The sequence below is a fragment of the Dasypus novemcinctus genome, chromosome 17 (assembly GCF_030445035.2).
Source record: "Dasypus novemcinctus isolate mDasNov1 chromosome 17, mDasNov1.1.hap2, whole genome shotgun sequence".
Taxonomy (NCBI): Eukaryota; Metazoa; Chordata; class Mammalia; order Cingulata; family Dasypodidae; genus Dasypus; species Dasypus novemcinctus.
In genome coordinates, this window is record NC_080689.1 from 22015534 (window position 1) to 22303891 (window position 288358).

At 35.4% G+C, this 288358-nt stretch overlaps 1 pseudogene; it reads right to left on the minus strand.

Annotated features, from left to right (window-relative positions):
• Positions 1-210683: 210683 nt before the first annotated feature.
• LOC101423494 (cell division control protein 6 homolog pseudogene) lies at positions 210684-212723 on the minus strand (annotated as a pseudogene).
• Positions 212724-288358: the final 75635 nt, after the last annotated feature.

Here is a 288358-nt window from a genome sequence, read left to right on the forward strand (position 1 = left end):
AGTTGGAATAACGAATTAAATACATTCAAACAAATATAAATCAGTGAAGGAAAATATGGATAAAAAGCTAAAGGATATTAAGAAGACAATGAATGAGCATAAAGGAGAGTGGAAAGACATAAAAATATAACAGAAATTACGGGGATGAGGCACAATAATAGAGACTAAAAATATACTAGAGGCATACAGCAGCAGATTTGAACAGGCAGAAAAATCAGCGAACCAAATGACAAGACAATCAAAAATCATATAGTCATGCAGTATGGTATTGCAATAATGGATACAGGCCATTTTGTCAAAACCTGTAAAACTGTGCAGGGAAAAGTGTAAATTATAATGTAATTTAGCAGCAAGCTTCAATATGTAACAAATAAACCACACCAATAAAAGATGCTATTAATGGGGAAAGGGTGGGAAGGGGAGTGGTGGGGTATATGGGAATCCCCTCTATTTTTGATGTAACATTTATGTAATCTAAAGCTTCTTTTAAAAATTAAGAAATCATATAGTTATAATAACAAATATAGAAAAGAAGAGAAAAGAAATGAGCAGTGTCTCAAGGATTTGAGTGTCAGCATAAAGCACAAAATGCATCATGAAAATTTCAGAAGGAAAAGAGAAGAGAAAAGTTGAAGAAAGAATATTTGAGGAAATAATGGCTAAAAATTCCCCAACTCTTATGAAGACATGAATATACATGTCCAGGATGTACAATGTGCTCCAAACAGCAGAAATCCTAATAGACTTACTCTGAGACACATATAATAGAATGTCAAATGACCAAGATTAAAAGAGAATTCTGAAAGCAGCAAGAGAAAAGTGATTGATTATATATAAAAGATCCATAATAAGACTAAGTGCTGATTTCTCATAAGAAACCATGAAAGTGAGAAGGCATTGGTATGACATATTTAAGGTAATAAGAGAAAAAAACTGCCAGTCAAAAAATTCTTTACTTGGCAAAGCTGTCCTTCAGAAACAAGTGAGATTTTAAAATATTCACATATAAACCAGAACTGAGAGAATTCATCACCAAAAGATCTGTCCTACAAAATTATTAAATAGGATATTATGCATGTTGAAAGAAAAAGACAGGAGAGAGAGACCTGGAAAAATGTGAAAAAAATGAAAATTTTCAGTAAAGGTAACTAAAAAGATAAATGTTAAACCCAATAGAACTGTATCATCAATATACAGCTCTACTCTTTATTTCCTGTAAGAATCAGAATACAATTGAACAAGAAAAAGGCATATTTTCTAATAATGTACATAAAAATATAAAGTGATTAAATAGAACAAAAACAGTGTAAAGAGGGGAAACAGAGGGGTATGGGAGTAGAGATTGTGTATGCTGTTGAAACTAAGTTGGTATTTTTCAAAGTAGATTATAGATGTAGGTTGTGTAATATAAAATCCAGGGTAAACACAAAGAAAGTATTTTGAAAATATATGTAAACAAAACTGAGAAAAGGATCAGTTGAATACATCACAAAAGATCAACTATACAGAAAAGGAAGTTGTAATAAAGGAAAAGAGAAGCAAAAATAAAGTTGTGACATAAAAGTCAACAGATAAAATCACTGAAGCATGTACTGCCTTTACAGTAATAACACTGAATGTTAATGGATTAAACTCCCAAATCAAAAGACACAGATTGGCAGCACGGGCAAAAACGCTTAGTCCAACTATGTGCTGTTCACAAGGATCCATCGCAGAAACAAAGACAAAAATAGGTTGAAAGAGAAAGGATGAAAATGATTCCATGCAAATAGTGACTCAAAAAGAGCTGAAGTAGCTCTAGTAATATCAGTCAAGACAAAATTTAAATGCAAAACTTTTATAAGAGACAAAGAAGGACACTATATATTTTAAAAGGGGCAATCCACCAAGAAGAAATAATAATCATAAATATTTATTGCCCTTAACCACGGTCTCCCAAAATACATTAGGCAAACACTGGGAAAAATAAAGGGAGATATAGACACCTCTGTGAATGTAGTAGGAGACTTCAAAACACCTCTCATATCAATAGATAGAATATCTAGACAGAAGATCAATAAAGAAACAGAATTTTCATGTTACTTCTAGAAATTTGTCCTAGATGAAATGGACAAACTCTAGAAAAACATGAACAAACTACACTGACTGCAGAAGAAATTGAAGGTTTTAACATACCAATTACAAGTAAAGATATTGATTCAGTCATCAATAACCTCCCAACAAAGAAATACCTAGGACTTAGCAGTTGAATTCTACCAATCATTCCAAGAAGAATTAATACCAATCCTGCTCAAACTTTTACAAAAAATTGAACAAGGGTGAACACTTCCTAACTCATTCTATGTGGCTAACATCACCCTAATACCAAAACCAGATAAAGATATTACAAGGCAAGAACCTTACAGACCAATTTATCTTATGAATATAGACGCAAAAGTACTCAACAAAATACTTGCAAATCGAAATCAATAGCACATTAAGAGAATTAAACACCATTATCAAATGGGTCTTATCTCAGGTATGCAAGTGTGGCTAAGCATAAGAAAATCAATTAATGTAATATACCACATATTAGAAGGCATAAAACCACATTACCATGTCAATTCCACCTGAGAAAATCAAGTACCCTTTCTTGATGGAAAGATGGATGGTGGTTATGGTAGCACATTATTGTGAGTGTAATTAACAGCACTAAATTATATAAGAGAATGCATTTTAAAGAGGAAAATGTATATGTTACTGGAATAAAAAAAGATAAAATATAAAATGGTATAATGCATTGTACCCTACTGCAAATGAAAAACTGTAGTTAATAGTACAAATATAAGAATATTCTTTCATGAAATATAATAAATATATAACAGTAATACAAGGTGTTAATAATAGGGTAGAATATGGGAAAATACATTTAATGTAAGCTATGGAGTATAGTTAATAGTAATAATTTTAATATTCTTTTATTAATTGTAACACAGATACTGCACTAATGCAAAGTGTCAACAATAGGGGGGTATAAGGCAACACTGTCTTTTTACATGATTTTTCTGTAAACCAACAACTTTTCTAATTAAAAAAATAACTTTAAAGTATAGACTCATATCATTTAGGGATGTATATTAATGATTAAAACAAAACATTAGTATACCATAACCTATAGTTATGAAATTACATGATTAGGCATAAATGCAAGGATAGTTGAACATCAGAAAAACCTGTCAATGCAATTCAATCCAATAAAGGAGAAAAATAATTTGGTTATCTCAATTAAATTTAAAAATGCTTAAGCTTAGAATCAATGGAAACATCCTTAATTTGATAAAATTATATACTAAAACCAACAGTGAACACTAGACATGACAGGAACAAAACCATGTTTAAGATAGTACTGGAAGTTGTGCTTAATATTTAAAGAAAAGAAAGAAAAAAAAGGTAAAAAAATTAGAAGAGGAAATATAAAACTGTCATTAAAGGCAGAAGTTTAATCATCTACCTAGGGAAAATCCAACAATAGATTCGCAATACAAACTATAATAAATAATGTCAGATTCTTGGACACAAGGTCTTTATACAAAAAACAATAGCCTTTCTCTACCTCAGAAATAGTCAGTTCTTGGGGCAATTCTCCATGGGTGGGGGCAGGGCGGGTCACATATCTTGTAGGCAATGCACTGACTACTTTTGCTCCAGTCTATCTTTTCAAGGATATTTGTATCCCGAGAAAAGCAAGATTTACTTATCTTCTCTCATAAAAGTTTTGGGTCCCCTAAACTGAGGAATCTTCTTCTATAAGCCCACTACTGCATGTGTAGGCATCATCTGGCCCTTTTCACATTTAATCATGTGAACTGGGGTTCCGAAAACCAGTGCAAAAATCGCTGATATTCCAGCAATATGCTTTTACAGTGTTATAAATTTCCCTTTTGTTTCAAATCCAAAAGTCACCTATATTCTGCCAGAATCCATAAAAATGTGGCAAGAAGGGTAAAGGTCTCAGATCCTTCAGAGTTCCTCTTACCAATGAACAAATAGAATCCTAAAAAGGACACCATCAAGATAGCAATAAAAATTTCAATTCATAAAGTAATTTATAGTACCATGCATACCTTATGGAAAAAGCTACAAAAATATGAAGCATATAGAAGATCATCTTAATTTTTCAAAAGACATCTCATGCTCCTAGAAGTGATGGCTTTCTATTACAAATGAGTCAGTTTTCTTAAAATTAATCTATAACTGTGAAGAAATTAAATCAAATGTCCAGTTAGATATTTAGATAAGCTTTATCTAAAATTTATATGGATGAAACCTAATATATGATTAGCTAAGCCTACCTTACATAAGTAAGAATAAAACAGACATATTTTCTCCAACCAAATTAAGAAATACTACAAAACAGAGTTATAAATGCTTTGTAATATTGGCTCAATAATATATCTATATAGAGCAATGGTACAGAGCAGAATCTTCAGAGATTAAACCCATCCTCATATAGAATATGAGGCAATAAGTTTTATTTAATATCTATCTATCTATCTATCTATCTATCTATCTATCTATCTATCTATCTATCGATCTATCTATCGATCTATCTATCTATATTTCCAGCTCCTCCTCAAGCCTGCTACATTATTATGTAGAAACTTTCTTTTTGGTAGGTACCGGGGCCAGGGAGTCAACCCAGGACATTATATATAGGAAGCTGGGGCTCAACCATTGAGCCTCATCTGCTCTCCTGAGTTGGTTTTGCTGTTTTCTTGTTTGTCGTCTGTTTTTTTGTGTTTGTTTGTTTGCTTGTTTGTTTGTTTTAAAGAAGGCACTGGGAACTGAACCCATGACTTCCCAAGTGGGAAGCAGGTACTCAACTGCTTTAGCCACATCCCGATCCCCTATGTAAAAACTTTTAACTGAGGAGCTCCTGGATTTCTTAGACCTGCATTGCTGAGGTAGGCTTGAGGTTTAATCACTTACGTTAGATAGAAAGGTATCTTGGAAAATGTTCAGGGGCCAACAAAGGGGGACCTACAAATCACCTCTGAACACTTTAAAGTAAACATTGTTAACCTTTGAATTGCTCTAGTGACACTAAACGGAGGAGACTTCATTATGAATTTGTAATCATAGTTTCCCATATTACATTTTAATGTCTAATAGATGGATGGAAAACTAATCTTGTACAGGCTAAGTGATGTTTCTATCCTTGAATTTGTCCAGCATTTTAAAAACATGTGAACGTGAATGCCACCTGGAGAGGGAATGTTCACAACAGCCCTTCCACTTCCTGTTTTTTTATGTAGAGTCACACATTTACATTACCTACTAAGGCTTGCATATGCAAGTGAGATTGTCATTGCTGGTCTTAATCTTAAACTCTGGGGACATTAATCAGTGTAAAAAAATTCCTTTCTGGACTCAATATTGGAATCATATACTACTTTTGAATTCTGAGATGGGTCTTAGAATCTCACCTGGCTTTGCCAGTTCCTAGATAATATTTAGCAACTGGAAGAGACTAATTAATTGGCACCATCCTGATATTTGATGCTCTTTGTATGAATCCTGCCTACCAGCAACTTCCCAATGTCTTTTTCCCTGTTCGTCCTTATTTTAGGCTTGGAAGTTCAGGTTCACTAGATGGAGAAATCCTCCAAGAAGTTCCAGATCCATGTGCTTCTATAATGAAGTCAGAATGGCCTGAAGATTTTTGCCCCAGATAAGTAACATGAGCTAACACATTTTTTTAACGCACAATAGTTCTAAAATGCTATTTAATAGTACTGATTTACATTAATAAGTTAAAACAATACCTAAGATTAATAAAAAATTCATTGACAATTTTTAAGGTATAATAAAATTCAAAAGAAGCACAAGGGACTTCAAAGGATTTTTCCATTACAATTTATCAGTGGTGCCTGCAGTGCTTGTATTGTAGTATTATTTTAATACTGCAAAATTAATGAGAATAATGAAATTTCTAAAAAATGTTGCTTTGTGAATAAAGGAATATGCAAATTGTAAAATGCTAGATCTATTTCAAAAGCAGGTCTTCCCATGAGTTTGCCTTTAAGTTGAATTTACTGTTCTAAAGGACAAATAGAGGATTTACTCCATAGAGTGTCTTTTAAATCTCTGAGGTTAACATGAAACTTGTTATATTGATAGTGTAGAACCTCATGAAGGACTAGAATATAAATAGAGGAACTCAGACTTTATTGCTGACTTTGAGATTTAGAAATAGTATTTGTCACATTATTAGAAAGCTATTGCTTTTTCAATGACAAATTATTCATCATGAGGAATTGTAATTATAAGTACATTTTGTATTGTATTGATTGTTTCTTCAAACCAGAGATCTAGTCGCAATCGTATTATACATTTTCCCAACCTTCCCTACCAGATCATACAATATTTTGAATATCTTTTGTTTTGGACAACAGCAAGGAAAAGGAATAGCAGAGGAGAACTGCTTTGTTTTGAGGGGCAGAAGGTAACATTGAAAATTTAATCATATCACCATTGTTCTTTGAATCTATTTTAATGACCTTCCTCCTATAAACTTTTATAACAAATGTGCTATTTATTATACAGTTCATTCATCAGAAAGAGAAAAGTAGCCCCTAGAAATCTGAGAACTGGCTTGACACAGCTTGTCCTGGAAGCAATTAGGACCTAGCCTGGCCCTCAGTGCCAGGGCACAGAGCTCTCCCGTTAAGCAAAAACAATTTCACACTATGTCAATTTCAGAGAAGGTCACTCTGCAACCAAGATGAATTGAAACAAACAAACAAAAAAAAACAAGAACAATTCATAATTTTGACTAAGTACAGGCAAAAACAAGATTTCTGTGCTTACAGCAAAACACCAAACATCCCCTGGTCATAGCTAATATGGCAACTGCTTCATTATCTTTGGCCTCACTCTAGTCTTTCCTCCTTCTGGATAAGATTTATTAAATTGCCCAATTATGGAATTATCCCTGGTTCCTGACAGCATTCAATCCAATTTGAAATCTCCCCTAAATCACCTCACCAATCCCAGGTCCTGTAATAAGTCCTTTCTAAAGGCATCTTACTGAGACATTCCACATTTCCCCCAAAGGGTACTTTTTCCCTCCCTAAAATGTACAACAAATCAAACTTGTTTTATTAGTATATTCTTGGCCATCTTTTTCTGGAGGTTTATGCTGCCCATTAGTTGTATCTTTGCTTTATATACTAAGACAAACTTAACAACCAAAAAACCGCTTTTATCACATTATATTAAAACCTATCACATTACATTAATTAACTTCAGAACTCATAATTAGTTATTATTTTGAGTCTCAATCAGTGCTGGGTAAATTGTTTCTAACATACTTCATTTAGGTACCAGGAAATTGCAATTGAAAACAAAGATAAACTTGTTAGAGTCTGCAAAACCACTCTTCTAAAATAGTTAAATAAGGTCAAATGAAATCAAAAGATAAAGAAAATTTAAAATGTTGATACTTTTATGTCATCTAGAGAGGAGATTGTCAAAAACAGAACTTCCTATACTGTATTTTATGAAGTATAAATGGTTTTCAAGATTCTAAGAGGTTTTTATGAAATATTTACGAATTGAAATAATTTGAGCAATGTCAGTTTATATGAAGTGAAATGAAATTCTCTACTGTAGAATTCTCAAGGCCTTCAATCTAGTATTGTGAATCATTAATATCCAAGAAAGATGCATTTTATTATTTTAGTTATCAATTAATATGTAACAAACTTTCCAAACAGTAGCATAAATCAATAATGATTTTATTATGCTCACCAATTTTGAATGCCAGGAATTTGGAAAGAACAGAAGAAGGACGCCTTGACTCAGTATCATGATGTCTAGAGCCTCAATACGAAGGCAGTAATGGCTGAAAATAACTAAGAAGGTTGGGAGCTGGACCACCTGGGCTAGAGTCCATTTTGAAAATGACTCCTCATTCACATGTCTGGCACTTGATACTCACAAGTTTGAACTCTTCTGGGAATGTCAGCCAGAGTGTGTGCACTCAGGGTAGTTGGACTTCCATGGTGAATGGCATCTTTTTATTTTTTTCTTCTTTATTTTTAAATGTTACATTAAAAAAATATGAGGTCCCCATATACCCCACCCCCCTCACCCCACTCCTCCCACATCAACAACTTCTTCCATCATTGTGGCACATTCACTGTACCTGGTGAATACATTTTGAAACACTGCTGCACCACATGGACAGTGGTCTACATTGTAGTCTACACTCTCCCCCCAGTCCACCCAGTGGGCCATGGCTGGACACACAATGTCCAGCATCTGTCCCTGCAACACCACCCAAGACAAGTCCAAGTCCTGAAAATGCCCCTACATCATATGTCTTCTTCCCTTTCCCTACCCTCAGCAGCTACTGTGGCCACTTTCTCCACATCAATGCTACAATTTCTTCCATTACTAATCACAATAGTTCCACAGCAGAACACCAGTAAATCCACTCTAATCCATACTCTATTCCTCCATCCTGTGGACCTTGGGATGGTTATGTTCAGTCCCCCTCTATCAAGAGGGGGCTTAGTTGCCACATGGATGATGGATACAATCCTCCTGCTTGCAGTTGTAAGCACTTTTGGCTCCCTGGTGTGGTGGTTGACCTTCTTCACCTCCCTGTTAGATGGCCAGGGTAAGTCCAAGAAACCAGCAAGTCTGCTGAGGCTCAGGGCCTTACTGTCACATGGACAGTCCAGGGATTCAGGTCTCCTGAGTATACACCAATCCCAATGCCAACTACAGGTCCAGTAAAAGTAATAGAAGTGGCATGTGTGGAAAGGTCATATCTGAGTTCAACTCCATCACACTCAGGAACACAAATACCAAAGTAGAGCCAACGGACATGGCACTGAAATCCAGAGCCATCTGCCATGACCATAGAACCTGTGGGTCTCTGTAGCTCTCAGGAGAACCAGTACCTTGGTTTCTATCTACTTTGGCTGTCTTTGGTACCCTGCTGAGGCAAGCATAAACGTTACCCCTCTGATGACCTCCCTACTCTTCTTTGTAGACTCATAGCCATATAAACTCATTTGTCCTTTCCATTTCCCCCTTTTCACCAAAGTCAAAAAGCATTTTTTAACACCTGGTATTACATGTAGGCTGAGATATTCTGCTGGTCTGAGTTGACCCTTTTATTCAAGGTCATTTTCTAGTTACATCATCAGCTGGTGCTTGGTAGTAATCCCTCAGCACCAGGGAGGCTCATCCCTGGGAGTCATGTCCCATGCTGGGGGAAAGGTAGTGCATTTACATGCTGAGCTTGGCTAAGAGAGTGGCCTCATTTGAGCAACATGGATGCTCTCAGAAGGTAACTCTTAGGCACCCTGCAGCTCTAGGCCTCGTTCATATTTCAGGCACCTTGAGAGAAACAACAAAAACTTGAGAACTTCTTCTGACCTACCCTTTGAAGTCACATAATGTCATTTTCGCTCTATTGCATTGATTACAAATAAGGTATAGGGCAGTAGCAGTTTGGCATTGTTTATGGATTCGAAAAATTGTTATTGGATTATGTTTGTAAAATGAACTGTTTGCACATTAGATTGTAGTAGATTCTGAGGTTTCTCTTTTACTTGACTAAATGATGATTAACAAGGCTTTGATTGGGCCGTGTAGTAGAACATTGAGTCCCCACCCACCAAGAGGAGCATAAAACTACAGACACAACCAATCCAATGTCCACAGAGAAAAGGTGGCATTGGAGTGGGAAAAGTGGACTTGGTAGCTAATGGGTATGGGGAATGGCAGGAAGAGACGAGATGTGGAGGCATCTTAGGGACTTGGAGCTGCCCTGGATGGTGCTTCAGGGGCAATCACCGGACACTGTAAATCCTCACAGGGCCCACTGGATGGAATGGGGGAGAGTATGGACCATGATGTGGACCATTGACCATGAGGTGCAGAGGTGCCCAGAGATGTACTTACCAAATGCAATGGATGTGTCATGATGATGGGAATGAGTGTTGCTGGGGGGGAGTGGTGGGGTGGGGGTGGTGGGTTTGAAGGTGTCCTCATATATATTTTTTAATGTAATATTTTTACAAAATCAATAAAAAACACACACACAGATATCTAGAATAAATTTTTAAAAAACTACAGATAAAATTACACAGCAGAGCAGAGGAGTTATTTGGAGTTTTGATGCTGGAGCTTTGAGCTGGAGCTCGGGAAGTGAGCACACAGAACACAGAGAAATACAGATGGCTCCTCAGACACAGCAGAAGCCCGGGTGAGAGATACAGAGTCATTCATCTGATAGTCTACAGTTGGCCTTGTGGAGAAAGAATAGCATCTGAGCCTGGAGAGAAACAGAGACTCAGGAGGAGAGAAACCCAGGAAGCCTGAACTCTTGGCAGATGCTGGCAGCCATCTTGCTCCAACATGTGGAAATAGACTTTGGTGAGAGAAGTAACTTATGATTTGTGGCCTGGTAGCTGTAAGCTCCTACCCCAAATAAATGCCCTTTAAAAAGCCAACCAATTTCTGGTATTTTGCATTAGCACCACTTTGGCTAACTAACACAAAGGCTAATCTATATTTAAGGGCAGAGGGCTTAGATTCCACCTCTTGATGGGAGAATGGCAATATCACATTGTAGAAGAACACTTACGGTTGGAAAAATTATTGGGGTCATCTTTGGAAAAGGGGGTCTATCATAGATATATATTAATTCAATGATTTCTTTGGACACTGCACACTTTTTTGGAAGAGTGTCTATTAACAACTCAAAGAATGCTATAGAGTGTGAGATGCACAGCTGGGATAAATGTATATAACATGTGTTCTTAGGGGAAGACACAGTTTTGCTGTTTCTATTAATTTAGATTAAACACACATGATTATTAAGGTTTGTTCATTTATCTGAGTTATTCAAAATAATTATAGTTTATCCTATGATCCAGTTACTATTATAGGAACTTAAGACACATACATATATATTAGGCTATATATATGGCAACAGAATAACATTTTTTGAAACATCAATGTAATTGTGCTATATAAACAGTGAATCCTAAATTAAAGAGTGGATTACAGTTAATAGTACAGTTATAAAAAGTCCTTTCATCAATTGTAACAACGTTCTGCACCAATACAATTTCAAGGAGCAAAATACAGTTTTACTTGTTTGTGGTTAATAGTCTTAGGATCCACACTTCAGCTGAATTCAACTGTGGGATTTTTGTTGTTTTTCATTTTATTTTTTTAAAATTCTGTGATCATGCCTATTCTAGGCACCATTAGAAGATTTTTAAAGGCAAGAATCTTACCTTTAAATAACTTGAATTCTCTTTGTGTATCTATGGTTGACACACATACAAAATCTATAAATTTGACAGAGTTCATTTCAATCTTTGCCCTACCAACATCAGTACAGGTATCAGGGACTGCTTTCTTTGAAAACCATACATTAAGAAACATCATAAGTTTCACAGCTTATATTCTCATTGCTTTTGTAAAATGTGCCATATGATTGGCTCAAGGATTTTGCTGATGGCCAAGGAGCCAAGTTGAAGGTTCTCTTGCTTTCAGAGTTTGCTTTGGCTATGCTTGTTCTTGATTTGATAATATTTTGTGGTTCTCCTGACCTCTTACTGCTTGAATGTACTTCAAGCCATGGCTGCCATCAAACACATAAATAAATAAACATCCCAGCTCTGAAAAGCAAGAAAAACAATTCCTCTGTGACTGGATTGGTTTGAGGTCACAGATGGAGCTATGCTTGATACTGCTTATTTTTTTCCAAGACAATTCATTTATTATCAACAATTGAGGGAGAAAAAATGTTTCTATAGTTTACTTGTAAATAGCTGTGACATGGACAAGACTGAATGGATATTCCAATGACAGTCTCTGTCAGTAGTGTTTAAACAGAGAAAAATAATTGAAACAATTCCAATAGTGAACTTCTAAAATTTAAAGAATTGGCACTGTTGGATAAAACCCTTATTGACTCCTTTGTGGTTCAAAGAGCATTAGACTTGGAATTGAGAAGCCTAGCTTCAGCTCCTGGTTCTGTCATTGATGTCATGATACCAAATACTCCATTTAAACCATTTAGAATTTAGCTTTCTCATTATTTTGAACTAATGGCATGGGCTAGATTATTTTTAAAGTGTGATTCCAACTTTTCTTCTATATTTACCATTTATTCATTTCCCAATGTGCCCCAGGAAGTTGAGTTTACTTGTACCATTTCACTTGAACCTTCTAATGATCCTAGGAATAGATATTATCAGCTTCTCCATTTCATAGAGAGATTAACTGTGGCCGAGATGAGGTAAACATCTAGGCAGTAATGGAACGAGAAATCCAACCAATTCTATGTGACATGAGAGTCATTTGGAGTGCCTGTCCATTATATAACTTTTATGACAGACCACATAATTTCTTTTTTAAATGCATGGATTCTGGAGCAGCCTGCCTAGAGGCAAAACCCAGCTATGCCATTGACCACTACGCAAACTTTGGCAAGTTATTCTACTCTCTGTGTCTCATTAATGGTTTGTTAAGTGGGATAAAAAAGCTGCTCTTCGTAAGGTTGTTGTGAGGGTTTTTTAGTTTCCTTGGCTACTCAAGAAAATACCATGAAATAGTTTTACTTAAATAATGGGAATCTATTAGCTCACGGTTTTAAGGCTAAAAGAAATTCCAAATCAAGGTATTACAAAGGCCAAGCTTTCTTTCCAAGACTGGTGTTCTGAGGCTAGCTACCAGTGATCCTTGATCCTTGGCTCCTCTTTCACATGGCAATGAACATTGCCTCCTATCCTGGCCTATTGCTTTCCTCTAGTTTCCATTAGCTTTTAGCTTCTTGCTTCCTGTGGCTTTCTCTCTTTTTCTCTGAATTTCATTCTGCTTATAAAGGACTCCAGTAATAGGATTAAGTTCTATCCTAATTGAGTAAATAACCTCATCCCAAGGTCCTACCTACAATGGGTTCACACCCATCATAAGAATGAATTAAGTTGAAGAATGTTTTTCTGAGATATATATAGTTCCAAACTACCACAGAGGGATAGAGTTAGTATACATAAATCAGTTAGAATAATGTCTGGTACACTAAGTGCTCCTACAGTGTTACCAACTGCTATTCTTATTCTTACTCTTATATCTAAAAGAGAGCCATGGGATTAAAGTTACCTTACCTTATCCTATCTATCTATCTATCTATCTATCTATCTATCTATCTATCTATCTATCTATCTATCCATCCATCCGTTTTTAATGTATATTTTCTGTTAGAGAAGATGTGAACTTACAAAACAACATGTAAGATGTGCTGAAGTCCCATACAACATCACTCGATCAACACCTTACATTGTTACAGAATATGTGTTATAGATTATGAAAATACATAATGAAATCAGGACACATGTAATAACATGGATGAAACTTGACATTATGCTGAGTGAAATAAGTTAGACATAAAAGGACAAATAATATGTGGTCTCAATATGAACTAAATAAAAAGAATAAACATATAGAATTAAAACCTTGGGCATAGGCTACTAGAAGATAGGATGAGGACCAAAGAGGGGTACTGGTGCTTAATGTATATAGAAGATTTCATTTTTTATATGTTTGTAAAAACATGTTTGATCATGTCACATAAGTTTTTGCTTACTGCCTTTACTTGGTGTAAAAAAAGAGGCCAGCTCTTGTTTTAAATTTGTAATTTCAGTCATCCCATACTAATTGTACAGATTTGATTTAAAAATTAAAATGCAAAATCTCGGAGTGGATGTGGCTCAAGCAGTTGAGCGCTTGCTTCCCACATGGGTATTCCCAAGTTTGGTTCCCAGTGCCTCCTAAAAAAACAAAAAGAAACAAGCAAAACAAACAAACAAAAAACAACTCAGGGAAGCCAATGTGGCTCAGTGGTTGAGCACCAGCTTTCTACATGTGAGGTCCCGGGTTCAATTCCTGGGCTCCAGTACCTAAAAAAAAAAAAAGTAAAAAATTAAAATGAAAAATCTCTCTATGCTGTAAGTGACTTTACCAGAGCTACTAATTCCTATAAATTACATGGAAATGCCACTGTTATGGTGAATCATCCATGAGAAATAGACATTCAATTGGATGGTACCACTAAGTCAGACTCTTTTCAAGGCAGAGTGATATAGCATCTCAAGTGGTACACACAAATACACAAATCTGAAATTAGATACAGAACACCTGTGTGCCAATCCAATCTCTGTCAATTCTTTCTAATAAAATAGAAAAAAACCACACCTTTTAATCTCTGTGGAGTTAACTTTTTTGACCTATAAACAAAATCCAATACCTGCTCATTTTGGGGATCATATAAGATAACATCAGTATATAGTACTCTGTAAAATGCAAAATCTCTTATCAAATAAAACACAAGTTACTGGATTTTACTCTTTCTTTTCTAAAACTTTGATTTCAAGTCAGCCTGAGTTTCCAATGACCTTTCATATTACAATAATTTCAATTCCTGGATGCTTCTATTACTCAATTTCTCTTATTATGAGAACAGATACTTTCATATTACTAGGGTTCCGCATATTACCTAACCTCTGCAAAGCAGGTTTGCTGCAAGGACCCACAGGAATGAAGATGATGGGGAGTCATTGCAGTATTTACATTGTTCTTTTGTCCTAGAATGTGTAATGTACTTAGAATAATGTGATGAGCCCAGTAGCCTGTCTTGTCACTGAGCATTCCCCAAGAAGGCATTAAGAAAAGAGAGAAAATGGCTATGGCCATAGGGCCTGCCCATCACTTATCATTGCATTTGATTTATTTCCTCCCCTTTTCATTACATTTGAGTATATAATGTAAATCAGCCACTGAACTTGAAGGACACACTAGAAGATTTTTCTTAAACATGTGTAGCTTTTCCTCATGGAATTCTAGGGTCATTCACTGACAGGGCTTATGTGCTTATATAAAGCAGTATCTCGCTTTTTGTCTTTCCCAGGTATAACTAGCTTTGTCTCATTTTTATTTGGTTATTTTTTTTCCCTGAATTTCACCATATTAGTATTAGTTGCTTCCAATGCAGTGAAATCATAAACGTAGGACCTACTGAGAAGCAAAAAATTATCAAATGCCTATGAAATAGACCAGATATAATTACTCAGCTTGGGATACAACTGAGAAATTTGCTCTGGATTTTTAATGCTAAGTATCAAGAGATTTAGATGTACTTTCCTTTGAAATGTTTATGGTCACATCTTAGTAATAATACCCATTTTTGGCAAGGACAAAAGTTTTTTACAATTAATTCTTATTCACCATTATATCCTCTACACAATTCTACTGTAAATATATTCTTTAAGATCTTGATATTACCTCTGTTCCAGAGCTGATGTTTGTTTGTTTGTTTCTCTAAGGATTCTGGAAGAAGGGATATAACTTTGCAGTTTAATTGGATTTTATTCCAGTATGATTATAGCATGTTTCTAATCATCAGCAATTTCAAGAGTAAGTTATATAATCCCATTTTATAAACTTAAAAACATTTTATTGACAGTTTTTAAAAATTAGTTTCAAATTTGCATCTTGTACAACCAAAAGTTTACCTCAATTTTTAATTAATGGTCATTTTTATCACTAAAAATAATGAAAAAACATTAGAAGGATCATATATCTAAAGCCACATGAAAAGTTTATCTACATATTCAGTGTTGGCATACTCTAAAGAATTCTTTTGTTTGTTTTTTCTTTTTTTTAAATTAAATTGTCTTTTTATTTTAAAGATACATAGATCGCAAAAAATGTTACATTAGAAAATATAAGAGGTTCCCACATACCCCCCCACCCCCACCCCCACTCCTCCCATATCAACAACCTCTTTCATCATTGTGGCACATTCATTGCATTTGGCGAATACATTTTGGAGCACTGCTGTACCACATGGGTTATAGTTTACTTTGTAGTTTACACTCTCCCCCAGTCCATTCAGTGCGTTATGGCAGGATATATAACGTCCAGCATCTCTCACTGCAATATCATTTAGGACAACCCTCACATCTCCTCTCTTCTTCCCTCTCCCTGCCCTCAGCAACTATCATGGCCACTTTTTCCAGCTCAATGCTGCAGTTTCTTCCATTACTAGTCACAATAGTTCTATAGTAGAATACCTGTAAGTTCATTCTAATCCATATTTTCTTCCTCCATCCTGTGGACTCTGGGATGGTGATGTCCACTCGACCTCTAAATCGAGATGGGGCTTAGATCCCACATGGTCGATGGATGCGATTCTCCTGCTTGCACTTGTAGGTACTCTCAGTTCCCTGGTGTGGTGATTGACCATCTTCACCTCTCTGTTAGCTGACCTGTGTAAGTTCAACAAACTGGAGAGTAGGAGTCACAACTCTGCTGAGGCTCAGGGCCCAGCTGGCACATGGCCAGTCCAGAGATCGAAGTCTCCTGGGTATACACCAACCCCAGCACCAACCACGGGTTCAGTAAACATGACAGAAGAGGTATGTGTAGAAAGGTCACATCTGAGGTCAACTTCATCATACTCAGGAACACAAATTCCAAGGTCAGGCCCACTGACAAGGGACTGAACTCCACAGCAACTGTCATGACCGTAGAACCTATGTGTCTCTGTAGCCCTCAGGAGAACCAGTACCTGGGATTGTATCTACTTTGGCTGTCTCTGGGATTCTGGTGAGGCATGAGTATCAACACATTTAGTGTTTGCATACTTTAAAGACTTTTAAAATTCATTTAAAGAACACTCTTTTGAGAGACAATAAGTAACAGCCATTTGATTATAGAAACGCATTTCTGATCTGGTAAATATGTTAAAATTAACTATTGTTCTTTTGACTGTTATGGTTGAGTGACTAATACGTTAATCCTAAACGATGTTTTATTTTTACCAACATTCAGTCCTCCCATGGGGAGGGGGCGGAGAGGGAATACTAAATAATACGACTGAGTCTGCCTCAATCTTTATCTCTTAGGCTATCTAGCCTTGCCACCTTTCAGTTTAGGTTGAAAAACATGGTCAAGTGCCTATTCCCTGGTCCTCATTCAGCCTGGAACTATTGATACTTTCCAGCCAGGCTATTTATCTCCAAAGATGCTTTTTCCAGGGGTCTATTTTAGAGTCTACCCTGAAGAGATTTTCATTGCTGGCCCTGAATACTTTCTCACAATATCTTACTTTAGGATTGTGTTTCCTTAATGGGCACGCCCATCACTGTCTCAGGTGGGCTGATTGGATTTTGGGGGAAAATAAAGAGTTTCCCAGACATACACAGATATATGTGAATTATAGTCTAGGTTTAAGAGGCACTTGTTAATATTTCCAAAGAATTATTAACCAATCTAATCACAGACAGTGTTTAAAATGCATACCATACAATTACATAATGGTCCATACTGGGCCTATTTGAAATTATTCTCAGTGGTTATCACAGAATGCTGTCCATCATTAATAAACAATCATTTGCTAAATGATTTAATGAAGGTCTTTTTGAAACCATTATGACCAATTCTTCAATGTACATATGTAAATATACATCATTCATTTACTCATTCAATAGGCATTTGACAAGGACACATTTTATATCAGCTAATCTTGCTATTGAATCTAGATCTTGTCATTGAATAATCACTACAAGTCTTACCCAAAGTCACAAAACTAATAAGCTAATTTCATTGTGTCATGTTACATCACAGAGAGGTACAAAATCATATGAGTAAATAAACATATGAGAATGAGAATTGTAAATATATTAAATTTTTCCAATGTGCCAGGCATTTATCTAAGTATTTTATATTATTTAAATATTTAATAGTCAAAAAAACTTTATAAGAAATATTGTTGTTCCAATAATAAGAATGCAAAGATTGAGCTTTAGAGAATCAAGTAACATGTTCAGAATAAATTAGTGGGAGAAAAAATTTTATCCCCATAGTGTCTTACTCCAATCCCACATGTTTAACCATTGGGATAAATATGAGTGTTAGAAAGGATTATCTATCCAAATGAAGTCCAGGATAAATTGTTTTTAAAAGTAAAGTTTTAGGCAGGATAAATGTATAAACAGAAAGCTCATGGAATTTAGCTGCAAGAGTTCTATATCAAGACAGTACAAGAAGATGTACCCAAACCTATGTTGGTAAATATGAGAAATGTGTTTTAGGAAGGTTACATTATGAAATAATTTAGGGAAAACCAATTTTTGGGAAGCTTAAAAGAGGGAATTTGGTCAAACTTAAATAATAAATACTATTGATAGTACTATAATGTAGAACAGGAACAAATGGATAAAAGCTTTCACAATTACTTTCCATGAGGAAGTTGGCTAGGACCACAGTAAGAATAAGGAACTTGGATGAAAGAATGCAGGAACAGATGAAGATTTCTGAGGCATTTTATGCACAGTGCGATTGTATAGCACATTTCTTTTAAAAAGGCATATAAGTTAACTGATTCCTTCACCTTTAGTGATATAAAAATATTCACCATTATATACAAGAGGTTCAAGCATTTTCTATAATTATTTTTCCAATGTGTAACTGAAAGGCAAATGTAGAAAGGGCGAAAGAAAATGGCTTTGACCAATATGGTTTAAATCCAATTTCTTTATTTGATTAACATCTCTAACTTAAGTTCACATTAAAAAGAGGAGAACGTTTTTCTCCATGCCCAGAAAATGTATCTCATTGTAAAGGTTAATAACTTAGAAAATATAGGACCAATTTTATTCAGTATTGGCTTGATGTAACATGGAAAAAATTCCACTACTGCCAAATTTGAAGTTTATTGCTATTGCCGTATTTTAGTATTATAGAGCTAAATTAAAGGGCCCTAACAACTTTTTGTAATGAGAATCTTCTTGTTTATGTTACTTAAACTTGGATGAAGTTATTTTACTCATCTTTACCCATGAAAAGAAAATGTTTGAGAAAGATTCCCTTGAGAGGTCATTTTCACATATAAGCTATTTTTAAGAAGATACAGATCAATGGATTTTCTGTTTCTAAGGATCCTCATGTTTCAATTAGACATTGAAATCTCTACAGAAATTCTACCAGTAATGTCAACTTCAAAATCCTTTAAACATCGTCAACTATGAGGATTAAGTAGATTAAATAGCATTGCTTTATTGAGAGAATCCTGGAGTAGGAGTAGAATAAACTTGTTAAATGAGTATGCTTGGCTTTAATTTTAACTTCTTTTTAAGCTTGGAAATACTTTTCCATCAGCAAATGCAAACTATTCTAAAATCTCCAGTGACCATTTTTCATCCAGCACTATTTTAAAGCAATTGTAGTAAATTTATTCATTCTTATTCATTGTTTCATTTTATATAATAATTTCATTGACGCTCTGATTACAGAAAATACAGATTAAAAGCATTACTAACCATTTCAAAAATATCATATCCAGTATTCACCTTCTAGGGAACACATTTTCTTGGTCATTAAGTATGGATAATCAGCTCATCTTCGTTAAAACTCAGCCCAGATTTCCAAGGGAGAACCTGAAGGATAAGCTACATAAGATTCCACATATCAATGTGGTACCAAGAGCTGGCTCATGGCAATCAGGTAGCATAAATTCACCACCACACTCTCTATCAGCTGACCCTCCACACAGTGATCCGTATTAAAACATAGTATCCCAGTAAAGGCCATGTACTTTTTGTAGACATGAAACCTCAAGAAATTTTTCATAGCTTTATGTATCAACCAGATTGCTACCTATAACCTTATCCTATATAGAAATTCTGGAATTTCTGCCACTGTGTATAACTAATCTTAAACTTCTTTGTTGCATTATATTGCACATTCACTTCTTGCCATCATCTCTAAAGATTGAAAACACTATTTATGTAGGACACTGTAGGTAATACTCAGTCATAGATTACATCTGTCCCATATAAGACCCCTTCCCCATTACAGCATAGGATCACTGTTCTAGAATAAATAGTCTAAATTTTCTCAATTTACTCACAGAGGTCTTATTACTTAAATCTTTAATCCATTCAATTTGTTTTCTCTAGAAGTTTTATATTATTTCCCTGCCTTGATTCTGTGATACTGAGGAAGACTAGATTAGAAATCAATCGATGGATCTAGAACCTGGCAGAAAATCCAGTCGTTAAACCCATGTGACCATGAATACCCCACAAGATGGCTGATAGAAAAACTTTGCAAGAAACTCCATTCAGATGTGATTTCCTCTGGAGAAAAGGAGAAGCCCCAGATATTCTCCAGGATCCTTACCATTGGGCCCTCCTGGGGGATAAGGGGTGGGGTAATCAATCAAAACAGGAAACAACTGGGATTCCTCCCCCTACATTAGCAAAGGGGAGGAATAATTAATGATTTAAAAAGCAAGCGCAAAATCTCACCTTCTTCCCCCCTGTCTCACCTTCTTCCCCCCTGTCTGGATCAGTATGCAAGTAAACCTGGGAATTTGTAATCTGTAATGGGGAATTGTAATCTGTAAATCAGTCCTCTTTATCTCATTTCAGCCCTTCCTCTCTACTTAGAGCCCATAATCTGTAAATTTATCCAATTTCTTTCATCCCATTTCTCTTCTCTCTATTCTTTAAAAAATTATTGGCCTAACTAAACTGGCTTGCACCTAAAATTCATTTTTTGTTGCTTAGCCAAGAATCTAGAGAAAATCCAGCAATAGTATCACTCTTTTCTCTCTTTTTTTTTTTAACTTTTATGTACATTCTTCAGGTTCTCTTCTCTGACGACTTTTTTTTAAAATTTCTGTCCTCAGCCTTCTGTTCTTTGAATTAAAATCTTCTCCAAATGATCCTATTTACTCTTCAGTTAGTCTGTTTGCTAATGAAAATCTGATCTCCCTGTCCTGTAATTCAGACCTATATCACCAATAGCCTGCCAGATAGCTCTACTTTCATGTCTTCTGTTCAAAACAAAAATAGTTAAGAAAAACAACAAACAAATATCTAGTCTTTCAGCACATATCATGTTTTTAAATGACACCAGTACTCACCTAGTCACCTAAACCAAATTTGTCTTTGCCTATTAGTTTTCTTTAAAGGCACTTTCCTCTGACATATTCCTTTGAATTGCTCATCAAATCTTGTTGATTCTACAGTTTTGATATCTTTATTTATGCCTGTTTTCTACATTTCATTTACCACTGACTTAGTCTAAACTTCAGAAAATTCTCATCCAAATTAAGAAGAACCTCCTATAAGGACCCTGGCTGTAATTTGATCCTCTCCACATCACCCCACCACCCATCTTCTACACGGTTGCAAATCTGATCATGTCATCTTCATTAAAATATTTCCAAAGCACTTTCAATATTGCTTGCAGAGTAAAATTGTTGCACACAACTTCTTTCAAGTTCAGGAGCTTGTCTACCACTCAGCTTCTTTCTCATATTTATGTCTGCATACTATAACCACAATAATCCTGGAAATAGCTTTCCTCTTACCCATCTTTTTAATCTTTCAGCTTTTACTAAAAACTGATATGAATTTGACCTTCAAAAAATATTCCTTAAGCCCCAGATAGTCATGGGTCCCTGCTCTTTGACATAAGATATTCTGTATGCTATTCTTACATAACCTATGATCAAACTTTATTGTGCTGATAATTAATCTGTCTTTCCCCATTATATTCTAAGCTCTTTGAGGGCAGAGGCCAAGGTTTATTTAAATTTTAATCACTCACATCTAATATTGCATCCAGTAAATGTTAGTTGATAAATAAGCATTTTCTCAGTAAAGATATAATATGAAAAATGCAGATAAGTAATGAGTTGAGGACTTCTGGTTGAACCAAGATGGTAGTGTAAGATGCTCTAGGTTGTCAGCTGTTCTCTCAGGAAAACAAAACAAAACAAAACTGGCAGTGATTGTACTAGTCAGCCAAAGGGGTGCTGATGCAAAATACCAGAAATTGATTGGTTTTTATACAGGGTACTTATTTGGAGTAAGAGCTTATAGATACCAGGCCATAAGGCATAAGTTACTTCCCTTACCAAAGTCTATTTTCATGTGTTGGAGCAAGATGGCTGCTGATGGCTGCAAGGCTTCAGTCTTTCTGGGTTCCTCCTTCCAGGGTCTTGCTTTTCTCTGGATTCAAGGTTCCTTCCTTCCCAGGGCTTGCTTCTTCCTGGGCTCAGGTTTCCTCTCTTCCTGGGACTGGCTTCTCTTGTCCCTATGGACTTATTTCCCAGGGCTCCAGTTTAAGGCATTGGAATCAAATTCCAGCATCAAAACTCCAACATCAAAAACCCACCATACTGTCCTTTGCCATGCCTTTTATCTGTGAATCCCCACCCACCAAGGGGTGAGGACTCAATGCCCTAATGACGTGGCCCAGTCAAAGCCCCAATCATAACTCAATCATGCCCAGATAGAGACCAGATTACAAACATAATCCAATATATAGTTTTGGAAGGCATAAGCATATCAAACTGCTACAGTGATCTTCTTCAGAACTCTAGAAAACATCAGAAATCTGGGTGCCTGTATGTTAGTGTCAGTTAGTAGGGAGTTATCATGAAAGACTGAACCAGGAAACTCATCTCTGGCTCATCCTCCCAGAACTTGCCCTGCAGTCAGAAACAACTTGCAGTCAGTTAAAGTAGTAGAAGAACCACTTTAGTCAAAGTGGACTGGGGAAAAGTTTTACTGACTTTAAGACATATATGAAAGCACACAGAAGGGGGAGTAGATCCTATTTCATAAGGTGTAGAAGAGACATTCAGATTCCTGTGACAGGGGAATTCCTAAGTCCACAAGGGATCATAAGCACAAACTCAGGGCAAAAAGTAAGCTCAGAAAGACAGAAAGGATCCTGCACTTCACTTTCAGCTGTAGGTGTTCTCATTGGTAAGAGGGCTAACTACAAAGGAAAACACCAGCTTACACAGAGCCAATTTGCAAAGACTGTGAAAGGTGTGGTTTTTTTTTTTTTTTGTATTACTTTGTGCTTTTTTTAGATCTTGGCACTCAAGGAAATCACTGCCATATAGGCTTTTTGCCCTGAGTTTATGTTTATGATTAATACTTTAAGATGTTATCTCTTGGAATTAGTTTCTGGACTGTCTGTTCCTTAAGTTTGTATCCAGACAGTCCAGAAACTAAATCCAAGAGATAACATCTTAAAGTATTAAAATCAACAGTGTGGACCAAAAGATTCCAAGACAAGCAAACAAAAGGAAATTATAGCTCATCAATAGGAAGAAGATAAAAATTCAGAAACCATCAGTGAAGAAGACAAGACTTTGAAAATACCAGGCAAAGATTTTTTTTCAAATCCCCAATATGTTCAAGGAAATAAAGGAAAACATGAAGAGAGGACTAAAGTATATATAAAAAATGAGGAATGAACAATATGAGAATCTCAGTAAAGAGATAGAAAATTTAAAAAGGAACCAAACAGACATAATGGAGTTGGAGATCACAATAACTGAAATGAAAAGCTCCGTAGAAAGTCTCAACAGCATATTAGAGCTGTTGTTAGAGGTTTGCAATGATTACCAGGTCATAAGGCTGTGGCTCCATTCTGATCGACTGAGCAAGCTACCTGCATGTGGAAGACAGCATCTCTCCCTCCAAGAATGAGCCTTATCACTGTGGGAATGGAGCAGATAAGGACCCTCATCCTTTCAGGGCCAACAACCCCCCCCCTGCATAACAAGAAAACCCCACTTCCTAGCCTACCACTCCCAAGCCATACACAAAGAGAATTCACTTTTACAACCCTTTATTGACTCAAGGCTGTTCTCTGGATCCTAACCCCCTCCCCCATGAACTAACATTCCCCTGCCTATTGATGTACTATATAAATTCACATCAGCACTTTCCACGAGTGGGCTGAAGTCTCTCTTCAGACCCCCTCTGTTGGGATAACTTCTTAATAAATACATTTTCTGCCCATGGCCAATCAGTTTCTTGTCCCAGTGAATGTCCTTTTTCTCCAACAGCTGTCATAATAAAAATCAGTGGACTTAAAGACTGGACAATTCAAATGATTCAAGCTATGGAGCTGGAAGAAAAAAGAATGAAAAAATTGAACAGAAGAGGGAGGGGCGAAATGGCATTTCTCATCATCTCTCTCACAAAAAATGACTGAGTGGGGGCAAGATCCTGACCAATGAAACTGTTTTGGGAACCCAAGGGCAGGGGGCTTCAAGGCATTGATCTGGAGAGAGCATGACAAAGAGATTGATTGCTCAAGGTAAAACTGAGAGTTTCTGGCCCTTGAGGCTGGAACTGTGGAATGGCTAAGTCCCACCCTTAAGGCAGGAAACTGTGATGAGCCCTGACTCCCACTGGTCACTCAGCCAGAGGAGGCATTCTCTAAGAGTGGGAGGGTTCTGCTGAAGGGTAGAAAGGGGTTTCCCTTCTGTAGGTTTGATTGCCTGGACTCCCTTTTGCAACTTTGAGGAGCATACCAGCTGGCTCGAGGTGGCAGCAGGAAGAGGGGAGAGGTAAATCTGCTGAGGCAGCTCCTGATTTACCCAACCACCCTGGAATACGGAAAATTGGCCTGGGAGAAGGAAGAGTCAGGCAATTATCTAGTCCAATGCTGAAAACTATCAAAATTCCAACTCCCCTAAAAAAGAGCTTAATAAACTTTCAAGAGTCTATTTAGGGTTCTCTGGGAGGAGGCGGGTTCTTGAAGAGGGTTGAGAGTCATTTTTATTCTGTGGTGTGTTAAGTCATCAGAGTCCCATTTGAATTTCAAAAGGGAACTCTCACATAAGATATTGCTCCTGCTGCCCTGTGAGAGAAAGCAATACGAATGGAAAGGGGGCAAATACAGATTACTAATCAGCAGGAATTTATCCAATTGCAGAAAGTCCAATCTGCCAGAGGGAAAGTGACTAGATAGTTTTCTGAAGAGCTAACTGACCCAACAATAAAGTTTAGCTCAGTAGAGGATTTTCTGCCTTGAATATACAAGGTCTCTAGTTTGATCCCCAGCTCGTCTTAGCGTAGTAATTTACCAAGATATTAAAAATCCAGCTGGGGAAAACATAGACATTATTCTTTTATTATCTTGTCTTGGGTCTCTAATTTTTCCTTTAAAACATGGATACTTCTATTTGAAAATTTAACTTAGTTTACTTACTAAAACCTGCTTCAAAACCTGCAGAGGGAAGGCTGCAGAGTAATTGATTAATAAACACTGGCAGACTGAGAAGCTCCACAGGAGCCTAAGAGAGAAGGCTGTTTTTCCTTAGTTTTTGTTTGACTGCTTGTTTGTGGGTTTCTTTGTTTTTCTGTGTGTGTGTGTGTGCTTTCTTTTGTTTTGTTTTGTTGTCTTTCCTCTTTCTCCCCTCCTTTTTTAAAATTAGATACTTCTGGCTTGTTTCTTGTTTGCTGTGTTTCCTCTTCCTTGATTTCCTCTTTTCTACGTATACCAATTTTGGCTACCAATGCTATATCTTTTCCTTCCTATATCAGTCTATCTTCCTCTTTCTACTATTATTCTTACATTCCTCCTTTCTTTGTTAGTCCCCAATTTTCCTGTTTTTTTTCTAATTCTTCTATTCTGTTTTCTTTCTTTTACTAATTTTTTTCTTTTTGTCCTTCCTTTTTTCTTTCCCTCTTTCCTAATCATTCTGGCCTTTTAATTCACCTTCTATACTCCTCTATATTCAGTTTCCCATTTCACTGTATGTGCTCCACTTTTTTATTCCTATTGTTCTACACTGCTTACATGAGTTAAATAATCATTCTCCTAGGTCTTATATGGTTCCTCTTCTAACTTTTACTATAATTATTAGTATTATCCTTTTTATTTTCTTATCTCTTTTGCTTTCCCTGGCCCTAATCTTTTTCCTTCAAGGGAACATGGACAGCAACCAAGAAAAAGAATAAGAACAAGTGTCAAAAAGGAAAATTAATACATACACAAAAACATCAACTAAAGAAAACTCTAGAAGGAGAAGTTAATCAATTGAAGACCCATCAAGATAAAAAGATGACCAGACAGCAACAAAAAAAAATTATAAAAAAATACCAAGAAACAGGAAGATCTGGTCCAGACCAATGAACAAACTAAACACTAGGAAGAGAGCAGAACATTGAACAGCTAATCAAAGCTGTCCAAACAAATATCATGGACCAACTTAATGAAGTGAAGGAAGAGGTTAAGAATGTTAAGAAAACACTAGGAAAGCATGCTGAAGAAATTGTAAGCATACATAAAAAGATAATGGATATGATAGTGATGAATGGCACAATCAAAGAAATCAAAAATACACTCTCAGCATATAATAGCAGATTTGAACAGGAAGAGGAAAGAATTAGTGATGGGGAAGACAGTACATCTGAAATCAAACAGATAGTAGAACAGATAGATGAAAAGATAGAAAAAATCCAGCAGGGACTTAGGGATTTGAGCAAAAACACAAAACACACAAACATATGCATTAATGCATTATAGGCATCCCAGAAGGAGAAGAGAAGGGAAAGAGGACAGAAGGGGTGTTGGAGGAAATAATGGCTGAAAATTTCCCAAACCTGTTGAGAGAGAAGAATGTACATATCCAGGAAGTGCAGCACACTCCCAAACGGTATAAATCCCAACAGACCTACTCAAAAGACATATACTTGTCAAACTCTCCAGTGCTCAAGACAAAGAGAAAATACTTCAGGCAGCAAGAGAAAAGAGAAACCATCACATACAAGGGAAGCTCAATAAGATTAAGAGCTGATTTCTCATCTGAAACTATGGAGGTAAGAAAGCAGTGGTATGACATAGTCAAGATACTAAAAGAAAAAAATGTTCAGCTAAGAATTCTTTATCCAACAAAGCTGGCATTCAAAAATAATGGAGAGTTCAAAATATTCACAGATAAACAGAAACTATGAGACTATGCCAACAAGAATCCTGCCCTTCCAGAAATACTAAAAAGAGTTCTGCAGGTTGAAAGGAAAAAAACAGGAGACAGAGAGTTGGAGGAGAAAGTAAGAACAACTAAAAAGATAAAAAGAGAAATAAAAGCAACATATGACATACACAAAACCAAAAGAAAATATGGCTAATGTAAGTCATTCCTTGAGAGTAACAACACTGAATAGTAATGGATTAAACTCAACATTCAAGAGACACAATTTGGCAGAATGGCTAAGGAAACATGATCCATTTATGTGCTGTATACAAGAAACCCACCTTAGATCCAGGGATTCAAGAAGGTTGAAAGTGAATGGCTGGAAAACAATCTTACAAGTAGGAATAGCTATAGTAATAGTGGACAAAATAGACTTTAAATGCAAAACTATTGTAAGAGACAAAAACAGACACTATATATTAGTAAATGGGGCAATCTTTGAAGAAGAAAGAAGAATCATAAACATACATGCACCTAACCAGAGCACCTCAAATACATGAGGAAAACACTGGAAAAACTAAGTGGAGAAATAGATGCCCCTACAATTATAGTGGGGGACTTTAATACTACATTATCACCATTAGACAGAACATTTCAACAGAGAATCAATAAAGAAACAAAGACTTTGAATAATACTTTAAAGAGTCTGGACCTAATAGACATATACAGAATGCTATACCCATATACAACTGGATATACATTTTTCTTGAGGGCACACAGATAATTCTCCAAGATAGACCACATGGTAGGCCACAGAGAAATTCTCAATGAACTCAAAGGATTAAAATCATACAAAGTAATTTTTCTGACCACAATGGAATGAAGCTGGAAATCCGTAACCAGTGAACCAGATTAGGCACAAAGATATGGAAGTCAAGCAACACACTCTTAGACAAAGTGGGTCAGGAGGAAATTTCAAAAGTAACTAACTTGAAATGAATGAAAATGATAAAACAACATATCAAAACTCATGGGATGAAGCAAAAGCTGTACTAAGAGGGAAATTCATAGCCATAAATTCATATATCAAAAAAGATGAAAGAGCTAAATTTGAAGACCTTATGGCATACTTGGAGGAATTAGAAAAAGAACAACAAACTAACCCCAAAGGAAGTAGATAGAACAAAATAACAAATCAGAGTAGAACTAAATGAAATAAAAAATAAGAAAGCATTAGAAAAAATAAACAAAACCAAAAGCTGGCTCTGTATACCAATAATGAGCAATCTGAAGAGGAAATCAAGAAAGTATACCATTTAAAATAGTATCTAAAAAAATCAAATACCTATGAATAAATTTAACTAAAGATGTAAATGGCTTATACACAGAAAACTACAAAACACTGTTAAAGGAAATCAAAGAAGACTCAAATAAATGGAAGAATATGCCTTGCTCATGGATAGGAATACTAAATATCATTAAGATATCTATCCTCCCCAAACTAATCTATAGATTTAATGCAATCCCAGTAAAAAATCAGCACAACATTTTTACTGAATTGGAAAAACTTACTATGAAATTTATTTGAAAGGGCAAAAGGCCCTGAATAGCTCAAGACATATTGAAAAAGAAAAATGAAATTGGAGGACTTACACTACCTGACTTTAAAACATACTACAAAGCTACAGTGGTCAAAAGTGCATGGTATTGGCACAAGGATAGACATACTGACCAATGAAACCAAATTGAGGGTTCTGATATAGTTCCATGCATATAAAGTCATCTGATATTTGACAAGGTTACCAAGCCCACTCAACTGAGAAAGAATGGCTTCTTCAGCAAATGGTGCTTGGAGAACTGGCTATCCATACCCAAAAGAATGGGAGAGGAACACCATCTCACACCTTATACAAAAATGGATTAAAGATCTAAACTTAGGAGACAAGACCATAAAGACCTTGGAAAATAATGTAGGGAAGTATTTACAGGACCTTATAATGGGAAATGGCTTCATGAACTTCACACCCAAAGCATGGGCAGTGAAAGGAAAAATAGATAAAAGGGATCTCCTCAAAATTAAAATCTTTTGCACCTCAAAGGAGTTTTTCAAGAAAGTGAAAAGACAGCCTACACAATGGGGAAAATATTTGGTAACCATGTATCTGATAGGAGCCTAATACCCAACATACATAAAGAAATACTATATCTCAAAAATAAAAATATGAACAACCCATTTAAAAAATGGGCAAGTTATTTGAACAGACACTTTTCCAAAGAAGAAATACAAATGGCTAAAAAGAACATGAAAAATGCTCAACGTCACTAGCTATTAGGGAAATGTAAATCAAAACTGCAATGAGATATCACATTACACCCATTAGACTGGCGACTATTAAAAAAATGGAGGACTAAAAGTGCTGGAGAGAATGTGGAGGAATGGGAACCCTCATCCACTGCTGGTAGGAATTAAAATGGTCCAGCCTTTGTGGAGGACAGTTTGGCAGTTCCTCAAAAGAGTATCTATAGATCTGCCATATGACCCAGCAATTCCACTGCTGGGTATACACCCAGAAGAATTGAAAACAAAGACATGAAAAGATATATGCACAACAATGTTCATAGTGGCATTATTCACTATTGCCAAAAGTTGGAATAAACCCAAATGCCCATCAACAGATGAACTAAATGTGGTATGTACGTACAATGGAATATTACTCAGCTGTAAGAGGGAATATAGTACTAACACATGGGATAACACGGATGACTCTTGAGGACCTTATGTTAAGGAAGCAAGCCAGACATTGAAGGACAAATACTACATATCCTCTCTGATATGAACTAAGCAAATTGAGCCAACTCAGAAAACTAGAGTCTGGAAGATAAGTTGATAGGAAATAGAAAGGGAGAAGACATTTATGAGCCAATGTCCATACAGGTGGAAGTCTATGAGAAGGTGGAAGCGAGTAGTTGTGCCATGAAGGGATATGACATGGATGTAGGTATACTATTGGATTTGCAAGCTTGGCAAGGGGCTAGGGTGGAGAGGATGGGTCAGATTGTCCATGGAACTGGGGGAAGAGTTAGAGAAGGGAGCAGGTGAACACTGGGGATTGATGGTGATGTGGTTGAAACATAATGTTGAGAAAACTTTTTGGCAATAGAACAAGGAAGGGTTACTGGTTTATTGTATTGGATGGGGGAGCATTAGGCACAGGGCACACCTAGGGCAGGCTTCTAGAGAGTGTGTGAGTGTTCATCTTGTCATAGTGTGTTATATCAGTAGGTGGAGACTCATATAATGAATGGGAAGGTGTTGTACTCCCATCCTGGGAAGGTCCAAGATGTTCTCAGAGAGGAAGGTATTTTTTTGAGAGCATGGGTGGTTCCTAATAGGGAAAGACAGACTAGTGTGGCAAGACTTCAGCATTGTTGTAAGTATCTTTGAATCTTTTCCTTTAAGCAGTGAAGCCTGGTGGTCACTGTGGGCCCTGAGGAAATGGGGAGGGAGGAATAGGGGGTAGTTAGGGGACAATGGAAGTATTCTGCATGGTTTTGCAATGATGGATACAGGTCATGTTAAATTTCATCAAAAATGTATAAAAGTGTATTGTCTAAAATGTAAACCATAATGTAAACTCTTGACTTCTTAGTAGATATGTTTCAGTATTTGTACATCAGTTGTAGCAAATGTGCCATCCACATGTAAAAAGATCATTAATAGGGGAGGGGAATAGAGGGAGGATGTTGGGTATATGGGAGTTCCCTATATTCTGTATGTGAATTTATTGTGATCTAAAACTTCTTTGAAGGCACAATGAGAAAAGAAAAAGTAAGACACTGAGGAAGAAATGGAAGAAATTGCTGCTGTACATACAGGACAACAGTTATTACAGCAATGAAAGGCAAACGTCAAAAAATTTTTGTTTAATATTTTTCACTTTTTTAATACTTCAATTTATTTCATTTTATTTTAGCTTTCTAAATTACTGTGCATTTTCTTCTTATGTTTAAATCTATCATTACTACCTCATTTTTCTAATAATCGAATTTGGCAATATATTTGACTTCATTTTTTAAAAAGTTTTGGGTCATGGAAGGATTAAACTATGGCAGGGGAGGAGCATTGGTGTGTGGTGTCAGTGATGGGAGATACATGAGAGGAATTTCACCTGGGCATACATATAAGGTATGTAAATATGTTCAAATGTTCATGGGGCATTGCCACAGTTGGTAGAGATTCACATGACAACTGAAAGAATACTGAATTCCCATCCTGGGGAGCTCTGCCACATTCTGTGATGGAAAAGCAACAATCCCTGAAGTACAGGTTCAATGACCAGTGAAGAAGGATGGTTCATTGATGGGTCCTTTATACTGATGACTATGCTTATGAGCCTTTGTGCTTGAAATTTCAACTTAGCCTAGTGTCGCAGGGTGCCTAAGAGTTACCTCCTGCGTGCCTCCATGTTGCTCAAATGAGGCATTTATCTAAGCCAAACTTAGCATATAAATGCATTACTTTCCCCCCAGCATGGGAAATGACTCCCAGGGATAAGCCTCCCTGGCACTAAGGGATTACTACCAAGCACCATTTGGTAATGCAACTGGAAAAAGACCTTGAATAAAAAGGGGAAAAGGTAAAGACAAATGAGTTTCTATGACTAAGAGACTTCAAAATGAGTCAGGAGTTCATCAGAGAGGTAATGCTTATGTACATCTCAGCAGGATCTCATAGACAGCCAAAGTACATACTACCCCAAATAGTGGGGCTTCTGAAGACTATGGAGACACCCACGTCCTACAGTCATGGCAGAAAGCTCCAGAGTTTGGTGCCTTGCCATTTGGCCCTACTTTGGAGTTTGTGCTCCCAAGTGTGACAGTGTTCGACTCTGATGTGAGTTCTCTACACATGCCTCTTCTATCCCTTTTATTGAACCTATAGTTGGAGCTGATGTTGGTAGGTATATATTAAAGGGACTTGAATCTCTGGGCTGCCCATGTGCAAGTTGGGCCTTGAACCTCGGTGAAGTTGCAACATCTACATTCAAGATCATTGGACTCACCTAGTATGGCTAAAAAGGAGGTGAGAATGGACAACCACCACACCAAGGAACTGAGAGAATCTACAACTGCAAGCAAGAAAGTACCATCCATCAGTCATATGTATCAAAGCCCCCTCTCATTTAGAAGTGAAGTGGGCATCACCATTCCAGAATCCTCAGAATTGGGGAATAAAATACGTATTAGAGAGGACTTACTGGTATGCTACTATAGACTTACTATCATTCTAGCAATGGAAGAAATTGCATCATTGATATGGATACAATGGCCACTCAAGTTCCTGAAGGCAGGGAGAGGGAAAAAGGTGTAATATGGGAGCATTTTTGGGACTTGAAATTGTCCTGAATGACATTGCAAAAACAGACACAGGGCATTATATATCATGCCATAACCTAACAAATGGAGTAGGAGAGAGTATAAACTACAACATAAACTATAATCCATGCTGTGTGACAATGCTCCAAAATGTGTTCATCAATTTCAATGAATGCATCACACTAATGAAAGAAGTTTTTAATGTGTGAAAAGTGGGAGGGGTGAGGGGAGTGGGGCATATGGGAATTCCCTATGTATTTTTTTAAAGATTTATTTTTTTATTTATTTCTCTCCCCTTACCTCCCCCCCAACCCTCCCATTGTCTGCTCTCTGTGTCCATTTGCTGCATGTTTTTTGTCCGCTTCTGTTGTTGTCAGTGGCATGGGAATCTGTGTTTCTTTTTGTTGCATCATCTTCTGTGTCAGCTCTCCATGTGTGTGGCACCATTCCTGGGCAGGCTGCACTTTCTTTCGCACTGGGCAGCTCTCCTTATGGGGCGCACTGCTTGTGCAAGGGGCTACCCTATGCTGGGACACCCCTGCGTGGCAAAACACTCCTTGCACACATCAGTACTGCATGTGGGCCAGCTCCACATGAGTCAAGGAGGCCCCGGGTTTGAACTGCAGACCTCCTATGTGATAGATGGACTTCCTATCCACTGGGCCAAGTCTGCTTCCCCCTATAGTTTTTAATGTATCATTTTATGTAATCTATGTATATTTTAAAAATAAATAAAAAATATATTTTAAAAAAGTGAACAGAGCCTAAGATTTCAGTGGGACACCATCAAGCATAAGAACATATATATAATGGGAGTCCAAGAAGGAGAAGAAAGAGAGAGAGAAATAATATTCAAAGAAATCATAGCAGAAAACTTCTCAAATTTAATGAAAGACATAAATATACACCTTCACAAAGCACAAAAAACCCCAAACAGAATAACCTTGAAGAGAAATATGCCCAAGCATATAATAGTCATACTATCAAATTCCAAGGACAGTTAGAGAGCTCTGATAACTGCAAGAGAAAAGTAGCTTGCCATGTACAAGGGAACCCCAACAAGACAAAAGTACTGATTTCCCACGGGAAACCATGGAAGTAGGAAGGCAGTCAGACTGAAATATTTAAAGTACTGAAAGTAAACCATTGCTAACCAAGGATTTTATATCTGGTAAGGCTGTTTTTCAAATTTTAGGGTGAAATTAAGACATTCCCTGATAAAATCTGAAGGAGTTTGTCATGACTAGATGTGCTGTTAAAACAATGATAAAGGTAGTTCTTTCAAATTTGAAAGGAAAGGACACTATACAGTGAGTTAAGTCCTTTTTCTTAACAAAATAAAGACCTCCAGTAATAGTAACCATAATGGAAATTATAAATGCAATTTCTATTCTATTACATTTTTTGGTGTGTACCTCCACTTTTAATTTCTTATAGGTTCTAAATTTCAAATGCATAATAAAGTAATGATAAATTTATGGTTTTGAACATATAATATATAAAGATAATTTGCAGCATGTACAACAAAAAGGAGGAACCTAAGTTTATAGGAGCATTGTTTATGTATGCTTTTGAAGTTAAACTGGTTTCAAATCCAGTTCGATTGTCATAGATTTTGGATGTTAAATTTAATCCCCATGGCAACCACAAACTTGTCACATATAAAAAACATAGAAGGAAATGAGGAGGGACTCAAAAGAATATACTATAAAAATTAAATAAATTTGAACATAGGCATAACAGACTATTTGAGGGACATAAAAGGCGCAAGTTTTACAAAGACCAAGTAGCAAAATGAGGGAAGAACGGTTTGCCTTATCAGTAGTTACTTTAAATTTAAATAAATTAACTGTCCAGTGAAAAGGTCCAGATTGACAGTGTAGAAAGGATAAAAAAAATCATGATCCTAATTTACTCTGCTTACAAGAGACTCACTTATTTGAGGCTCAGATATTTACACACAGATCACAAAATGCAGCATATATATATGCTTCAGTAGTTTTATTATTCAGTAGTAATAAGGAATGGTGTTCTGATACATGTAACAATGTGAAAGTACCTTGAAGACATCATGTTGAATGAAATAAACCAGATATCAAAGGATAAATGTTTTATGAGCTCACTGATTTGAAATGATTAGAATAAGCAAATTCATAGACTCAGAAACTATAATAAAGGTTACCAGGGGATGATATGTTGTTAGAGACTGAAGAATTAATATTTAACTAGTAAATTGTTTCTATTTGGGGTGATGGAAAATTTTGATAATGGATTGAAGTGATGGTAGCACAACATTGTGAATGTAATTAACAGTACTGAATCATATATTTGAATGTGGTCACGAGGAGACTTTTTAGGCTGTATATGTTACTAGAATAAAAATTTAAAAAAACAACATAGCACTGTATATCACAAACTCAGACTGCAATGAATTCTATGGACTATATTTAATATACAATTATAATAATATTGTTTCCTCAATTTTAATAAAGTTACCACACGAATGCAATTTGTTAATAATAGGGAAAATGCGGTGTGTTCAGGAGAGGTATATTGGAACTCTGTTTATGTGGCTTTATTTTTCTGTAAATGTACAAATTCTTTACTGAAAAATAAATTTTAAAATTGTAGAAAAGGTGGTTACTCTTTATTACCCCTCCCAATTTTTATTACTGCCTATTTCCAAAGTGATCTCAAAGTTGAAAACTTACCTTATATGAATAACAATATTATTTAAAAATAGTTTCTGATTTATCTGAATAGCTAGATGCTCAAAACTATCTGATTTCTTGGAAAAGGTGTGCTAAGTTACTCATTACCAGAAGGAATTCATTCAGCAGTAGCTTAAGACACTACTAACTCCTGAGGGAATGGAGTTAGGAATATGCACACAATTACATTCTCCAGAATAGAATATGATTTCTGCTTCTCTAACAGAAGGCTTAAAAAATGAGCTGCAAACAACTTCAGTATGAAGGTAGAAAGCCAACTCCCTTTTCTAAGAAGTGCTCTGAGCATTGTCTTTTTCTTTATTTTTTTCTTACATTTCCTGGGTCATATATAAAACTAAGTATCTAGATGGGATTTCTTTTTGGGGTGGAACCAATAGTCTTATGTTGAGTTATAATAATTATTGATTTTACAAATTCCCTCTAGATTGTGCAAAGTGCATTTGTGCACATAATATGAATTCACTAGCATTACTTTGATCACTTAAAAATCTTATTTTAAACCCTTGGAAACAAGCACCAAAGTCCAAATATGTATATGGATACCATTTATTTTTATTCAGCTCAGTACAACTGCCACATGTTGAGAACTAGACAAAGCACTAAAGGTGTTAGATATGCATGCTCTTTAAGGGAAATTTACCATGATATTGGATGTGGAACAAAAGGAGGGATGATAGGCGCAGAGTGAAAATTCTAAATGTTCAATTTTTTATATTTAGGTATATTGTTTGCTTGAGACCACATGTCCCAAAATTTTACTTCCAGGGTCCCATGAAAACTACGTTATTACAAATATTCTATTTTCCTGAATAGTAATTCTCAAGAATTCCTTGAGACTAAGAAGTATGGATATCAACAGCCAATTTATAATGAAAAATATTGTACTGTTAAATCATCACATCATAAGGTTTCTTGTAACTCCACATAGGACTATTGTATGTGTGTGTGTGTAATATATATATATATATATATATATATATATATATATATATATATATATATATGTTGGGGACTCAGAACAATTTTAGACTGGAAGTCCTAGTTATTCTATTGGGAAGGTACTTCTACCTTTAGGGGTACTACTAAGAAAAACACTTGAAGTATATCAAAATAGTTTTATGCAAATGATGTTCAAATAAATATTATGACATCACAAACATTTTGATGACATAGACATCATAAACAGGGGGGAAACAACACTAATATTGAATAGTTTGGAAATGGTCAAGATAATTATGTAGCCAATAAAATAATATTTTCTCTAAGGTTAGGAGAAATATTTTTGCTATGCTAAATAAAACATTCAAGAATCAGAATAATATTTATGATATAAGTATGTAAAATTAAACAAGATATGCATTGAAAAAGGGGTTTCTATGAGTTTTACTTACTAGCTGGAGTATTAGGGGCCACAAAAAGAATTAGCAATTGTCCTTTCAAGAGGTAGAAAAGAAGGATTATTGCTAGGCTTTACAGATCTTAAACCAAACTCCATTTGTGTTTATGTGATTTTTAAATTAAAATTTATTTTTTTCAGTACAGTTGTAATATATGTCCATAATTTTTAAAATTTGAAATACTTAAAAGTAGAATAAAAGGGAGTATAAAGCATTATATTTCCACTACTCAGAAAAAGCCACAGAGATTCAGGTCCCCTGGCTATATATTAAACCCCAGCACCAATTACAGTTCCAGTAAAAGTAAAAGGAGAGGCTTGTGAACAAAGATCACATCTGAGTCCAGCTCCATCACACAGAAATACAAACTCCAAAGTAGGGCCAACTGACATGGCACTGAACTCCATCTGCCATGACCATAGAACATGTTGGTCTCTGTAGCCCTCAGAAGAATCAATACCCGGGGTAATATCTACTTTATCTGACTCTGGGACTCTGCTGAGGTGTGCATAAGGGCAACCCCTCTGATAACCTCCCAGCTCTTTTTGAAGACTCATAGCCATATAAACTCATTTGTCCTTTCCATTTCCCCCTTTGATTCAGGTCGAAAAGCATTTTTAATTCCTGGTATTATATGTAGATTGAGATATTCTGCTGGTCCGAGTTGACCCTTTTATTCAAGGTCATTTTCTAGTTACATCATCCGCTGGTACTTGGTACTAATCCCTAGGTGCCAGGGAGGCTCATCCCCAGGAGTCATGTCCCACACTGGCGGGGGGAAGGCAACACATTTACATGCTGAATTTGGCTTCGAGACTGGCCACATTTGAGCAACACGGAGGCTCTCAGGAGGTAACTCTTAGGCACCCTGAAGCTCTAGGCCATGTTCTTATTTCAGGTGCACAGGCTCACAAGCATAGTCATTAGTATCAAGGGCTCATTGTTGGACCTTCATTTTTTTTGGTCTTTGCCATTGCACTTGGGGGATTGTTGCTGTTCCTTTAGGGACTGTGATAGAACTCCCCTGGCTAGAAACTCAGCACTCCCTCAGTTGTTGTTTTTAATTGTATCCACTATGAAAATATCCAAACATTTTTATATACCATGGACATATGCCCTGTAGAACTCCCTGCCAACCATGTGTCCCCTGTCAATAACATCCCACACCAGTATTCCTCCCCTGCCATTGTTGAAGATCTCTGTGATCCAAAACTCTCTGAAAAGTGAAACCCAATATATTGCTAGGTTCCCTTAATAGGAAAATGGAATATAGTGATGAGTTTAAAGGTTAGATATAGAATACATATTTATTTAGAAAACTTAAGGTAAAAATAAATTGGGGTATCAAAAAATTAAAAAATTAAAAAGCTTTGTTTTTGATGTTTTGCCTTCCATCACTGCAATAAGTGTTGCCCTGTATGGAAATTGTCAGGGCAACTACTTCCATCAAAAGACTAAATTTAGTTCAATTTTAAAAGGAATGATAAAAGACTGCAAAGATAATGGAAATACACTACTCTAGCAATACAAGGCGAGGAAAGACAAGGAGGTGAAATGGTGGAGAAAGGTCTCTTAAGGAAAAGAATTAATTGCCTCTCTAATGTATGGGAAATTATGTAAGCCATTTTGAATATAGGTCATTTAGGAAAGAAATGTTTGAGCAATGCATTCTCAGTGGACTCCATCAAATCTCTGAGCTTCCTCATTTGTAATTTTTGAAACTTTTCAATCTGGTAATGACGAGTGTGGCTACCCACAAATTTTATTCTGATCTTCTCTGTTGATTCTCAAACCATAGAGCCAAAAGTAGTTAAATGAAACTGACATGGGACAAGTAGGGAAATTAAAGTAGGTTAGATGATGATAATTTTTATTTTGTCATTCTTAACCACTTTGATAGTCTATATTGATATGGTGTTCAGTAGAATGAAGCATGTAAAACCACATTTTAGAGGTAATGCAAATATGTACCTCCTTGCCCAGAAGACATGGATTCATTTTAGGCTAGAAAGAAAAAGACTTCTAGCCACATTCATTGCAACTCAAACACAATGGATGTGAGCAATTACTCTATCTTTTGGTTTATTTGTTCAACACTGTATTTCCTGAAAATCAAGTATAGATTCATTAACTGAATATAGCAAAAGGGCACATTTAGGCTAAAGGAACAAAACTATGCTGAAGGAAGCATCATTGATCAGAATACTGCTGCTCTATTAAAAAGGACTGATGAATAAATTCACATATCACTAAAATACATTGTAATATAAAATATACACATATACATGCCATTTCATATTTATATTTAAGTTTGTGGAAACAAGGAATTCAATGTAAAATGGAGTAATCAAATTTCCCGATAAAACTATTTGTTACTTGAACGTATCAGTTATGTACATTCTTTAATGTCTGAGAACAAAACATGTAAAAATGTTAACTGAATCATAACCTGTGAGCAATATTAGTGCCCAATTCAATTGTACACTACAAAAAATAACAATATCAAATTAACTATATCTGTAAACTTATATGATTAGTTTACAGTCACACACACACACACACACACACACACACAAATATGCCTACAAATCAAATGGCTGCATATGCACATAGGCAATTATATTTTATAACCATGCAACATATATTGATATTAATTCAGATATTACCTTCTTTTCTGTTTTGTCTCTGACAAAAATGAAACAGATGAGACCAAATAGACAACAAAAATAACCATGAACTTTAAAAGCAAGTGGGCAATTCAATCAAATTCTAATAGCTCTTACTGCCAGTAATAACAGAAAGTAGCACTTAGGTACACTAATTATGAGCAGCAGTTGATTTTATATCCTTACACTTGTTAAGAAGTGTCAGATGGAGTCCATATCAGTGAATCCAGGCAGACAGAATACTTTCATTTATATTAGAAATTACATTTGGAGAAATTACATTTCCTTATCTGTTTATTGAGAATTTAAAATAGTCTTATGATACTTTCTCAGGCTGTACTCTATATTTCATCATAGAAGACTGCAATAAACTGAATATGGGACTGAGGAACATAATCCTGCTCCAACTGAAGGAATTCAACATCAAGTTTGTGCTTGTACGACTGGAGAGATTGTTCTGATCTCTTTAAAGTCAAGAGCAAGATAAACCAAGTTACACTAAGTTTTCCCAAATTTGGTAAGCATGTAGATCCCCATCCACAGGTGTACCCTTTTGTTCTGGTCTGGAGTTATGTACTTCGGAAACACATGTTCTTAATCTTCATGCATTCCTGTGAGTGTGAACCCACTGTAAACAAGACCTGTTATGAAGTTAAATTGTTTAGGTTTAGGCAGCTGAATCAGAATGGGTCTTAATCCTATTATTGGAGATCTAACAGAGAAGTTCACAGAGAGAAAGCCATGGGAATAAAGAGGAAGTCAATGGAACTCAAAGGAGAAAGGAGAGGACATGGTCATGGGCACTGTCATGTGACAGAAAAGCCAAAGACCAAGGAGTGCCAGGAGATCATCACCAAATGCCACAGTCTTTAGAGAGAAAGAATCACCTTGCTATTGCCTTTATTTGGGCCTCAAAACTATGAGCCAATAAATTCCTATTGTTTAAGATAACCCATTATGTGGTATATGTTTTATCATCTAGGAAACTAAGGGACTTTTCTTATCAGAATCCCAACTTCATAAGACATAAAATTCAGAAGGCATAAATAGTAAGTTCTGAAATAGAGGGCAGGGTCACAAAAGAATAGTCTCCCCTATCACTTTATCACCAGTTTAAGAAAATGAAACAATTATTTCAACAAACACCCTCAATCAAATTCTCCTTGGTCCTTGGCTTTTCTGTCACATGACAATGCATATAAAAATGTCCTCTCTTTTCTCCTCTGATTTCCAGTGACTTCCCTCTTCTTCCCATGGTTTTCTCTGTGGACCTCTCTGTAAGGTCTCCTGTAATAGGAATAAGACCCATCCTGCTTTGTTGGCCACACCTAATTTAAAAATAACCTCATAATAGGTCCTATTCACTATGGGTTCACACTCACAGGAATGGATTAAGATTAAGGGCATGTTTTCCAGGGTGCATAACTCCTGACCAGCACAAAGACCAACGCATGTGGGTGGGGACCTACATGCTCACTGAGTTTGGGAATTATTTTGTTCTATCACTTTCTTTCTTTTTACATGTATAATATGTAGACTATGTGCCAGAAGCTTTGCTTATGCTTTAAAAGTGTTATCTTCTTTAATAGCAATCTAACTTTTAAATATTCCATCAATGAGTGAACTGAAGCTCAGGGATATTACATAACTTGCCCAAGGTCACACAGCTAGCAAGGGATAGAGATGGCATTTGGCACTACAGCATTAGACTTCAGAGTCCATGCTCTTAAACACTATATTGCATGGCCTTCTTATTTAACTAATTTGGAGAAAAATGTGTTTAACAACAGTGTTTTATGTAAGTGAGATTCATTCATGGAGCTGATAGGATGATACCAAAATTCACCCTAATTTACCCCTCCACATACATACATACCTACGAAAGCCTGGTATATCTGGCAAATATTCAGCACTTTTACATATATATGTATATTTGCTGACTCAACAAATGAAAGAATACAGTGTGGCTAAGTAAATCAACTCAGACAAGGAGATGTCATTATCTAAGTATCATTAGTTTATGACATAGTTGCTTTGACTCTATTTCAAGGTGATAGCTCTACTTTTGACACTGCCATAACTTGATCATTGTAAATATCAAAGGCATGGGGATCATTATAAATGGTCATTTCCAATATATCTACTAGATTGAGGGTTGTTTGGGAAAAGATACAAATCCAAGTTTAGATAAAGTTTTATGCATTTTTAAAGGGGACAGAGATACTAGCAATGTTGACTATAGCAAAATCAAAAGCAAATGAACATCAGTTCTTAGAATTGAACGTAGTTGGTATATGAATTCATGTTGATTAATACCTTAGATCAGCCAATTACAGTAAATTAATTTCTTTATGAAACTATTATACCTTTTCATTCATTTATTAGTAAACCAAAACCATACTTGCAATAATTTTCAATTATAGTTTCATTTTGTCATGTTTGAATACCAAAGGTTTATCTTAGCTGTGGAAAGCAATATACTAAACAAATATTTAAATACAAAGTATGGGGCCAAAAGCTACTAACTGATCAGTGATCAGACTTCCGCAGCTTTTGGAAAATTATCTAAGTTATAGTGAAAAAAGAGGCAAATGCCAATGAGGGGTAAGCTAAATGGTTCCACCTACTATAAAATCTGTGGAATATTTCAGGAGGGTTCCTCTAAGAAAAAGGATAATTATTTCAGATAGTTCCTCTGTAAAGTTACAACTCTGTAATATTTTGTTAAGATGTGTATCTTTTAGTAAAGAGCTGTGAAGAGCTCTAGGAGAGTGAGAAAGTTCTGACTCCTGTGAGGAAACTGACTGGGATACAGATGACTGCCTATCCTGGAGGATGACAGAGAAACCCCTTGATGAAACAGACAAAACTATAACAATTTCATTTCTGACGTATTTGATGAAAAGTACAGGCACAAAAGAACCATTCTCTGTGATTTTCTCATTAATACACTAAGAAATCAGAAGTGGGTTGAATACTCATGGAAAGATTTTTCAAAATGAAAATTTTAAATATAACCTGTCTAAATAAAACTCAATGCCTAGACCCCTGAAAAGAGGATTGATGCTAATATCATTAGGAAAACAGAAAAAAATAAAATACCAGTAAATTCAATTATTTCCCCAAAATTTTCACTGCTACATTAATCCAAGAAAATTTGAACATAGCAATTAAAAATAGAAAATATAAGTTACAAACTTTTCACCTTTAAAGGATTTTAGGTAATCAGTATTTTCAATGGTTTCCAAGGTCTGTTTGCCACCTAAAATTTTTGATTTGTATAAAGTACAGGAAGTCTGGCAATGTAAGAGTACAGGAGCATAGGAATTTTTTTTACCTTTTGGTTTGAAACAATTTTAAAATCATAGGTACACTGCAAAATTGTTTTAAAACAATTATAGCAATTTCAAATACATCCCTTATCCAGATATTCAGATTTACCAACTTTTAACATTTTGCCACATTTGTTATATCTGTTTATAGACTGATGGATCAATCACTCTATCTAACTCTATCTAAATATTCGAGAGTAGATTGACACATCATCTACTTTAACATTTTTATACTCCATGCTTTCGCATTTCCTAAGAACAAGGATTTTTGTTTGTGCAACCATGTTAAGTACTGCTATCAAATTCAACAAATTTAACATTGATGTAAATAAAGGTTACTGTTACTATTCCTATTTTTCAGTTGTCTCAATAATATATTTTGGGGTATTTTCTCCTCCATTTTTAGATCCAGTGCAAGATCATGTATTGCATTTTTCACTCTCTCTCTTTCTAAAATTATGGCAACATATATACTGCCTAAATTTCCCTCCTCATCCACTGCCAAGCATACAATTCAGTGGCAATAATCACAGTATTAATCTTCCAAAACTTTTCCATCACCCCAGACAGAAGCCTTGTACCCACTAAGTATTAATTTCCCATCCCACACTCCACCTCTGATAACCTGTACTTTACTTTCTGTCTCTATGAATTTATGTATTTTAGTTATTTAGTATAAGTGGAATCATACAATATATGTCCTTTTGTGTCTGGCTTATTTCATTCACTCAATATGAGGTCTTCAATATTCATCCATGTTGTAGCATGTATCAGAACTTCATTCCTATTTCTGTTTTAATAATAATTCATTATTTGCATGTATCACATTTTGTTTATCCATTCATCTGTTGATGGGCACTTTAATTGTTTCTACCTTTTTGCTCTTGTGATAATGCTCTTTCATGAACATTGTTATAAATAGAAATTTTTCTTCCCTGCTTTCAATTTTTTTGGGCATATACATATAAATGGGATTGTTGGGAGTATTAGTCAGGGTTCTCCAGAGAAACAGAAATGGCAGGATATTAGATAGATAGGTAGATAGATAGATAGATAGATAGATAGATAGATAGATAGATAGATAGATAGATAGGCAGATAAATAGGCAGACAAATAGATGAAAATATTCAGGGATTCATTATAGGAATTGGCTCCTACAATCGTGGGGATTGGAAATCTGAATTCTATATGGCATGCTGCAGGTTGGAAACTTGGATGAATGCTAAGTTGAATTCCCCATGAGAAACTGCCAGGCTGAATTAGGTTCAGAAATTCTTCTTTCCAACTTCTTAAATCTTCAATTCTGACTTTAAGACTTCGAACTGATTGATGAGGAAATGCCCTACATTGCTGAGGGCAATCTCCTTTGTTGACTGCAGATGCTATCAACATGCGTAGCTAAACTGACACATGAAATTAACTGCCATACTAGGTCACATGGCAGTTTTAGATCTAACATTTTGAAGAACTGCCAATTGTTTTCCATAGTTGCTGTACCATTACACATTTCTAGTTCTCTGCATCTTCTCAAGCACTTGTTATTTTCCTTAAAAAGAAAAAAATGGAACAAAAACCAAACACAATAACCATTCTAGTAAGAGTGGGGTGGTATCTCATTTTGGTTTTTATTTGCAGTTCCATAATGGGTAATGATGTGGAAGATCTTTTCATACAAAGCATAAGAATTTGGTCTATATTAGGTTTAGCACCTGGGAAACTATTTGCTTTTAAATTAAAGTAAGTTTTCTACTTAAAAACAAACAAGCAAACAAACAAAATCCTCCTGTGAGTGTGTCAAGTTCTCTCTTGCACTTTCCTGAACACCCCACTTCCTTGCAATAGCTGTTTCATCTTTCTCCAATGTATGTCTACCTCAAATTTCCACTTTTTTTACTCTATTATTTTTGCTGCCTCCTTTTAATTGCTTTCCAGTTATACCTATATTTTTCTAACATGGGAACAATAAAAGATTGAAACAGAATAGAAAATATGCAGTAAAGAAACCTACCCAATAAAAGAGAAAAATATATTTGAGTTTATGCAAAGAGAGGAAAGTTCTAGACAGAACAACATGTTTCAGCCTCTTTAACTCATGGGCCTTTTCAAAATGCATAAAACCAAAAGCTTTACTTTAATGTTATTTGGAATTTCAGAATATGTTTTTGTTTGGTGTTAATAAAAATAATGAAATTATTGATTTTAATTGTTGAGTATTGTTTCCAACTACCCAAGACCTTCCTCCAACCTTTTCCTCAATTTGATGTGCCATTCCAAGGTATCATGATGTTCTCTCCCACAGAAGAAACACTCACAAAATCTTAGGAATAATCAAACAATTCCTTTTCCATCTTTGGATACCTGGACTGCAGTTTAGAGATCCCTCAGTGAAAATCAGGACAAATATTTAAAAGGAAATCTAAACACTGTAAATTGTAATCTGAGATTTGTGGTGGGATTTTACAAAATTGAGCCAATCAAAGCCACATCCATATTCAAGCAGATGCCATAATAATCACAAACTCATATGAAATCATATGAAATCTATAGGGGCAGATAGTAAATAATACAGTCTCAGAGCACCTCTAAGCATCAGCTACTCACTTCAGTCTCTGTGAAACTACTGCCCTGTATCTACAAATACAGAATAGGTAAGGATAAAAATGTGAGAAGAATTAAGCAAAAAGCCACCCCCAATAAAGAACACTTTTATTTTTTCTTTTTCTCCTCTATTCCTTTTTACGGTAGCTTGTTTGTTTTTCATTGTAATAAAAGCATCTGAGAAATTCACCTTTTCCAAGGTGCCAACTGAAATTGTCTCAGACAGGCTTTCAGCTATGGGACAGGTCAAGAATGCAAATTCTGAGGCCAGGAAGATAACATACATGAGCTAAAGCCTTAGACTAAGCTAGTGATTAGAGGGTAAGGATGTGTTCTTTCCATAGGAATGTGAAGGGTAGCAAACTGAGGGAGTAGGGGAGGGCCATGGGCTCAGCAAGTATGAATTGATGGATAATCTCTACAAGTCACTATGAGAAGGCTGCTTGGTTGTAAATAGGCTGGTGGAGTTAAGGGATCAAGTTTCAAAACGGTCAAGAAGGAAATAGTTTGTAGCAGAAGGGTTGAATTTATAGGTCCTGAGTGAAATGATACAGGTAGAGGAGATCCAAACTCTAAAACCAAATGTGAGGGTGGAGAATGTGAGATATAAAGTGACAGGGCTAAGGATCTCAGTCTTAAGAGGTATCTGAAATACTAAGGTTCAAGATGTGGAAAGCAATTTATTAAACAAGAGAACCTAACAGGCTCGTAGGTATGAATGGCTGAAAAGTGTCTCCCAAAGATGTCCCTGTCCTCATGCCCAGAACAGTGTGTATGTCACTTTACATGGCAAAAGAGGCTTTGCAGTTTCTACTAAATTTGGGATCTTGAGATGGGGGATTATCCCAGGTTATCTGGTGGCCCAATGTAGTCACAGGGTCCTGACAAGAGGGAGGCAGAAGATCAGGGTCAGAGAAGATGAAATGATGATGAAAGCAGAGGACAGAATTAAGTGGAGTCACAAGCCAAGGAATGCAGGCAGCCACTAGAAGAGGGGAAAAAGGAAACAGATTCTTCCCTAGTGCCTCCAGAAGGAATCAGTATTGCAGACACCTTACATTTTTGACCTCTGGAACTGTAAGATAATAAAGTTGCTGCATTGCTTTAAGGGACCATGTTTGTGGTAACTTGTTAAAGCAGCAATAGGAAACTAATACAATAGGAATGAGGTCACAGAAGTCAGAGAACCTGGCAGAGAGAGGCAACATAAAAATGCTAGAAATCAGATAGGGTAAGGCCAGTGAATAAAGGAGTAAGAATGTGGGCACAGGGTCTAGGTAAGAGGTCCAAGGAGACATCAGTAAGAACCACCTGGTTAACTTTGTGGCAAGAACCGCCTCTGTTTTTGCTTTCCATGGCCAGGACAAAACCAAGTCAATAGACAGACTGGAATTGAGGTATGGTTTGTGGATACTGAAGACAGGCAAGACAGCACCATGATGCAGTAGTATACTGGGCTGCTCTGAGGAAGAATATCAGTGCCCTTCACCAAGCAACCCTTAAAATTTAGCATGTGTAGGTCAAACATTGCTGCTTTTTAGCGTCATCTACCATGTATATATCAATCATCCAATAATTTATGAAAGATTGATTTAATTCCTCGTAAGGGACAGAATAACTCACTACAATTCCTCTCTCCACTACTCTTTCCCCTGCACAAGCAGCTATTTTCCATGTAAGTTTCCACTAAAATGCCCTTCATTATTCCTTATATACCTTAATAATTTAGCAAGAACACTACCTTACCTAGCTTCACTGCAGGTTGCTGGCATGTATAACTTTCAATATAGACTCACTAACCACACACTAATAACCTGTATATAAATAATTAAACACATCCAGTTCAGTGGCACCCTGTTACTGTAAGTCTACAGAGGAAAGCAAATAGGATTTTATTATACACAAACACTGCAATTAAGAAAAAAGTCTTGGCATTCCCTAGGATTAGCTTTTAATTTATTCCAGACATAAGTGTTTCTGAAAGTCTCCACTTACAGCTAAGCTAATTGTAATGCCCCACTGAAAAAGAAACGCAGAAAGAAGTGTTATCAGAGAGAAAGAGAGAGAGAGAGACCCCTAATGAGGAAGATTAATTTTAGAAGCTTATCTGGCTTCTACCCTTGCAACCTTCAGACCTTGTGAGCTAAGCCTTCCCTATGACCTCCACTATAGGTTTAGCTCAGCACTGGAGAAAACATTCTACATGAGCTTTGACTCATGCTTCTCATGCCTATGACTGATAGTCTCAATCAATCTCAGTGTAATTTCTTTCTAGATCTATCACAGTTCAATTTTCCACCACTGTTGGGTACAGCCTCACAATATTCATTATAGCAAATAGATAGCCATTGTTATTTGGTCATATGTCAACCACAGATATAGCCTATTTTTCTGGGTGGATTTGTCTCTGCCTCAACTCTGAGACTAATTACTGACTTTAGGAATTGGTGATCTATGTGTCAGCAGTTCTCAACACAACCATTTTTTTTTTTTTTAATTTTTGCATCTGGCCATGGAATTATTTTGTTGCTTTATCCATTTCCCAGTTAGTTTTGAATCTTAGTCTCTTACAGGTTGTCCCTGAATCCTGTTGCTGGATATTACTGGTACTAAACCCATCTCCCATTCTGAATACATTGGTAGCTTCCCAGAGGGCCACAGTGAATTAAGCTGCTACTGAAATTTACTGATTGCATTCTTCATTAGGCCACCTTTGTTGACCCTTGAAGCCGTATTCACTTTATTTTTCTAACCTCAGAATTTGCATGAATTTCCCTCATATTAGAACGTTCTTCTCTCCATAATTCTCCCTTTCATGTATTCCCAGCAGAATATGGGTAGTTCTCAAACCTATTTATCCCAATTGAATTCTTCCCAAACTCCTTTGCCCAGGCTTGTTTTTCCCAGAGTATTCCATACTACACTATTGGACCCAGATCATCTTTTATGTGGGAAACCTTTGCAATTAAGAAATACTTCAGGGATATCAAGGCAAGAGGACAATAATGAAAGGAAGATGGACAATTATCAGCACTCTTTAGTGTTGTTGAAAATCATGCATCTAATAGCTGAGGGTCCTGTTATCTCTTTGGCAGTTTATCTCTGAGTTTTCTCCAATAATCTATAATTTCTCTGTTGATTAATTGGAGAAAGCCATAAAGGTGCTACTGAAAAACATGCAATAATTATTATGTTGTATTTTGCTATCTTAAGAACATAAAGTTCAATGCTATATAGTAACAATGTATTATTGAAATCACAGTTACTTAGGGTATTTGCACTGATAGTCATTAATTTTTGCATGAAGTAAATTTTGTAGGTCAAATAGAATTTTGCAGATTTAAATGCTAGTGCCATCCAATTATGTACAGGAGAAAACACACACAAGGTGCCTGTATTTATACTACAGTATATGGTCTCCCGAGGAGATCAGACCATTTAGGCAGTTGTTCTAGTTTCCTAGGTTGCTACAATGAGTATTTATTTCCTTATAGTTTTGAGGCTAAAAGAAAGTCCCTGTCAAGGCATCATAAAAGCAATTCTTTCTCTCCAAAGACTAAGACATTCTGGAGTTGGTTATCAGCAATCCTTGGCTTCTCTGTCAAATTGCAAGGCATATGACATCATCTCCCAGGTTTTCTCTTTTCTGGGTTCCATTGATGAAGCTTCTTGCTTCCTGTGGCTTTCTCTTTATCTGAATTTCATTCTGTTTGTAAAGAATCTCAGTAATGGGACTAAGACCCCTAATTGAGATGGTCCAGGCTGTCTTCTTTTTTTAAAAGATTTATTTATTTATTTCTCTCCCCTCCCCCCCACCCCGGTTGTCTGTTTTCGGTGTGGTGTGTCTGTTTGCCGCGTCTTCTTTGTCCGCTTCTGTTGTTGTCAGCGGCACGGGAATCTGTGTTTCTTTTTGTTGCATCATCTTGTTGTGCCAGCTCTCCTGTGTGCAGCACCATTCCTGGACAGGCTGCACTGTCTTTCCCACTGGGCGGCTCTCCTTACGGGTGCACTCCTTGCACATGGGGCTCCCCTACGCAGGGGACACCCCTAATTGAAGTAACCTCATCTAAAGGTCCTACTTAAAATGGGTTCGCACCCACAGGAATGGATTACTTTTAAAAACATGTTTTTCTGGGGTACATACAGCTTCAGACAGCCATGTAGGTTTGCTTAAAGAATGCTTGAGTCTTGAGATGATGGTAAGATAATTGTATATTTGTTAACAAGTATGTAAAACTTAAAATCTTGGTTCTGCACAGCAGAAGCAGGTCAAGAAAGGCAGAAACTATGTAACTGCTATCAATTATGAGAGAGATTGTGGGAAAAGATTTTGCCTTATAGATTAGAGAATTATGGTTTGTCATCCTGGTTGGAGAAGGAAGGAACTGGAACCCAATAAGGGAGTTGTACGTTTTTGGAGGTATGTAGAATAGAGGAGCGACAAATCCTTGTAGCATTACCCTTGGGCCCTCGTTCTTCTCTATGTCTGGTATCACCTGAGGAAAGAAGAGGAATGAACACAGGTTACATGTTCATGCTTACTCTCTCTATCTCAGTCACACACACACACACATACACACAAAGTGTTATTTTCTTAATTCATGCTTGATACATTGAATGGATTTTATCTCCCCGCATCCTTTAAAATCAGTACGTCAATTTTGTGCTCTCATTTATTTAGTGGAAAATTGGTTTTTTATTTGGAAATACAGTCATAAGAAAGGCATTGTAAGTATGTTGGGATGACTGAAGTTCTGAAAAATTACTGTAATCACACCCATGGTGAACGAATTTATGTTATCCCTTAATCTTTTGAGTGGCTTTATCTCTTTGTTCTCCCATTACTGCACAGTGAAAAATAAGACAGTCTACCATTGTATTGTGAATTGCATTATGCTGAGTGTTGTTGAGAGTATTTTTAAAAAAATGAATTTGTGGTATGCTCTGAATAATTTTTATATGCATCTAAAAGAGTTATCAATATAACAACAGACTTTAAGTCTGTACTATAATTTCACATGTTGTCTCTGAATTGAAGTATGAAGGAAAATACATAAATGGACATAATATGCAGAATAATAAATGATTATCTAGAGAAGAACATCATTTGCAATGATTCTGTATCTCATAGTTTGGAGGTGAATCTGACTCCCATGGTAACCATTATTGGTTGCATTTTCAGAATCATCCACCTTATTTACTCTCTGGAACTAGCCAGTGTGATGAGATGAACTATGAGTAAGTCATTCTTTTGCTAAGGCAGCCACCAGCAAGTATGGCAGGACAGAACATTTTTATCTTGACCTTTAGAAAAATAAAGATATCTGTAGTAAATATTTACTCCAAGAGGACCCATGCTAGTTTTTCCCTCATTCATCCCATTACTGTAGGTGATGGACTATGGAAGTTATTGCTGCTGAGTTAATCTGTGATCTTGGAATAGGTCATTTTTAGACTCTGGGTCTCAGTCCATTGGTGAATTAAATGCTTGATATGTTTTACTTCTAACATGAAACTTTGTAACATTCTGAATTTCATTCAGGTCATGTGCACATGCGTGGGTATGGGTACATTTAATATGCATGCATATATTCTTTTAAAGTTTACTATTTCACTTAATATCTCTTAGGCACCTCTCCATAAATTTCAGAGGCCTTCTTCATTATTTTCTATAGCTGTATAGTGCTTTACTGCATCTATGCCCCATACTTTATCCAACCAATCTTCTCTATTTGGCCTTTTAGAAAATTATCTACAGTTTGTAATTACCAGTAGTATTGCAATAAAAATATTCACTTCTCAAATCATACATAAGGATAAACTTCCACTCCATAAGAAACTATACAGGTACTAAAACAGGAGGAAATTTTTCTAAGAGTATAGAGCAATACATTATGACTCTTCTGGGACATTTAAGCTTTGTGAAGGATCTATTCATTGTGAGTTCATCAGTAAATTAGAAATAGATTTTTTTTCCTTCACACACTTGGCACATCTTAATTTGGGATGTCTTCTTTCATCCTGTGTCTTGCTCAGAAGCCCTTTGCTTTTTTGTTCATCACAGCACATGACTCACCATGTGGTATGGTTGACATTTCTTATATGACTGTCCCATTAAATCATTGATTCCTAAAACTGAAATGTTCATTTCCCTTTTAGATGACTGACTCCCTTTACTTTCTGATTTTACAGGTCTGTGCTGGTGCCCAGAAATCTGCATTTTAACCAGACCTCATTCGCGCTGACATAGGAGCTGCAAGAACACACCTTAACAAATACTACTTTAGGCTATCAGCTCCCTGAGAATTAAGCCTGTGTTATATTTATTTTTCAACTGTAACTGCCCATCCAAAATGTACACATAAAGGCTAAGACTGGAGTAAGTACTCAATAAATTCCTCTAAAATGAAAATTTAAAAAGATGGTTGATGATTGGTTTATTTAACAGATTGTTCAGATTAATTTTTTCATCATATTTTTGGTTTCTTTGGAAATATTTTGCCAACCTAGGTTATTTTAGTGGAGACTGAATTAAAACAACAACAACTACATAACAATTAAAAAGAACTACAACAGAAAAACTCTTCTGCTTCAGAATACATTTGTGTTTTTGCTATTTTTAGCTTCATATAAAACATTTTATAGATTGGATATAACAGGGATTAAATAATGTGTGGTTCAATAAAATAACTGAATAATCTTTCATGTTAGTCTTTGCATATAAAATTTCACTGAAATATTATTTTCAATTTCCAATATTGTTTTTATAATACATATATAACCTGTATTATCTCTGTGTATATAGATAGATAGATTGATTGATTTACAGATAGCTAGGCAGATCTATAGATAGATAGGTACCGGTAGATATTTCATGTTCTACCCATACACTATTAATAACATTTAAGGAAAGAGAAATCTGTAAAAGCTTTTTATGTGAGCCTAACCTTTAGAATATTGATATATCTAGGTCTTCAATTTTGAGGTTAAAATATATATCTTTAAAATCAACATAGAAAAAATCCATTAGAAACATTTGAGGAGAAAATTAAAACAACATTTTTGTCTGGAAACATCAGGGAAGCAGAGAAGAAGTTAATAGCAGGAAGAACAATAAATTTATTTGATGCACCCAAATGTTGGCAGATACAGGGATCTATAAGACATGGCTGACAAAAATGTAATGGCAAAAAAAGAAAGATGTTAGCTTAGAAATGAAGAAAAAATACAACCTCTACTGGTGCCTTTATAGCAACACCAATAGATAAAAGTATCTCATGCAGTGGTTTCCTATTACTGTTCTTTTTTTCAGAGTGGCACATCATCCGCCTTGTTTCAGATTGTGCTCACCCAGGCAAAGTAGGAAATACATGATTGAATGATTAACCAATAAATGAGATTCATGCAAATGGCCCCTCTGGAAAGTCTCAAGTCCAAGTAATTTATTTTATGCATTGAGTGCATTTTGTCTAGCTAAATAATGCTCTGGAGTCTCCATTTTGCTTCATCTGTCTACACACACACACACACATATACACACACATGACTGAGTCATTGCAGAATGGACAACTGCATCTCTGGTGTCCTCCTTCTTTCTGGTGCCCACATGCACTTTCAAAGCCTTCTTGTTGGTTCCATTTCGTAAGGACCTCCTTTCATTTTGCAGTCAGTTACTCATAATACCTTGTCTCTCTCCACTCATAGGTGTTGTTTGTTAGGATAGTTCATATTCCAAAATAATATGTATGATATTTAGATATTTTGAAGATCCAAAGACAAGAAAAGAAAAAATAATAATAAAAGAGGACATGCTAGGAGAATAGAATTTCAGGCAAGCAAATTGATTTCTGTTTTTCAGGAGACTGTTACATCCTATGGAGCAGAGAGCTTCCCACCCTGTTGACATCTCAGGAAAGTGATGCAGCAAATTGCTTTAATGGAGAAAGTACATATATTGACATCAGACAGAACAGAGATTGAATAATAACAACTCATTCAATCTAATAGCTGTATGATCTTGAACGAGGTACTTTAATCTTTCTGAGCCTCCTTTTTCTGTAAAATAGGGTAGATATCTATCTCCATGATATTGTTTTTGAGATTAAAAGTTAAATGAGTTAATGTACTTCAAACTCACAGTAAATGCCTCATATGGTACTTGGCTGATGGGAACTGAAATTGCTGTGAATCTTACTGAAGATTCATACCCAAAGAGTTAACATAGGTGAAATATTTTATTTTATATGGGTTGTTTGAAGATTAAATTAAACCATATTTGTGAAAAATCCTGTCATAGTATGTGAGTGATACATCTGTACAAGAAGCACAAAATGAGATTGATTTTATCTTACTGAGTTGAACAATTTCTAAACCATTTTCCTAAAGATGAACTGCAAACCTAAATACACTGATTATTACAAGGATATTATTATGACATGCTTTTGGATTTCATCCTACTTTCCTTGCATTTCCACAACTCCTACAGTTTTGTGTGTTTACACATGCAGGAATGGAAATGACTTTTTATCAGCTTTCTGTGACAAGGATCAAGAATGCTGCTTTAATCTAAACCAAAATTGAAGTTGGTATATGTTCTTCAGTTGCTGGTAGAAAACATAAGGTGAAATCTCTTCGTATTTGTTTTAAAAACTTGTTTGATAAGGAAATTTCTATTATTTACATTTAAATGAAAAATTATATTAATTTATCATAGTGTTTTAACTATATCCGAAGCCTTGAAAAGATAAAATGAAAATATTAATAGTGGCTACCTATAGCTGAAGGAAATATATATGCAATTATACCAATACAATAAAATCAAATGAAAATTATACCAATACGAAAGTTCTAAAATAGATATTATTGCTCCTATAATCTGGAAAAAAAACTGTCATTATACATTTTCATCAGATTCTCCCTCTTTCTTGCAGATTTTTGAGTTATTTTTGAACCAAAGGGATTCCTAGACACCTTCTCAGATGGTAACGAATCCTGAAACCTCACTAAAAGAAAATGCTAAATTTTCATATTTGAAGATATGTTTGCAGCACAAATATTTATATTTCTTAATGTCTTATTAAAATATTTTTAACATCTTGACCCCAATACTACTCATTTTGAGTTCTTCTTGTTATAATGATAATAATTATTTGGTAGTACTTTTACTGTGTTAAATATCATGTGATCTACACCATAAAATGTTCCTTTAATTTACGTTCAAACATATGCAAGTACAACACTTAGGAAATAGTCTCAATCTAGCCTTTAGTATATATTTCTAATTCTCACATTATTAGAGAATTATTCTTATTCTTAAATTACTAATATAATTCTTCTCAAATTACTAGCTATTTCAGAAAAGGCCATGAAGACATTTGTCTCCCTCATCTTATTTTCTCTTCAGAAGATTATCAGACTTAAATCATTAATGTCTATGAGAATATTGAAAAAAATCAGATTATTCAGATATTTACATGAATTTTACCAACATGGAGATTATAATTAATTTAAATAGTTGAGTTGGACTATTTTTTTTTCTTTTTCTTTTCATCTCATTGATTTGTATGTATGGCCATGATAGCGTTACCAGTGACTAAACAAATCAAATTGATCGTAATATATCTGTATTTCAAAAGGTCATCGAATTGTCATTGTACAATAAAGTGTTCAGGAAACATGACCTTGAGAGTGTTTTTCCCATTTGTGTGAAGACGGACAATTTAGTTCATATTGTAAAAGGGCAAATTTGCATATATTCAATATTTTGGCTTTGGGTTAAGATATTAGTAACACACTTTCTCCCTAAAGGAAGGCAAATGCATCTTTTCTCTTCAATTGCTTTAGCTTAATAAAAGCAAAAATTGTAACTGCTGTGAATCAATGAAAGGGCTCTCACCACTGCACGTATTCTAAACACATCTTCAGGTCTGCTGGCAACCTTGTTCCTTAACCTAAAGCCTGCATACTAATAATGAGAAATGTCTGATATTATTCAGACCACATAAGAACTGCTTTTCTCCTGAAATACCACCTTGTAAAGGTACCAAACACTGTTAATTATATGTAAATGGTAAATATTAAAGCAATACCTCTGTCTTACCCAGGCAGTGGGGTCATGACTTCTGAATCAAAATTTAGTTGATTGCCATTTGTGAATGGTCTATCAGGGTTAGCATATATGGAGACAAAAATTGTGGATACCACTTGAGGAATTCCAGTTTGTTAGTCATCTACCCCAAACTTCTGTAAACAATGCTCCAGAGTTTCTGAAATTTCTTCTTTTGGTGTTATCCCTTTGGGTTATTACTGTCTCCAGAGAGTTCTTGTTTAAAATTTTGGAAAAATCGATGCATTATAATGAATTATTTATGAGGTTGGCTAGATTTTACTTTGGAAAGAAGGCATAAGGATATAACTATATGAAATAGACTCTCTAGGGAATTATGTTAAACGGTCATGTACAAGACAAGTCTGTCTTCCTCTTGACTGTAAGTCTTTGAAGGCAAATCCTTGATCTTATTTATTTTTATATTCTCCATTGTGCTCAACATAGTGCAGTGCATCCATTTCATTATAAGGTTTAAGAAATGATTTCAACTAAAAGAAGAATTAATAAGTATTGACTTTTTTATAGAAAGGTCTAGATTGAGAATATCTTCGAAGTAGAGATTCCTAAGCAAAAATATAGATAAGAATGATCCCATTAACCATATAGTCAGCTGTACTTAAGTGAGTAATTGCATTGGTTTGAAGCTATATGTACCCCAGAAAAACATGTTCTTAAATTTAATTCATTCCTGTGGGTGTCAACTCATTGTAAGTAGGACTTTTCGATGAGGTTACTTGAGTTAAGGATGTCTCAGTCAGGATGGCTCTTAACTTTATTACTGGAGTCCTTTATAAATTAATGAACTCTAGACTGAGAGAGAAAGCCACAGGAAACAAGGAGCTGAAATGGAATTTGGAAGAGAAGGAAGAGACCAGGAGCTACCCCCATGTGCCTTGTCATGAGTCAAAGGAAGTGAGGATCTTTGGCAACCAGCCTCATAAAGCCACAGTCCTCTGGGAGAAAGCATGTCCTTGATGATGGCTTGATTCTAATGTTTTCCCTGCCTCAAAACTATAAGTGAATAAACTCCCATGTGGATTGGAGAGCAATGAGGAGGAGCTGTAAATTTTGTTGTTGCTGTTTTTGTTTTAACTCACTTCAGTCATATTTATGAAAAATAAACAATGGAGGACATGGTAACCCAATGTTTCTGGGAGGGAAAATGTAAAAATAGTGGAGAAGCCAGGAAGAGATCTAGACAAGGCTAAGAGTATTGACATAATTACTGAAGACTATGTGGAATAAACTACAGAAATAAGATTTAAAATCAGAGCTTTTCTTCTGCAAACAGCATTGTAACTGATGTTACTTTCTGATTACATTTCCAACCTATTTTCCTTATTCCTTCTTGCTTTTCCAAACCATACCTAGCCACACCCCAATAGAAATGAATGCATTCTCTCTCTCTCTCTCTCTCTCTCTCTCTCTCTCTCTCGCACATGCACACATACACACAGAGATCAGAATTAATATTTCAATAAAAAGTCACCTGGTTAACCTCCTGTTTTCTCACAAAGCAGTGCTCTTGGTTAGGATGGATTCAGTGAAGTCCATTACAAGTAAAATGTTAATGTATCAGTGATCAAAGTGCAGAGGAATGATTAGGAGATGCTTTTATTGAAACATAACTCATAGCACCTGAACAGTTAATATAGGTCCATCATCCAATGTTAACTCTCTATAGTTTAGATAAATTTTATTGAGATTCCCACATAGGATAAATAGTATCTTTGGCCTCATGAAATGAGAATGTAAAAACTCATATCCAGAGCTTGAAGGAAAACAAAAGGTCAGGTAAGAGGGTAGAATGATATTTTAGGACTAGAACATCTCAGTATTTTTTTCTTACTAGAATCCTTCAGTAGAAGAGGAAAAGAAGTAGTACGTATTAAATTCCAGATGTGCTGGATGATATTGATGAACACATACACAGATATACAAATGATGTAATGCAACAAAAGGAATTGAATATGGAGATGTGATCGTGTAATTGAGGTAAGTGGATTGGGTGAGTCCTCACAGGAGTCTTCAGCTAAATGAAAGTGATTGCTACCTGCCCAAGTTCATATCCCTGGTTGGTACCTTGCTGAATTAGGGATAAAAATGCAAGGCTGTTTGACTCAGAAGACAGTTTTCCCTTTCAATGGAATAAACTTAAATTTTATATGTATCAAAAAGTTACTTTGGTTAATTTGGGTCTATGGAAACCAAGGTAAAGAAAATTACAATTTTGCACAGAAAAAAATGCTGCTTTTATCCTGATTATTCCCTGTAGATAAACAAAGGAGTATATTATAAGTATTTTAATTATATGAAACACCTTCCTAACATAGAGAGTGAAACTTAACAAGGGATTTATCCTGACTTTAACCATATATTTAACCAAACTTATTTGTTGAAGGCCATGATATTGTGAGATTGCCACACCTCCTCATCTCAAATATACAACCAAATTTCAAATTTAATGAAGTTTTTATTTACGAAAGCCTCATGTCCATTGAGCAATTCAAGGAACATATAACAAACAAAATTGCTAAATGTCAGCCTCTGGAGATATGAGATTTCTTCATGAGAACCAGGCTCTGTGCCCACATTCCTCAACCACCAGTATATGCCAAAGAACACCAATAATAGTGTTGGTTTTATGCAAAATGTCTTAAAATAAATGGATGTAAAATTTTACTTCTTATATTTGTCTCATCTGTAAAGACAAAGAATTGCCAGTTTTCAATTGCATGTTTGAAAAAAATATTCCCTTCAATCCTTACATGGATTTATGTTGAATTATATTACTCATATCATCTCTCTTTTCATTTGAAGATGAGAAGTGTTTAGGGAAATGCAAAGTTGAAATACTTACGACTGAGCATATACTACTACTCCACTTTTGAATCTAAGCATTTATTCTTCCTTTAATTTATTGGCACTCTCCCACTTTTCTTCCCTTCTTTTCCTGTTTTCCCATCTTATTTTTCTCCCCCATCTTCTCATTTAAGTTAAAGCATTCACTTTTTCTGTGGTAAAAGGCTATAAAAACCTATCCCGCAATGTCTACAGTTCTGTGCCATATGTTACTCAATTTTAAAGAATATTGACCAGACATCTTCATGGAGAGTCACTATGATATCCTGCTTCAACAGTGCTTGAACACAACCTGGCGCTGGCCCCCATCTGCCAGTCACTCAGAGCCGCCCTCCACCACCGCTCCAGCACCAAGCTGCCACTGCCACCTGTCCTCCATGGCCTGCCAGGACTACCACATCCCCATCGTAGGTGTGCAAGACCCCCTACCAGGACTCAGGCCACCTGGAGATCTATGCTTCTTATGTCTACCTGTCAATGTCTTACTACTTAGACTGTGATGATGTGGTTTTGAGGAACTTTACCAAATATTTTCTTCACCAATCTCATGAGATGGAACATGCTGAGAAACTATGAATCTGCAGAACCAAGGAGGTGGCATAATCTTTCTTCAGGATACCAAGAAAATAGAACTGGATTACTGGGAGATTGGAATGAACTTAATGGAATGTTCACCACATCTGGAAAAAAGGATGAATCAGTCACTGCTGGAACTCCACAAACTGGCCACTGAAAAAAGCGACTCCCACTTGTGTGAATCATTGAGACCAGTTACCTGAATGAGCAAGTAAAACCCTTCAAAGAATTGGGTGACTACATAACCAATCCGTGCAAGATGGAGGCCCCTGGGATTGTGGTTTGGTGGAGTGTCATTTGACAAGCACTCACTGGGAAACAGTGATGGTGAGAGCTAAACCTTGTGCCGGCTTCCCCAGAGCCACTGGTGACCATGTGTTCACCACGGCAGTCATGCTGTTGGGTTTACAGTTTCTTTAAGTTGTATCTACATCCACCAAGTTCTTCCATTTGTGCCATTCCTTCAAATAAAGTAATTTGGTAACCAACCCCCACAAAAGATTAGTCTTCAACTGAATGAGATAAATGAGGCAAATATTATTTGCCCCATTTTAAAGAACAGGAGATTGAATTTAGGAGAATCATGTTTTGTCAAAAATCCCAGTTAGAATTACCTAAACTTGGGTTTGAAAGTTTCCTAGGGTGCCATGGTTCTTTTTCCTCCAAGTATGCCCTGAGTACATCTGTGGTGTTCAGTGGGCTTAATGAGCTTGTTAAAGTCAAGGCTAAGAAAATTCTTGTGCAGTCATCCAATCATGGAGAAGGACTACCCAAGCCATCTGTCAGAGAATGCTGCTCAGAGTCTCCTGAATTTCCCTTTCTCCCAGCCACGTGATTCCTTTGTTATACCAAACAGTTGGACTGAAATAGATGGGCAAGCATACACTCTCAGAGTTGGATATGCCATCATATATTCACACTCCTGGCTGACCAGTCCAGGAATTCTGGCAGAAGCAGGTCCCTGAAGAACAATAAGCAAACATATGTTGTTTCTTTTATGTAAATGCCAAGATGGTAGCCTTGTGCCAAAACTACAGGGCAACTCCTAGCATAATAATGTCCGCCTATGCTCATATGTGTACATGATGATCCTTGGATGCCTGGGGAAGATATAAGCTCTTCTAGCATTGCAGGTGCCAGCATGTCATAGGCAATGATTCAAGATAAAGAAGAATCAACCATCACTCATAATACAAGAGAAACAGGATTCTCTAAGATTGTCAGTGCCTGTAGCATCTCTTGAGTAATTCTAAAATTTAAATAGTTCAGCAAGCGATGACCCCTTCCATTCTATGACTTGGAAGGATGTCTTACTCTATCCATTTAAATAGTTCAGCAAGCGATGACCCCTTCCATTCTATGACTTGAAAGGATGTCTTACTCTATCCCTCAGTGGACAAGCCAGGCACATTACAAAGGAATGGCAATTTGGAATGTGCATGTTTAGGTTTGTCCAAAACTAGTGAATGTAGCTATCTCTGGGGAAAGGGCTTCCTTCTCTTATTTACTGTGTGTGTGTGTGTTTTCCTAATGAGGTAAATAGAAGTTTCTAGATTTACTGCTGTGACTTCTCCCCAAAGAACCTTTTTTTTTGCTTCTTGTGCTGAAATCAAATGGAGAAGACTGTGGAAGGCTTTTCCAAAATTGTTGATGGGGGAGAGTAAATAAAGGTTTTCAGCAGATTTATTATTGTTTTGCTGGCTTGCGTGGAGTGTCTCTTCTTTTTGCATGTGATAAGAAGAAGCACTTCCCCAACCAATCAGGTTACCAGTTTTGAATGTGAGTAGGAATGTAATAATTGATATACAGATTTTATTCTGAGCATTTTAATAAGTCCCAGAAGAAAACAAATACTCATGTCATCATATTGCGTGGTTCTAATTCAAATAGAAACAATCAATTTAATTTCCTTTAGAATTAACCTCCTTAATAAATGTAAGTTTTGCAAACCAGCTGCTTTCCTGCATATTAATTATATATATATATATACATCTATCTATCTATCTATCTATCTATCTATCAATGAAAGGGAGAGAAGAAATTTCCCAAACTGTATGGGAACCATTTGGTCTTTATAAATGAACACAACATCCGAATATTTGAAAGTTTCATGTGTGATAAATATATAATTTTACAACCTGAATTGTCAAAATCTCGAAACCTGGATTAGTTTAGTTATTGTCTGTTGTTCTAATACCTATATCGCCTACTTACTTCAGGGGGATGAGGAAATATTTATTCTTGTGATTTAAATGAAAATTTATGATTATCATGAATACAGTTTTCATGATCATCATAGAACAAAGAGGATTTTGCTTTTCTCATATTGTTGAACGAGTGTGTGTATGTGTGCGTATTTTCAGAATTAATACATTCTGGGGTTTCTCAGCACAATTACCAGCACTCAAGGTAACTATGACTGTTGTACTTCCCTGACTCATTTTAATTACCACAAATGTGAACATACAGTGCACACACTCACACACTATATATAAACCCCTCAAATACTCATATCTAATATTTATTTGCAATGATAAACAGATTGGTTATAATGGCAGGTGATCAGAGAACTACCCATGGTCAGTCCCAATTGTTTAGGCTTTTGAAACTGGTCATAGCTGCTTTCACCCTTACCCTCTTGAGTCAATATTTTTTTGTCATCTTTAAAAAGAAATAAGTATCTTCTGTGATTGAATTTTCTTTTTTTTCTCCAGAAATCCTAATTTGCTTTCTTTCATTGACAATGAACACTTTAACTACTCTTGTTTCCCACTATAATTTGTCTACTAGGAAATTCAGAATCACTATCCAGCATCAGTTTGAAAGCCTTCACCTTTCTTCGGGTACACTCCTTGATCTCATTGTACAGGCATCACATTCTAGGAAGCAGGACTTAGAAAGAGATAAACAGACCAAGAAGAGACAAAAACTGTACTTGAGGAGTCTTAAGAAAATCTCCAGGAAGCTACCAAACAGTACTTATTCTTGTAACCTAAGAACTGGGACTTGCCACACTACTTACTATGAGCAGATTCATGAAGCATCCTGAGGATGCTCTTATCAAAGTCACATTTTCTAAGGGGTGTCATTTAGCTGGATTTCCCAACTCTGGGCACCAGACTCTTAACTACAGGAGACTATATCATTTCGTGATAATATTTGGAGTTACTACAGGAGACTATATCATTTCGTGATAATATTTGGAGTTGTTCGCTTACTCAACCTTTTATGAAGAACCATTCCAGAAGGAATGATTATTGCCCATAAGTGCTCAGTAAGTGTTTACCAAACATGTAGCTGAAACATTCGTGAAATGAGAACCATGTATAAATCTCTACAGAGTCAAAGTAAACTCAGATATATAGAACAAATGAAAAAGAATGAGTTGAAACATTCTGAAATATGTAGATAATTTCTCCACAATAAGGAACAGGTAAAAAACCCTTCACATATATATTTATCCACTAATTTTTTGGCATCCATAATGCATCTGGCACTCTTCCAAATGCTGGAGATACACTGCAGCAAGAGAACAATCTCCATTCTTACATAGCCATAGCTTACATTCTAGCAGGAAAGAGATAATTAATAACATTTTAAATAATCTTAAGTGCTATGCAGAAAAAAAGCATAATGATAGCTAAGTGGATATTCCTGTATTCTGTATTATGAACTGAGAATTGATTCCACACCAACCCAAAATAAGGAAGCCTTACTTCCTGTGAAAAATTATAAACATTTCTCCCAGATTTACCAATTTGGGGATAGGATTGAAGAAGCTCAGGCTGTGTGGCAGGGTAAGAGAAAGGCTTCCTACGTAACCAGTTTTATGCGCAATTTCACAAAACCTTTTAGACTTTAAGCCCATGTATGAAGATGCTTTTTTCAAAGGCTGTTTTGATAACTCATCTTCCTTGATGTGAAAAAAAAAACACTTGATCTGGACTTACAAGAATACTTCCACTAAGACACGTAATGGGAGGGATAGGGTATCTGTTGCCCTGGAAGAATTTCCCTAGTTTTGCTACAGACATTCCTCAGACACCATGCTCTATCTTATAGATTACGTAAATCAGGAAGAGCTACATTTGGATACAGAGCTGCCACCAGTTATTATGTTGTTTGAAGGATAATGATGCCTACTTTTTAGCTTGCATACATTTTGTTTAATGTAACCTGATAAGGAAAACCATTCATTTAAGCACATTGTTTCCAAGAGGGTTGTTGTTGACTTTGTTAGGATTTAATTCATGGAAGTAGATAACAAAGGGCTTTTTTCTAACAACGTTTTAGAATTTTGTCAGATAGTTCATGCTTTTTTTAAAGATGTAGACAAACACAGTTAAATATATATATATATATTTAAATTAGATTAATTTTCATAGACCAGTGAGGGATGGGGCACAGGTGCAGGAGCTCTGGGTGCTGGCAATCCCACTCCTGCCCTATCTCCCTCCACCCCACAAACCAGGGACAGAAGGCACCTCTCTCATGCCCAGGCCAATCCTAGGTGAAGACACTTCTGAGACAAATTGTTCTTTGCCCCTCACTTCTCAATGCCCTCTTCCTCTCCATCTGCTTCTCAGGCTTTCCATGCTCTCATGATGTTCCTTGGCTTCTCAGTGTCCTTCAACACACAGCGACATTCATCAAAATAATTCTATGGCCCAGGAACTCTGCCAGGTGTTTTCCTTCCTGTAACCCTTTTTAATTCTTACACTTCATATATAAATTAAATATTATTGTTTCCATCTTACACAAAAAAATCCCGAAAACGAAATGTTTAAGGAAGAAAGTTGGGGGGATATCTGAACTTTATAGTTAAACTTTGTAGGTAAAGAAATGAGGTCAATTCATTTGGTTAAAACTCCACAATTAGTAAGTTTGACATCCAGTGTTTTGCAGTTGTGTCTAATTTTCTCCCATTGCACCATGATGCCATCTTAAAGACATGGGTTTTTAAGGCCAGCCACACTACTGATGGCCTGCTGGCTGCCTCGAGCTTGAGCCAACCCTATAAAGCCTTAGGAAAAGGAAGAGTGTTGTGGTTATGAGTCTTCCTTGGAGTCAGACAAGGGCATATCTGAATCCCAGTTCTTCTTTTAACTGGCTCTGTGGTTTGGAGGAAATTTCTTAACCTCACTGAGCCTTTATTTCCCCCCCCCCCCCATGTGGTTAATCAGATTTAAGCTCTCAGAGCTGTTTGGAAAATATGAGAAATCATGACTATAGGATGTATATTTCATGTGCTTTATCTTAATATGTCTTTGAAAGAACTCTATAACTAGATCCTGCTATTCTTATTTTATAGAGGCAACATTAGGTAGAGGGAAGTGACCTTGTTTTGGAGTCAGGCAGGACTGTTTTCAAAGTCTCCCTGCAAAATTCTAGCAGGAATTTAGGGGATAATTAATCCCTGCTGTTGACATGGAACAGTAAATAGTATGTCTCAATGGTAAAATACTTGAGATGATTTATAAAACAAATTTATCAGACTTTTAAGGAACAGATTATACCAGTGTTATACAAATACTTCAAGACAATTAAAAAATAGGAAACATTATCCATCTTGTTGCATAAGCCAAACACAATCATGATAACCAAATTAGAAATGAATGCTATAAGAAAGGAAAATTGCTAGTTGGTTTCACACATGCATATGAATGCAAAATTAAAGAAAATAATCTGAAATCAGCCATTTACAGAAATACATAATAAATGATAATTAAGATGTATCCTACTAATGCACCATTGCGGAAGCTATGTGCCTAAATGCTTACATGACAGAATAAAACATTATAAATTAGGAAATCCTTTGAGAATCTCAACACATGCATCAAATGGTGATAAAACTCAACTCTGCTAGCTAAATTTATTTAAATAAAATATTTACAAATTAAGAAAAAATAGGAATTTTATTAACCTAGTAGAAGATCTACATAAAAAATCCTACAGCAGTGCTATTGGGGCTATGACAGAGGGACTGTAATCAGACTAAGCCCCCCACCAATAGCATCTATAAAAGCTGGAGCAAATAAAGCAAACTATGTAATGGAACCAAAGATTAATCAAGGTTGGCAGTACTTGGGGAGCAACATCCTCCAGAGGAGAGAAAGGCATTGAATGAGCCAGACCTTCTTCTCAATATTTTTTTAACCCCTTCAGTGCATTTCCCAGTTACCTTCATGGTTATGGAGGCAAAACATAAATCAGCAATCTAGAGCTTGCAACAGTCTCAGAGGGCTGAGGAGAAAATAATTAGGTTCAGTGTTAGCAAATAATACAAGATTTATGTTACCAAAGAGCAAAAGGGACCATTGAAAAATAAGCCTACCATTTGGGATGCAATTGTCCCTGAGGAATTTTCTAGTTACTAAGCTGGAACTGTGTGGGCTGAAGTGCTAAGAAACAAAGTAGAAGCAGGTTTTAATAGATCCAAATATAAAATGAGACTTTGGCAACCTCATAGTGATGAGGAGACAAATATTGGAGTTTAGAACCAACAAAGGTAGAGTCATGAATTTCAATGGGCACCCCAAATGATCTAAAACTTAGGAGTAAAGAAAATAAGAAATAGGCATACTAGGATGGTCAAACAGGACTGACAATGCTATAACTACCTAGCAGAATAAAATGAAATTCTACTTAGAGGAAGTTACTATCACTCCAGACCATTATTAATGTTCATACCCAATATCTGGCATTAAAAAAAATAATAGAAAGTATGTCTGATCAAGACTGTATGTCCAAAAATAAAGAGAAAATAGCACAATGAAAATGAGTTCAGTAGTGATCCATCTAGGATTGGCACAAAGAATAATAATGAATGTGGGTACATCATAGTAAAATTGATGAACAATAGAGAAAAAAAGAAAAATTCCAACAGAAGCCAGAGTAATACATTATATTCAAAAGAATAACAGCAAGACAAAATGATGGCGTCTTCAAATTGCTGAAATAAAATATACAATTTAGAATTCTACTCAGTGAAAATATTCTTCAAAATGAAGGTGAAATGAAACCTATTTAATGCAAATAAAAACTTCAAGAACTTGTCACCACAAAATCTGTTCTCAAATCAATAATAAAGGGAAGTCTTCAGGATGAAAGAAAATGATCCCAGAAGGAAGCAACTTTGATGTTCAGGGTAGAATAAAAAGCACTATTTACGGGTAAATCTAAATGAAATTGATTATGTTAAAATTCAATATAATTCATTTAAAATATAAACATGTTTGACAATAGTACAAAAAGCAGGAAGAGGGTGAATAAAGTAAAATTTCTGTGATGTCCTCTAATTATATGAGAAATGACAAAAATTTTTAAGTATATTCTAATACATTGATGATGCTTGCTAAAATTTCTTCACTAAACAACCAAACCAAAGGATGTGATCTCAGAAGTCTATTGAGGTAATATTGTAGAAAAAATTTTGATTAATCAAAAATAGAAAAGGTTAGAATGGAGAGTAAGGAAAAATAAAAGTTATATCAAATAGTAAGCAGGTAAGTATAAACTCAGTTATATTACAATTAAATTAACTATAAGGGAAGTAAAAGTTAGAAATAATCACAATAGATTAAAGATGAAAAAATTATATGCTTCTTACAAAAATATATAGAAAATATAAGGATGCTGAAGGATTGAAAGTAAATGGAAGAAATAGAATAATCCTTTCAAACACTAATACATAGAAAACTAATATCACTACACTATTATTAATCAAAACAGATCATCTGGGAAAAAGCATTACTGGAGTTAAAGAGAGATATTTAATAATGATAAAGGAAGTCAAGCTATCAGGAAAAGAGCAAAATCCCAAATATGCATGCACATAGGTGAATAGCCTCACAACATACAAAGGAACGTTTGAGCTAGAGAAAGAAATGACAAATCAAAATTACAAGGAGATAAAAAATTCAGAAGAAAAATGTAAGTTCTGAACCACTCAATTAGCCAATTTTATTTAATTAACATATATTGACATGTATTTGAAAATTGTACCTTACAATGACAAAACTCACATTCTCTAAAACCCTCTCAATTGATGCAGAAAAGGTATTTGACAAATTACAGCACCCTTTCTTGATAAAAACACTCCAAAAGATAGGAATAGAAGGAAGTTTTCTCAATATGGTAAAGTTCATGTATGAAAAACCTACAGCTAGCATTGTACTTAATGCTGAAAGACTGAAAGCTTTCCTGCTGAAATCAGGAACAAGACAAGGATGCCCACTGTCACCATTATTATTCAGTATTGTGCTAGAAGTTCTAGCTGGAGCAATTAGGCTAGACAAAGAAATAAAAGTCACCCAAATAGGAAAGGAAGAAGAAAAACATTCACTATTTATGGATGACATGATTCCATATCTAGAAAATCCTGAAAAATTCACACCAAACTATTGGAATTAATAAGTATGTTCAGCAAAGTGGCAGGATACAAGGTGAATACACAAAATTCAATGGCATTTCTATCTATACACTACTGATGTGCAATCTGAGGAGGAAATCAGAAAAAAAAATTCCATTTAAAATAGCAACTAAAACAATCAAATATTTAGGAATAAACTTAACCAACAACATAAAGGGCCTGTATTCAGAAAACTACAAAACATTGCTAATAAAACCTTAAGAGGACTTAAATTAATGGAAGGACATTCCATGTTCATGGATTGGAAGACTAAATATCATTAAGATATAAATTCTATCAAAACATGATCCCAATGAAAATCCCAAGAGCCTTTTTTGCAGAAATAAAAAAGCCAATAATCAAGTTTATTTGGAAGGGTTAGGAACCCCATATAGCAAAATATGTCTTTAAAAAGAAGAATGAAGTTGGGAGAATCTCATTTCCTGACTTTAAAGCATATTACCTAGATTCATGGGGTAAAAACAGCTTGGTACTGGCATAAGGACACACAAATTGACCAATGGAACCTAATCAAGAACTTAGAAATTGACCCTCACATCTACAGTCAAGTGAATTTTGATGAGGCTGTTAAGCCCAACCAGCTAGGTCAGAACAGTTTATTCAATGAATGATGCTGGGAGAACTGGATAGCCATATACAAAAGAAAGAAAGAGAACCCCTCTCTCACACCTTATACAAAAATTACCTCAAAATGGATCAAGGACTTAAATATAAAAACAACAACCATAAAACTCCTAGAAGAAAATGTAGAAAAATATCTTCAAAATATCGTGACAGGTGGTAGATTCTTAAACTTTATACCCAAAGCATGAGCAACAAAAGAAAAAATAGATAAATGGACCACCTCAAAATTCAAAACTTTTGCACATCAAAGGACTTTGTTGAAAAGGTAAAAAGGCAGCCTACCCAATGGGAGAAAATATTTGGTTATCACATCTGATAAAGGTTAAATATCTATGATCTGTAAGGAGATTATATACCTCAACAATAAAAAGACAAAGTATCAGATTACAAAATGGGCAAAAGACTTGAAAGAAAACTGTCCAAAGAAGAAATATAAATCACAATTAAACACATGAAAAAATGTTCAACATCTCTAGCGATTAGGGAGATGCAAATCAAACTTACAATAAGATATCATTTCATACCTCTTAGACTGGCTGCTATTTAAAAAGTCTGAAAACTGTAAATGTTGGGGAAGATGTGGAGAGATAGGAATGCTTATTCACTGTTGGTGGGAATGTAGAATGGTACAGCCACTGTGGAGGACTGTTTGGCAGTTCCTAATGAAGTTGAATATAGACTTGCCATGGGATCCAGCAATACCACTGTTAGATATATACCCAAAAGAACTGAGAACAGTGACACAAATAGATATTTGCACATCAATGTTCATTGCAACACTATTCACAGTAATCAAAAGTTGGAAACAACCCAAGTGTCCATCAACTGATGAATGGATAAACAAAACAAATTGTGGAGTATACATATGATGGAATATTATGCAGTCGTATAAAGAAATGAAGTCATGAAACGTATGACAGCATGGATGAACCTGGAGGACATTATGTTGAGTGAGGCAAACCAGACACAAAGGGACAAATATTGTATGATTGCTTTCTTAGACTAAATATATTATGTGAAATATGAATATGGGTAGAATTATATATATAAGACCATTTTTCCTTGAAGCTGAACAAATGTGAGTTAATACTATACAATGTTAATATCAGACAAAACAAAAACCTTTATACTAATTGATAGAGACCAGATACAGAGTATTACATATCGTATGATTCCATTTAAATGAAATTTAAATATAAATTAATTCATAAAGGTGAGGGATTAGTTGTTATGTAGGTCAGAGGAAGGAATGCTAAGGGGTTTGGAGTCTTTCTTTCTGGAGTAGTGAAATTGTTCTAGAATTTTTAGGATGATTAATGTACAATATTGTGATTATATTATACTAAAAACCATTGACTATATACTTTGGATAGAAAAACCAGAAACAGGAGCTATGTACAGTGGGGGAAGCATAGAGAGATTGAGAAGTGAGGAATTTGTTTGCTTCTCTGTCTGTTTTTTATTTATTATTTTTAACATTGAAATAATGAAAATGCTTTAATAATGATTGAAGTTATGTATTTTAGCAAATACCACTGCTTATATACCTTGGAGGAATTGTATGCTTTATTAAAGTGTATTGATAAAATTGATTTTTAAAAGTCCTTATGTAATATTTACCAAATATGGTAGCAAATTGGGCCATAAAGGGATAATAACAAAACTCTCAATTGCTTAGAAAGTTAACAGTATATTTTTAAACACATCATTCACAATTTAAAAAGATATAATTAGAATTTAAGTATATTTTGCAGTAAATATGGTAAAGGTATGGTATATCAAAACTTGAGCTAATTAGATAAAGTAGTATTTACAAGGAACTTTCTTTATTTAAATGCAAATACTAGAAAAGAAGAAAGCCAATGGTTTGGGATTCCTTTCCAAAAACTAGGAAAAGAACAAACTTAAAGCAACAAGCAAGCACAAGCCCAGGAGAAAACATCACTTTCACCTTAGGCAGATCATCTGGATAGAAGAGCTAAACTCTGAAAGATAACATTAGCCTATACTGAGTTATTTTGCAAAGATTGTGAAAGGTATTTTGAGTTGATTTGTTTTTATTAGCTCTTGAAGCACAAGAAAAGCTCTGTCTTATCACTAGCTAGATAAAAACTTAAAGAACAGAAGCCCAGGAACTAAACTCCATAGCTAACACACTACAGTATTTGTGGAAGTCCAGGGCCTGGGTTATGTTCCCCTTAAGGGAAACACAGCCTGAAGCATGTAGACACTGGTATAATCTGGGCTTTCACTAGTTAAAAAGTAACAAGCCTCCTCAGAGGAAAGAATGTACAAATGTATTGTAAACTCTAATCTTTTCAAGACTGTATACTCCCTTCAGGCAATAACATAGCCAGAAAGCCCATTTGTGCACTTCATGTAACTCTTGCAGACACTTTGTTCTCATGCCCTATGGAATGTCTTTGTTCTTACATTGCCCCATCTTTTCTTACTTCTTTGCAGAGCACTACTTTCATTCTCTGATGGACCACCATTGGAAACTCTTTTCTGTACAATATCCCAATAAGGCTCATTTCTGACCCAGTACCATGTGCATTCTTTAGTCTTGCAGCTGCCCCAATTAATGCCCTTCAGGAGCTGGTTTGGAAAAACATTAAAACGAACATTGTTAATGTAAGAAAATATTACAACAAACAAAGAAACAGGAAAAGGTGGTCCATCCCTAAGAAGAAGATAGAAATTCAGAATCAATCAGGAAGAGGACCAGACATTGGAGATATCATACAAAGATTTTTAAAATAATCTTTGTATGTGGAAAGAGATAAAAAGGAAAGTAAGAACTAAAGGATATCTGCACAATGATAAATGGAAAAAATGAGAATCTTAAATAAAGAGATAGAAATTTTAAAATAAGAGCAAATTGAAATACTGGAGTTTGAAGACCACAATAACTGATATGAAATATTCCTAACAGGGTTTCATTAGCAAATTGGACCTAACAGAAAAAAACAATTGGTAAACTCAAAGAAAAGACAAGACAATTGAAATGCTTCACACTGAGGAGAGAAAGAAAAAAAAAATGGAAGAATATAGAGAGCCTAGGAGACTGGGACACCATCAAATATTCTAATATTCACATTATAGGAGTCTCATAAGGACAAGAAAAGAAGAAAGATACAGAGAAAATTTAAAGAAATAGTGGCAGAAAACTTCTTAAATTTAATGACAGACATGAATATACACATTCAGGAAACCCAGTGAACTCAAAATAAGAGAAATATGAAGAGGATCACACCCAAACACATAATAGTCAAACTGCTAATTGTCAAGGTCAAGGAGAGATTACTGAAAGCTACAAAAAAATCACAATGTCTTATGTAGAGGGAACCCCAATATAAGATTAAATTCTGATTCCTCATCAGGAACCATGCAGGAAAAATGCAGTCGAATTAAATATTTAAAGTGATGAAAAGAAAACAATTGCTAACCAAGAATTATATATCTGGTAACAATGTATTTCAAAAATGAGGGAGAGTATAAAACTTTCCCAGTAAAAGAAAAGTTGAGGGAGTTCATCACCACAAAATATGCCCTACAAGCAACACTGGAGAGAGTTCTTTAAATTGAAAGGAAAAGGCAATAGATGGTGGATCAAAGTAGCATAAAGAAATAAAGTTCTCTGGTAAATGTAACCATATAGGAGTTATAAATGACTGTACTAGTATAGTGTATTTTTTTGGTATGTAACTCTACTTTTTACTATCTATCATCTATCATCTATCATCTATATTCTATTTACTTATAGAGAGAGTAACAAGACCCTATTTTTAGCAAAAATAGATTTGTAAAATCTTAGAATTTACAAAAAGTAACAAGACTAATATATGAAAACAAAATGAGGCATTTTCATATTATACATTCATTGGGTCAAAAATACACTTTGAGTGTATTAAGTCACCTGCATTTAAATGTCAAGGTTTTTTCCCAATGGTAAGGACTGGTTCAGAGGAACAGACATAACTAAAACCTGGAAGAATAGGGAGCATCCAATCACCAAAGCAATAGTGAGTTTTGCTTTGAGCTTTGAAAGTTTGGTCAAATTTGGGGAGACAGAGAATAATGAGTAAGAGATAATTAAAATAAATAGAGACATAGTATGAAAAATCGATGGTTAAGATCATGTGCCAGCTTGGTGTGGTTATGGTGTTCAGGTGTTTGGTCAAGCAAGCACTGGCCTATTTTTACTCTAAGGATATTTCATGTATTTAAGTCTTTAGTAAATTAATTGCATCTATGGCTGATTGCATTTACACTCAACTTAGGAGATTGCCTTCAACAACTAGAGAAGCCTTATCTAATTTGAAGACCTTGAAGGGAGAACTGATAATTTCAAAAGTCAGAAAGAATACCCATCTCTACTTCAGCCAGCCAGCTTCTTCTGGGAAATTCATCAAAAGACTTCATCAGAGCCCCCAGCTTGTGGGATGCATTATGGAATCAGACTTGCCCATCCCCACAGTCATGTGAGTCAACTCCTATAATAAAGCTCATCATATTTACTCTAAACAGGAGAATCACCTCCATATCCACAAAGGGAAATAATTGAATTTGAGATAGAGAATGGAATATTGTAGACATAATGACACTCTTTAACCTATTTTATTGTTTATATTGAGTTGCCATTTCTGAAGTACCATATAATCATTAAATAAGGATCTAAAATAAAGCTTAAAAGCCTAAATGTAGCTGTATATGGCAGCTTCTAGTAAGAAAAATATTCAGTAAAGTAATGGCATTAAATATGGCATGTATTCCCAGAAAGAGTAATAGGAAGATAATGACAATATCTTACATTTATATAATAACATAAAGCATATGCAGTACTTTGATATTTCCAATTTGGTGCTCACAACCATTCTATTAGCAAATGAGGGCAAATAGTTTTATCTCTATTTCAAGGAGATCATTGAAATTCAAAGAAGATACATTATTTTTAGCACATAACTTTTTAATACAATAATGGTTAACTCAGAGTACAAATTTATTACAAATACTTAAACCTCTCCAGATTATCTATTAGATCATGCATATAATTTCAAAATCATTTAAAACATATTTAAACATCTGTAAAGTCATTTATTCTAAGCAGAATAGTGCTTGTTTTAAATGGTTTTATGCCTCCTCTCCCATTTCCATGCCTTGCCCATGGTGCCCTGGGTTCCATAGTTACAGGTCTGCTCAGGCAGTTTTTATGCCTTCACTAACCCATTTCTAATTTTTCCCTTAATGGTTCCCCTGGCCTTCATCAGAACCTGAGCATTTGCATTTGTGTTTGAGGTCATGTTGATAACGAACTTTTTATGAAGCAGTGACAATAAGAGCATAGGGGCATATCATGTTATCTTCTCTTTAAGGTATTCACTATCCTGAACTACGTTGAGGTCTCTAAAAGTTAGAATATGAGACCTCCACCTGTACAATATGAATCATTCCTTAAGGAATTCCTTTTCAGAGCCCCTGATTTCTTTACTGTGTTGGAGATTGAGCTTAAGAACCAGTCCAGGGAAAGTCTGTATTTCTTTCGTCTCTAATCTCTTTAGATCCCTGAATTACAGGTGAGCCCCAAGTAAGAAATTCTTGGCCTGCAAGAGGTGAAAGGGAGAGAGGAGGGCAGAGTAGAAAAAGAAGAGTGGAAACAAGCTTTGCAGTCAATCTATTACAATATTACACATTATATAACCTCTGGAAAACTCTGCTGTGTACTTGAAAGAGAATAAAAATGAAAAAGTTAAATAGTATCTTAATCTGACTTTTTGAATTCCCTGAAAGGGACCATACTTCTAGAATCACTTGTCTATGATATCACTCTTGCAATTTAAGAAGGTAGCAGTGAGAGGTGGGTTTTGGGGTTATCAAAACTCTCAGTAGTATAATTATATTTTCATATGGCCTTAAGCATTTTAACCAAAAAGAGTAAGACTTGCAGTCTTTGGTATCCATGAATTTCCTTTTAGGAGGAGGAGGTTTCCTTATCTAGCAGCATCTTTCCCAACAATTCACAGTAATCTTCCCATGCAGAGTCAAGTCTGACAGATTATGAGGATAAAATGTATCACAAAGTATCTCTTTAAAGCTAATATCTAAAAGCAATATATATATGTATATGTATAAGACTATCTACTTATTTCTGTTTATTTATCTATTGAAGGAAAATGCAGGAGAGAGGGAAGAAACAATGAATGATAGTCAAGAAATAGCGTAAATAATTACAGACAAATGCATTTTTCAATTTATAGTATCAATTAATTCCATAACCTCTTTGTAAACACTTACAATCACAATATGGAAGTACTTTTACAACCTCAAAATCTATGAGAGTTAAGGGCAGTGGGTGCCAGAAGAACAAAATCACTTGGGTCCTCCTTAATGATAACATAATTCCAAATCTTGAAACTACTTTTTGAATAATGCTGAAGAGTTGCCAAGATATTTCCTTTTTTTTTCCTGCTAAAACAGCCTCACCGTTATTTCAGCCTGTGATGTGCAAATACCAAGTGTGTGCATTCCTCAGTGGCACACCAACAAATGTCTGCTCTTAAGTGATGTTTTACCCAGCAGGGGCCATTATAGCCCTCAGCTTCAGATTGCAGACCAAATCCACAGAGCATATGGCATTTGGGAAAATGAATGCCAACTGTTCTCCAATCTATCTCTATGGGAAGCTTATTTCCTTCCCTTCTGGATGTTTTATTCGAGGTGAAGAATTCAGAAACTGAGAATTGATTATTAATGTGTGCCTACCCAGAAAAATTTACAAAATCATTTGAGTTAAAAAGCTATTCCTTGTCAAAAAATAATCAATGAAAAAAAATGTTTTAAGTATAGCTGCATTCCTGTTTTACCTGTATGACCTTATTGGGTTGACTGCAATGTTGATAACGTGCACACACCAGAAACCTCTGAAAACAGGAGTACGAAACTGTAAAATCAGAACCTGATCCTATCAAGGCCATATTATCTTAAGGGCCAATTTGTCTTCAATAGGCTGTTTCTTTCATCATCAGTTAAATCAAGTCAAACTTAATGAGAATTTCTTAATCTGGTAACTTTCCAAGCAGTCTTTTTTTTTTTTTCATTTAAAAAAATTCATTTATTGTAAAGAAACTTTAGATTAAATGTCACATAAAAAATATAGGGGATTCCCATATGCCCTACTCCCTATCCCTCCGACACATTCCAACATTAACAACATCATTAGAGTAGTACAATTGTTAAAGTTGATAAATATATATTGAAGCATTGCCACTAACCATGGATTATAGCTTACATTATAGTTTATACTCTGTCCCGTGCAATTTTGTAAGTTATGACAAAATATTTAATGGCCTGTATCCATCATTTCAACATCATGCAGTACAATTCCAAAGTCCTGAAAATGTCCACATATTATACCTATTTTTCCCTCTCCCTCCCCTCAGAACCTCTGGTTCCCACTGCCTTCACATCAATGATAAAAGTTCTTTTGTTTTTAGAATAACAATAATTCTGTAGTAGAATAGTAGCATTCCCCAGTCTTGAGGACTTTGGGATAGTGATGAGCACCCTGCCTCTAATTGAGAGGAGGCTTAGTCCCATAGGGCAGACGGATGGAACTCTTTCGCTTGTAGTTGCAGACTCTATCTGTTCCTTGGAATGGGCATTGCCCATCATCATCACCTTGTTAGTTCTCCTGGGTGAGTTCAATGTACTGGAGAGTAGGTGTTGCAACTCTGCTGAGGTTCAGGGCCCATTTGGCACATGGACAGATCAAAGATTTAAGTCTCTGGATATACACCCATCAAGTATAGTACTAATTATAGGTTAAATAGAAGTGGCAGAAAAGCCATATGTATGGAAACAACAAATGAGTCCAACTCTGTCACACTAGGGAGCATAAGTTCCAAGGTTGTCCACTAGCAGGGCCATGCATTCTTACACTTGTGAAATTCTTTTTGCTTAAGACATAAATTACAAAATCCATGTTGCTGAACAAGGCAAATATTATTTCCTCTCATAGAGAAGCAAGTCTTCTGTAACATTTATTGACTAAATGGAAAAGAAAAGCTTATTCCCAAACTGTAGCAGAAGAAGATCTTACATTTTGTGCCCCCTTCTGCTACTACTAGAGTGTCTTCTTTATGCTACTTTCAAAAACAAGGTTTTACTTAGGTCATATGTTTAGGGCATTAAAATGAGGATGGAATCATAGGCATAACCTCTGTATGAGCAATTTAGCTTCACTCATGACCATACATCAGGTTTACTGCTTTCATAGGGTGGTGATTGGGGAAAAATATCCAGAATGAGTGATATTGATAAAGTTTTACAGGTTTACATGCAATAGAGTTTCAGAGTTTCAATATTTTTCTAAAACTGAAACATGAAATAATTCACAACATGTTCAGAAACTAAGTGATCAAAATAATGTTTTACCCGTCTGATTCAATTAGACTAGTACATCAAATCACTATAGATTTGATTTCAGAGAATGTCAGTGCAAACCTTATGCAGTTGTTTTTGTCACTCAATGTTATTATCCACCAGAATGATCCATGACCTTAAAATAAATACCAAATCTTGGTCAATTTTCTTATTCACGCACTCACTTTCCTTTATATCTTTGAGTAAACAAGAATATGTGGTAACCGAGTACACATTCAAAGATTCAATAAGTCATCATTCTTTCACTGAATATTTATTGAGTGCTTTCTTGGGCCAGGCTCTGGTTTAGATACTGGAGATATATAAATAAATACAACAGACAATTTCTTTGTCTTCATTAAGCTTATTTTCCACTGAGATAAAGCATAGAATTACTGCTAGGAAATCAAATACATGTTTTTGACCTTTGGTATTGACCTACAAGGGGTCAACATGACAGAACAGGTTTTGCAAGATGCAAATAATAAAGTCATTTTCCTTTTGAAGTTTACTTAGAAACAATGTTCAGTATTGTTTCATGTACTTTTTGTTTTGTTCTTGCTTTTTGTCTGCTCATTGTCTGTTTTTTGTTCATTGTCTGCTCATTGTTTTTGCTCATTGTCTGCTCGTTGTTTGTTTGTTTTCTTTAGGAGACACCAGGAACCAAAACTGGGACCTCCCATGTGGGAGGTGGATGCTCAACTGCTTGGGCCATATCTGCTTCCCTGACAGTATTTTGATTAAACTATCCAGGGAAATGATCCTTTTGCCTCTCACATTATCACCCTGAGAAACCTTACTTCTCAATGCAGCAAATTTTCATCATTGTCTACCTCTCACATTGTCCAGATTTAATTTTCCACTAATTCCAATTAATAATTTCCTAAAATTATTTCCTAAGTACCTTTTGGGTTGGCCACTTCTAACTCTTTCTTGACTTACCATTTCTGTCCATTTCGTATCCATTACCCCCCAATCTTGCTGGATTAATGCAATACGTCTTACAGTTCTATACTCCATCCATATATGATCCCATCAATATTCTTTTCTACAACCCAAGCAAAATAGTTTTCTCTTAAACACAAGTTTTATCAAATATTTCTCATATTTAAAATCATTAATGGCTTAACATTGCACTAGGATAGAGGGAGAGTATTTTAATGTATCCTATAAATTGTACTGTGATTTGGTAACAATTAATTTCATTTTTGCCTATGGCCAAACCCACCCTGCTTCATTCACAGTGGTCTTCTCTCAGTTCCATATTACTTTGTCAATGATTTATGCCACAGGGCTGTTACACATGTCCTCTCAGTCTGGAACATGCTTCCCTCTCTTCTTTGTCTAATTAACTTCTGACCATCCATGAAATCTCAGATAGACCTTTACTTCCTCAGAGAACATTTCTTTGACTCCTTGGAGCCACCTCCTTCTGAAATATTACTTAATGTGTAATTTTATGTCCCTTAGTGTTTTTGAATATTGTTGTTTTCTCTATCTAAACTATGACCTCCTTGAGAACAAATCAGATTTTGATCATCCCTGTTCCTGGCACAAAGACTGTTCCTGAAGTAATAAATAATAAATGAAAAAAATATTTGCTTTATCCAACCTCACATTTTCTGTACATGTATGACATCCTGAGATATGCATTGGTAAAGTAGGATACACCTTTGTAAAGTTCCCAGGTGAATACTCAAAACAAGGGAATCATGGTCAAGAGGTTTATGCAAACACCAAATAAAGCAAAGCCCACCCATCTAAGTGCTCTGTAAATTAAAGAGAGATTCAAATATTCTTTATGATTATGATCACTACAACTATGTGTGGATGCTTAAGTGAGGATTAGCCATGGGATATGAAAAATTGTTACTTCTTTCAGAGCCTTTGTCAATGCTTCAAAGAATACCAGAGCTTCTGCTGTTCTCAAAGTCTCACTTACTCTCCTTCACTTTCCAGTGTAGGCCAGCCTTATCTCTGAGAGTAGATGACTTTGAGGATGGTATCTGCCAGGATTTTGAGATAGTCTGAAGAACAAGCTCTCCAAGTGGTCCCTGATTAAAAGTGAGTTGGATCTATAAATCAATTTGGGGAGGACTGCCATTTTAGTATTGAATCTTTCCATACATGAAAATGGTACATGTCCCATTTATTTACATTTTCCCTTTGCAAACTTTTCCAGATTCATCTCTCAACTGTCAACTCTTGCTCATCTTTTATTACATCTCTGTGTTATTCTATTAATATTATCTATTCATTGATTTTTGGATACTAAACCAACCTTATCTTCCCAAGATAACTCCATTTTGCAATGATACATTATCTTTTCATGGGTAATTGAATTCAATTCCCTTATATCTTGGCTGTGATTTTTTTCATCTATTTTCATGAAGGATACTGGTCTATATGTTTTCTTTCTTAGGATAGCTTTCTGTGTTTGAAATCACTTCACAGAATAAGTGGAATATTTCCCCTCTTTCTCTGTTTTCACCAATTAAGCCAAAAGGGTATGGAATTCTCCTTTTGGGAAGGTTTATTTATGAATCCAGTTTCTTTAATCGATATAGAACTGTTCAATTTTTCTATTTTTCTCTTAGTCAGTTTTGGTAATTTGTGTCCATCAAAAAATTTGTCCATGTCATATATGTTGTCAAGTTTATTGGCTTTTTATCTTTTTAATATTTAAGGGCTTGGTAGAGATGTTTTCCCTTTCATTCCTGATATTAGTAGTTTGTGCCTTCTCTTATTTTCTTGATCATTCAGGTTAGAGGTATATAAACTTTATTATTTTTCATAGGAACAACTTTGATTTCATTTACATTCTCTATTGTTCTGTTTTCTATTCCCTTGATTTCTGCTCTTCATCATTTTCTTCCCTTTTATTTTTTTGTCTGTGGGTATAACTTATGCTTCCTTTTTTTCTAGTTTCTTAAGATAGAAGCAGAGCTCATTGATTTGAGGTCTTCTTTTACCAGTATAGGCATTCAAAGCTATTAGTTTCCTTCTAAGTACATTTTAATTGTATGCTGTGAATTTAAATATACTGTATTTTAATTATCAATCATCATTCAGTGCAAAACTGATTTCAGTCCTCCATGATTTCATTTTTGATGCAATGATTATTTAGAATTGTGTTTAATTTTCAATATATGGGATTTTCCTCTTTATCTTATGGTAATTGATTTTTTTATTTAATTCCATTGTGGTTCAAGCATCCCATTACGCACAAGAATGAGGTTTGCTCAATAATAATCAAATAATAATTTTTTTCTTAAGAGCATTATGAAACCACTGAACAGTTTAAAAAAGTAAAAGGTGACATAGCAGCATTCAGATTTTGGATATTACTTTTGTTCCATGTTGCAGATGTAAAATGGACATGGAGTCTTAAAAATTCATTATATGGGGAGTTTTCACAATCCTCATTTGTGGAGGGTGTATAAATATGGGGGAAATCTTTAGGTTTGTTGAAAAGGAACATGGATTTTAAAAATTGAGAAACCCTTTTGTAGAGAGTCATGTATTTAATATTTGCCCTGTTTCTACTATATCTCTGGTTCTATGCATGCCATCAAAACAGATACACAAAATAATCTCCCTGGCATAGATAGGAGCTCTTACTCTAACTGGGAAGTTAGGCCTAAAAGGGAATTATGTAAAGTGGTAGTAGTACCTTGATATTTGGAGATGACAAGTTTGGGGCATATCTCAAAGTCTCTGGAAATCTCTGAATTGTAGAATCCAATGGATGTAAGAATCAGCTTTCTTCTCTTAATCAGGATTTTCTTTAGCAGTTGGCCATAGAACAGTCCAGAAAAGAACAGTAATGCAATGCAGTGGTGCTTTGGGAAATTGATACAGCTTTTCCTTCCAAAATAGCATTTACAATTTACATATTCCCATTCATAATGTTTTTTACATCCTGGATTCATTTGATTAACTTTACATTCCCTATATTTTCATGGATATAGTGACTCTCTTTGCTCTTGGGCCTTTCTTCATGATCTTGTGGTTTCACATTCTACAACCCATAATATATTCTTGCTGTACATATGGACCCACTTTTGGGTTTGGAAACTCAATTCAGATAAAGCTTCAGGATACCAGCTTGATGGTAAGACAGTTTGGACAGGTAAGGAAGTTGAGCTCAATTATTACTTTAAAACCTATTGGTATTTAAGGCATTTAAATGATAGTAAAGAAAGGGGAGAGAATCCCAATGCCAAACTCAAAACTCTCTACAAAGAATTCTGTGGTATGAATTATGTGTCTTTATGTGTGTGCCTGAATATATAAATATATATATATATATGTAGATGTAGACAAATATACACATATACACACAGATGATTATATTACAAAAAATAAAAAAGGGATGGGTAAAGCTCTTTATTTTACAAACTCTCTAGTCCTCATTATTGCAAATAATATATGCAATAATAGAAATATTTGAATGGGAAATAAGATTTTGTGCATTATATACATGAAGCTGTAAAAGGGTTACAATTCTCTTCTAGTCATTTTGCATATTCTTCATTTCAAAAGACTAGGTAATAGGGTCTCATTATTGCCTAATAATTGATTCTCTTAAGCAGTAGAGGGCTAATATATGTCCACTTTAACTTGAGGGGAAACTCATTTTGATATTTTAATCTCTAAATTTCAGATACAGTTAAGGTATTCATAATAAGGTAAAACTACACATAAGCTTCTTTGAGTAAAGCCAGATTTTTTTTTTCAGAAAAGACTGAAGGACAGACAATATTAGATAACAGCACAGTAACGTACAATAAACACTGAAATCAAAGGGACCATATTTAAATTCCAGCCCAGTCTGAACCACTCGGAGAAGCTTAATAGAAACTGTTTCATCTCAACAGACTCAGTTTCCCCATTTCTATAATAAAGTTTGTGGGTTTATTTATCTCCAACACTCCATTCAATTAGGAAATCTATCATCCATCTATTTAGTTATTTATCAACTATCTACCTACCTATCCTCTATTCTTCCTCTGGAGATTATTTATGCACATCTAGAGTCCATTCTAAGAGTTGTTTTATTTTAAAATCATCTACCTCTGGAGGCCATGGGAACTACTGAGGTATAAAAATGTGAACTTGATTTAGAGTCAGCCAATCTGAAATATTCCTCAAATCTACCAGGTCTCAAACCCATTAAAGCTCAGGATTGAGAAGGTCAATGCTATATGAGAAAAAAGTAAGGAGACATTTTTAAAAAGTAATGTGTTTAACATAGGACTTCAATTTCAGCTGCAAAATCTAAAGAGCTTGGAAGTTTTCACTTCTGTCCTTATGTCAAAAAAAAACCAAAAAACAAGTAGAAAACAAATAACTTTTCTTAGACCTATCAGAAAATTGTGGTCAAAGAGCATGCTGCTACTCCAAAATTTCAAGAGAGAGGGTCAAACATAGAAAACTAAAGCCAATGTCAACTTACCTGGAACAGAAGTCCTTAGAGATTTCAGTGAAATATTTAAAATCCTGGGGAGAGAAACCCCACCAACATGGAATTCTATATACACAAAAAATAAAAAATAATGGTAAAATAAAGGCTTTCTTAGACAAGCAAAGACTTATAGAATCTGTTGTCAATAGACTTGTCCTGAAAGAAAATATTAAAAGAAGTTCCTCAGAGAGAGCAAAATGATATAGATCAGGAATATAATCTTCATAAAGAAAGAAAGAACATTGGTAAAGGAATAAAGGAAGAGAAAATAAAATCTTTTATTTTTCTTATTCTTCAGTAATCTAGTAGATAATTCTTTGTTTAAAGTAATAATAGTAACAATTGGATAAGAAAAGTAAATGATATTGGAGGAGATCCAAGATGTCTGGGGGACTCAGGAGACCAGAAGAACACAGTGTACCATCTAGGGAAAAACAGGAAGGGGAGACTGACCATCTGCAGCGAAGATTCTTGAGTAGATTCCTCCATGTTGCAGAGGTGGTTGCCCGACACCCACTGGCGAGGAGGGCTGCTTCTGGAAGCAGAAACTCTCTTTCCTGAAAGCAAGGGAAAGGAAGTGGTCTGGTACAAACTACAGCTTTTGATTGACAAATTCAGCTATCTGGAATCCAATCTTGAGCACAGCTGAGCTTTAAACCTGCCCAAGCCACCAAGAAGCCAGCAGCACTTGTGCTGTTTCCATCCGTGGCAGGAGTGGAAGAAGGTGTGCCTGAAAACACATCAGTCCAACCCACATGGTAAGAATCAAATCCAGTGTGCCCAGTTTGGAAAGCCACTGCTTAGGCCCCCACTCTCAGCAGGAATTGAAGTTGGGTGCAGTATGAACACTTTCTCTGTGCAGAGCAGGCCGCTTCACAATGGGTCCCACCACCCTCTGGAGGAAAGAGAAGCACACACTTTGTGGGCAGTGCTTGCAGATTCATCCAGCATACCCTGAAGGGGTCCTGCACACTAAGGCCCCAATGCACCATTGGACAGAAAGAAAGCACACACTCTCTAGATGGTAGATTCACCCACCCACATTGAAGAGCTGCTGCACATTTGATGCCCCTAACAGAGAGGAAGCACAGACTCTCTGAAGGGCAGGGAGGGCAGATCCACTGTATCCTCCTTTAAAGCATCACTGCACACCAGCTCCAAAGAGTGCTACCTTCTGGGTACTTTAGGAAAGCCTAGATTGTGGGGACACCAAAAAGAAGATTGGAGGCCTTTAGTTTCTCTTCTCCAGAGCACATTGGAATAAATCTATACTCCCTTCATAGGTCCCCTGAGCCCATTTTGACTGAGAAACTAGAGCTGTGAAGTTGTTTCAAGGGGAATACATTTACCAAAATTAGCTATCCAAGAAATAGCAGTGAGAGAAGAAAGAGGTATTAAATACAGAAAAAATAAATAAACAGAACAGACTAACATTCATGGAGGAGAAACAGAGGAAGCTTTAGCACAAGGCCAATCAATATGAAAACAATAGGCTAAGAGAAACTGAACACAGAATAAACACATAAAAAATTCAGATTCCAAGACACCAGGAAAAAATGACAAGCCATACTAAGAAGCAGGAACATATAGCCCAGCAAAGGGAACAAGTTAAACCTTCAGATGAAACATAGGATTTGAGAAAACTAATCACAGACATCCCATCAAATTTCCTTAATAGATTCAATGAAAGGCTAAAGAGATTAAGGATATTAAGATGACACTATTTAAACATAAAGAATAATTTGAAAGTTTGCAAAGAAAAGTAATAGATCTTATAAGAATGAAAAACACAATGGATGAGATTAAAATACATTGGAGTTATATAACAGATTTGAATTGGTCAAGGATAGAATAAGTGAGTTGGAGGAAAGATAATCTGAATTTGAAGACAGGAGAATAGAAAGAGAAAAGAATGGAAAAAAAATAGTACAGGGACTGAGGGAACTGAATGACAGTGTGTCCCAGAAGGAGAAGAGAATGGAAAAGGGGCAAAAAAAATATCTGAGGAAATAATGACTGAAAATCTCCCAAGCATTATGAAAGACATAGATATCAATATTCAAGAAAGACAGCACATCACAAACAGAATGAATCCTAATATACCTACTCTGAGACACCTATTATTCAGAATGTCAAATGACAGAGATAGAGAATTCTGAAACAAGAAAGAGAAAAAAATTCATCACATACAATGGCTGTTTAATAAGACAAAGTACCAATCTCTTATCAGAAACCATGTAGGTAATAAGACAGTGGTATGATATAGCAAATGTTTTGAAAGAGTAAAACTGCCAACCAAGAATTCTTTATCTGGCAAAATTGTCCCTCATAAGTGAGGGTAATTATAAACTCTTTACAGATGAACAATAACTAAAAGGGTATGTCATCAAGAGACCAGAAGCAGAAACTATACTAAAGGGAAGGAAAAGATAGGAAGAGGCATGGAGTAGAGTGTAGAAAGAAGATTATTAGTAAGGGTGACAAAAAGGGTAAAAGGACAAATAATCATAGGCTAGGTAAATGGAAATTCAAAAGAGGTAATGGACAAATAATGTAATGCCTTTATAATAATAATGACACGTGTTAATGGATTGAACTTCCCAATCAAAAGATACAGGCTGGCAGAATGGATAAAAAAAAAAAAAACTGGCCATCTATATACTGTCTACAAGAGACACAACTTACATGCAAGGACACAGATAGCCTGAAAGAAACATGCTGGAAAAAGATATTCCATGCAAACGAAAATGAAAGAGTTGGGATAGTGATACTATTATTGGATAAAATAGACTTTAAATACAAAACTGTTATAAGAGATGAAGAAGAACATTATATAGTAATGAAAATCCAGCAAAAGGCTATAACAATAACAAAAATTTATGCACCTAATCAGGCCCAAAAGGCATGAGGCACACAGTTGGAAAATTTAAGAGGGAAATAGGTGTCTCTACAATAATATTTGATTATTTCAATATAACATTCTCATCTTTGAATAGACTACCTGGACAAAGGATCAATAAGGACACAGAGAACTTGAATAATAAGAAATATGAACAAGACCTCACAGACATCTATAAAATATTGCATCCAAAAACAGCAGTATATACATTCTTTTCAAGTGCTCATGGCTCCTTCTCTAAGATAGACCATATGTGGGTCAAAAGAAAAGTCTCAAAAAATTTAAAAAATTGAAATTATACAAAACACTTTCTCAGAATGAAGTTGGAAATTAAGAATGAACTGAAAAAGGGGAAATTCATAAATATGCAGAAATTAAACCAAATACTCTTAAATCATCAGTGGGGCAAAGAAAAAATGGCAAAAGAGGCCAGCAAATACCTTGAAAGGAATGAAAATGAGAACATAGCATATCCTATGGGACACCACAAAGGCAGTGATGAGAGGGGAATTTATAGCCATTAATGCTTACATTAAAAAAAAAAAAGCTAAATTGAAGACCTAACTGAACACTTGGAGGAACTAGAAAAAGAACAGCAAACTAATAACAAAATAAGTAGAAAAAAAGAAATAACAAAGATTAGTGCAGAAATAAATGAAATTGAGGACAACAGCAACAAAAATAGAGAACCAACAAAACCAAAGGTTGGTTCTTTGAAAAGATCAACAAAATTGACATATCTTTAACTAGATTGGCAAAGAAAAAGAGAAAGAAGAGATAATATTACTACTGGCCCCACAGAAATAAATCATAAGGGGATACTAAGAACAACAATATGCCAACAAATGTAGCTTAAATAGACAAATTTCTAGAGGCAAACAAACAATCTACACTGACCCTAGAAGAAATAAAATACATCAACAAAACAATCATAAGTAAGGAGATTGAAATACTCATCAAAAACCTCCCAAAGGGAAGTGGATGTGGTTCAAGTGATTGAGCTCCTGTCTACTATATAGGAGGTCCAGGGTTTGATTCCTGGGTGAAGGAAAGCCGGCCTGTATGGAGTGCTGGGTTACAAAGGAGTGCTGGCTCACACAGGAATTCTGGCCCATGTGGAGAACTGATGCAGCAAGATGATACAACAAAAAAAGACACAGAGGAGAGACAATAAGAGATGCAGCAGACCAGGGTGCTGAGGTGGTGCAAGAGACTGAGTGCCTCTCCCACACTGGAAGGTCCCAGGATCAGTTCCCAGTGCCACCTAAAGAGAAGACAAGCAGATACAGAAGAGCACACAGCAAATGGACATAGAAAGCAGACAATGAAGGGGGAAGGAGAAATAAATAAATAAATAAATAAATAAATAAATAAATAAATAAATAAATCTTTAAAAACAAGTAAACAAACAAAAAGTCTCCCAAAGATGAAAAGCCCAGGAACAGATGGCTTCACAGGTGAATTCTACCAATCATTCAAAGAATTAATACAAACTTTGCTCAAAATTTTCCAAAAAATAGAACAGGAGGGAATGCTACCAAACTCATTCTATGAAGCCAACATCACTCTAATACCAAAGCCAGATAAAGATAATACGAAAAAAGAAAATTATAGACCAATTTCTCTCTCTAATGAATATAGATGCAACAGTCCTCAAGAAAAAAATGTAATTGAATCCAACTGCATATTATAAGAATTATAAATCATGATCAAATGGGTTTTATCCTAGGTGTTCAAGGATGGTTCAACACACAAGACAATCAATGTAATGTATCACATTAGTAAATTGAGGGCAAAAACCCATTATCATCTTGATTGATGTGGAAAAGGAATTTGACAAAATCCAAAATCTTTTCTTGCTGACAACTCTCAAAAGATAGGAATAGAAGGAAACTTTCTCAACATGATAAAAGGCATATATGAAAAATCCATAGCTAATACTGAATTCAATGGAAAGAGACAAAAAGCTTTCTCGCTGAGATAAGAATCAAGACAAGGATGCCCTCTATCACCTCTGTTATTTAATGTTGTGCTAGAAGTTCTAGCTAGATCAATTAGTTAAGAAAAAGAAACAAAAGGCATCAAAATAGGAAAGGAAGAAATAAAACTTTCATTAGTTGTTGACATGATCCTATATATAGAAAATCTTGAAAAGTCCACAGCAAAGCTAATAGAACTAATAGACAAGTTCATCAAAGTGGCAGAATACAAAGTTAATATGCAAAAATCAGTAGTGATTCTATATACTACTAATAAGTAATCTGAGGAGGAAGTCAGGAAAAGAATCCCATTTACAATAGAGAATAAAAGAATCAAATATTTAGAAATAAACTTAACTAAGGACAGAAAGGACTTGTATTCAGCAAACTACAAAACACTGCTAAAAGAAACCAAAAAAGAGGTTGGGTAAGATGGCATCAGATTAGGCAGGTGAGGATCAGCTCTTTCACAAAAACAATGGAGAAAGAGCCAAAAGCTACCTGAGGGACCTGCTTTGTGGTCAGCAGATGAGGACAGCACTTTACAACTTACAGGAGAATGAAGAACAGAGAGAGGAAGAACCTGAAGGAACAAACTAAGTTTCTCAACCTCCCTGCTGCCAGGTAGACTCCCCTTCCTCACCTTCAAAATATAAAGCTGGGGTAAAATCCCTGGCTCATTGATCTGACTGAGAGGGGAACAGATGTCTTTCTCCCTGTCAGCTGTTGCAAGCGAAAAGTGAGGGGGAGCCAGGAGGCTTTACTTTGGTGAATTTGGCCAGCAGAGCCTGCTTTGGAACCTGGCTCTGGCCAGACCAAAACAAAGGAAAATGGAGATGTAAACCTCTGTGAAAAGTTGTACCAATGACCACCGGCCACTGGCTGATCTGGAAATTGTGTGGACAAAAATGGCACTTGTATCCCTGTTCTCTTTTGGGAGAAAATCTGCACCCTATTAGTGAATTGCTGGTACAATTTTGATAACTTGAAGCTGGACAATTTTAAAGAATTAGGGTAAGTTGAACAAAATATCAAAGAAAAGCTATAAAATAATAATAACAGACAAGAGAGAGAAATTGGCAGTGAGGGTAAATTCAGCAACATACTCAGATACCTAGATATCAGCAAAATTTGCAAAACTTACTAGGAAATAGGAAGAGATTGCCCAGCCAAAGGAACAAACCAAATGCTCTGAATAGATACGGGATTTAAGACAATCAATGATAATCACACAACTCGTCAAAATCAATTTAAAGAATTGAAAGCAAATATGACTAAAGACATAAAGGATATTAAAAATACACTGGGCGAGCATAAGAAAAATTGAACATCTGCAAAGAAAAGTAATGGACCTTATGGGAATGAAAGCCATGATGAATGAGATTAAAAATACATTAGAGGCACATAAGAGCAGATTTGAATTGCTGAAGATAGAATTAGTGATTTCCAAAATGGAAAAACTGAACTGGAAAAAACAGGAAAAGAGAAAGAGAAGAGAATGGAAAAAATGGAACATGGTCTCAGAGAACTTAAAGACAAAGTGAAATGCAAAATCATGCATTATTGGTGTCCCAGGAGGAGAAAAAAATGGAAAGGGGCAATAAGAATATTTGAAGAAACAATGACTGAAAACTTTCCAACCCTTATGAAATACATAAATGTCAATATCCAAGGAGGATAATGTACCCCAAACAGAATAAATCTTCATAGACCTACCCTGAGACACCTACTATTCAGAATGACAAATATTAGAGATAAAGATAGGATTCTGAAAGCAGCAAGAGAAAAGCAAAGCATCACATACAGGGAACTTTGATAAGATTAAGTGCTGACCTCTCATCAGAAACCATGGAGGAGAGAAGAAAGTGGTATGATATATTCGAAGTATTGAAAGAGAAAAACTGCCAGCCACGAATTCTGTATCCAGCAAAGCTGTCCAAAGATGAGGGTAAGTTCAAAGTCTTCAGAGACAAATAAAACTGATAAAATATGCTATCAAAAGACCAGAATGTAAGATATACTAAATGGAGTGCTGTGGTCTGAAAGGAAAAAGGAGTGAGAGACTTGAAGAAGAGTGTAGAAATGAAGATTATTAGAAAGGGTAAATTAAAGGGTAAAAAGATAGACAATAGTATGATAAAACAACAGAAAGTCAATGGTCAAAATAGATGAAGTAAGTAATACTTTAACAGTAATAACATTGAATAATAATGGCTTGAACATCCCAATCAAAAGACATAGACTGATAGAATGTATAAAAATATATGAACTGTCTATATGTTGTCTACAAGAGACTCACTTCAGATGTAAGGATACAGCCAGGTTAAAAGTGAAAGGTTGAAAAAAGATATTCCATGTAAATAGTAACCAAATGGAGCTGGAGTAGTGATAGTAATATCAGTCAAAATAGATTTTAAATGCAAAACTGTCATAAGGAATGAAAAAGGTCATTATGTATTAATAAAAGGGTCAATTCAGCAAGAAGAAATAACTATATTAAATATTTCTGTACCTAACCTCAGTGCTCCTAGACATGAGTCATACACTGGTAGAGCTGACATAATACAGCACCCTTTCTTGGAAAAAGTCACTATGAAAGATAGGAATAGAAGATTTCTCAATATGAAAAAATCTACAGCATTGTACTCAATGGTGAAAGATTGAAAGCTTTCCTGCAGAAATTAGGAATAAGACAAAGATGCCCACTATCATCATTATTATTCAATATTGTGCTAGTAGTTCTAGCTAGAGCAAATAGGCTAGATAAAGAAATAAAAGCCACCCAAATAGGAAAGGAAGAAGAAAAACTTTCACTCTTCACTGATGACATGATACTATATCTAGAAAATCCTGTAAAATCCACAGCAAAACTACTAGAATTAATTGACAAGTTTAGTAAGATGGTGAGATACAAGATTAATATGCAAAAATCAATAATGTTTAAAGACATTATTGTGCAATCTGAGGAGGAAGTGAGAAAAGATTCCATTTATAATAGTAATCAAATAATCAAATATTTTGGAATAAACTTAACCAAGGACATAAAGGACCTGTACTCAGAAAACTATAAAATGTTACTTAAAGAAACAGGAGAAGACATAAATAAATGGAAGGACATTCCATAGTCATGGATTGGTAGACAAAATATCTTTAGGATATCAATTCCACCCAAACTGATTTATAGATTCAATGCAATCCCAAGAAAAATCCCAATGGTCTTATTTTGCAGAAATCAAAAAGCCAATAATCAAATTTATTTGGAAGTGAATGGGGCCCCAAATAGCCAAAAATGTCTTTAAAAAGAAGATTGAAGTTGGAGGACTCTCACTCCTTGACTTTAAAGGATATTGCTTAGCTAGAGTAGTAAAAACAACATGGCACTGTCATAAAGATAAACAGATTGACCAATGGAACCAAATTAAGAACCCAAAAATAGACCCTCACATCTACAGTCAGGTGATTTTTGACAAGGCTCTGAAGCCCACCCAGCTGACCCAGAATAGTTTATTCAACAAATGGGGCTGGGAGAACTGATAGCCATATCCAAAAGTAAGAAACAAGACCCCTATATCAATTTTTATACTAAAAAATCAATTCAAAATGATCAAGGACCTAAGTATAAAAACAACAACCATTATACTCCTAGAAGAAAATGCAGGATAGCTTTAAGATCTTGTGGTAGGCAGTAGTTTCTTAAACCTTACAAACAAAGCACATGCAACCAAAAAAAAAAAAAAAAGATAAATAGAACCTCCTCAAAATTAAACACTTTTGCACCTCAAAAGAATTTGTCAAAAGAGTAAAAAGAGGGTCAACTCAATGGGAGAAAATGTTTGGCAATCACATACCTGATAAGGGTTTAATAGCCATGACAAATGATTCAATTAATAAATGGGCAAAAGGTTTGAAAATACAACTATCTAAAGAAGAAATACAAATAGTGAAGAAACACATGAAAAAATGTTCAGCTTCACTAATGATTAGGGAAAAGCAAATCAAAACTACAAAGAGGTATCATTTCATGTGTATATACTGGTCGCTGTTAAAAAGTCAGAAAACTCTAAATGTTTGAGAGGATTAATTAATAAACCCATATTTGACTAAAACTGGAAGCAATCATGATGTCCTTCATTAGTTGAATATGTAAACACATTGCGGTATATCCATAAAATGGAATGTTATTCAGTAATAAAAGAAAAAGACATGGAAGAAACCTAAATGCATTTTAGCAAGTGAAAGACACCAGATTGAGAAGGCTACATACTTTAAAATTTCAATTATGTGAAAGTCCAGAAAATACAAAACTTCAGAGACAGTATAAATATCCCCTGCTGTCAGGAATTTGAGGCAAGGGAGGGAGGGATAAGTAGGTAAAGAGATGCAAAAAGAAGGTAAAACTGATTTGAATGATGTAATGGTAGATACTTGTGTTTGTCAAAACCTATATAATTTTACCATACAGAGATTGAACTTTAAAATATATGCAAGTTTTTGAAAATCATCAAGGAAGCCAGGGTTCCCAGGAAAGAACTTGAACTGGGACAAGAGAATCTAATTATAAGTCAATGTCACTGAAGTGGATGGGGTAAAAAGGCAGTGACCTAAGTAATTTTGGAAACAAGTGGAGTCTATAATACTAAAGTCAATGGGTTAGAAACTCAGATACTGCTAATCATGCATACTGTTATTGAAAAATTAACTAAATGGATAGCAGATGTTGGGAGGCAAAATTTTCACTGTGGAGTTGAATTTATAGCTCAGTAAGGGTCGGAGTCTAGAATGATTCATGTGGTAAAGGATTAGAGTAGGAGACATCAGTAAGAATTTATTTTTAGCTTAATATAGATAAAAATGGTTATATAGAGAAATATTTATATATATGTACAGATACACATGCTAGCATACACAAACTTATTTCTTTGCTCTGTCAGATGAGAATAAACAACACACTAGTAGTAACAACCATACCTAGCACCCAGAACTTGATTTGGAATACCATTCTCCAGTATAAGGAACCAGAGATCTTTTGAGAAAAGGCTGATTCTAGTCTTGAGGTAGAAAATGTACAAGATGAGTCTGGAAGATCTTATAGTGTAGAAAGTTTGTTCTCAAAAATAATTATGAGTACATCAAAGAGGCACAGGTACAAATTGAAAGAGATCCCAATGGCCGAAGCTGACACAATTTCATCAATAAAATAAAGTAGCATCAGATTATAACCCAAAGTATAAAATAAATATTCACAAGTCCATATGAAATAAATATATAAGTGAATAAATTAATAAATGAGGAGAAGAGGCAAATCTCCTATGCAGAAGAATTCTATCTCACCCAAAATTTGAGGGAAGGAGCATAACCCCCATTCTTTACAGTGGGCTATGCAAAGTGACTTTCTTTCAAAGAGTACAGTATCGAAAATGGGCAGGGGGGAGGGTAACTTGATAGTGGAGAAATCTGACAAACACTAGGGGACTACTTCAGCCAGGCGATCAAGTTCAATATTGACAGTTACAGATCATGTTGACAGTATGTACCCTTGATACATGGTGAAAATGTAACTTAATTTTTATTTTCTTCCTCCCCAAAACCTAAAACCTCTAATTTTCTCACTCTCACCAATGAGACCACTTCAATTATTCTTCAAGGATAAATCTTTTCTCAGTTTATAAATGCATTAGAGAGATATCACTGAAAATATATTCAAAGACAAAGTCAATTCCTTCATCAGCATTAAAGGCCATCTTCTACCCCATTTATCAGCCATGTGGGATCCAAGCCCCCTCTTGATTTAGAGGTGGAGAGGACATCGTCATCCCAGGATCCTCAGGATGGAGGAATAAAATATGGATTAGAGTGGACTTACTGGTATTCTACTATAGAATTATTGTGACTCTAGCAATGGAAAAAACTGTATCATTATGTAGAGACAGAGGCCAAGAGATTTGCTGAGGGCAGGGAGAGGGAAGAAGAGGTGTGATATGGGAGCATTTTCAGGACTTGTAGTTGTCCTGAATGATACTGCAGGGACAGATGCAGGACATTATATATTCTGCCATAACCCACTGAATGGACTGGGAGAGAGTGTAAACTACAATGTAAACTATGATCCATATTGTGTAGCAGTGCTCCAAAATGTATTCATCAAATGCAATGAATCTGCCACACTGATGAAAGAGGTTGTTGATGTGGAAGGAGTGGAGGTGGGGGGTGGGAGTGGGGTTTATGGGAACATCTTACATCTTTTATTGTAACATTTTGTGTGATCTATGTATCTTTAAAACAGATAGTAAAACATAATTTTATTTTCAACTTGTACAAACAAATATATGCTCAATTGTCTCAATATCTTCTGAACATTCATAAACCATATCTTTTTTCATTCCTTCTGCCTAAAATGTATATATGCTAATCCTTATAACATTACATAATCTGCCTGTTTTAGAGAATCCACATAAATTTCTTTCATTTCTACCTGTACTTACCAATAACTTTCATCCACACCTATTTTTCTCTCCATCCAAGTAAGGGAAGTTCTCATTTTTGGTACATACTACTACACATAGCCTATTTAACTTTATATGTATTTATTAACATATTAACTAGGTTTGGCATTCTGGAATGCAGGAATATGCCTTATTATTTTATATCTCAATTAATTCTTATCAAGAAGCTGTTCTTACATTAAAGAAAATCATAAGATTTAATATGGCCACTTAGAAATCATCTTGTCTAAAACACTGAGGCTAGATTCATAAAATAGACCGAGATGTGAGCTCTTTATTGCCCACAGTTCCAAAGCTAATCAATATCAGGTAGGATTCAGGAGACTGAAGTTCAAATGCCTCTTATTTCCATGTGATTCCATTTCAATGAGCCAACAAAACTCTACTAGCTGGATAAATCAATGAACAATGGATCAAATCACATAGATACTGAAAATATATCTATATAATATGCTGTAAGGGTGATAAAACTATTTCAAGGCATATGGTTTACATATTTGGGGCTTCTCAGAGAATATATCAGAGTATCTGCAACCCTGAGTGATCAGAAGCTCCCCTCAGAAATTGCCATGCCTGGGAGGTGAGAGAACACAATTATAGTATTCCTACCTCTTCTTCAATTAACTGGATTTTTTTTTATTTGCTTATATGCTGTTTTAATTTCTTGTGAGCATAATATTGTTGAGTTCAGGAAAAAATAATTTTGAGAGGTACTCTGGTGAGCCATCTCATTGTGGGAGAAAGCAGGAGGACATTAGGGGAAGAGTATGCCTAAAATTTCACTCTAAGAAACCACTGATAGAAAAGCAAACTGAAGTAAAGTGAGCAGGAAAAAGGAAATAATAAAAATAGAAGCCAAAATCAGTGAAATAGAAAATAGAAAAAATTTTAAAAAATCATTGAATTCAGTAGTGGTCTCTTTAGGAAGATAAAGAATATTGATGAACCCTTAGTGAGAGTGATCAGGAAAAAAAGATAGAAAACACAAATTACTAATATCAAAACTAAGAGAAAGAGAAATACACTAAAGAACATATAAATATCAAGAAGAAATAAGGAAATATGATGGACAGCTTTACACCAAGGAATTTGACAACTTCGATAAAATGGACAAGTTCCTTGAGAGACGAAAAACCAAATTGATCCCTGAAAAAGAAACTGGTAACTAGAATCTCATTCTATCAAAGACAAAATTCTTATTTAAAACATTCCCAGAAATATAATTTCAGGACCATATTGTCTGATCAACAATAAGTGATCTTTGTAAGGTTGAATCTTACAAAGTCAATGCACAAGAAACAATTATATTTTATATGTTGTCAACAAACAATTGGAAATTGAAGTAATAAAATCATTCTTTTACAACAGATTCAAAATTATGAAATATTTTGGGATAAATTTCTCAAAATGTTTATAATACTTATTGTTTTGGTTTGCTAAGCTGCTTAAATCAGATACCAAAGAATGTGTTGGCTCTAACTACGGAAATTTATTAGATTGCAAATTGACAGTTTTGAAATTGTGAAAATGTCCAGGGGTTTTGTCCTAGGTACATTGTTCTTCAACATTAAGTAAGTCATTATTATTATTATTTTATTATTATTATATTTCCATCATTACTATTAGGTATTCTAGAATATCAACTCAAGTTTCATCCCTCTGAATTGCCCATAGAAAGAAAACCTTAAATTCTTTTCTCATTTAAGAAAAATACATGCAGCAGCCATATCAGTTAAAGATTTCACGTTGTTAACATGTAGCCCTGGATTCAAATCAGAAGGTGTGCATTTGGGTTTTGTCTCCTGAACACTTGATTCTATTCCAGGGTCATGGCGTGGTATCAGCCTTCCATGGCCACAGATATATAAGCACAGGGTGTCCGAATCAGCCAGAGCCAGGTGTTCAGACCCAAAGCCAAGAACCCTAATTAGGCATTTTCAGCAGATGTGGCTGGTTTGGCCTTGAAAACTGCTTGGCAAATATGTGAAATATCCTGGGGAAGGTGGTGGGCATGAAAAATAGCAAATGGACTCTGATGTTTTGGTGCCAGCAATAAGCTGTTAACTGTGATAATTTTAATAGAGATTTTGTCTCCCAGCTTTTGTCCAATTCTATCTATTTTGTCTATTTGTGATTTTTCATGTTTAAGAAAAATAATATAAAAAGGTGAATTTCTTGATATGGACTATGTTTTCATTGTTTTTCTCTTATTTTTTCGAGTAATAAAAAGGTTCTAATATTGACTGGAGTAATGAATGTGCAATTCAATGATTATACCAAATGCCATTGATTGTACACTTTAGATAAATTATATGGTTTATGAACAAAAAGAATAATAGGGTAGGTTGGGGGAAAAGACATCAAATTAAGATATGAACTATAGTTAGTAGTAATATTTGGATGGTATTCTCTCATAATTTATTACAAATGTTTCACAAAAATGCAATGTGTTTGTGGTGGGGTGATGTATGGGAACCCTGTATGATGTTATGCATGTTTGTTTTGTAAGTCCACAATTTTTACTATGCACTTATTGTTTATGTAAGTTTATGTAAATTGATATACTTCAATACATTGGTTTTAAGATGAGAAGAAAAGGTGACTTAGTGGTGTGCTGGTAAACCAAACTAAAACAAAAAAGTAAAATAAAGCAAATCAAAATAACAACAACAAAACCATTGGTAGTATTTGCCAATTTCCATGATACAAATGGCCCTACCTTGGCTGATTTCAAGTTACCAAAGGGTTATCAATGAGTCACAACATTTCTCATTATTTAAATATTAGCTCTTATGATCCAGTAAGTTTTTACTCCAAGTAAACGTTAACTCAATTAAAAAGCAAACAAAAAATTAAAAATCATGGACATGCCTAAGGGTATCATCATCATAAAATTAAGACCTTTCCACAAAAGTCCAAACTTGTATATCAATTGCCTTTACATTCTTTACATTGATGTCCCCAAATATCATAAACTCAATTTATCCCAATCAATTTACTACTTTCTTTTCACATCTGTTCTTCCTCCTGTAAACACCATCACTGTAAAGGATACCATCACACATTCGCTTACCTAGAAAATCTGAAAGTAAACTCACCTCCCCCCTTTCTTTTGCACCATTTTTCAGTGTCATGGATTCTACATATCACATTCCAGTGGATTTTCACAGAATCTTGAGTTTAACTCCTGGTAGCACTGTATTATAATTGCCTATTTACTTGTCTGCCAGATGGAAAGTCTCTGTAGGATAGTCTGCGCCCTAACCAACATTTTAATTCCAGTGACTATCACAGTGAAAGACATCTAGGTATAACTCAACAAGTATTTGTTGAATAATGTAAAGAATGATCATTGAGTGACAATGCACAAAAAAATGCTAGAGAAGAAATCCTAGGTGTTGGAAAGTGTCAGTGCATCGATATCCTTAGGAGATAATGGATTTTAAATGTATAAATACATCTGAGTATGTCCAGATGAATGTGACCAGGTATATGAAGGAAATAGAAATCATTTTATATTGGAAACAATGGAGTAAATGGTATGCAAAGATAAAATGGAGATTTGGAGCAATTTCTAGAGCTGTCAAGTAATAAAGGCAGAAAACATTTATTACGTTGCCAGGTATCAATGGATATCAGTAGAAGTGCCACAAGTGTCCATGTAAGACAGCATTCTTTAATCATTAAAATTATTCAAAAATGGAATGATGTTTCTTGTGAAGTAGTGTGTGTTCTCTCACTGAGAAGGGAGCTGAATAGATAACTCTAAGGATATTTATATAAGTGCTATTCCGCTAGAGATTGGACTAGAAGAGATACTAGTAATTTTACTTTAATTTTCACCAAGGGACACAGCAATACATTTCATGATTCACGTACTCAGCAACACTGAAGAACACTTTTTCCTAAAGCACCACTTCTTTAAACACTTTAGAATCCTGTTACTATTGATGATAACACAGTAATAAGAGTTAGATCAATTTAGTTGATTCGTTCACTCAACTGTACTGCCATCAATTATGTGTGTGCTAAAGTGAGGCAGTCCCAAATGCATGAGGTCATCTCATTCAGTTATATTGATTTTTCACTATAGGACCAAGCTTGGTTAATTATTGGATTATCTCACATTCTCATAAAAACCTACTGAATTCATATTTTATTTTCCTTCGATTTAGTCTGTTGCAATAGATAATAATATTTAGAAGTAGTGAAACCAGGCCCTATCTGTATTTCTTTCTTTTGTACCAAAATATATGTTTCCCTACTGTTAGGTTCTTAAAATAATATTCTTTCACCTTCAAAAACTACTGATTCCTCCAGGAGTCATTTAATGGTATAAATACAGAAATGATTTTCTTACAATTTATGTCCTTGAACATATATGGATTTGGCAATCACCTTTCAGTACATGAGGGAAGCCTCTCAGAACATTGGCAGTCAACTACCGCATCATTAAGAATAGTATTTGAAATTAAAATCTAGTCAATAAGGCACAGAGTTTTTCTACAAAATACACTTCAGTGAAGCTACCGGTGGCATCGTCAGTTGCTGAAATGGAATTAAATCAGAAGTCAGAAATTATACTTGACAGAAAAATTATTAATTCAGCTAGGAACATAGAAGGAAAAACAAATAGTTTCAGCTTTTGCTTGGTGTGTGTCATCTGAAAATGTAAAATAAAATAATCTGAAGTAAAATCAATCACACTTCAGAACTTGGTACTTCCTGAAGTGGGCACTAACTGACAAGGTCCCAGAAGTTGATACTGTGGTGCCTTTGGAAAGCTGCTCTCACTAGATTTTGCCTTCCCTGATTGATTGAGTGGTCATAGCTCTCAAGCATCAACTCCAGAAAAAGTGGGAATGCTTCATGGATGGCACAATGTATACATAACCATAGCAACAATGGATCTCAGTAGCTTCCACTTTCACTACATACTTGGAAGAATGGCTTTCTAAGATCTATTCGTACCTGAGTCCCAATATATTCTCTTGACAACAACAGCTTAAAATATCACTTTACTCTTTCAGGTTGGTTCTTAGCTCTGTGAGAGTAGCAAGAATAGTTATTACTAACCACCTTTATCTAGATTAATATAGAACTGTCAGGAAGCTATGATTTTTAGGTAAGATGGTCCTGGAACTTAAAATTATTGTTTTATCCAATTATTTGCCATTTAAAATATGATAAAATAGACTATGCAAAATTATTGCATATACATGGGAGTGGGGAAGGCACTAGATTTTTTTGTACACCTTATTTTGATGAGGACCACAACTAGGTCTTTGAATATATTACTTTACTGCATCTTCAAAACAACTTTCTGGTAAGTATCATATACATTTACAAATGTACAAGAAGATGCCAGAAGTAATTAAATAATATGCTCTAAGTGACAAAGATAGTAGGAACAGAACAGAAAAAAAAACTCTGCTGTTTTATAAACCCATTACACATTAGGACTAGCATTGTCAGTGAATCCATCTGCCAGTGCACTATATTATGGATTCCCCAACAATTATGGCCATGGGAATAGTATAACTTTCTATTAAATTGCTTATTGTATATATTCTCCTTTTTCTAGGTGTAGAGTTAGTTATGTGATTTTAGTAATCACCAATTTCATGTCAAATACATTATTGGGAAAATAAACAAAATGATTCTACCACCATATTCATATGTTCATATTCAGGTCTTCTCTTGTACATTTTTAGATATCAACCCCTCAAAATAAAACCACAGACTTATTTGTATACATAATCTCTTCACACAAGGCCAATATTTATGTCAATTTAAACTTAGCACTGAGAGTATAAGAGTTGGGATCATAGAACACGGCCTCTGATTGCTTACAAGATGTCCAAGATCTCTGCTGCAGACACGCAGGGGCTTTAACGCCCTCCTCCTGGCAGCACAGTCTCTAATTGCCAGCCTGGGTCTTTCTAGGTCCAGAAACTACTTCAAACCAGATCCAAGAATAGGCAGTCCTGCCCTGGATTAATAGTTACACATTTATTCTACTCTTGGGTGAATTTATCCTTATACCCAATTTTGAAGCACTTTTCCAGTTTCCCCAGGGGCTCTCCATTTTCTTTTTAATTTCCCAGTGCCTAGATTCCCACCTTGAGCCTCAAACCACACCTGCATATTTGCAATTGCTACTACCTATTTTCTCTTGTCTTAACTCATTAGTTAATAAATGAACTTGTTCATTTATCAAACAATATTTATAAAGCAACCTCAATGTGTCAGGATTTTTTTTAGTTGCTGTGTAGACATTTTAAAAAGTCAAAGTTGCTATCTTCATGAAGTTTATGTTTAATTGTGATTAGATTAAAAATAATGGTTTAGATATAGAATGTTACCTAGAGAGTACCTCACTAAGGGAAAACTGGAAAAATTAAAGTGTGTAGAGGATAGAGAGATACAGTGCTACTAATTTGCTATGGTGTCCAGGGAAGGCACTCCTGGGGAGGTGATATTTGAACCAAGACCTGAATGGAGTGAGGAGAAAACTTTGCAGTTATGGCTAGAGAGAGTTTCAGGTATTAAAAACAGCAAATAGAAGGGTCTTGAGTCTAGAGCTGGTTAGATTCTTGAGGATTAGCAAGGATTGTGTGACTAGAATATTGGGAGCCAAGGGGAGGTGGTAGTACTACTAAAGCATGAAGTTGTTAAGGAGCTACAGGCCAGGATAGGCTAACAGCCTTGTAAACTGTGGCAAAGGCTTTAGATTTTACTCTCAGTATTGAGAAGTCATTGGGGGTGTTTGACCTATGTGGAACGATATAATGTGATCATGCTTTAACAAGATCATTCTGGCTTCTGTAAGTAGATTGGACTGAGTATTTAAGGTGGCAACAAGAAAACAAGTTAGGATGCTCTTGCAGCAGTCTGGATGAAATGTGATAGTGGTTGAGACTAGAAAGGTGACAGCCCTGGTGGTAAGAAAAGGTCAAATTCATTGCTAGATTAATAAGTCCATAATAGAATAATAATAAGTCTATTCTATTCTATTGTTCATTCCCCAATCTTGAGCATTTGGGGATGGTGATGCCCACTCTGTTTCTAATTGAGAGTGGACTTAGATTCCATGGGGCAGATGAATGGAACTATCTTGCTTGTTGTTGCAGACATTCTCTGTTCCTTGGGATGGGCATTGTCCAACATCATCCCCTTGTTAGTTGTCCTGGGTGAATCCAGTGAACTGGAGAGTAGGTGTTGCAACTCTGCTGAGATTCAGGGTTCAAATGGCACATGAATGGACCAAAGATTAAAGTCTCTGGGACATATATATATCTACACTGCTTCCATTGGTATTCTCATCTAATATCATGCCTTTAAAAATACTTGCATGTTATTGACTAAAGTCAGATGTTGGATCCCAATTTTTCCTCAGTATTTAATATGCTCATATATAACTATCTGTTACACACACTTGGATTTCTAATGTACATCTTAAATATAAAACAAGCTCTCCATTATTCCCCAAACTTACTCCTTTTGCTATTGTCACCAATTGTGTAAATGGCATCACCCCAAATTAAAGATCTTAAGCTCATTCATGATTCCCCATTAACAAGTATTGTTGGCACCACCTTCATGTGTATATAACTAATACTCACAACCACATGGGAAAATCTGTGTCCTTTGCTTTTCCATTATGTGAATAGAGTGCCAGAGTTGATTAACGTACATGGCTTACATTTTAATCAGTGCAATGATTATAAGCAATGCAGGTACCTGTTAGAGAATTCAATCATGAATTTATTGCATTTTAACATCTGCCAACGCTTACTAAGACATACAATATCTGAAAGGAAAAACAGTTGGATAGAAAGTTTGCATGCCCATTGAGGTCTCTATTAAGTTGCTATTCTAATGTTAATTTAGATCACCAACATGTAAGAGATAATAAGGCAAAACCATCTCAGCCCCTTGTTGAGCTACAATTTAATAATATACCACCTCCTTTGTAAAGATTCAGTAGTAGATACATACATTTGAAAAGTAGTTCTCTTCTATTAAACTATAGATTATCTCTTGTGTTAATCTGTCTCTCAAGCAGAGATGTGTGCCATAAATTCCTCCGTAACTTTATTTCAAGGAAATCATTTCTTTCTATCAAAGAATTTGCCTTACTGATATTTTCAGAGCTCAAAATCTATTTAATGAATATCAGTTTACCTTTGGTTTAGGTCTTACATGACCTGGACCTAAGAGTCACATACAAGCTCTGACTCTAACTCATCTCAGATGCCTGGAAATAAAGTACAAACTTTCCTTAGACCACTCCCCTTCTCAACCTCAACTTTCCTATGAAAACAAATGGTAAAATTCAAGTTGCCTAAAGTTCCTTAAGAAGTAGGTTGAATATAAATACTTATCTATTAAATAAACAGTGGTCTTTCTGTGATAGGTAGATGCAGACTATATGTACTCCTAGACAAATTCAAAAAGACCTGAATGGATACGTGAGAATGCATAGATTTTAAAGTGGGAGGGAAAGGGGTTTTAGAATATTCATGCTTGTAATAGAAGATAAATTAATTCTTTCTGTATACCTATTTATATCTTCTTTAATTATCACGATGTTATGATTTATGTATTATCATCATCATAGGAAAAAGAGCAGCCAAAGGAGAGCAATCAAAATGTCCACTCTGATATTATTCACTGACATCAGAATGGGGACAAAAACTCGTGTCTAAATTTGAAGTCTATCACTTTACTTACTGTATTAATCAGGTTCTCTAGGGAAACAGAATCAAAAGGAGATACCTGTAAATAGTACAGAATTCTCACACATGACTGGGAGTACACAAGTCCAGATTCTGCAGGCTTACTGCAAACCAGGCGCTCTGATGAAGGTCTGATGAAGGTCTTTGATGAGCTCCCAAAGGTGGCTAGGAAATTCTCTCCAAATGCTGAAATTACTTCCCCTTTTAAGGCATTCAACTGATTGAATAAAAATGTCACTCCTTGCTGACAGCAGTTTCCCTGGTTGATTGTAGATGTAATCAGTTACCTATATAGTAAACTCACTGATGACTAAAGTCTATAAATGTTCTTGTTTTACAATTAGCCCAGGGCTTGCTTGACCAAACAACTGGGCACAATTACCTGGCTGAGTTGACACACTAGCCTAACCATCACACTTACCTACTGCCTCCTTACCTCATCAATGGAATGTTATTTTCATGCTTTCATTGCCTCAGCTTCCAGCCAAAGTTCTGGAGAAGAGCCTGGTTCTCAGAAACAGAGTAAGCCCTTAAAACATTGGTGGCACTTGCAATTCCAGAAGAGCCAACTGAAATGGTCGAACTATGCCTTACAATGATCAAATGTCCTACAAGCTTCAACAAGCCATAGCAAGAGCAGTGTAATATCTAAGGACTAAGACAGGATGATTTGGCTCAAGTACATATATTGCCTTGATTTACTTTTCTTAGCTCCTCTTGAATCATCTTTGAGGGAAGCTTAATGAGAATGCATGAGCACCTAAGAACTATCAAGAAAACAAAAGATGGGCATGACCACCTTTATAATATTAAAGTTGCCTAACAGAAAATATTTTTATTTAACTAAACTCCTGTATTTGATTAATAAATTTAAATGCTTTATGGTTCAGTGAGACTCTACTAGGTTTTGGTACTGTTAAAACTGGTTTTGAGTTCTGATATGGATATTGAGTAAATATATCAACTTGAATAAATAATTCAATCAGTTTGGGATACTCACATGTAGAATGATGATGAAAAAATATATCTATCTCATAAGCTTGTTCTAAAGATCTAATGGAATTTTACTTACGAAAAAAATAAGTAGCCTGTGGTCAATTTCTTTGCTGTTTTAATATACTATGTAAAATGAAAAATATTTTTCCCTTCACATGAATTTTTCCATCATGATTTCATAGATTACAAAATAATGAATTTTAAATTCTTTTTAAAAGGGACATTGAATATTATCAGGGAAATGTGGTATAATTTGTCTCAGAGAAAGATTCCATTACATGTGTCCTATTTCCTTTGTCCTAAGAATCCTGTAGTTTCTGAAATTCATATAGGGCCCTTGTTGTTAAGTTTTTTTTTCTTTTTCTTCTGCATATCCTGGACACTTTTGGGAAAGGAAAGCCATGATGCAACTCAGAAGACTTCAAGAGCATGTAGCTCATTAAATATTTCTCCCGAGAAAGCCATGTCTTGAGGAACTCATTTCTCCTGATCTGTCTAAAAGATACCACCCACCCTAGCTTACAAATTCTCCTTTTTCTCATTTCTTTTATACCTTCTAAGGCCCTTCCTTATCTCTATCATAAAGGCAGGTCTTGAAATACTTGATGGAATAATAACAATCCAAGAAAACAATCTTTGAAAATGCCCTCAGTTTTTTTTCCGCAATGCTCTGTTGGTCTTAATATTTTAACATTCAAATGTAATATATTTGAGTCTGAAATGAGTATCACTATAAAGTTAATCTCCAGCAAGGCAGGAAATGTGTTATTATTTTTCATTGTTTTTGTTTATTTATTTTATTTGGTTAATTTTTTCACTGCTTATCTCGTAACACCTAAAACAGAGGCTGACATATAATAGTTACTTAGCAAATATTGCTGAATAAATAAATGAAGGAATTTCAATTTCAAAAATAAACTCAATGACGGCTATTTCTCAGCACTTTTCAGCTAGACAGTAATGGGCTCACACTAGATTTCAACCAAGAATGAGGAAATGTATAGTAATTTCCTAGAGGGAGCAGGTAACAAGACAAATTCAAAAGCCTATAAGAAGTGTTGCCTTTGATTTGACATTAATGGAGATTAGTTAAAAAATAAAAGCAGCTGCTCTGCAGTAATAAACAAAAACTTTCAACAGCCCCTTTTCCCCTTTGCCATTCTGTCACTCTAGTCTTATCTTTTAATTAAACCTGAACTTTAAAATAAATATATCTGGCTTGCTAGTTTATTAAATGGAATAACAATGGAGAGCTACTAGAATCAGCAATTGTGTATGCTACAGAATGTCTTTTAAAAATAAATGGCCACATCAAGGCTCTGGTTTTATTGAAAATTCAAGTTTATTGTTCTGCTATTAGAAAAGAGCAAATGAATAGTGTGAATACTGAAGTAGTTTGGTTTTAGTCTCCTTTATATTATGTTCCTGTGACTCACATGGCTTTATTTAAGGATTGATTAACTTTTATTAAACATGGAAATGTTGCCAAGAAAAGTAAAGTCCATTATCATTTATACAATGCAAGCTTCTTGTAACTTCTGAATTTATACCTATAGACTTTTACATATATTGCCTATTTGTGTGCTTTGATTAAAATCTATAATAATCAAATGTACTGTATACTCTTTCCCCAATTAATGATATAACATTTGAGGTAACAGTGATTGGTGATTGCCACTGAACTTTTATTTTATCATTAGTCAGTGGCATGAACTTATCAAAATAAGAAAATCAAGCATAATGACTTTGTAGGCATATTAAAACATAAATCTTGGCTTGTAGTATCTTAGTAATGAACACTGGTGTCAGGAGTATGGTTCTCTGTGTGTGACTCTGGATAACTTAGTATTTTATGACTCATCTTTTTTTTTTTTTTAAGATTTATTTATTTATTTCTCTCCCTTCCCCGCCTCCATCCCACTTGTCTGTTCTCTGTGTCTATTTGCTGCATCTTCTTTGTCCGCTTCTGTTGTTGTCAGCAGCAATGGGAATCTGTGTTTCTTTTGGTTGCATCATCTTGTGTCAGCTCTCCGTGTGGGCGGCACCATTCCTGGGCAGGCTGCACTTTCTTTCCCTCTGGGCAGGTCTCCTTACAGGGTGTACTCCTTGTGCGTGGGGCTCCCCTATGCGGGGGACACCCCTGCGTGGCAGGGCACTCCTTGTGTGCACCAGCACTGCATGTGGGCCAGCTCCACATGATGACTCATCTTTTATTTATAAAATAGGAATGATAATATTTGACCACTATTAATACAATGGATGGGTAGAAGGATAGAAAGAAAAGATAATACATACACATGTGCCAGAAAATGAAAAGTATATCAAGGCAAATTAAATATTAGCAATAATCTCTAAGAAACCAGATCTTCAAAAGAAAAGTAAAATAGCTTTACTCTTCTTATTTATTATTGTTACTATCATTGCTGCTTTCAATTAATTTTTTATAAACTATGTGTGTCTGCACATGTGTGCAAATACAGATAGTACCATACATAGGTCTTTATTCATTTATGTCCACAAGGTAGAAACCAAAGATGCAAAAACAGGCAGGAACTTAGAAATACACAAAGATCAATTTTAGAATATATATCTTAATAATAAAATAGCTAACATCATGGGACATGGGACTGGTCATTAAAAATAAAATACCGAATTAATATGTAACATGCGCAAAGAAAGATACAAAATTTCTGAATCTCTGGTTCTAAATCCACCAGATAAACTTTAACATGGACAAGTGTTATTATGCATGGTAATACAGATCTGGTTGTATAACGATTCAAGGAAAACGATTTATAGGCATTACTATCAAAGAAAAGTAACTTCTTAGGCTACTTTAATAAAATGATTCATAGTGTACAGTTAAGGGAGCTGATATTTCCATATTGGCTGTTTTATTTTTATTTTTTGACTATTTCTTAAAAGGGACAATTGACAATGTAGTATGTCTGGCTTGGTGAGTTGTCCATATCCATACACACAAGAAATATGTGAAATGCTGGGCCTGACTAGATAGCACTTTGAAATGCTATGATAGCACCAAAGGCATTTTATCACAGTTTATTAAACTATTCTTTTACTTCTCTGTAACCACTCTAAGCTATAAATTCTATAATGCTCCATGTTGCTTAGTCACTGTAGAGTCGCCAGTGCCTACCACACATTAAGTTTTTTGTAAAACAGCATTATTCAGAAATAATTCACATGCTATATAAACCACCTATTTAAAGTATACAGTTCAGTGTTTTTTAAATCAATTTCACTGAAATGTATTCATAAACTCTACAATCCATCCAAAGTGTACAATCAACGGCATTTGATATGATCACAGAGTTGGTCATGCATCTTTTCAATCAATAGGAGATGGTTTTCATTATTCAAAAAAATAAAAAACAAACAACAAAACTCTACCCCTTAGTAGTTATCTCACAATCTCTCTTTCCTTCCCCTAACTGCTAATCTCTTTCCACCTCTCTAATTTATTTGTCTTTATATTTTGTAAAGATAGAGTCAAACAATGTGCAGTAACTTTTGTTTAATTTCTTTCTCTTAGCATATTTCCTTTTTTACCATTGATGGAAGTTTATTAATAAATTACTATACACTACTGTTCATAGTTTGCGTTGGCTGTGTTTTTGCCCAAATATTACCCTTATATTGACATCTTGTAAACATTAATGTACACTTGTTCTGTTTCAGAGAAAAACATTCTTATGTGCACATTCAATCATACTCACTAAACATTAAGTTTTAAATAATTTTCTCCTTAAATGGATGAATATCTAAGGGGTGGTATGGTCAGTGAATTAAAATAGGAATGGGAAAAGCAAGAAAAACTAAAATTTGTATGGATTGCTCAGAAAGAAGTAGAATGGATCAAATGGATGCTTCAATGAGATCAATTTCCTCTCAGTTTAAAGAAAGATGTTATAAACATTAGACAAGTCCAAATATTGAACAGGATGCTTCCAAAAAGTAAAACTGGTTTGCAACGACAACATTCCACCATAGATAAGATAACCATCAATTAGAGAGATTTCTTCCTTGGGGTTAAAGTTTGAAGTAAACAACTGCTAAATATCTTTATAACCTACGTCTCTATTTTTATGTGGTTCAATTTGTAAAGCAAGACCAGATAGAGCTAAACATTATCCAAAACCTATGCTCACAGATCTTTACCCAGAACTCCATCAAAGATGAATCACGCTATGGACCAGATGAGGGCTACAAAGGGTACCTGATAGGAAAGGTCAACTCCAGATTTGCTTGGATTCCTGACTCTATAGAAGACAAGGAGCTAACTCCATCAAATCCTGGCTTATCTTGTGCTTATCACATTCTGCTTCTAAAGAATGGCATACTTGCCTTTCCAGGCCTTTTTTCCTTCTCCTGCACTACATCATAGTTTATTCTCCTTTGTAGGAACATTAAAATGAATAAACAGAGTAATTACATTGCCAGCAAGAAGGGCTAATCTCACCACATGTATCCTAAATGTCCTAATTGTTTTGAAAACCAGCTGCTCTGTGTCTCAAACGCTGACAACAAAGGTAATGGCTTTTACACCTAGACAAGCCAATAGTTTTCTTCTATGCATTTTTATATTTGCCACAGGGAAAAAAATTATAATCATTTCTTTCACAATGATAATGGCTTAATGTACATCAATTATTGCCAGGCAGCTGCAATAGCTATGTAGTTCAGGATTGTGTATTATCTCCTAGGGCCAGACTGGGATTGCCATTTTTGGCAAGAAACAGCTAGCTATCCATTTATTGCCACTTGATTGGAATAATACCGAAATGCATTTGCTCGCCAGGATATTTTGGCTGTGAAATCTCAGAAACGTGTTCTATGTTACTGCAGTGATGTTCACTTTGGAGTCCATGTTTTTGTTTCTCTTGCAAAGACACTTCCTCATCCCTATACTGAATACACCACTGCAAAATAAATAAACAAAAATAAAAATAAAATGCAGGGAAATCCTTCTGCCCTCTCCCCTGGACTTTTGTTCCTTAAATGAAATTCAGATGACAATCATTCAGAATGGGGAGACTGTGTGACTTCATCTGTCTCATACTGCTTTATAGCACAACTGATGCTATGTGAATTCTGGCTCGGGCGTTCTCCTGAAACCCCTCTCCCCACTATAGAAAGGCCCTCAAGGAGCACAACAATCTGCACAAAAACACTCAAGAGCTGCTTTCTACTTGGCATTAGGAAGGTCTGTTGATCCCTTCTGGGAAGAAAGCTTGAATTAATAACTTTCTAAATGTAAAGCACCTAAAGTAAACAGTGAATTATGAGGCTTTGAATAAGAGTCGAAGATCCAAGAAAGGGGGAGTTATAGTAATAGCTCAGGGTAGTGGTTATGAGTAGTGTGTGCTTTAATCCTACTGGCTGGATGTGAATCCCTACTCAACTCTTGTTAACTCTGTGAATTTCATCAATAAACTCTCTGAAATAAAATTATTCATAGTATTAACATTAAAATATTGTTATGAAAATTACATGTGATAAGGTTTATAGAGAATTAAGAACAGTGCCTAACTCATACTAAGTGCTTAATAAATTCTAACACATTATTATTATTGTTGTTACTACTTTTACCATCACTGCTAATATTATAATCTGAAATCAGTTGATCCTTTACAGAAAACAGAGGCAGGGAGCCCTATAAAGAGATGGAGATGCAGGGAATGAGTTAGCATTCTCACCCATAGCTAGCTCTAGTTCTATTTTTGGAGGACTGATTTTTATAAGCAGGTTTATTTTTGATCAGGTGGTAACCTAACTTAGGCACAGCTGTTCAGACACTTAAAAATGACTGTTTTAGCCAGGCCATCATGAGAAGAGAAGGTTTATCCTTTTTGTGTTGTTTTGTTGTACTTGGTGTTATTTGTTTTAAATCCCTTGTCATAGCTCCAGGGCTTGTAGAATGCAGAGCCAGGTGGGAAGAGAAGCCCCAATAAGTACTTATCTATCCATTCCCAATGCACAATGTTGGAAGGATACAGAGAAAATAAAATTATGGGTTTTGTTTTGCCAAATATTTCTGTCATGTCCAATGATGATTTTGGTTTTTCTTGCCATGAATCTGATGTATCTAAAAATATGGACAAATCGTCCATGAACAAGGCCAATCAACTGGAGCTGTCTTAGATTTTGGAGCCAACCCAGATTTCAAAAGTTCACTAAGTTTCCATTCTCAAGCACGGATTTGTCAATGCCGTTGATATTGAAATGTGCCTTAGAAATGGATACAGCAGGGAGTTTGTGGAGTGACATTTCCTCCAGGATTCTTTCCCTTTATAGTAACACAGTTACATCCTAGACAGAACTCTACTTGTCTTACTACATAAAAATAACCTGTTCAGAAGCTTAACAATAAACTGTCCTTACATATTTGCTCTCATGCTTACTTTGGTATAAATACAGCTTACTTTCAGGAGATCACTTATTACTATTGGGAAAAATAAAGCTAAACGAAAGGCATATTCCTATATATATTTAATAAGCCTTTAGAACAACTGACTCATATTCCTATGGAGAAATATGGGTCAAATAAATAAAAATGGGTGTGAGGGGAGCTATATCACTTAATAATATTACAGATCAGAAAAGCATAATGGCAGTTCAAAGCAAAATGCCTCAAAATTAATGAGTAGATTCAAACAAGTAAACATCTCGGGAAAGCATGGTATTTTGAAGATATAGAGGATGGTACAAGGTAAAATGGGAAGGCAGTGAAGAAGCCTCCACTGAGATTTGACACAAAGTTTGAAAACAAGACGCGTTGTGGTTATAATTTTTTTAAAAATGATATTCATTGTAACTTACACTGAAAACTATTCAGGAGATATAATTGTGGAAATGTAAGAATATAAATTGGAATTTCAAATATGCCACCCTTTTAATCCAATCTGTGTTAGAGTTAAGGCAAATAAAAGAGAAGCCAAGAATCTATTTTCTGATACATTACAGATTTATTAACCACTTATCAACACGATGGTCTTGACCATGCTCTGTTGAGCCCTCCTCTGCCAAAGCTGTGGGAACTGCTTACCACCAGTCTTCTTTAACGTCTGCTCCTTCCTATCTTTTCTCCACCATTTTAAGTTATAAGAGAGAAGTATCCAGGAGCAGAAATAGAGCAGGAAAGAAGTGTAAACTTCTGGTTTACTTTGAATCTGCTGGGAAGGCAATAAATAAGGCAGGAGAGAGAAGAATTCCTTCTCTGCAAGACTGGTGAAATAACTGAGAGAAAGAAACAAAAACAAGTAGTGGAGCCAACTATTGCAGTAATTTTCATCATATTTATTGCTTGGGTCACACCAAATAAACATGCAATGGAAGAAGAAGAAAAACCCAAAAGTTTGCTAAACAAAAACAGCTTGATGCTAATAAAAACACATATCATTTAAGTAAGAATGTGTTCTTTCTAAGCAAAAGAAACTTTGAAATAAGCACCTACATTTGTCTTCCAATCATATTGGACACAAGGACTAGGTGGAGGTCTGAGTAGCTTCTTTCTTACCACAATGTTGTCACCCAATTTCCATGTGAACCCTGGAAATGTAGTGGTGCTGCTGGCAGTGGCCCCTCTCGAGAGATCACCCTAATGTTTTTAGGGAGCAGCATTCCCTCCAACTTCTCTAGTATCTGATTCCCAGAAATCCCTTGCTCTCTCTTCCTTCCTTGGTCTTCACATAATTATCGCTCACAAATGTAAAATATATCCAAACACTTTCACCGCAGTCTTCTTTGTGTTAGAATGTGATGGACAATACTAAATGTTCAGTTTTAGGGAGATAGGAGATAGGCCTATTTTTAAAACAGTAAGAGAAAAATGCTGATCACTTCCTAAATGTTAGAGATTAGCTGCTCTGTAGACCATTTATCATGGAAGATGGCCACATCAAAGCCATCAATGTATTTTTAACCATGACCTAGGCATTTTCAACTTGTATTATATTGTCTCCAATCATTTACTTTGCCTCTTTGACATTCACCTAAATAAATTAATTCTGACATTTGAATTGTTATGCTTCCAGTTGACCTACTTAAAATCTTGGTATATTTTTTGATTTCTCTGTCTTTATCATTTTCCTTCAAGATTTCATTTGCCTTTAGAATTTCCTCCAGAAGTTTCTTTGAATTTATTATCTTTTTGGGCATCTTTTAAAAGATTTATGGAATTATTTCATATGGAAAATATTTAATTTATAAATTAAAAAATTCTCTAAACATACTTTACATACAAATTATATTAATTACTCTATACAAATACTTTCTTTTGCTCCCTGTTATTGACAAGATATCATCCAGACCAATTTTCACAGCATTCAAGGAACAGCAATAACTGGCTATACCAAAGAGTGCATGTACTTGTGGGTAATTGATTTATTATCTGATGACATTTGGGAGTGCTGCTTTCTAGAAAATTTAGTGATGTTAAATTTTGAAATTGGTCATACATTCAACTGCCCGACTCTCAAGATGTTCAATAGATAAGTTTTATATGAGACAGTTTTGATTTCAGAAGTAATTTTCGCCGGTTTTAGAGTTTTCATAGTAGGAGGAATAACACTAATTTTCAAAGATTAAAGAATTTTGATAGTAGAGTATGGGATAAAAATTTCGTGAAGTTCTAAGCAGTTCTGTAACAAATTACCAACTCCAAACAATAGAGAACACTAGAGTAAAATACCTTTAGATTGTTAGTGCAATTAATCAGACATATCTCATTATCAATGATATCAATTATAGTGCAATCCTCATATATGAAAGCAAACTTAAAGAAAATTTTGACTGATTTTGTCTTTGGTTATATTTTTCATTTTATATTACATGAAATTACTATTTCAATTAATTTTAATATACAATTCAATAAGTTAAATATCTGCTATTTGTACTGTAGAGGAGAAACACTGCTATCAATACAATTAAATATGAAATAAGATTGAGAAACTGAGAAAAACATTGAGAAATGAGTTCTAATCTCAGTTCAACCACTCAGTGTGGCTTTTGTTAAGGCTTACACATCTCTCTTTCTATCAGATTGCTCTAACCTCCTTTCCCAGGAGTGACTGACTTATTTCAGCTCCTATGATATTTACTACATTACCACTCTATTATATTGTAATATGTTATTAATAGATATTTTCCTAAACTGTTTATACGTCCTGAAACCAGGAAGCATATATTATCTATGCGTATATTATCTAGCATGTGCTATGTGTCTTCGATTCCATTTAACACTTAGTCCCCCCTTATATTGAAAGAAGACTCAATAATTGTTTGTTGAAATAAAATTTTCATCAAATAAATCTCCTGCTACAGCAGAATTATTTCTCCAAAAATCAGGTTAAAAGTGCTTTCAGATTTTGATGGTTAACATAGTTTCTTGTCACACACATGAAATTTCCAGAATCAGTCTCACCGAAAGTGTGAAATTTAAATAAAGACAGTTTATACTTTGTCAGCAAACTGCCTAATCAAATTGCTTTATGGCTTTTAGCTAAGTTCTGCTCTTTGCTTCTCTCTTATTTGTTACAGAGTAGTAGAGTGACGAGGGAAAGGAAGGAGAGGCATAGGATCTTGGAAGATACTGCAGGATAAGCAAAGGGCCCTTGTCATCTTTATGTTCTTAACAGTGGCTAGTGACTAGTTGACATTTAATAAATATAAGTTTAATGAATATTATGAATGTATAAAGCAATGTACCAGAGAAACTGTGCCCCTGCACAATCTCTAAATCCATTTCAGAAAATGAATTTCCAATGAAGAGAATGGAGAAGAGATTAATACATGGCAAGCCCATTCCATTTCAGTTCTTAAAAAGAAAAATTGGGGGAAGAAATTTGAGAATAACAGGGTAAGGACTACTAAAGCTCTGTGTTTCTGTAAAAACAATGAGAACATCTGAAAAGTTTCAAAAGCAAATATTTGAGAACATTGGTAATTAGTCAAACTGAGAGAATAATTCAAGGAGGGTTTCTTGAAAAACAGTTAAATCTCAGTAAAAACAGTGAGGTTTGTAGTGTCATAACTTTGTGGTGCCTTAACATTTCCAAAATCGTTCTATGAGATCAGTAATACCCTCATAGAAAATCTGGACAAAATTATTGCAAGAAAGAAAACAACAGACAAATATCCTGAATGAATAGACATGAAAATCCTCAACAAAATAGTAGCAAGCAGAATCCAACAAATAAAAAAAGTATTATATACCACAACCAAGTGAACTTTATCCCAGAAATGCAAGGATTTTTTTTAATATATGAAAAATCAATGTAATATACCCTATTTATAGAATAAAGGGCAATAAAACCCATGTGATCATTTCATTTGACACTGAGCAAACATTTGAAAAAATCAAGAACCCTTTCTTGAGAAAAACATTCAACAAACTAGGGATAAAAGGGAACTTCCTCAATCTGCTTAAGGACATCTACAAAATATCCATAATTCTTGAGGAAAAGCTGAATCCTTTACCTTGAAATCACAAGGTCCATTCTTACCACTTCTATCTAACTTTTGTATTAGAGGTTTTGCCAGTGAAATTGGACAAGGGAAAGGAAATAAAGGGCACACAGACAGGAAAGGAAGGATCAAAACTATATCTATTTGCATGTGACATGATGTTTTATATAGAAAATTCTAAGGTATACACACACAACACACACACACAGACTTTGAGACTAATAAATTGGGCAACTTTGCTGCATAAAAAAATTAGACATTTTTCCAAGGAAGAGATACAAATTGCCATTAAGCAAATGAAAAGATGCTCATTAGGGAAGTGCAAATCAGAACTATGAGGCAATAATGACTTTGCACTCATTAGAATGGTTAAAATAATTTTTTAAAAAGGACAAACAATAACAAGTGCTGGTGAAGATGTGGGTCATGCAGAATGCTTACACATTGGGGCTGGGATTGTAAATTGTTATAGCCACCTTGAAAAAAAGAATTTAGCAGATCCTCAAAAATTAAGCAGAGTTGCCGTATATATATATGCAAGAGAAATGAAAACATATATTCCCATAAAAGCTTGTACAGAGATGTTTAGAGCAGCTTTATTTCATTGTAACGAAAAGTGGAAACAAGCCAATATACACCAACTGATGACTGGATAAACAAAATGTGGTATGTCTATACAATGGAATATTATTTGGCAATAAAATTAAATGAGGTACTGATATGTGATACAGTACAAATAAACCTTAAAAATATTCAGCTGTGAAAGAAATGAATCACAAAGAGTACATGCTATTTGATTTCATTTAATATTAAGTATTTAGAATAAGAAAATCCATATAGATAAAACATGTTAGTAAATGCCAGTAGACTGGGAAAATGGACAGGAAGAATGAGTGACTGATTTTAGGTATGGGGTTTCTTTTTGGGATGATGAAAACATTGTAAAATTATATAATGGTGATCTAAGCAAAAGTCTGAGAATATTACAAAAACCACTGAATTGTACACATTGTAAGTGTGAATTTTAGTGTGAATATACCTCAATAAATCTGTTATAAAAATGAAAATTTAAATATGCAACTAGGTTCTAGAAAAATGATATCTGTATAGACAATTATTTTCTGGTTTTGGATTCATTCATTTATTTTTCAATCATTGGTTTGGTACTTCAGTTGTTTCAGATACTTTATGGATGGTCAGCTCAAAGTCTAGCAAAAAGGTACGTAAAACAAACAACGAAATGAGATATCCTGAGTGGTAATATAATCTTACAAATTGCTCTGGTAGACTATGGTGAACAAGTAGACTTTTTTTTCTAATTTGGGGTACAGGGAAGGTAAGTCAGAAATTCATCCCAGAAACATTGATATTGTACATGTAAAAAAAATTGATATTGAGGTCTTAAAATAAGTATAGCAGTCAGAATAGACATCGTCCCAAACCCCTCAAGACTGAGGAATGAACAAAAACGGGGTGGGGTGGGAATGTAACCACTGAACAAAGCGTAACTTTTGTTAATGTAGTTATTAATTGAGTAAATTGTAACATTGATACAAATAATAAAATATTTAAATAAAAAGTATGTATTGCAGCTCATCACAGAAAAGAAAGGCAACAATATCAGTCTGAGTAAAACACAGCATTGTAAAAATGTGTAGCTGTGGCTTGCTTGTTTGGGGAACAGAAGAATGTGAAGTCTTCTCTGGTCCTCTATGGACTCTTTCTGGAATCACTGAAATTAACAATTTCTATCTTCCTGTGCTAGAATAGAGCCATCACATTTAACCAAATAGTAGAGCATGTAAACCATTTTGAGGGGAAAAAGATGATTTAAATATAAATTGTTTTTTAAATGAGTAGTTAGATTTTCTTTTCTAAAAGAGAATGTTTATGATAATATAGCACTCGAAGTTGAAGCATTGGAATACTTAATGAAAGTAGTTTGAAAGAGAACAGATGAATACATTTTGAAGAAAATCCAAAGGACCATAATCTAATTGAATTTATATCTGTAATTTCTACAGCTGGGATCATGCAGTGTTGTCAGAAAATCTCAGGAGGGACTGGGAGTGTTGTTCAATTACTAATGGGCAAAGGGAAGGCGTGCATTTTATTGTAGTAAATACCACTTTCATACTAGCCTGCATTCAGCCTTTAAAAATTTGCTAAAATTTTAGTTTTAGAATTTAGTTCACAAAGTTACCTTGCAAAATCAGCTTTCTGACTGGCTCAAAATAAGTTATGATTTTATAATTATACTTCTTTTTTCATTGACAGAGTGGGAATAATATATTTTTTCAGTTTTCTACATTCTAAGTGAAATTTGAACACTGTGTCTTTAATATAATTAACTATATGGTTGGTTTACATTGTATCATATTACTATTAGTCTTTTATTTTCTATTTGTCCAAGACCTTTATTATCCTAATCCTCCATATCAGACTTCTCCAATTACATTGAGCATATTTTAAAATTCTATTTTATGTCATACTTGACTTTACCATTTATTTTTTAATGACTTTCCTAGGAATTTAAAAATGCATTGATAACTTATTACAATCTAGTACTAATTAATATTACATCATTTAATATAAAATATAAGAACTTTATAATAGTATAATTCCACTTATTCCCCTCCCATTTTGGGTTCTATTGTAGTCATATATGTTACTTCTATATTAATCATAATCATCATTTTTTTACTTCTACAAGGGTTACAAACCACACAATACATTATCATAGTTATATTAAACAGTCAATTCTTTTAAAATTAAAAAAACAATAGAAAATGTCTATTATATTTCCACACATATTGGTTATGTCTGGTGCTCTTAATATCTTTGCATAGATCCAAATATCCATGTGGCATAATTCCTTGTACATGAAGAGCAATCACAAAATTTCCTGTATTGTACATCTACTTGTCACAAATTAGTCTTTAGTTTATATCAGAATGTTTTTATAATGCCTTCTTTATTTAATGGTATTTTACCTTGATATGAAATGCTAGAACGGCAACATTTTTCCCCAGAACTTTACAGTTGTCCTTCCACTGAGTTCTGAGTTTGCATTGTTTAGAAGAGAAGTTAGTGGTATTTCTTATCACTGTTCTCATGTATGTAATTAATTACAGTCCTCAGCTGTGCTTAAGATTTTCTCTTTATTTTGGCTTTTAAGCAGTGTATGATATGTTATATGTGATTTTCCTTTTGTTTATTCTTCTTGGGATACACTGAGCTTTCTGTATCTGTGAGTTGGTATTGTTCATCAAAAGGGGACAATTTCAACATATTTCTTCAAATATTTTTTCTACGTCTCTTTCTCCTCTACTTTTGAGGCTTCAATTACACAAAATTAGACATCTTGATGTTTTCTAACAAGTCGTTAAGTTTCTATTTTTGCCAGTTCTTTTTTTGTCTCACTCAATTTCGATTGGAAAATTTCTATTTCTATGTCTTTAATGTTATTTATTTTTCTTCTGCAGTGTTCAATCTTCAATTACTACATCTGTGAATATTTAAAAACTATTTTATTCTTTAGTTCAATAATTTCTATTTCATTTTGCTTCATCATTTTCTGTACTGTACTGTGTCCTCTTTTGTTCAATCAGTATATTTGTCTTTTCTAAATCCTATTAAATAATAATGTTTATATTCCTTGTAACTTACTTAAAGATTACATTTTTAGTTCTATTGCTATTGTTCTTATTTGCTTTTCTACTTCTATATAGGTCTCATAAATTAAAAGATATATTGAATGATACATAATTGAGAGTCTAGATTTTGTTTTATTCCTCTAAAAATACTGAGTTTTTTTCTAGATGGCAATTAACTTAGTTTGGAATTAATATGATATACATGATTTTAAACTTTGTTAAGTGAGTAGACCTTTCAAATCAACTAAAATTGTTCTCTTTATAAGGCATGATCTGTTTTTAATTTTAATTTTTTAAACAAACCAATTTTATTGAAACATATTAATAAACATACAATTTATCCAAAGTGTACAATCAATGGCAGTGGGTAATATTACATAATTGTGTGCTCATCACTTCAATCACTATTAAAGCATTTTCATTGTTTCAATAATAATAATAATGCACACAAAAGAACAGAAAAACAAATAAGAAAATTCCTCAATTCTAAATCTCTGTGTCTCCTGCTGTACATAGCTGCTATTTCTGATTATTCTTGCAGTTTTATTGAGATATATTCACATACCATATGATCTATCCAAAGTGTATAATCAAGAGCTTTTAGTATAACCACAATGTTGTACATTCATTATCTTAAAAAATTTTAAAACAATTTTATTACTCCAAAAAGGAAGACTCTACTTCCCTCAGCATTCTTTCCCCAGTGCTAAATAACGACTAATCTAATTTTATCTATATGAATTGATTTACAGTTACATTTTATATAAATGGAATCATAAAATATATAGTACTCTGTGTCTGGTCTCCTTCACTTAGTATAATGTGTTTTTTTGTCTGATATTAACATCTGTTAGTATTAACCTATATTTGTTCTGCTTCAGAGGAAAAATATCTTAGTTATGCAACGTTATCCATATTCATATTTCACATAATACATTTATAGTTCACATAATATATTTTGTTTACAATAGGGCAAACACAGCATTTGTTCTTTTGTGTCTGGCTTGCTTCACTCAACATAATGTCCTCCAGGTTCATCCATATTGTCGTATGATTCACAACTTCATTTCTTCTTACCATTGCATAATATTCCATCATTTATATGCTTCACAATTTGTTTATTCATTCATCAGTTGGTGAACACCTGGGTTGCTTCCAACTTTTAGCTATCATGAATAACACCACTATGAACATTACTGTGCAGATGTCTGTTCATGTCACTGCTCTCAGTTCTTCTGGGTATATACCAAACTATGGTATTGACAGATCTCAATGCAAGTCTATATTCAACTGCTTTAGGATCTGCCAAACAGGCTTCCACAGTGATGCACCATTTTACAATCCCACCAATAGTGAATAAGCATTCCTAATCTCCACATCCACTCCAACATTTAGTTTTCCAGTACTTTAATAGTGGCCAGTCTAATAGGTATTAAATTATATTTCATTGTAGTTTTGATTTGCATTTCCGTAATTGCTAGTGATGTTGAGTATTTTTTTCATGTGCTACTTGACCATTTGTATTTCTTCTTTGGACAATTGTCTTTTCAAGAATTTTACCAATTTTTCAATTGGATCATTTGTCTTTTTATTGAGTGGTATGATCTTATACATCATCAATAGTAAATCCTAATCAGATATGTGATTTTCTCTCATTGAGTTAGATGCCTTTTCATCCTTCTGACAAAGTCCTTTGAGGTGCAAATGTGTTGAATTTTGAGGAGGTCCCATTTATGTATTTTTTTGTTTGTTGCTCTTGCTTTGGGTGTAAGGTTTAAGAAACTACTGCCTAACACAAGATCTTAATGTTTTCCTACATTTTCTTCTAGGGGTCTTATGGTTGTTATTTTTATATTTGGGTCTTTGATCCATTTTGAGTTAATTTTATATAAGGAGTGAGATAGGGGTCTTCTTTCTTTCTTTTGGATATGGCTTTCACTTCTCCCAGTCCATTTGTTGAATAGACTGTTCTGGCTCAGCTGGGTAGGCTTAAAAACCTTGTCAAAAATCAATTGACTGTAGACATGAAGGTCAAATTCTGAGTTATCAATTCAATTCCATTGGTCAATCTGTCTGTTCTTATGCCAGTACCATGCTGTTTTTACCACCGTACCTAGGCAATAGGATTTAAAGTCCAAAGATGAGAGCCCTCCAACTTTGCTTTTCATTTTAAGATGTTTCTGGCTATTTAGGACCCCTTACCCTTCCAAATAAACTTGATAATCCATTTATTTATAAAATACTGGTGAAATTTTTATTGGGATTGCATTAAATCTTTATATCAATTTGAGTAGAATTGACATCTTAATGATATTTAGTCTTCCAATCCATGAGCATGGAATGTTCTTCCAATTATTTAGGACTTTTAAAATTTCTTTTAACATTGAATTGTAGTTTCCTGAATAAAAAGAGCTTTGCATCATTAGTTAAGCTTATTCTGGAATATATAGGTTTTATCTGCCATATTTTATTTTCACCATTCTTTTGACACTTGTAGTTACTTTTATTGACAAAAATCTCCATTTCTTGACTCTCTCCCAGGCTTTTTCTCCTGTCTTTTCTTTTCAGGCTGTAGCACACCATTTAGTATGTTCAGTGAAACTGGTCTCTTGGTTACAAACTCTCTCTATTTCTTTTTATCTGTGAATATTATAAACTTATCCTCATTTTTGAAAGACAATCTTGCTGGAGATAAGGTTCTTCACTGGCAGTTTTTCTCTTGCAGTATCTTAAATATATCATATTACTCTCTTCTTGTCTCCATGGTTTCTGTGAGAAATCAGCAATTATTCTTATCAAGTATCCCTTAAACGTTATGCATTGCTTTTCTCTTGTTGCCCACCAACTTTCTCTTTGCCACAAGTGGGGCTGAAGTCTATGCTAGGACTGCAGACCAATCTGGCTGAAAGAAACCACTCTCTACTGCCACTGTGATTTTCAGTCAGCCTGGCTTCCCCTCATGCTGGGGGCAGAGTCAAAATGGCAGCTACTGGCCTCTTTCTGAGTTCAAATTTTAGTTTAGGTTCAAAATTTAGGTTCAAAACCTAAAATTTAGGTTCAAATTTTAGCTGTTCTTAGGATTATACATTAGCCCACTGAATTTACTAACCAGTAACTGAAGTTGTTGCCCAACTGTCCCTTCCTTCCCCATTTTTAGGAGGTGGATCTTCCAATTCCAGCTGCAAAATAGCTCTCGAGGTGGCTCGTGCCTCCATCAGAGGATGGGCACCAGCTTTCTTGGCATGAAATGATCTACTTATGATTCTTCTCTGCTGATGGGCAGCCTCCTTCTTCCATTCTTTCAGGATTTTGCAGGATGCTCTTCTCCTGGATCCCCCAAACAAGTGCTTTAGATTACTCTGGGTGATGACTAATTGCCCTGTGGCAGGAGCTGACTATAGGAGCACTTTTCTTTGCTACCATCTTGCTCATAGTCTCTTCTAATGTAATTTTTTTGTTATCACTCTTTTTTCTTTATAATTTATTAAAATTATCACTTATACATAAACATGCATAAACAATAAGTGTATAATAGTTGCAAACTTACAAAACAAACATATAATACATCAAACAAACATATAAAACATCTCACCCTATGACCAATAACTTGCATTGTTTTTAAACCTTTTTAACTAATGATTAAAGAGCAGTGTCGGTGATCTAAGACTCTTGTGAAGCTGACATTATGTTGGGATTCACTTTACAGGAAGTTTTGAATCATAGAGTGGTTCAACAATGGCAGCAGAGGAATACTGATATAGGATGTTATTGACAGGATATATATGGCTGACCGGGAGTTATACAGGGCATATGCCCAGGGTATATAGTAATGTCTAGATATACTCATAGTGGAAACAATTAAAAACAACAGCTGGGGCGGGTACTGGGCGCCTGGCCGGGGGGTCACGGTCATGGACCCTGGGGAGCAGTGGCAGTCCGCCAGGGGCAACGGCAAGAACTAGGAAGGAAGGAGGGCCCAACAGTGGGTTCCTGATACTAATGGCTATGCTTTTGAGCCTATACATCTGCAATAAGAACAAGGCCTAGAGTAGCACTGTGCCTGGGAGTTTCCTCCTGACAGCCTTCATGTTACTCAAATGTGGCCACTCTCACAGCCAAACTCAGCATGTAGATGCAGTGCATTCCCCCCAACGTGGGACATGACACCCGGGGATGAGCCTCCCTGGCACCGAGGGATCACTACCACATACCAGCTGAAGATGCAACTAGAAAATGACCTTGAATTAAAGGTTCAATACGGATCAGCAGAATATCCCTGTCTACATATAATAACATGACTTCAAAATGCTGTTTGACCTAATATAAGGGGGAAATGGAAAGGAGAAATGAGATTATAAGGCTATGAGTCTCTAAAAAAGAGTCTGGAGGTTGTCAGAAGGAATGCCCTTATACACAACTGAGCAGAGTCTAAGAGACAGATAAAGTAGATACAACCCCAGGTATTGGTTCTTCTGAGGGATAAAGAGACCCACGGGTTCTATGGTCATGGCAGATGGGGTTCACTGCCATGGCAGATGGCCCTTCTTTGGAGCTGGTGTTTCTACATGATGGAATTGAACACGGAGGGGATCTCTTCCCACAAGACTTGCATGCTACTTTATTGGAATTGTAGTTGGTGCTGGGGTTTAAGATATATTTAGGGGATTTGAATCTCTGGACTGATAATAAGACACCCAGGCCCAGAGCCTCAACAGACTTCAGCTCCTACACTTTGATTTATTGGACTGACCCCACTCAGCTAACATGGAGTTGAAGAAGGTCAACCACCACACCATGGAGCCTAGAGTGTCTACAACTGAAAGCAGGAGGAGTGCATCCAGTATCCATGTGGAATCTAAGCCCCCACTTGACATAGATGTGCAATGGACACAACCAATCCAATGTCCACAGGGAAAATGTGGAATGGGTGTGGGAAGGGTAGCCATGGTGGCTGCTGGGTTTGGGGAATGGGAGGAAGAGATGAGATGTGGAGGCGTTTTCGGGACATGGAGTTGTCCTGGGTGGTGCTTCACGGACAATTACAGGACATTGTAGACCCCCCCCCCAGGGCCCACTGGATGGAACGGGGGAGAGTGTGGGCTATGATGTGGACCATTTACTACGGGGTGCAGTGATGTTCAGAGATGTACTTACTGGGTGCAATGGATGTCTCACGATGATGGGAGAGAGTGTCGCTGTGGGGGGAGTGGGGGGTGGGGGCGGTGGGGTTGACTGGGACCTCGTGTTTTTTGAATGTAATTTGTAAAAATAATTTTAATTAAAAAAAAAAGAGCAGTGTCAAAATATTACTACTAAACAAAGTATTTTCCCCTAACCAATCCAATTGTTATTAACTTTATATCATTTATATATGAACATAGATAAACAATTAAGTGTAGTGTAAAAATTGTGAGCTTATAAAGCAAACATGCGTAACATCATACAGGGGTCCCATACATAAGCCCTCCACAAACACCTTTCATTGTCATGAGATATTTGTTACAAATTAAGAAAGAATATTGTCAAAATCTTACTACTAATCATAGTTCTTGTCTTACATTTGGTGTGTTTTTCCCCCAACCCACCCTATTATTATTTTTTAAATATATATTTTTTATGACAGAAGTTGTAAACTTATAGAACAATCATGCACATGTGCAGAATTCACAAACAACACCCCTCCATCAACACACCACAATGTGGTGTGCCATTTGCTACAAATAAAATAATATAATCTGCTTGTTACCATGTCCATAGTGTACGTTTGGCACACTTTTTCCATACTGCCTCAGTATCAGTGCAGTACATCTTTTGCATGGATGCAAGAATATTATATTATTACTACTAACAACAGTCCATAGGTCACTCCAACTGTATTTTTTTCCCATGCTTCTCCACATTCCCAACACCCTGCAGTACTGATATACATTGTTCTAGCTAACAAAGGACACTCTGGCATCTGTACCATCAATGACAATTCTCACCCACCTCTTGGTTACTGTGCTATCCAGTTCCTAGATTATTCTCTAGCTTTCTGTCATTTGGCATTTACATAACTAGACTACCATTTTCAGTTACATCCCCATTTATAAACTAGCTGTTACTGTGTGTTACCATCCACTCTATACATTTCCACAATTTTACAGTAAAGCTAATTAAAACTTCTACATACATTAAACATCAGTAGACCACTCAGTGCTTCTCTTATCTCCTTTAAGATTCCATCACCTACCACCAGGTTTTGAAGATATTTTCCAAAAATTTCTTCCAGAAGATTTATGGGTCTTGCTTTTATTTCCAGTTTTTTTTTTTCTCCATTTTGAGTTAATTTTTGGATAAGGAGTGAGATAGCGGTCCTCTTTCCTTCTTTCAGCTATGGATGTCCAATTCTTTCAGCACCATTTGTGGAATGGATTGCTCTGCCAGAACTATGTGAGTTTGAGGCTAGTCAAAAGTCACTCGACCATACTGTGAGGGTCTGTTTCTGAACCACAAATTTGGTTCCATTGGTCTATTGTGTCTGTCTTTAGGCCAGTACCATGCTGTTTTTTATGACTATAGTTAGGTATTATGATTTAAAGTCTGGAGATTGGGGTTTCCTTTTCCTTTTTATGATATTTCTGGCTACTCAGGACTCCTTACCCTTCCAAATAAATTTAATGGTTGTGTTTTCAATTTTTTCTTTAATGCTGGTGGAATTTTTCTCAAAATTGCATTAAATCTGTATATCAATTTGAGTGGAATTGACATCTTAATGGTATTTAGTTTTCCAATCCATGAGCATGGAATATTCTTCAAGTTATTTAGGGCTTTTTTGATTTGTTTTAACATTAAATTGTAGTTTTCTGAATACAAGTGCTTTACATCATTGGTTAAGTTTATTCCTAACTATTTGAGTTCTATCTATCATATTTTATTTTCACCACTCTTTTGACACTTTAGTTACCTCAGTGATATAATCTTCATTTCTTGACTCTCTTCCAGGCCCCTCTCTCCTGTCTTTTCTCTTCAGGCTCTAGCACACCCTTTAGTATTTCCTGAATATCTGGTCTTTTGCTTAGAAATTCTCTCAGTTTCTGTTTATCTGTGAATATTCTAATTTCACTCTCATTTTCGAAAGACAGTCTTGCTGGATATAAGATTCTTGGCTGGAAGTTTTCTCTTGTAGAATCTTAAATAGATCAGACCAGTGTCTTCTTGTCTCCATGATTTCTGGTGAGAAATCAGCACTTAATCTTATTGGAGATCCCTTATATGTTATAAATTGCTTTTCTCTTCCTGCTTTCAGAGTTCTCTCCCTTTCTTTGGCCTTTGACATTCCGATGAGTATATGTCTTGGAGTTGGTCTATTTGGAAGTTTTCAGATGGGAGTGCTTTGTGCTTCTAGGACAGGGATATCTATGTCCTTCAATAGGGTTGGGAAATTTTCTACCATTATTTTTTCAAATATTCCTTCTATCCCTTTTCCCTTCTCTTCTCCTTCTGGGACACCCATGACATGCATTTTTGCATGCCTTTTGCTGTCATTTAGTTCCCTGAGACCTTGTTCAATTTTTTCCATTCTTTTCTTCATCTCTTCTTTTGTATGTTCACTTTCAGAGGCCATTTCTTTAAGCTCACCAATCCTTTCTTCTGCCTCATCAAATCTGCTATTATATGATTCCAATGTTTTTAAATTTCATTGATTACACCTTTCATTCCCATAAGATCTGCTATTTTTCTTTGTATGCTTTCAAATTCTTCCTTGTTCTCATCCAATGTTTCTTAATATCCTTAATCTCTTTGGTCATCTCATTGAATTTATTAAGGAGATTTGTTTGAACATCTATGCTTAGTTGTGTCAACTCCTTAATGTCATCTGGAGGCTCATCTAATTCCTTTAACTGGGCCATAGCTTTCTGTTTCTTGGTGTGGATCATAATTTTTGGTTGGTGTCTTTGCCGTCTGGCTTACTAGAGTATTTATTCTGAGTGCAGTTTTTCTCTTTAGTTTAGGGCTTCCTATCCTTTCTCCTTTGCTGGTTGTGCAGTAGGAGACAAGCATGTAGTTGATGCTGTAAGCTGTGGAGTCTCAAGCTGTCTTCATTGTGCCAAGGACCAGTGAAGCTTCTTTCAACTTTCTCCTTTGACAGAGGTAGGGAGAGTCACAGCTATGTGGAATAATCCAAATGCAGGCCTAGACTGTAGTTGCCCAGAGAGACTGATGAAGCTTCACATCCCATTTTCCCTTGCCTGGGGCAGGGATGGAGCTGCAGGTGTGGGCAGCAATCTGTGCATTGTAGGTACAAGATGATCGCAATTGCCCTGGTAGACTTCTGATTTTCAGTCTATGACAGCCAAAGTTCGCTTCTGTTACTTGTATAGGCTGGTGTAGGGCTTCTCAGGAACCTCCCTGTCAGAGGTGAGGCTGAAGCCTAGATAGGCTGCAGGCTGATCTGTGTGAAAGAGGCCATCAGCCTGGCTTCCCCTCAAGCTGAGGGCAGAGACAGAATGGTTGCTAGTGGCCTCTTTCTAACTTGGGTTGGTTCACACCCCAGCTGTTCCCAGGGTTATCTCTTAGCCAACCAAGTCTATCAATCAGTAGCTGAAATTGGCAGTAAACCATCTCCTCCTCCCCTGTTCCCAGGAAATGGAGCTTCCATTTCCAGCCACAAAACAGTAGGATGATCACCAGCCTCTGAGGCTTGGCCAGTAATTTCCCTGAGAGGCTGGTGCAGGTCCCCACAGCTTCCTCCCTGCTGGAGTTGGCACTGGGCCCTAGGCTGGAGCTGCAATATGATCTGGATGGGAAGAAGCCAGTCCCCACCAGCACTGGGATTTTCAGTCCACCCCACTTCCCCTTGTGCCAGGCATGGCATTAAGATGGCAGCTCCCAGTCTCTTTCTGACTTGGACAGGCTCAAACTTTAGCTGTTCTCAGGATTAAGCTGTAGTCCACTGAATTTACTCACCATTAGCTGAAATTGGTGCCCAACTGTCTCTTCCTCCCCCATTTTGGGGAAGTGGAGCTTTCAATTCCAGCTGAGGAACAGATCCCAAAGTGGCTTGGCCTCCAGTAGAGAAAGGGCATTGGACTTCATGGTGTGGAGTGCTCTACTTATGAGTCTTCTCTACAGATGGGCAGTCTCCTCCTTCCACTCCCCCAAGGACATTGCAGGATGCTCTTCTGGCCTCCCGGAGCCCCCAAACAGGTGCTTCAGCTAGCTCCAGAGATCTCTGGGTATTTGCAAACTGCCCTGTAGCTGGAGCTGACTCTAGGAGCTCCTTACTCTGTCGCCATCTTGCCGGTTGTCCTCTTCTAATTAATTTTAATCTCATCCCTTGTGTCTTTCACTCCCATTATGTCTGTTACTTTTCTTTGCAGACTTTCAAATTGTTCTTTATGCTCACCCAGTGTCTTCTTAATATCCTTTATCTCTTTAGTTATATTTTACTTTAATTTCTAAAGTTAATTTTAGAGATTTGTGTGACTATCATTGATTGTCTTAAATACTGTACCTCTTCAGGATATTTGGTTTGTTCTGTTGGCTGGGCCTTCTTTTTCTGCTTCCTAGCATGGCTTGTAATGTTTATGCTGATGTCTAGGCATCTGAACATATTGGTGAATTTACTCTGCTGTCCATTTTCTCTCTCTTGCCTATTGTTATTATTTTCTCACAGCTTTTCTTTGGTATTTGGTTGAACTTATTCTAAATCTTTTAAATTACCCAGATTAAGTTGTCAAAATCATGGCAGGGACTCACTAATGGGATGCAGATTTTCTCTCAGAATAGGGAACAAAGACCCAAGTACAGATTTTGTCCTTGCAATTTCCAGACTGGCCAGCAGATGGCACTTGTTGGTGAACATTTCCATGGAAGTGTATCTCTTAGGTTTCCTTTGTTTTGTCTGGCTGTACTGGAGATTCAAAGCAGACTCCACTGGCTGAATTCACTGAAGGAAAGTCCCCCAACTCTCCCTCCCTTTTCCCTTGTAATAGCTAAGAAATAGGAAGATATCTACTCCCCTCTCAGTCAGCCTCAGTGATCCAGGAGTTTTACCACTACTTAATATGTCAGGGGTGGGAGAGAAAAGCACTTCCCAGTGGCCAGGAGGTTTAGTAACTCACAGTTCATTATTTTGGGTTCTTCCTCTTTCCTGGGAGTCCTGTCCTGGTCTGCTGACCCCCAAAGCAGGTCCCTTGGGCACCTTTTGGCTCTTTATCTGTTGTTTTTTGTGAGAATTCTGAGCCTTGTCACCCTGACACCATCTTCCCACAATCCTCTCAGGCATGATCTTTTGAAATCTCAATTGAAAGCCTGGTGTATTCAATGATTTCATTTTACTCTTGTTGGAATTCTTATGTCATCTGTAATTTGTGGCTTCTGGGATCTCATCCATTGCTCAGCATCCCAGTAATTTTTTTTTTTTTTTTTTTTGCTAGACCTCATGGAATCATATTCATATCTTGCATTTGTGCAGAAGGCATTTGGTTATATTTTTTAATACATTATTTCAAGTGTTAAATGTACGTAATGAGCCAAGTAGTTCGGTGGTGTGTAACACTCCATTATAGTCATAACATCTTATTGTTTTGGTTACAAAACAATGAGTAGCATGTCAGTGAATGTTTGTCTAAGCATATATGAACTGAGGGAAAGAGTATGCTTGATGATGGGAAGTCAAAACTAGAGAACATGAAATTATATGAAGAAAGTGTATTACTTTTTCCTTCTACAGGGTTATTTGATTGCTCTTTCAATGATCTTGAAATATCCACCAAGAAACTACCCAATTTTTTCATTGAAAAAATGATGACATTATTTTCCACTGGTGTCAGGGGTTAAGACCAAAATATATGAGAATATGATCATGTCCAGTAAAGATGGGAAAAGAAATGCTTTTATTCCTATTTTTAGAATTCAGGAACAACAGCAGCAAATAACAATCTTAAATATTCTTAAGATATATGTTTAATAATTCAATATTATCAATTTAGCACCAATTATCAGATTTCACTATCAAATGTAACTAGCTCAGTTCTTTTATATACAGTCTCTGTCCTTGAAGACAAATTTAGTTTTTGTTCACAGTTTACAAAAAATAATAAGTCTAAAGAAGGCATCAAGAGCTCTTTCATCAAATTAAGCTTCAGTGTATGTCTATATTTGCATAGCTATACACAACCCATTTTGTTCTACAGAATAAGTCTTTTTTATTAAAATCAGAATTGTGTAAGTTATCATTTTAGTAGAAATTCTAAACCAAAAAGAAAGAAACTAATTTCCCAATGTAAGCAAATATTTACAGTATCCTTCATAGCTATGTAAACAAAAATGCTTACAACTGAAGAGATGAATATATCACATCTTGAGGGAAAACAGGACACCAAATGCTTTTTTGCAATTTACATGAAATAGTGACATATGATCATTTTCTTATTTTATCTAATAAGATGAATCACTTAGTTCTAAAGTGAACTAGCTACATTTTGGGATATAAGGTGGCAAGAATAAGCCAAATGATACTCCTATTCTTCTATAACCCAACTGCAACCTATGAGGCATAGACCGTGGTTATCAATATTGGTTTGAAAATCACAGAGAGCTGAGCGTTAAAGAAATCACAAGAAATTTGTCCTTTTCTTCTAGGCCAATGAGAGCCAAAACATTCAAGATGGGTATTGCTGAGTACTTTTTTCTTAATGTTTCCAACATCAGAGATCTACATCTCCATGTATTTGTAATAGTCCAATGTCCCAGTGCAATTTCTATTGTTTTATTAAGTGCTTTATACTCTTAACTAAAGTAAAATATGTTAAGTGCTTTTTATTCCTAACCAAAGTAAAATTTAAAAGTTCCAAGTATATATGCATAAATGTATGCATACAAACAAAGTTCACAGAGAGGTATCATTTCTTTCAATGGGCCAAAGTAGTTTCAGCCTCATTATTTTCTCCTTTACCTCTGGACTGATTTCTCTTTCCTTTGTTTCTTGGTCCTTCCTTCTGTCATTAAAGCCCAATTCTTGCAACTATCTGTCCCCCTATTACAATTCCCTTTTACACAGTTCAGCGGGGTGAAATATTCCACTACTTCCCATCCCCACCATTGAACTCAAACCCAGAGAAACTGAGACACACCTAACAACACTCTCTAAACCCTAAGTAGTTGACAGCATAAATGCTAGCTCACATGGAATAAAAATCAAATCTTTTAATTCAAGAGGTTTTTCAATGTGTTTTCTTTCCCCCCACAAATGCACCCGTGGAAAGGTAGAAATAATTCCTGCAGATTTCCTACCTTTGTGAAAAATGAAAATAACCGCCACACTATAAACATATGGATTAGCAAATGCTTTGGTCTAAATATTCCTTTCTTGTTTATGCTACAAAATGGCTCCCTGTTCTGTCATTCAGCTTTTTTCTGTAACAGCACTCAAGGAATGAATGCCAGTTTGAAATGCCAAATAAGGTATCCCTCCTGGAGACTGGTAGGAAACAGACAATACAAGCCCACTAGGCACCACACAGAGTTGCATTAAGACTAATATCTTGACGTATGTCTCTGAGGAAATCAGAACATGGAGGTTTCTGGTTATAGAAATAAGACTCTCCAGGAATTTTTTTTTTTTTTTTTTTTTAACTCAGTGTCTTAGATAGAGTAAAAGTGCTATTGCCAGGCCAAAATCTAAGGTGGATTTTTCCTATGTAATTTAATTGTTCAAAAGACAAAATAATGTTCAGGTACCAAATACTGAAAAGAAGGAAAGATGACTAATAAAGACAGTTTACATTATTTGGGAGGATATTTGAAGAGCTCCTCAATATTCTACCAATGGAAATAAAATTTAAGGTTGTGCTAATTTTTCTCCATCTCTAAATTTTGCTAAAAATAATGGAGCATCAAGAATGTGCCATTTAAAATAAATCTTGGGAAGTGGACTTGGCCCAGTGGTTAGGGCATCTGTCTACCACATGGGAGGTCCACGGTTCAAACCCCGGGCCTCCTTGACCTGTGTGGAGCTGGCCCACATGCAGTGCTGATGTGCACAAGGAGTGCCTTGCCATGCAGGGGTGCCCCCATGTAGGGGAGCCCCACGCGCAAGGAGTGCGCCCTGTAAGGAGAGCCGCCCAGCGTGAAAGAAAGTGCAGCCTGCCCAGGAATGGCACTGCACATACAGAGAGCTGACACAACAAGATGACGTAACAAAAAGAAACACAGATTCCTGTGCCGCAGACAACAGAAGCAGACAAAAGAAGAACATGCAGCAAATAGACACAGAGAACAGACAACTGCTCAGGAAGAGAAATAAATAAAATAAATAAATCTTTAAAAAACTAATAAAATAAATCTCACTGCCTCTGCAGATGGATCCTCTCCATGTTTCTGTCTCCCTGCTGCTCTGACTGCTTCTTTTACTATTAGCACTTAATGTCTCTGGTCTTAGCCGCATACTGCTGCCATTTCCATGGATTAAGGTTCTTAGCAGTTTTTGCTTCATAGATTATCACTTAGGCATAAAATGGAATTGCTAAGGGAATGGAAGGAAGTAGGGAATGAAGTAAGCAATACCTTCCTTTCTGCTCAGGCTCCCTTAGTCAGTCTCAGAACAAATGGTGAAGAATTGCTCTGCTGTCAGAGACCATAATTTCAAAAGAGATGCAAAGCAAGTCCTGACCTCACACACCTGAAATGGAGTTTTAGCACCTTTTGACAGGGCAAGAAACCTACTTTTTTGACTACAATCCAGTATGGGTAATTACTGTATGTTCAACAATCCTTCCCCAAGAGTTTTTAACATTAAAGGGAATTTTTCCAGTACATTGTCAAGCGGCACATAGAAAAAGTTAGTCGTCACATTCCAAGGTAGAATATCACTATCATAGGAAGGGGAAATGTAATGATAACAAAATACTCATTTATTCTAAGCACATTCACATTTTGACATGAATGGTAGGCCTTGTATTAAATACTTATAAGAAACCTTTGTTATAACTAAGAAAGAGGGCCACTAACCCTACTTTACTAAGCAAAATACTAAGTAAGAGGAAGCAAACATATTTTTCCAAAGTTAAAAGGATAACTAGTAAAGAACCCACTACTTTCATTTCAAAGGGCTGAAAAAAACAAAAACAAAAACAAAAACCTGAGAGTGCTTCAGGTTTTGGTTATTTGGGGGAAATGGATTATTTATTGCAATGTACTCTTTAGTAGCCATTACTCTTGAATTAATTTTCAATCACAAAAAATACACAAATATATTCTTGTAAAAATAATATGTAATTAAGTCCCTAATACAATCCTCAGAGGACTGTATGTGCAACTATAGAAATATAGTTTGCATATGTGGCTTTTCATACAAGTGTGATCATAATTTATGTGCACTCTGTTCATTTTTCTTGCTTAACAGCAGTTCTTAAAAAATCTACCACAACCATGCACCTGGGTTAGTGCTTCCCATTCTAGTTCTTGAGAAATGGAATTGCTGGGTCAATGAACATGCACATGTTAATTCTAACATATTTTTCAAATTGTCTTCAAATACCTACCTATTCTGAACCTTGTAGCTATCTGTATTAACTGTGGGTATAGAGTGCCTTAACCTACCAATTCTGTACTCACATCCTTCAAAGCCCAACTCAAACGCAACCTTATATTGAAGATGTCTGTATTTCAAAACTATTATCAACCCTTCTCACAGATGAAATCCTGCTATGGCACTTACATCATGCTTCATTGTATTATCACCATTTATATATATATATGGAGCTTATCTCTTCCTTATCTTCCATTAGGTTTTAAATTCCCTGAGGACAGAATTCATGCCATTATTTTTGTATTTGAATACCCACATATCCTGGGTTTGTGTCTTACATAATGTTATTGATATGTAAATCTTTTTGAATGAATAAAAAGAATAAATAAGCTAAGGTATGACTTAGCACTTCACATTAGAACAGTACCAAGAAATTACCAGGAAAAGGTAGTCACATTGGTCTATTATCAATCCCACAAACACTTGGTCTGAATTCTAGTTGCCATGTTTTACTCTAATCACATACTTGCCTCCTCTGTGCTTTTCATTACTGGTAATGGAAATGATCCTACATATTTTCCAGGTAGTCCTTGTTAAACTTGAAGGAAATTCCTGTAAACCCTTCACCCAGGACTACCAGAAGCTACAGTGAGTAATAGATTTCTTATAAGCATTCTGAATATGTGATTGCATTCTGGGTGGACAATATGTCATCACACTGGCCCCCTTCTCCACAAGTGAGTCAGGAACTGGTCCATCATAAAACACTCAGCCTCACCATCTGATGATGGTACATGGTGAGAAGATGCAGAGAAATGCTACCTTCCTTCATACCTTCCCATCTTTGTCTCCCTCCCTCCCTTCTTCTCTGACCCCAATGGAATAAAGGTAGAAATTAACAACAGAGAGAAAGTTGGAAAATTCACAAATATGTGGAAATTAAACACCACGCTCTTAAGCAACCAATAGTTAAAAGATGAAATCACAAGGGAAATTAGGAGGTTAATGAAAATGAAAAAACAACATACCAAATTTATGGGATGTGACAAGGGCAGTGCTGACAGGGAAATTTATAGCCTTAAGAGCATACATTGAAAGAAGAAAAATCCCAAATGAGACACCTAACCCCACATCTGGATGATCTAGAAAAAGAAGAGTAAACAAAACCAAAGTTAGCAGAAGTAAGGAAATAAAGATTAGAGTGGAGATAAATGAAATAAAAAATAAAAAACAATAGAAAGAAACAATGAAACCAATAGATGGTTGTCTTAAAATTTCAATAAAATTGACAAACCTTTAGCTAGATGACAGAGAAAAAAGAGAGATGACATAAATGCAATCAAAATGAAGAGGGGAGCATTACTAGTGACCTCATAGAAATTAAAAGGATTATGACAGGATAATATGGACAACTGTGCTCTAACAAATCAGATTAGCTGGATGGAATGTACAAAATCCTAGAATCATATAAAGTATCTACTGACTCAAGAAGAAATAGAAATTTCAACAGACCAATAGCAAGTAAAGAGATTGAATCATTAATAAAAACTTCACAACAGAAAATGCTGAGGAGCAGATGGCTTCACAGGAGAATTTTATCAAACATTCCAAGAAGAGTTAATACCAATCTTGCTCAGATTCTTCAAAAAAAATTGAAGAGGTGGGAGCACTTCTTAACTTATTCTATGAGACTAATGTCACCCTAATACTGAAGACATATAATGATACCATAAGAAAAGAAAAATAAAATTATAGAACAGTATCTCTTATGAATATAGATGCAAAAATCCACAGAAAAATACTATCAAACCATACTCAACAGCACATTAAAGTAATTATCCACCATTATCAAGTGGGATTTATCCTAGGTATTATATTACAGTGGTTCGTTGTAAGAAAATCAGTAAAACAACGGGGAAAAAAACAAATGATTATCTCAATTGATGCAAAAAAAAGCATTTGACAAAATCCAGCACCCCTTCTTAACTGAAAACAAAACTCAGCTTAAGAATGGAATGAAACTCCTCAACACAATAAAGGACATATATTAAAAACTCACAGCTAAAATCATATGCAATTGTGAAAGGCAGAAATCTTGCTCCTAAAATGAGGAACGAGACAAGGATGTCCATTGTCACCTCTGTTATTTAACATTGTACTGGAAGTTCTAGCTTAAGCAATAAGTCAAGATAAAGAAATAAAATGAGTCCACATTGGAAAGGAAGAATAAAACTTTCCCTATTTGCTTATGACACAATCCTTTATATAGAAAATCCTGAAAAATCCACACAAAGTTACTGAACTAAAAAGCAAATTCAGCAAAATGGTGGGCTACAAGATCAACAAGAAAAACAGTGGTGTTTCTATATGCTAATAATAAACAATAATGAAAATTATTGAAAATAATGAAAAGGAAATCAAGCAAAAAATAAATTACATATATATCTAGGAATCAATATAACTAAGAATGGAAAGGACTTATACATGGAAAACTATATAATATTCCAGAATGAAATTAAAAAGACCTAAATAAAAGGAAGGACTGTAAGAGTAAATATTAAGAAGTCAATTCTACCCAAACTGATTTACATATTCAATGGAACCCCAATCAAAATTACAACAGTCTTTGTATTAGCCAAAGGGGTGCTGATACAAAGTACCAGAAATCTGTTGGGTTTTATAAAGGTTATTTATTTGGGGTAGAAGCTTGTAGTCACAAGGCTATAAAGGGGTTTTAGATACATTTAGGGGATTTGAATCTCTGGACTGATAATATGACACCCAGGCCCAGAGCCTCAACAGACTTCAGCTCCTACACTTTGATTTATTGGACTTACCCCACTCAGCTAACATCCAGTTGAAGAAGGTCAACCACCACACCATGGAGCCTAGAGTGTCTACAACTGAAAGCAGGAGGAGTGCATCCAGTATCCATGTGGAATCTAAGCCCCCACTTGACATAGATGTGCAATGGACACAACCAATCCAATGTCCACAGAGAAAATGTGGAATGGATGTGGGAATGGTAGCCATGGTGGCTGCTGGGTTTGGGGAATGGGAGGAAGAGATGAGATGAGGAGGCATTTTCGGGACGAGGAGATGTCCTGGGTGGTGCTTCACGGACAATTACGGGACATTGTAGATCCCCCCAGGGCCCACTGGATGGAACTTGGGAGAGTGTGGGCTATGATGTGGACCATTGACTATGGGGTGCAGTGATGCTCAGAGATGTACTTACCGGGTGCAATGGATGTGTCACGATGATGGGAGAGAGTGTCGCTGTGGGGGGAGTGGGGGATGGGGGCGGTGGGGTTGAATGGGACGTCATATTTTTTGAATGTAATTTTTAAAAATAAATAATTATTAAAAAAAAAAGGGTAAGTTACTTCCCTCAACAAAGACTGTTGCCACCTGTTGAAGCAAGATGGCTGCCAGTCTCTGTGAGGGTTCAGCCTTCCTCTTCCTCTCTGGGCTCCATGGTCCCAGCTTCTTCCAATCTCAGCTGTAGGCTGACATAGGCTCATATCTCTTCCCAGGGCTCATCTCTTTCTGGGCTCAGCTGCTCTGCTATCTCCACAAGGCCAGTTGTAAACTATCAGGTGAAGAGCTCAGTTCTTTCCCAGGGTTCCAGTGTCAAAACTAAATTCTCTGTGTTCTCCTACTCCATGTATTTACTTCCCTGTCTTTGACTGACCATCCATTTATATAGCTCACAAAATGGGGTCCCCTACTGAGGTGGTCAAATAAAAGCCCTAATCTTGATTTAATACAATAAAAGTGAAACCTCTGAATCTAATACAATCTAATACACCTAGAGGAAGATACCAGTTTACAAACACAATCCATTATCTATTTTTGGAATTCATAAATGATATCAAATTGTTACACTCCACCCTCTAAATTCCAAAAAGACATTTCAATATTCAAAAAATCTTATCTCAGTATCAATACTAAGTACAAAATCGAACCACAATCAGTCTTGGGCAAATTCTCATCTAGTTGTAGACCTCTGAAACTTAGAAAATAATTTTTCTGCATCCAATATGCAAAGGGACAGATAAAGAATAAATATTTGCTTTTCCATAAGAGGAAAGTGAGAGAGAAAAACATGAGTCACAGGTCCAGAACTGTTCTGAAAACCTACAGGGAACACTTCATTAGATTTCAAAGTCTAAGGCACTCTCAGGGTGATGGTTTCCTCTCTCTGGGCATCCCAGGGACCCACCCTTTCCACAGCTTACTCAACGGTCATTTCCTTGGTTCCACCCTCATCAAGCATCTGGGTGGTAACCGAACTCCAGTCCTCACCCTCCAAGAGCATTGGGGTGATGGCCACACTTTACCCAATCTTTGGGGTAGAGTCTCAACTCCCTTATTACATGGAAGCGGAGGCAACAGTCTCCCTATTCTCTGGCCTACAGGCCTATCCCTCTTAGAGCAATGAGTTGGTGACCTGTCCTTCCCTAATCTATGGGGGAAGGGTTTCTCCTCTCAGACCTATGGGGCATCGACACTACTCTCTCAAACCCTTGGGGAATGTGCTCCACCCTTTCTGTATGCTGGGGTGGCAAAACTCACTGAATATCAGGTTGGAATATCCACCCTCTTCAAATGCCTGGGCATACTCATCCTCTCTTTACAAGGGTGGGGTTCCTCTCTTGACCCAAGGAAGTTTACAAACACAATCCAATATCTATTTTTGGAATTCATAAGTAATATCAAACTACTATAGTCTTTTTCACAGAATTGAAAATGCCAATGACCAAATTTAGGTGGAAGTTTATGAATATCCAAATCCATCCTGAAAAAGTAGAAAGAATTTGGAGAACTCATACTCTATTCTCTGTTTTAAGGCTTATTATACAGCTTCATTTATCAAAACATAATGATGCTGACACAAGGACAGAAATATAAACCAATGGAATAAAAATTTGAGAGTTACAGAAATAAATCCTTACATCTATGGTCAATTGATTTTTTAACATTTTAAATTGAAATTATCATTTACACATGGGCATCCATAAACAACAAGTTGGGAACTTATAAAATGAACATGTATATCATCATACAGGGCTCCCATACATTACCTCACCACCAACACCTTGCATTCATGTGAAACAATTGTTATAGTCTATGAACCAACATCATCAAAACATTACTACTAACTATAACCAATACCTTACTTTTCCTTTTGGAGTAATGTAAACATTCTAAGATTAAAGCATGCCTTTAAAAAATTTTATATTAAGTACCTGTGCACCTTGTATAGAATGACTAGGACTTTAAGAAGCATCTCAAGGAAATAAAAAATATATATTTATTTTGAAATAGATTTTAAAACTCAATTCTACATGATCATTATCAATTCTATTATTCTGCCCTTTGCAGAAGTGATCCTAAAAGGTAGAGAACTCATATGGTTTCCAGGGGAAACTATTTTTTTCCGGTTGAGTCTGCATAAGAATATATTTTTTTGCTATCCCCATAAGCTATTAAAACAACTCAATCCCCTGCAAAATAAATGTTTATCAGGCTAAAAAAACACAATTATTTATCATATGTAAAGTACTCTATTTTGTACTTAAAATAGTACAAGAGAACAACAACAACAACAACAACAACAAAAACCACCAGAGGTCTATACCACAAATCCTATGTGAAACTCAGACTAGTTTTCACCTTCAATTTCCTTTTTGAACTTAAGAGAGATAATGGAAATACCTTTAAATATGAACTGAAAATACTGTAATGATGACAAACACAATAATTAAAACTAAAATAACTTAAAATAAAAAATCAATAGGGGAGGACAGTCTAGGATGTCAAGCCTGCAGAATCATTGCAAATATCTGTGAATCTGGTCCTTCAAGCAGTGAGGCTTGATTCTCACTCTGGGCCCTGAGGGGAGGCAGAGAGAGGAATAATATAGATAGAAGCAGGGTAACTGGGGGGGGCACTGGAAGTGCTCCGCAAAATCATGCAATGATGGATATTAGGACATCTTAAATTTCACCAAAAATGTATAAAAGTCTGTAGGCTAAAATGTAAACCAAAATGTAAACCACAATGTAACTAAAAATTTGGAAAATTGTACAGTCTAAAGTGTAAATCATAATATAAACCAAAATGGAACCATGCTTGATAGCTATGTTTCAATATCTGTACATCAGCTGCAGCAAATATAACATGAACATGTAAAAAGATCATTTATGGGGAAGAGGGAAAAGGGTTTGATGTTGGATATATGGAAGTCCCCAATATTGTATATATGACTTTATTGTGATCTAAAACTTTTTTGAAGACAAAAGTGAAAATTAGAAAAAAAAAAAAGAGTGTAAACACTGAGGAAGAAATTAAAGAAATTGCCTTGCCACTATACATACAGGGCAAAACCTATTACAGTGATGAAAGGCAAAATGTCAAAAACAATGTTTTATGATATTTTTCATTTTTAATACCCCAATTTATTTTTATTTTAGTTTTTCTAAATTACTTTGTATTCTATTTTTAATCTTTAAACATATCATTACTATTTCATTTTCCTATTAATTAAATTTGGCAATAAAATAGGCTTCATTTTTGAAGAAGTTTTGGACCACAGAGAGGTTCAACTATGACAGGGGAGGAATGCTGGTGTGGGGTGTTAATGCTGGGGGACAAATGGTTGGAAGGGAGCTCTCCAGGGCATATACATAGGTTATACAAAATTGTTCAGATATTTGTTGAGTATTATCATAGTAGTTACAATTACAAATGACAAATGAGGGAGTGCTGAATTCCTAGCCAGGGAGCTGTCACATTCCCCAATGGAACAGCAACTATCCCCCAAGAGCAAGGGCAAAGACCAGTGAAGAAGGATAGTCCAGTAATGAGCACTCAATACTGATAACTATGCTTATGAGCCTGTGTAACTGAAATTTCAACTAGGCCTAGAGCTTCAGGGTGCCTAAGAGTTACCCCCTGAGAGCCTCCATGTTACTCAAATGTGGTCACTCTCTAAGCCAAGCTCAGCATGTAAATGCATTACCTTCCCCCCAGCATGGGACATGACTCCCGGGGATAAGCCTCCCTGGCACTGAGGGAATACTACCAATCACTAACTGGAGATGCGTCTAGAAAAAGACCTTGAATAAAAGGGGAAAATGGTAAAGACAAATGAGCTCATATGGCTAAGAGTCTTCAAAAAAGAGCCAGGAGGTTCTCAGAGGGTCGCGCTTATGCACGCCTTAGCAGGATCCCAGAGACAGCTAAAGTAGATACCCCATGTACTGGTGCCCCTGAGGGCTACGAAGACACATAGGTTCTACAGTCATGGCAGTTGGCTCTAGAGTTCAATGCCTTGTCAGTAGGCCCTACTTTAGAATTTGTGTTCCTGAGAGTGATGGCATTGGACTTAGATGTGACCTTTCTACACCTGCCTCTTCTGTCACTTTTACTGAATCTGTGGTTGGTGCTGGGGTTGGTGTATACCCAGGAGACTTGAATCTCTGGACTGGCCCTTTGCCAGCTGGGCCACGAGCCTCAATGTAGTTGCAACTCCTATTCTCTGGTTTGTTGGACTTACCCAGGTCAGCTAATAGAGAGGTAAAGATGGTCAACTACCACAACAGGGAACTAAGAGTGCCTACAACTCCAAGCAAGAGAATCATATCCATCAACCATGTGGGATCTAAACCCCCTCTCGATTTAGAGGTGGAGTGGACATCACCATCCCAGGGTCCACAGGATGGAAGAATAAAATATGGATTAGAGTGGACTTACTGGTATTCTACTATAGAACTGTTGTGACTAGTAATGGAAGAAACTGTAGCATTGATGTGGAGAAAGTGGCCATGGTAGTTGCTGAGGGCAGGGAGAGGGAAGAAGAGATGTGATGTGGGGTCATTTTCAGGACTTGGAGTTATCCTAAATGATATTGCAGGGACAGTTTCTGGACATTATATATCCTGCCATAACCTACTGGATGTACTGGGGAAGAGTGTAAACTACAATGTAAACTAAATAATCCATGCAGTGCAGCAGCGCTCCAAAATGTGTTCACCAAATGCAATGAATATGCCACAATGATGTGGGAGGAGTGGGTGGGTGGGAACCTCTTATATTTTTTAAGGTAACATTTTTTTGTGATCTATGTATCTTCAAAAAATACAATACAAAATGCACACACACAAAAATAATAATATTGAGTACCTAAAGCTGGCACAAATTATTTTTAGGTAAACCAGTAGCCTGGTTTTTACTTTCTCTACTTGAACTTTCCCTTTCAAAATTCTCTTAAATTTTCTTTTTACCATGACACAGTCAGTGCTTGTGCAACTGTGCTAATTCTAGTTTTTATGCTTAAAGAACATTCTACAATTTAATTTTAATCATTTGTTTTATATATTAAATCTCTAATACTCTACCTAGTTTGGAAGGCATATATATAACGATCTATTACCAGAATCCATTCTTTTTCCTGAATTTATTTCAGTCCTCAAAATCTCATTTATATCCGATGGTTCTTCTATAGTGATAAGTACTTTAATTATAATTTTGTGCTTACATATTCTATAAATAGGGATTATTCTCAGACAATATTGAACCATATATCCACTGAGCATTGAAATAAGCTCATTCATTTATGTAGAAGAGTTTCGTGTTTTCTACAAGTGTTTTAGAAATTTTATTGAGTACTATTTTGACCCAATAACTCAAATGATAGTATTATTTCTGCTTTCTATAAAGAAAATAAAACATATCGTTTTCATTTCTGAAGACTCTTTTCTTTCCTGTTTATGTACCAAGATCTCCAATTTATTTTTACTTTCTCAAGGAAATTTTGAAATACTCTTAATTAATGACAACTTTGGCACCATGATTGTTATAATATCTTCCTTGCATGAGTTTTCTGATAATTAGCTCCTCCATTAGAATAGCTCAAAATTAATATTGTGCCAGTTTTCCTAAATTGTTAATTTAAAATAACATTCTGCATCAATTCTGCCTTAAAAGAAGTTAAAAAGTAAATATGCTTAACTTACTGCATGATATAAGCAATATTATAATAATTTCATCTTTCAATATTTCAAATAGAAGAAATAAAAAACTAGGTTTTTGCTTCGTGAGACTATTCCTGCTCTTTGAAACATTCTGGGTGTTGTCTGCATAGTATCTTACAGGAGGTGAACATGGGGCTTCAAATCAAGGTTCAAGGCACTTTCTAAAGAACCTCATATTTCAGACACTTGACTTGGAAATTTCATTGAGCAATAAACTCAGCTGAGGTCCCCATTTATCTTAATAAAAACTTCCTTTAAAACAAATTCTGCCTTTACTGTTGCCAGAAATATTTTTCAAAAATATTTATTGACTGCTTTATAAGGTTAATTAAAAAGAAAGCATGATATTTTCCCCCTTGAAAAATAGTTGGCTTTTGACCCCTGACTGGAAAATAAATAACAGATATTTTATAATCTTCTTGATTTATTAGACTGATGAGATTTGCTTCCTCTCCACTTTAAAAGATTTTTTCCCCCTTCTGGCACAGTCTGAGTTTTGGTTTCTATGAAGATCTCCTTTTCACAGATTTTGCTTTTCAAGACAATTTTGCAAATAATTTAATACATGTATTGCTGCTACTCTTTCAAGACAAGGATTCTCTTGAGTGGACCAGTATCTATACCACATTTATGACTTCTAGAGAAAGAAGCTAGTGAGCTCTTCACCACAACAAAGGTTACACAAACTTTGAAAAATATGTAGACAACTTTCAAAACAGTAAGCCACTTAGACCGGCACTGGAGAAACACAGAGAGTATTCACAAAGAGAGAGAGATAAGGAAACCATTAACATAAAAGATATTAAAGGAATGAAGATACACATTTGGGACTGCTGGAGGAAGACTCCATCTGAGAAGAAATTGCCAAACGAGAGCATTTTTTCCATAATAAAATTGACCGAACCATTCCTTTTCTTCTCTTATTTTCATTTTCATCCTTTCTTTCTCACATTTTATCCACCGAGCAACTACCATATTTTAGGTACTTCATGAGATATTTCCAACTCTTCTTTCTCTTCACCAATAATCAACTCATTTGGTTTCTTTTGTTTACTTTTTCCTTTCTTCCCAACAATATTATACCTTTGCATCCAAAGGAAATATAAAATATGATATTAAGAAAGCTAAACAAGAGAAACACCTGTAACTTTTGTAGTAAGTTACTATTTCAAAATGATTCACAGTTATTTGATGATTTTCTGATTAAATATTTTATTTACTGGGTTTTTGAGGTCATCTCTATTTTTTTAATAATTAGTTCAATTCTAATAAACTCAGAGTAGTTCATTTGAATCTGTATGAACAGCTCAAATTTTGCATCCTTCTTTCTATTCAAAATAATTGTTAATATCTGTATATAGGAGCTTATATATCACCTTTCTTTTTTCAAGCAACCAAGGTAAAGTACTATCCTCTTAGCATTAGGGTTAGGTTTTTGGAGTAAGTTATTCAAAAACTTTTCACTCAACAACATACTTTTTAAAATATATTTTTAATACAGAAGTTGTGAACTTATAGAACAGTCATGAATGTGCATAATTCCCATACAATACCCTTTCACCAACACACCACACCATTGTGGAACATTTGTTATAGATATGGAAAAAATATGCCAAATACAGATTTTTGTGTGATTTTTACCCTTTGTCTATTATTAAAGTCACTGTATTTTTTCTCTTAATTTTATTTTATTTTCTCTCTCCAGGGACTTGAAGCACTCTAATAAACTTACAATGTAAGTTGAAAGCACAGCTCCTGAGCTCTGGGAATTCATAGTTTAATGGAGCATAGATACACAAATAAACAGTTAAAATAAAGCCATATATATTATTTGCAGGCAAATAACCCTCCATCTCTACTACCATGCCTTTAATTCAGATCATATTGCTCTCGACTCAAATACTGTGAAAGGTTCTTATTTACCTCCCTGTCTCCTCTCCTGCCTCTACCTCCAACCATTTTCCCCACTACAGCCAAAGTAATCTTTGTAAAACACAAATTGCATCATGTCTCCCACCCATTTAAAATAATGGATCTCTATTTTCCAAAAGATAATGTTCACGCTCCTTAGCAAGAGTAACAGGACCCTTCAAGACATGGCTTGCTCTCACTTATCCTTACTGAACAACTGCCATTGCATCCTCACCCTGCTCTCTGTATCACTGAATTCAATTACTCTCAATGTTCTGAGCATCCTTAACCTCCCTCATCTCTAGGTCTTCGCATGAACAGTTCTCTGAGCAAAGCATTATTCTCTTCCTCCTCCCCTAGCATTTGCCTGCCTAAAGAGATGCATCTTTGACATCTCAGCTTATATGTAATTAAGTGGACACTCTTCTCTGCACATCACCCTTATACACACTGAAACACTCACAGCAAATATTGGATAGCTGTTTTTCCAGTACATGTGCTTCCATAATATCCTCCATTATACCACCAGTAGCTCTCATCCCTTTATGCTGTAAGATCCTTTCTGCTCACTTGGATCCTTCACTAGGCCCTCAGCATAATGAGGTAGCTATAGTTTTGACCCTGTTCATCATTATGCATAAGGTATCTAGCATAATACTTAGCACATAATAGAGCCCAATGAATGTCTGTTGAATTAATAAATGAATGACCTAATTAGATAGGTTTTACTTCCAAGTTATATAATACTGCAATTACAAGATGATTTGAGAAGTTACAACAAAATGGTGCTATTTTTCTTTGAAAGAATTTCCAAGAAAGAGAAGTTTTTAAGTGTAGGGAAATGAGAAAATATAATTAATTTATAATCCTAGGAGAAAAATCCAAATATATGCCAGCCAGTTCAAATCACTTATATGGTAATTAGTCTTTTTCTAGCCACAGCCTCTGCCCTCCACTTCTTTGCACAATAGAAATCCACTTATTTTAGTTTTCCATTTTAGATATTCGTGAAAAATTGAAGCATTTTTATAGAGTCAAAATTAAGTGATAAGCTAACTAGCACTATTACTGATAATAAGACCTACAAGTAAGCAAATACAGACGAACTTAATAATGGCAGTGTTAATCTACAATACCCTTGAAAGTATCTGTAATTTTTTTCCTTCAAATTTTGCTACCAACAAGATTATGGGAGAAATAACATGGTGTTACAATAAAGAAGGTTATAAAACGTTATAGCCTTGTATTCTAGATCATCCTGGGTTATAAAATGGTACAAGAAATTCTCAAAACTTTATACTGCTGTATACTGGGAATTCCTGATGACATTAATAATGCACTATACATAGAAAAAAAGACAATTTAATTTTGATATGATGCATGTGTCTGGTATACATAATCCTGATTTATAAATATATCAAATGAATTACAAAAGGAACCACATTTGATTTCCAGTTAGATATGCTTACCAGGATTTTGCAGTATATCATCTATCTTTCAGGCTTGGAATCCGTCATGTTGGTCTTTCAGATCTCATAGTTCCATGTATATTTCTTTCTACATTATAGGGATCACATTATATTTGTTGAGCAAGTTTGAAAGCAAAAGACAACTGGAGTGTATAAGATGCTAAAACCTTTCTATGGTGAATGTGCTTTCTTTGATATATTTGCTCACATATTTAGAAAAGCATTTTTTTATGACCCAGCAATAAAAATATAAGAAATTATTATCTGAAACAATGTACAAATCTAGCGGGTGTATGAACTTAATTTAATTGCTTCCAAAAACCAAAATGGACAAGAGAACGGAGGTAGTTCAGAGCATGGAGTCTGTCGGTTTAGGTTCTAATCCTATCTCTACTACTTATTAGGGATCTTTATTTCCATAAGCTACCCCTAGTTCATGTAAAATAAGAGCAAGTCTAACAACTAATTCAAACTATTGACTGTAGTTAATATTATTTCATCAATTGCAACGAAGGTGTCATACCAGTGCTAAGTGTCAATAATAGAGGGATGTATAAGGTATATGTTTTTCCTTTTGGAGCAATGAAAACGTTCTAACATTGATTGTGGTGATGAATGCATAAGTCTGTGAATATAATAGAGCCATTGATTGTACATTTGGATGGATTGTGTATATGCAAATAAAACCTTTTATTTTTTTTAAAGAGCAATTCAAATACCCACCCCATAGATTTGCTCTGAGTATAAATATGATAATTTAAGCAAAAATATTTAGCACAGTACCTGAAAGTGAGTAAATATTAATAAAAGTTTACTGTTGTTATATGTACTTCCTTTACCTCTTTCTTTCTCAACCTGTTGAAAAACAGGAGAACTAAAATTAAATTAATTAGCAGAATGTAGTTCAGATTAGTTATCAGGGGTTCCTATTTACTTAGGCATTAATATCAGGATGTTCAAGCCCAAAGAAGCTAGGAGACCTAGAATGGGTCACTTAAACTTTGTAGATTTCCATGTATAAATTAGAGGAAATATAGCTACATTGCCTACCTTAAGTTATTGCTTTTCAAGGAAATTTTAAAATATAAAGCATTAAACAAAGTGAACACAAAATATACTCTTGACTCTGCCAGTTTGTACTTAGTGAGTTGCAATTTTAAATTGCTTTGAGACATCACAGGATATTGAAAATATGGAAGGCAAGAGGCAGATAAGTGGAAAATTAGTTCTTGAAATAATGTTTGTTCAGGTTGTTAGAGCAAGTCCATTTTACCCCTCAGGCAGATAATTTGAAGTTTATATTAGCTTCATTTTCTGGAGAGACAGGTAAAGAACAGCAGGTGATCATATCTGTTCATGTGCCATGTACCTAAAGAGGAGTTCAATAAATACTAATTGATGAGGATATTGTTAGGACTATGTTTTGTGAAATTGATCTATGGAAGTCAGTCCCCTACAGTCGTACCGATATGATTGGATGTTACCAGCATCTTTCATTTCATTATCTTTTCATAAGATTATGTCAAAGTAAACATGCTTGATTGGGACCCTAAGCATTATTTTTTCTTTCTTTTTTTTAACTTATTGTGTTTTTTTTTGTTCTGCATGTATTTCTGGTTATATAGTATAAAATTAAACTGTAACCTCAACAAGGTAGAAATACTTCCCTAGCAATTAGATAAAGTTTGAAATGTTTTCACTACTTATTGTTAAGTCCTTGAAAATTCTTACTTGTCAAACTTAGAAGACCAAAAGAGACCTACATAATATAATTTTTCTCTTCATATTGTCACCTACTACTTACAGTCATTCTGAGAAGCCCATTTTATAGAACAGTACGTGAATGTCAGGACTAATAGCTCTGGAGTTTGCAGTTAGAAAAAAGCAGCCTGACTCCTTGGAACATTGTCTTTTTCCTCCTTGTGCCAGAATCCAGGTACGTGAAAAAAATGTCTGTCATTATCTGGCTGCCTCAGTATTCTGCACTTCCACCCCTCAGGCTCACATAAAAGGAGTACTTTTTATCACATAATACCATGACCTGAATAGCTTCTTTTAAAACTTTCTGTTTATCCCAAGAGTTTTATTTCTCATGAAATGTACTTAATTAGAGAGGCAATTTGTGGAATTCAAGATTCTGATGTTAAAATGCCTACTGCAGGGCTGCAGTCTTGGTTAGTGACCATAAAAAGCACTAGCTACTTATATTTCATTTTTTCTAATTTAATATTACTTTTTTACATATTTTGCTTTTTCTGAAAATTTAAGTTTCGTCAAGGTTTTTTGAATCATCAGTAATTTCTTTTGGAGCCCCAGATTCCTATAATTGCATAGCAAATCAATTCAACAGACTTTGAGCTCAATATATGTGTACAGAAGCGAGCCAGACCCAAAAAAGAGCTCATGAGGAACTCAGGGAAGAAGGAGAAAGTCAAGCACTTTCAAAGAACTGTGATACCTGTATTAGTTTCCTGTGCCTGCTGTAACAAATTACCACAGTCTGCGTGGCTTAAAGCAACTGAACACTTCTCTTACAGTACTAGATGTAGAGGTCCAAAATCATGGTGTCAGCAGGGCAGGGTCATACTAACTCTGACACCTGTGGGAAGGATCCTTTCTTGCGTCTTCCCAGCTTCCTGTGATTGCCCACCATCCTTGGCCTTCCTTGGCTTGTAGCTGCATCTCTCCAATTTGTCCCCAGTCACCACATGGTATTCCCCTGTGTGTCTCTCTGCCTGTTTACATGGCTGTCTTCTACTCACCCCAGTCATTGGATTTAGAACCTACCGTAACCCACTATGACTTCATTTTATAATTACATTTGCAAAGACTTGTCACATTCTGAATTTCCAAATGGATTTGAATTTCTTGGGAGGACAAAATTTAACTGAGAATGATATCTGACAAATGTCCTTAGACTGTAGGAACAATCAAGATTCTATAAAAGAGCAGGAAAAAATACTCTTCTCATCCTGTGAAGCTACTGTTTTGTGTGAATTTTGTATTTGACAACTTCGTTTATGCTGTCTGTGGTAATTTGTCTTTTTTAGATTTTCTAGTTCCCCGTCTTCTTTTACTCAGTTTTGCTATATGGATATGTAATAACCTACTTTTGTACCTTTGCCTACATCTAGAAGGTCTCTCTGTCTCACTCACTCTATCCCTCTTCCTTCTTTCTTTATTACCTTGAAAATCATCATAGTATGCCAGAAAATGCCTTGGAATTTATCATTTATATCAATTATTCCTGAGACATGATGAAGTCCTTCAGAGTGGGATTCAAGTTTTCCATTTTTCTCTGAACTCTTCCCAATTATACATTCAAATATTTTTGTTCAATTTTAACTCTTTTCTTCATGGAAGCAACATCTCTCATTGTATATATTTGTAGGTTTTTAAATGTTTCCAATTATTTTATTAATTTAGGTTTACAATTTTTTGTTTTGTTTTTTCAATTGTGTCTTAGCCATTTACAATTACATCCCAAAGTGACTATTTACTTTTGTGCAGTTTTATTTCATGCTTCAACATCTTTCCTGAGCAATACCAACCTATTTTTATCTTCTGTTACCATGTAATTTTTCCTCGATTTTTTCATATATCTGCTTTTAGTTCTTGATTTAAAGAATGATTATTGCTCGTATTGAATATCTTTTTATTTTTCTGAGGTAATATAGTTTTAAGCAGTTTATTTTGGGCAAGAATTAGTATTCTGATCTAGACAAAATAAACTCTAGAACAGAATATGAACATTCCTAAAACATTCTGTCTGTGTGTGTGTGAGTGTGTATGATAAAAAGAAAGAGGAATGGGCAGAGAGCGAGCTAGAGAAAGAACAATTTTTATTTTAAAAAACAATCTTTAATTGGTTACTTAAAAGCATTTTGTATAAATTAATATATATTACATTTTATTAGAGTAGTTGTGGGTTTACAGAACAATCAAGCGTAAAATACAGGACTCCTATATATCAACCTATTATTAATACTGTGTTGGTGAGGTACATCTGTTAAAATTGATGAAAGCACATTTTCAAAATTGTACTCTTAACTATAGTCTATGATTTAACTCAGAGTTCACTGTTTGTGCCATGCAGTTCCAAGGATATTTTTCTTAAAATGTTTATAGTACCATATGTACAACCTAACATTTCCCCTGACACTACATTCAGATATTCTATGCTGTTAATTATGTTCAGAGACAGACCAATTTGGTTTCACTTTCCTTATTCCCAGCCTACATATATTGATGTGCTCTCAACTCATCATCTCTTCCAATCTTTTTCACCTTCAGACCAACCAGTGATGGTTATATCTGTGAGTTCTTTTCCTTTATTCCAGCAGCACTCATCTCTAGGGCCTAACTGGTTACAGAGACATTCACTCAGTAACCATACCTCTCCATGTCATTGTTCCTAACCATTGAGTTGGCTCTGACCGTCAGGAAGAATGAACTGCCTTAGAATTCTCCAGAGACTTCGAGTCCTGTCTGTGTCTACAGCAGCAGACATGACCGGTGTAACATTTACTTGATCTGATGATATGTGGCCTATGGCTATGGCATCTGCTAGTTTGATTGATGCATTTATGTGCCTATTTTTTACCCTCCATCTAATTTCAGAGTGGAAAAGGAGAGAGATATCCTTATCCTGTCATCTTAAAATGTAAAATCCCTAGAGTCTTTTCTTAGTGTTCTGTGATCAGATACTCTTTGCTGAGATAAAATGGTAAAAAGAATTGTCTATCTCTATAGTCAGTATTTTTTCCTGCAACATATTCATATATTTTACATCCTCTTGAAAATACAAACGCAGTGCAATAAGAATAATAGTAGCTAATATTTTAGTGTGCTTACAATATACCAGCTACTTCCCTAAAGCTTTAAGTAAACCAGTGCATTTAATCCTCACAATCATAGATGCTATTTTTAGGATGGACTATTTTTTAAGATTCAAAAAGTAGATAAGTTGAGCTTGTAACAATATAACAGAATTTTATTGGCCCAACAACACAACCTGGTCAGATTTATGATTTAATTTTTATTAGTGCTAAATTACCCCACCCCAGATGAAGTGGTGGGGTAAATAACAGCTCTACTTCTCTTGATTCTTATAAGGAAACATGCCAATAAGTAATTATTAGACTTGGGAGTAGAGAGACAAGGGCCGAGCTAGTTCTTTTGTAATTGTCAGCAACCTGGGGGATTCGAATTGAACTGATAGGACAAGAGCATGGTAGGGTGGGTTTCAGCTTTATCAGAAAAAGCCTTGAGGGAGGTCTCATCGTGACCTCCTTGATGAGAAAAAGTCAAACAACTGAAAAAGAGCCCAGACTAGCATATTTCTGGTCCAATATGACTAACATCTGATTCTCAATGGATATATCCCAATGATCTCATTGTGATAATCTGCTTCCTTAGCTTGAGGAACCAGCATTGAGGAAAGAAGAGATTAAGGCCATTACCATGTACACCTTTTAATTTTTTTTTTCGGTTATTCCCTGAACACAATACAGAGACCTCCCCTGTTTATAATTAGATGCCTTGTGATTACAAGGGCTTATTTTGGTTGAGACATTCAAGTGGTCCAGAAAAAATTTTAATTGGCTGTCTGTGTATTAAATTAGTCTAAAGGAATTTGACAATATTTATTTTCTACATTATTTTTAATACCAAGTTCATGCTTATTCATAAGGTCCTTAGCACAGTAACTGCTATATAGTAGAAAATCAATAAATGTATTTGATTGAATATAAATTCTAGCATGGCTTAATTTAAACTATTACCCTCTTAGCAATTCTCTGCCTGTTCTGAATATTGAGACATGAAAGTATAATACTTATCATTATATGACTAAAGAAAAGAAAACCCATTGAAAAATTACAAATAGTGCCTTATCCTTCTCATTATATAATGTATGGAGTGCTTAGGATAATGAGCCTTAGAGTCAGACTGCTCCATGTTTGAATTCCAGATCTATCATTCCTTGTTGCAAGATTTTGGGTAAGTTATTCAAATTCCTTAAGTTTCATTTTCTTTACCTTTAAAGGGAGATTAATAATAATGATCTCTAAGAATTTTAGAAGAATCCATAGAGAAAAATTAATTAAAACACCCTTCCTTGAGGTCTCACATTTATAAAGGAAAAAGAGAAATGTAAACTGAATACAGAACTTGAAGTTCAAAACTTTGGACAGTGTAGTTTGGAAACAGATTCCCTGACATTTCGCCATTGCCTTCTTGCTTTTTATTGAGCTAAACACATTTTTTTCTTTTTATTTTAATAGAGAAGTTGTGAGCTTACAAAACAATCATGCATAGTCTTGCAGAATTCCCATACATCACCTCTCTGTCAACACCTTACATTGTTGTGGAACATTTGTTATAGATTATTTAAGAACATGATCAGACTAGGACCACTAACTATGGTCCATAGCATACACTTAGGAATTTTTCTCCACCCATCTGCATTATTATCACTAAGTATTAGTATTGTACAATTATTATGGTTCATGAGAGAACACTCTTATATTTGTATGAAAGGCACCTCCATAAGGTCTATTGATGCACCTTAAATTTCATAATCTATGATGCCATCCTTGTAGGATCACCTATTTCAGCAACAAAAATAGCTCATTGCTCCTCTTAACAACACATATATGAGTTAAATATAGTTATATTCTTGTAATGACCAAGATATTAAGCAAATATTTATTTATAAGGGGAGTGAGCAATAAAATAGATTAGACAAATATAGCATTTCTCAACTCTTGATATCAAGATAAAATACCCTCAGTCTGAGATATGATGTACAATGTATAAGGTGTGCTGAACTTCTGTTGGATTATGAATTTGTTGCTCCTATTTTAGAAGTTACCAGATCCTTGTGTCCAACAACATATGAGATAGATATTTAATATGTCAAGTACTAGAGCACTTATCTGTGACCTGATCTCGGTCTTTCCAAATCTCAGTTTCCTACTTCTGACATTAGAAATGGAATCTATGCAGCATCTCTCATCCACTTTGCCCAAGATTTCTGCAATGAAAGTGTAAATTTACTAATAATTGGCATATTGGTTGTTAAGAAAAAAATCATTATGGATTATGATGTGTCTTACAGCTTTATCCTATCTTTCAATGCAAACTTTAGAAATGATAAAAACAAAAAGAAACATCTGCTCATGAGTTTATGATGCTATATAATCAATCATTCCTCCATAGTACATTCTAAACCCAAACATGTTACATTATCTCAAGAACATCACTTCCCATATTACTCTGGGTAAAGTAATCATCATAATATTCTTTAAAGAGTTCTCTAATCAAAATTAAACTTAATACTGGACATATGGGACATGCTCAATTAATAGTGGCTGAGTTTTTATTATTTGTTGATTAGGATCATGTAGCATTAAACAGAGACGTCGTTCTTTTCAAGCAAAAGCTAAGGATATTGATAATCTCCTCCCACTGTCCAATAAAAGTACTACCACCACCACCCCTCAAAAAAAAAAAGGAAAATAAAACTAGACAAGTCACATACAAGTTCAAAGTCAAGCTTTGCCACTTATCACCTCTCATTTATAATGTATAAGTTTCTTAAGTAGTTTAAGGTTCAGTTTCCTCATCTGTACCTGTATGTCAGATGTATGAGAGGACTACATTTGATATATTTGAGAAGATATCAAAGTGCTTTAGAAACACAAAGCACCTAATAAAACCAGTTTGAGAAAAAAAAATCATCTTGACCTTCTCCCTTCTCCTATAGTCTTACAGAACTGGTAAAAATACTTCTATAACTATTCAGGTTCCTTTTCATCTTAAGTCAAAATAATTCTTTTTGATATTGCTAAGGTGGGAGATATCCAAATGAGATGAGCCTAGCTTACAATTTAATCCAAGATTGTGGTGCCTGCAATGAACTAAAAAAGTAACAGTACCCCTGACTCCCTGGTGGCCAATGAGAGCTAAATTCATTTGAGGTGTTCCACTTCTGCACATGAGTAATGATGAATCCACTGGAGGTAGACAAGTAGACAAATACACTGAGATCATAGGAAGAGAGAATATTACTGACTTTCAGAGAATTTCAGAAATACTGGTTAATAATGCCTGACTAATGAATTCTATTATTTCTATTATATTACACCAAAATAAATGAGAAATCATATTATCCTGTGTATTTTCTTATTGGGATAAAAAGATGTTGGGACATACAAAAGCTGCCATGGACTTCTGGATATTAAAGCAGGAATTGTTTGTAAGATCCCATTCAAATGGTCTGATTGGACTCACCTGTCTTTGAAAGCTTAAGGTGAAAGAGGAATCACAGACAAGGGAGAGGCCACAATAGGATCTTGGGCATTGAATGAACGAGAAGATCTGCACTAGTTTTGACAATTCAAGTCCAAGAACAGACATCAAGTATCCAATATTTGGGCTTTGGAGGGCAGGAGCAAAACCGTATCACTAAATAAAAGTTTTAGCAGTTTCTACAAATTCTGGCAGGAAGTGGCTGGGGAGGAAAACAGTGACTTCAGGCCAGTAACTAATATTGGCTCCTTTAAATATTGGGTATCAGCAGGTCGGACAAAGTAGCACCATCAGCAAGAACAGTGACCTCATTAGTGAGAATCAGTAGCTGTGACTGCTTTTGGTGAGGGAATGGGCAAAAGGTTCACAAATAGGAATGAAGAAAAGAGTTGATTTCCAACAGTAGACAAGAAAAGGAGTCCCTAGAATATAGGTGAGATAATCTATGAGGACTTCTAAAACTTGTGAGAAGGAATGTGACTGGGGTTGAACTTCTCAAGGAGCATGTAACCATATAAATGCCATTTGGTACTCATTCTTTTCATTCTTTTTTCTCAAACCTATATCTCATCCCTAGAACAACATTCAAAAAAATTAAATATAATAAATTCTAAATGTGCCACATGATCCTTGAGGTTATACATGGATGTTCAAAATGAGTAGGCATTCCCAGCTGTTAATTATCTATTGATTTGTAGTATCAGTAAGATGAGAGAGAAAAATATAAGACAGTATACTCATAAAGGAGGAAAAATATAAAGGGGACTTTTAAATTATTATATTTTGACCTCAATTCCACATCCCGTGTTTTAAAAGACTCTTAATACTGAATTTTACTTAAAAAATATTAAATTAAAGCTAGCAACCACCCTGCCAGAAACACAATTGACTTGTTTGACATGCCACAAGTCTTGCTCTTTAATGTCCACCAAATAGCAAAATTTAAAGTGAGGAAGTAACTGACACGGCTTTTACAGTATGCTCTCAATATACATTTTTAGCACAAAATCAATTTTTGTAAAACGGATTTTCTTCTCCTTTTGCAGAAATTAAAGTTCAGAAAATTGTCAGTTATTTTGAAGTTTCATAAAAGCCAATGCCTAGTACCCTCTACAATAGAAAAGACAGGTTTTCCCCAAACTCAAAGCAAGCTAAACAGATTTTGCTCCAATATGTTCACGTTAGACAGCATACTTGAATTGTGAGTTACTTATGATGTACCTTTTCTCTTTAGACAAAATTTTACTAATGACATTGACCACTTTTATTAATGTTCTCATGTATATTATGTAGTATGTCTGTTGCTTTTGAGATTTAGTTTGAAAAAAACAGAAAACCAATCCCAGAGAATAAGAGATCATGAACTGAAAAAAAAAAATCTGTTAAAAAAATATTTGCTAATTTATTCCTCATTTAAAACAAAACAAAAACTGTGAGTTGGGGGAAGGAATAAAGCAGATCATAGGATGCAACTAAAAAATAGTCCCCAACCTGAAAGATCACAGCCTGAGACCTTATGTATTATACTTGGGTAACATGAAAGATGGAGAAACCAAATTATGGCTCAGGATACCATGCAGGTCCCTAACAAATCCTATGAACTGATGCAGATACCAGCAATAGTTTGAATTTATGGCTGGAGTTTTAAGTTTTTTAATCCTTTGAACTTTGGTTTCCTGTTAGCTAGCATAGTGTTTAAATGTTTATGTCTTATAATTAAATCCATGTTCTGAATTTTATTAGTTGTGAGTCCTCAACTCTTTAAAGTTTCACTTTCCTGTTCTTTAAATTAGGAGTAATTTATTAAAGTAAATCAATCTCACAGGGTTGTCAAAAGCATTAAATAAGTTACATAGTGTAAAGTGCTTAGCACAGCTGCTCATATTTATTCAACTTTCAGTAAGTGTGAGCAATAAGTGTGGCATAGCAGAGGCAGGAGTCCTGACACACTGACTCTGTGCCTGGTGGGCATATCTCACCACCCTGCACCCAGTTCACAAGGGAAGGGTTTCCCATCTACTATTCCAGGATAGACTAGTGATCTTGCTAAATAAAAAAGGAAATCTAGAAGGAAGAAATTCAGGTTTTCTTTATCTTTTTAAATTTTATTTTATTTGGGATAAAAGGAAAGATTGGATGAATGATGTTGGCTTTGGATGTATTCAGTTGGCAGTTGTAGCATGTGAGAATAAAGATATATGGGCTCCTAAACTGAATGTCCTGTTCCCCACCCCCATGGCTCCCTTGTCTGTTTGCTTGTTGTTGTTTTTTCTTGTTGTTTTTTTCTAATTGTTTGAGGTTGTTGTCTGCTCATTGCCTGTTTTTTCTTTAGGAGGCATGGGGAACTGAAACCAAGCACCTCCCATGTGTGAGACAGGCATTCAACACGGTCAGCTGCTTGAGCCACATCTGCTTCCTGATCATTTTTGTTTTTTCGCTTGTTGTCTACTCATTGTTTGCTCATTTTCTGTTTGTAGCTTTTGCCTGATGTCTGCTCATTGTTCGTTTGCTTTCTTTAGGAGGCACCAGGAACCGAACCCAGGCCCTTTCATGTGGGAGGCAGGTGCTCAACTGGTTAAGCCACATTCACTTCCCTGAATGTTTTAAAAGAGTTTAATCACTGGAAAAAATGTTCTATGACAACAACAGATTAACAATGAGCAATAAAAAGTAAGAGCAATGTAGACAATTTTTTTTCAGTTGATAAATTGATTTTCCCAAGTATTATCTAATTTAATCCCTGTACTCTCCAATTTAAATATTATTGTGCTTATTCACCAGATAAGAAAAGTATGATTTTAAAAAGTTCAATTGCCTTGTTCAACTAATAGATAGTTATTCTAACTTCAAGTTCAAAACTTTCCACATAAACATACACATAGGTTTATATAACCTATATATTACCAATGTATTGAATGTATATACTGAATATACTCTGGTAAATATGATAAATCGATTTGGGACTAGGTAAATGGGACTGTTGTAGGGAAAAAAAAGGATTCAAGCACACAGGTTGAACTTGATGAAAATGAAAAATAGTTAATTGTTCTAGCTTGCTTTGTTAAAATGATTTATAAAACTTCTGATATTTGATTCAGATATCTGATCATATTGAAGCAAATGGTGTATTTATTAAATTCATTTTATTTACATGTAACTTTTTCTAAGAAAATAAGCAATGTTCCCAACTGAATTCATTAATTCCAAATTGAATTAAAATAATTTCTTGCCTTTCTTTTATAGAAGAAGTGACTGGGGTTTTCTTTCCTCTCAAACACAAACTAAGAATTTTTTTTTTCCTGGATTGGTTATATGTGTAATGACAGGCTTTGAACATACTTCTGAAAACATCTAAAAATAATGTTTTGACCTTAAATCCAAAAAATGTAGTTCTAAGATGTAATATGAAATAAAATTATAATTGCTGAGTACTAATACATCAGTGGTACTTTCACATATCTTACCTCATTTAATACTAACAACCCCACAATTTAACAACTATTTTCCCCATTTGAAAATGAGGAAATCAATTCATGGATAAGTTATTCAACAAACGTAAGTTCACACAACTAGCAAATGACAACTTAGGGTTAAATTCCCTATCTTACTAACTTCGAAGACCATGTTTTTTCAATTATAATAAATTACTAGCTTACTTTCTATTTGGAAGTGTAACCATTTTAACAAACCAAACAGATGATGGGTCAATATTCTCACATGGCCACTTCTCTATCCTTTCTGGGTTTCCCACTCTCTGTAATTTTAGCTTTTCGAGGATTTCTAAGCTGTTGCTATTCAATATTACAACCCATTATGCAGCTAGAGAGAAAACTCACTTAAGTTAAATTCTGTCTCTACCACATATAGCTCAGTGACCTTAGAAAAGTTTCTTGATTTCACTGAGCTTCTGTACATAGGCCTATAAATTACAGATAATTACCACTTAAATATTGAAAGAAGAAAATAAGATTATATATGCAAAATATATGTCACAAAATATTTTATCACCCCTATACAACCCTGAACTTCTTTTAGAGAAATAGTTTGCTTCCCATTAATTGGACAAAGTAAGTTTGGATTTTATTTTTCAGTAAGAAACCAAGGAAGAATTTAGGAGTAAACAAAAAACCATTAAACTAAACTGCTAAACAGACTAACCAGAAAAAAACAAAAAACAAAAAACAAATCACACGCAAAAAAATTGAAAAAATCTAGAGAATGCTGCACTCTGGTTCTAAATTATACTTAAACACTCCATTAATTATATTAGAATATCTTACATGGAACTTGACATGGAGCTTCTTTCCTTATTTCAATCTTATCTCCAATGGATGTTCTTTTGAGGTAATCAGAGTTCCTATCTGAAGAGAATTAGTTTATCACCATACCAGTTCTTGCAAAATATTTAGTTCTTACCATACCCTACTTCTAAAGGTGATCTCAAATGAAAATGTTCAGACTGTCCCTTTCCAGGAACTACTACCGAGTAGCTTGGTGATTTTTAGAACCTGACTTTCTTTTTCCCTCCCTTTTTCTCCCCCAGCCCTCATGTGATATGGTAAGTGTGGGATTACTAAACCCTAATACTGGCCTTCAAGGAACTAGGAACACTTCAGGGAGACAAGAGTGCAAATAGACAATTTCAATATATTATAATTAGAACCACTACTGAAGTAATACAAACAAATCTGAGATTTAGTACTAGAGCACTTTGCCCACTCTTGGTTTTCACACAAAGCTTTGCTCCAGAGATAAGAGCCAAGCTGAGACTAGGAGGTGCAGATAATGAGCCAATCAAATAAGGAGAACAAAGGGTTTACCAGACAGACAGAAAAGCAACAGGCAAAGGTGGGATTTGAATAGCACCAGAAATCTGGGACTACACAAAGCATCAAAACCTGAGATAAGGTCTATTCTTTTGGTCTTTGGCATTCAGGACAAATATTACCTATCTTTTTCTGATGTTATCCCCCCATGGCTAGCTTAAACATAAATTCTATTGAGCACTTTTGGATGAAACAAAATAAACTTACATAAAGACATTTAGAAAATAGAAAAGGAGGGAAATAATTTTGTACAGTCAACATAACCCTGAAAACAAAACCAGAAAAAAAAATTAGAGGAAAAATAAGATACAAAAGAATATCCCTCTAGAACATAAGCATAAAAACAAAATTTTTTAGTAAATCAAATACAGAGATATATGAAAAGAATAATAAAATCATGGCCAAGTGTGCTTTATCCCAAGAATGTAAGGTTGGTTTAACTTATAAAAATCAATGAAAGCTAATCACAATAACAGAATAAAGAAGAAAAATATATAATTATTTTTGTAGATGCAGAAAATGCTTTTGAAAAAATTTAACATTCCTTCAAGATAAAAAATCTTAACAATTTGACAAGAGTATAGAATTTCCTCAAACTGATGAAAACTTATTTAAAAAACACAATTAAGGTCATAATAGCTCATGGTAAAATGCTATTATGTTTTGAGCGGAACTAAGTCACGGAGTTCAACTCTCACCACTTCTATTCATTCTTGAAATCACAGAAGTCTCATCAGCAACAAAAGAAATAAAAAGCATATTGATTGTAAAGGAAGAAGTAAAACAATCATTCACAGGCAATATTACTGAATATATAGCAAACCCTATGGATTATATGAAAAGATATTTTTATTAGAACTGAGAACTGAATTTCACAAGGTTAACATAAAAACTCAACTGATTTCTATTTCTAGGCCTCTCTGGGCAGGCACTTTTGGCCTGGTGATGTCTGTCAAGGGTCAGGCTTCATCTTTCCTCTTAAGGCTCTGAGGGTCCAGCTTCTTCCAATCTCAGCTGTAGGCTGTGACTCTTCCCAGGGCTAGTTTCTTTGCTGGCTTAGCTGCTCTGTTCTTTTCACAAGGGCAACTGTAAACTAACAGGCAAATGGCTCATCTCTCTTCCTGGGGCCTCTGCGGTGTGTATGGAGCTGTCTCTCTTCCTCTATGTATCTTTTCTGTGTACCTACTTTTGTGTATCTCTTTCCCAGCTTCTTGATTGAATGTCCATTTATATAGCCCACAAAGGGGGTGGGGACTCAAATTGAGCCTCCCTAATGATGTGGTCCTAATATTAACATAATTTAATCAAAGACATCTCAACGGAATCTAATACAATCACAGGGTTTCATGCCCAGAGGAAAAGACCAGTTTACAAACATAATCTATATCTTTTTTTGGAATTCATAAAGAATATCAAGCTGCTACAGCAACCACCATGGTTAAGATAAGAACAGCTGCCTATCACCACAAGGATCCCTCAGCCAACTTATATAAACACACCTACCTCTCTTCCCATTCCTAAACATTTACAACCACTAATCTTTTCTTCATCTTTGTAATTTTGTTATTTCAAGTAGGTCATATAAATGGAATAATAAATTATTTAAACTTGAGGTTGTCTTGTTTTCACTCTGCATAAGTTTCTTGAGATCTATCCATGTAGTTGCATGCATCAATGGTTTGTATAACCAAAAGATCTTCTCTGGGTATGGATAATTTCCACACTACAAATCACAATCTTATATTTCTAATCAGATAAAGATTAAAATGTTGCTGGATGAAGAGTGGTATATCAGTGGACAGTTACGTCAGGGAACAGAAATAAAATTCCGTAATTACTTAATTAACTAGCAGAAAATTGTTTATTGGGTTACTAAGATTTTAATTCATACGGCAACAGGAGATTTAAAGATGACCAAGTACAAGGTCTGAGAGGATTTAAACAAATTTAGCTGAAGATACAATTGTTCTGAGGAGGAAGGAGATCCTTTTGAAATTGGATCAATACACAGACTATGATAGGTGGTGGGTCTTGAGAGGATGCCCCTAGAATATGATCTGACCTATTTTTGATAATCTAGAAAGAATAATACAAATGGTTTTGAGGATGCACTTTGAGGTAATTGAAGGTACTGTTGACCTCTATGTTCCATGAAATAATCATATAAAGACCTCGCTATTTAGAAAAGTTTTAAACTCATTGTCAACAATACTAAGACATCCTCTTATCTTTTAGAAATCATTTTGGGTAATTTTTTACCATCAACAATTTTCCCTTAGGCAGTAATGTCATGGCAAAACCTGTCAAATCATGAACTACACTCTTAAAATACTGAAGCTTTCCCTCAGAAATTTAGCTAATGTGTAGAATCCATTTTAGAACTATCCAAATCAATGTAACTTAGAAGGATTAAAGTATTAGCTTTATGTAGACTCAGAACAAAAGTTTATATCCTCTGAGTTCTGAATTAAAACCTGAAAGAAAATAAGATAGACCCTTGGTAAAGCTTTGAGTCATTACTGACCAAGTATTTAATAAATATTCTTGGATGAGGGCAAATAAATATTGACTGTATTTATAAAGTAGGGCACCAAAGAATGCCAAACACATCTATCACAGTGAAGCATTTAGAAGAAGCAAATGAATAATGATTAGGTACTACAAAAAAGTACAGGATATTTATTTTAGTAATTGTTTTCAAATCTTGGAAACACTTATAGCCTTGCCCACTTGACATTTTTCTAGGTAGAACTTGAGTATTACAAGGAGTAGTACCAGGGATGATTAGTTCCAAAGGCACTATAGGTCTGTTGCCTCTTCATCTTTCAGCTTTAATATGTTACTGAGAAATCTTAGGTAATGGTTTAGAAATGTCAATCTGAACTCTAAGAGGCTCTACTTCTATTATTCTACCAATATAGTAGATTCATTTGCACATGAATATTCTGGAACTTTACATAATCTTCAATTACTTCTCAATTAAGTTTTGAACAATATGTACTATAGGGTCACAAATATCTTAATCAACTATAAAATGATCTTATGTTGTAAATTTTCTGGGAACAGTAAACAAAATCGTTTAGCTAAACATTTTGTTTGACAGCTTTAGTTATACAGTAAATCTTTATAGAATCTGATTTATAAATCTGATAGTCTAGTTGTTTGAAGAGAAAGGAGTGCTCTGGTGAAAGTGGTCACAAAGGGACAGTTAGAGGTTGACACATAGGGAAGGATTTGGAAATGCTAAAATTTCACACTACAATAATAAAATATACTTCAAGGGATCTGCTCTTCTATAGTAGGGTGATTTATGATGAAATAGTGACACTCATATATATAAGAAAATCTCAATTTATTTCAGTTTTTCTCAGAAATTCAAGGGATAGAGAGTTACAGGTGCTAAAGTCTTGATTTCTGAATCACTGGGTAGATTTGTGAGCATAAACAGATTTTTGCATGCTAATATTGATATTTGCTCTATCACTGACAATTTTGTATACAATGTTTAAAATTAAACTTACTAATAGGCACTCATATCTTAGAGGATGGATGACCTTTACGTCAGTTTCTATTAGGGATCAATTTTTATATCAGAGAGGTCAGACATATATCTTAAATTACTCTTTTTCAGTTTTTCTAGGTACGTTTAAAATGTTTAGCTATATGATAGTGATTCAATGGATCGAGTTTTTGTGATGTTCCCTATTTTAGGTCTCAGTTCATTTATAAAAAGAGAGGATAGACATCACTTTATTTAAGCTGTTGGGTCTAACAAAGCTTTGCTTGAAAATATCTTGAAGTGAATGAATAAAATCTCCTACGAATTTGTCCATTCCTTGTTTAAAACCTTGAATTTTGCCTAATGAACTTGTAAAGGAAAAAAGATAAAACAATTGCCTTATATAGTTTTGCCATTTTTCCTTTTCTCGAATCCCTGTAGAGAGTTAAATGGTTGGAATTTTTAAACCATTTTTCATTTTCTACCCAGTAACTTTCAACCATTTATTTCCATCTGAGAGACTTACACTTAGATGGATTAATTAATATAAGTCTTAGAATCCTAGTAAACATGTATAGAATAGGGTTTGAAATTCTGGGTAAACTTCTTTTCTATTTTCTTGGTTTTTTCCTTCTAAGTTCTTAAACAGCTCTATAAGGTATAATTTATATATCTTGACATTCATCCACTGTAAGCCTGCAATTCTATGATTTTTCTAGAGAATTGTACAACTTTACCAAAGACCAGGTTTATAAAACTGTGACTCCCCTAAAATTTACCACATGCTCCATTGCAGTCAATCTCTGTACCCACTCCTGGACACTAGCAACCCTTGACCTGCTTTGTGTGTGTGTTTTTTTTTTTTTTTTTTAGTTTTACCTTTGTTAGTAAGGTTGTATAAATGTAATCATACAATATTAGAATTTTGTGGCTAACATCTTTTCCTTAGTGTAACAAATGTGAGATTAATCCACCTTGTCGCAAGTACCAGTAGTTTGCTCATTTTGTTTTTGCTGAGTAGTATTCCATTGTTTAGATTCTTCATATTATGTTTATCTATTCACTTGTTGATGGGTATTTGGATTATTCCTGGATTCAGGTACTTACAAATAAAACAGTTATAAACATTTATGCACAAGTCTTTGTATGGGAATATGCTTTCATTTATTTGGATACTGACTAAGGAGTAGAAAGTTTGGTTCATGTGGTAGGCGAATGTTAATTTTGAGAAAACAACCAAATTCATTTTCCAAAGTGATTGTAACATTTTACATTCAATCCAACTATGTTTGAACATTCCAGTTTCACCACAACCCTGCTGAACTTAGTTTGTCAGTATTTTGTTTTATGGTCATGTTAGCCAGTAAAAAGTAGTTTTAAATTTGGGTTTTAATAATCGAATTAATTGATCATGTTCACACATGTTTATTAATCATTCATATATGTTCTTTGGTGAAAAGTCTGTTCCAATCTAGGCCATGTTAGTATTATATTGCTTGTTTTCTAATTATTTAAATTTGAGAAACTGCTAACATATATATATATACATTAATAAAAGTCCCTTATTAGATATGTGATTTAAAAATTTCACCCAAGTAGTGGCTTATCTTTTTAGAAATTCTTAACTTTGATGAAGTTCAATTTATCAAATTTTTTCTTTTATGGATTTTTATTTCATTGCATTACTATATTAGTCAGGGTTCCCTAGGGCAACAGAATGAACAAGAGATCTCTGTCAATAGTAGGAGGGTGGGGATGCACAAGTTCCGGTTCCTTAGGCAGGCTGCAACCAGGGACTCCAGTGAAAGTCCAATGACTTTCATTGATGAGTTCTGGGAGACATTGGCTGTGAAATTCTCACTCAATGCTGGAATGACCCCCCCTCCCCCACCTTTTAAGGCCTTCAACTGATTGGATAAAGTGTCACTCATTGCTGACAGCAATCTCCCGATTTGATGTAATTATAATCATATTTTTTATAATATGCAGTAAAGTCAATGGTGACTCAAGTCCATAAAAGCCTTTGTATTACAGTTAGCCCAGTACTTCCTTGACCAAACAACTGGGCAGAATTACCCGGCCAAGTTGACACATTAGCCTAACCATCACAAATACTAAAACCTCTTAACCTAACCCAAGGTCATGAATTTTTTTCCCTGAGAAAAAAATGTATAGTTTTAGCTCTTTTATGTTTATATGGTTTATCCATTTTGAGTTAATTTTTTTTGAATGATAGGAGGTAAAATTATATACTAAACAACAAAAAATATGAATTAGACTTCATTAAAATTAAAAACATTTTCTCAACAAATCAAACTCTTAATAAAAAGAATAGATAAATCATTACAGGGAAAAAATGCATGCAAAACACCTGGGTAAGGACTACTATCCAGGAAATATAAAGAATTCCTACACTTAGTAATAGTTGTCAAATAATTCAAATAAAAATAGGCAAAAACCTGGTATTTTTAATTGGTAAATAGTCCAATTAAAATAGGAAAAAAAATATTTTGATTGAGAGGGTGTTTACATGATTGTATATATTTATCAAACTCATCAAATTGTATATTTAAGGTACCTATATATTTTTATGCTATGTAAATTTTATCTCAATAAAAACACTTTAAAAGTTCCTTTCAATAAATTATTTTAAAATATTAATATATGTATTTGTATATATTTTTAGGAGGTACTCAGGAATGAACCCGGAAACTCACACATGGGCTACATTCATTTCCCAATGAGAGTTGGTTTATTGTATGTGGTTTTTTTTGGCTTGTTTTTTTTGTAGGAGATTCCATGGATAAAACTCAGGACATTGTACATGGGAAGCAGGCTCCCAACCACTTAAGCTCCATTGGCTCCCCTAAAAATATTTTGATATTACCTTTTTATAGATAAGACTACTATGTACCTAGACTAATAAACTAACTCAAGGGGTATGTTTGATATAAGAATTGTGTGTCTCTAAATTTTCTATTTCTTTTTTGAAGTACAAAAAATATTATGATCATGTCTCCCAAATATCTAGAATATTGCATGTTTACTAAACCTCTCTAGAAAAAGGTTAACATTCTGTCCACAAATACATGTTTGATGCAATAAAAAAGTATTTAAAACATAAGGAAACAATGGAGAATAAAAGAAATAAAGTCTTGGTCTTCTGGTGTCAAGTAACTTATTCCATTGATTAGCTTAGATTATAATGCTAAGAGTCTTTGACATTCATTCTTAGTAAGAACAGTTGTAGGCACTTCCAGATAATTTCACAGGTAACAATTTATGGGATCAAGCAGGACACTGGGTTAATCAACTCTCTTGATCTATAGTGATTCAGAAAAAATAATTAATCTAACAGAGAAAGATTTTTAAGTGTTCAGGATGAATCCCTATGAAAAAAGTCCCACATATTGAGCAAAGTTTGTTTCACCAGATATATCTGTACAGCTCAGCGATTCATGGATAACTACTTTAATATTCTGAAAAGACCATTGTCTTTTCTTCTGAGCCTGTCTTGCAGTGATTTTATTGATACTGTCTTTCTCAAGGGAGCACTTTCAAACTGGGCTTCCCAAAGTCATACCTTTAAAGGAATCTGGCACTGTACTGCCATAAACACAATAAGTCTGCCTCTAAAATCAGTTTTAGTCAATGATGAATAACGTAAAATATTTTGGTTATTTTCTGCACACAGGGATACATGATGGAATACAATACAAATTTCCCAAGAAGGTTTGATATAAACCATGTGAATTGAAAGACAATAAAGGTTTCACTGGGCTGCTTCCAGGTTCGTCTCCACACTCTCTCAAGGTGACAGCCAATCTCCTCTGCTGCTCACAGCATTTAAATAGAAAAGTTAGAGAAACCTTGCAATTAAAAGAAAAGATCAAGAACAGAATTATGTGAGAAGTATGCGGAAATCTTCTGGTACAGATTTCATCTTAGCAGGCACAGCTTGGAAGTAAAAAGACACTTCTCCTCAGTCTCAGACTGTGTTTCTGCAGGGGGCACTTTGATGTCAGACTTAATCGTTGTAGTTAAAACCATCCAGAGAAGTGTTTAACATCTGGTTCCAAATAATACACACAGGGTTCTGTTATTATAGATTGTAAAATATCATTGTTGCTCTGTGAAGGAATCCATATAACTCAGCAAGAGAATCTGAACTAATTTAAGGAGGTACAGTTGCAATAATTGCTTCTGCAAGAAAGAACTATGCAAACAAATTTAAAGAGTTGGGTCAGGTTTTACTCTGAGTTCAGAAATGAGGAATTATAGAAGACTAAACTAGGGGACAGTTCTCAAGAGGCAAGTTGGCTCTGCTGTTCCACCTCTTTAGAAATGGATCCAGTTAAGCCAGGCATGGGTGAACTAGTAAAATGAGGAAAGGATGATTAATGTGTTTTATGCCACACTGAGTGTGCATTTATATCCAGAAAGTGAAATCTGAAGAGGCCAAAAATGTAGTCATACTTGTTTCGGGAAAACACATACAAATACATATATTTAAGCTATTTGGGGATACACCCCAATGTATCTGTGTGTGTGTGTATGTGTGTGTAGCAACAGTAGCAGCAGTAGTAGTTAAACCTCTTAAAGTGTATTAGCTTTCAGAAGAAAGTATACTGGTAGTAAAAACAGATTCTAATGGTTATCTAAGATTCAGGGAATAACTAATAGAAGTAGAACTGAAAAAAGATCTAAGTACAAGCTACGAATAAAGCATGATGAGAACCAGCATAATGAAGTCTCTTAAGAAATCACATAGTGGTTCCAAGAAATTAGGGGGAGTAATAAGGGTGGTCAATTATCCTAAAAACTAAGAAATGATGGAGAAAGAGGATTGAGAAAGAAACATTAGACATGGCAAACAGTAGCAACCATTTACAAATACTTAGGCAAGAGAAGGTTTGTTTATTCCTAAATCCTCAACTATCAATTCATCTTCAGATCTTTGTTCTGCTGGTTTTGGAATCAGGCAAGGAGCTATAATTTTTGAATCACTAGATTAGGAGAATGTACTTCTTGTCCAAAAGCTCACTCTGAGCTAGGGGCGAGAGGAGAGCTATATGCTATTTTGTATAGTATGCCATTTCACTATAATTGAATTAAAGTATGCATCCCTTAAGAAAAGTTAGTTTATATAAAGATACTTCTTAGATTATTAGATTTTTTAAAAACCAGCTATCTCATCTTAGACATCCATTCCATTAATTTAATAAAGTTGAGCCCAAAGCAGGGAAAAAATTGCATTAACAAACATCCAACTATCAGTTTTTTATCTGAAACAAACCTATACAATAGATTAAAAAAAGCATAAAATGTTAGAAAGCTAAAGATGAATACTCTATCACATATCCTTTCTCTATTATAATAAAATGGGAGACCACTTTTTTGTGAAATTTTCTATTGAAAAAGTACTCTTCATTTTAGTTGTCAAAATGATTTTTCCCAGAGTGTTCCAGATAAATGGCCATGCCAATTGTTCTTAAGATTCCTTGCAATAAACTCCATTCTGTTATATTGCAGGTTTAGAGAGTGTGGTGGTACAAAGCTGTATGTACCCCAGAAAAAACATGTTCTTAAATCTATACATTTCTGTGGATAAGAACCCATTGTAAGTAGAACCTTTTGATGAGGCTACTTCAATTAAAGTGTGACCCACATCAATCAGGATGTGTCTTAATCCTACTGTTGGAGTCCTTTTTAAGATAATGAAATTTAGACAGAGGGAGATAAGCCATAGAATGTAAGATGAAAGCAAGGAAAATGGTAGAGAAAGGATAGAATGGTAGACACTGCCATGTGCCTTGCCATGTGGCAGAGTTGCCAAGGATTATCAGCAGCTAGTCTTTGGTAAGAAAGCACAGCCCTGATGCCTTGATTTGGACATTTTCCAGTTTCTAACTGTACATGAATAATTCCTACTGTTTCAGTGGAACCATTTCATGGTATTTGCTTTAAGCAGCCAAGGAAACTAAAACAGAGAGAAACTTTCCTTTTTTCCTTATTCACATTATTTCTTTATCTACATTACTTTCAGCCCTCAAGTACAGGTAACTGGAGTCTATATTCTATGCACATGTTTGGTACATCCTCATAAAATATCCTGCAGAGAAGAATCTGTAATCTAGGAGGATAGCAAGCTGAAGAATACATACCTTCCCAATTCTTACATTTGAAAATAGAAACCATATTTTAATGTACCAGTAACTCTCAAAGTATTAAAGTCATGCCATGACAATTAATTTTTTATATTTTGATAAAATACTATATATTTTTGGATGTTTTATATATATTACATTATTTGTAAACTGTTGAAAATAATAAAAATTTCTTATATAAATATTCTGGGAATTCAATGAGACAATATGCAAGTTATTTGACAAACCAATTTTATTATGAAAAATATTTTATAATGTCTTCATTTAATATCACCATGTGTTTGTCTTATTTTTGTAAATAGTATATAAAATGATAAAGTAAGTGACAGTACCACAGCCACATGTCAACACAATCATGTTTCTACATCAGGAATAAGTATTTTACTAGAAATGACATTCAGAAAATGGACAAGAACTTTTTATACATGGGAAACATTTATAGGAGTAATAAATATGTAAAATTGTAAACACAAATAGCATTTTTCCATTAGACTCCATTTCTCAATTTCTTATCAGTTATTTTCCTGGCAAGTTATTTCAACAGGACCTATTTTCTACATTACGGTTGACAGATACTATACAGGTTTCACAGTGGATAAGATCCTTGGTTTGGGGACCTAGCTTCGGGAGCTATACTGCTGCAAATTGGAAAAGTTAATTCTATCATGTGGGAAAGGAGAGGTCAGGCAAAATGCTACTAAGGATCATCCTGAGCTCTAACTGTCAGGAATACATATGGCTGGGTTCAGGCGTGAATATTCTCCAACCAGAGGTTCTTGGCAGGTAATTGGCTACTCCTTTGAAAGTTAAAGATAATATTCTCTACCCACTGAAAAAATTCCTAAAGTTCTTAAAGGAGTGCAATCTCATAAGCATGTACATTACTTTAAGACTTCTAAGGCCCCCCAAAATTTTAAGTTATAGATTTGAGTGTGCTTCTGTTTTTGAGTATTAGACCATGGGCAAATTGCTTAATCTCTTGATGTGTTCTCATATAAAGTGGAGATATAGCTCCTGCCCTAACCCTCTTAAATGCTCACTGAGATGTATGTATGTATTAAAGCTTTTAACCAATAATCACATGAACCATATTAGTAAATTCCATTCAAATATAGAAGTATTCCTTAATTTTACTATCCACTCTGAGTTAGGTATAATAACAAGAACTTTACTCACACAGCCCATTTTTATACCTATGAGGTAGACATTTCTATTCTCTTTTACAGACTGAAGAAACTGAGATTTAGAGGTGTTAAATAATTGCCTACTATTACACTGACGTTGAGTGGCAGAACAGGGATTTAAAATTGGATATAGAGTCTAACTTCAAAGTCTGTGTTCATAATATTTTATGGTATTTTAAGTACATTTGCACCCATTTCAAAAAGCAGTTATCTCAGTACCTGACCAGCAACAAACAAGCTACTTTTATCTAAGATAATTCTGAAACCAGCAAAGCAGTTTAGAGCTTGTCCTAACAGTAGGTAATGTTAAGAAATACAGTGTCCTACTTAGGCTTGCCTAACCCTATTTATCCTGGATCTCTTCCAACATCTCTGACAGCCAGTTTGAGCTATTAATCTCTGAACTTCTATTATCTCATGGGTTAAATTTCACAATGGAATTCGAATACCTCCAAGGTCCTTTGCTTATGTCAGCATCTATTATCTATTTTCTTTTCCCTTGGTTGGTGTATATTCCTGTATTACTCGCCTAGTAACAAGTATTCTTTGAGTTTGTGCTCTGGCGTTTCTTTCACATGTCTTATCTCTCTGTCCCACTGCCTCTTTTTTTTTTTTTTTTTTAATCCGACCCTCTTTCCACTGCAAGGGCTTCCTCTCTCATGTGCAGAGTAACAATACCTAAGTCTGTATACTTTCTCACCCTAAATCAACATCCAATGGCCTCTAGCTTTTAAAAGTTCTCCTTATCATTTTCTTAGAAATATTTCTACAGTTAATGGTCTGCTTTTGAATTATATTATGCCTGCTTCTCATTCTGTCTTCTATCCTTTCTACTGCATTTGAAACTGTTCTTTCATAGTTAACAGTGGCCTGCGAAATGCTAAGTCCAATTGGCTTTTTTCCCTTTTTTCCATTTACTTAATATTTCTGTAAGCATTAGCACTGGAGTCACCTTTTCCTTTTAAGAAAACTCTACTCTTTTAGACTCTCACAAATTTCTGAATCTTCTCCTAAATTTCTAAACACTGGTTTTCAGTATTCTTGATTATCAGTTCTATGTAATCCTTCAAAGAAGTAAAGGCAGGGAGATTCATATAGCTCTACCTTGACCCTAAACCTCTAAAGAAGGCTACATTTAGAAAGAAGTTCCTGCTTCTACCTCTAATCTTTTACCATCACCAAAGGGGGAGGATTGAAGGGATATTTTTCCTTGTTGATAAACTCCTTCTAATGCAGACAAGTTAACAGAACAATAGGTAGTTCTTCCATGTAGTACAAATAGTCACTAGCTGTTCACATGTGAAGAGGGCTTCTCAAATGTGTGGAAAGGATATATATTTTTCCTACAGTCATTTGAAAGTAGACACATAATTTGAAATTACAATATTCCAATATTTACTTTTTCCTCCTGATTTATACTGATCAGAAAGCTACTTTGAAAATTTAAGCACACTGTTTCTATTTCTACATTTTCATATCTTTTTCTCCAGAGTAGTTTCATTTTTCTTCTCTCTCCTAGTATCTGTTACACAGAGAGTGATGCATTTCCATTCTGAAATCCTTATTGTGTCACCTGGACCAGATATTCCACAGTGATTTGATCAAGAAGCAGATAAATCATCTGTGATTGATAATGGGGTTATATGCTGTCAACGGAAAATGAATTATGATAAAGAAAGATTGGCCCTGTTGAGCTAGATGGCAGGTATTGTGGGGCTTAATGTTGTATAAATACAAAGCCCTATGATTTTAGAGTTTTATGTAGTCGTGCCATAAATCACGACACAAAACATTTCTTTATTTCACAGATCATGCACACACATAACTTTTTGTCATTTGACAGACACATTTCAAGTTTCTACTGTGTTTCTGTGAACCAAATGTGTCCCGCTCTTACATACAGCTGAGGAGAGGGGAATGATATTTCAACAAGCCATACACCAGCGTCCTAAAGAACTAGATCCTCCCCCAAATCTGAAGGTATTAACTCAGCAGTCACTCTACCCACCACCACTTATCAGAAGTTTAATGCTGTTGTGATTTCTATTATCACACATTAATTTGGTCTGTTCTTGAACATCATAAATATTAGATCATTCTTATGCGTGGCTTCTTTTACTCTTCATATCTTTGACATTCATTTATGTTGTTGTACATATCAGTTGTTCTTTCATTTTCATTGCTGAGTACAAGATTCCATTGTACGAATATACCATACATTGTTTAACCATTGTCCTTCTGATGGAAGTTTGGCTTATTTACATTTTTTGACTGTTAAATAAAGCTACTAGGAACATCCCTTTAAGTCTTTTTGTAGATATACTTGGACACATATAGGAGTGGACATATATAGGAGTGGAATTGCTGGGTGATGGAGTAGTTGTATGCTTAACAATATAAGAAATTGCCATAGTGTTCCATAGTGGCTATACCATTTTACATTCCAACCAGTACTATATGAGAATTCCTACTGTTCCACATCCTTGCTAATTCTTGGTATTGTCAATCTATTTGAATTTATCCATTCTGACAGTATGAAGTGATATCTGGATGTGATTTTAAGTTAAACATCCCTGTTTGAAAAATGATGTTGATAACATTTTTTTCATCTATTTATTGGCCATTTGTATATCTTCTGAAGTATGTGCTCAAGTGTTTTGTTTTATGTTCTAAAGTATGAGATATATTCACCTCTCTATATGATCATTTTTATCCTTTCTTTAGACATACATGTATTTTATTTTAGTGGACTAGAGAAGCTCCTTCTTACCTAGTTTCACAATTCTTTTGTTATTTCCTTTGAAGTCAGGGAGTACAAACAAAGAAGGAAGTAGGAAAGGTAGCCATAGCATTATCTTAGAATTGAAAGGCTGATTTTAGGCATTGTATGAGTTATAGAACTCTCTGTATACTACTATGCTTGATCAAATATCAGATGTCCCTGGTAGAGCCAGCTTGCACCAAGAGATTTGAGTTGACCTTGAAATAATGAAATGTAATTTCAATCTATCTCATTCAGTCCCCAAATAGTAGTTTCTGAAATAGAATTCTATCAGATTTATTTAGTTACATAGAAAAATATATTTCTAGTTCTTAAAAGATATTTCTAACAGAATCAGATTATTCAAATCACCAAAGAAAGAAATTAATTTTAATCTTCATTTCAGACAATCAAAATCTACAAATTTCCTTAGTCTTCTCTGAATGGTAAATTAGCTTTTACATAGGATGTACTTACTTCAAGGGGTTAATTTAAAATTAATGCACAGTGTAATTAAATACCTTTTTGTATAACAAGCAATCCTAAACTTCAGCCCACAAGCGCTTTCATAGTAATGATCTTATTAAGCATATTTGACCATTAGGATTATACACAAGACATGTTAATGAGAAAGTGGCATAAACAAATGTAACCTTTCTTCATTAGACCATCAACTGGAGAGATATCTATTTGTTCTACTTATCAATTTTCATTATGGACATGTCTTGATAATGACTTTCTCTTACACTAAAAAAAAATGAATAGACTATTGAATAGTCAGTTCTATAAGTTTAACCATCTTACTAACTTATTAATATTTCTTTCCTGTTTCCTGTTTCCTAGATTTATTGCTGAGCAATCAGTCTTTATGACGACCTCGAATCTAAATCAAGCATGTTATGCTTGATTTGATAGGGTAATTTCAGCACTGCTAGAATGGACACTAAATTTTTGTCAATCTCCCTCTGTGTCCTTGGTTAGTTCATTAAATTTTCAGATGGATGAGTAACTTCTTCTATTAAGTTGATATTCTACTCATTGAGAGTGGAGGAAGAAAGAGCTAATTAAGAGTAGGAAAGTCCTTTTAATGCCAACAAGTATAAAATAAATGGTAAATTGAATAGTGTTAAACCTACATGATTATGAAATTCAATTAGTTACAATGTTCATTTTACTTTTTACCCAAAAGTAGTTACCATTTGGTTACACAAGACAAACAATACAGAAAAAGTATTGATTCTGGATATAATCAGATTATTCTTAACTTTAGCCAAGAATAAAAAGGGAGGAGAAGGCTTGATGAAAATTGTAAGAAGCTCAAGATATAAGACATTATTCATTATACTAATGTTGATAATTATTAGCATATAAAGTATGAGTTTTTGACACTTTATAAATACTTAGGTCGATTTCATGTATTCACTGTTTAACTAAACTTCATACTTTCCCCAAAATAGTCTGAGTTTTATTTCTATTGTTTTCTCATTGCCACCCTAACTCCAAGGCTAGTGACTATTTTAAGAGTAAACCTTATTCCTGATAAAAGTAATGAGCTCAGAAACTCTAACTAAAGAAATGAGCTATGGTCATTTGCCTGGCCACAGAAATTTATATGGCACAATCTGTAACAATAAAAAACTGAGAGAAGTTTACCAGAATTTCTGTGGAATAAATTTATATTTTAAAAATATTTTAAGAGTGATATACCATAAAAAGTAAAAGTTCTCTTTATTTATTGATGACTCAAGATATTGTGGTGTATTATCGTGAATCTTGAACTAGCTACAGATAGTTGCCATAATGAGAGATGCCAATGATTAAGACAAAAATTAATAAAATAGGAAACTAGCAAACACTAGAGCCAACCAAAGAAAGCAAAACATATTCACAAATCTTTATTTTAACTGGCCAAGAAAATAAGAGAAAAAGCACACAATAAATAACCAAGAAAGAAAGAAGGGATGCTACTGCATACTCTACAAAAATTAAAAGACTATTAAGGAAACAATATGAACACTTTATGGGAACAAGTGAGAACACTTAAATAAAAGATACAAAATGTAAAAAGGTACAAATTACCAAAATTTACTGAAAAGGATTAGAAAATATGAATAGACCTACAATGAAATGACAAATTGAATTAGTAATATAAAATCTTCCTAAAAAAGAACTCCCAGGCCCAGATGACTTCATTGGTGAATTCTGTTATATTTTTGAAGAATAAATCACATCAATCCTTCACAAAATTTTTCAAAAATAAAAAGAAGAACATGTCCCAACTTATTCTATGCTCCTAGTATTACTCTAATATCAAAGTCTGACAAATAAAAAGCAAGAAAATAAAAGAGCAGAATAAATAAAAATGGCCTTCATAAATATAGATATAAAAATCCTTAGTAGAAAAATAATAAAAAGAAAAAAGAATTTGCAGCATCACCTAGTGGGATTTATGACAAGAATGCAAGATTTTCTTAATGGTTAAAATTCAGGAAGTACAACTTATAGTTAGGATGAAGCACAACAACCACAGGGTCATTTCAACAGACAATTGCATTTGGCAAAATCCAATTTGCATAAAAAAGTATTAAGAAACTAAAAATAAAGAGAACTTCCTGAACCTGAAAAAGAAATCTATGAAAAATCTAGACTTAATGAAGTAAGACTGATACTTTCTTTCTAAGATTGGGAAAAAGATAACATGTTCATTCTTGCTACTTCCATTCGACATTGAAATGGAGGTTCCAAGCAGTGCTATACATCAACTTAAATATTATAAATTTATACATACATATGTTTTTATATATAAACATATATAAAGACTGAAAAGGAAGAAGTAAAACTATCTTCTATCTTCATTAATATACAATTAATACAGTATTTGTAAAACCTGAAAGAATTCTCTTTCCCTCTCACTCATTCATCACCTCATTCATAACAGCATTACAAAAAGCATGAAATACTTAGAAATAAATTTATGAAAAACTAATGCAAGATGAACTCTGAAAACCAGAAAATATTGCTGAGAAAATTAATTACTAATTAAATGAAGAAACATTTCAAGTTCTTAGATTGGAAGACTCAATATTTTAATAAAATGATACTGCACAGTCTTTTACAGATGTAATGCAATTGCTACAAAAATCACATCAGACTTCATATTTTTATAGAATTTGAATACCTAAATTTAAAATGAATAAAGAAATACAAGGAACTTGGAATAGCCCCTCAAAATTTTTTAGAAAGAATAACAACATTGGAAGATCTAAACTACCCCATATGAAAACTTCTTAAAGCTACAGTAATCAAGATAAGGTAGTATTAGCATAAGAACAGGCACATAAATCAATGGAACACAATTGAGAGCCCAGAAATAAATTCTTATATGTGTTCAATTGATTCTGAGCAAAAAGAAATTCAAAGGGGAAAACATAATTTTGCTTTTATAAAAATGGTGCTAAGATAGTTTGGTTAAAAAAAAATGGTTCCAGAACAACTAGATAACCATAAAATAAAAACCTACTACAATTCCCCAAGTGCAACAAGAAAGACCAAAAAAGAACGAAGGTCCAAAAATAAGCCCTTGATACTAATGACTATGCTTATGAGCCTGTGCACCTTAAATAAAAACAAGGCCTAAAGCTGCAGGGTGCCTAAGAGCTACCTCTTGAGAGCCTCCGTGTTGCTCAAATGTGGCCAGTCTTGAAGTCAAACTCAGCATGTAAATGTGTTGTCTTCCCCCCAGTATGGGGCATGACTCCTGGGGATTAGCCTCCCTGGCACTGAGAGATTACTACCATATACCAGCTGATGATGTAACTAGAAAATGACCTTGAATAAAAGGGTCAACTCGGACCAGCAGAATATCTCAATCTACATATAATACCAGGAGTTAAAAATGCTTTTTGACCTGAATCAAAGGGGGAAATGGAAAGGACAAATGAGTTTATATGGCTATGAGTCTCCAAAAAGAGCCAGGAGGTTATCAGAGGGGTCATCCTTATGCACACCTCAGCAGAGTCCCAGAGACAGATAAAATAGATACAACACTGGGTATTGGTTCTTCTGAGGTCTACAGAGACCCACAGGTTCTATGGCCATGGCCAAAGGAGTTCAGTGCCATGTCAGTTTGCCCTACTTTGGAGTTTGTGTTTCTGTGTGATGGAGCTGGACTCAGATGTGATCTTTGTTCACAAACCTCTCCTGTTACTTTTACCAGAACTGTAGTTGTTGATGGTGTTTAATATATACCCAGGGGACCTGAATCTCTGGACTGACCATGTGATAGTCAGGCCCTGAGCCTCAACAGACTCCAGCTCCTACGCTCTGGTTTATTGGCCCTACCCCACTCAGCTAACATGGAGTTGAAGAAGGTCAACCACCACACCAGGGAGCCAAGAGTACCTACAACTGAAAGCAGGAGGATTGCATCCAGCATCCATGTGGAATCTAAGACCCCTCTTGATATAGATGTGGAGTAGACATAACCATTCCAAGGTCCACAGGATGGGGCAATAGAGTGTGGATTAGAGTGGACTTACTGATATTCTATTCATGGACTATTGTGATTGGTAATCGAAGAAAATGTGGCATTGGTGTGGGGAAAGTGGCCATGGTGGCTGCTGGGGGTAGGGTATGGGAGGAAGAGATGAGATGTGGGGGCATTTTCGGGACTTGGAGTTGTCCTGGGTGGTGCTGCAGGGACAGTTATCGGACATTGTATGTCCTCCCATGGCCCACTGGGTCGAATGTGGGAGAGTGAGGGCTATGATGTGGGCCATTGACCATGAGGTGCAGCAGTGCTCAGAGATGTATTCACCAAATGCAATGAATGTCTCGTGATGCTGGAGGAGATTGTTGTTATGGGGGGAGGAATGGGGTGATGGGGGTGGGGGTATATGAGGACCTCATATTTTTTTAAAGTAATATTAAAAATATAAATAAAGACCAAAAAAACCCTACTGCCTTAACTGACAATGTCTACAAAATTCAACTAAAAATGGATCATTTTCCTAAACATAAGAGCTAAAATTATAAAACTTCTTAAAGAAAATATAGGAGAAATCCTTCATGACCATGGATTGGGTAAATAGTTGTAAGATATGATACCAAAGGCACAAGCCATTAACAGGAAAGCTGATAAAATGAACTTCATCAAAAATAAAATGTGTTCTTCAAATACACTCAGAAAGTGAAAAGGCAAGACACAGACTGGGAGAAAATGTCTGAAAGTTAAATATCTGATAAAGGAGTTGTATCCAGACTATATAAAGATCTCTGACAACTCAATATGAAGAATAAAAACAAGGCATTATAGTGAGTATAACGAACACTGCTAATTTATAAATAAGATTGTGGCTGAAAGAGGTAGTTTGTGGATGTAATATTTCAATTGAAAGGAAGTAGGCAATAATTTAGGGACTGTAGAGCAGTGATTCTGGTGGTGGATGAAGATTGTCATTAATAGTATAAATATAAGAATGTTCTTCTTTTACAAAGTATTAAGAATATGGTGATACCTGGGAAAATTACAACGAATATAAATTATGGGCCATAGTTAACAGTAATAATGTAACATTTTTGCCTCAAATGGCAGAGAAGATATATCAATTCTAATGAAATTGGAGGAATAAGGAGGTATGGGATTTTTCCTCTCAGAGTAATGAAACTGCTCTAAAATTGACTGAGGTGATGGCAGCACAACTCTGTGATGAAAATGAGAGTTACTGAGTGGACACTTTGAAGGGATTGTACAAAACAATGGGACTATAAAACACAGGGAATCCAGTGGTAGAAGATGGACTGTGGTTAACAGAAAAAATGAGAATGTTCTCTCATGACCTAAAACAAATTAATAATAATAATAATAATAATACAGTGCATTTATAATCAGGTGGGTTGGAGGAAAAGTACAACAACTGTAAGATATGGACTGTAGTTAGTAGTAATATATATATATATATATATATATTTTTTTTAGTTTAAAAAATCTATTGAAGTATGTCAGTCATACATACTTCATACATAAACAATAAGTGTACAGTAATAGTTGTGAACTTACAAAACAAACATATATACCATCATACAGGACTCTCACACCTCACCCTACCTCTAATACCTTACATTGTTGTTAAACCTTTTTAACTAATGATAAAAGAGCATTGTCAAAATATTACTAACCAAAGTATTTTCCCCCAACCCTCCCATTATTTTCTTTATATCATTTATATATGAACATACATAAACAATAAGTGTATAGTAAAAGTTGTGAACTTAAAAAGCAAATATGCATAACATCACACAGGGGTCCCATACATCAACCCTCCACCAACATCTTGCATTGTTGTGAGATGTTTGTTACAAATTATGGAAGAATACTGTCAAAATCTTACTACTAATTATAGTCCTTATCTTATATTTGGTGCATTTTACCCCCAACTCACCCTATTGTTATTTTTTAAATATATTTTTTATGACAGAAGTTGTAAACATATAATATAATCATGCACATGTTTAGAGTTTCCAAACAACACCCCTCTATCAACACACCACACTGTGATGGAATATTTGTTATAAATAATATAATATCTTCAAATATAATATCATCTGATTATTATGACATCCCTAGTGTACATTTGGCATGCATTTTCCATACTGCCCCATTATCAACACAGTACGTCTCTGGCATTGATGCAAGAATATTATATTATTACTGCTAACCACAGTTGGTAGGTCACGCCAGTTGTATCTTTCCCATGCTTCTCCACATTCCCATCACCCTGCAATAGTAATATACATTTGTTCTAGCTAACAAAGGACACTTGTAGACTGAACCGTCAACTTCAATTCTCATCCACCTCTTGGTTTACTGTGCTATTCTGCTCCTAGAATATTCTCTAGCATTCTGTTAATTGGCATTTACATACTTAGACTACTATTTTCAGTAACATCCCCATTTATAAATTAGCTGTTACTATATGTTACCATCCACTCTATACATTTCCATACTTTTACAATAAAGCTAATTAAAATTCCCACATACATTAAACATCAGTAGTCCATTTCCTTATCTCCTTTAAGAATCCACTACCTACCACCAGGCCTTGAAGATATTTTCCAATAATTTCTTCTAGAAACTTTATGTTTATTGCTTTCATTTTTAGGTTTTTGATCTATTTTGAGTTAATTTTTAGATAAGGTGTAAGATAGGGGTCCTCTTTCCTTCTTTTGGGTATGGATATCCAGTTCTTTTCAAACCATTTGTTTTGAATGGACTGTTCTGCCCAAGTTGTGTGGGTTTGACAGGCTAGTCAAAAATCACTTGACCATACATGTGAGGGTCTATTTCCAAGCCATCAATTTGGTTCCATTGGTCTATGTGTCTGTCTTTATGCCAGTGCCATGCTGTTTTTACCACAATAGCTAGGTAATATTATTTAAAGTCCCTAAGTGAGAGTCCTCCAACTTTGCCTTTCCTTTTTAAGATGTTTCTGGCTATTTGGTGTCTCTTACCCTCTCAAATAAATTTAATAATAATGTTTCCCATTTTTTAAAAAAGTGTTGGCAGAATTTTTATAGGGATTGCATTAAATCTGTTTATCAATTTGGGTAGAATTGGCATCTTAATGATATTTAGTCTTCCAATCCATAAGCATGGAATGTTCTTCCAATTATTTAGGTCATTTTTTATTTTTTATTTTTGGCAATGCATTACTGTGTTCTGAATACAATTGCTTTACACCCTTGGTTAAGTTTATTTCTAAATATTTGATTCTTTTAGTCACTATTGTAAATGGATTTCTTTCCTGACATCCTCCTCAGATTGTGCATTACTAGCGTCTAGAAACACCATTGATTTTTGTTCATTGATCTTGTATCCTGACACTCTACTCTTTGTTTGTTTGCTTTTGGAGACCATATCTTCATGATCATAGATCTTTTCTTCTGCCTCCTCATTCTGAGGTTATATACCACCAGTGTATTTTTAATTTCATTCATTGTGACTTTCATTCCCATAAGATGTATTTTTCTATGTATGCTTTCAGGTTCTTCTATGTGCTCTCCCAGTGTGTTCTTAATATTTTTAATCTCTTTAGTCATCTCATTGAATTTATTAAGGAAAATTTTTTGAACATCTATGATTAGTTGTCTCAACTCCTTTATGTCATCTGGAGACTTATACCTTTGACTGGGCCATATCTTCCTGTTTCTTGGTATGGATTGTAATTTTTTATTAGTGTCTTGGCATTCTGGTTTACTAGATGTATTTATTCTGGGTGCAGTTTCTCTCTTTAGTTTAGGGCTTTCTTACCCTTTCTCCCTTACCTTTTGTGCAGTAGGAGCTGAAGATAAAGTTGGTACTGTAAGCTGTGGAGGGTGAACCTGCTCGTATTGCCCCAGGAACCAATGAAGCTTCTCTCACCTTTCTCCTCTGTCAGGGGTAGGGACAGAGCCATAGCTGTGTGTAATAATCCAGGTTGTGCAAGACAAGACTGTCTATTGTAGCACAGGGAGACTGAAGAATCTTCATGCCCCTTCCTCCCATGCCTGGAGCAGGATGAAATTGCAGGTGTGGGCAGCAATCTATGCTGTGTGGGTCCAAAATGACTGCAGTTGCCCTGGTAGACTGATGGATGTATCATTGGCTCCCTTCCTTCCTAGTCAGGGGTAGGGCTGATCCTTCCAGAGTGCCCCCAAATCTAATCCATGTGGGTCACATGTACCTGCAGTTACTCTGAAAGGCTGAAGTACTTTCCCTTCCATCTTTTAGGGGTGAGGATGGAACCACAGGCTACCAACAATTCAGTCTGTGTAGGTTTAAAGTGCCTACCATTACCAGGAGAGGCTGAGTAAACACCAACCCCTTCCTTCCCTGATGGGGCATTGGAGTGGATCCACAGGGATCTAACTGTTCAGTCTATGTAGGCCAAATATGCCTGCTGTTGTTCAGAGAGACTGAGGAAACACTAGTTCCCTCCTATCCTATAGGAGATGGGAGTGGATCCACAGCCACTCAAGAGTCCATTCTATGTAGGCCAAAAATACTTGCTGCTCTCCGGAGAGGCTTAGGAAATGTCAGCCCTCTTCTATCCTATTAGAGGGTGGGGGTAGAACCACAGGCACCCAACAGTCCATCTGTGCAGGTTCAAAGTGCCTGCCATTGCCCAGAAAGGCTGAAGAAACACTGCCCCCCTTTTATCTTATTCAGGGATGGGAATGGAGCTACAGAATCCAACTATTCAGGCCTTGTGGGCCAAAAGCATCTGCAGTTATCCAGAGAGGATGGTGAAATTCCACCCCTTCTTGTCCTACTGGGGATGGGAGTGGAGCCACAGCCAACCCATCAGTTGAATTCTTGCAGCCTAAAATTGCCTGCAGTTTTCCTGGGAGGTTGAGGAAACATCAGCTCCCTCCTATTCTATTGGGGAGTGTAGGTGTATCCACAGGTACTTACCAGTCCAGTCCATGCCAGCCAAAAGTGTCTCCTGGTGCCTGGAAAGGCTGAGAAAACTCAGATCCCCTCCCATTCTACTGAGGGGCAGGGATGGAGATACAGGTGTCTGAGTACCCCATCTGTGTAGGCTGAAAGCTCATGCGGTTGCCTAGAGAGGTTGAAGAAACATTAGCCCTCTCTTATCCTATGGTGGTAGAGGAGTGGAAATGGAATCCAAAGTGCTCCACAAACCAGTTCATGCAGCCCAAATGTGCCTACAGTTGCCCAGAGAGGCCAAGTAGATCCAGCTCCTCTCTTATCTGTTGAGATATGTGGATGGAGCCCTAGGTATCCAACTATTCAGTCTGTGCCAACCAAAACTGCCTTCAGTTGCACAGAGAGGCTGGTGCAAGTCCTCCCAGCTTCTTTCCTGCCAGAGGTTGTGCTGGAACCTAGTCTAGAGTTGCAATCAAATATGGGTGGAAAGAAGCCAGTCCTACCTTCACTGATTTTTAATCAGCCTCTCTTGCTTCTTGCTGGGGGCAGAGTTAAAAGGGAAGCTTCCAGCCCCTTTCCGACTTGGACAGATTCAAACTTTAGCTCTTCTTAGGATTATATTTTAGCTAGCCAAATTTACTAATCAGTAGCTGAAGTTGGTGGCCAACTCTCTTCCTCTCCCACATTTGGGAAATGGAGCTTCCAACTCAAGCCACGGAATAGCTCCCAAAGTGGCTTGTGCCGCCAGTGGGGGTGGGCACAGCCCTCTGTGGTGTGGCATGCTCTACTCATAAATCTTCACTACAGATGGGCAGGCTCCTTCTTCTACTCTTTTAAGGATGTTGCAGGATTCTCTTCTGGGCTCTTGGCCCCACCCAAACAGGTGACTTAGATAGCTCTATTTAGATTACTAAACACCCTATAGGACAAGCTGACTCTTAGAATGTCTTTCTCTGCTTCCATCTTGGCCCCATCCCCCAAAATTATTTTATTTTAATATTGTTATATTTGCACAGCATTTTAAATGTTTATAAAGGATGTACATACACATGTACCACTAGATGGAGATTTAGACATATACTTTTATGAAAACCATTTCCAATAAGAAAAATGGATGATAGCATAACCGGTCTTGTACAAGGAAGAAATAAGGTACAGGACTAGTCCAAGGTTATGCAGTGTACAAGAGGAGAAGTTGCAATCAGAATCCTGAAAAGTGACTCTTCATCACATGTTCAGCACATGTCATGCCCATTAAAGCCTCTCTCTCTCTTTTCTACTTGCTTATTTAGTCCCCAAACTTTGTAATTTCTTTCATATTTTATATTATAGCTATATTTCTATATTCATTATAATGCATTTTATAATATGATCCTAATAGTTCTGATTATCTGTAGTATTTCTCATTTCAAACCATTGCCATATGCCAATTAAACTGAAATCTTATGATGCACATGGTAAACTATAAGACATAATCTCTGTATTGATCTTCTGAAAGCTAGTTTTAATCCTGCCTTTCAGCTGTTCAAAGACTTGCAATGGATTTTTTTTTGGGAAAAAATGCATGATTTAGACTGTCATTTAAAATATTCTGCAATTTTTTCCCAACCTACATTTCTAATGTATCTCCTATGATGATCATTTAACTATATAAAACCTTTATTCTGGCTAGTCTATTTTCACTGATGTCTTCTAAATATGTCTCTTGTTTTGTTTTTCTGTTTAAGTCCCCATTTTGGGGTCCCTCTCACTCTTTTCTCCTGAACTCTTCCTCTCTTTCAATTTTAGTGGAGCATTATTCAAACCTTTCCAAACCAAATGCAATGAATGTCTCATGATGATGGAGGAGATTGTTGTTCTGGGGAGAGGAGTGGGGTGAGGGGGATGGGGGGTATATGGTCACCTCATGTTTTTTGAATGTAATATTAAAAAAAGAAAGAAAGAAAAAAATCTTAAAAAAAAAAAAACCTATCCAATTTCTCCATTAAAGCATTTTTGGTGATAAAAATAAGAATATATACCGGCATTGACTTTCTAGACTATTTATACATTTCACATACATGTGAATATTTAAGACTTATTATTGTCATGTCTGTCTGAATTGTTAAGTAAAAGTAGACAAACATTATCTCATATTACCTACAGCAACTTAAAATGCCTACTTTAGAGCTGTGCACATATTATGGTTAGTAAATACTGTGGTGAATGTAAGAACTTCTTGGTGTTCTCAAGACTTCTAGTGGCCATAGTAGAATGACTACAACTGGTCAATTTAGCAGGATCATGGAACCTGGGAGCACCTAGATTATAGTTTCGGCATTAAGAACAGTCACCTCAGGCTTAAAAATTCTCAACATGTCTGTTGCTTCAAAGGTAGAGATTGTCTGAGATTTTTTTCCCCCCATTAGTTAGACTGATTTTCTTGACTATTCTAAAAGTGAAACTCTCATGAAGTAAAGAAAACTAGGATTATTTTGAATGTTTTTGAGTATGGAAACAGTTTACATCAATCTGCAAGTTTCTAGTAACCATATCTGAAACATGGATGCCTTCTCTGTAGAAATACTTAGAAAGCTGGGATAACTTACATATTCAGAGTAATCACAGTCATAGCACATCAAGAGGTTCTAGGGTTAGTTCAGATTCTAGACTGTTGTCTATAGAGTAGATATTCAGCTTTTGATAGTAATAAAGTATTTGAATTAGACATTTTTCTCACAGTGAATGCGTATATAGCATACAAAAAATACTAAGTAACTATACTTCCTTTTTTTAAATTAACCTCTGTACAAATATGTAAAGTTGTAAATCAGTCATGAATTTTTAAAATCAATGGTAATTATTCTACTAATTTTTGGATTAAATAATATTTTCCTGTGTTCTTAGAAACTAATTTTGACAAGTGTTTGACTCAGTCTCACTTATACTTGAGTCTCACTTATATCTGAGACATCTTTAGCTATCATATACACTATTTTTGGATCTGTAACTCCTTTTTTTTAAGATTTAATTTTTATTTATTTATTTCCTTCCCCCCACCCCCACCCCAGTTGTCTGCTCTCTGTGTCCATTCACTGGGTGTTCTTCTGTGACTTCCTCTATCCTTATCAGTGGCACCGGGAATTTGTGTTTCTTTTTGTTGCGTTATCTTGTTGTGTCAACTCTCTGTGTGTGTGGTGCCATTCTTGGGCAGGCTGCACTTTCTGTCACACTGGGCGGTTTTCCTTAGGGGGCGCACTCCTTGTGCGTCGGGCTCCCCTACATAGGCGACACCCCTGTGTGGCATGCACTCCTTGCACGCACCCATCAGCACTGCGCATGGGCCAGCTCCACACAGGTCAAGGAGGCCCTGGGTTTGAACTGCCGACCTCCCATGCGGTAGGCAGATGCCCTATCCATTGAGCCAAGCCCACTTCCCTGTAACTCTTTATTGGATAGGCATAGTAGCATCAAATCATTTCTTTCCCTGTTAATGAAACAAGGGATCTTTGTACTTTGAGAAAAATTGATTTGAGGTTTTCTTTTTTTCTGAACTTTATGAAATTCACTTTAATATTTATTTTTCTGCTTTAAGAGATCTGACTGGTACTGAATTAAATAAAAAATGACAAATTTAGAAAAGAAATAATAGAAGCAGACATTACACTGTTTGGAGTTTTCGTCATGTAGAGTGAACACTCATTCTCTATGCATTTGTTGCTTCTAATCAAACAACTATCTCACAAGTACAACTACATAGAACAGATGGCAAAACCTTTGCACATTAGACTTTATATCTGAAAAAGAGACACTTTATTTTAAAATTGCCACTTGGGAACATAAAGTGCTCTCATGAGGAAAACACATTTTATACTTTAAAGGCAGTCCATAAAATAAAGGCAGATGTTTAAAATGACTTCTTAATTAACACAAAACAAACATTTACCTACACTGTGGGGATGAAGCACTGCAATTAAGATGAACTCTTTAAAACATCTTGGGACATATTTTATGAAAACGGATACCAAACATTTTAGGATTTTCTGTCTTTCATTAAGAAAAGAATAATTATTCCATATAGCCACAATTCATTAATTTGCAACTATTATAAAATTAAAGCTGTTTTTGCTAGTTTGATTAAACACTTTTTTTTTGTAAAAATTTCCTTGAATCTAAAGCATGTTATAGTTGAGAACAAATATCATTTCCAAGTTCTTATATAATTAGTTTACCCCTTTAGCACTGAGCACTTTCATTACTCAAGGACATATTCATTAAGAGATTAGAGAGATGGTATTTCTCAAAACACCACACAAAAGGTGGGCAGGACAGACTGCTTATAAAACATAATCATAGCTATCATTCATGCTGAGGGAATCCTATGGAACTGACAGAAGCTGAAAAGAAACCCATTCTAAATTTCATTTTGGGGGGTCATATTTTTCTTTCTTTTTCTTTTTTTTTCAGTTTTATTTCAGGAGTTTATTTTGGAGACAAAGCATGTAAGAGACTGGTCATACTTGTTGGGGGTTGGGGTGAGACCTGGGAACACTTACAGACATTTTAACAGGGTTCAGTACTCAAGTTCTATAAACACAGTTAGTCAGCAGGCACCCAATTTCCTAGAAAGCAGGATGGTTCTGAATCCTCAGGCTCTCCCCTGGCCTCGCCCTGCTTCACCCTCAGCCCCTCATTTCTGGAAAGTGACTGAATCCTCTCTTCCCTCTCCCACTGCTGTAATATCTCGAAATAAATTTGTAAGAACATTTTAAGAGTAATAAAGTTCAAAATGTATGGGCATCAATGCATAATGTACCCCCAGGTTCCACTAATCTCAAGTTTTCTCTGCCATGTTGAAACCAAGAAGAACAAGGAAAAGACAGTGTCCTATTTGGGAAAGTTGAAATAAATAAAAAAAGAGATCATACAGAGAAAGAAGACCTTTAAACCCAGTTTGTCCTTATGCAACAAAAATAGTGACCAGCTGACTGGAAAAGGTTGACCTTCTCAAATGATAGAGATGGGTGGTCATCAACTGAAGCTTAAGATCATTACAGACTTTTTTTTTTTACTTGAAAACACTTGAAGATTTAAACTAAATTTCTAAGATATCTTTGCTCTTCATAGTTCAAGAAAATATCTTCAATTTTTTATTCTATTTGTATTATAGACATTGGTTTTGAAAATTAAAAGAAATGATTTTGAAACCCAGCTGGTAAATGTTAATTATAGAGAAAGGAAAATGCACCAGAGGACTACAATCTGGTGGATGATTCCTTGATTTAAAAAATTTTTTAAAAAATTAATTTATGGAAGTATATCACTAATACATAAACATACATAAACAATAAGTGTATAATAATAGTTGTGAACTAATAAAACAAACATATATTACATCATACAGGACTCTCATAACTCACCCTACCACCAATAACTTGATTATTGTTAAACCTTTATAACTGATTAAAGAGCATTGTCAAAATATTACTACTAACCAGTATTTTCCCCCAACGCTTCCTATTATTATTGTCTTTATGTCATTTATATAGGAACACACATAGTAAAAGTTGTGAAGTTACAAAGTAAACATGTATAGCATCATAAAGAGGTCTCATACATCACCCAACCACCAACACCTTGCATTGTTCTGAGATGTTTGTTATAAACTATGAAAGAATATTGTCAAAATCTTACTGCTAATCATAGTCCTTGTCTTACATTTGGTGTGTTTTTCCCCCTACCCACCCATTTATTAATTTTTAATACATTTTTATGACAGAAGTTGTAAACTTATAAAACAATCATACACGTGCAGAATTTCCAAACAACATCTCTCCATCAACACACCACACTGTGGTTGAACATTTGAAACAAATAAGAAAATATCTTCTGATTGTTACCATGTCCATAGTGTACTCTTGGCTGACATTTTCCATACTGCCTCAGCGCAGTACATCTTTAATATAAATGCAAAAATATTATATTATTACTAGGAATCACAGTCCATAGGTCACTCCAGCTGTACTTTTCCCATGCTTCGCATTCCCAACACCCTGCAATAATGATGTACATTTGCTCTGGCTCATAAAGGATACTCAACATCTGTAACATCAACCACAATTCTCATCTACCTCTTGGTGTACTGTGATATTCAATTTCTACATTATTCTCCAGGATTCTGTCAATTCGCATTTACACACATTTTCAGTCACATCCCCATTTATAAATTAACTGTTACTCACTATGTGTTACCATCCACTCTATACATTTCCACACTTTTACATAAAGCTAATTAAAACTTCTACATACATTAAACATCAGTACTCCATCTCAGATCTCCTCTTATCTCCTTTAAGAATCCACCACCTACCACCAGGTCTTGAAGATATTTTCCTACAGTTTCTTCTAGAAGTTTTATTGTTCTTGCCTTTTTTTTTTTTTAGGTTTTTTATTTATTTTGAGTTAATTTTTGGATAAGGTGTGAGATAGAGGTCCTCTTTCCTTCTTTCAGCTATGGATATCCAATTCTTTCAGCACCATTTATTGAATGGATTTTCTGCCCAAGCTGTGTGGGTTTCACAGGTTAGTCAAAAATCAATTGCCATACAAGTGTGGGTCTGTTTCTGAACCATAAATTTGGTTCCATTGTTTTACATGTCTGTCTTTAGGCCAGTATCATGCTGTTTTTACCACAACAAGATAATATGATTTAAAGTCTGGAGATGAGGGTTTCCTTTTCCTTTTTATGATGTTTCTGGCTATTCAGTATCCCTTACCCTTTCAAATAAATTTGATGATCATGTATTCATTTTTTTTTTAATGCTGGTGGAATTTTTATCGGAATTACATTGAATCTGTATATTAATTTGAGTCGAATTGACATATTAATGATAATTAGTCTTCCAATCCATGTTCATGGAATTTTCTTCCAGTTATTTAGGCCTTTTTTGATTTCTTTTAAAATCGAGTTGCAGTTTTCTGAATACAAGTGCTTTATTTACATTGTTGGTTAAGTTTATTCCTATTTGAGTTTTATTTGTCATATTTTATTTTCACCACTCTTTTAATACTTTTAGTTACTTTTATTGATACAATCTTCATTTTAGACTCTCTTCTAGGCCTCTCTCTCTTGTCTTTTCTTTCCAGGCTCTAGCACACCCTTTAGTATTTCCTGAAAATCTGGTCTCTTGCTTAGAAATTCTCTCAGTTTTTGTTTATTGTGAATACTCTAATCTCACCCTCAGTTTTGAAAGACAGCTTTGCTGAATATAAGATTCTTGGCTGGAAATTTTTTTCTTACAGTATTTTAAATATATCGAACCACTGTTTTCTTGCCTCCATGGTTTCTGGTGAGAAATCAGCACTTGATCTTATTGGATAGCCCTTATATGTTATGCATTGTTTTTCTATTACCATTCTTAGAGTTCTCTCTTTGTCTCTGGCATTTGACATTCTGATGAGTATGTGTCTTGGAGTTGGTCAATACAGATTTTTTCAGATGGGAGTACATTGTACTTCTTGGACATGGATATCTATGTCCTTCAATAGGGTTGGGAAATTTTCTACCATTATTTCTTCAAATATTTCTTCTATTCCTTTTCCTTTCTCTTCTCCTTCTGGGACACCCATAACATGTATGTTTGCATGCCTTTTGTTGTCATTTCATTTCCTAAGACCTTGTTCAATTTTTTCCATTCTTTTCTTCATCTGTTCTTTTGTATGTTCACTTTCAGAGGCCATTTCTTCAAGCTCACCAATCCTTTCTTATGCCTCCTCAAATCTGCTATTATATGATTTCAAAGTTTTTAAACTTTCATTTATTGCACCTTTCATTCCCATAAGATCTGTTATTTTTCTATGTATGCTTTCAAATTCTTCTTTGTGCTCATTCAGTGTCTTCTTGATATGCTTAATCTCTTTAGCCACCTCATTGAATTTATTATGGAGATTTTTTTGAACATCTATGCTTAGTTGTCTCAACTCCTTAATGTCATCTGGAGGCTCATCTAATTCCTTTAACTGGGCTATTGCTTCCTGTTTCTTGGTGTGGATTGTAATTTTTGGGTGGTGTCTTTGCATCTGGCTTACTAGAGTATTTATTCTGGGTGCAGTTTTTCTGTTTAGTTTAGGGCTTCTTGCCCTTTCTCCCTTGCTAGTTGTACGGCAGGAGCCAAGCATTTAGTTGGTGCTGTAAGTTGTGGAGGCTCAAGCTGCCCTCATTTCACCAGGGACCAATGAAGCTTCTTCCAACTTTCACCTTTGTCAGGGGTTGGGACAGAGTCACAGCTGTGTGAATAATTCAAGTCATGCAGTTCTAGACTGTAGTTGCCCAGAGACACTAGTGAAACTTCATACCCCTTTCTTCCCTGCCTCTGGCAGGGATGGAGCTACAGGTGTTAGCAGCATTCTATGCAGTGCGGGTCCAAGATGACTGCAGTTGCCCCAGTAGACCTCTGATTTTCAGTCTGTGCCAGCCAAAGTTACCTTTTGTTACCTGGATAGGCTGGTGCAGGGCCTGCCAGCCTCCTCCATGCCACAGGAGTGGCTGAAGCCTAGGCTAGGGCTACAGGCTGATCTAGGTGAAAGAAACCAGTTCCTATGGTCGCCAATGTCCCCTCAGGCTGGGATCAGAGTCAAAATGGCGGCCACTGGCCTCTTTCTGACTTGGGCTGATTCACACCCCAGCTGTTCCCAGGGTTATTTCTTAGCCATTGAAGTCAACCAATCAGTAGCTTAAATCAGCAACCAACTGTCTCCTCCCCTGTTTTTGGGAAATGGAGCTTCCAATTCCAGCCACACAATAGCTCCTGGGGCGGCTCCTGCTGTCAGAGTAGGATAATCACTGGCCTTTGTGACTTGGCTGATAATTTCCCAGAGAGGCTGGTGCAGGTCCTCCCCGCTGGAGAAGGCACTGGGGCCTAGGCTAGAGTTGCAATATGATCTGGATGGGAAGAAGCCAGTCCCCACCAGCACTGGGATTTTCAGTCCGTCCCGCTTCCCCTCATGCCAGGCATGGAGTTAAGATGGCTGCTCCCAGTCTCTTTCTGACTTGGACAGGCTCAATCTTTACCTATTCTCAGGATTAAGCTGTTGCCTACTGAATTTACTCACCATTAGCTGAAATTGGTGCCCAACTGTCTCTTCCTCCCCCATTTTGGGGAAGTGGAGCTTTCAATTCCAGCCAAGGAACAGCTTCCGAGGTGGCTTGTGCCTCCAGTAGAGGATGGGCACCAGCCTCCGGGGCATGGAGCACTCTACTTATGAGTCTTCTCTGCCGATGTGCAGTCTCCTACTTCCACTCCCTCAAAGACATTGCAGGATGCTCTTCTGGCCTCCTAGAGCCCCCAAACAGCTTCAGCTATCTCCAGAGAGCTCTGTATTTGCTAACTGCCCTGTAGCAGGAGCTGACTCTAGGAGCTCCTTACTCTGCTGCCATCTTGCTGGTTCTCCTGTACGTTATTCTTGATTCCTTGATTTTTAAAAGTGATAAAATGTGGGTTCCAAAGTCACAAACCAGGGTTTATGATTACACACACACACACACACAACACACAAACTAGAACATTCACCTTACAAAAATAAAATAAGCATTTTTTTGAGCATCTACTCTGTTTTGGGTACCATGTTAAGAAAAAAAAATGATGAAGAAAATAATTGCTTCCATTTTGGAGAGCACAATCAGATAGGGAATATACAGAGCAAATGACTAAACATCGTAATTAAATTTATTTTAATGAAAATATGTAGGAAATACTATAAATTATCATATAGCTGAATTAGCAGTTTTATGTATAGGTGTCAACAATGTTAAAAGAAGTGCCTAGTTTTGCCTAGGAGAATGAATAGGCATACATTTTTAATATTAGTTGTTCATGTGAGCATTTACATGAAATGTAAACATGAAAAACATAGGAATCATTTAAAACCCATTATTTCCTTTATTTAAGAAATTTTTGAGAGTTATAGTGTCCAAAATACATTTTACAAATGTATTTGAAAAAAAAATTCATGATTTTCTTGGGTCCATATTCTGAATAAAGACTTGGAAAATATGAAAGATAGAACAAAGCTAAGGACAGAAGTTTACTTAAATGTTGACTAGGAAAATTATTATTTAAAGTATTCTGTATTTTGACAGTCTGATTTAGAAGTGTCATTCCAAAATATTAGGTAAATTTTAGGGCGATATATAAAATGCTGCATTTGAGTTGACAATAAAGGATTGTATAGGCATACTTTTGAAGACAACTGATATACAGTTTGCATTAAATAAAAACAAACTGGCATAGTTTAGTTGACCTAATATGTTCTAAGTCATAAGCTGGATGCAGCTGCTTAAAAAAATAATAAAATCTTAAAAGAAATTCATTTTTACTTTCCAAATAAATAAGTAAATAAGTAAACCTTAGAATAAATTAATGAAAATGAAGCACCAAGATCTAGAAATATATTAGTACTATTGCACTTCCTAGCAGTCATATCTAGACTCCTATTCCAATAATGGTTATCACAGTATAAGAAGGGGCAATAAATTTTCAATCAGTAAAGAGTGGATGGCTAGAGAAATAATTCAAGGTGAGTTAGGCCTTTTAAGCTTGAAAAGAAAAACATTAAGTAGAAAAATTAATAGAATCTTTGAAAGTTTGGAAGTGTAATGAAAAATTTTTGTATTTTACTACTTAAAGGACAGAAGTAAAATTAAAGTATGAAATTAAAGTGGAAATTTGAGTTTCACAGAAGAGGTAAAAATATTCAAATAGTTTGAGCTCTAAAACAGGCTGCTTTTGAAAATTTAAAATTCCTCTTGTCAAAATTGCTCAAGCCATGACTGAATGACACATACATTATAGAAATTTCACACTATGCATAGATGTGAGATCAGAATTTAAATTATCACGGATAAGATATAGGAAGCTAACAAAAAAAACCTAAAATTTTAACTGCATCAGTGGAACCTTTGTAGCAGTATCAAAGGCAAAAACTTGAAGATGATACCTTGTGGAATGGGATACCTTCATCCAGGATATAGAAAATTTCCTAAATATGTAATCATATTATGGTTCTATGTCACCAATAAGTAGCAAACATGGGTTTGGTAACCAAGGAGTAGAAGTAGGAATGGCCCCACTTACCACCACTGCTAGTGACCCATTTGGGGAATTTGTGAGTACTGCCCCCACCATTTTAGACTCTACTATCCTAAAGTCCTTGTTTTCTGAAAGGCAGCTCTTCTGCCAGGCAACAAAGAACAAGTCTCATTTAAACTACGGCTTTCCACTGATCACTTCAGGCTCCTTATGCCAAGATCCTAAAACGCGGTAGGGATACAATTCTGTAAGTGAAGAACACATTGACCAACAGATAGTTTGCTGATACATGAAGGAGACTCTTGACCCTCCTCCAAACCATGCAATTAATGGACAAGCACTGTAGCCATGGTCCAGGAAGGGCATGGTAATCAGAGGATCAGAACTTCTACTCTGTGAAATATTTTTGGGAGAATGTAATAAAATCACAAACCATGAGATGATATTTACAAATCGCATATATAATAAAGGACTTGTATCTAGACTTCGTAAAGAAATTTGTAAATTCAATAGTATTAAAAAACAAATATCCCAATAAAAATGGACATAGATTTAGAAGTTCACCAAAGGAACTGTATGGATGGCAGACAAGCACTTGAAAACAATCTTCAGCACCATCAGGGAAATCCAAAATAAAGCCTTAATGACATACCACTGCATACCAATAGAATCCCTAAAACTGAAACTAACTACCATATCCAGTGTTGGCAAAAATCCACTCTAATTCTCCACGTTATGGATTGGACTATAAAATTGAAAAACGATGTTTTATATAAAATTAATCAGTCACCTACATTATGACCCACTCATTCCACAATTAGGTATTTGTATAAGATAAATGAAAGCATATGATCATACAATGGCTTGTATAAGAATATTCATAGCAACTTTATTTCTAGTAGTTCAAATCAACTCAAAAGTCCATCAAGAGATGAATGGATAAACAAGTTGCAATTTATCCAGATAGTGAGATAATACTCAGCAATATATAGAAAGAATTGTAATTAATGCTCATATAAATTTCAAAGTAATTATTCTGAGATGAGGAAGCCAGAATATACACTGTTCGGCTCAACTTAAACTCTAGAAAACCTACAGTGATGGAAAATGAAACAATTGTTGTTTGGGGATGGGGAACAGGGAAGGGCAGGAGGCAGGATGAGAAAAAGTTCAAACAACCTTCTGTGGTTTGGTGGATATGTCCATTCTCTTGATTGTAGTGATTGTTTCTTAGATGCTTTTATACTTCAAATAGTGTAGTTTATTTTATGTCAATTATACCATAATAAAGATGTTTAAAAATAAATTACAGGGAAGCAGATGTGGCTCAACTGATAGAGTGCCTGCCTACCTTATGGAGGGTTCAGAGTTCAATATCCAGGGCCTCCAGACCCGTGTGGTGAGCTGGTCTACGCACAGTGCTGCCGTGCACAAGTAGTGCTGTGCCATGCAGGGGCACCCCCACGTAGGAGAGCCCCACATGCAAGGAGAGCTGTCCCGTGTGAAAAAAGTACAGTCCACCCAGAAGTGGTAATACACACATGGAGAACTGACACAGCAAGATAACACAACAAAAAAGAGTCGCCGTTTCCCGGTGCCACTGATAATGCCAACGGATGCAGAAGAACACAAGTGAAATGGACACAGAGAGCAGACAACTGCAGCGAAGGGTAGAGAAATAAATAAGTCTTGAAATAAATAAATTACAGAAATGTTTTGGAAATGGATGGTGGTGACAGTAGGACAATATTGTGAACACGATTTACAGCACTGAAATATATAAATGTGATTAAAAGGGGAAATGTTAGATTGCATATATGCTAACAGAATATATATATTTTTTAAATCCATGGAAAAACACTGAATAGCATACCCTAAGTTAAACCATGGACTATAATTCATGGCACAATTATAAAAATGTGATATCATCAGTTTTAACAAATGTCCCACACCAGTACAAAGCAATAATAGGGTGGTATAAGGGAATCTTGCATTTTACACATGCTTTTTCTATAAACCCACAACTTCTCTAATAAAGGAGAAATGCAGAAAAAGTTAATAAATTATGCTAACTCCACAAACATGCACATGAATGTATGTGTGTAGTATGTGACTGTGAGTTTAAATGCAAAGTCAGCAGACTTACGCAGTTTACTCACACCCTCAATCCACCTGAACCTCTGTAAAATTCTCTAGTTAGGAGATTTCCTGGCAATGCAGAGGTGATATTTTTAAATTGGGGATCTCCTGAGTCTTTAGCGTTTCAACCCCAGCAACCTCAGAGTAATCTCTGAAAAGTGTTCTCATATTCATTTTCCTCCTCTTTCTTTCTCCAACTGAAGGGAAGAAAGCAGCAAACTTTCTCTAACTTCTTAGCAAGGATGTCCTCACATGAGTTTTTTTTTTTTTTAATTATTAAAACAATTACTCATTGAGCACCTGTTATATACCAGACACTGGCAAAACATGAATGAGATTGGAGGATATCATTTTCAATCTTGGAGCCTTGAAATGTAATAAGGGCAATTAAAGCTAGGAATAGATGCACTTTGAAAGCAAGAACCGTTGAGTGTGTTTGACCTATGGATGGCCCTTAGGATAAGAGGAGGGGATGATTTTCCTCTTCTGACTTCTACTCCTCCTTCCCTCACTCCATACCTCCCTCCTTCTTTATGACACTGGCGATTCCCATAGTGTGGTACTACTGCTCCTCGCTGACCCTGGCATTTATTTCTAAGCCTTTAACTGGCAGGATGGGTGCTTTGTGGAAACACCTTGCCTGCTCCTTTGCCAAAAGAGCCGTTGGCTCCTGATCTGTTTTAGAATATGGTATTGAACAAGGCAATCAATTTTCTTGGCTATTCGGTTGCCCTCTATTTTTAAATGGCCCTGACAACACTGTTGATATTTCCTATCAATTCCTTCCTTTTTACTGGAACTGATTTAACCTAATAGAATGCCATGGCTCTCAAATGTTAAAAATAGCTTTTGAGTCAGGAGGGCCTTTTGAAGGGCAGTATTCTTGCATAGATAAGATTGATTAGCCATTCCATAAGCAGGAAATTAGGATCATTAGATTCTGTTTTTGCTTCTGCGTCTTGGATAGATAAATTAACAAATTAAGCTAAATAACTAATTATCCAAAACGTGCAGTAAATCAAATTACATAAACAATTAGACGGCTAGAAAAAATAAACAAGTTCAGTCAGCTAAGAAAACACAGGAGGTTTCTGCTTAAAAATTGACATAATTTTTAATATGTTATACTATGAAATAACATTCCCCCTCACTATAGGATATTTTAAATAAGTGGCTGGGAATATCTTTCTTAAAAATTAAACTGTTTTCCCTATTTCTCAATTTTTAAAGACACTGTGTAGTCCCCTTTACTTTATAGAATATTGTTCTGCTGATGCAGCTCTCTACTTTAGTTGCTGTGGTAACAAAAGTAAGGTCTAAATTAAGAGCACAGGCAATCAAATAGTTTTATACAAGGAAATATTTTTTACTCTGTTTTGCTTAGGTTCATTAGTAAATCTAGGTGTATTTAGCATACTGGCAAGTCCTCAGAACCCATTTTCTCCTTAACATGATAGAACAAGATATTTCTTAAGGAAGAACACTCTAGACCCCTTAAGAAATTTGATAACATCAAGGAAGAGTGGGAAGGTGTCATAAACACCACAGTCTGGCTAAAAATAACCTCCTTGGGAAGTATATCCTTTATCTGGCTCTTCAGGGTTTCCTCTGATATGTACACACACACACACACACACACACAGCACATATATAAGGCATGTATAATATAGCATATTTGAGGACATGGGTAGGATACTACATATAATAACATATTTTAATTTAGTTAATTTAAGGAAATGGCAACTTAGCAGTATCTTTTCACTTTAACAGGAGAAGGGTGCATTTGAAAAATTCCTACTTGAATCTGCAGTTAGCAAAATGATTTTATTGTACACCGTATGTTACCTGTCTGGGGGATATATATTAGACAGGTATACTTGCTAGTTCATTCAGCTATAATCCTTTTTGAGAATGTGTGATCCAATTCAGAAGAATTACACATGGAGTCATGCATTTTTTCTTGTGGGTTAAAAGACCAGATCTTGTTTGTTTTCTTGTTCAGAGGAATATAGAAAAGGTCCTCATAGTATTAGAAATACTGGGAGAACTTCAAGGACTATAATTTACCCACATAAACATTTTATAATACTCTAATGAATATATTAAAAATAGTTCATAGATTATAGAGTACTATATAACATGTGCTTTTATTACTGCTGCTGCTGCTACTAATGTTAAAACTATTTACTAGTAATTAAGGATGTTCCTACTTTGACAGCAAAATCTGAACCTGATGAAGGAAAGTCTAATTATCCTTATTAGGAGATGAGATTGTGATTGGATCTTATAACTTACTCAATCTGCTCAATGGATTTACTTCAAAATAATTAGGTTCACCTTATAATATACTGATAATTTATTTTGGAGGGGGACACTTCATGTTTTCATTTCAGAGAAAGTAACAGTGGACAAAATTGACATCATCAGGTCTTTTAATTGTTTCTAAAAGATATCATTATATCACCACAGGATCTGGAACATGCACAATATATCGTATAATCTCTGAATGTGTCTAATTTTAAAACCTATTTCAATAAATTTGCTTATGTGCCTCAAATATGTAAGGACTATTAAAAGAATATCTCCATATATTTAGATAAGTTTGATTTTATTTTCTAAGTTCATGGAACTGAGAGTATCATCTCACAGAGAACCCATTGAAGAGACCAATCATTGCCAATTCTAGGTAATTTTGCCAGAAATAGTATTTTTCTAGAGATGAAAATTCTGAAAAATAAGATAAGGACTTAAATCAGTTTTTGCAACAACATTTTGAGAACACAATATATACAATAGGGTTTCTTTTAAATAAAAAAATCTTTAAACACCTGAAGTATTTCTTGCTTAAAATTAACTTTGAAGGCTGTTTAGATAGTGTGCTAGACCCCCCAAAATACATATCTTCAATCTTAATATGTGTTCCTGTGGATGTGAATCCAGTAGTAAATAGGACCCTTTGAAGATGCATTTTAAGTTAAGGTGTGAACTCATTTGTGAATAGGGTCACCTAAAGTCTTATTTAGGTGTGGCCAAACTGAATCAGAGTAGACCTTCATCCACATTACAGGATGCTTTACAAAGAGAATAAATTTGGACAGCCAGAGAAATCAGAAACCAGAGAAAGTCACAGGAAGCAGTCAGAAGCCAGTGGAACTAGAAGAGCAGGCACAAGGAGAGAGAGATTGCCATGTGATGTCTGGAGGCAGAGATACAAGTCAAGCAAACACATGGATTGTGACAAGTCAGCACTAGAATGCTATAGACTCCAAGAGAAAGAACTAATTAATGCTTCATTTATTCTGTGGGGGACTTGTGTCTCAGAAGGAAGTAGTTAATTATCATAGAATAATTTTAAGTATATTTGGTTAAATCCATAACCTATAGAATAAATACATGGAAGCCTTATGGGCATCAAAATAATTCTAGAATTTATTCAACTGTTCTTCTAAGTAATCAGGACACCATTGAAGATTTCCGCTACACCTTACAGCTGTGTTTTTCTACAGTTCATATGGAAGTTCTAAACTGAGCATGTTAGGGAAGGGTTTCAGTGTTCTCAGCACACCTGGCTTATAGTTAGTATTTTTATGTACCAAATAGCACCCTGTTAGACTGTTGAAGAAAGGTTCAAATTAAGGGTAAAGTTATAATCTTTGCAATATTATTTCCTGAGCATTTGTATCGAGTTGCTAGTCAGTTAAACTTGCACCACAAATGGAGGGACATAAAAACAGTTCAGTACTTCAGTCCAGCTATCTAAAAATTAGGTAGGAACTTATTAAGAGTGGAGTCTGGTTGAAATTCTCAGAAAATAAGCTGCCTTGTTAACACTTAGGGTGTCATTTGTTTTAGTCTATGTCAAAAAGATTAAAAAAAAATAGTCTTTCTGATAAAATTCTCAGGCTTGCATTCCTGAGGAAGAGAGAAAAGAACTCTGGGAGGGAGATAAGGATAAGGTCAAGTTAACACTATCTCCACGTCAGGCACTGTGCTAGGTGTTTTCATAAAATCATGGAGGACACAACAATGCAAGCAACTAAAGGATCAGATTATTGTCCCAACCTGATCACATCTGAGTCTTCCCCCTCCTCCTTAGATGCCAAAGATTAACGTGGGTCTCTCAACAAGGAGCTGTTTTCTTTTGTCAGCACTGGGATACTTTACATTCTGTAAACACTTTATAGGAATTTTAGTCTTGAGGTTTTCTAGATCACACCATTAGTACAAAAATTTAACCATAACCTACGTGCAACTGAGATTCTGCTTAAGAATCATCACATGACATGATTCAGGGAAGTCTGCTGAACCCTCTGCACAGCGAATTTAGGTTTTGCATATTCTTATATTAAGGACTTAACCCTTTGAGGTTCCAGTTTACATGGGGTTTCCTGTTAAACACTTCACGTTAGATTGGCACTGAGCTAGAATCTTGTCCCTATGTGCCAGGCAATCAGCAAAAGAGAAGCCTGAAGTCCAGTAACTGGCATGACTCTTCAGGGTGCAGACTTTCCTGCCTCCCTACATTAACTTCCTACTCTGGGTATTGAGGATTCTTTGACTACTTTTTTCAACTCACCAAGATATAAAAAATATATTCCACCCCACTGCCCCCCAAAAAACACAAACAAACAAAAACATGAAGGAAAGATTATATATACTCCAGGAAGAGCATATTTCAGATAACCTAGATTGTGATTTTACAGTAACAGTCATTGAATTATTGGGTTTTAATTTTTACAATTACCTTATAGGCAAAGCACAGAATTCATACTTACTATTGGAAAAAAGTATGCAAAATTTACAACCTTCACCATGTAAAAATGACATGTAACTTATGGACCCCGTATGGCAGAAAGTGAAAAAAGGAGAAAATTGAATGTCTTCAAGCTACATAGTAGGTAGTTGATATATGTGACTGATAGGACAGAAGTTGAGGTTTAAGTTTATCATATAAAATATATAAGAAAAAACTCTAAGTTTATCCTTTAACCCTCAAAAAGGAGAAGAAAGACGTAAAGGGCAGCTGGGGATAGTATAAGTGAAATTAAATCATTTTATTTTCATAATATGTAGCTAATACATAGTATCTACAATTGAAAAGTACATTATCAGTAATTTCTTTATTGACTTGGTGAGTGCTTACTGATAGAAGAACAAATTATTGTGACTGGGAAAGAAAATCAGGAATGGAATAGAGTGAGAGGCAAGATAATGTTTCTTTCCCATCAAGGATTTTCACCAGAAAATTTCTGTGGTATTTTATTTTTTAAAACGTGAATGTATTTGTTTATTCACACTACAAAGCTTTATTGAATGCCTAAGATATGTCATGCGCTGGTTTAAATGCTGAAAATCTGTCCAAGACCCAGCAGGAAAATATTCCTGACTTCATGGAAGCGAACTTGGCCCAGTGGTTAGGGCGTCCATCTACCACATGGGAGGTCCGCAGTTCAAACCCCGGGCCTCCTTGACCCGTGTGGGTCTGGCCCATGTGCAGTGCTGATACATGCAAGGAGTGCCCTGCCACGCAGGGGTGTCCCCCACGTAGGGGAGCCCCACGTGCAAGGAGTGCGCCCCATAAGGAGAGCTGCCCAGTGCAAAAGAAAGTGCAGCCTGCCCAGGAATGGTGCCACACACATGGAGAGCTGACACAAGATGATGCAACCAAAAGAAACATAGATTTCCACGCTGCTGACAACAGTAGAAGTGGACAAAGAAGAACACGCAGCAAACAGACACAGAGAACAGACAACTGGGGTGGGGGTGGGGGGAAAGGGAAGGAGAGAAAAATAAATAAATCTTAAAAAGAAAATGTACATGAGAAGTGAACATAATGATGGACCATGTAATTTAATCTCACTAATGAGGGAAGAGAAGATACCAGGGGTAGTTAGTGACAGTGAGAATGTTAGAATGCTATTAGTGGAATTGATAGTTTACTCAGAGTATGAGGCTGAGAATTATGAGGCTGAGAATAAGGAAGTAAATTCTGGGGTGGGTTAATATAAATTGAAATCTCACAGGTAGGAATGATTGATTATGTCCTAAGATAGAAATAAGGTGTAAAATCGTAGGGAGAATCTTTGTAATTTAAAACTGTTTGTTTTGGGGTTTAATTTTAAAACTCCCTACATTAAGTGGTTATCTCAAAGTGGCGGGGTCCAAATGGCACATTAGCTTGAGTCTGTTTGAGTGTTAAGCATTTAAAATCTTAAGAGCTGAGGAAACAAGCATACTATTAATATCTTCCTGCATTTCTAGAGCTCCGCAGGATCTGCCCCATGTTAACTGGTCATACTGCTCTGGGTGACTTCGCTTAGGGCTAGACCTGTAGGCTCCTACTTTTAGTGAAAGGTTAATGACCTCACCAGATTAAGAATATTCATTCTTTGGTTTAAGTTTCTTGACCCAATTTAGGGACAAGTAACACCGCGGGAAGTCAGATAATAATTTACGATTCACTGAGAATACTGCTGTGTGATCCATGTAAAAGGTACTATGAAAAAGGATTGCTATCTGCTTCTAAAATGATTTAATTGTTGACATGACTATGTAGACATTGTATTCTGTATTTTCTGTGGAAATCATGTCAAGTTCCATTTTGGTCTTGGAGAAAAAATTATAAGTATAAACCATTTGTACTTTAAACTGTTTTAGCTTTTAAAACCACTATTTATCACAGGACTAGTCAAGTAAAATTAAGTCAAATGTAAACAGGAGTACACAATTCATCTCAAATAAGTATTTAAGTTCAATGAGCTAGTTGCTATATATTTAAGGAGTTAACTGCTGCATATTAATTAAATCTTGTTTGTTTAGAATCTCTTTTAGAGGATTTCATGCCATCTGGTTAACTTACTTTAAATGACAAAAGCAATGAGTACTTAATTGCATTCCTATTAATGTACTGTTGTTTCCAAACTTGTGAGACTTTTAATGAACACTTCATAAGGTTTAGTGAAAGAAAATTGTATAGATGAGCATAAATGTACTGTTAACCCCTTTGCTGGTAAGAGTATGTGCAAAATAATGTAAAAATGTCATTAAATGTGATTTAATTTATTATTTGAGAATAAATTATCAAGATTTAGAAGTGAATTTCTAAAAATGTCTTCCTGCAGCATTTATTTCCAACAGTGAATCCACAAATATTAGATTTAACTTTCTCTCTGCTTTTTATACCCCACAAGAACAATGTTGTAAGCAGAACCTTACACAATTTTTTAACCATAATGTGGCACTTAATAGAGATGTGTAATGCTGCTGTTTTGGGTTATGCTGAGAGTATGTGAGTGCTGTGGAAACGTGGAATGATCCAGCACCACGACACACAGCAGTCAGAAAATGAGCATTTCAAAGATTTATCCAGACCATAATTTATGAATAAACTGGGTACTGAAAGTTGTTTGAAAATTGATTTTTTAGAACTTTGAAAACTTTTTTCTTCCCATGAAAATCATGGCTCTTCAGATTATTTTTTGGCCACTCTGAAAATAGACACAAACTAAACTATGCTAGAACCAGAGTTTAACGAAGTACTTTTCAAATTGCAGGGCATGATCAACCTAGTGGGTTTTGATTCAAGTAAGTAGAAGTCTTAGCCAAAGGGGTGCTGATGCAAAATACCAGAAATTGATTGATTTTTATAAAGGGTATTTATTTGGGGTAGGAGCTTACAAATACCAGGCCATAAAGCATAAGCTACTTCCCTCATCAAAGTCTATTTTCACTGTTGGAGCAAGATGGATGCTGACAGCTGCGAGGGTTCAGCCTTCCTGGGTTCCTCCCTTTCAGGGTCTTGCTTCTTTTTCCTGTGAGCTTACTTCCTGGGGCTCCAGCTTAAGGCTTTAGCATCAAACTCTAACATGAAAACTCCAACATCAAAAACCCTGAACTCTGTCCTTTCCCATGCCTTTTATCTGCAAGTCTCCACCCACCAAGTGGTAGGTACTCAATGCCCCGCTGAAACAAGAGGTTTACTTGATCCAATATAATCTCATATGTCCTGAGGAAAAGACCAGTTTGCAAATATAACTCAATATTTCTTTTTGGAATTCATCAATAATACCAAACTGCTACAGTAGGTAATGCCATTTTCTCTTAAATGAGAAAGAATAGAAAGCATCAAGTCAATTCTGCATTGCAAAGGTAAGAAAGTATTTGTGAAAAATATTTAAGATAAATGTCTCTGCGTTAATTTAAGTGTTTAATGTTTTGCCTATCCTAACTGGTAAAATCAGATGTATTTTATTTTGGGTCACTATTAAAAAGTATGAAAAATACTGTTTTATATATTCTGTAAAAGCCAATGACTATCTGTCGAAATTCTGTCCCTAACACACTTTAAAAAATAAAAAAGTGGTGCTTATCAAACTATTTTTAAACATTTGAGCAAATGGCTTTGTTAGGTAAGCAACATGAACTGCATTTGGAGTTGCATGCCAACAGAAAATTCAACAATCAATTCTGTATATTTATCTCTAAAAATAGTTGTGTGTGTGTGTGGTAATTAGACCATCAATGGCAAGTAGTTTATTAGATAAATCTCACATATTTTTTATTAACTTTAAGAAAATAATCAAACCCAGCATTTCTGGGTCTAGGTGACATTTGGGAGAGTAGAGCTGCTTTGTGGCTAGCACCGGCTCACCTTTATAGCAGAATCGCCATATGGCAACTAACAGCCCCAAAACCAGACAGCTCAGCCTCAGACTTCACTAACAAAATGATAACAGATCCTATTTGCTCACCGGTGCACTTCTGAATCAAAGCCTCTTGTGGATATACCTATTTGGGGCAGTCAGGGTCACATGCAAGTTTGTGGATGCAAAGGAGGCTGGGAAAGCCAGTTTTCTGCATTATTTCTTGAGAAGGCTGGACTCATTAGACTGAAACTCCCCCATATGATAAAAAGTCTTCAAAATCACAAGGTAGCCTGAAAACACAGCTCATTTATTCTGTGTGAACTCTGCATATACTATTTCTTATTTTCAGAAAGCTCTTCTTCAAGATCTTCAGATGGATGCCTCTGAAGACCAGGATGGAAGTTCATATCACCCCTTCAGAAAGACTTTCTTAAACCACCCTATCTAAAGCAGTCTCTCAGCTCTTCTCTACTCTCTATCACATGAACTTAGTTATACCTTACCAGTATGTGAAAGTTTAATCCATTTCTTTATTTCTTTTTTTTCTGTCTGAATCTCTCCAATAGAAGAAATAGTACATGGAGAGTGTTTTGTCTGTTTCATTTAGAAACTCACTTGCCATTACCCAGAGCAGGGCACAGGCAGTGGCTTAGTAAATACTTGTTGATGTTTTTGAGTGACTTTAAAAAGCAAAGAGTAAAAGGAAATACTGAGCATCTAGAGAGTCCAGGGAAATACCTAGGATGTAGGGGGACTATTAATGGATGTGAATGAGAAGACTCTGGGGGAGAGGCCTCTGTTCAACCCTACATATATGCAGGTAGGAGAGTCTCTGATGATCTGCTATTCAAGATTGGCTCTCTTTGGTGTGAAAGTGACATGGCTGGAGATGAGAGGAAAACTTGGCCTCATTCCAGTATCCTGTCTGTATGAATTTTTAAAAAAATTATTAGTGACTCAACAGACTTCATGGCAAGCACTGTGCTAGAGCAATTATTTGTTTTCCTTCTATTTATGCTCTCAATCCCACAGGTCTTTTTTATTTTTGATGCTTCTTGTTGCTGATTATTTGTCTGATCATGTTCTCACGGATGTTTGTGTTGACACTGACGAGACCCCTTGTTTTCTGGGGCAGCACAGGATTGTGGGCCTGGTGCCAGCCTGCCTGACTTCAAAGCCTGTTTCTAACTGCTATTCTCTAAATAAAATTATTCAACTACTCTGCTGTTTCCCTACCTCTAAAATTGATATGAAAATAACAACTGCATTATAGGGTAGTAATGAGGATTAAATAAGTGGATAAATGTAAAGCAGTTATAAAGGGTTTATGATTATTACTTGGAATAGGTTTCTGGTATTTTTATTATTTCTCCATGGCTTCAACCTTACTTCTTAAACCCTAAAATGACTAATGGTGCCATGCTTTCTCTACCCTAGCATCATTTATTGTTCCTTTTCTTGAATATTTCCCTTGATCAAGCATGCTGGCATAAGACTAGGCCAGAAAAAGATTAGGAGTTTGAGCTAGAAACCAATGTAGGAGGACAACAAAAACAATCTCACCCTGCTTCAAAATTAGGCCCACTCCAGCTTGTCATTTGTTCCCTCTTCAAAAGACAAAATGGAAAGCATTCACCAAACATCCCCAGTCAAATACAACTCTTATGTAATCCTTTCGAGCACTAGGAACTTTTGAGGCAACAATAAAGTAGAATGTTTCAATCAGTATTAAACCACAATATACAACTCCTTTTGCATTTACCAAATGCAAAAGATTTATATCATCAAAATTTATTGTGCAGGGAAACGGACTTTGGCCCAGTGGTTAGGGCGTCCGTCTACCACATGGGAGGCCTGCAGTTCAAGCCCCGGGCCTCCTTGACCCGTGTGGAGCTGGCCCATGTGCAGTGCTGATGCGCGCAAGGAGTGCCCTGCCACGCAGGGGGAGCCCCACGCGCAAGGAGTGCACCCATAAGGAGAGCCGCCCAGCGCGAAAGAGGGAGCAGCCTGCCGAGGAATGGCGCCGCCCACACTTCCCGTGCCGCTAACGACAACAGAAGCGGACAAAGAAACAAGACGCAGCAAAAAGACACAGAAAACAGACAACTGGGGGAGGGGAGGGGAATTAAATAAATAAAAATAAATCTTTAAAAAAAAAAAATTTATTGTGCAAATCTATAGCCATGATCTCCTTAAGTAACTTCTACTATTTCCCCTCATCTGTTGCAGAAAGCCATATTGGTAGTAATAAGCAATTAAACTTAAGCATATGTATATATATATATAAGATACTGGGAACCTAGGACCTTGTACATGGGAAGCAGGCACTCAACAACTTGAACCACTTCTACTTCCTGAGCATCTTTTTTAAACAAAAGTGCTTGTAATATGCATCATGTAATAGATATGTTTATGTATTTGTTCATATGCATATGACACTGTGTCTGTGCTCATTTTAAGGCATTCCCTTTCATTCTCATGCAGGCAGGTAATTTAGGAAGAAATATGGACACACACATAAGAAAAGCATAATACAGCTATCTTAATTTTCAGGACAGAATACTAATCTAAAGAAAGTAGAAGAGTTTCAGAACTCAGGAATGACAATGGTTGGTCAATTTGAAAATATTTAACTACTTTGCTTATTCATCTTAATTTAACTGTAAACTTAATTAATGTTTTCCATAAGTTTCCTAATCAGCATTTCTTTTTGGAAGTCACTTCTAGCTTCACATTATTTTAAACAGAGGGTAAAACATTTCACCAAAATGTTGTTTACTAATTTTTTTACATATTTTATAGAGAAAATGTAAATTTCTGTGAATCTGGTCCTACTGACCTTGTGCTTGAATTGTAAATGGGGAATACTGCTTACAGATATATGGATGGTGCTCACCTTTTATTACTGCTCTGATATTTACACCTACTTAGTAGTAACTTACTACTCAAAAGTGCTAACGCTAACATGAATAACAGCAGCAGAATATTACTACTTGAAAGTGCTAACGCTAACATGAATAACAGCAGCAGAATATAGCCTATTTATTTTCTCATCATCTTTTTCAAGGTTGCCTCCCACAAATTCAGAAAAGTGTCTACCTTGCTTAACCCAAGTTATTTCAGTGACATGAAGGTATTCTGGAATAGCAATAAAACAACTGGCAAGTCCTTTGAGTGCATTTGAGGTAGACATTTTTCAATATAGTTTCTAATATAAATCTCCTTTTTCTTCTCACAGAGGTGTGGAGGTGTTCAGAGTACCAATAAAGACTTCAGAGACTCATAAGCACTGTGTGAAGAATGAGTTTCCCTCTGTTCAAGAACAGAATGTTTCAGTCTGACAACAAAGATGAGGGAATCTGTCAAAGATCTAGTTGAGGGTGAAGGCAAAAATAAAGAGCCACCTATACGTTTTTCCTTCGTGAACTGAATTGCAAATAGATAAGTCATCATCATTTTGAATTTAAAATGGGACACAGTAATTTAAAACTAAGACATAGTTTGAAGATAAGCACACAAAACAGCGAACATTATAAAACGTATACTTAAGCTTGAGATTTCCTAATAGGTATAATTACAGCTTGTTCTGGAGAAAATGCTTATTGCTTATGTGATGGTCTTAAAATGAATGCCCAGTGAAAGCAAATAAGAATCAGCTGGAGATCTACCCTTAGGAACTTGCTTAAAACATTGGCCATTTGGTACCATCTGTTGAATCCCATACACTGAAACCAATGCTATTCAGAACTCAATTTTTGTGAGCCAGGAATGAAGGATGACTCTGATAGGGATCATTTAACAGAACTCATTGAACAGGAGGAACATCATCAGAGAAAGAGTGCAATCTCTCCTGACCACTACACACCACATTAATTTGAAATGGACTGAGAAAATATGAGCCTTAATTCATATCACACACATGATCCTCTCCTTTGCTCAGTAAATAGAGAGGTCCATCATATTGTGTGTAAATAAGTAGGCAAGAAAAAAAAATAGCTCTATGGGCAGATGATCTGTTCACTGATTTATGTAGGTCCTCCGGGAAGTTTGGGTAATATTACTAAGGCCATGAGAGAAATCCTGTTTTTCTGGATTATACTAAATTTAGAGATTCTAGATTCATCTTTGAAATGGCCACCACTGACATTATTCATCTTGTTTCTTTGACTTCATTTGAATATATTTGTGTATAAGTTGTACACACCCGTGCATGCATGTAAACATCTATCTATGGCTCATATTATTTAACTTTTCCCCTTCTAAGGTGTTCACATAACCATGACTATAGTTTAACCAAGAAAAATTTTTTTAATTTCAAAATATTCATATATGGTGTGAAAATATATAGAATATAAGATACCATTCCTAAAGAGAGGCAAGAATATAAGTGAAAGATCAGATTTTACGCTCTGGAAAGTACTAATTGTGGAATGAATAAAGATCAGTAAGTGAGTTACTGTACTGAACTGAAATAAAAATAGTGATTATTGTGTCATGTATTAATAACAGAACAAAATTGAATTTGCATAAACAGATACATTTTTGTATAGCAGTAAGCAAATAGAAAAATAGTTTGTAAATGCTATGTGATAAGAAAGCCACATGGATGTTGATAAGAGTTACAATTTCTGAAGTAAACTGCAAATGGGGTCATGAGGATAAACACATATAATTATAATTAAAGTTTCTCACAGCATATCATCTACAAAAATGAATCACTCATTAAGGGGTCAATGAAACATAATGTGGTAAAGGAGAACAGAGTGAAGTCCTATCTATGTATCCAAGGACAATTACAGTTCAAGAATTACATGACAAAAGAAGACAACCTTCCTCCTTAACAACCAGGGCTATCTTTCAAGGCAAAAAATAGGGATATAAATAAAAAAGTAATGGTGATTAGTTCCCAAAACATTAAAACCCTTTTTCTCTTGTACTTTTTAAGTTAATGTTTTCAAATGCAATATTTCTTTCTGCTATGAAACAAAATAATTCTTCAGTGCTATCGTGGTACTAACAACAAATAATATATTGGCAGAATTATGATTTTTGGGAGTTAACACTGATGTTGTGTATTTCTTTCCTATTTCTCCTGCTGGTTTCTAAAACCAATTGCTAAATGTTTTCTATGTCCTCCTTATTAAAATAATGATGATAGGTTTATGATGTGCTCATGTAGACTGAGAAGAAGCAGAATGGAAAGAGAATATTGGTTATCTATTTGAAAGTTCAAGGAATCTTTGGTGGTCAGTCACAAATAGAAGGATTCAATGGTTATAAAAACATTATGATGCTAATTATAAATAAAAGGAAAAAGTATTCTGAAAAAAATGCAAATGATTTTGGATTAAAATTTTAAGATGAAATACTAATGCTTTATTTTATTTTATTTTACTTTTCTTCAATTATTGTTTCTCTTGAGAGAGATAGTTCTAGAAATGGAGCCCAAGAGATTATTTAGATAGAAAATAGAAACTATCAATATGTGTTCTGACTTGAGTAGTTGATAGTACGTTCAAGAAATTGAAAGAATACGAACCTTAGAGCATGAAAAAAAAATAATACTCATATAATTAAAAAAAATACTTTTTAAAAGTAGTAAAAGTGATGCCAACCTAGTAAGTAATAATGTTTAAAAGGTTGCTAATCTATTCTTGACAAAAATGTTTATAAATAAGTTCAATTAAAAGAATATTTCAAAATAATTTATCCTTTACCAAGAGGATAACCAGGTAATTAACTAAACTGAATTTGCTTTCTCAACTGCTAATTTGACATTGAATTTTATGTTTTAAACCTAATGGTTTTGTAGGAAATTAATAAGACATCACTTTTAAAGTTTGAAGGAAATTATTAATTAGTTCTATCACATTTTAGGCATTCATTAAAAAAAAACACAAGGACATAAAACCATATTAAATTTATTATTATACAGGTTTGTTAATGGTTTAATCCTATTAGCTATATATCTCAGTCCTCACTGAGAACTGATTCACTCATAAAGTGCTGATTTGGAAAATTCTGGCCTTATGCATATGCTGGGAATATCACCACACAGGGGCATTGTCCCACCCCTTGCCTGACTCACTCCCACCCTTTCCTATTGTGTGATGTTTCAGTGTTCCCATTCCACAGCTTGACAGACCTGTTAGATCTAATGGAATATCCTGACCATACATACCTTCAACCCAGAAAACAGAAACAAGCAATCCCAGCTTCTTCTCAAGGCAAGAACTCTCAGGGGCCCTCTTCCCCTGGGATGTATAAATACCCCACCCTCAGGCAGCATGGGGTCTCTCCTTTCCCAAGTAAAGTGGGTTGTGCAGAGCTATCATCTCATGACCCTGACTAGAGAAGTTGGCTTTCCTGGGAGACTAGCCATGCTGGGATCTCTTTGCCTGCTCTTATGGACCCTTTGGGTTGTATAAGTAATAAAGCAGTCATTTGCTGAAAGTTTCTGTGGTGCCTGAGCCTACATTCCCATGACACAATATCTAACAATTCACTCCACAGCATAACAAAGACACTTCCATCATTTTGAAAGAGAAGCCATGAACCAATAAGCTCATGCAATAGAAAAATGTTTTCTAATACATACTTCAAATTCTCATGTTTCTTAGTTATAATTTTAGTCAGCTCTATAAGTCAAAGAGAAACAAAGTCACAGTCCTTCTTCCTTTTGTATTTCATAGTCAGTACTAATTAAAATAAGTAGTAGCTGTATTTCTTGAATCTAGAAGTTTGATAATAGATATGTAAATGCCTGGTATTTTATGCTGTTATTTTGATTACAGTCTAGACTCACTCTTCAACTTACATTTTCACATTTTTGAGAGCAACTCATACACTTTTCTTCATAAAAGACATGTTTCTAGATGGCCCAGCAGAACAATGCTTAATCCAAAGCATGCCAAGAAATTTCCTTCCACTTGAGTTCCATAAGGGGTTATCGTATAATTTATCCTCTAACAAAAGACAGTTTTACAGTTTTAGAATAGAAGTGATAAAAAGTAGTTATTCCAGTCCCTCATTCTAAATCAGAACTGTCCTGGACAAACCAGGATATATGGCCTCCTTAACCATAAAACAAACAAGAGAACAGAAACCCAAACCCTGTGGCATGTTTGAGACATTCTCATGTCAATAAAGACTAGCCTTCTATATTGCACAGTCCCCTACTCCCCTATCACTGATCTCAGAAAATACAGCTGTTAAGTGGGAGCCACTATTAGTTTAAAAAAATCAGTGAGAATGAAGAAGAATAAATTGGTCTAATAAGTAAGATCAATCAATTAATAGTTGTTTATAGCATAATTTGTGGCAGTATACTGGTTTTCAATGTTTAAAGCAAGAGTATGATATAAGAATATATTAGTCAGCCAAAGGGATGCTATGCAAAATACCAGAAATTGGTTGGTTTTTATAAAAGGATATTTATTTGGGATAGAAACTTACAGTTACTAGGCCATGAAGCATAAGTTACATCCCTCACCAAAGTCTATTGCCATGTATTAGAGTAAGATGGCTGGCAACATTTGCGAGGGTTCAGGCTTCCTTTTCCTTTCAAGGCTTCATGGTCCTGGTGTCTTCCAATATCACTGTAGGCTGGGATAAATCTCATTTCTCTCCCAGAGCTCATTCCTCTCCTGGAGCTTGTTACTTTCTGCTCAGCTGCTCTGTTCTCTCCGCAAGGTCAGCTGTAGACTATCAGGAGAATGGCTCATCTCTCTTCCCAGAGATGTCCCTAGAGCCCTCTCTATTCCTCTGTGTTCTCCTGTGTGTTTATTTCACCAGGCTCCAGCTCAAAAACTCCAACTAACTCTTCTTCCTCGTCATTTTCTTTGTGAATCCCTGCCCATTGCATCATACTGACATGGACCAATCAAAGCCTTAATCATTATTTAATTAAGTAAAAGTGAAACCTCTGAATCCAATCCAATCTAATATGCCCAGAGGAACAGACCAGTTCACAAACATAATCCAGTACCTATTTTTGGAATTCATAAATAGTAAACTGCTACAAAGCATATCTTTAAGAAGTTAGGATTGGACAATCATGTGAAAAACAGAACTTTAAAAATCACTTCAAGTCCAAATTCTTATTGGAAGATAGAAATTTAGACCCTCCCATTGAAACACTATGTGGAAGATAATTGGAATCAAGAATTACTCAAAGGTCAAAACAAAATAAAACTTTGAAATTATTCTCTAAGAAGTGTAACAAATTATAAATTGCAGCAGAAATTTTAGGGCAGGATAAGATACACAGTAATCTGCCTGGGTGGGTAGATAGAAGGTAGCATTCTAAACAAAGAGAAAACATGATCAGGAAACCAAAAAGCAGACTCAAGATGGCCAGCAAAATCAGAAGTGTAAGAAAGCAGAGTTGGCAAAGTCAGGAAGTCCTTCATATGTACATGACTTCACAAGACACAGTTCCCATGTCAGCAAAACAACCTTAACATGTAGAAATACAAAGGCATCTGGTTTTACCTCCCATTCTGGCTTACAGAAATACTCTGTCAAGTTCATCAGCTGTCATGTAAAATCCTTTTTTTTTTTTTTTTTTTTTGTGAAAAAAGTGGCTTTATCTGGGGGCAGCTAAGACAGCGGGAATGTTTGGCAAGGAATTTTCACATTGTCTTTGGAAAGCTTGTGCTCTCTTGAAATGTAATTGCTTAAAAAGACAAAGAATGCAACATGAAATAAATATATTCACAATTGGTAGAGTTAGTCTCCTTACCACCCCCAGAACCTTGGGAGTACCAAGAAACTCACTGAGTCTTTAAAATGTCACATTGTGATAGTTATCTGTAACACAAACATAGTATACTCCAAAAAGAAATTCTTACACCAAAGTGTCCTCCAAATTTCAGTGTGCACTTGCATATTTTCCGGGATCATCTTTGTTCACTCTTACCCTAATTCCAAAGTTCTTAACAAAATACTCCCAATGTTTGAGGAAACTAAGAGGTAAGCATATGTACTTTCCACAGTATAATTCTGTATACTTGCAAGCACTCTAGCTAGGGACACATAAATGGTAGAGTTAGTGAAAATTATCTTAAAAGAGTCTACCTGGTCATTTTAATGGGTAGAAATAAAAAGTCTCTAAGATATTATTCTGTGTTAACATTTGTTACTGTATAGATTAAAACTCATCACTTTCAGGTAAAAATGGTCCTATTTTGTTTTCAGACCTGAAAATATAAAGTACAAAATAAAGACTCTGTAGCTCTCTAAATGCCAGCTGGACTGGTCAAGTATTAGTGTAAGAGAAGAAAAGGATTTAAGGCAATCCAGTAGCTAAGATATTTCCTATTAATGCTTTGTCTTTCAGAGCATGCTCTATCTCCTTCTCTTCAATCTTTAAAGACACCTTTGTGAAGCGGGTTTCCTTGTTTTCCTTTAAACCTAAAATGCCCCTAGCCTCCAAAAGCCCCGAAAGTGACAAACACTCTGACTGATCCACAGCTGCCACCTGCTGTTTGCGACAGATGTTACTATAGGCTTCGTATAACTTCCCCAGAATGACCTCTTTGATTTTCAACTGCCTGGTCAAGAGGAGCAAAGAGCAAACCAAGATCTTCTGCTGAAGAGGGAAGGAATCTTGTGCTCCTTTTTGGCTCAAAACCATTCTGTTACCATCAACTTCTGAAATGACTTGGGATATATGAATAAGACTGACCCGCTTGGGGACTAGAGACTCCGAGGGTGATTTAGATTCGGACAGTGGTTTGAGAATAGTCTGGCTTTTGACATCTGACTCCACAATTTCAATAGCTCTCCTGCAAACATCTAGCGCTTTGCGAACAACTCCAGAAACAGCAGAGACTTTGCGAGCACAGAACTGAATTGCAGCATTGTCCAGAACCTGATCTCTAGACACCTGATTAAGTCGATCCTGCAAGATAGTAACTATCTGATTTCTAGTATAAGGTGGGAAGTTCAAAAGCTGTGGTTTGCATTTTTCTCTAGCTTGAAGCCTAGGCAGAATTCTGTCTGTGAGATCCAGAGTATTAGCTATACCAATTAACACCAGTCGAGAGTTGCTTAGCCATGGCCATTCAAACAGTGTGTATAATACATCCTGCCCTTTGCTGTCCAGCTGATCCATCTCGTCCAACACCAACAAGATCATGGGGCCCCTCTCTGCACTCATATGTTTTTCCAACTTCTTCATCATGTCCTTCCCAGCTGTCCTGGATACTTCTTCCTGACAAATCTCCTGAGCAATAGCTGGGAATACAGCCTGGGCACTCCTCAAGGACATGCAATTCAGCCTGATAGTTTCAAAGCCTTTCAGTTCCTTCTTGAGGTCTTGCAGAATTCGGCTTAAGCAGGCAGTTTTTCCAGTTCCAGGAGCACCAGAAAGATAAAGACTTCCAGCTTTTTTCCCACAGATGTGCTCCCTCGGGAAATTCCTGATGACATCCATCTCCTTTTCCCTGGCAAGGAGCCGATCTGGGACAGCTGTATTCAGGACTAGCTTTGCTTGTTGGTAGCAAGTGCCTTCTTGCTTGAACAGTCTCACACATGCAGATTGTTTCTCCAGTAGACATTTCTGCTCAGAATTTGTTGTGATCTCTTGACGTTTTTGAACTGAGGAAAGCGTTTTACTTTGGTGAACTCTGGCCTGTTCTCTTTCGCTAGGAGACTTAACTTTTAGCTGATTGTCAAATAGCAATCTGCGCCCCTTAGGTGTATGTGAGCGAGGGTGACCATTCTCTTTCTTGCCTTGCTTTGGTGGAGAACAGGGAGTCAAATGGGGAGTGTTACACAAGTTGTCATCACCTAGACGTTTTCTGGGGCTAAGAGGCTGAATTTTTACACAAGGAGAACAAGGGATAGCCTGCACATTTGTCAGTTCTAGTTTGGTGTCACCACAATTTTTAGCTTTGTCCACTGTCCAAGATGGCTTCTTTTTTGGAAAATTAATTGTGACCTGTGACTGGGATCGGGTTCGAGGCATGATGGCACACAACTCAGTGCAGGCTCTTTCTCACGTATCACACACACGGCCTCGGGAATTCTCAACAAGCGCCTGCAAAAGCGACACACCAGCAGCAGGAAAGCCCAGCCGCGCTCGCGCCAAATTCGCACCGCCGCAGTATGCCCGCCTCCCGCCAAAGCCCAGCTGCGCTTCTGATTGGCTGTTGTCGAAGGGCAAAATCCTTTTAATACACAGGGAATTGTTCCCTTTATTTATGTTAAGTGTAGAGATCATTTATGTTATATCTACCTGACTTATAGCTTCATTTTTTCTCACAGAATGGTGATACTGCTTCATTGAAGTTGCTGTATTTCTTTTGAGATTTACACTGAGGCATACTCCAAGGTTTGAAAACCAGTAAACAACACTCACAGCCCTGTCAATAAAAAAACACTGGCAACAATTCAATCAGGTACCTTGGATGATAAATTGTACGTTTGTGGTGTCCCAAATGACTCACTTTCAGAATACAGATCACAGGTCACCAGTTCAATACCACTCATATTCACAATATTTTAGGGCCACAAGGGAACTTAAGAGTTCAATTCAGGATATATTTATTGAATACCAGCTAGAATGCTGGTTTTGACACAAGAAGGCTTGTGATGGCAAAACTAGATTATAAAAAAAAAAGTATATCACCTGTAAAATAAAATATTTGAGAGACAATAAGAGTAGGTATATGAGAGTTTTTATTTTATTTCGCACTAATTAATATAATGAGAAGTAGAGTTAGGAAATATTTGGGAAAATGAATAATTGATTATAGAAAGAGATTCACAGCTACTATGTTCCATTTAAAAAAAGCACTAGATGAAATTAAATTGTGTTCAAAAGAATGCTTATGCCTAAGAAGGGTAGTTTTTGGTGTTTCAGAATTTGGCTAAAATTTAATTAATCTATTTTGGAATATTTTAGATTTCAAACATTTGAAAATAAACATATTTTTCATCAAATAGAGATTTGGGAATATTTAACTACACACACTTGTGCACACAGAAAATACACATTTTCTTGTAGTTACCTGCTATCACATATGATATTGTATCCTAGATTGGTCATTCAACTCTATATAATAACTATTCTATCTACATTTTGAGAATTCTAGAAAAACATCAATTTTACTGCAAGGTTTACGATTTGAAGGTACAATAAATTTATTTTATATTTTTATTTTAATATTAATACTTTAAATTAAAATATTCAGCTAATTGTCAAATCTTGATTAGTTTTCTGAACAGGTATCTTCAAACTGAATTACTGTGCAAGATGCTATTGGTATGTTTTAGAGCTATTGTTACCTATTGTTGGAAATTTTTGAGACATAATTTATACTCTCATCAACACTATATGATCTTACTCTTTCACTCCCTAATGGCCAGTAATGACAACTTACATATTTTTTAACAAATCAATTTTATTGATACATGTTAATAAAGCATAAATCCATCCAAAGTGTACGATCAATGGTATTCGGTGTAATCACATATTTGTGCATTCATCACTTTATTCTTAGAGCACTTTCATTATTCTGATAATAACAATAAAGAAGAAACAAACAATACTCATCATCTCTCAATCTCTCTATGGTTCACCTGATGTATATAGCTACTATTCTTTTTCTTTCTCTTTAGTATATTTGGATTTATATTTTGTGAAAACAGTCTTATATATGCATTATCATCCAAATTCATGTTTTATGTGAGGTTTTACTATCTTATACAGTTCCACTTACAGGTTTTAGCTTTCCTTTTAGTAATACACATGACCTTAGACCTACATGTACAACCACTGTCTTACACATACAAGAGCACTGCCAATTTTAACCACCAGGATATGCTTTAACCATTTCTATCCATTTCCAAAGATTTACAATCTTTTTTTTCTTTTCCCAATTCTGTACAGATTAACCCTCAGCTTTCCATTTTCTACCTCCCTTCTATTTTCTGGTGACCTATATCCTAATTATTAACTCCATGAGTTTACACAATATATTTATTCCATAATAGCACAATCATACAGTATTTGTCCTTTTGCTTGCTTCATCCAACATAATGTCCTCCAGGTTCATGTGTTTTCATATGCTTCATGACTTCATTTCTCCTTACTGCTGCATAATATTCCATTACATGTATACACCACAATTTGTTTATCCATTCATCAATTGATGGACACCTGGACTGTTTCCAACTTTTAGCAATCATGAATAAAGCTGCTCTAAACATAGGTGTGCAGATGTCTGTTCATAAGGCACATTTTTTAACACCACCATATTCTAAGGGATAGGTTTTGGCACACTTTTTAAAAAAGAGGAGATATTTAAATGATACTCCTATAAGCAATCTCTAAAAATTTGATTGTCACAAAAGAAAACTTGGTAGGTGAAACCTCCTATTATTCATTTTTTCTACAAAGCTAAAACTCTAAATGCTGAGATGAAAATAATGATGGCAAGACAATTGACTCCTAACTCCTTGATAGCTGGCACTGTGTTTTTTCATCTCTGCCTTTCCAAGATCTAACAAATTCTGTTCCCATAGCAGAAGTGTGATAGATAATTGCTGAATTCATCATGGAATATTCTTCAGGCCTCAGAGCTCATCAAAAATGGTAAAGATCCTCTACTTCTTGTTCCTCTACCAAAGGAGAGAGCCACTATTAATTCTTTTCACATAAATGTCTGTGAAATGCCAAGCACCATTTTGAGGAACTCAGTGAATTATTTCCTATTGCCTTAGTATTTCTAGCGATGGTAAGTGTCCCCTAGTTCTCTGAAATGCCAGCCCTTCACATCTCTCCTGCTGGCTGGAGCATCGGTGGGTGATCTGTCACAGTGAAGGACAGCATGAGGACTTTCTACCAACTTCACTTACACGGGTGGTGCAATCTCTGCATTACACACCATTTTGTGTTAGTGAAATTGAAAGAAAAAGAAAAAACAAGTTTGAAAATTAATTAGATTGACAAAGCAGCTTCTCATGTGACTGCCAAAGTCACTGAGATACCATCTGACATCTGACTAATCCTAGGGGATGATCTTCAACCTGGTCAGAGATCAGAATAGTCACTTTGTTATTTATATATATTTTTATTTTTAAAAACATATTTAGAGTGCATAAATGTCACATAAAAATATAGGGGATTTCCACAGCCCTGCTCCCTACATCTCTCACACTTTCCCACATCAAAAACATGCCCCAACTAGTGTGGTACATTCTTTACAATCCTAAGCATGGATTATAGTTTACATTGTAGCCTACAGTCTCTCCTGAACAAATTTGCAGGCTATGGCAAGAATAGTCACTTTAAAACTGGGACAAGTGTTTGCCTGGGGAGAAAACTTTGGGGAGTGATGACAATGTGTGGTATCTTAATTGTAGTGATGGCTTCACAGGTATAAACATTTGTTAAAACTCATCAAATATGTGCAGTTTATTGTACATAAATCATGCCTGAATAGATTTGGGGAGTAAGGAGGGAAGGAGGAAGGAGGAAGGACGAAGGAAGGAGGGAAGGAGGAAGGAGGGAAGGAGGGAAGGAGGGAAGGAAGGAAGGAAGGAAGGAAGGAAGGAAGGAAGGAAGGAAGGAAGGAAGGAAGGAAGGAAGGAAGGAAGGAGGGAAGGAGGAAAGGAAGGAGGGAGGGAGAGAGGGAGGGAGGGAGGGAGGGAGGAAGGAAGGAAGGAAGGAAGGAAGACAAAGGGTGAGGGAAAGGCCAGAGAAAGTCTGACATGGTAAGAACATGGGAAGAATGAGTGGGTGAGGGAGAAAACAACCATGACTTTTAATAATAGAAGGACTCTTAAAAACCCTATTTTTAAAAGTGGGTTTCATTGAGCAATATTCCTGCAAGATGAAGGGAACTCATGATCCAAGGACAAATAAATGTGGAAAATGGATGACTGTTCTATCAGTCCATGGACAAGTGATTTTTCATAACTTCAAATGTTATTGGTGAAAAGTATTCTCATACTATCATGGTAGAAAATGTTTCAAAATTTTAACTGGTTATGCTTACTTTCATTTTATCTGAATTTTATTAACTTATTATTACTCCTTTGCTGATATATTGTTCCTTTCCTTTTCCCACTTCTTTAATTATGAGTTTTTCGATTTCCTCTTATTGATTTATTGTATTAAAGGGACTGACTCTGTCTTTATATTTGTTGCAATTACTTTCCCAGTTTGTTGTATGACTAAAATGTGTTGAAAATGTATACATATAAGTGCATATATACATACAAAAATTGATGATTTATATATATATATAAATCATTAACATTCCTAATATAATGCATCAATTTTGATCAAAGTATTTTCTATGATACAAATGGTTTTCCACATACATGATTCAGGAACAATTAAGTCTTTTCTTACAGTAAACCATGGTTAAAAAATATGATGCCCCATACAAAGACTCAACAAGTTTCTGACTTCTTGTTCCAGTAAGCTCTGGAAGTCCAAATTTAAAGGGTTTTGTATAACCGATAAACAGGCTGCTCTTATTTCTCTTCTCATCACTAACATGAAATATCTGTCGGATATCAAACTTTTATAAGTTCTGAAGCATGATTAAAAACAATTAAAAACAAAAGAATAAGTAAGCAAACCAACAAGAACAAACTTGTATAAAAGCAATAAATCTCAACTCTGAGATTTGTAATCCAAAGAGTTGTTTTGTAAAGCTGTTTCCTTTGAGTTTGCCACCTATTTATATACTGGGTGGAGCTTGCTGAACTTCAAATAGAATATTAGTTAAAGGGACTTTTCTCCAATAAAACTGAAATATCTGCACTTACTGCCAAATGTCTGTGTTCTCATGGATTTACATGACCTACAGGTTCAGGAAACTGATGTAACACAGTGTCTTGTCTGGCATAGGATGTCTACTGTGTTTGCTGACACCTGAAATCCATGTACTTTGTTTTAGGCCTGTAGGTTAATTTTACTAAGCAGCAGACTTCTTTGATGAGGTGAAAATTAGATAAACAAATGCACGTTCTTACTGGTTGAAATAGAAGAAGGAAGTTTTTAAAAGGGGGCAGCCTTAGGTTTCAGCATTGATTGTTACTTGAGAGGTCAAGGATGTCACAGCTAAAATATAACTGACCTTTTCTGTAAGATGTATAGACAAAATACTACTGCTTTTATCTCAGCAGAGTATAGGTGATGTGATGGTCTTCTTGGCTTCTTCTCCACTTACAATTAAACACAACAAACCCCCACTTGGCCTCAAAACAATTTGAGGCATAGGTCGGGAGATTGTGATGTCCTATGTAAGGAGCTTAACTTTTGAATCTGTCAGCCTTGTTCTTATCCTGGTTACTTGTCCCTGTGTTTGAAGGGATCAGAGTTGGGCTCCTGAAATATTTATATGGAGAAAAGCCTCGGTTTGTTTGGATTTCTGTTGATTTACTACCATTTGGATTTGAAATGGTTCCCTGCAATAATCGGTAGAGATACTAAGGACTGGGCAATCTTATGTTCCACGGACAGCCTGCACAAACTGCAGGGTAAATAAGGAGATGTTCCATACTTCATATGGTACCATGTATCAGATTTCTTGATAAATGTATTTTCTGCAAATTTGGGCATTAATACGCTATGTAGTGAGGCGTTCCTTCTCAGGCTATATTGGTTGATAAAGTAACTTGGAAAACCATTTGATGACCTGTTACCTCCTGCCTATATTTTTCCCTCTTACTCACTTTTCAGATTTTATACATAATTCCCATTTGGATTTCCTGATTAATTTTATACCCTAGAAATTAACTCCACACTAAACATCAGTATTAATTCTTAGTTTTGCCTTTTCTTTTTTAATCTCATGAACATGACAAACCTCTTAAGCTTGTTTGTTCATGAATATCAAGATGTTCACACGAAAGGTGGAATAACAAACCATGAGAAGATCGGCTGGTTGCTAAAAACTGGGGACTGTCCTCAACCCTCGCAGGGAAGATTTTTCCTCTATTTTGGAGAGATAATGTAGGAAGGATATGGATAGCTCCACAGGTATTGACATTCTAATCTGACATAGTAATTTTCCTTCTTAATGTATAGAAACATTATAAAAGCCCTCTATGCATTCATAAAATTTGTTTTACTTCTTAAGAATTAATAGATTTTATTGAAACCCCATGACCTCCTTCTGAACTACTTCATAGGGAGCGCTATGAATTTAACTGGTCTGTAAGATTTATTTTTATTATCTGTCTACATGAGAGAATGAAATAGGTTAAAAGTACATGTCTTAGCTACCTCACAAAATTGTTAAACATTGAAATGAAATTAATATGTCAAAACATACATGTCATTTTTCCTAAATCTGAACCAAAGTCACAGTCGTCAGTGATTTCAATGAATTACCACATGATTATAATTAGTAATCAGCAATAGCTCTAAATCCTTCCAATTCAAGGGTTCTGTGATTTTGTCAGCCAAGGCAGAGTAGACAATATAGGAGGCCAAAAAGCTTATGACAGTATTTAGGAGCTAGGGGTATAATCAGAGACAGATGCTAAAGGAGTGATGAAAGTTTAAATCAAATGTTAATTTAGAGCTTGATAAAGAAAAAAATGAGAGAAACAAGCAGATCGTGGTAACTTCTTATGTTCTTATCATCTCCCAGAAAGGCTTTATATGTTTATTACTGACTGTGCAACAATCTTCACTTTAAATGTCAGCCAGCAAGAGAATAGGAATAGAAAAAAAGGATGACCAGCTACAAGCAAAACCTGACACATGAAGGCCTGAACATGCTGTGGACAATATTCCTCAAAGATAGTGCTTTGCCATCTTGACCTCTCTTGGCCTCATCCACGTCAGGATTTCTCCACCTGGAGGATGAGACACCAGGCTTCTTAAAATGTCTTCTGGCCAAATTATCTCATTCAAATAATCACTGCCCCATTCCCCCAGATGGCAACTTGAATCCAATAAGTGTCAAGTCAATTTTAAAATGTGACTTAAATCAAATATGACCAATATGATGATGAGAAAAATGCCCCAGTTAAATAAGATTCTTTCACTCTCTGATAAGTTTTCAGTACTTATGGGCCTTCTTAAAAATTGAAAGAATTTTAAGTAAATAACTAGATATGAAGAGTGGCTGAAATCTTTTCATACTGTGCATTGGGCTGCTTTTACTTTTGAGGCTTTCTTTTTCTAAGTTAGTATTTCTTTAATGAGCTGGTGTGAAGCTAAATCAATACCTAAAAATTTTAATATTCTAGAATGTACTATGCATTCTAAAAGTCACATGTATTATATTTTTTAGTGCTATATATATTTATGAATTGGCAGTTTACAGAAAATAAATAGAAAATAAATGGTAAACTCAGAGCTGACTGGATCCAGTAACTCTGCTGAACTGGATCCTGCCCTCCCAAGGGCCAACAAAAGCGATAGCTTTGAAGGGAAAAGACCAACCCTGATTCCAAGGAGTGGACTGGAAAGGCTAAAAAGTCACATGACTTGGACCAAGCATAATATTTAGGAGAAAGAATGTATTTTATACTACTAAAGCATCTGTTATAGATCTGTAAGCAGTTGCTCCATGATAAGAGATTAAAAGAGTGTGAAAGAGGTAAGTGGATGTGGCTCAAGCAGTTGGGTGCCTGCCTACCACATGGGAGGTCCCAGTTCAGTTTCCAGTGCCTCCTAAAGAAGACAAGCAAGACTGTGAGCTGATGCAATGGGTTAGCACGGCAAGCTGACACAATGAGATGACACAACAATGAGACACAATGAGGAAACGCAATTAGAGGTACAGCAAGTAGGGAGAAAAGGTGGCTCAAGCAATTGGGCACCTCTCTCAAACTGGGAGGTCCTGGGTTCAGTTCCTGGTGCTCCTAAAAAGAAGACGAGGACACAATGGATGGACATAGAGAGCAGACAGCAAGTGTAAACAATAAGAGTGGGGAGAGGAATAAATAAATAAAAATAGATATTAAATAAAAAGAGTGTGAAAGAAAGAATTCCTTTTTTCCATGGATTAGCATCCAGCTAAAAATAAGAGGCCTAATACTTCAATGAGTATGATGGGAATAAGGGGATTCCAGCACAGGAATGTGAGTGAATCAACACTTTAACAATTTAATGACATAAATTGTGTCAAATTCATCAGCTTTCAATAAATGTATATAGGGGTACATTCATCACAACAATCCCATTTCTAAACTTTTCCATTACATCTAAAATTCTCTGGAGACTGAGCACAGTCAAACCCACCTCCCAACCCCATCCCAAGTCAGAAGCAACCACTGATTTGCTTTCTGTCACATTAAATTTACCTTTTCTGGTGATTTCATATAAAGTTTCATATTAAAAATCCATGCATCTTATAGTATTTCACAACTGACTTCTTTCACTTAGCGTATTTTTGAAGCTCATTCATGTGGAAGAATTTATCAGTGATTTGTTATTTTTTATTGTTGTATAGTATTCCATTACATAATTTCATTGTATTTTCTTTATCCATCCACCAGTTTATAAGCACTTTGATGATTTACAGTTCTTTTACTATTATGAATAATGTCGATATAAAAAGGCACATACTAATTTTTGTGGGTATATGGTTTAATTTCTCTTCTGTAGGTTTATAAGTGTGTGAAATTACTGAGCTGTATGGTAAGTTTATATATAACTTTATAAGAAATTGTGAAATTGATATCAAAAGTGGCTGTTCCATTTTACACTTTCACCAGCAATGTATGGGAATTCCAGAGCTTCCACATGTTCCTCAACAACACGTTGCTTTCTGACTTTTTATTATAGCAATTGAGGTGGATATGCAGAGGTATTTCATTGTATATTTAATTTCCCTGATGACAAATGACAGACATTTGAAAGTGCTTATTGGCCAATGGAAGGCAATATGATGAGCAATTTAAAAACAACCTGGACAACAGAGATAAAATTTCTACAAAGTCACAAATACCAAAGGTGATTTTTAAAAAAAGCAGAAAATACCAACATACCCTTGAAAATAAAGAAATGAATCCATAATTTAAAAATCTTTTCACAAAGAAAAGCCTAGACTGCATCATTTTCTTAGTAAAGTCAATATAATACTTCAAGAAAATTAATACCAAACATCTACAAGCCCTTTCAGAAGACATAGGAGTAGGGGTTACTTCCAAAGTACACAAATCAAAGTCAGACAAAAGCATCACAAGAAAAGAACACTCCAGACCAATTTTGATCATGAATATATATACAAAATAACACAGTAAAATATTAGCAACCCAAATTCAGCAACATATGAAAAGAATTATAACCCAGGACCAAGTTGGATTTATCCCAAAAATGTACATGTAGTTTAATAACTTGAAGTCCAATACTGTGATATAATAATTAACATAATAAAGGGCATAAATCAAATTATCATCTCAATAGATACACCAGATGCACCTGACAAAATCAAAAAGCCATTTTTGATACTGACAACAACTAGGAATAAAAGGGAACTTCCTCAACCTGATAAAGAGCATCTACAGAAAATCTAAAGCTAAGATTAATAGTGAAAGACTGAATGAGTTCTCTCTAAAATTTAAACAAAAAAGCCAATTCTACTCAACACTGTGCTTGAAATTTTAGCTACTGAAGTAGCACAATACACAGAATTGAAAGCATCAAGTTTGGAAAGGAAAAAGTAACAGTCTTTTGTTGATAGGAGACATGTTCCTCTGACTATAAAATTCTAAGGAAACTAGAAAAAAAAATAGAACTAATAAGTCAGACAAGGTTGCATGACTCAAGATTCATAAGCAAAAATCAATCATTTTTCTTCATACTAGCAGCAACCAATTGAAAATAGAAATCAAGAAAATAATTCTTTTTGCATATTATCAAAAAGAATAAAATCTTTAGGAAACAAGATTTAACAAAGGAAGTGAAAGATTAGTTCAGTGAAATCAACAAAATATTACTAAAGGATGTGAAAGATAATTGAATTGTATGAAAGACATTTTATTTCTACTCAACCCTCCCTGACCACCTGCTAACCACTAATCAGCTTTCTATCTCTAAATATTTGCTATTTCTAAGCCTTCTCTAAGTGAAAACAAACAATTTTTGTCCTTGTGTGAAAAAATGATTTCAAGTTCCTTCCATGTTGCAGTACCTCTCATAAATTCAGTCCTTCTATAATGGCTGAATATTCCACGTGTTTGTACCACATTTTGTTTATCCATCCATTCATCTCTTGATGAACACTAGAACTATTTCCATTATTGGGCTATTGTGAACAATTTTGCTATAAACGTTGGTGCACAAATTTCTAAGACCCTGTTTTCATTTCTTTGGATATGTACATAAAATAGAATCGCTGAGTCATATGGTAATTCTATAATTAACTTTTTTGAGAAACCACAATATTGTTTCCATGGTTGCTGCACCATTTTACATTTCTATCAACAATGTACCAGGAATTCCAATTTCTCTGCAACCTTTCCAAAACTTGTTATGGTCAATTTTTTTTAACATTAGCCATTCTTTTTTGGTCTGAAGGGGTATCTCATTTTGGTTTTAATTTACATTTCCCTGATGTTGAGCACCTTTTCTTCTGTGTGTGTGCGCGCGCGCGCATATTTTGGCATTTGTATATTTTTAGAGAAATGCCTATTCAAATCCTTGACCATTTTTAATCGAGTTTTTTGTTCTTATATTGCAACAGATATTTTTACATTTTGTATATTAAACTCTAATCCAACATACGGTTTGAAGCTATGTTCTCCAATTCTGTAGTCTGTCTTTTCACTTTCCAGATAATTTCCTTTGATGCACAACAGTTTTTAATTTTAATGACATGAGAGATATTCTATGTTCATGAATTTGAAAGCTCAAATTATTTAAGTGGCTATTTACCCCAAATAGATCAACAGATAATATTTTGTTCAAAAAAAAGTTAAAATCTTAATCTCCAACCATTCAGAATATGAGCATATTTGGAAATAAAGTCATTACAGATAGAATTAGGCAAGTTAAAAAGGAGACATACTGGAGTAGGTTGGCTTTTCATCGAAATTGACTAGTATCTTTATAAGCAGAAGAAATTTGGACACAGACCAACAAAGTGAGGATAACACCATGTGATGATGAGGCAGAAAACACCATGGACTGCTGGCAAGTGACTGGCAGAAAGCAGGGAAAAGGCATGGAACATATTCTTCTCTACAGACTTCAGTGGAATCATGGCCTGGCTGATATCTCAATCTGGGGCTTCTAGCATCGAAAACTATGACACAATAAATTCTGCAGCTTTAAACCATCCTATTCATGAGATTTTTTTATGACAGCCCTGGTAAAGTAGGGTACATGGAAATAAAAGAGACACTGAAAAATCAAAACAAATTTGAAAAAGACAAACAAAGTAAGAGGATGGTTACTGCCTGATTTCAAGCTTAATATTATGCTCTAATATTCCAGCTATTGGGATACTGGTGAAAGGATTTGCATGCAGATCAACAGAACAGAATTCAGAACACAAAAATAAACCCTTACATTTCTGGTTAATTGATAATTTGCAAAGGTGCCAAGATAAATTAATGAAGAAAATTATGTTTTCAAAAAAAATGGTAACCATATCAGATAACTATGTACAGAATACATAAAGCTCTTTTAAAACTCATGAAGAAAATGAACAACCCAATTCAAAATTCTTAAAATAATAAGTAGACATTTTACCAGAGAAGACAAACTAATAAATGAGTTTTATGGCACTATCATAAAATATACTAGGGATACATATTAATTTTTGAGCAATGTTGATGCCAATAGGCTAAATTCTGACAGGGTACATGTTTTGGTATACTGACAATTTCTTATCACCCTACTAATTTTTAAAATGTATTTCTTTTCACAGACTAGAGTACTGATTCTATTAATATGGTAATAAAATCTTTTTTATGGAAGGATTCATTGGAAATAAAAATGCATATAAAACCTGGCTTCATTCTAAGACCTGTTGAACTAAATGGGTGATTAAGCTATGTTCCCGAAATTTTCAAGACTTAGAAATATCAGACTAATTCTACTAGAATGGCAGAAGACAGTAATAACAAAAAGAAAAATTTTTAAATTGTATCTATTTTAACAGAACTGGTGAATACATTACACTTAAAATCCTTTAAAAACTTGGGACAATGTCTCATAATGGGTTGAGCATAAGTCACCAATTATCAGAAACTGAGGCCTTAATACACCCACCATAATTACAATGTTCAATACAACATGGCTGAAATCACTTATGTCACTGCTCTCACTTTTACAGTATATTTTTCATTATTACATTTTTTGGTCTCAAGTCCATTCCATTTAAATCCCCAAACATGAATCAATTGCTTTTTACAAAACAGGCAGTTATATTTGCTATGGGAAAATGCCTAATACTGAATAAATTAATGAGAAATGGAATCATGCTGAAGTAAATTAACTGTATGTAGTCATGTTAGTTGTTATATGATCCATTCATGATGAAGTAAATTAACTGGATTATAACCATTTTGATTGTTATGTGATCCTTTTTATAAACAGATATTTTATTTTTATATGAATAAGTTTATACAATGTAGATTATGCCATTTCTCAAAAAGACCAAGGGAAATGTAACCATCAGCATTTATGGATACTAATTTGATGGCTGATCAAGTTCAAACCATGTCCCTGAAATAGCAGTTTATGATATATTAATAGGAATAGACATGGTATCAATAATTTGCCTAAGACCTTGGTATAAGATACCCACCAAGGTGGGTGAAAATTATTTCCCAATTGCTTCTTAAATAAAAATAAATAATACTCTCAAACAGAAGTGTTAAAATTCAGCATCCTTAGATTCTAAGTTTCGTTTTGTTATAGACAGAAGTAGGTTATCAATATAAGAGAGTTACTTACAGTTATCATTGTAACTTCATTTTTCTGAGCTTCAAATTTAGCAAAAACATAAATTAGAACCTTCTCTAATTTGTGTTGACAAAATGAGATATCTAACATAGAGCAATGCACTTCTTTTAGCATTGCATTTTTCATCACTTTAACTCCTAGGGTTGCTTGAATGAAAATTACATAATACATGATAAAATATATTTTCCTTTGCTTATCCAAAATTGGAATTCCAACCTCTTATAATCAATGCCTGTCTTAACTGACTTATCACCCATTCTCCTTGTACTTTTTGCTTTCAACAGATGTCACTATTTGTACCTTTTAAATGAATCCTATATCCTCCCAACTCTAAAAGGTGTGTTCATGCTGCTACCTCCAAGTAGGATGCTCTTTAGCAGTTTATGTCTTTTAAAATCCTAATGATAGGCCAAGGTCTTATAAATCGCTTTCTCTGAGACATGTTCCTGAGTCTTTGGATGAATGATAATATGGCTATGAGTAAGAGGACACTACTCAAGTAGAGGGATGAAAAAAAAAAAAAACCACACACGCCATAATAGAATAGACTTAAATATTCCCTGACCTTACACAAAGCATGAAGAGATTTGTTCCCACCAATAAGAGGGGTTAGACCTCTGTGGTTATACCGCAATATATGGTATATTGGATAGTTCATCAGAAAGGACAGTGTTTCAGTACTGAGATTAAACTAGCCAGCTCTACACTAATGGCTGCTCTGAAATTGCCTTAGCATGTTTTGAAAACAAGACTTGAAATGATCATACTTATTTGAAATAATAAATCTACCTACCAGAACCACATTACTATTTAAAGGAATATAACAACATCCAGAAATGAAAAATATAAAATCCACAATGTCCAGCATCCAATAAAAATTATGAGGCATGCAAAGAAGGAAGAAAATTTGATTCATTAAAGAGATAAAAACATATCATTAGAGCTGAGTGGATGTAGCTCAGTGGTTGAGCACCTGCTTTGCATGTATGAGGTCTCGGGTTCAATCCCAGATACCTCCTGAAAAAAAAGAAAAAAAAATCATTAGAGAGAGATCACGTGCAAGCATATGAAGTACCTCAGAAATGATGGTAATTAAAAATACAACTAGCAAATGAGGACATAATACATTTTTAGACAATATAATCTATATGTGCAATAAGATACAAGAATGAAAGTGTGTGTATGAAGAGAGATAAGTGTAAGATATAAAAAATACCCCAAAAATATGAATGTGAAAAATATAATATCTAAAATAAAAATGCATAAAATAAAGTGGCATATTAGTACAAAAAGCAAGGTAAAAGTAAAAACTACTTCAAATAAAGTTCAGAGATTAAAAATAAATACTGTGGTTACTAATATAAATACAGTAATATTCCTGAACTATAAGATGTGAAGAATGTGGGAATATATGTGAAGAATGTAACTAAAGTAATTACAGACTATAGCTAACAAAATAGTAAAGTTTTGTAGCAAAAACAAAGAAGACACTATATTAAAATGAAGGTTAAAAAGGGAATATGGGGTTTGGTTTTGTGAGATATGAATATGATTAAGTTTTTCTCTTCTTCATTTTTCACATTAATAAGGAGACCTTGACAGTGTCATTTAACTATTCTGTGTTCATCTGCATATTTTCTGAACACTAGAGTAAAAATTAAGTTAGTTGTTGAAATTAGATGAGATAAAAGTGCTGGCACAGAAATTGTTAGGAGTATTGCTAATATCAGTTGTTGAACTGCCTTTCTCCATTATTTTATTTTTTAAATTTGAAATAAAGTTTAAAAAATTAATTAACTGAGAATCAATGGCATGAAGACAATATCAGATGGTCTACTATCTTAGCAATCATAGTGCTAGAAGGAGGTACAAGAAAGAAAAAAATATTTGAAGAAATAATTGCCCAAAGCAATCTAATTTGATGACAATAATAAATCCACTGATTCAAGAAGCTAAAAGAAAAACACCAAAAATAATAAAAATAAATGTCAGAATCAAATTACTGATAAAGAAAAAAATTTGTAAGCAGCAAGAGAAAAAGATATACAATATGTGAAGAAGTATATTTTAAGAATGACAGCAGATTATTTTCAGAAACAATACAAGTTAGAACACTATGAAGAGAAAAATTTAAACAACTGGAAAAAAAAGTTGACCTAGGAATCATTACGCAGTAAAAATATCTCTCAAAACTGAAACCAAAGGAAAGACTCTTTGACTTAAAAAGAATCCAAGAGGATTTATTGTCAGCAACTCTACAACAAGAAATATTAAATGATATTCTAGATATTCTTCAATGGGAAGGAAATGGAAATTTAGATAAATACAAAGAAGTAAAGAAGACTGCAAATGATAGCTATGTGATAATGTGATAAATACAAAGATGCTTTTCTTGTTTTTAATTCCCTTAACATATAGTTGGCAGTCTAAACCAAAAGTAAAAATAATGTATTAAGTGGCTAATAGAATATGCCAGATTGAAATTTATATATATATATACCAGAGAAACCACCACTTAACAAAACATAGAAATAAAACATAGATATAAAGCTAATAAACTCATAGTGGAAATAAAATGGTATCATAAAGAAATTCAAAAGAAGTCAAAAAAAGAGAAAAACAAAAGGTACAGAGAATAGACAAACAAATCGATTATCAAGGTGGTAGATTTAAATTCAACCATACTGATAATTTCATTAATTGTATGTGGTCCGATCAACACAATTAAAAGTCAGGGATTAGCAGAGTAGGTAAAACAGTAAGCCTAACTAGAGCTGTATAGAAGAAACACACTTTACTTAAATAAAAAACACAAAGTAGTCAAAAGGAAAATGATGCTAAAAGATATACAATTCAAATACTAATAAAAAAAGAGCTAGACTAAATATGAATATAAAAATAGACTTCAAAATATGGAGTGTTAGCAAGGATAAAGAGGGCTATTCCCCACTGATAAGGGGATTGATTTATCATCTTGTCAAAAATCACACAAACATATATACCTATAAGAGAAGTTCAAAGTACATGAGCAAAACAATAACCAAAAACTGATAGAACTGATTGGAGAAATAAGTAAATCCAATATTATAGTCAATCTCAAATAAATTATTAAAACTTTTTACTTAGGAAATTAATAATTAAAATAAAAATAAAATTAAACCAAGTTTAAAGAAAAGGAAGTAACAAATATAGATAACAGGAGACATGAATGAAATAGAAAACAGACAAAAAAAACCAATACAGAAATACAATGAAACCAAAAGTTGGTTCTCTGAAGAGATCAATAGACTTGATAAACCTCTCACAAGATTGATATGGAAACAAAATAGAGAACACAAATAATGAATATCATGAAAAAATGTGGAAAGATCAATATAGATCCTATAGATATTAAAAGGTTAATGAGTGATTAGTATAAGTGACATTATGCCAACAAATCTGGCAATTTGTGTGATGTGTTAAAATGTGAAAGACACCAACTATCCACTTATTCAACAAAACATATACCTGAATAGTTTTATATCTATTAAAGAAATTGAATTTTTCAATAAATTATTTCTTACAAAGAGAGGTCCAGACCCAGTTGTTTTCAATTAGGAACTCTACCAAACTTTTAAGGAAGAAATGATATCAATCCTACATAAACACTCTTTTAAAAAATATGAGTACTATGAAATTTCCAACTAAATTCATCAGTTCAGTATTATTCTGATACCCAAACCAAACAAAGAAAGTACAGAGACAGAAAACTGAAAAGTTATATTTCATAAATACAAGTGCAAACATATTTATCAATTTATCAAGTTAAATTTAACAATATGTTGAAAATATAAAACATTAAGACCAAGTGGAGTTAATCCTAGGAATGCAAGATTAGTTCAATATTTGAAAAGTAATCAAAACAATTTACCATATTAGCTAACTAAATTTGAACTCTATGAATCTCTCAGATGCAGAATAAAAACAACTGCGAGAGTCAACTCTCACTCATGAAAAACAAACGAAAATTTCACTAAACTAAGAATAGTTGTGGACAGTCTCATTCTGATAAAAGGAATTACAAAATACTAAAGCAGACATGGTAGTGGTGAGTAAAGTATGTTTACTCTCTCTTCTATATACAATAATTCTGTAAGTATTAGCTAATGAAAAAGAGAAGAGGAAAAAGAAGTATAAAAGCATCCACATTTAAAAGGAAGAAGTAAAGCAATGTATCCTCAGATTCATGTTTTGCTATGCAGAAAATCATAAGCAATATACAAAAAGGCTACAAAATATGCTATTTTATTAAGGTCTCAGTACCCAAGATCAATATAAAATATCAATTTTGTTTTTATACATAAGCAAGGAGTCATTGGAAATTGTAATTTTCTAAGTACCACTTAACAATAACATGAAAACCCATGAAATATGTAAGGATATAATAACAAAATTTGTAGACCTTTACATTAATATTTTAAAAAATAAGGGAAAATAAGATATCTAACTATATGAATATACCGTGTTTATGAATTGCACATTTCAATATTGTTAATATGCCATTTCTCCATATTATGAGGTATAGATTTAATGAAATTCCAATTTTAAAAAATCTTGTTTTGGGTAAGTGGATTCAAAAGTTTATATAGAAATGCGAAGAATATAGCATATCCAAAACCTACTGCTTTTAAAGAACAAACTCACACATTTGATTTTGAGCAGAGAGTGATTAAGAAATCATGGTGTCAGTGTAATGATAAATATATAGATTACTGAAACAGGATAGCGTGTCCACTATTGACTTAGCAAATATTTGTTCAAATAATGTTTTATTAAATGCTAAGGTTATTCAATGGGACCAACATAATCTTTTAACTAAATGATACTGGAACATTAGGAGTTATATGCAAAACACTGGCTCTTGATCCTTCCCTCACACCCTACACAAAAATTTATTTAAAATGGATCAAAAACCTAAGTGAAAGATTAAAAGTAAGGCTAAAACCCTAACACTTAAAGGGAAAAAAAAAACACAACCTATGAAATAACATTTGTTCCTTGAGTTTGGCATACATTTCTTAAGAAGGACAGAACAGGAATTAAAGAATTTAAGTGCCAAAAAAATCAAAGCATTCACTTAGAATAGTTTGTGACTGCTCAAGACCTAAAATGAAACTTGGGCTCCCAACATTCTATGGCAAGAGGAAAACAGAAATATTTGCAATCCCTGGGAGAGGCATATTCTCCAGTGCTCACATCAGTGCTCAGTGTGGCCAAGGTGGATAATGGAAATGCACAACTTTTCCTGAGAATGTATTCAATAGCAACAAAGTTCAACTATTTCCAGAGAGCAGCATTTAGACCTAATAATGGAATATTTCTTAACCCTAGTGTGGCGTATCCTCAGAATATTTGCTTAGTGGGATCTCAGAATTTCTAAAGAGTGACTGCCATATTTCTGCCCTTCTTCACCTTTCTGATGGGAGCATATGTTGTGGTTATTTAGTTGCTCTTCATTATAGTATGTATGTGTGAGGGGCAATAACCATACTCTTTTTTTTTTAGTTTTTTTTTTTAAGATATTTTGCATTACACAAATGTTACATAAAAAATATAGGGGATTCCAATATTCCCCACGTCCCCCCTTCCTTTTTTTTAAAAAAAGTTATTGAAGTATATCACTCATACATAAACATACATAAACAATAAGTGTATAGTAATAGTTGTGAACTTATAAAACAAACATACATAGCATCATACAGGATTCTCATAACTCACACTACCAACAATAACTTGCATTATTGTTAAACCTTTTTAACTAATGATTAAAGAACATTGTCAAAATACTACTACTAAACAACATAATTTTCCCCCAACCTATTATTATTAACTTCATATCATTCATATATGAACATACGTAAACAATTAAGTATATAGTAAAAGTTGTGAACCTACAAAGCAAACATGCATAACATCATACAGGGGTCCCATACATCAACCCTCCATCAACACCTTGCATTGATTGTCATGAGACATTTGTTACAAATGATGAAAGAGTATTGTCAAAATCTTACTACTAATCATAGTCCTTATCTTACATTTGGTGTGTTTTTCCCCCAACACACCCTATTATAATTTTTTAAATATATATTTTATGACAGAAGTTGTAAACTTATAAAACAATCATGCACTTGTGCAGAATTCCCAAACAACACCCCTCCATCAACACACCACAATGTGGTGTGTCATTTGCTACAGATAAAATTATATCATCTGATTGTTACCATGTCTATAATGTACATTTGACTCACATTTCCATACTGCCTCAGTATCAACACAGTACATCTTTCGCATAGATGCAAGAATATTATTACTACTAACCACCGTCCATAGGTCACTGCAGCTGTATTTTTCCCATGCTTTGCCACATTCCCAACACACTACAGTAGTGATATACATTTGCTCTAACTAACAAAGGACACTCTTGCATCTGTACAATCAACCACATTTCTCATCTACCTCTTGCTTTACTGTGCTATCCCATTCCTAGATTATTCTCTAGCATTCTGTCAATTGGAATTTATGTAACTAGACTACCATTTTCAGTCACAAGCTCATTTATAAACTAGCTGTTACTCACTGTGTGATACCATCCACTCTATACATTTCCACACTTTTATAGTAAAGTTAATTAAAAACACTACATAAACATCAGTAGTCCACTCAGTCCTTCTCTTATCTTCTTTAAGAATCCACCACCTACCACAATGTCTTAAAGATATTTTCCAATAATTTCTTCTAGAAGTTTTATGGTTCTTGCTTTTATTTTCAAGGTTTTTTTAAATCCATTTTGAGTTAATTTTTGGATAAGGTGTGAGATAGGAGTCCTCTTTCCTTCTTTCAGCTACAGAAATCCAATTCTTTCAGCACCATTTGTTAAATAGATTGCTCTGCCCAAGCTGTGTGAGTTTGACAGGCTAGTCAAAAATCACTTGACCATAGCTGTGAGGGTCTGTTTCTAAATGATAAATTTGGTCCCTTTGGTCTATTGTGTCTGTCTTTAGGCCAGTACCATGCTGTTTTTACTACTACAGGTAAGTATTAAGATTTGAAATCTCGAGATGAGGGTTACTTTTCTTTTTATGATGTTTCTGGATCTTCAGGACCCTGCACACTTCCAAATAAATTTAATGATCGTGTTTTCACTTTTTTCTTTAATGATGGTGATATTTTTATCAAGATTGCACTAAATCTGTATATCATTTTGAGTAGAATTGACATCTTTATGATATTTAATCTTCTAATACATGAGCAAAGAATTTTCTTCCAGTTTTTTAGGGCTTTTTTGGTTTGTTTTAACATTGAATTGCAGTTTTCAGAATACAAGTGCTTCACATTGTTGGTTAAGTTTATTCCTGTCTATTTGAGTTTTATCTGTCATATTTTATTTTCACCACTCTTTTGACACTTTTAGTTACTTTTATTGATATAATCTTCCTTTCTAGACTCTCTTCCAGGCTCCTCTCTCCTGTCTTTTCTCTTCAGGCTCTAGCACACCTTTTAGCATTTCCTGAAAATCTGATCTCTTGATTAGAAATTGTCTCAGTTTCTGTTTATTTGTGAATATTCTAATTTTGCCCTCATTTCCAAAAGACAGTCTTGCTGAATATAAGATTCTTGGCTGGAAGTTTTTCTCTTGTATCTTAATTATATCAGACCATTGTCTTCTTGCCTCTATGGTTTCTGATGGGAAATCAGCACTTAATTTTACTGTATATCCCTTTTATATTATGCATTATATTTCTCTTGCTGCTCTCAGAATTCTCTGTCTTTGGCATTTGACATTCTGATGAGTATGTGTCTTGGAGTTGGTCTATTCAGATTTTTTCAGATGGGAAGGACATTGTGCTGCTATGTCCTTCAATAGGGTTGGGAAACTTTCTACCATTATTTCTTCAAATATTCCTTCTGCGCCTTTTCACTTCTCTTCTTCTGGGACACCGATGACATGTATTTTTGCATACCTTTTGTTATCATTTAGTTCCCTGAGACCTTGTTCAATTTTTTCCATTCTTTTCTTCATGTCTTCTTTTGTATATTCACTTTCAGGCTGTTTATTCAACTCACCAATTGTTTCTTCTGATTCCTCAAGTTGGCTATTATATGATTCCAATGTTTTTTTAAAATTTCATTTATTTTACCTTTCATTGCCATAAGATCTGCTATTTTTCTATGAATACTTTCAAATTCTTTTTGAGCTTATCCAATGTCTTATTAATATCCTCAATCTCTTTAGCCATCTCTTTCAATTTATTAAGGAGACTTGTTTGAATATCTAAGATTAGTTGTCTCAACTCCTTTATGTCATCTCATGGCTTATCTTTTTCCTTTAACTGGGCCATAACTTCCTGTTTCTTGATGTGGATTGTAATTTTTTGTTGGTGTCTTCCCATCTGGCTTACTAGAGTATTTTTTCTGGGTGCAGTTTTTCTCCTTAGTTTAGCGCTTCCTATCCTTTCCCCCTTGCTCATTTTGCAGTAGGAGCCAAGCATGTAGTTGGTGCTGTGAGCTGTGTGGGCTCAAATTGCCCTCATTGTGCCAGGGACCAATGCAGCTTCTTCTAACTTTCTCCTTTGCCACAGGTAGGGACCAAGTCATGGCTGTGTGGAATAATCCAAGTGCAGGCCTAGACTGTGGTTGCCGAGAGAGACAGATGAAGCTTCACATCCCTTTCTTCCCTGCCCGGGGCAGGGATGGAGCTGCAAATGTGGGCAGCAATCTATGCAGTATAAGTCCAAGGTGACTGCAGTTGCCCTGGTAGACTTCTGATTTTCAGTCTATGCCAGCCCAAGTGACCTGCAGTTACCTGTATAGACTGGTGCAGGGATCCTCAGCCTCCTCCCTGCCAGTGGCAGGGCTGAAGCCCAGGCTAGGGCTACAGGCTGATCTGCATGAAAGAAAGTGGTTCCTGTAGACTCAGCGTTTCAGTCAGCCTGGCTTCCCCTCAGGCTGGGGGCGGAGTCAGAATGGTGGCTACTGGCCTCTTTCTGACTTGGGCTGGTTCACACCCCAGCTGTTTCCAGGGTTATCTTTTAGCCAGCCAAGTCTACCAATCAGTAGCTGAAATCGGCAGCCAACAGTCTCCTCCTCCTCTGTTTTTGGGAAATGGAGCTTCCAATTCCAGCCACACATTAGCTCCTGGGGTGGCTCCTGCTGCCAGAGTAGGACAATCACTGCCCTCCATGGGCTGGCTGGTAATTTCCCCGAGAGGCACAGGATCCTGCAGCTTCCTCCCTGCTGGAGGTGGCACTGGGGCCTAGGCTAGAGCTGCAATATGAGCTGGATGGGAAGAAGCCGATCCCCACCAGCACTGGGATTCTCAGTCCTCGTGCCAGGCATGGAGTTAAGATGGCGGCTCCATCCTCTTTCTGACCTGGACAGGCTCAAACTTTAGCTGTTCTCAGGATTATACCGTAGCCTGCTGAATTTACTCATCAGTAACTGAAATTGGTACCCTACTTTCTCTTCCACCCCCATTTTGGGGAAGTGGAGCTTTCAATTCCAGCTGCTGAACAGCTCAGAGGAGGCTTGTTCCTCCGGTGGAAGATGGGCACTGGCCTCCGTGGTGTGGAGTGCTCTACTTATGAGTCTTCTCTGCAGATGGGCAGTCTCCTCCTTTCACTCCTTCAAGGATGTTGCGGGATGCTATTCTGGTCTCCTGGAGCCCCCAAACAGATGCTTCAGCCAGCTCTGGGTGATTGCTAACTGCCCTGTCACAGGACCTGACTCTAGGAGCACCTTACTCTGCCGCCATCTTGCTGGCCCCTTGTCCTTTTGTTTTTATAGTTCTCTCAATCAAGATAAAAGCTTTATCCCTTAGTGAAGAAACTATTGCTTATCACCATAGAATCTGCTTTTAAGCTTGATTCCATTCCTAAATGAAAATTTGGGGATTGGTTCATTTGGGGAAGGCGTGAAAGTGTTTTACCTTAAGGAAAAAGAATGTGCCAAATAATAGGTATCCAGAGGGAAGGCAGTGAGTGATATTCATGAATGGTTTTTAAAAAATAGTCCTATATTTTCAATTCCTTGGTAAACTGTGAAAAGAAATGTTCCAAACAGTGGTTCTTCTGTCTGTCTGAGTCCCAGAGTGAGTACAACAGACAGCAAGGTTTTATATGACTAATGGTCAAGCAATAGCAAGAAATATACCATTTCTACTTTAAACCAGTGGTATTTTAATGGTAGTTTATTACCGTACCAATATTAGCTTATCCTGACTGATCCACAAATATAATTTTAATTTCAATATTTGACTAAGCCTTTTCAAAGCCAATTCACTGAAATTATAAATACAAAAGTTCTAAGAAAAATGTTAATAAAGGAAATCCAGCAATATATTATTAAATCTTGTACTGTGACTCATAGGATTTATTAAGAGAATACAATGATGGGTCAAATTGAGAAAACATGCACCCATTGGTGCATCAACTAAAGACTCTACCCATGGATTGACTCCATCTGTATTAAATAAATCTGGATGTAAAGGGCCTGTTGTATCTGGTTTAGAAATATCTGAATGATTAGTATATAGGATGAATAAATAAAAATAATTTGTATAATATTGAATTGTTTACACCAGGATTTGGCAAACTACTGCCTGTGAGTCAAACCTATCACATGAACTATTTCACTACTGCCATTAAAGGGAAGAATGAATTTTTACATGTTTTAAAGTTTGGCTTCAAAGAAGAAAGAATACACAACAAAGACCACACATGTTCTGCAAAGCTTAAATATTTCACTACATAGCCCTGTACAGAAAACATTTTGCTGACCTTTAGTTTAAACACGTCAGGATAGGATTAAGGTAATTATTCTAATTCTTTTGTGACTCAAAATCAGTGTTTAATATTGAAGGTTATTAATTTTCTCCTTTCATCATTAAATTTCATAGTTCCATTGGTTGTTTTTCAGATTTTGTTTTAGGGAAATAACACTATCATGTAATAAACTTAATCCTTGGGTTTAATTTTGAAATATTAATAGAGAATAAACTATACACGAAAATTTTCAAAGTGTTTATCTACCCAGTCTGCACAAAAGTCAGAAGTATTTGTTCCATAGAGACCGAGACAGCAATATTTATAAATTCTCATTAGTTATGGGAAAAATTATACCTTTCATAATCTGTAGGTATAGTATTAGGTCATATAAAAAATGCCTTCAATTGGATTAAGTTGAATAATTATGGAAATGATCTAGTTAGTCCTGCTACAAAATTTTATACAGTATTGGATTTTATACAATTTAAAATATTATTTCAAACATTTTCTTAAATAATGAAAGTAGATTCTCAATGAGAAAGCAGTGGCTGGCATAATTGAGATGCATATAAGGGAGGAAGAACTAAGTTCTTAGTGTAGGACTACTTTCATGAATAAAATAGGAATATCTGGAGCACTGCATCTAGCTCAGAAAGATATTTGTTAGTCTTGATTGCAGTGACAATGGAGAGATTAAAATGTTAGGAAATATATGATCTGATCAGCAATTTACATAGATTATATCTGAATCCTTCAATGATAAAAATATTTTGTAATAAAAATGCATGAGAGTTGTAAGTAAAACAATTTTAACTATTAAAAATCATGTCAACATTGATGTCACAAAATGTTTTTATAATCACAATCCATAACAAATTTTACAAACAAGGATTTTTAATTATTTACTTAATGTAGTACAAAGTTATCAAGTTTTATAAAATGATTATAATTACTCCACAAACGATTATGTTGCTGAATTTTTTGCTATATTTAAAATTTTGTATTGCTACTCTAAAATAATCAACTGCTTTATCATATAATCAGATCCTTAGATGAGTCTGAATGTGAACATTCTACATAAATCTGAAGTGACTCTTCTCAACAGAAATTGAGTAGGAATTCACAGAATCGTTACAATAAATTTCAATTCTTGTAAAAACTTGAAACTATCAAATGTTGATGTTTTTCATTTTAAGAATACCTTGAAAATCTATATGCTTATGGTGAGATGTAAATACAAGAAAAGGGCTGGCTTTAAAATTGCTAAATCATGTAAAAAGTACTTTCTGACATGAACTTGAGGAATCAAACCAAGACTTAATCATGAACATTAATCCTAATATTAAGATGAATTCTCAGATTTTAACAGATACATATCTGAAATACACTATAAGAGTTATTAGATTTATCTTAAATCACCAATATGATTAATATTTTAGCTAATTATTCCTACATTGTATTAATAATATGGAGAAAGGGAAAAGGATAATCAGTTTAATAGTGATTCCAGTGAGATATTATGAAAACATCCAAAATTTTTCTTATTGTGGAAGGACTGGGAAGGGTGATAGCTATTGTTTTAGTTTGCCAGGCTGCTATGACAAATAAGACACAATGAGTTGATTTAAACAACAGGAATTTATTGGGTTACAGGTTGGAGACTAGAAGAAATCCAATCTCAAGTTACCAGCAAGTCTCGTTTTCTCCTGGAGTCTATGGCATTCTAATACTGACTGCCAGCAGTCTTTGGGTTCCTAGCTTTATATGTCTGCCTCCTGTTGTACGGCATTTGTGATTTTTGGGTCCTCTTTATAGGGCCTCCAGTAACACAAATTAGGGTCCACCTTGATTCAGTTGACTACATGTTCCTCTTCCAACTGAATCCACAGTCTGCATCTGCTTAACTTATTCAAAGGTACTATTTGCAATGGGTTCATATCCATAGGAATTTGGGTTAAAAAGTAAGAACATGTATTGTATGGGGGACAAGACACAATACCACAGATATTTACCTTTAAGCTTTAAGAAAACTGAGATCTTTGACTTAATAAAAAAAATTCTTGATTAATTTACACTAAGTCTATACTTTTCAAACTCTAAGGAATCCCTTTAGTATCAAACAGTCTCAAAGTACATGTAAATAGATGAATATAAAATAAAAATAAAAGGTTTGAAATAGAATCTGGACTTCTACGTTAGATAGTACCTAATTGGATGACAGAACATGAATTTTTTAAACCAATCAATTTTATTGATACTATTAATGAAGCATACAATTCATCCAAAGCATACAATCAATGGTATTTGGTATAATCACATAGTTGTGCATTCATCACTTCAATCATAATTAGAGCATTTTCATTATTTCAATAATAATAATAACAACCAAAAAAACAAACAAGAAAATTCCTCACCTCTCAATCTCTTTATGCTTCCCCTACTGGAATAATGAAATTGTTCTAAAATTTTTGAGATGATGAATGTCCAATTTGTGATTATATTAAAAGCCATTGATTATACACTTTGGATTGAACAGCTAGAACTCACAGTTTGAAGCAGTTGTTCTTAGCTGTAGTTTCCTCTTGGTGGGTGAATCCATAAATGCACTCTCATTTCAATGTGTTTAAGAACATTTACCAAAACACATTTTGATCTGCTTCAAGAAAAACAGAAAACAAAAAAAACAGAAGTCACAGTTTACTAACCCTAGGAGTGAAAGAGGAAATAACAGATTCTATTGACATTAAAAGTGTAATAATGAATGATTATGAACAACTTTATGGCAATGAATTCAACATTTTGGAAGAAATTTGCAAATTCTTGAAAGTTGTAAACTACCAAAAAATTACTTTGCTAGTAAATTTTACCAACTCTTAAGGAATAGTACCAATTATACACAAATTATTCCAGAAAATAGTAGAAACATTTCTTAGTACATTCTATTAGACCAACATTCCCTTGATACCAAAACAATATAGATGCATTACAAGAAAAAAGAAAGGAAAAGAAAAGTAACAGAAAACTATAGACTGGAAGGGATAATAAATAAATAAAACAGATATTTTTAAAAAACAACAAACTATAGACCTATAGCCCTCACATGAACACAAATGCAAAAAAAATTACAATAAATAAAATAAATATTTTAAAAAAACAAACTATAGACCTTTGGCTCTCACATGAACATAGATGCAAAAATTACTTTGAAATTTTTAGCAAATTCAATGTAATAATGTTTAAGACTATACCTGAAGTATGTAAGCTTAGTTTGACATTTGCAAATAGGCTCTTCCTGAGGACTTCAGGGTTAGTTTCAAATATGAAAATCAATACATGTAATTCACCTTATTGATAGCCTAATAGAAAAAAAATATAATAAACCCAGCACAAATAAAGAATTAAACACCAACATTGCCCAAGAATTTAAATGTAACTATTCATAACAAAATAGTTGGGATCAAATACTGCACTGCAAAATATAAAAATGAGTTACAAATCATATAAGTAACCAAATGAGGCTTATTCCAGTAATGCAAGACCATTTTAATAGTCAAACATTAAACAATGTAATTCATCATCTCTGTAGGCTTAGGGGAAAATATTGCCTGATTATATAAATTCATTCATAGAAAGCATTTGTTTTTAATCTTTAGGTTTAAGTGCCATTTTACTTTTTTGTTTTCTGTTCTTTCCATTTCTTAAATGTCCATTTTATTTTTTTAATTCTTTATATTACATGATCCTTCTTTAGAATTTCATTTTGATTTTAGTGTATCTTAGCATAGCTTTTTTAGTGGCCACTGTACCTATTACATGTATACTGGTGTTAAGTATGTACATTCAATAAGTATATACACTTGATAAGTATACTATCACAGACTCACATTCTACTGGGATTGGCATTTACCAGTTCAAGTGAAATTTAGAAATCTTACCTCCATTAATATCTCTCCAAATGGGCGAGCACAGAGTAGTGTGCCAAGCCCTCAGCATTGTTGCAAATATCTATGAATCTTGCCCTTCAAGCAGTGAACCTTGATTATCATTGTGGGTCCTGAGGGGAGGTGGGGGAGAAGAATAGAATAGATGGAAGAGGGAATAACTGGGGGCAATGGAAGTGTTCCACAAGGTCATGCAATAATGGATACAGGCCATGTTAAATTTCACCACAAATACATAAAAGCGTATAGTCTAAAATATAAACCATAATGTAACCAAAAATTTATAAAAGTGTACAATCTAAAATATAAACCATAATGTAAACCATAATGGAACCATAGTTGGTAGCCATGTTTCAATATCTGTACGGATGTATATAGCAAATAAAACATCCACATGTAAAAAGATCACTGCTGGGGAAGAAGAAAAAGGGTATTTTAATTTTTCTAAATTATTATGTATTCTATTTCTAATCTTTAAACCTGTCATTACTATTTCATTTTCCTACTAAACGAATTTGTCAGTATATTAGGCTTCCATTTTTAAGACTTCTTGGATCACAGAGGGGTTCAGCTGTGGCAGGGAAGGAACATTGGTGTGGGATGTTATTGATGGGGGATGCATGGGTGGAAGGAACTTCTCCAGGGTATGCATATAGGGTATATAGTTATGTTTGTATGTTCATTGGGTATTGTCATAGTAGGTAGAGTTAAACATGACAACTAAAGGAATGCTGAGTTCCCATCCTGGGGAGCTCTGTCACATTCCCCAATGGAACAGCTACAATCCCCCAAGTGCAAGGGCAAAGACCAGTGAGGAAGGATGGTCCAATGATAGGCCCTTGATACTGATGACAATGCTTATGAGCCTGTGTGCATGAAATTTTAACTAGGCCTAGAGCTAGTTCCAGGGTGCCTAAGTGTTACATCCATGTTGCTTAAATGTGGCCACTCTCTAAGCCAAACTTAGTATGTAAATGCATTACTTTCCCCTAGCATGAGACAGGACTCTTGGGGATGAACCTCCTCTGTGCTAGGGATTACTACCAAGCACCAGCTGGTATTGCTATTAGAAAAAGAACTTGAACAAAAGGGGGGAAATGGTAAAGACAAATGAGTTTATTTGGCTAAGAAACTTCAAAATGAGTTGGGATGTCATCAGAGGGATCGCCTCAGCAGGGTCCCAGAGACAGCCAAAGTAGTTACAATCCCAGGTGGTGGTGCTTCTGAGGGCTACAGAGACATCCAGGTCCTACAGTCGTGGCAGATGGCTCTGGAGTTCAGTGATTTGCCAGTGGTCCCTACCTTGAAATTTGTGCTTCTGAGTGTGATGAAGTTGGACTCAGAAGTGACCTCTCTACACTTCCCTCTCCTGTCACTTTTACTGAACCTATGGTTGGTGCTGGGGTTGGTATATGCTCAGGAGACTTGAATCTCTGGACTGTCCATGTGCCAGGCTGGTCCCTCAGCCTCAGCAGAGTTGCAATACCTAACTCTCTGGTTCATTGGACTTACCCAGGCCAGCTAACAAGGAGGTGAAGATGGCCAACCACCACACCAAGTAACCGAGTCTACAACCACAAGCAGGAGAATCTCATCCATAATCCATGTGGGATCTAAGCCCCCTTCTGATTTAGAGATGGATGGAAAATTCCATCCCAGGGTCCTCAGGATGGAGGAATAAAATATGGATTAGAGTAGACTTACTGGTATTCTACAATAGAATTATTGTGACTCTAGCAATGGAACAAATTGTATCATTGATGTGGAGACAGTGGCCAAGGGAGTTGCTGAGGGCAGGGAGAAGGAAGAAGAGGTGTGATATGGGGGCATTTTCAGGACTTGGAGTTCTCCTGAATGATCGTGCAGAGACAGATGCAGGACATTATATATCCTGCCATAACCCACTGAATGGACTGGGGGAGAGTGTAAATTACAATGTAAATTATAATCCATGTTGTGTAGCAGTGCTCCAAATTGTATTAATCAAATGCAATGAATGTGCCACAATGATGAAAGAGGTTGTTGATGTGGGAGGATTGAGAGCTGGTGGGGAGTGGGGTATGAGGGAACCCCATATTTTTTAATGTAGCGTTTTTTGTGATCTGTATTTCTTTAAAAAAATCACTCATCCAGAAAAATAAATCAATAAAATAAAAATTAAAGGAAAAAGGTACAGGGGATTCCCATGTACCTCACTTCCTACCACCCCCACACTTTCCCAAATTAACTTTTTTAAAATTTTATTGAAGTATATAATTCATACATAAGCACACATAAACAATAAGTATATAGTAAAGATTGCAAACTTACAAAATAAACATACATAACATCACACAGGGGTCTCATACATTACCCCTCCACCAACTCTTTGCATTGGTGTGAAATGTTTGTTACAAACTATGCAAGAGCATTGTCAAAATATTACTACCAACTATATTCCTCATCTTACATTTGGTGTATTTTTCCCACAACCCATACTATTTTTTTAATGTATTTTTGTTACAGATATTGTGAACTTGCAAAATAATCATAAAGATGTGTAGATTTCCCATACAACTCTGTACCCTGTTAGAACATTTGTTACAGATTATGAGATAATATCATCAGACTATTACCAACAGTCATGGTCCATAGCATACATTTGGCACACTTATTCCATATACCTCCATTATCAACACAGTACAGCTTGGCATTGATGCAAGAATATTATTCTATTAACCACAGTCTATAGGTTACACCAATTGTAGTTTTCCCATGTTTCTCCATATTCCAATCACCCTGCAATAGTGATGTACATCTGCTCTAAGTCACAGAAGGACTCTCTTGTGGTTAAGGTACACCCTTAACCATAATTCTCAGCTGCCTCTGGGTTCACTGTGTTATTCAGTCCCTAGATTATTCTTTAGCTTTCTTTCTATTGACATTTACTTCCTCAGACTACCTTTTTCAGTCACAATTCCATTTATAAACCAGTTGTTACTCACTATAATGTGTTACTATCAACTCTATCCATCTCCACACATTTACAGTCAAATTAATTAACACTTCTACATACATAAAAGCATCCACAGTTCTTCTCATCCCTCCTCTTTTGTCCTTATAACCTATACTCTAGGTTTTAATTTCATTAGCCAAAAGAAAGAAAGAAGACCCCTACCTCACACCTTATACAAAAATTAACTCAAAATGGATCAAAGACCTAAATATAAAAGGAAGTACAGTAAAGCTCCTAGAAGAAAATATAGGGAAACCTCTTCAAGACCTGGTGGTAGGTGATAGATTCTTAAACCTTACACCAAAAGCATGAACAACAAAAGAAAACATGGATAAATGGGACCTCCTCAAACTTAAACATTTCTGTGATTCAAAGAACTTCATCAAGAAAGTGAAAAGGCAGCCCAGTCGATGGGAGAGAATATTTGGAAAGCACTTATCTGATAAGAGTTTGATTTCCATTCTATATAAAGAGATTATACAATTCAACAATGAAAGAGCAAGTAATCCAATTAAAAAATGTGCAAAAGATTTAAATAGACATTTCTCCGAAGAGGAAATACAAACAGCGAAAAAGCACATGAAAAAATGTTCCATATTACTAGCTATTAGGGAAATGGAAATTAAAACCCACATTAACTTTTAAACAAAATTTTATATTAAGGAATAAATGTAAAAAAAAAGAAGAAGAAGAAGAAGAAGAAGAAGAGTGATTCCTCCAGCCTTGCTTTCTTTTGTAATATTGATTTGACTATTCAGGGTTTGTTGCAATTCCACACGAATTTAAGGGTCACCTTTTTTATTTCTTCCTGAAAGTCTGCAGATAATCTCATAAGTATTGCACTGACTGCTTTGTAAGGTATTGACATCTTAATATTAAATGCTCCTATCAATGAACAACAACAACAAAATCTTTCCCAACAATCCATCTGGTTGTCCATTTATGTTATGCCTGTTATTATTCTCCCCATCTTCCTGACGGGGATATCGATTCAGTACCTACAGGTACAGCCCATATTATACCACTATGTAGATGAAAATAACATATTGAGAAAAGAAAATGACTGAGTCCCTATCAGGTTGTTGTACTAGCCTGGACTCCTTAAACTAGACCTATGATGTATGGAATAATAAAGCCCTAATTTCTGTAAGTCAAAATAGGCTGAATTCATAATTTGGTTCCTTATTACATGTGTTTAGTCCAATTAAGTTTTAGCTAACATCCACAGTATTATTTTATATAATTTAAGTGCATTTTATATATCTGCATGTGAGGATATACATTTATATTTTCACATATCATTGATTTTCCAGAAATTTTGGTTGAGTCTGTCAAGCATATTAGTAAAGGTACTTAAAATAGTCATTCATAATCCTCCTAAAGAATAATCTATTGGGGATTGAATCATGTAACCCACATACTATGTTCCTGTAGTTGTAAACCTGTTTGTAAGTAGCTTCTTTGTAGATGTTACTAGTACTGAAGGAGTAGCCAAACTTAAAGAGAGTAGACCATGATCCAATATGACTAAAGCCCTCATAAAGGAAATTGGATACAGAAGGAGCAGCCAGAAGGAGGAGAAGCGAGAGAGAGAGAGAGAGAGAGAGAGAGGTTATCATGATTTGGAGGACTGCCATTACCAGAATGCTACAGGCTTTGGAGAAAGCATAGCCTTGCTGACACCTTATTTTTGGACTTGTGGCCTGCAAGACTGGGAGCCAATAAATTCCTGCCGTTTAAGCCAAGCAATGTGTAGTACTTATCATAATAGTTGTGGAAACTAAGACATAACTGTTGTCACATATAAATTCACATCTATCACCTGGTTACCATATGAAATAAGCAGAATATTTTTCCTTACAAAAGCATATCTATAAATGCTTTATATTGAAGCACTGATTCTTTCAAAGATATCTTTAAAGTAAGCTGAAAAATGCTACAAAAAGATGCTTATCAAGCAGACAAATCACTGTAATGAAGCCAGGTTACTGTTAAGTAACAAATGTTACTTTTATTGATAAGTATTTGAGTTGTCAAAAAGAAGTTGGAAGAAATTTGACATCACCTTCCAAACCATAAAGAAAATCTACAGAGCAGAAACCCAGCTGTACAAACTAATATTTTTAGAAAACTGTGTTTTAACTATCATTGTTATACTTTATTACTGAGTAAATTATGCCAATTGTATTAATGGTATCTCCCCTAATATCAAACATAGCTAATACTGAAATACCAGACTTGTCTAATCCCAGGAAAATGAAATGAAGATAAATGAAAATTAGTTCCACTGGGCATGTCTCTAAGAGATAATGAATGATGAAACAAGAGCTAAATGGCTTTTACAATGAACTAGAGGAGGCGAATCACAAGTAGGGTGGGAGGAGGAAAGCTTTACCAAAAAGCAGAAGTACATGTTGAAGTTAGAAAAAATTACATCTGACAGATAATGCTGTCATATGGCCATCTGTGAGGGAGTAGCTTAGAGCTCATTAAATAAAAGATGTCTCTGGGTATCCATAAATAATCATTGTATTCAGTCAGCACCTGCAGAGTTAAAATATAAATTAAAAAATACTCTAATCAATGATCTAACTAATAACTTAAAGTTTAGCTTGACTTGATTTCTTAAAATAACCTTTTCTATTCTTGACACAAATTCAAAATTAAAAAAAAATAACAATATCAAAAACATAGTAATGAAACAATACAAAACCCCAACCCAGTAAAACAAACAAACAAGCAATACTGGGTTGACTAGACTTTTAAGGCCTGCATTTCAGAGTGAATCTAAGATTAATTAATTTGTATGTTCATTTGGATTTAAATTTATTGTTGTGATCTGGGAATAAAATTATATCAGAAGAACAGTTCTTTATTGAACCACGTACCAAAAAAATTGAAATAAGATGAAATGCAATGCAATGCAATATTTATTGCTCATTAAATACTTACTGTGCCATGACCAAGGTATATCGTGGTATCAAAAAAGAGATGATTTGTGCCATATGACAACTATGATTCCTAGACACATTCTATACTAAAGGACATGAAAGTAGCTGAATAAAGGATTTTCCCATGACAGATGTTACTACTAGGTAGACATTTTTTACCATTTTCTATCTTGAATATTTCCTTTGGGTTAAATGTCTATGTAAATGGAAGAAACACTTTGGAAATTTAATTGCTTTAAATCTCACAATTACTATATTTTTGTGTTTTCTCCAATTGACTTTTTTATATATATATAAGAATATATATAAATATTATTAATAGTCCGTCAAAGGACTGCTGATGCAAAATACCAGTAATATGTTGGCTTTTGTAAAGGGGATTTATTTAGGGTAAAGGCTTATAGTTCCAAGGCCATGAAAAATCCAACTCAAGGCATCATAAGAGGTGCTTTCTCTCCAAAGTTAGCTGCTATGTGAGGAACAAAAATGGCCATTGATCTCTGCAGAGGTCTCTGCCTTTCTGCAGCGGTAGCCAAACCTGGCATAGCACTTGTCTCTTACTGATCCTCTTCTCTCCATAGCTCTGCTCTCTTCCTGAGGTCAGCTGTAAGCTCTCAGGCATATGGCTCATTTCTCTCTGAGCCTCAGTTCTTTGAGCCTCTCAGGAGTTTCTCTCCTTGCAGCTCAACTGTGGGCAAAACCTCTATCTCATATGACAGGATCAAATAGAGTGGCTTTCTTCTCCTGTGTCTTTCTTTCTTTGTGTCTGTGTTTATATCAGACCAAGCCAGAGGGTACAGACCCAAGCTGGCTCACACCTCACTGATATAGTCCAAGCAAAAAGCCCTAAAGTGATCGAGTAATAAAATCAAAGGTCCCTCAACTGAGCTTAATGCAATCAAAGGGTGTCACCCACAGGAATAGATTGATTTAAAAGTTATCCTTCTCATTTGAGGACTCATAAAATAATCTCAAACTGACATGGTATATAAATAGATAGAAAGAGAATATATATGTATGTGTGTGTATTTATATACATAAAATGTTTAAAAAAATTAAATAAAGTGGTTTAAAATAAACCGTAGGGACCCCTCCTTCTAGGAAGAGAGAAGAGACATATTTTTCTTATTTTCTTACTAAGTACAACTAACTTTGGTCATTTTTGGCTAAAAAGTGGCATAGGAAATATTTCTGGAGGGATAGAAATGTGCTATACATTGACTGTGGTAGTGGTTATGCAACTGTGAATAATTTTCAAATTTTTAAAACTGTACACTTAAAAAGGTTGATTTTTACTGTATGTAAATTATATCAAAATAGATCTGACATAAAAGAGATGATTATATATACATGTATATATTATATATGTATATATGTATGTGTATTAATCTCTGTGGATCACCTTCACATTGCTCTCATATGCTCTTTTACCCCATATACATACCTTTTCTGTTTTTGGTTGTGCATGTGTTACTAATCTGATATATTTCAATTGATGGGTCTGAGATGTACTAAGAATTAATATTAATTGCTAACTTTTACATTGGAAATGTCAATTGTTTAAGGTGTCAATCTACCATTTAATACAAAATTTACTTCTTGAGTTTTAAAGAGAGCTTTCAGATGCTCAATTTCTCCCCTAAATCATAGAAAACAGAAAAGATCGGATTTAGTGTAAAACGTATATACCTCTCGAAATATTGTATAACACACCTAAATCCATGGATTATAGATGAAGATTTAAAAATAGGCAAGGATTTGCATACAAAGGAAGAGGATACCCATGCTTGCACATTATAAAATATAATTATCTTATGTATTTTGATAAATGATGGGTAATGGATTAGAGATCTTACTTCAAAGATCTCTGTTTTTCCTGTTTGCAAGTTACAATGACTTTTATGTTCACACATGTATTCTTTCCACAGTGACATTGTATGATTTTTTATATAACTTTTGGGGACTTATATTTGTAGAAATTGAAAGAAAATTTACAACACAATTGATAGCTACAATTTTTTTATACAGAATGAAAATATACAAAGCTATAACTTTATCTGCTTTCTTTCTGTTAAAACCTTTAGCATAGACTTTAATGAATACTTAATGATTGATAGATATCTTCATGTTATGAATATTTTAATTTTTAAATTGATGAATGTGCTTTATTTGTTACTTAGTACCATTGCTGTACATTTATAAATAAATGCAGGCATTATAAAGGTTTGAGCTAACAGTTTTACCATTTTAAGTTGTAAACTATAATCTGTCTCTTAATACTTAGAGATGAATTTCTGCAGTGATTTCTGTGAAACCATACAATCTTATATATTCCTCTCTGCTTCCTCTAATCAGAATGACCTTCCTGTAATTAATTAGTAGAATGCACCTATTTGCATTTTCTCTATTTTGTTTAATCAAAACAATTTCTAAAGTAAATTTCTATTGTTTCCTTGATAGGCATTATCAGTTCTATATCAGTATTTTTTAGAGGCTTTAAATCATTTTTTCACTTGGAGTTCTTCATTTAATGAATAATAGAACAAGTCATGTTTTCAGATAATAAGTAAATTAATTTGAACAAAGACTAAAAATATAGTATTCTCATTTAAGTTACAATTCTCTTAGCTAACCAATCTCTGTACTCAGCTAAGAGGCAATATTTGCATTTGAACTTTCTGGATAAAGGATGACTATACAATTATATTCTAATATATTCTGATTAATTTTGAGAAGTTTCAATATTGAAATTCAAGATTTGAATGTTCTCAGAGGTGTGGAATTTCATTTTGACCCTCATTCTTTTGTGATTGAAGATAACTCTCTTCACATCACACAATGAGATTGAATATTTTTAAAATTTAAAATAACATTCATTAATACTTATTCCAATAATTCAGCTATTCTTACTTTGCGTCAACTGAGCCATCTCAAGTTTTAAGATAAAGCAAGTAACTTACACAGGTAACCTTCAAAAAATATAGATACACTCCTTAAAATGGTTTTTTAGTCCATTGTACATTGGACTAAATGTACATTTAGTACATTGGCAAATATAGCATTTCTGAGATACAATGTTCACTATTACACATAATCCCAACAAGCCATCATTGATATATAATTGGATACAGGATGAGAGTTGTTTGTATGAAGCTAAATTCACAATTTAGAATGAACTGCAGCATGCTAGAACAAGTCATGATAATGGGGAGAGTTCAGTCCAATATCTATTAGATTATGCTCCTCAAGTTAGTGGCACAACTGTCCTGATCAAGCATTAAAAAGACCATTAGCCAACTAATTAGATGGTTTGACTGTTTTTACCTCTCTTTGTTTGGCTATATATAAATGCTTGATTTCCTCTCACCACTGGTCCTTTTCATTGTGTCTTCCAGTCTAACACATATTTTTATATTACTAGCAATGTAAATCAAGAAAACTGAATATATCACCTAAGAAAAGCTTTTTCTAAGCCAAACTGTTTCAAACTTTAAAAAAAAACTCATAAATTATAATTAAATACCTGATTGAAACATGACTGACACTTCCAGATTCTGCCTAAAATTTTGCATTATTCAATTGATGGCTGTTGTTCAAATTAGCTGTTAGCCCATCAAGCAAAATAAGAATAGATCTGAACACAAAAGAGTAATGCATCTTGTTGCCAGCATCAATATTACTATTTTGATTTACAAACAACTCCTATAACAAGGACAAGTGAAAATAGTGAAGAGATAAATCAGTAATCTAAGAAGTGACTCCGGCATCTTCTGAATCTGGCAACTCCAGAGGCTTTTCAGACAGTGGATTTGATTGTTTTGCTTTGCAGGAGAAATACTACTTTGTGCAATGGATAATACACTTACAGCACACATGACAACAAACTATGCAATTGTAGAATATTTAAGGGATTCCAGAAGTTTGGGGAACATTTATAAAAGGCAGAGCCATAAATGGCTAATAAAGGAAAAAGAGTATCCTAACTACTAAGGTCTCTGGCTTGCCTTTCAGAACCCCCATTAACAAGTGAATATTGTGCCTGATGTTTCATGGCTGTAATCTAGTATACCAATCCTTTTATTTATGCTAATGTAATGATCACTCTTCGTTCTCAGTAGTAGAACTCTGTTGGCTCTTAAGAGTTTATTCCAATGACCAGTTCCTGGATATTCATCTACACTCTTTCTAATGAATTCTCATCTAGGTCATATTACTCTATATCACAGGTCCTTCACAGCACTTTGTTTGTCACCTGGTTAATTTTACTCATTGTCTAGAATGAATGACATGGTAAGGGGGGCAGTATATTAGCTTTGGGCAGTGCTTTATGCCTTTATATCAGTGCACTAGGAAATGGAATTTGCCAAGTCTGTGACATATCTTCATAATTGAATTAATAGCTGGAAGCACAAGGGAAAACAAGAATTTTAATTTGACATAACATGGTAAAGGCTAACCTTTAATTTTAGCCTTGATTCACTCTGGGGAAAAAAAAACAATGCAAATTTTAATAATAGTTTTTAAACCTCAATTATTTTCTGGACATTTTATTTGGTAGCTCTTCTGGATATTAATATCTATAACATAATCTTGTCTTCGGGGTAGTTCTAATTGATTTGGGAAGATTAAACATAAAATAATTTAAAAACTGTGAAACTGATTTTCATTTGCCAGTTGAGTGAGAACATATACACTTCCTCTGTGGTTTATAGGAGAATGTAATCACTGCTTATAAGGGCAGGAAGTGAAGGCTCCATGGAGGATACCAGGCCTGAGGTGGGATTAAAGCAAAAAAGAGTATCATAGATATGCCAACCTAGGTGTCTGGCATGAGTTAACACCCAGAGCCCAGAGAGCACTTGGATTTGGGAAGAATGATATGGTTAAAAAATTACAGTAGTCACCAATAGTGAAATAACTTAAATACCAGTGTGCCAGTTCTTGGCATATTGGCCCTCAGGTCCATGCTTACCTTTCCTTACTCTGCTATGTGCAGCAGAGGAGATGGTACTTCCTGGTCCGCTGGTTTCCATCCAAGCTGAGTCAATGGGAGGCACTGGAGAAAAATAAAAGGATTTGAAGGAAGAGAGAAGTCAGGGAATTTCTCTCATTCTGTCTCTGCCTCTGTAGACTCCTCTGGTAGTGTCTGTAGTTCCCTACACAGCTCCAAAGCTCAATGAATGACCACCTTCATTTCTTCTTCTAGTTAAGAGATGAAAGTTAGAGTTCTTCTAATTGCTTTGTTGCCTAACTCCACCTTCTGGCTTATCACCTCTTTCTTCACCTGTGGAACAGTCTCCTGATGTTAGCATTCAAAATGAAAAGCTTTACTCTGTATTTCAGAAGTTCTTTGAAAATGAAAGTTTGACTGTCATAAGGCTTAATACATTGGGAGAACAAAAAAGCTAAATAATTCTCCTTGAAATCTGAAAAAAACATAATTTTATTCACTATTTTTAAATATTTAAATAGGATTTGAATGATTCTCTGACTGGTTGTGTACATTTTTTGGGTTCTAGTCTTACCTTTAGCAAAACATTTAGAAATTTAAATAGATTCATGAGCTAAAACTATAGTGGTGTCAGTTATATCCATTAATGTCTGTAAAGAAATAGTTTTATTTAAATAATTCTTTATTCCATCTTCACAAGTGAGATGTGCTTGTTCTTTTCAGTGTTTGTAGAGAAATAAGTCATGAGTTTATAAATTATTTTATACAGATGAAAACAGCTTCCATTTAAAATAATCTCCCCTTATAACATTAAGTGAAAAGGAGTAATATTCGTTAAAACAGTAGGGGTAGCCCTATGATTAAAAAAAAAGGCATTTTATTCTAAAAAAATTCTGCTTGAATTACTGTCAGAAGAGTCATTTTAACAGTGTGGGAGTAGAGATTTAACTTCCTGAATGGTTTGAAGCACAAAACAACTCATAGCAGAAAGTTCAAAGTTGAAGCAATTTCAACAGCAAGTAATAAACTTGCCTGATATGGCAGCTGGGAGAAAAAGTGCTATTGATTTTGAATATCATGGTAAATTCTTATTTAAGGATTTTAATAACAATAATGCTTTGATATATTATTATACTGGTTTTCCAAGATATTCAAATCAAATTTTAAAATCTTACCTCATGAATTCTGGAATAAAACTATGCAGTAAAGAGAACATAAATGACATATTTTCTTTCCAGAAAGAGGGAAGATTAGTTCAAATATTTGCACAAATGTACCAAGTAAGGAACAGCCAAACCCAGACAAAAACTAGTCTCAGGCTTCACATGTACCTTCCTGAAATTATGTCAATCTCTTCAGGGACACATTGTAAATACCATTTAGATAATTTTACTGTACCATTTTAAAATTCATTAATTCCCAGTTTTGTATTTATTTCAGCTTTGTGCTCATAATTCACATATATATGCATATTTTAAAAGCAAATTAATGCAATAATATCACAAGAATGCTTTAGAGGTTGAAAATTTTGTTTGAATATGCCTCATCAAATTAATTTGCAAAATGGGCTTCCGATTTATATAGCCTTTAAAGAAATGCAAACCATAAGCTTAAAAAATACTGTATAACACAAAACTGTATCTGTTTTCACTTAAAAAATAGGGTACAGAGGCAATAGTAAATTTTTTGTAATGATTGGTATATCACTGATCAGAAATGGTTTCAAATGGTTATTTTTGTTTTATCATTTAAAAGCAATTTATTGGAGTATATCATTTATACAGGAGCATACATAAACAATAAGTGTATATTAACAGTTTTGAACTTAACAAAACAAACAGGCATAACATCATGCATGACTCCCACACATCACCATACCACAAATGCCTTGCTTTGTTGTGAAACACTTGTAACAAATTATGAAAGAGCATATTCAAAGTATAGCTACTAACTATAATCTATATCTTATATTTTGTATATTTTGCCCCAGCCCACCCTATTACGTTTTTTTTATCCCCCCTTGTGGCTTTTATTTGTGTGCTGTCTGCTCTCTGTGTCCATTTGCTGTGTGTTCTTCTGTGTCATATTTATTTATTTTATTTCCCCTCCCCACTTGTGGCTTGCTTGCTCTCTGCTCTCTATGTCCATTTGCTACATGATCTTCTGTGTTGTTGCTTGTCTCCCTTTTTTGTTGCATCACCTTGCTGAGTGGGCTGCACGCAGCCCTTGTGGGCCAGGTGACTTTCTGCAATATGCAGGCGAGCCTGCCTTCACAAAGACGCCCTGGGACACCAACCCAGAGCCTCCCATATGGTAGACGGGAGCCCAACTGATTGAGCCACAGCTGCTTCCCCGACTCTGTTACTTTTTAGTTCATAAAACGTATAATTTGAAGGTTGCATCAGAGTAAGGAGCTCCTGAAGTCAACTCATGAAACAGGGCAGTTGGTGGTCACCCAGAGCTACATAAAGCAACTTTTGGAGGACTCAAGAGACCAGAGGAATATCTTGCAACATCCTTGACAGTGTGGAAGGAGGAGACTACCCATCCACATAGAGGAATCATGAGTAGAGCCCTCCACGCCATGGAGGTCGGTGCCCGTGGTGTGCAAGTCGCTTCAGGAGCTATTCCTTGGTTGGGGTTGGAAGTTCCATTTCCCCCAACAAAAACAGGAGGAATACATGGTGTGGCATCAACTTCAGCTATTGATTAGTAGATTCGGTGGGCTGAAGTAGAATCCTAGGAACAACTAAACTTTGAGTCTGTCTGCGTCAGAGGGAAGCAAGTGACCACCATTCTGACTCCCCTCTGGGCACGAGGGGAAGTGGCACTGACTAAAAATCAGTGCTTGTAAGGAATGGCTTCTTTCCACCTAGGTTGGGTTGCAGGTCTAGCCTAGCCCCAGTCCCACCTCCAGCAGGGAGGAAACTAGAGGGACCTACACCACTCTCTGGAAAGCTGCAAGCCATGCCACAGAGGCTGGTGCTCATCCTACCCTATGGGTGCAAGCCATCTCAGGAGCTATTCTGTGGCTGGAGCTAGAAGTTCCATTTCCCACAAACAGTGGAGAAAGAGACAGATGTCCACTGACCTCAGCTACTGTTTAGTGGACTTGGCTGGCTGAAGTATAATCCTAGAGCCAGCTAGGGTCTGACTCTGTCCAAGTGGGAAAGAGTCCAATAGCTGCCATCTCAACTCTGCCCCCAGCATGATGGGGAGCCTGGCTGACTGAAATCCAGTGAAGTTAGGGATGGGTTTCTTTCCACCAAGATTGGACTGCAGCCCTAGCCTAGGCTCCATCCCTACCTTCAGCAGGGAGGTAGCTGGAGGGATCTGCACCAGGCTCTCCAGGGAACTGCAAGTGTTCTCTGCTGGCAGAGGCTGAATAGTTGGACAACTGGAGCTGCATCCCTGCACCCCAAGAGAATGAGAGGAGCTGGGTATCCTCAGCCATTCCAAGCATTAGCAGGAGTTTTCAGCCCATACAGATTTGTTGACTGCCTTTGAGCCCTCACCACCTCTGTCCCCCCACAGGATAGGAGGGGGCTGGTGTTGCTTCAACCTCTCAGGGCAACAGTTTTGGGCTGCACAAGTCTGACTGTCAGGCACCAGTGGCTCCACCTCCATTCCCAATAGGACAAGAGATGGACTGTGTATGCCCAGCCTCTTTGGGTAACTGCAGGTGCTTTTGGCCCACACAGCCTGGTCTGGTAGGTACTAGTAGATGCATCCTCACCCTCCAATAGGAAAGAAGGGGGTTGGTCTTTCCACAGCCTTTTTGGACCACAGCAGCCCTTCAACCTGCATGGACTAGACGATTGGATGCCTATGAATCCACCCCCACCCCCAATAGGATAGGAGGGGTTTGGTGTCTTCATGGCCTCTCTGGACAATGGTGGGTACTTTCAGCCAAAAGGGACTGAATTGTTGGGTACCTGTGGATCCAACCCCATGCCTTAAGAGGATAGAAGGCAGCTGGTGTTTCCTCAAACTCTTCAGGCAATGACAGGTATTCTCAGCCTAAAGAGACTGAACTGTTGAGTACCCATAGAACCACCCCTTCCACCCAATAGGATAGGAGGGAGTTGGTGCTTCCTCAGCCTCTCCAGGCAACGGTGGGTACTTTCAGCCTACAGGACTGAACTGTTGAGCATTTGTGGTTTTCTTCCCACCCCCTAAAAGGGCAGAATGGTCAGTACTCCCTAAGCCTCTCAGGGCAACTGCAGGCATATTCGGCCCACAGAGATTAGATTGTTGGACACTCAAGGGGGTCCATTCCCACCTCCAGCAGACTAAGGTAGGGGAGTAAGGGATGTGAAGCTTCATCAGTGTCTCAGGGTGATTACAGACAGTCTTGTGCCCAGCTGGGATTATTATACATTGCTATAGCTCTGTCCCTACCCCTGATAGAGGGGAAAGGTGGGCAAAACTTCATCACTTCCTGGGGCAATGTGGGCAGCTTTAGCCTCCATAACTTACAGCATCAACTACATCCTTGATTCTTACTACACAAACAGCAAGGGAGAAAAGATAAGAAATCCCTAAACTAAAGGGAGAAACTGCACCCAGAATAAATATATCTAGCAAGCCAGATGCAGAAACACCAACAAAAAATTATAATCCATACCAAGAAACAGGAAGAGATGGCCCAATTAATGGAACAAGATAAGCCTTCAGATGACATAAAGGAGTTGAGACAACTAATCATAGAGGTACAAACAAATCCTGTTAATAAATTCAATGAGATAGCTAAAGAGATTAAGGCTATTAAGAAGATATTGGATGAGTACAAAGAAGAATTTGAAAGCATACATAGAAAAATAGCAGACCTTATGGGAATGAAAGGTGCAATAAATGAAATTTAAAATACACTGGAGGCAGATAACAGCAGATTTGAGTAAGCAGAAGAAAGGATCAGTGAGCTTGAAGACACAGCCTCTGGAAGTGAATAAACAAAAGAACAGATGAAGAAAAGAATGGAAAAAATTGAACAGGTCTCAGGGTACTAAATGACAGCAAGAGATGTGAAAACATATGTGTCATGGGTGTCCCAGAAGAAGAAGAGAAGGGAAAATGGGCAGAAAGAATATTTGAAGAAATAATAGTGGAAAATTTCCCAACCATATTGAAGGACATAGATATCCATGTCAAGGAAGTACAACATACTCCCATCTGAATAAATCCAAATAGACCAACTCTGAGACACATACTAATCAGAATGTCAAATGCCAGAGACAAAGAGAGAATTCTGAGAATAGTAAGAGAAAAGCAATGCATAACATATAAGGGACACCCAATAAGATTAATTGCTGATTTCTCATCAGAAACCATGGCGGCAAGAAGCCAGTGGTATGATATATTTAAGATATTGCAGAAGAAAAACTGCCAGCCAAAGATTTTATACCCAGCAAGATTATCGTTTAAAAATGAGGGTGAGATTAAAATATTTACAGATAAACAAAAACCAAGAGAATTTATAACAAAAAGACCAGCTTTGCAAGAAATACTAAAGGGCATGTTACAGCCTGAAAAGAAAAGACAGGAGAGAGAGGTCTGGAAGAGAGTCTAGAAATGACAACTGTATTAGTAACAGTAACTAAAAGTGTCAAAGATAAAATGACAGACAAAATGCAAAGATCAAAATGGATGAAATAAGAACTGCCTTTACAGTAATAACATTGAATGTTAATGGATTAAACTACCCAATCAAAAGACACAGACTGGCAAAATGGATAAGAAAATATAAGCCATCTATATGTTGTCTGCAAGAGACTCACCTTAGACCCAAGGATACCAATAAATTGAAAGTAAAAGGTTGGGAAAAGATATTCCATGCATGCAGTAAAAAAAAAAAAAAAAAAAAAAGTCTGGGGTAACTATACGTATATCAGATGATACAGACTTTAAAAGCAAAACTGCTATTAGAGACAAGGAAAGACATTATATATTAATTAAAGGGATGATTCACCAGGAAAGAATAACAATCATAAATATATATGCACCTAACCAGGATGCCCCAAGATACAAGGGTCAAACGCTGGCAAAACTGAAGGGAAAAATAGACATCTCTAAAATAATAATTGGAGACTTCAATACAACTCTCTCAGCACTGGATAAAACATCTGGGCAGAAGATCAATAAAGAAATGGAGAGCTTGAATATGATAAATGGATTAAACCTATTAGATACATGCAGAACATTGCACTCCTGAACAGCAGGATATATATCTTTTCCTTTCTTTTTAAGATTTATTTATCCATTTATTTCTCTCCCCTTCCCCCCTACCCCAGTTGTCTGTTTTCTGTGTCTATTTGCTGCATCTTCCTTTTTGTCCACTTCTGTTGTTGTCAGCAGCACAGGAATCTGTTTTTCTCTTTGTTGCCTCATCTTGTTGTGTCAGCTCTCCGTGTGGGTGGTGCCATTCTTAGGCAGGCTGCACTTTCTTTTGTGCTGGGCGGCTCTCCTTATGGGGTGTACTTCTTGTGCATGGGGCTCCCCTACGTGGGGGACACCCCTGCATAGCATGGCACTCCTTGTGTGCATCAGCACTGCACATGGGCCAGCTCTGCATGGGTCAAGGAGGCCCAGGGTTTGAACCATGGACCTCCCATGTGGTAGATGGATGCCCTAACCACTGGGCCAAGTCAGCTTCTCTATATCTTCTTTCAAGTGCGCATGGATCTTTCTCCAGGATAGGCCATATGTTGGGACACAATGCAGATCTCAATAAATTCACCAAAATTGAAATTATACAAAGCACTTTCTCTGGTCATAATGGAGTAAAGCTGGAAATCAACAAGCAGCAAATAAAGGGAAAATTCATGTATTTATGGAGATTAAGCAACACACTCTTAAATTGTTAGTCGGTCAATGAAAAAATTTCAAGATAAATCAATATCTTGAGAAAAATGACAATGAGAATACAACATATCAGAGCATATGGGATGCTGTGAAGACAGTGTTGAGAGGAAAATTTATAGCCCTCCATGCTTACATTAAAAAAGAAGAAAGAACTAAAATCAATGACCTAACTACACAGTTGGAGGAACTAGAAAAAGAACAGCAAGCTAATCATAAATCAAGTAGAGGGAATGAAATAACAAAGATCAGAGCAGAAATAAATGAAATTGAGAACAAAAAACAATAGGGAAAATTAACAAAACCAAAAGTTGGTTCTTTGAGAAGATTAACAAAATTGACAAACCCTTATGTAGACTGACTTAGAAAAAAAGAGAGAAGATGTAAATAAATGAAATAAAAAATGAAAAGGGGAACCTTACTACTGACCCCACAAAAATAAGGGAGATCATAAGAGGATACTATGAACAACTTTATGCTAAAAAACTAGACAATTTAGATGAAATGGAAAAATTTGTAGGAATGTACAAACAACCTACACTGACAATACAAGAAATAGAAGACCTCAACAAACTGATCACAAATAAAGAGATTGAAACAATCATCAAAAGGCTTCCCAAAATGAAAAGATGGTTTCACAGGTGAGTTCTACCAAACATTCAAAGAAAATTTAATACCAATCTTAAGCTCTTTCAAAAAATTCAACAAGAAGGAACACTACCAAACACATTCTATTAAGCCAATATCACCCTAATACCAAAGCCAGATAAAGATATTACAAAAAAAGAAAAGTACAGACCCATTTCTCTAATGGATACAGATGCAAAAATCATCAATAAAATACTTAATAATTGAATCCAACAACACATTAAAAGAATTATCCATCATGATCAAGTGGGTTTTATACCAGGCATGCAAGGCTGGTTCAACATAAGAAAATCAATCAGCATAATACACCACATTAACAAATCAAAGATGAAAAATCACATGATCTTATCAATTGATGCAGAAGAGACATTTGACAAAATACAGCACCCTTTCTTGATAAAAATACTACAAACAATAGGAATTGAAGGAAATTTTCTCAACATGATAAAGGCCATATATGAAAAACCCACAGCTAACATTGTACTCAATGGTGAAAAACTAAAAGCTTTCCTGTTGAGATTAGGGACAAGACAAGGATGCCCACTGTCACCAGTATTGTTCATGATAGTGTTAGAGGTTCTAGCTAGAGCAATCAGGCAAGAAAAAGAAATAAAAGGCATCCAAATTGGAAAAGGAGAATTAAAACTTTCATTATTCACAGATGATATGATTGTATATCTAGAAAATCCCTAAAACTCTACAACAAAGCTGCTAGAGCTAACAAATGATTTCAGTAGAGTGTCAGGATACAAGATCAATACACAAAAACCAGTGGTCATTCTGTACACTAATAATGCACAATCTGAAGAGGAAGTCAGGGGGAAAATTCCATTTACAATAGCAACTAAAATAATCAAATATTTAGGAATAAACTTAACCAAGGATGCAAAGCACTTGTATCCAGAAAACTATAATGCATTGCTAAAGAAATCAAAAAAGACCTCAATAATTGGAAGAACATTCCATGCTCATGTATTGGAAGACTAAATATCTTTAAGATGTCTATTCTACCCAAATTGATATACTGATTCAATGCAATCCCAGTAAAAATTCCACCAACATTCTTTAAACAAATGGAAAACACAATTATCAAATTTATCTGGAGGGGTAAAAGGCACTGAATATCCAGAAACATCCTAAAAAGGAAAAGTGAATGGAGGACTCTCATTTCCAGACTTAAAAGCATATTACCTAGCTGCAATAGTAAAAATAGCATGGTATTGGCATAAAGATAGACCATAGACCAATGAAACCAAATTGATGGTTCAGAAACAGACCTTCACATCTTTGGCCAAGTCATTTTTCACAAACCTGTCAAGCCCTCCCAGTTGGCACAGAACTGTTTATTCAACAAATGGTATTGGGAGAACTGGATATCCATAGCCAAAAGAAAGAAGGAAGACCCCTATCTCATACCTCACACAAAAACTAACTCAATGTGGATCAAAGACCTAAATATAAAAGGAAGTACAATAAAGCTCCTAGAAGAAAATTTAGGGAAACATCTTCAAGATCTGGTGGGAGGTGGTGGATTCTTTAACCAAAAGCTTGAGCAACAAAAGAAAACATGGGTAAATGGGACCTCCTCAAACTTAAACATTTCTGTGATTCAAAGGACTTCATCAAGGTGAAAATCCAGCCCATACAATGGGAGAAAATATTTGGAAACCACTTATCTGATAAGGGTTTGATTTCCATTCTATATAAGGAGATCATACAACTAATAATAAAAGAGCAAACAATCCAATTAAAAAATGGGCTAAAGATTTAAATAAGACATTTTTCCAAAGAGGAAATACAAATGGCCAAAAAAAAAAAAAAAACACATGAATAAAATGTTCCGTGCCACTAGCTATTAGGGAAATGCAAATTAAAACAACAATGCAATATCATCTAACACCACATAGAATGGCCATTATTTTAAAAAGTGACAAGAATAAGTGCTGGAGAGGATATGGAGAAATAGGGACACTTCTTCACTGTTGGTGGGAGTGTAAAATGGTGCAGCCTCTGTGGTAGACAGTTTGGTGGTTCCTCAGGAAGCTAAATATAAAACTGCCATATGATCCAGCTATTCCTCTACTAGGAATATATCCAGAAGAACTAAAAACTATGACACGAACAGACATCTGCACACCAATGTTCACAGTGGTGTTGTTCACAATTACCAAAAGATGGAAACAACCCAAGTGTCCATCCACCAATGAATGGATAAACAAAATGTTGTACATACGTATGATGGAATACTATGCTGTGAATGAAATTGGGACATATGTGATAACGTGGATGAGTCTTGAAGACATTACACTAAGTGAAGTAAGCCAGGCACAAAAGAACAAATATTGCATGGTCTCATTAATATGAACTAAATACAATTAATAAACACATGGAATTAAAACCTAGAGTTTAGGTTATAAGGAGGTAAGAGGAGGGTTGAGAAGAACTATGGATGCTTAATGTACATAGAAGTTTTAATTAACTTGACTGTAAAAGTGTGGAGAATGATAGAGTTGAGAGTGACACATTATAGGGAGTAACAACTGGTTTATAAATGGGACTGCAACTGAAAAAGGTATTTTGGGGGAAAAATGCCAATAGAAAGAAAGTTAAATACTAATCTAGGGACCAAAGAACACAGTGAACCCAGAGGTGGCTGAGAATTGTGGTTAAGGGTGTACCTTAACCACGAGATAGTCCTTCTGTGAGCTAGAGCAGATGTATGTACATCACTATTGCAGGGTGATGGGAATATGGAGAAATATGGGAAAACTACAATTGGTGTGGCCTATAGACTGTGGTTAATAGCAATACTATAATATTCTTGCATCAATGCCAAGCTGTACTGTGTTGATAATGGAGGTGTATGGAAAAAGTTTGCCAAATATATTCTATGGACCATGATTGGCGGTAATAGTCTGATGATATTATCTTATAATCTGTAACAAATATTCCACCAGGGTGTGGAGTTGTATGGGAAATCTACACATCTGTATGTTTGTTCTGCAAGTTCACAATATCTGTAACAAAAATACATTAAAAATATTATGGGTTGGGGGAAAAATACACCAAATGTAAGATAAGGAATATAGTCAGTAGTAATATTTTGATAATGGTCTTGCATGGTTTGTAACAAATGTTTCATACAAATGCAAAAAGTTGGTGGAAGGGTGATGTATGAGATCCCTGTGTGATTTAATGTGTGTTTACTTTGTAAGTTTGTAATATTTACTATACAGTTATTGTTTATGTGTTCATGTATGAATGATATACTTCAATAAAAAATTTTAAAAATGAAAAAAACATAATTTATCTAACACGTACAATCAACAGGATTTGGTATAATCACCAAGTTGTCAATTCATCATTGCAACCAACATCAGAGCATTTTTCATTACTCCAAAAAGAAAAACAATAAAAAACAAACCAGTATCATACCCATACGTTAACACTGCTAATTACAAATCCTATCACCATTTTCTATTCATTTACAAATATTTCCAAACAACTGTTTGCCAATTCTGCAGGTTATACCGTTAATCAACATAATGTCCTTCACGTTCATCCAGGTTCATGAACTCATATGCTTCATGACCTCATATCTTCTTACAGATGAATAATATTCCATCCTGTGTATATACCACAATTTGTTTATTCATTCTTCAATTTATGGACACCTAGGTTGTTTCCATCATCTGGCATCTTTGTGAATAATGTTGCTATGAACATCAGTGTGCAGATGTCTGTTTGTGACACTGCTCTCAGTTCTTCTGGGTATATACCTAGTAGTCATATGGCTGGGTCACACAGTAGATCTGTATCTATCTTCCTTAGGAACCACCAAACAGACTCCTACAGTGACTACACCATTCTATATTCCCACCAACTGTGAATAAGCATTCCTTTCTTTCCACATTCTCTCCAACCCTTGTAGTTTTCTATTTTTTTAATGTTGGCCATTCTAGCAGTGTGGAGTGATATCTCATTATAGCTTTGATTTACATTGCTCTAATCATTAGTGATGTTGAACATTTTTCCATGTGATTTTTGCCATTTATATTTGTTCTTTTTAAGAAAAAGGCCTATTTAGGTCTTTTGCTCTTTTCCTAACTGGTTCATTTGTCTTTTTATTGGTGAGTTGTAGTATCTCTTTATATATCATGGATATTAGACCTTTATTGGATGTGCGATTTCCAAATATTTTTCTCCCATTGAGTAGATTGCCTTTTTATCCTCTTTACAAAGAGCTCTGAGTTGTAGCAGTGTTTAATTTTGAGGAGGTCCCATTTACCTATTTTTTTCTTTTCTTGATCATTCTTCGGGTGTAAAGTTTAAGAGACCCCCACCTATTACAAGGTCTTATAGATGCTTCCCTATGTTATCTTCCAGGAGTTTTATGGTCCTGATTTTTATAGTTAGGTCTTTGATTCATTGAAGTATACTTCAAGTTCAGGAAGCATGAGTCTAGTGAATTGACTTTTCTGTTTAAAGATGTTTTTGGCTATTAAGGACCACTTTCCCTTTCTACTTCTGTTGTATTTTGATTGGTATTGCATTAAATCTATAAATAAATTTGGGTAGAATTGATATCTTCACGATATTTATTCTTCTAATTCCTAAACACCTTATGTCCTTCCATTTGTTTAGGTCTTTTTTATTTCTTTTAGCAAAATTTTGTATTTTTCTGAAAAGAGACCTTTTATATCCCTGTTTAAATTAATTCTTAGATATTTGAGTCATTTGATGCTAATGTAAATTGAATTTTTTCTTGATTTCCTCCTCAGTTTGCTCATTATTAGTGTATAGAAATGCTACTTATTTTTGCATGTTAGTCTTGTATCCTGCCACTTTGCTGACTTCACTTATGAGCTCTAATAGATTTGTTGTAGATATTTCAAGATTTTCTAAATATAGGATCATGTCATTAGAGATTAGTGAGAGATTTACTTCTTCTTTTCCAATCTGGATGCCTTTTGCTTCTTTTTCTTGACTAACCACAATGTTGAATAACAGTGGTGACACTGGGCATCCTTATTTTGTTCTTGATCTTAGAGTTCTTGATCTTAGAGGGAAAGCTCTCTACCTCTCTCAATTAAGTATGATGTTGGCAGAGGGATTTTTATATATACTCTTCATTGTGTTGAAAAAATTTCCTTCTATACCTATCTTTCAAACTGTTTTTATCAAGAAAGAATGTTGGGTTTTGCCCAATGCATTTTCAGCAAGATAGTTCCATCCATTTGCCCATAGGACTGAAGCTGCCTCACAATTAGAAATATAGTGAGCATTACCATCCCCAAATCCTCAAGACTGGGGAAAGAACACTGGACTAAAGTAGATTAATTATTATTCTACTACAGATATATTATTCCAGCAATGGAAGAACTTGTATCACTGATAAAAAGACAGTGGCCACTAGAGATTCTGAGGGGAGAGAGAGGGAAGAATAGGTATAATATGGGGGAACTTTCAGGACATTGATATTGTCCTGCATGACACTGCAATGAAGGATATTGGCCATTATATATTTTGTCATCACATCAAATTGTGTGAGGTAAAGTGTAAACTGTAATGTAAACACAGTTAGTAGCAGTGCTTCAATATGTGGTCATCAATTTTAACAAATGTATCACACTAATGAAGAATGTGGTTGATGTAGGAAACTGTGGGAGGGGAGGGGGTAGGGCATATGGGAACACCCTACAATTTTATGTAACATTTATGTAATCTAAAGCTTCTTTAAAATTAAAAATTAAAAAACAAAACAAAACATGAAACAGCTCATAGGATACAGCAAAGACAATGCTAAGAGGGAAATTTATAACCCTAAATGCCTACATTTAAAAAGTATTGCAACTCTACTGAGATACAGGGCTCAACTGGCACATGAATAGACCAAACATGTAAGTCTCTGGACACTCTCTTTTCAATTTCAGTTTTTCTTTCTCTATGATGCTGAATCTATGATTCTTCCATGATTTAAAATCTGCAGTTGTGTGCCTCTAGTATACTTTTAATCTCACTTATTGTGTCTTTCATTCCCATAAACTCTGTTATTTTTCATTCCAATATTTCAAATTTTTCTTTGTACTCAACCAGTGTCTTAATACATTTTATTTCTTTAGCCATGTTGTCCATCAACTCCATGATTTTAGAGATTTGTATGAGCCTCCTTGATTAGCTGTTTCACAGTGTCTCATCTAGAGCTTTAATTTCTTTGCTTGACTCATACCTTGCACATACTTAATGATCTTTCTGGGTCTATATTTATTTATCATTATTTTACTGTTATTCAGTGGAGAGGTCCAATTTTATTCCACCAGAAACAGTTTGGGCAACTCCTTTGCTGGATGATTAAAGTTCTATTGAACCCATGAGCTATGTAAATTAGACACTAATAGAAGATTGTTTAAAACATGTCAGGAACCTTTCACTAACATGATGCCTTGCTGTGAAAGATGCCAGTATATCCCTGTAGAATTGTGGAACAATTAAGCAAGGAGCAAGATGTCTAAGGAGGCCAAGAGTAGTGGGAGATGGGACAAAAAGGACCCTGTAATGGGGTGGAGGCCAGTTTCCAAGGGCATTGGAGAGAAGGCACAGTAAAGGTACTTGCTTGCCTTATTTACTTATTATTACTCTCCCCTTTCCATGCACTTTTCTGGTCTGGCAACAAATGACACTCTTTGGAAGACCTCTCACCTCAGAACCCAGATGGTAGGGGAAAATGCATTCAGTGTAAATCCATGGGCAAAGTGGCACACAAGCAATGTCCTCAGGGTCAGCCAAGTTTTATAAACTTCCTCAGACGCTGTTCTGCTCCCTTGGCTGACCACAGCCTCCCTCTTTCTGCCTCTTTAGCAACAAACCCATCATAGTAGAAAGGGTATTTGAGAAGGCAAATTATCTTTAGTTCCCTGTTGTTTCTGGGTATAAACAATGTTGTGGACCCACTGGCCTAGAAGTATGTGACCCCTCCAATGTAGCAGACCAATTGTACTGGCCAAAATCTGAACTTGGTGGAGGCTGTGTCCCTCCCTCTCTCCTTTCTTGAGTTATGTCCCCTACAATCTCCTCAGTCCATAGGCACTGCAGCCCCTAGCCCTGTGGAATGCAGACTGCTGTTTGTTCCAAACATAGGGGTATGGGCACCCTTCACTGCTTTTGCAGCTTTATTCTTGAAGTTTTTCAGGCAGCAGATACTCCTTTCCTTAGTTCCTATCTCTTCTGGGCAGTGTATGACCTTCCCCTCATGTCCTGAACCCCAGAGCAGCCCTCCAGTCTCCACCTGTCCCCTAGCTATTTTTTTTCTAATCCTCCACCTTCCCAGAAGTCCTCTCAAATTGTTCTTGACTTGTTAGAACACAAGGATACAAATTTCAAAATTTCAACTCAGTCTACCCACGTAATAAAGGCAGTTATATTTGGAAAATATAACTATAGATTAAGCATGTTATTAATGTAAGGAAAGGAAAGAAGTGATTCTATTACCCCATCTAATCTCCCAAAGCTAGCACATGGCAATATACACTCACAACTCAAATATTAGCCTTCCAAAGGGATGTGGTTGATAATGCAAGTAACGGATGTTATCTTTTTAATTACTGATGGCTAAGAGATGGAGAAGTGGAGGTAGCTTAAATGGTTGAGCACATGCTTCCCAGGTACAAGGTCCTGGTTTTATCCCCAGTGCCTCCTAAAAACAAAACAAACAAATGAAAATACCAACTCTCACTGGAGAGTAGATGTAGCTCACTGGCTAAGTAACTGCTTCCCTATTTCAAGGTCCTGAGTCTATTCCCTGGTACCTCGTAGAAAAATAAAAATAAAAAATAAAAAACAAAATGAGCTTTAGAAACAGTATTAATTCCAGTTCCCTTGATGGATAAAAAATTGTCTAAGTCTTCATTTTCTGTATTCTGTCATTAAAAAATCCTCACAATGTATAAACCTAAACATATTTAGGATTCTTTTAATTCTCTTTTATTCAAGTCAAACTGATTATAAAAAATATTGTGGAAAACTTCCCATATACAGGTTCACACTCTATTTCCTTCCCATACTACCAAAAATATGTCATCACAAACAAAAATTTAAGGCATAAATTCTATATTGATTGAATTAATGATGCTTCAGATACCTATGACATGAGTGAGTGCTTTAAAAAGTTGGCCCTACTTTGGAGTTTGTGTTTCTGTGTGATGGAACTGGACTTAGATGTGATCTTTGTCCACAAGTCTTTCCTGTTACTTTTACTGGAACCATAGTTGTTGCTGGGATTTAATGTATACCCAGGGGACCTGAATCTCTGGACTTACCATGTGATAGTCAGGCCCTGAGCCTCAACAGACTTGCAGCTCCTACACTCTGGTTTATTGGACCTACCCCACTCATCTAACATGGAGGTGAAGAAGGTCAACCACCACACCAGGGAGCCAAGAGTGCCTACAACTGAAAGCAGGAGAATTGCATCCAGCATCCATGTGGAATCTAAGCCCCCTCCTCATATAGATGTGGAGTGGACACAACCATTCTAAGGTCTATAGGATGGAGGAATAAAGTATGGATTAGAGTGGACTTACGGATATTCTATTCATGAACTATTGTGATCAGTAATCAAAGAAAATGTGTGGAGGAAGTGGCCATGGTGGCTGCTGGGGGTAGGGATTGGGAGGAAGAGATGTGATCTGGGGGCATTTTCGGGACTTGGAGTTGTCCTGGATGGTGCTACAGGGACAGTTACCAGACATTGTATGTCCTCCCATGGCCCACTGGGTGGACTGTAGGAGAGTGTGGGCTATGATGTGGACCATTGACCATAAGGTGCAGCAGTGCTCAGAGATGTATTCATCAAATGCAATGAATGTCTCATGATGATTAAGGAGGTTGTTGTTATGTGGAGAGGGGTGGGATGAGGGGGGTGGGGGGTATATGGGGACCTCATATTTTTTTAATGTAACATTAAAAAATAAATAAAGACAAAAAAAAGTCAATGAACTATTTAGGTCGTTGCACTGTTTCTGTTTTGGAACACCTTAAAGTGTCCAATTTTGAAAATCTGACAAAGGAAGGAGAAATTGTCTCATATAAGCTCAATCATAGTTGATTCTTCTCTCAATAAACAAGAAATTTCCAGATGTTTGGATTGGACTTTAATGCTAGAAGTGATAAGTCTGGTTCATTTCCCAAGCACTATAGAAATCCTCCCAAGGTATTTGTTAAAATTCTAGCATGACACCAAACCTAGAGATATATATTCTTTAGGCTTAATGCATTACATTGATTAAATCCCATTGTGTGAATTATATTAAAAGACTTTGAAGGAAACATGTGCATAGACAACTCTCTTGAGGGGATAGAAGTTTTGATGGTAAAGAGAAATGAGCTGCAATTATTGGAAAATGGATCACTCTTCAGGGACACATCAGTTCCCACTGGGATTCTCAGCAGAAAAGGGCAATTTATGTGGTGATTTCCTCTCACTCTAACAAAATATCGTGAGTCCTATCAAGAACTCAGGTCTAAAAGATGAAGGATTCTTCCAATTTAGGGGTGGCAATTACAGATAGATGGTTGGTGTTATTTTACCTAAGATTTAAAGGAACAGGGAATGCTGAATGCAGCACAGCATGAGAAATGCTTTCTCTTACTAAAGGTAATACCACAGAACTGATGATATTTAGCACCCCAGAACTATAGTAGCATTATGGTGGACAGATTATAATAATGTCTCAATTGCAATGTAACCTTGTCCTTCCAAGCCATGAGATTTGTTTTTGGTCAATGTAATATGGTATACACCATGTACAGGCTTGCAAAACCACTTGTGTAGTGCTCATTACTGCTTTCTGTCATCATCATGAGACCATGTCCATGGCTAGCCTATAGATAATGAGAAACAAATGGAGTTATCCCACCTGAAGCCCAACTGATCTCATAGAAAAATGAAAATCTGCATATTCACTACAAAATTAATTATAATTTTAAGCCACCAAAATTTCAGAATGGTTTCTTATGCAGTGCTCTCATACAAGCATTAAATAGAGGAAAAAGAGGACCTAATCAATAAAATATTACAAGGACCTTCAAGGCAATGATGTTCCTTCCCAATCAGAGAATATTTTCATGTTCAGAATTTAGTATTATAACCCCTAAAATTGGTCACCTGTCACATCATAGCAGTTCTGGACACACCAAACAAGTTATAAATTAGTTTCTAAAAACAAAACAAAACACAGGAAGGTTCTGGTGAAGATGGAATAGCCTCTTCACTCACAGGTCCTCTTGCTTACAACTGAAAAACCTACAACACTACACAACAAACAAACAACAAACATGAGAAGATTCTCAAGTTGGAAATCACATATAGATTTTGGGACTTGAGGAACAACATGGTCATGAGTTCCCAGGGTTTCCTTATTCTTCCCATATGGCAGGGAGAGAAAGAAACCTCCATCTCAGAACAAACAATAGGCACTGACAAATAAGCCCCAAGAAAAGTTTTCTCTCTCTAACCCCAGGACCTAGAAATAGCAACTTAATAATACAGAAAATCTTTTTTATAATACCCAACTATATCAGCTAGATACCAATGAAAAATTTGCTCTTCCCTACACCTGAGGCTCTGCAGGGCTGAATGGAGAGTGGGTCTCCCACCCACCCCTTGGTTGAAGCAAATGGCAATATCCAATGCTCCAATCCCTCCACCCCAATTCCCATACTTGGGTAGTATCAGTAGGGATGAGGACTCCCCCGCAACTAAATTTTTCTGAATGGGCAATTTAAAAATCCGTTGAAGAAATGTCAAGAATCTTAAGAAAAAGTAATGTAAAAGGGTCATAAGGGGTGAGTAAAAATTCCCATCATACCCTTTTATCTTAGCTAAGTTGGGGAATGGACATGTTTTAAGCTCTTAAAAGACTACATTTTCAGAGTGTTGTCATGGTTCATCTCATTTTCTTCCTAGTCCACATGTAAAGTCTAGATATACCCTGTTTAGTCTTCCTCCAGAAGGCATCAAAATCCAATTCCTTTTTGGTCATCCTGATATAAGCTGTAATCACCTCTACCTGGACAGTCTGCAATGACATTCTAAGTGGTTTTCTAATTCTGCCTATTCATCTCTGCCCCTCCCTTCAGGACCCACAGTGACAACCAAGCTTCACTGCTTGAAGGACATACCATCTCATTTTTGTCACTAAGTCTATTCCTTACTCTGTGTGACCGGAAGTCAGAATGTTAGTTTTACCTTGACTTTTTGTTGACAAGGTTTATCTCTGTTGTTGCACCTAAGCAGTGATGACTTCAACTTGTATAAGGATTGGGGACAGTGGAGATGCTGACAATCCTTTTGTTCCCACCAGAGACTACATAAGACTGAAGAGTTGTCATGTTCCTAACATAAGCCAATAGAGGTAAGTATCCAAATTCTTTACCAAAATTATGATTGCTCTCAAAAACAGCAGTAGAGTGTAGCAGGAACAGAGAACACAACTGTTACAACCCAACTCCTGAAGGGCACAAGTTGGTGAGATTGTGAGACCAAAGAACATGCCTGACATTTAGCCAGGCATAAGCTTTATTGGAACTTACAGACAGGAGAGAATGTTTGAATGATTAAAGCTAGTGCTCCACAAAGAGATGAGAAAATGAGGGGTGATATAAAAGGGATTCTGGAACAAGGACTTTCCATAGGGTATGAGAACAGAGTTCCTACAGGGTCACATGAAAGATGCATTTTTGTTGTGATGAAGACACTTACCAAGGATGTTTCTGCCTTGGGAGGATCAAAGTTTACAATAGCAGCTAAACATTCTCTTCCCTTTGAGGAGGGTTGTTAATCTTTAACTTTTACCTAGGTTACACAGGAGGCTATGTGCTGAAGACTTAGGGGGACTTGGGTCTCCACGGCAACTTTATTTAGAAGTTTAAGGCTCTTGTGTTCTTTTTTATTTTTTCTTCTTAATGCCCCTTACATACTTCCATGGAGCCCTTATTTGAAGACTAAGTCTGTGGGAGTTTTTACTTTCTCCTTTAGGGACATCTGTCTAACCCAATAGGAAAAGGATTTCTGTCACCCTTCTCTCTTTCCTCTTCTCACAAACACTTCTGCATAAGTTTTGGCTAGATACCAGTGAAAGTGGCCTCTGCTCAGCCATTTCTAGCTCTGCTGTCTAAGGAGTGGAGGGGTGGTGGTGGGTGGTTAGGCTGCAGTCTTGCTGTTGAGGGCCATAGTAGAGGCTACAAATATTTCAGTATCCCCATGGCTGACCACTCAAATTTATTTACTGGCTAAGTTATTTAATAATCCCTCCCTCCCTCTCCTCTTTTTTCCTTTCTTTCTTCCAAGTTGAGCATTGTTTTGTTTTCCTTGGAGACAGTCTATTCTCAAATGAGAAATATATATGCCATCCATCAGATAAGTTTTGTACTTTCCATATGAGAATTAGAACAACAGCTCTAGTATTATTATGTTAAAGAGAATCTGGCTTTTGACCAAGCTCTTAACAAAAGATACTTAAGTAGTTATAAACGACTCTATCTTTGCCATTGTAGGGATTGGCCCAGATCCAATTGTTTTCTCTTATGTGAAACATTTAATAGAAGTGTAAAGGTGATGTTGATGTGCTGTTTATCTCATTCAGACACACACTCAACAGGATCTGTGGTTACCTCTCAAAGATAGGTCTGTTAATGATTTATAAAATGTATTCTTTACCATTCTTTTCATTATACTATTTTTATTTCTTTCTAATTTTGCAAGTTTTGTTTAGTGAACATACATTTAAATTCCTTTCATAATCAGATATCAATTAACATTATACCAAAATATTCATGAAATTTGAGGAGAAATGATTGAAACAACTACCTATAATTCGCTTAATGCCCATGCAGAATGTCTTCCCAAATGTCTGCATGTTTCCTGACCATGTGATATAATAGAAAGAACATGGGTTTGGGAGTTGCATCTGCATTATAAACTTGGCTCAAAATTTGGGATCTGGGTGACCTTGAAACAACAACTTGACTTCAGACCCTAAGTGTCTGCACCTTAAAAGCACAGATTAATATCTACCTTCTCATGTATTACTGAGGTTTAAATCTAAGAAATTAATGTGAGAAAATATAATACACAGTTCACGTCAGGTGGTAGGGAGAAAAACTGTAAACTCCCATGTTAATATTTTCTTTTATAGAAGTAGATGATTCATCAGAGTTTTGTGTTTTATTTTTCTTATGCTTGCCATGAAATATCAAACTCTTACAGGTAGATAACTTGAATTTTATCTTCTGCATTGCCCCTGCCAACACCCTATCATTCACTTCTGTTCCAAAAATTATTTTATTCTGAAAAAGATGTAAATGAGCAGTTGTAAAGTGTGTCCTAAATTTCTGGCAACTTGCAGGGCCTAGACCTATTGGGTATTTTTTGAGCAAGTGTTTCCTATCATAAATTCTTTGAAACAGTAAGACTGTGATTTCTAGTGTAACTGGTGAGTCAGGAAATTGAGTCACTGCTCTAAAAGTCATCATGGTGGTAGACTTGTTTCTAAAGTGCCTGCAGTAAATAGTTAGCTAAAAAACCCTAACTGAATTGTACTTGCAAGAAGGGAGGCTGTCAATAGAAGAGAATCCTTGAACGGTTTGTACGCGGATATGGAACAGTGTAAAAGCCAATTGAAATTCTGTCTCATTCAAATGATACTTTAGGAGCAGATATGGGTCCTGGGTAAGTTGGTTCACATGATTTGAACAGTTTCTGTGTTCTGAGTTTAAGCAGATATCACAATACGTAAATTTGGAAGAAAGTCAGAGAATCCTAAAAACTTGAAAGCGAGGCTCCTACTCCAGTCAGAGGACAATCGAGTAAAATAAAGTACCTGTTAACAAAAAGACTGAAGGACATTTTCCAAAACCCCTTTCATATAGACTATGGCTAAAAAGAGTTTCTCTAACTGGTTAAGTTTAAGCCAGGTCAGACATAGGAGATGGATTCCAATGCTGCCTCTTATAGAAGTTGAGATGAGCAAAACAGCATAAAAAATTACAAGTGCACCTAAGATGGTCATGATACTTCTATCTCTTATTTCTGACCTGCCTTCCAATTTAGAAGACATGTTAAGATACCCAACAAATTAGATGCACAATTTTAGCTTTGTAAGGACACTTATTTGTACTCTTAGGAGGGATTACATAGAAAAAGACATTTATAAAAATTAAAAGTTCAGTAACATTTGATAATTCATAATTCATAGAAGATTTTGATGAAAATAAATCTTATAGCTATATTGGCTTAGATTATTACTGCATAATTATGGAAAAATATGATTTGATGATAACACAACTAAATCTGATGATTTATCAAAACATCATAAAAGTGGTTATCCAATTCCTATTTTTATGCTTAAATAATTTTACAATACTTTCTGGCATTTTTTTCAAAGTCAGAATATGAAAAAATAATCAGGATTTTACCAGCCAAAAAGTTTGTAAAATTATCTGAGAACACTTATTTGCAGACTGCCAGGAAATGAGGAAATCTACCTGAAATATGCTTCTTTTATATTTAACATTACATTGTATCATAAATATTTCCCTTGTCATGAGCATTTTTGTAAACATTTAGTACCAATGTAATAGTCATACTTTATGATATATGTTTATTTGCTATGAATTTTCAAATAAAAATTCAACAAGCATCTTGTACATAAAATTTGCCAGCAATTTTTATTGTTTTTAAGATTTATCTCCAGTAAAAGAATCATTGTCTCTAAGGCTTTGAGCCCTTTTTAATTTCTTGATTACATTGCCAAATTGCCTTTTTAAAAAATTGTACTAATTTGCACTACCAGTAGAGTAGGATTATGTATTATTTTATCACAAACTAATTAATATTGGATATTGTAATGTATACAGATACTTTTTAATTAGAGTGATATTTTATCACAATCATTTTATGTGGTAATTCTTTGTTAGTGAGACTGGGTATTTATTTTTCATAATTTTAGTAACCATGACTTATCAAGACAAGGATTCAGAATAAAGTGACCAAAAAAACATGAGCATTCAGTTAATCACAGAGGGCAATGTCTGAGTTAGGTAGACGTCATGCAGCTGGCTAGGTCTGCATCACCTCAGAATATTAGACAAAGATACCTGCAGGTTAAGGTGCGACTCATCCAAACGATTAGAGGAAAGCTGAGCTTTCCTCAGCCATGGGAAGACATGAGACTCACAGACTGGGGAACCAAGCGATTGCTTGCAAAAGACCCAAGATGCATTTGTGTTTGCATTTATTCAAATCATTCTATCAGTTGACCAAACAATTAATAGTCATTTGTGATACTTAGTGCAAGCTATATACTGATCTGACCGATAAATATACCACATCCTGGTACCAGGCAGCATGGAACACATGTAAATTTATCACCCATATATAATTATCTCATTTGGAAGAGGGATCTGTTTTCACATAAGTTAAGAAAATGCTATGCTACACATTTACCTCTTGGAAATTCACATTAGAGTATTAAAAATTCTGAAAAATTTACAGCAAAGCAACTTGTTTAATTTTTATCCAGCATTTACAAAATTTATGGTTGGTTTTGTGGAGTGAAGGGATTCTTATGTAACATCTATCCTCTAAGACTGATATTCTTTACAAAATACACTTAAAAGGCTGAGGGAAAAAAACCAGACTTCAGAGCTTTTTAGCAATAGGGTTCAATGTTGATGCTACCACACATGAACTATATAGCCTATGTACTATTGCAAATTAATCTTTCTGGTACAGCATATTCTTAACTACGAATTGAAATTTAAATAATATTTGATCTTGCAGGACTCATGAGACTGAAGTTCATATATCTACATCTTATGGGACATGGTAGAAATTTAAAAGTTTTTAGCTAAAATTGTTAATGTAAATGCCTTTGAAGACATTCAGGCTTTTACTAGCATATCATAAAATCAATTGTTCAGAAAGATACACATTTTGTACTATTTTTTCTCATAGCCATACCTGTAGAAAGCCACACTGTTTAAGTAAATAGCCAGAACCAAGCAGTTATTTTTATCACTCACTGAAGGTATTGGCTTATGAGAAAATATATGCGTCATTTATTAACAGCATTTTTTAAAACATTATTATAAATGAATTAAATAATTAAATGGGGCATAAAGATTTTACACATCAAAAAAACTTACTAAAAGTGCAATTCCTTAGTAGTCCTTGCAACTTATGTAATTTACTAGGAGTCCTAGGTTTTCTCTTATGAATTAGAAAATAGATTCTACATACATTTCCTATCTTAAATAGTATATAGCACTTAAGCTACTTTATATTTAAAATATACAAATAAAATAAGACTTGTTTGTGAGTATGTATGTATACTATATTAAAGATATGCCTTCAGAATTTACCATAAGCTTTAATATATAAGAATACTGATACCAGCCTGATCATCTGTGTATATTTTTTGAAAAACAAAGCATTAGTAATACCTGATAAAAAGGCATGGGTGCCATCTATTATTCATGCACACACAAATTTTCAAATTAAATTACATGCACTCATATTTCATTACAGAACATAGTGTTAGAAATTCAAATTCATCATGATGTCTTTCAGCTGTTCTTGCTGAAAACAAAATTCCTTGGTCATTTGTTTCCCTTGAGGCAAAAGAAGATGAAACTTACTTGCTCTTGGGTGGTTAGCCATGAAATTATGCCTACTTTATAACTGTTTAATTTTAGTTCATAATGGAAAGTCATTATAGGGTAGCCAAAGGCTGATTCAGTAAGTGGCTCTCAGAACTTAGAGTTTGTAGAATTTTTATTGAATTAGTTACCAAGGAAACTCCCTTCTTTCTCAAGACAGGGTAACAGCTGTCTTCACAAAAGGTATTTAAATTTTTGCTTTCACATTGATTCATACTACAGACAAATGGGATTAGTATTGAACAATGGTGAAATAGATTAACTCATGTTTCTATGTATTTACTTCATTAAAATAGGCTATTTAGACAAAAATGCAAAATTTTCTGAATTTAAGTATTCAGAAAAATACCCCCTGCCCTGGTCAGGTAGTTTCAATAACAGGAAACACCTCATTATTACAGACTGAGAGAACAATCCCAAATATAGATCTCAGATCAAATAATTAATGAAGTCTCTTATTTGGCTCTGAATACTATTTATGATAAAAGTCATAACTGCTTGCTGAGGAATTGCCTAGACACTTTTCTCACCTTTCCCCTCTCTACATTTTTTACTTTAAGGAAAATTCTCAAAATCACTATCTTTGTCACAAGTTCCAAGTTGACATATTTACCCCTCACCAGACATGTACTCTTGAGAATGTTTCAAACTATACCCTTTACCCCTCTCCCCGTAAGTCCTGCCTATGTATGCTTCTATCTGCTATCTATCTATCTATCTATCTATCTATCTATCTATCTATCTATCTATCTATCTATCTATCCATCCATCCATCCATCCATCCATCCATCCATCCATCCATCCATCTACCTACCTACCTATCTCCTACTTTGGACCTCATTCAGGAAACAAGGAAATTCTCAGTATTCTTAGAAAACACTAATTTAGCCTACAATTGTTAACATTTCAGATGATATATCAGCAGTATGATATTTAAAACTTAACTGAAAAATTCAGTCATTTTAGTACACTACAGCTATTTTTAACAAGATATGAACCATTTAATGTTTATCACTTCTGGTCTTATCCTTGACATTAAGGTGATGTTAATTATTTCTGTTTCCTTGTGTTTCAAATTTGTTGAACATGTGTTTTTTAAATTACCTTTATAAAGTACTGAAAGGGAGAGGCTGTAGCTTAAGCAGTAGAGCTCCCACCTCCCACATGGGAGGTCCTAGGTTTGGTTTAAAAAAGCAAACAAAAAATAAAACAAACAAAAGAGCCAACTCAGGAAAGCCAACACAGCTCAGTGGTTGAGCTTCCCACATATGAGGTCCCATGTTCAATTCTTGACCCTGGTACCTCAAAAAAAAAAAAAGAATTGAAAAATCGTCATTGCCAGGCTTCCTCTGGCGGTCAGTATTGAAGAATACAGAAGGCTTCACCACTGACCATTCACTTATATAATAATTTTGATATACATCATGTTGATGAAAATAAGCTTTTCCTGCTAGGAAAGTCTATTCTATCATTCCTTTCTCTTCTCAGAGAAAGAATTTGCTTTTCCAAATCTCTTATCAGTAGAGCAGAAGATAGGGACAAAACTTCATCTGAACCCACATCTAGAAAGCATCATTACTCTCATACCACTCATTTGCCTATGGAACTGGCAACTTTAACAGCAATAGCATACTTTATCCGGTAGGCAGGGTTATTTTGTTATGAAATTTAAATTTTCTTTTGATTTCTCTATGAATTTCAACTAACTGTATAACATATATTACCTTTTATTTGTTCAATCAATAGGTGTTAATGAGTGCTTCCCATATATTGTGCATGGTATTGCAAAAAAAATTGTTCTCTAAAGTGAGGATTAAACAAGGCCTTAGAGTTAACTGAACGCAGCCTTTTTCTATAATACATGGAAAATTCCATGTTATAGGCAATCTTGGTCTCTAAAAGTTATGGGAACTCTTCAGTAGGTTGCTGGAATGAGAGAAGCTGGAACTTGAGTCTAGTAACAGCTGGTCAAGCCTACAGCTTTCCTTCAGACAAACAGTCAGCTAGACTGACTGGCACTTGATAATGACTTGAAGCCTTCATTCATGTAGATAGAGGCCCATGGTAAGGCAAGGACATGAAACAGGAATGCTCACCTCATGATGGTACTTGAGGGCAGAATCATGGCAGCACCATGGTTCTTGCATGAGCAATTCTGTGTTGGAAAAGGACCCTCACCAGGGACTATGATCTTAGGGAGAAGAGTCATGGCAAGGGCATGCGAAACAGAAATGAAAATAACAGAACCCCAGTAAAATGCCCTAAGCAGCTGACACATGGATCAAGAAGTAGGCTCTAAATTATAAAATGCATCAAAAAAATATTACAAATACTGACAAAACGAGTACTTGGTAAGTGCCTATACCCCAGACCTACCTCAGACCAATGGAATATCTGACCTTACTAATCCCAGTCTGCAATTATTGGTAGGAATAAAACCTTGAGAACCAAGGCACAGATAGCTGTATTTTGTAGGACAAAAATGTCAGTGTCTACAGATGGTGCAGAAAGAAACGCATAGCAAGCAAGTGAAACTCAGAAAGGGAAAATGGATCCTCCAAGGCAACAACTCTGGTCAGTGACCAGTTTAGGGGAAAATCTTCTATCTTTAATTTCCAGGCCAGTGATTATTAAACTATATCCCTAGTCATTTGCAACCTTGGAGAAATTTCAATTAAGTAGAGATGATAGAGAAGAAATACTTAAGTTAGTTATTGAAGTAAATAGAATAAAGGAGAGAATTAAGTTACATGGCTTGTAAAAAAAAATGCAGTAGAGAGGGAAGATATCACAGACTTTTCTCAGGTGGCTAATTCCATGACTGTCCTCTATACATACTGCCCTACCCATCTTACACCTTGAATCCACTAAAATTAGGTAGATTCCTTCTGTATATTTTTGTTTCAACTACTTTCCACATTTTTGTTTTGCTCAGAGATCACATTTTAAAATATTTCTTTTGAAGCCTGCTGATACTGGAAATTATAGTGGCCAATATCTTAGTAAGATTAAAACAATAGAATGGGCATTTATGTGAATATAAATAATAAACTATGTACAGTTTTACAAGCCAAGCTAAAATTGCCAGGGTCATCAATCCTTGTGTTTCAAAGCATAAAATGATAACCAGCTGCAGTTAGGAAAAAAATTTCCCCTATGGTATAATATTGAACAATTGGACAGGTGTTTTATGAAAGGTAATTTTTTTCTGGCCTTCTACTGAAGCATCTAGTCTAGGTCTTTACAGAATGCCTATCTAATGGGCTATTGATCTTTTTAGCTAATGCAATTTGTAGAAATCTCACTTTTCCAAAAGTAATCAATAAGAAACTTAAGCTTACACTGAAAAAACAAAATCATACTACTGATTTACTAGAGGACCTGTTTAGAAAGGAAGATAGGCATATTGAGAAAGAAATGATTCTACAGTCACCAAAGAAAGCAATAAAATGATCATGTTATATATGAAAGTATATTTACATTGATAACATTGGAAGCATTTAGACCTCTATGTAAAACATCATTTGGAAAAGTGAAGGTACTTAGTGTTATAGATGTAGAAATGTGCTTGAGTCAAAACTCTAGCATTCTAGATATAACTTGTACCTATTTATAATGGAAATGAAAAAAAGCTTATAAGTTTACTCTGGGATAATTCTGAGATCTTTTCTTATGTTCATCATTGGTTATACTTGGGTGAATTGTAGGCTTCTAGTTTCTGTATTTAAATCACCCCCCTTTGTACCTTTCAATTATTAATTACATAGGGTAGATAATAAATCTGGTTGATTGCATATTTATTATCTATTTTACTTCCTTTTTCTATGCAACCTGACGTACAGCAGACAGCTTTTTCTCCAGTGTACAAAATGACTATGTCAGTCACGGCCCTGCTACAGCTAATTCCCTGCTCAGCCTGCAAGAGACGCCCTGATGCAGTGCCCAGCAGAGGAACAGTCACCCCTAGCCTCAGTATCCATGAACATCTAGACTGAAGGAAAAACCTGGACTTTCTCCCAGCATCATGGAGGGCCTGTAAACAGGCTGTGACCACCTTCTGTAGGCACCATGCTGGCTGGAGGTAGGCAGAGGCTGACACATCTGAGAGCACGGAAACTCCAATCCTCAGTCTTATCAGCTTGTGTGTGTTCGTCAAGTTATTTCTCAATAGTTCTTCCTGTGGAACTGGAAGTGAGCATGGGAACCTTTATTTCCATCCTTATGATCTAGTCTAATCGTTTACTAAGAGATAGTCTCGGCTTCTGTTCAGATCTCCCCGACAGCTTCTTTGCCTTAGTGGAGCCAAAGACTGAATCCTGAACAAAAGGAGGAAATGAACTTCCTGGGCCTAGAATTGCTCTGCTGTTTTCCATCCTACCCCTTTCTTGACAGACACCTTAGAGGCTCACTTACAGGTTCAATATGCATTTCTCATTTGTTCCTTGGATTGGAAGAGAATGAAACCATTCTCCATTCTCCACTCTGCCTTTTGTAGTTTTCTCCAATTCACCTACTTCCCTTTCCCAACAGGATATGTTTCTGGGCAATGATGTTTGTGGCAAGGGATATGAAACAGAATTGTAGAGAGGGTTTTATGGGAAGCTATCTTATTTTTGAGAAGTAAGTTAGTTTCTTCACTTGATAAGGGGTGAAAGTTTTGGAGCAGAATAGGGAAACTGGGTAATTTTTCAAGTCCTCTTGTTCAAATCTTTACACCATGATTCATTTCATTTATACATATTCTAATAATTGCAATTTATTGGTATATGCAAATATAAACTCATCAGCTCCTTACAAGGCAGAATACAAATGTTTTTATTTACAATTATTCACTGGCACTGATTTCCTACATTGAGACGAATAGTAAACAAGTCATCATGATCCCTCTGGGTGCTGATTAGTGGTTGAAGTAATGCAATACATATTTTCCATTGAAAACACTGAGTTATGAGTCCCTAAATATGGTGATGTTTAGTGGACATATATCTAAAATAACTAATAGGACCTTTCCTTTGAACTGAGATAGAGACCCATATCTGTAATTGCTTACAGTTTATTTCTACTTGGATACACTGACCTCTTATTAAACTTTTCACCTGCAAAACTAAATGCATGATCTTTATCCTAAACCAATTTTCCTTCCAGTTAATGCTCCACTTTTCTGAGTTACTTAACTTGAGGCTCATGAAATTTACCCATGATTCAATTTCTCTACTTGCCTTTGTTTCATGTTTGTTCCCCCAACATTCTAATCCATGTCATCATGTCCCATTCATGGAATACTGTGATGTCCTCCTAATTGGTTTCATATGTTGTTGCCAAAATTACATTCTTAAAAGATGTTCCTAGATCCTACTGAAAATGAGGATACAGAAGTTGCAGAATAAAATATATTGAATGATACATAATTGTGTGTACAAAGTTTAAACTTCAAATGTAATCAAATAAATGAAATTAAATCCTGGGGTGAGTATTCTTCTATTATGCATCATAAATTTCATAAAAAGTATATTGCCCTGCATCACTACCCCAGGGTCCTCAGGATGGAAGAATAAAATTGGATTAGAGTGAATTTACTGGTATTCTATAGAATTATTGTGACTCTATCAATGGAAGAAATATCATTGATGTAGAGACAGTGGCCACAGGAGTTGCTGAAGACAGGGAGAGGGTAAAGGAGGTGTGATATGGGAACATTTTTGGCACTTGGAGTTGTCCTGAATAATATTGCAGGGACAGATGCAGGGCATTATATATCCTGCTATAACCCACTGAATGTACTGGGAGAGAGTGTAAACTACAATGTAAACTATAATCCATGCTGTGTAGCAGTGCTCCAAAATGTATTCATCAAATGCAATGCAGGTACTACCCTAATGAATGAAGTTGTTGATATGGGAAAAGTGGGGGGTGTGGGGAGTGGGTCATATGGGAACCTCCTATGTTTTTTAATGAAACATTTTATGTGATCTATGTATCTTTTAAAAATAAATAAAAATATATATATTAAAAAGAAAGCATTATGATCTGGACTGGCAAGTGTAGAGGAAAACAATCTCCTACCCTGCTGATGACTGCATTTGTTTGTGCACACATGTGTATGTATAATCATGAACTTCTACAACTATTCTGAGAAACACTTTATTAAAGGTAGTTAAGATTCTCAAATATTCTACTCTAACACCTTCCCTAAGGGTGAAACTAAGAGCTCCATTTGAAGAGAGTTTATTTTAGGGTTATTTAAAAGACTGAAATCCCAAACCATTAATCCTCTATTACTAGGAATTTGGTTTATACCAATATATTGTGATTTGTACTTTTAATGAAATACTAAGCAACCATTTAAAATGTTTGCTGTAGGAAAAAACAAAATTGCAGGCAGTTAGGCCTGAAGACCTTGAGGAAGGAAGGCAAGGGCTCTTTTTATGAGGTTCCTTTGTTAAGCAACCTGGGTATAAAAATGTGCAGGTGTGTAAATTAGGAAGAAAGACCATTCTGACTAAATCCCTCATGATTGCAGACGATGAAATAACAAAAGTTGGAGATAAATAGATATGAGATGGAAAGGTCAAGAAGTAAACAACCAGAAAGGTTGAACAAAAGTTATTCTTACATGGCTAACTTTAGAAAATGTAAATAATAAAAACGAAGTTATTCATATAATTTATTCAGAGGTATCTTCTTATACTTCAATGATGTGAAGGTACAAGGAATTTGAAATATTGCTTTTAGAAAGGAACTGGTGTATCAAAGTTATCCTTTATTGAGCTCACCATTTTACCTACAGTAAGTTGAAATGTAACGCCATCTTAAAACTAAATTTAGATAAAGGTGCTGCAAAGGAATAAGATGATTCTTCAAAATACACTCAGCGTAAAATAGATTCAATAAAAGTACTCTGCAATAACACTTTACATAAGGGTTTATGAAAACAATAGAATAAAATTGATATTACATTTTATGAAATATTGCATTTTACATATTCTAAGGCAATGTGAAGGCATTAATACATGAATTCACCAACATTTTACAATGGAAATAATTGCTAAAATTATTCAAATTATCATGGGAATGCAAGCAAAACAAATTACCTTTAATTGACCATTATATCATCATTATTGGAATTACTTAGTATTAATAATATATTTCATTTGGAATGCTCTTGTGGTTATAATAGGGAGTAGTGCATCTAAACAAACAAAAAAAATCACCTCCTTCTTGGATTAGCAATAAAATCTCTTAGTTTATCAATTTAGAATAAACTGATGTTGCTTCCTCCATCACATTTGCAATTTTCTGGGTGACTTCTTAACAATTGCAAAAACAATATACTCTATGGGGGTTGTAGGAATTGAAAAGCAGCTTTTGTCCTTTATTCCTGAATCAATATGAGCAGATAAATCTAGTTTTTAGATGGTTTACTTTCAAACCATTGCTATTCACTTTTATTTCCCATGGCTCACTATACCATTATAAAGCACTCAAAAGAATTAAAACGTACTTTGGATTTTGCATCCATTTAATTTAAAGCCTAACAATAATATAAGAGACTGTATTTGAGGTGGATTATCCTGAACTTTCTTCATTTCTTCTATGGCATATTTTGAACAAATGATATGTAGTACTTTTTCCATGTTGACTCATATGTACTGAAGGGTTTATTATTGTCACATGTATTTGACCTAGTTTAGTTTTATGGATTCCAATATAACCACTGTGTATTACTTCCTTAGACACTAAAATAAATAAAATAAAATGGGTTGAGTTAACAACAGAAATTTACCAGCTGACAATTTCAGTGGCTAGAAGGCTTGCTTCCTCCCAGGTATGATATCTTCTGGCTGGCTGGCAGTCTTTGGGGTTCTTGGCTTTTCTGTCACATGCACGTGGCAGGGTCTCCTCCTTTCTTTTCTGGGTTCTGTGGACATCCAGTTTCTTGCTGCTCCTCATGACTTCTGTCTTTCACTTTGCCTTTAAAGGTTTGCAGTAATCTAGATTGAAGCCCAACCTAACCCAGTTGGACCACACCTTAACTAAAGTAATCTCATCAAAAGGTCCTACTTGAAATGGGTTCATACCCATAGGAATGAATTAAGTTTAAGAACATGTCTTTTTGTGGAACATAATTCAAAACCACTATAGTCTGCCTTCTGGACCCCAAAAAGACATGTTCTTTCCTCATGCAACACCCTAAAAGCCTTATATCATTTCAGTAACAAGGGTAAGTATAAAATCTCATCAAAATTTGTGGTATGGTCTGTCCTGGAGCAATATTACCATCTGTGGATCTGTGAAACCTAGAGAACAAATAATTTGTTTCTAATATACAAAAGAGGGACAAAATAGGATGGGCATTCCTATTCCAAGAGGGAAAACTGGGAGGAAAATGGTGTCATATGTCCCAAACAATTCTGAAAATCAGGAGGAAAAAAACTCCATTAGATTTCAAGGTGTAAGAGCCATCTATAGATTAATGTTTTGTCTTGCAGCTCTGATGGAACAGCAGCCTTACCCCTTCCAAGTTCTTGCTCAATGGCCATGCTCTCCTTGAACTTGGGGTAAAGAGATCACCCTCATTGAGCATTGGGATGGCAGCCAACCTCTCTGCAAACCTGGGGCACAGGGCCAACCCTCTCAGAGCATTGGTGTGGCAGCCAGGCTCACATATACAACATATGCTACAACATCTCTGAGCATAAGGGTGGCAGCATTCTTCCTGAACAATAGGGTACAAGACTATGCCCCTCCAAGCTCCAGAGCACACCTGTCCTTTCCACACTCATAAGTAGACCCACTCTCTTGGCCCAAAGAGATATCTTTAGTCTTGACTGAGGCTTCCATTGTTCCACCCTTGAAGTAATTCTTCAACTTGTCCCTTCTCTATCCCTTTGGTGCAGGCTGGCAGTGATTCCACCCATATGACTTCCTCAAAAAATAATTTGTTGGCTTTGCATGTAGTTCACAGGGGTCTAAACCATCAGACAGAAGGATTTTCCACAGATCTTCCCTGCATAACTGCATTTCCAAATGGTTGACTGGATCCATCTTCATTTATACCCCATATGGAGCACTATTCTCCCGGGAATTGCTTTCTGGAAGCTGAGGGGGGTTACTGATAGAGCCACTTCTGGTTCTAGTCTCAGAGCACATTATGTGGATAGACTTAGAATTTCCAAATAATCAATTTCTGGTTTATTTGTGCTTAAGAATTCAGTTTGCAACTTATCCTTTTCCTCTTACACTTTACTACAAGCTGCAAGGAGCAACGAGGTTGACCTTTCCACGCTTAGCTTGAAATCTCCTCTGGTAAATATCCAAGTTCATCTCTTCTAAGCTCTACTTTCAGCCAGGTTTTTTGCTACTTTGTAACAAAGATTGCCTTTCCTCCAGTTTTCAATAACACACTCATCACTTCCTTCTAAGTCTCCACCAGAAGCACCTTTAATACCCATGCTTTCTATCAACAGTCTTTGCAAGGCAATCTAGGCTTTTTCTATCAAGTCCCTCAGAATTCTTCTATCTTCTCTGATTACCCAATTTTAAAGTCCTTCCCCAATTTTGGGTACTTGCAAAAGTGTCACCCTGCTTTCCAGTACCATTTAAGTACCAACAAATGGTCTTAGTCTCTTATGTTCTTTCCTTTTTTTTTTTAAAGACTTATTTTTTTATTCCCACCCTCCCCCTTGCCCCCCAGTTGTCTGCTCTCTGTGTCCATTTGCTTTGTGTTCTTCTGTGACCACTCTATCCTTATCAGGGTCACCAGGAATCTGTGTTTCTTTTTTTTTAAAGATTTATTTATTTATTTATTTCTCTCCCGTCCTCCCGCCCCAGTTGTCTGTTCTCTGTGTCTATTTCCTGTATCTTCTTTATCCGCTTCTGTTGTTGTCAGCAGCATGGGAATCTATGTTTCTTTTTGTTGTGTCATCTTGTTGTGTCAGCTCTCTGCGTGGGAGTTGCCATTCTTAAGCAGGCTGCACTTTTTTTGCACTGGGTGGTTCTTCTTCTGGGGCGCACTCCTTGCGCGTGGGGGTCCCTATGCAGGGGACACCACTGCATGGCACGCCACTCCTTGCATGGATCAGCACTTGCATGGGCCAGCTCCACAAGGGTCAAGGAGGTCCAGGGTTTGAACTGTGGACCTCCCATGTGGTAGACGGACGCCCTAACCACTGGGCTAAGTCCGTGTCCCCTGTATTTCTTTTTGTTGCATCATCTTATTGTGTCAGCTCTCTGTGTGTATGGCACCGTTCTTGGGCAGGCTGCATTTATCTTTCTCGATGGGCGGCTCTCCTTACGGGGCGCACTCCTTGTGTGTTGGGCTGCCCTATGCGGGGGACACCCCTGTGTGGCAGGTCACTCCTTGCATGCATCAGCACAGCACATGGGCCAGCTCCACACAGGTCAAGGAGGCCCAGGGTTTGAACTGCGGACCTCCCATGTGGTAGATGGATGCCCTATCCATTGGACCAAGTCCGCTTCCCTTATGTTCTTTTCTAATACATCCTCTTAAGAAATTTCTTTAAAAGATATAGGAGTTAACGTTCCTCCTCTGTTCAATGTTCCAACGACTTCACTCTTGGCAGTTAAATAGCCAAGTCCATAAAATGGCCTGACAGACCCTACACGACCTTCACCTCTTTTTCCCTTTCCTATTATCTCTGTCCTCAATTCCCTCCACTCTCCTTTCATTCTCTCTTCCAGTGACACAACCCTCCCTGCTGTTTCTGAAAAATATCAGACATGATGTAGGCTTTTGCATCTTTCTGGAATGCCCTCACCCAAGATATACAAATGCCTACTTCTCTCACTTATTCAAGTCTTTATTTCTGAAAGTTCAATACTCCTCTCCCATTCTCTACACTCCTTTCCCAAATAACTTATTTTGCTTCCTTAATAGCTGTTACTAACATAATGTGGGAGGTGAGGGTGACATAATATATTTATCTTTTTAATTGTTTACCTCCATTTAATAGAATGTAAACTTTATAAAGGCCAACATTTTTCTCTTTTGGTCAATGTGTATCCCCAGTGCCAAAATTATTCCTGGGAATTAGAATTTGCTCAATGTGTATTTTATGATTGAATTTGTTCAAAGAATATAATGCTATTGGATAAATGACTTTAACCTTCTCAGGTGACTCTTCCTTGGAAGATTGGTCTTCCTGGATGGAAACAAGGGATAGGGAGAGCTGGAAAGTCTTCAAGCTGCTACAGTATCTGGTAATACAATCAGTTTCCCAATATGACCAGAAAATAATCTCCCTTTGCCATCTCAGGGTTCCTTCCATATAGCACTGACAGCAGGTCAAATAGATAGTCACCCTTCCACAAACCAGAGAGAAATACAAAGTCTGGCAAAACTCAAGTTCCTCAGTTAAAAAGCTAAGTAAAATCTTTTTTCCCTATCAAAATAAATTAAAATTCCATCCTCTTTTGATAGTATGTTTTCATTGAAGAAAACAGAAATCTATCCCAAATTTACTCCAGAGTTTCTGTGGCTAAATATTGTTTATTTAATTTTCAAATAGCTTTTCTTATTATACTTCATGAATCAGAGAAGGTAGACATGCAGCCACAGCAAGCTGGAAAGGTGCCTATGTATTTCAGTCTTAGTTTTATCCTCTGCTCCATTTCATTGAAATCTAAGTACATTCTTGGCTTTTCTTATTCTTGGGATTGCCAACATGTTACATGCTCTTCTGAATTATATTTGTTATTATATCTGTTTCTCTTAATATCTGCTCCCATGAAGTCACTGATTTAATTAGCATATTATATTTTGGCTAAATAAACCTATTGTGATCCCATCCTTCAATACAGTATCTTTCTATTCTACATTCTAAGACTCACTTTCCTTATCTTTAAAATCAGTGATTTAAAAAGAGAGATCTTTAAAATTCCTCCAATATCTAAAAGCCTATGATTTTTTCTAACAGCGAATCTTTGACAATGCTCATGGAGTTTTAGCTGCTGGGCATGTTGCTGATGCTAGTACATAGTCAGCATTTCCTCAGCATATATTATAAAGTAGGCACTATGCTAATTACTCTAGAGGCAGCATGTCCCATAATGCACAAAACAATCACGTGAACCAGAAACTACTATTATTCCCATTCTATAGAAAGGCATGTTGAAAATGAAAAATTTTAATAACTTGCTCAAGAGACACAGTTGGTGAATGAGAAACCTATCACTCAGACTCATTTCAGTCTAATACTAAAACCCAGACATATATCCACTCTAAAGCAGAAGTACTGAGTTATCTAAAATAGATTTCTTGTTTAAGGAACAATAAGTATTAGTCTGCTAAATAACTGCAATGCTTTTCATTTTCCCCATTAAGAGAAAAAAAACCTTTTCAGACATATCACAGTTGTTGCTACCAAAATGTCAGCTTGCTCCTATTTTCATGGGAGAAGAGACATTGAAATAGCTATTTTGATCATTTCAATACCAGTACTGTATCATAATTGCTTCATTTCAGTGTTTTTTTGGTATAATTCTTAACACAGACTATAGATTTAACCATATCTTTCACAGAAACATCACTCAAAACCCAGCAGTTGTGTCCAATTATTTAATAGGTTGCTATTTTATATTTTTCCATATCTTGATTTTTTGGGGGAAATCTGCTACTACCCATTTAAAAATATTTCAATGAACATATACTATATTCTGGGCACAAATGTAATTATAAACAATTGAGATTTTAGGAAACACTAATGGGATTTCAACATTAAAATATGGTGGCAGAGGCTGTTGCGCTGCATTTCGTGTATATGTGATATAAGTGTCAGTATTTCTGTTTCTGGTGATTTAAAAAAACAAAGCATAAATAATTAAGACTCTTTGAGAAGCCATTTAGGATGCAAAAGAGCACAATATGAAAGGTAAAAAGACCCTTCTAGTCATTGCAATATTTTAAGTTATTTATTATTATTCCAAACAATCTGGACTATACAATGCAGAA